We start from the raw sequence: 288358 nt of genomic DNA, 5'->3' as shown, positions 1-288358 counted from the left end.
TAATGGAAAATAGATTTGGTGGTTTCATATTTCATGTAAACAAGAACAAATACCGTACGACGAAATCAATTTACGGAATTTTTTTGTAAGCGCTTCTTCTTCTTGTAAGAGCAATTTTTGTTGCTTGGGCCAGTAGGCTTAGGCTGGGGTAGCCCATCCCCCAACTATTGAACAGATTAAAACTTGACTATCTCATGTTCGAATTTAAAAAATTTCAGTCTGAGCCCAATAATCGGTGTCTCAAAGAATTTAAAAATCAAATTCTCCGAAAATCATTCTAACATTTAACTGGATCAGATTTGAAAACAAAATTTAAATTGAGCGTATCTAACATGGAGATCACAATTTAAAGCTTATAGAGTGATAGTTCATGCCCAAAACTCAGACCTAGATCGACCTCCCAACTGAAGATGGCACAGTTGGAACTTGAGGTCAATTTTGCAATAATCCTTTGGCAGATTTTGATTTCCAACGAGTTAGGATTAATGCAGTTGTGAGAATCACTTCAAATATGACATTTTTCTTCAAAATCACAACAGAGAATGATGGAAGAACAATTCCTTCCTTGGCTGGTAGGGGTGCTCATGGTTCGGTTAACCAAACAGTAGGGTGATTTTTTGGACTGAACCAACTTGTTCAGATTTTACATTTAACTGGACCGAAACCGAACTAATGCAACCGGTTAACTGGTTGACTGATTAACCGCAATTCAGTTTTTCAGTTTTTTTATGCCCTCAAAATTAAAAAAAAAAAAGGAACTGGGAGACAGGGAGAGTGGGAGTCTAAGAGAGTGTCACCGAATCAGGAGGGATCGCCAGTGTCGGAGGCCATTGGTGATTCAGTCGGAGGGCAGAGCGCTGAAGGCCGTCAGTTTGTTGGGGAAGAATGAAGAAGAGAACTGGGAGAGTAGGAATTTGAGAGAGTGAGAATCCGAGAGAGAAAGAGCTCAGAAAGAGAGAGGGAAAGAAAGGGAAAAGGGAAAGCTGCGGTGGGTCTCAAGCTATTATGGAAGCAGGAGGAATCGCCAGTATCAGAGGCCGTTGGTGATTCAGTCAGAGGGCAGAGCGCTGAAGGCCGTCAGTTTGTTGGGGAAGAATGAAGAAGAGAACTGGGAGAGTAGGAATTTGAGAGAGTGAGAATCCGAGAGAGAAAGAGCTCAGAAAGAGAGAGGGAAAGAAAGGGAAAAGGGAAAGCTGCGGTGGGTCTCAAGCTATTATGGAAGCAGGAGGAATCGCCAGTATCAGAGGCCGTTGGTGATTCAGTCAGAGGGCAGAGCATTGAAGGTCGTCGCTCGTTGGTCCATTGGGGAAGAATGAAGAAGAGAACTGGGACTGGGAGAGTGGGAGTCTAAGAGAGTGAGAGTCCAAGAGAGAGAGCTCAGAGAGAGAGAGGGAAAGAAAGGGAAAAGGGAAAGGCGTAAGTGTCAGACAAGCTGTTCGTCAGTCTGGCTGCCAGTCTACCAAACTAGCAAACTGAAAAGTCTTAGTTCAATAGTCTAAACACTTTCAGACTGCCGAATTGAAAAGTCTCAGTAGATTTTCAAAAATAATATAATATAGTATATATTATTAATATAATATATATAATATTATATAAATATATATTACTGTATATATACCGGTCGATTTGATTAACCATTGATTTTTTTAAATGGTTAACCGAAACCGAACCGAACTGACCAATTTAGTTAACCAATTTTTCGGTTCAATTTTGGTCAGTTCGTTTTTTTTTTTTTTTTGCTAACCCATATTGGCTATTTGAACTAGGGTTTATAGGAAGCAAGAGAGAAGAGAAAAGAGTGCAAAAGAATGTCCATAATAGTGTAGGTCAGCCTCTCCCTCTTGTCTCTATATATCAAGTTTTTTAAAACCAAACCGAATAGGGAATCAGACAAAGAACTATTCTAGGGTCCGGTTCCCAAATTGAATGGTCTGGCCATGTGGTCCGAACAAAATACCTGCTCTGACAAAAAAAAAAAAGAAGTAAAAAACAAAAAAAAAATCCAAAAACTATTGTTCGGGTCAACAGTTTGACCACTCAAGTCAGCGCTTCACTAACCAAATCAATGGCTTTTGGCCAAAAAGAGGTTTTGGGGTAAGACAGAACTGATCAAGTGACTGGTTCCAGGTTTGTCTAATCCGACCATCCAACTGATCTGATTTTAAAAACCATGCTATATATAGACCTCTTTCCTAATGTAATTAAGACTAATCCAAATCAATTTTGGGTTAGGTCTCTAATTACACTAATAATATGGAAGTTCAAATCGATATCCATACCTATATTCAATCTAATTTATATGACAATTTAAGTTGTCATGTAACTAGTTAACTAGTCATGGGCTAAGGCCCATTTTCTTTAGTGATTCACTTACATAACTATTGAAATGCTTCTTAGGCCTAAAAAATATATGGGTTGCATATTAGTCCATATGGGTTCAACTTATGTTTGGAAACACAGACTAAGGAGGCATTTGGAAAATCATTTTAGGAAGATCTTTCAAAAGCTCAAGACCTCAAAAGATTGATGAGATTTCATAGGTAGATCTTCAAAGACCAATTTTTTTTTAAAGATCTTTTCAAAAGCTAGAAAGACTGAAAGATTGTTTGGCAAGCATACGTGTTGGTCCCTCTTACATACATGTTAGATATTATGTGTAGAACCCAATAACATATTCAAACTTGAAAATATTATTTGGAGATTTCGCTTACCTACACAAAATATTAAAATGGGCCCCCTCATGCATTTCCCTATACAAGACAACAATATAACCCCTATTTATACATTGATCTTTGTTGATTCCATTTACATAGTAGGTTCTGCAATCTATTAAGATCATTGTCAAGAAAAGCTTGTGCAAGTTATAAATCAAATCTATAAGTTGTATAAACACCGATTACAACAAAGACTTGTAAATCACAAAAAAAAATAAGGTTCAAGAAAACCAATGACAACTATGATACTGCTGGTAGGACTAAAGCATTTTGGGCAGTATTAGCATTGGATATAATACCCCTTCTAGTTTGGTGTGACAAGAACCCAAGAGATAAAGAAAACAAGAACCCAAACCATAAGAGCCTTGTATGATGTCTTTTTATGTTTTGAAAACTTCTCTTATTCTTCTCTTTGCAAATGTCTTATACAATTGCATGTCCCATACAAGCTTACTAACCATAGACTACCTATTCAAGAACAAGTATCTAATTCCTTCTGGCTTAGGAGTTAAAACGAAGAGAGCTTCCATGAAATTCAACTTGACCTCTTGAACAAGTTTGAAAGAGAGATTGCAGAAAGTTATGGCAAAATTCTTAAGGAACTTCACAAATTTTGTTAAGAACTTTCCCTCAACTTTCTGCTTCTTCCTTGGCAGTGCTACAGATCTTAGACCAACTTTATTCTTGTGGTTGCAATTCATGTTAATTAAAATAGATCTATTTCTGATTTAGTTCATTATGTTACAAATGGTCCTAATGCAACATATTGAATGGCCATCAGAGTCAACATTAATTAGAAAATGTAAAGGAAAAGGAAAATGGCTATATATACTCTACTGAGGCCATTATGAAATACAATTTTTATAGTTATGTTCTCATTCTTAAAAATGTAAGAGACTTTTACACATTGATCTTGTATCAGTTGTACAAACAATTTACAAGTTAAGAATTTTATCTCTTGATACCATCTTTTGTTTTTAATTCCAAAAACTAATCGGCTGTTAATTGAATATCCGTTGCATCCAAATTCAGATTCTTTTCTATGTAAATTGAACTTCACTGAAATTCAACTTATTATTATTTCAAAATTTAAATCCTATTAGAGCATTGAAGATCCCCTATTCTAGTCTAAAACTTGCAACCTGGAAAGATAGATGCTGCTATAGCTAATGGATGATAATCATTTATGAGTGTAAATATTTAACTGGTAAAGTTAATTCAAAATTGATGTATAACAGAAACCCCATGGAAACTTCTTCTTAATGTAGTTAATAGGCAAGTTAATGCATACTATATGACAACAAAGGCCAACAATTCAGACCTTGTAACAAGTTGATTAGAGCTTTTTTTTTCGCTTTACTATGTACCCGACCTCTCACTTTGGTCAACCTTAAGGGCTTTTCTTTATTCCAAGAATGCTAATTAGAGCTTCTAAAAATAAAACAAAATGAAACAAATTCACAATTAAGTTAAAACATCAGTTAGAATCCAATATGAAGCCTGATAAACATGGAGGTAGTATGTACCTAGCTACCAATATTTATGCCTTACACCCTCCCAGACTTCCTCTCCTAAGCAATCCTTGACAAGCAAGGGAATAAAGTGTGTGGAGTAACCAAACTTCAAAGTTCTAGGGAAATCAATTGATAGTAAACAACATGAGAGAAAGCATTACCACCACATAGGCCATTAAAGAATGAATAGATTCCTCTAGTCAACCTAAAGGCTTTCAAAAAATCTATTTATTATTTACAACCACAAATTACAAACCAAAAACTCATCCAAGCTTATATAAAAGTGTAGGGGAAAATAATTTCTCGTGACTAAATTAGGATAGTAAACTATTCATTATTTACAGACCATTAATTTTTCTCTACACTAATTACACCCATATCCAATACCTATGTATTGTCATTTGGGTCCACCTAACATCCAATCCTAAAGTCAATTAAATAGTTCATAGTTAGTCTATGATTATTATGGAAGAATCCTATAACTGTTGTAACAGGTGATTTTAATTCTTAATCATCTAATCAATAATTTCATTCCTAGTCAATGTTAAGATTGATGCAGTTGATCACCTTCATATCCACCTTTACAGGGTAAGCTGGTCAATCCAATCATTCAAGTATGTTGACTAGAAAAGAATGTTCTTGTATTAATCCTTACATTCAGACTTTGAAAACTTTCTCAAATTCATTAGGTTGATTTGTTACTTGATTTTACAAAGATAGCACAAATATATAGGAAATTGGAAGTTGGCTTGGTTTGAAGGCTAAAGGTTCTTGGGATTGAAGTTATTTATATATTCAAGTGCTCAGTTAGATAAGAGAAATTTTTCTACTTACGAGTCATTTTTTGGTTATGCTATATATATTGGTGCTATCTCTAGTTAGATACATCCATTCACTAATCACTACATACGATGAATGGTTCCTGGAATGCAATACTTACCCTAGATATTCTACTGATCATTGCATAATGGTTGATAATACATTTAAAATCCTAATGTTAACAAATGTGAAACCCTAACCATTAGGAACTATTTGGGCATGGAGAGATATGCATTTAAATCCCTAATGCATCAATGGAATCTAAAAAAAATTATATGAGAAGTGGTTGTTATACCTAAACATACTGAAGAATGGTAAGTATGGATGGAAAAGGAGAATATGGTGAAGAACCTGAATGGCGAACAGTGATGTGAAGAGAAGAAGAAGATGTTAAGGAAGAAAAGGAGAACATATCTGCTATGCATCTTAGTCAAGTTAGTGGGAGTTTCTTTCAGTAAAATGAGGAAAGTTTCCATCAACCCCTTTCTAAAATTTCGCTGGACTTATCAGGAAGTTGAAAACCTGAATAGACCATATGCTTCACTCATAGCTTTTTAGATTTGGACCATTTTGATCTTTTATGGTCTTTTTAGGTTATGTCTTTTAGTCTACAGGCTTTTATGAGCCAAACAAGAATTGACTATTTTTGGTCTACTTAGATTCTAAAAGCTCACTAGATATTCAAAAAGATTTGCCAAACAGGCAGCCTAAATTCAATTTACAAAGGCAATGAATCCTTGAGACAGTTGAATTAGGCCTACTATAGGCCCGACATTTAAGTCTAAGTGATCTTTGGTTTCAACCACTCTATGAAGCCTATGGATAATGGATTGATATAAGATAAAGCCCATCAGGTTTAGCCTTATGATGGTCTCTTGCCCTTAATCTCTCAGCTCTGAATAATCAAAACACTACTTATAGCAAGGGACCTCTTCTGTGATTGTAAATGAAGTGCTACACCCTCTTTTCAAATGTATCCAAGATTAAAACATTTTGAAAACATTTTTCACTAAATAAAATAAAGATAAATACATTTTGCAAAGAAATCTCATAACAATTGAAATCCATTATTGACAATTTTAGGTTTCCATCAAAATGAGTGTAAAACTTGATATTCATTTTGTTCGAACAAAGGGGCTAATCTTATTATAATGATCATTTACACAGGTAATATTTTAAAAAGATCCAACATGCCTAAGTTTTTGACCCTAAGAGAATCTCACTAACTGAATATAAAAAATTGCTTAGTCCAAGACTTAGTGTAGTATTGTTATCAAATTTAGGGTTAAGTGCAACTTTTCAGTTTTTGCACATTTATTTCCAAGGTCCAAGGCATAATTAAAAATTAGCCCACATTCAATGTTTCCTATAAATACACACTAACTATACTTAGCAAGACTAAGATAACTGCCCCATCATTTCGACACCACATCATTGTCAATCTTGTCAAGATAAACTCCCCAAGTTTATTTGATGGTTAAAAACATTCTAAACTAACATAAGTCTCTTAGTTGTTCAGCTTAAGGGATAATTCACAAAAATATACCAATATGAACATAAATAATAATGATTTGATTTTATTAATACATAAAAATCAATGTACATCATATGATTGGAGCTAAGAGCATACACTATCTAACACCAGTCTCATAACCCAACCTAGGTACAAGCTGGATTTGATCCTAAGTCTCCGCTAAAACCAATAGGAGACCTTACTAATCAACTAATTGACACCTTGCATTTTTACATTAAATTTCTAGGATGGGCTATACTAAGCTGGCCTGATATTTTAGATACAGGACCTAAACGGTATTGATCGGGTCATAGCTGAGCTGAACCTACAAGATATGTGGCTACCCAACTATCGCCCTGCCACACCATCCTAGCTCGGCCACGTCGGCCTAGCACATCCGAGCTATGCTAGTGTGGTGGCCCCCCATTTCCTTTCAGCCACATCAACTACACGTCACATGGATGAGCACAACTGCGGATGAAGAGGAACAGGGAAGACAATTCCGTCGGGGAATGGGACTCTATCCCGAATACCTCGGTGATAAACCTCATCCTGACAACCACAGAAGCCCAATTCGACTAGGACACGGATCTTTGGATATAAAAACGTACTCCTTGCTAGAGGTAAGGGATCCAACTTTTGATACCCACATAGCCACTTAGCCCAGACCAGCATCCTTATAGCTTGGCCCGGCCATCCCACCACCACTTACTGACTTGAGCGTCAGAGTTCTTACTCGGGGATAACTCCTTGGGCCTCTGACTTTTGTTTCCTTGATCACAGATCTTGAAGCGCGGCCTCATCCTTGTAGCTTGGCCCCGACCTACCAGCAAGGACTATCTAATCACCTTCCTCGGTTCGTGCACTACCTCAGATTAAGCAGCATCAGATTGGCGTTGTCTGTGGGAATGGCACAAAAAGCCTTTCCTGAAAATCACATTCCTCGCCACACAATCAAGGAGGTAACCAAGATGCCTAAAAACTAGCCTAAGCGATCAGCTGACTATTCCCCAACTCGGGAGAACCAACATTCCCCACACCAAGAAGTTCCGTAGCCTTCAGCCATGGTAGATCAAGTGCACTTTCGAGCCATGCAGGAAAAGGTTGACAGGATCTTCGAATTTATGCAGACACTAGGGTCTACTGCATCGCTCAACAAGGTTGCCCCTCATGCCCCGATGTGCATGAATGACGATCCTCGGATTGAGGACTCCAAAGCACGCTAGACAGATGTAAGGGGAGAATGATCTAAGAAGATGAGGCAGGACACGACCCAAAGGCCCACCGCCACGGCCCATTCCCATAGACGGGATTGCCATAGCCAGACACACCAGTCAGTATGCAACCTCGCCAAATAAAGGCTCGGCAAAAGGATGTTGCCCTTCGTGGTCTCCGTCGCCGAGTCAAGTTCAGTCAAGGATCACCCCACATGGCTCAAAAGGGAGGTCGTATGCAATGCAGCCCCGGGTAGCAGAGACGTTGAGATTAAGGATCTGTGACGACGTCTGGAAGAGTTGGAGTGTGCGTCCGCCCCTAAGAGCGCAATTCCCACCACGGATCAACCTGTGTAGACCATCGCGGATATCACCAAGAAACTGCCCTTCATCCAGGACATCATGGACGATGTACCCCCTACTAGATGGCGAGCCCCATAACTCGACAAGTACAATAGAAATTATGACCCTTTCGACCACATTGCCACACTCCAAGCCTAGATGATGCTACATGGTGCATCAGAGGGATTGATGTTCAAAGCCCTTGTAACTACACTGCAAGGCTTGACCTTGGCATGGTACTCCTCCCTACCACCGAGGTCTATAGCGTCTTGGGCACAATTGGCGACCCAGTTCTTGGCGTAGTTTATAGCAAGTCAAAAGCACTAGAAAACCTCGGCCAGCGTCATGCAAATCCGACAGAGGAAGGCAAAGTCCCTTAGGGACTACCTGGTGAGATTTAACAAAGAAGCGCTTCAAGTAAGGGACTTAAATCATTTAGTCACGGTGACGGCCATACAACACAGACTCCGCCCTTCTCCATTCAACTTCTCCATCTCCAAGAACCCTCCTCAAACATTGGCCGCGCTAATGAGCTACGCGCAGAAGTATATCAACGCTGAAGAGGCCCAGGCACAACTCAAAGACGAGGAAAAGAAGTCCAACTGAAAAAGGAGAGAGAATGATGGGCGGACGTTAGAGAGAGCAGACAGAGATCCCAAGAGGCAAGATCATTCGGCCGACCATAGGACTCGCACCCCTCTGCCAACCTATCGAAATTTTACGCCACTTAATGTTCCACGGTCTGAAGTCCTGATGCAAATCGGTGACCGTAACTATGTCAGGTGGCTCGAGAAGATGAAGACACAAAGCAACATGAGGAACCGAGACAAATATTGCGAGTTCCACAAGGACTACGACCACGGTACAGAGAACTGCTTTGACCTGTGCAGCCATATCGAAGATCTAATCAGGCGGGGTTATCTCAGCGACTTCGTAGACAGAGCGGAGAAGTCAGCCCAAGAGGAAAGAAGAGTAGACGAAGCTCGACAACCTCCACCCATGGCCCCCCAACCAGTGTTGTCCATGTGATATCGAGCGGAAGCACCTCTGGAGGCGAAAGCAGCTCAGGGTGGAAGAGATATGTTCGACTGTGAGAGATCGACGACCGAGGTCACGGGAGGAGGCGCGACACGTCTATTACCTTCACTGACGACGACCTCCGAGGAGTCTAGACATTGCACAACAACGCCTTGGTCATCACCTTCAAAGTGGCCAATTTTGAGCTACGGCGGATCCTAATTGACACAGGGAGCTCTGTCGACGTGATGTTAGAAGATGCGTTCGAAAAACTTGGCATCGCCAGAGATCAACTTGCACCAATTAGCACTCCTTTGATGGGATTTTACGGAGAGTCCCTCCAGACAACGGGGAGGATAACTCTTCCCCTCTTGATCAAGGATGGCGACATAACTCCGACGGCCATGGTAGATTTCATCGTGGTACGCTACCCCTCCTCTTACAACGTGATCCTCGGTAGGCCGACCCTCAACGCTCTGTAGGTATTAGTCTCAACATACCACCTCACCATGAAATTTCCAACCAAGTACGACGTAGGGGTGGTGCGCGGGGATCAAAAAACAATGCGATATTGCAATCAATTATCCTACCGAGGACCACGTCCAGTGACCGAGACATTGATGGCAAAAGCATATGACTTGCGCAATGAGGTAAAGGCACAGCACTGCCAACTTGTGGAGGACCTCATCCAAGTCCCCTTGGTTGAGGAAGACCCCAAAAAGATGGTCCAAGTTGGTTCCCTGCTAGGCGACCATCTCCGAGAGAAACTTGTTCGATTACTGAGGAGCAATGCCAACGTGTTCGCTTGGTCGGCGGAGGACATGCATGGAATCAATCCCGTGGATATCACACATCGGCTGAATGTCCACCCTCGTTACCAACTTGTGAAGTAGAAAAAGAGAAACTTCACCCCATAGAGGTGGTAAGTAATCGCCGAGGAAGTACAAAAGTTGCTCGATGTCGACTTCATTAGGGAAGTCAAATACCCTGATTGGATGGCCAATGTGGTGATGGTGAAGAAGGCCAACGGAAAGTGGAGGATCTGCATCAACTTCACCGACCTAAATAAGGTCTATCCTAAAGATAGTTTTCCCCTTCCCTGGATTGACCAACTTGTTGACACAACAAGGCACAAGCTCCTAAGCTTCATGGATACCTTCTCAAGCTACAACCAGATTCGGATGGACCCAGACGACCAAGAGCAAATGGCCTTCACTGGCCGAGGCCTGTACTATGATAAGGTAATGCCCTTTGGCCTAAAAAATGCCAGCACTACCTATCAGCGGCTGGTGAATGAGGTATTCAAGGAGCAACTCAATAGGAATGTGGAGGCGTATGTTGACGATATGCTCATAAAAAGCAAAAAGACCGAGCACCACCAAGTCGACCTTTGCGAAGTCTTCGACACACTTAAAAAGTACAAGATGAAGTTGAACCTGACCAAGTGTGCCTTCAGGGTTGGCTCTAGCAAGTTTTTGGGATTCATGGTGACAAAGAGAGGAATCAAAGCAAACTTGGAGAAGATAAAAGCCATCCTTGACATGCCATCTCCCGGGACTCACAAAGAAGTACAGTGGCTCATCGGGAGAATAGCCACCCTCGACAGGTTTATGTCCAAATTCGCAGACCGATGCCTCCCCTTTTTCAAAGCACTCAAACAGCCAAAGGACTTCTAGTGGATGGAGAAATTTGAGTAGTCTTTCCAAGAACTAAAGCAGTACCTGAGCTCGTCGCCCCTCCTGACTAAGCCGAGCCTAGGGGATGAGCTATTGCTCTACCTCTCGATTAGGGACGAGGTCGTCAGCTCGGTGCTAGTTAAAGAAGACCGAGTACAGAAGTCGATCTATTACACCAGTAAGGTCCTCAATGGCGTAGAAACCCGATACTCCAATCTCGAGTAGTTGGCTCTGGCTTTCATCACCACAGCCAAGAAACTCAGACCCTACTTCCAGGCCCACAGTGTCCGAGTAATCACTAGCTAGCCTCTCAAGCAAGTGCTATAGAGACCGGAAGTGTTAGGCCGCCTGGTCAAATGGAGCATGGAACTGAGTGAGTTCGAGGCCTCATGTGCTGGCCTAAGGATCGATCACCAGACTACCGCGGTACACCGACACAAAGTAATGGGCAGATCAAGGTGACCAACCACATCCTACTACATGGCCTGAAAACATGCCTGGATCAGGCCAAGGGAAGATGGGTTAATGAGCTGTTAAGCATTCTTTGGGCTTATAGGACAACCCCACGGACTGCCACTAGGCAGACCCCTTTGAGTCTGGCCTATGGGGCCGAAGCCATCATCCCCGTGGAGATAGGATCCCCGAATTTTCGGACCGAGATCTTTGATGAGGGACAGAATGATGAAGATCTAAACGCGGAGTTAGATCTGGTAGAAGAAGATCGAGACCGAGCACACGCAAAGATGGTGGCACAACAACAAAAGGATGGTACGACATTATAACTCTAGGGTGAGAAGACGCAAATTCAAGGCAGGCAACTTCGTACTGCATAAAGTCATCGTACCCACGCCAGGAGAAAGGAAGCTCGGACCAAACTAGGAAGGACCGTATAGGGTCACCAGGGTCCTCGGACTGAGCACTTATAGACTTGAAGACCTCGAAGGCCGACAAATTCCGAGGAATTGGAACTTGGGAAACCTCAAGATGTACTACCAGTAGACCCATAAGCAATGCAATTCTTCTTTTACGTTACTTCTTCGATACAAAGGCATGCCCATGGCCAACCTTGCACACTACAAACACATGCTATATCACACTACTAGCTGCGCTAACTCCACCAATCCTCGAAACGGCTGAACCTTCTACTCCCAGCTCGATAGTGCATTACCAAGCAATCTATCCGACTCAGTTGCCAACGGCCGAGCCTAAACGTGGAGGAAGAACACCCCTGCCCACCAAGGCCTGAGGGAGGTCGAGGAATTCTGCACTACCGCCGACTTAATGACTGAGCTAGCTGAGAAACGGCTAGCCCTAGAAGGGCCCCAAAGGCTTCTGAGACCAGAAATTGAGCATCCCATGGCTGAGAGCTTGGACACCGAAAGATCTCGGACAACGACACCAAGGCATAACCTGGCCAAGCCGCACCTCAGCTAGTACAGGACTGAGAACGCTAAGGCATAGCTCGGCCGGCTGCACCTCGGTCAACAACAACCTCGGTCATAGTTCGGGAACCGAAAGATCTCGGACAACGACACCGAAGTATAGCCCGATCAAGCTGCACCTCAACTAACGACAACCTCAGTCAGCACAAGACTGGGGACGCCAAGGCGTAGCCCGAACTGCTACTCCTTCACCGGCCATACCTCAATCAAAGAACAGCCCGACTCGGCCCGCACAGCAGCCCAGCTGACCTCACCAAGGCCAGCAATAGAAAAATGGTACAAGAGGCCGCGACGTACCTCGGCTCGACATGCATAATAGCCCAGCTAGGCATGTTGTGTGTGAAGAAAAAAAATGAGGCATATGCACAAATACAAAAACAATAGAAAGAGGCATAGGAAGAAATGTTGTCATTTAACGTGAAAACAACCCATCACAATTGTTTAAAAGCCCAACATATCGAGCCAACAAAAAAGAGAAAAGCAACACAACAAAACAAGAATAATGGACATTTAAGGCCGACAATTAGTCCTCGCTAGTAGAATAAATAGTGTCAACAGCGGTTTCAGCCTCATCCTCAACTCTTGATGGATCCTTGCAGAGAAGTTTGGTCAAAAGGGTCCCAGCCTTGCGACTCTTCGGCCAACTCCGGGTGACAATGAAGGATCCTTCGTCAGAAGAAGTTGAACCCAACCGTAAAGGAGGCCTTAGAGTACTCATCCATGTGCAGTTGCATCTCCTCAGACACCTTGTACTCGGTGATGGCTTCCTTGGTGGCCTCCTGCCTTAGCATGTCTCGTGCAGCCTTGAGCTCGGCGATCTCCCACTTCAACTCTCAGACAAGACCGGCCTACTCAGCTAGTTGCGCCTTCAGCTCAGCCACTTCCCCCTTCAGTGTGGCCGACCGCTCCCCAATAGCCTGGAGCTCGACCAGATGGGCCTTTTGCTGTAGGTACTCCGAATGTTCCCGCTCGTACGTTGATTGAACATCCCGGAGACAATCAACCAAAGCAACCACCGTGCAAGCATTCTACAGACAAAAATAATGTGATAAGTACATCGGAAAGGAAAGCAATGCACAAGGAACAAAAGGAAGAGGATTTCCTTGGGCGGCAGACCAAAGCAGAGCAAACTCCAAAGCTCCACTACCAACCCCAACCAACTCCCGAGTTATGGACATGGTCAGAACCCCTACAACAACTGCTTGAGAACCCTAGGGGTCTCCAGGTTGTCATCCATACGAATCGACCACCTCGACACATGCAGACCCGAACTGCAGCCTGTCTCGATCACCGGCGTACCCGCAAGATGACATATCCCTTGAGGGTCAACCACCACAATATCGTCTTCCTCAGCCTCTCGTTGTTGAATTCTTCTTCGCTAACGGGCCGCCCCATCTTCGGGTTGTAGCCGCTGAATACAAATCTTAATTACGTAAATTCATCCAAACTAGGTTGTCACTTGAATGTGACCTAACTGGAGCTTCAGAAGGGTTGGGCTTTGAAGCTTGAGAGTAATATTGCCTTGAAGCTTGAGCCCACCCTAGATCCACAATAATTTACAATCTAGAGTATATTATTTAGAATATATATAGTTCTGACTTCTACAATTTTCCAAGAACATGCACAAAAACATAAATATTAAGCATGGTATTTAGTTTACAATCCACCCAATTTTACCGAAGCCCAAACCCGGATTCAGATGTGTGGGGCTTAGGCCAAGCTGGGTTTGGGCTGATGAACTCAAGAATTGACCTTTGAATCTCTGATTAGGCTAGACCAAATCCGAAGTTCTAATTTTATGGATAGACCTAGCCACATAGGTTGACATTAAAAGTCCAATTTATCAAGGTTTTTAAAACCGAATTGGACAATGGACTGGGCAGGGGTCTGGTTTTTGGGTCGAATGCCCTATTGTTTAAATCGAATGAACGGTCCATTTTGACAAAAAAATTAAAAAATTGAAAACTGCCAAACCACTAAACGGTTCAACCACCCGAGTCAATAGTTTGCTGATCAAATCAACGGTTTTGAGGGAATTAATGGTTTTAGGGTAAAGTACTTTTATGAAAGCACTTTTACACGAAATTACTTTTATGAAAGCACTTTTATAGTACTTTTACAAAAGCACTTTGATGAAAGCACTTTTATGAAAGAACTTTTACGAAATCACTTTTACAAAAGTACTTTTATGAAAGTACTTTTATAAAAACACTTCTATGAAAGTACTTTTATAAAAGTACTTTTACAAAAATACTTTTACAAGTCTATGGAAGTACTTTTCAAAAGTACTTTTATAAAACACTTCTACAAAGGTACTTTTAGAAAAATACTTCTACGGATGTACTTTTATAAAAGTATATGAAAGTATTTTTTGAAAAGTGATTTTACACAAGTGTTTTATAAAAGTACTTTTAGAAAAGCACTTTTCCAAAGTATTTTCAATAAAGTGCTTTTGTAAAAGCGCTTTTATGAAAAGTTTTATCAAAGTACTTTTACAAAAATACTTTTTTAATGTAAAAATTGTTTTTATATGATTTTTTATATTTCGTTTAATTTGGATTGGATACAATCCAATCCATTTACATTTTAATGAATTGGATTGGATTTTATTTGTATTGGATTTAGACTGGATTGGATCCAATACATTTATAAGTGAATTCACGTTGGACCGGATCGGGTTGGATCAAACCCGTCCAATTGACACCTCTGCAAAACATAATGCAGAAAATACAGAAAGAAGCTCAGCATCTGCTACCCCCTTGAATAATTGCCCCTTCAACCACCAGCTGCCACTTAGTTGATTAAAGACATCATCTCTGTCTGTCTCTCTAGAAAACCCTAATCAACGCAAAATCAACAACAGTAATCCTGAGGCATTCAATACGAACTAGATCTCCCAAGACAACGATACAGTTTCTAGTGGTAGACATTGGACCCAAAAAATTCATATCCATTTGCATAATTGATGTTACAGACCCATGAATTTATTGGACCAATCATACTAGCCTGTTCTCTTCAAGGCCCAGCCCACAAAGTACCCCACCAATAATTGTAGTCAAGTATAACCGTTTCTGTTCCGATGTGGCCGCAGAATCATTACAAATCATTACCATTGTGAACCATCGGATCAATTGTAACGGCCACGGGCCAATATAATTGAAACCTATCAATAAACAAGGCATTCGACATTTTAATCAAATTCATCTTCTACTTTAGTGATCCTGAGCCTTCTTTGAGAGTTGTTCCATCATCATTACTCTTTTCCTCTCTCTAAAACTGTATTTAACAATTGACAAAAGCCATTTTCATTCCTCTAAGTCGATATGGGATAAGTTTACTTGGAGGCTCTACTTTTTCTACGAAGTCGGCTTACTTGGCTAAGTTTAACAGCTCCGAATTTAATAACAACCTAAACCAAAAAATTAGGTTGATTTGAAAAATCAGATGCCCACCAAAAATAAGAATTATATTATATCTCCTGGTCAAGAATAGTCTCAACTCAATATGGAAAGAAGGGGATTTATCATAAATATTTCTCGTAGTTTTTGTGGTGTTGAAGAGGACATTGATGATATTTTTAGGGTGTGTATTTTTCGCTCATCAGGTTTGACATTTATCTCCCATTCTCTTAATGGGCCGATCCACCAAAATATCAAGTTAATCTTGGAAAAAAATGCTTTTATGCTTTGGGCTCTGTGGAAATGCAGAAACCAAAAAACTTTCTCTAATATTTCAATTCCTTCCTCTTTGGTCATCTCTTAATCATTTAAATGACTTCTGGAGTAGTATTCATTCTAAGCAAGTTGATAAACCTACCAAATCATGGAGACAAGTCATTTGGAAGAACCCCAAGATGGGATCCATTAAAATTAATTTTAATGCCTCCTGTGCAGATGGAAGTTGTTCTATTGTAAGCATTGCCAGAGACTTCTCCTAAAGTGTACTTAACATTAAAGGTTATAAATTGGGCTGCACCACCATCAACGTTGCTGAGGCTTGGGCTGCTTGGGAAGCATATAATCTTGCTCTTAACTTCAAAGACACCCCATCATCATTGAAGGCGATTCAAAGCTGGTCACTTCTTGTCTTCAACAATCCACTTCCCCCTTGGCGTTTAAAGAGCACAATTTCCAGTTGTAAGGAACTTGTAGATGCTTTCAACCTGCGGATTTCTTACCACCATGTCTTTCAGGTGATGGACTCCCTCTCTCTTGACCCCTCTAATCTTCTCTCTAATTTGTCTCTCATTTGTTTTTCAGATTCGTGTGGACGTGCTACCCCGCTTGTGTAGCACATTTCGATTTCCATAAAATAATGATTTTAGTGAGCTGAGCGATGGTAGATTTCTCCATCTGCTAGAACAGCAACACAGGTTCTTATCTTCGGTGAGAGTTTCATTTTAATGATAATGATGACCTTATAAAACTTGACATAGCTTGGTTTTGCCAGAAAAAAAAAAGAAAAAAAAAAAAGAAAAAGTTTGTTTGGGAGCTAAAGAACCCGAAGGACAATTTATTCCCAAACTTCACAAGATAATCCTGATTCTTGACAGAGAATTTTGTTGGTTGGGTTTGAACAGCATCACCTATTCACCATTTTAAAGTTGTAATCCAATCTATTTTTGTGTGGATGGATAATGTAAGGAAGTCATTACCATTATCTTATTCTTCTGTGCCTGTAGTTGAAAATAAAAGGATGAAAACTAACTTATTTTTGGAAATTTATTTTTTGGTCTTCTATTAAGTCGCCATTCTCCATTCCCATTAAAGAGATTCCAACTTCCTGTTCATTTTGCGATTTGTGGCTCAAGACTCTCAATTGTGCTTTGAAGTAAGTATTGGCCATTTTTTTCTCAATTTTATAATTTTTTTATTATTTTTATAATATTGCGTTTCTTTGTCTTATGTATTTTTTAGTTATTTTTCTTTATTTTCTGTCTTTCTATAATTTTCTTATGTTATTCTGTAATTTCTGTTATTGTCTATAGGTTTTGCCTCACATATATATATATATATATATATTTGCTATTATTCTCTATTTTGTGTGCATTTTTATATTTTTTGTTATATTATGCTGCAATTTCTTTTGGTTTTAAAGGCCCCATTTCATTCATGGGAATAGGGGTCTGGAATCGAAATCGGAATGGGCTATTCTGATTCCAACTGTTTGGTTGGATGGAATCAGAATCCCATTCCTATTGCTTCTGGAATGGCATTCCCCCATTTGAGGGAATGGCCATTCCCTGCCCCTCCCTAAGGAAGGAAATCCCATTCCTGATGATTTCAATTCTCATTTCCATTCTTGTCTTAAACCAAACAGACTATGGGAATGGGCCATTCTAATTCCGATTCCGGTGGATTTTGATTCCGATTCTAACTGCAAACCAAACAGGCCCTAAATTTCTTTTTTTTTTTTGCTTTTTTGAATTTATTGCTTTTCTATATTTTTATATTTTCTATAATTTTTGTTATATTATTCTATAATTACTAGTTTTTTTTTCTCTTCTGCAGATCATGTTATATTTTGCCTCATTTAATGAATTAAAAAATTAATGTGTTGGGTGGGTTGGATTTGGTTAAGGTGAGTTTGAGTTCAACTCAACTCATTTAATTTTATCTAAACGAATCATTAATGGATTAATGGGTTAAATGGGTTGGATTGAAACTCAGCCCAAACTGGACCCACCCAAACCCGTCCAATTACCACCTGTGTACTTCCAAACCCAACCATCATGCAATCAATTCCACCCAGATCTACCCAAGCCCAAACCAGTCCATGTTTGGATTTAAACCAGGCTGGGCTTGGATTGACAAATTCAAGCTTTGGTGACCTTAAAACTAACTCAGCCTGCCCAAATTGCACCCCTGATCTAAAATAGAAGCCCAATGTGAAATATAAATTTCCATAGGTGTATCCTAACACCTTTTTATGCTGCATGTAATATTATCCATAACAGTTCAACTAATCATCCGTCTCCATGAGAAATATTACTCATGACTACTCATGGCGGAGCTGTACTCTCCCAAAATGTCCATTAATGGGGATATTACTGTCCATTCCTTTCACTTTTTAGTCTGGGAGGTTTAGAGGACTTGTGAAGGGAGTTGAAGGTGAGATCCAAAAGAAAAAATAAGGGCAACGTTGGCTACTGAACGATGAGATTTGAAACACCACAAAGAAATACAGAATATTAAGTAAATTATATTATATAAATTTGCAATATAAACAATACAAATATTGTTAGATAAAATCAGAAATGATATGAGGTGTGAGTGGGCTGCTATATCTTTTGGTTATAGGGTTTATATCATTTTCCAAGTAAATTATCTATTTCTTAAATACATATAAAATATAAGGTTTTGTACCCTACATATTGCATTTATACCCCTTCCAAATTCAGCCTAATATAACTAACTTACCTTACGTATAGGTCAAGATGGCCTGTCTTCCAGCGAAAAATAAGAAAATAAGATAAAGAGTAAAAGAGGTGGGGTTTAAAGAGAAATAGAAACTGAAGGGTTTGGCCTTGGGTCTATTATGGCCTTTTTTGTGAAAAAAAAAAGTAAACAAAATTACTTACTTTTTTAAAGTTAAGTGGAGGGACATTAGAGACTTTAGAAAATAACCCTTAACATTAATACTTTTTATTTTATTTTATTTTGGGGGCCACTAACCCAACTTTATACTTGGCTCCGCCCTGGTTTCACCGACCCAACAAGAAAAGGAAGAGTTGCACCTGCTTGCTCGTTGTTTATGCTTTGGTTAAACTCCCTGTTTTAGTTAATATTAAAACTTTCAATATATGAATGAATAAAGAACAATATTAAACCAGGGTGTAAGCTGTGTTTGGGTTTGAGCTAGGCTGGTCAATGTCTTTGTCAGTTTGTCCAGTTGTGAATATAAGCATTTGGGTATCTGTGAAGATAGAGAGCATCTATATATGGATCAACCGATTTATGGTGTTCGATATGAACCCGACCTATTTACTTCCAGACCACTTACAACCTATGGTCTTCTGTATCCACTTTTTTCGTCATCAGGCTTCTCATTAATGTACTTATTTTGGGTTTGGTTTGTCAAACATTCTTTTCGCTGTCTCCACTCTCAAATCCTTTATCACGATCAATATCTATTATGCTATTATAAATATGAAGGAATTTATAGAATTTTTTTTTTATATTTTTGAATTCGGTTCTTCTCTAATTGTCATGATATATATAATTTGAGCTATTACTTTTCACTTCATTAAGTTCTAAAACATTTTTTTGAGGTATTAACTCCCATTCTCTCATTAAATTTTATATTTAAAGTGATTTTCATTATCAATAAATTCTAATAATTAATTAGATTTATGTCCAATACTTTTAACAGTATAAGACCCATGTTTTCTAAAATCAAACCCAAAAGGTAAGCAATTCAACCATCAAATGGTGAACCCATAATGTCATAGTTAAGGGGTTGACCATGGGTCAATTTGGCTTGGTTCCAAGTGAGGGTGTCAATTGGACTGGATTTGGTCAAATCCGATCCAGTCCAGTGTGAGTCCATTATAAATAGACCAGATCCAATCCAATCCAATGAATGTTTTGGACCAATTTGGACTGGTCCAATTAAATGTCTGGACCGTCCAATCTGTTCAAATTCATTTTGATTTAGATTGGTTTCAACCCAAGCCTGGTCTATTGACACATATATTCTTATCTTATATCAATGGACTGGATATTGGTTTAATTCAATCCATTGACACCCTTAGTTCCAAGGTAGAACCTACCCTGTCAAGATTGATTCTAGCCTTAATGATTTCAAGGTTTACCCATTAAACCTATTTTTTCTTTACCCAAGAAGGAAAAAATAGAAGCTATTCTTAAAAAAGGAAATCCATAACATTAAGAATCAAATTAGATAGCTACATATCTTATTGAGTTTAATATAGTACTATATGTTATTCTTTTTTTTTTTTTTTGTAATAGTAAGAATTGTAAATGTTACATAATTACATCATCACAAATTGTATGATAAATAATGTTACTTTCAATATATATTATTGATTAGAAATCACAACCATAAAACGTTTAAACTTGACTTTCAATCATAATAGTAATAAAATATATAGTTTAAAATTTATATTACCTTTATTGATTGAATTGAATAATTTAATATGTAGGGGTTATCAAAATATATCGATATATAATTCAAAACTTATCTTTATAATTTAAATTTTGTAAATATTGCCTTTCACATTATTTATTAGACACATTCAAATATTAAATTGAAGAAGGTTATCAATTCACTTAAATGGCTTAGTGGTCAAATGAAACCATGGTCTTTGTAAACATTAGTGCTTGGTTCCAAGGCTGGTTCTTTGAATTAATTCTGGTAGGATAAGCCCCCAGACCTCGGATTTGGTCTAGATGGGGGTTGGTTTCAACAATTTGGAATTGGCCTCTACCCATTAACAAATTGGGTAGGGTTAGTTCAAGGCCTATTCCATTTGGTTCTAGATAGACTTGGTTAGTTAAGGGATAGGTCAACAGAATTATTTTGTAAACAACATTCCAGAGAGACTTGGTTAGCTAAGGGAGATCAAAATACTTACTTTTTTCTCCTTTTGACAATTGTGAATAGAAGGAAACTATGAAGATATACGGGTAAGTAGAATGATGATCAAGATGTCATAAAGGAGGAAGTTGTGAAGTACATTGAAGGAGTTTTTACTTCTTCGGACCAACCAGCGTAAGTGATATTGAATAGTTAGTGATCCCAGTCATTACAAAAAAGGAGAATGCTAGCTTCTACTGGCTGCCTATGGCTGAAGAGGTTTTGAATGTTGTTAGTCAAATGGGCCCTCTCAAATTCCCTAGCCCAGATGGCTTCTCTACCATATCCATATACCCATATATAAAAGGAGAGAATTTCAAGCTCTCTCTTTCATGGTTTTTAAAACCGATCCGAAGATCGAATTAATTAGGGGTTCGGTTACTGGGTCAAATGGTTCGGCCATTTAAATCGAACGATCGGCCCATTCTAACAAAAAATTTAAAAAATTTAAAAACATAAAAAACAGTCAAAACCATTTGAATGATTCGAACGATTAACCACCCAGGTCAAAGGTTTGCTGACCAAAATCAACAGTTTTTGAAAAAAAATCTAGTTTTGGGGAAAACCGGAACCGGTCACTGGACCAGTTCCCGGTTTTTCCGGTCTAGTTTGGTTTTGAAAACCATGCTCTCTTTTCACCTCTTATGTGCAATGATCGACTTTGGACTTGTAGATACTTACTGGTGCACTATTTTGAAGAAGTTCAATGACTTCACTTTCTCATAAAGTTTTGGTGATCTTATTACTGAATGTTCATAAAAATCAAATCCTATAGTTCCTAATCGGAGCCACGTGGACTTGTTGGTCATAGAAAATTTGGAGGATTTTTTCTTATTTCTTCTTCACGAGATTGAATTTCATTTAACATAGTTATTGTAAACTTCTTCCACTATAGAAAGCATTCATGGCCTCCGAAGGAGTACGTCAGTAGAGTGGCCTTGCATTTGGTGAGCACTTTGTTGATTCTGAAATCTATTGAATTTTTACCTGAGTTTTGATAAACTATTTGGCTTTCTCTTTTTAGTGTTGTACATTGGATTTGCCATGATGCAAGTTCCTATCAATGTGCACTTGTGTCTACAAAACCCAAACAAAGTTTTGGTAAATTTAAAGAAATAGTTTATAAATATTGTAAGAAGCTAAAGCACACCAAGGATAAGTGTTGGAAACTAAATCCCCACCTAAAGTTTGAAAAGTTTAAAACTAGAAAGAAGGTAAATGCTCATGTTTGTACAACTAGTCATGATTCTCAAACTCACATGTTTGAGGGAAATTCTTCTACTTAAGCATCTATTCATGACACTCCTGATGTGATGGAAAAATTGAGAAGCATCTTACTTTTTGAAAAGAGCAGGTTGTCTACATCTATTGGTTCATATACACCTTCTAGTGCCTTTGCAAAATCAGGTACTACACTTGCACGTTGTGCCTTATCCTCTAACTCTTAAATAATTGATATAAGAGCCAGTGATCATATGATTGGTATGCTTTTCTATTTTACCACTCATAAACTTCTTTTAAGAAAAGATAAGATTACCATTGTTGATGGATCTCAAGCTCAATATTGGGTTTGGGTGAAGTTAAACTTACCAATAACATTTCTTTGAAATATGTTTTCCATATCCTAGAACTACATAGAAATATCTTATTTGTTAGCTTACTTATAAAGTCTCATAATTGTTTTATAACCTTCTTTTCATCTTATTGTGTCTTTTAGGATCTGAGTATAGGGAAAATGATTGGTAGTAGAGATGAAGCCGATGAAGTTTATCCTCTTGATCAATCTCCAAAGTTAAGATTAATGTGTTAGTTTAAATTATGTAATGATGAGAAATTAAGTCAATTGAAGTTGTGGCATCACTGTCTTGGGCATGTCTTATGGTTCACTGATGTTTTTGTTACCTAGTTTATTTGAGTCATTGTTTAGTTCTAGTTTATAGTGTGAAGCCTCTCAACTATCAAAGTAATGTAGAACCACATATTTTGCAAGTAATAAGAGAAGTAATAATGCTATTCATTTAATACATACCAATATTTGGGAACCTTGTTCTATTTCATGTATGGGTGGTTATAAATATTTCATTCTCTTTGTTGATGATTACCCGTGGTATATCTGGTTCTATTTGATGAAGTTCCTTCAATTATAAAGGCTTTTTTAGTATGGTGGAGATAGATTGAAAAGAAGATTAAGATTATTGGATCTGACAATGCCAAGAAATACTTTAAGAAAGACTTGCAAAATTTTCTTGAAGAAAAAGGAGCAATTCAGCAGAGAGGAAAAACAGACATGTGGTTGAAGTTTCTAGGGGATTGTTATTCCAGATGCATTTTCCAACTCGATTTTGGGGGGATGCTATACAAACAGTTGTATATCTTATTAATAGACTTCCCTCATGGATCCTTCATCTATAGTCTCCTCATTAACTTATTTTTCCTAATGAGCCTAATGAGAATACCTTCCATTTTCCTCCTAAGGTCTCTAGGTGTGTCTACTTCATTTATGACATGAGACCTTTTAAGTTGAAATTTAATTCAAAGTCTATCAAGTGTCTTCTTGGAATATTCTTTAGTCCAAAAAACGTACCGTTATTTTGACCCTTGCTCTGGAAAAAGGTATATGTCCAAAAATGTCACATTCTTGAGTCTACTCCCTTCTCCTCTTCTCATCCTTCTCTTCATGGGGAGAATGTTAGTGAAGATTAGGTTCCTTTTTGTCTGTCAATTCCTGCTCTAGTTATAATTGATGTTATCAATCATTCTTATTTTCTTCCTCCTTGTGGTGCTAGTAGTACTCATCTTGTGCCTCCTCCTATTCCTTGGTCTTGGCTCTAGTGGTTCATCAAATGTAAAAAGATGATGATTCTAGAGATTGAATGTCCATTACAATCTCACTTCTTGGACTCAAGTAATTTGGATTTTGAACATCTTGTTTCTGATGGTTGTGTTGAACTTGTTACTAAGCCTCCTAGTGTGGTTTTTGACTTTAACCTTCATATTGTGGTTTGTAAAGAAAAATGGACATATGCTAAATATCCCATATCAAATTATGTTTTTTTATATATCTTATCTCCATCTTATTATGCATATATCTCTTCTAATATTTCTGTTTTCATCCCTTATAGAGTTACTAATTTAGTTTAGTTCCCTTATTGGAAAGATACTATGAACCAAGAAATGGAGGCACTTGAAAAAAATCAAACATGGAAAATTGTTTCTCTTCTAGAGGGCAAAGTTCCTATTAGATGTAAGTTTGTTTGCATAGTGAAGCATAAAGATGATGGCTTAATTTAAAGATATAAAGTTAGTCTTATGGCAAAATGGTACACTCAATCTTATGGCACTGATTATCGAAAAACCTTTTCTCCAATAGACAAGATGAATTCGATTCAAACTATCATGTCTCTTGTTGCCTGTTATTCTTGGCCTTTGTATCAAATGGATGTTAAGAATGGCTTCCTTAATGACGGCCTTTGGGAAGAAGTTTACATGGAACTTCCTCTTGGAGTAAACATCTCTGGAAATGAAGGAAAGTTTTTTCTGTTTGAAAAAAAAATCCCTTTATGGCCTTAAACAATCCCCTAGAGCTTGGTTTGATATATTCAAAAAAGTTGTCCAAAAAATTGGTTTCTCACAATCTTAAGTTGACCATACCTTGTTTATTAGGAGAGAAAATAGAATGATGACTATGTTGATAGTATATATTGATGATATTGTTATCACATGGGATGATATCTCTAGAATTTTGAACTAAAGTATTTTCTTGCTTTTAAATACGAAATTAAGGATCTTGGAAATCCCTAGTATTTCTTAGGGATTGAGGTCACAAGGTCAAAGAGGGGCATTTATTTCTTAAAGGAAATTTGTCCTTGATATGCTTTAGGAAATAGGAACTGTGTATCAAAGATGTGTCTGACTAAAGTAGATACATCATATGCTTTGAGTGTGATCAACCAATATATGCATAAGCCTAGATCATCTCAAATGCAAGTAGTGAATAGAATACTTGCCTATTAGAAGGGATGTCGAAGAAAAGGGAAATTATATTCTAATCATGGGCATCTAAAGGTAGAGGTTTATTCTAATGTTGGCTGGGCTGGTTCTATTGATGATAGGTAGTCAACTTCTAGCTGTTATACCTTGGTGGGTGCTAATGTTGTATCTTGGAGAAGTATGAAACAATTAGTCATGGCTCGATTTAGTGTAGAGGTAGAGTACAAAGCTATGGTTCAGGGAGTTTTTGAATTGTTATGGCTAAAGAACTTATTGAAAGAAATAGGAGTGTAGATTGATATTCCAATGATATTGTATTGCGATAATCAAACTGCCATAAACATAGTCCACAATCCTATTCAACATGATCATACAAAACATATAGAAGTTGGTCAACATTTCATTAGAGAAGGAGTTGCGAGTGGAGAGATTTATTTACCTTTTGTAGGTATGAAGATCAATTAGCTGATTAATTGTCTTGCTAAAGGTGTCTCCAAATCAAATTTTGACAACAATTTGAGCAAGCTGGGCATGACAAATATCTATGCTAAGCTTAAGGAGGAGTGTTGAGAGTGTAAGGGCATTTATGTTCTTTCATGTTTTTTGTGTTTGGGCACCTATTCAAGGACCCATTTGTAATTTTCTTCAACATGTTAAGTGAAAGGATTTCAGGGTGTGAACAGACTCTCAACAAAACTTCTTTTTCTTCTTCTTCTTTTTGAATACTTTAACTATTTTAATTATCTCATAAATACTAATTTTTATTAATTTCTTAATTTTTAATGGTTGTTATATAAAACTTGCAAAATTTTAATATTTTTTATTAATGTATATCCTTACTACCTACATTATGTGTAGATTTGAGCTAGACCTAACTTAGAAGAAAATATTTGCTTAAGCCCATAAATATATAGGTTTAGTTAGGTTGGGCTAAATTATAAACAATCGTCCCTAAGCAAGAATCTTATGACATTTATAATTGGGTCATTATTAGTTTTATTATTTTAATTAATTTTTATGGAATGCAAATGGTTTATTTTATTATTTATAATTTTTTTACTTTTTATTATTATTTTTAATTATACTATTAATATTAATTATCTTAAAATAGAATTAAATTGGAATTTAGCTTTTAATTTATTAACTACTAATATTTATTAATTTCTTCTTTTAATGGTTGCTAAATAAAATCTTGCTAAAATTTAATATTTTTACCAACTTTAGTGATTTTTTATTAATTATAGTTATTATGTTTCTAACTATATTATTATTATTATTATTATTGTATTAAAATATATTGTATTGTATATCACACATCACTGGTTTCTAGAAAAATCGAAACTATTTTATTTTAATGGGCAATCCGTTTTATATGAGTTTCCTATCTAATATGTGCACTATGCACAATAAAAGTCTCAACTCATAAAAAGTTTTCTAATAAAATAAAAAGAATAAACAAAACAAAATACAACATTAGAACATAGGTTCTATGTGCAATATATCGAACCCACTTTCTTATTTTTATTAGTTTTTATTAAGTTTGATTTTTAAGTAGAATTATAATGTTTTTAACTAACATTTTAAGGGAACCAAAGATAAATGTATTTTAATTTTTGCTAAATTTTGTTAATAATTATTATTTTTAGTTTTTTTAGGTTCAATTGTTTAACCTCAGCCTATTTTAAATTATTTTATTTATTATGTTGTATTACTATTCCCACTTTCAACAAAATGGCAAAGGGGATGTTGTGGTTGTTGTTCTCTGTCATCGAGTTCAGGAGATGTATTAAAGTTTTTTCAATTCATGTAAGAGCTTCATTGTGAAGGGTTGAGAGGGAAACCAAAGGAGACAAGTCCAAACTCCATACGAGAGGAATCCTCAAATGGGATAGATTTGTTGTTTTGGAATAAAAAAAAAAAAAAACCACCTTAGTTTTCAGGTTCATCGAGGGAGAGAGCACAAGCATGCCTTCGGAATCTTGGACTCGGTCACCAAACTTCTCTTTATTTAGTAGAATTCTACTGTAAATGATCATGGATAGGTTAGTTACTATGGAGAGTGAAGTAGATGGGACTAAGAGGCGTTATTTCTCACCTGTTGATTGTGAGTAAAGCTCTTCATCGACTATTTCTTGAGCCATGTGGGTCCCGGAACGGAATGGCTAATCTGGCCTTCCATAGGCTTTCCTGAATGATGACAGCCCCTGTTCATGTGCCGCTTAGTATTTCTGGTCGGCAATTGCATCTTTTTGAGCAGCGCCATTTCTTCCCATCGGTACGACACCTCTCGGGTTCAACATTAGTGCTGCCGGAGAAACCTAGATGGAAGGAACCCCATCCAAGAGAAATCGATGAAGAAAATAGCATGATCTCTCATTAATTTGTGCAAATCAGATGGCTAATTTATCAATACTTCGAGTTTTATTAAATCATTCTACTCAAATCATCCAGCAAGGAAAAATGATAGGGCATGGGCATGGAAGATCAATATATTACCATTGAATCAACTAAAATACAATTGCTTTATTTGGTTATTTCAGAGAAAAAATGAAAAGAAAATAAAGAACCCAGTTTTACATATCAAGTGCTTAGTATGATTTATTGATTCGACTTGCGATACATCTTGCATGGGAATCAATGTTCGCAACTTGGCATTTTACTTCGGAAAGAAGAGAAAGATTCAGTAAAAATGTATGTAAATTAAATAACAAAACGGTATAATGAATGTTTAGAAAAAATGACGCTTCAGTTTAACGTTTTGAAGGGAGGCTTGTGTTGATTTCTTTAAAAGTTTGAAGAGGTTTTTATTAAAGTAAAACTAAAAGAGAGATTTTTATAATTATCAAAAACTCCAAAAAGCTTTTGTATTTTACCCATAATTTTTTTAGGCAATAAAAAAAAAAAAGCAGCTTCATTGATTATATATTACATGCATCTGCCCTTTACATCCTACATAAGCTGAAGTGTGAGCCGCTCTGTTATTGGGCACTATTTATATGCTGGACATATATTACAAAAAAAAAAAGAGAGCAAGCTTATTAAGATGTCTACTATATATGGAGCTGCAGCAGCTGCTCTGTCTAGCAGTAAGTACTTAATTTGTTTTTCAAAAAGTTTAATAATGAAAGAAATCTGATTAGAAATGCTTGAATGTACCCGTTAGTAAATACTTAAGTCCTGTTTGGTTCAGGTCTGAAATTGAAATCGGAATGAAATTCTATTTCTATTAATTTTAATTTCCATTCTCATTCCTGTCTGAATCAATCCGAATGAAATCCTATTTTAATTTGACTTTATCATGATGCTTATGATGCTTATATGATGTCTAACATATTCGTCAGCTCGGGCCCCACCACTGCGCCTAACTCAATTTGGCGTAGCGGCAAAAAGTAGAGAGCGTTGTTTTCGCACCTTCTAGAAGCTTTGACTTTAAAGTTTGACCAAATCTTATTTTTGGGGTTTTTACTGTTTGATCCACCTTTCAAATTCTAGCTCCCAGTTCGGAATTTGCCAATTCACGGAGTTGATTTATCTCTTCCTGGTTCTCTTCTTATCTTCATAAAATTCATTGAATCAATGGAAAAGGCGTTAATGTGAATTTGGCAATGTCCACGGTCCACTGATCCGATACTCTATGTCACGCTTGCGCCACGACTCCGGATTGTAGAAGCTAATGATGCCGGCGATAAACCGCCGTGTCCGGCTGCTAGCTCATCTAGCAATGAATCTCTTTGTACCCATTGGCGATCGAGGTGCTTTCCTGCACTGTATCTAGATGACTTCCATTTCTATGGGTATCCTGCACTTCCAGTCCATGTACCATATTTTTTATTGGACCCATCATCCACATGACCTATCTTGAAACATTCGATTATTTCCTTAGGTACGTGTTGTTCTTTTATAATCCGTTTTTCCTTTTTTTTTTTGTTTTAATAATTAGGAGATTAGTGCAATATTTAAAGCATGACAACATACCAATCTCTGTGGTTAAAATTCTCAGTTGGACGGTTTTAGAATAAAGTAAAGAGCCTATAACGGAATCAGCTTGAGGATAATTCCGTGCTTTTCCCGACGTTGCCATAGACGACATGCACAGCATGGTGATGAGCCACAGACCCCGAGTAGAGAGCGTCCCACCGTTTCTCTGCCTCCCTCAGCTTTAAATACCCCCTTCTCCCCCTCCCCCTGCTTGGCTCAACTCTTTACTATATCTCAGTCCCAGCTTCAGGGTCCTGTGTTGTATCTTCTTCTCTCTAGATCTCCCCCATCGTTTTAATTAATAATTATCTTTGCCTTCTTTTTTCACCGATGGAAGAAAACAGAGATAATCATCAGGTTTTAATTTTTTCTTCTCCTGAAAACCAAGGAGTGAATGATCTCTCAGTGGTCATTATCCATCTTCCGCCGCTCGAAGAATCCAAAGAAGTGTTAGCTGAAAAAGAGATATATGGTCTAAGTTCATGATGCTTGCAGGCACGATCGCAATGATGCCTGCGGCCTTTATTGTCCCGTGGATATATCATTGTCTCGTAGATCCTATAGCCCGGGGTCTTGTTACTGCACTTATCATCCTTGCTCTCTTCTGTGGACTTATGATCCTTGCGATGTTTGCCCTGTCGGTATCTCTTTCCCGATCGCCCGATTGTGTTTCCGTGGTCAGGGCAATAGGTTGGGTTAGTTTCGGACTCGCTGGAATTGCTGTTTTAGAGGGGACCTTTACCGTCTTGTATCTCATTTGGGTAAAACCTCCAAACCAGTCATAGGTCTCATCACTATGACTTTCTTTGGCTTAATTGCTTCTAAATTTGTATTTCTTTCTTTCTTTGCTTTCTTCTTGTATTCGAGGTGATGGTGGGGGGGAGCAGAAAACCTTTGTTTCCGCTTTATGGTGGGGACCATAAGGGTCCGATGTACAGAATGTAAAGTGCAAAGCAATTGATTAATTATTTCTGCAAGTTTTGACCAGATTACAATCTGGGGCCGCTCCCTCCCGGACGTCGCCGGAAATGTCATGCAGTTCTGAGTTGTCAGTATTACATTACGCCTAGTGTTTCAAATGCCGCATCCCCCAACCCGCTGACCGGTTGACACATGGAAGACATCCGTCTGCTTTTACCAGTACCCCATCTGATTATGCTCCCCATCAGAGATGTGCCTCGTTCAATATTAGGGCCGCAAACGGATCGGATATATCTGATCCGATAAAAAATATGACCGATCCAAACCTGATAAAAAAATCGTCGGATTTTCAACAATATGATTTGAATTTGAATTTGAATACTTTATTGGATATTTGATTTGATTGGAATTGTAATTACAAAAATATACCATTATATAAATAATATCTAGAACACATATAAATTTAAGTATATTAATATATAATATTTCATAACAAATGGATTGGATCGAGTCAAGGCAGATCGGATTTGGGTATATCCAAATTTGATCCTTTAACTAAGCGGATCGATTTTTCTGATCTGCTCTATCTTATTAGGATGGGATATGGTACATTATAACTAAGGGAAGTATTTTCTGCCCCACCCAATATAATGAGAATGTAAGCCTAATTTATTGGACGTACCTGCACTTTGAGATGTGGTCCCAGGTGCAACCGACTTTAGACTTTCAGAGCTCCTCATGGCCCAAACAGACAAAAAATAGATTCCATCTTTACTTACCAGTTACCCCCTCCCGTTTCTTCTTGTTCATATCTATATAGAAATAGCAGATTTAATTATCTGGGTCTATACTCTATAGTAAAGAGGAAAAGTTAATTCTTCAATTCTCTTTATCAAAAACATGGAGTACATCTGATCCTCTAGCCATAGAGCAAAGCAAAATATAGCCAATGAAAGAGAAGCATTAATTACTTTCTAATCCCTACAGATATCACGGCGTTGCCAGGCTTGCCCATCGTCAACCTTCTTAGTCGTACTCAAGGGTGCTCTATCATGCGTGTGCCTGTTGCCATAGAGTTTGCAACCAAGACTGTCCCATATGCTAAGATTGTGGCATATGTATACTTGGGCTCACAAAATTCTTTTCTTGCGGTATCCTGATCTTTGCATATTTTTTTCTGCCTCATAAGCTGAGAAATATATTTCTCAATTACTATAATTGCATTTAGGGGGTGATCCGTGATCATATTAGGGTTAGAATTTTTATTTATGATAAGGACTATAACCTAAGTTAGGGTCTAATCAGACTTCCTGATTAATATACACACAGACACCTCTGTACACATACACAAATTAAATCGAAAGCAATTAGTATAAATTCTCATTCCTAAGGGGGAAGGAAATGGCCATCCCACCAAGATTAGAAATAAAACTCTAATTTCACCCAATCAAACCGTTGAAATTTATTCCACGAACCAAATGCACCTTTAATAAAATAGCTAACTTCTTCTATTAAAAAAAATCCCTAAAATTAAATGGTCAAATGGGGTACAAGTTGCCAACTGTTTCACGTAACAAGGAAGGAATAAATAATTTAGCCTTTGATTGATTTGATCTACTACCACAAAAAGAATCATTGATTTGGGCCACTTCCAGACTTCCAGGCTTCCGGACCACAGAGCAATAGCTATCAAACGACCGCCCCACACTCATTGGCTTGCGGCACTTGGGAGTATTACGTACTGACTGACATTGACGAATGTTCCTCAAAAGTTGCACAGTCGTCCACCGCCGCAACACATCAATCTCCCAACTCCCAACTGCCTTTCTTTCTTAAAACTTTACGCTTGTCCACGTGCTGCAATGTTTTAAATAGGGGCTTTTATTCATCCGGAGGCTGACCATTTTTCTTGTCTCTCGCGCGTCGTAGGTCTGTGGTTCGATCCTCCGTGTTGAAGTTGAACGGATTAGACTATGACGTCATATAACCTACAGTAAATAGAGGATAAAATACAAAACTTCCTTTGAAATTTCTGACAATTATAAAAACCTCCACTTTACAAAAAAAAATCCCAAAGTATTCATGTTTAATCGCCAGTAGACCATTTCATGGGCCGGGCTTGGCCGGGCTTTCATTTTGTTTTAATAGATTTTTCTAAGACATGAGCCCAAGCCCGGCCCGACCATTGGGTCTACAATTTAGGTCCGAGCCCGGCCCTCATAAAAAGCCCAAAGCCCCGGCTTGGGCCCGAGCCCGAGCCCGAAATTTAGCCCGTGCTATTACTACTGTTGAAGCAGCTGAATAGAGAGAGAGAAATTATAAAGAAAAAACTAAAAATTGTATATATTAAATTATAAATATATATATTTCAATAAATATTATATTATTTATATATTTTATATAATATATAATACATAAAATACACATTTATGTATTTTATAAAATATATAATGCTGAATCGGGTCGGGCCAAGCTTTTTTGACAAATCCGAAGCCCGGCCCGAAACACAGTCAGGCTTACTGTATTAGGCTCGAGGTCTGGCCCACGGGCCTAATTACATAACCAACCTCGACCGGAGTACGAGCCGGACCAGGCCGGGCCATCGGGATACCCAGCCCATGAACAGGTCTAATCGTCGGGGCATGCTACGTATGAAAAGAATTCAAGAAAAGGGAATGAAGTTCTTTTCTTGAGGATACACTTCTAAACCTAGAAAGAAGCAGAAGACCCAATATCAACCATAGACCATTAAACAAGGAAACAAGTAGAAAATTAAAGAAAACTGATGCAATATACATCACTACTAAATTGAGGGAATCGAACCTCATCCAATCCCTGCCTTCAAAAGAGGAATCGTTATAAGTAAACCAAAGCCTGAAGTAGGTGGCGAACCCCAGAAACAGAAGCAACTTAGCAACACCAAGCCAATAAAAATTGGGCCTTTCACATACACAGCCATTGGTTCTTTCTCTACTTGTCTATCTGTTTTCTCTCGTTTGTTCGCTCACTCGTAAACCCATAAGAATTGCAAGGGAGTCCTGGCCTAGTCGATACTCGATACTTGTGTTTAAAAGAGCACCTTTGTTACTTTCAGGAAGACGAACAATGGTAAAGACCATTTTTTTTTTCAACTTATCATCCAAAATGTAGTGTCGATCGGACTCTTCCACTCTAGCTCTTCAAAACCTCCTAGTGTAAAGTCTGAGAGCGGAGAGCAGATGATGCACATCAGGTAGGCGTGGCCCACATCAGGTAGGCCGACTGGCAGAGGGAGATAAAGAGAGCGAGGGAGAGAGAAAAAGAGATGATCGAAATAGTCACAGCGATTCATTGATACGATTCTGTTACCTTTAAATTGAACACCCTGGCCCTGGGCCATCTACATTTTCTTAATCGTTTTCGTCTGTTTTAAATGGTGCCACTGCAAGTGTTTAGTGTTAAGCTGCGTTTATTTTATTTATTTTGCTCTGAAAAAGGAACGATAACAAATTGTGGAAGTGTTTAGACCCGAATGAGGGCATTTTTTGGATTTTATGCTGTCTTTGGTTGAAATGCAAATGAATTTACACTGATGCAAAATTATGACAGTGCAAAATTGCAATACAAATGAAGTAAATCAAGACATGAGGAACAAAGTAAAACCCAAAATAAAAATAAACGGGAATTTGCAATATTTTCATTTACACTTCAATGCTTTTGTACTAGTGCAACTTTAAAATTGCACTGCAACCAAACACAATCTAAAGAAATTTTAAATGACATCGTACAGATTGGTCGGGGATAATATAGTAAGCTTATACGTTTCCAATCTGGTAAGTGAGAGAAGGGAGTTTTTTGTTAATTTTTTCAAAAAAGGGAGGCATTTATTAAAATGAAACTAAAGTGTAGGTTTTTATGATTCTCAGAAACTTCAGGGGAGGTTTTTATATTTTACCAATAAATAAAGGGGTCATTCACTAAAATACCCCTTATAATTTAATGATTTTATTAAAACCTATCTTGTAATCTGTGTTTTATTAAAACACCCTTTATAGTTTCTAATGGATTTACTTAATCAACATTCAATTGGATTGAACTGGAAAATCACAGTTTTGGCCCTAGCATATGTTTGGACCAATTTAATCTACAAAAAATATAAATGAAAATGTCACTCTTGCCCCTTAATAAAACATGGGCAACAATTTTTTCATTCAATTTTACTCTCTATTTAAAGAAGAAAGACATGATGGTGCAAATTAACTTGGGATGCACTATTCTCTCCTTCATTTTGCTAAAACCAAATATTGTAAGGTAGATCTAAAAATCAAACAATAGTTCATTTTAAAAGCCTGGTATGAAATACTAGGGGTACTTTCAGAAAAAAAAAATACCATCGGCCCATTCCCTTAAACATTTTCCACTCAATATAGGTAATCAAGTTACCTTTTTGTGATCAAGTTCCCTTAATTGCAAAAGCCATGAGCAGGAGAAAAACTTGATTTTTTTGGGACTAAATTATTGCCCACCTTCTTTTCTATTATCATCTGTACAATGCCTCGACTCCCTTTCTTAAAACTTAAAACTATTAGAAAATCACTATTTCAATAGTGTGCCTTAGGCTGAATTTGGAAACGATGCAAATGGAGTGTAAATCCCGATTCAGGGTAAATTTGCACTCTTATTCACTTTTGCCTATGTTTGGCAACATTACATTTATGCATTGTCAAATGACAGATCAATGCATATTTATATTGATAATAAGATGTAAAAGTACAATAATAAAAAAGAAGTAAATTTGCATTCAAGTGGCTTTTGATAAAAAAAAAAAAAAAAAAAAAAAACATATGCTTTATTGAAATTCATATTTGCATCCATTACAGCTGAAAGTCTGTTTGGTAAGAAGGTAAATTTGTCAATGCAAAACTAACCCAACTTTGCAACTTATGAACCGTTTTACACTCTACATATTTACATTCACACTTATTTGCATCATTTCCAAACGCAGCCTTAGAGAATACCATCTCCAGTTTCATTCACTAAATGCTAAGGTAAAACCACTGCTCTAGGTGTTTTTTTAAGGTGGAGTTCACTTTGTTTCTACAAAAATTCAAGATTTGCTACTAGGTTGGTACCTCTAGGACTTAATAAAATCTCTCTCTCTCTCTCTCTCTCTCTCTCTCGGAAAATGAAAAAGAAACAATTTTAGAAATTCTAGGTTTTTACTCTTTAGACGAAATGCCCATTACAACGTATTTGATTGAATTTGTAATAAAACATGTTTAGAAATTTTCTTTTTTTTTTTATTTTTTATTTTTTGTTCCACATTTTTTGCCTCTAACAAATCAAAATCTTAGATTTGATCTCTTATTGGCCACGTTAGATGTCTTTATGAGAGCCATGGTTCATCACAATTGTAAGAGCTTTTTCACATATTAAACATGTCCAAAACAACTCCAGATCTTCCTGCCCACGTCTACAAACAACACACTACCCTCGTGAATTGGGAACATCTCCCCCTGCATAATATTATATAGGAGGATGAAATATTCTTCATGTGTGGCTGTGACGTTATGTGGGTAGACGTGGGCAGAATTTGTATGGACAGCAGATCCAGACTCATCCAAAACCCTATTTCGTATCCAATTAGGAAAACTTCCATCTTTCTGGCCATCTTCACATGCAATTTACTTGCTGTTTATGGATTTTGGATCAAAACTAGAAACTAAAGACTTCACTTATGATCTTTTTTTGGACAAAAAACAGAGGGGGAATTACTCTATTTTGGACAATAAAATCAGGGGCAAAACTACTCTGTTTCAACGCCCAAATAGGTAAAATCACCTTCCTCATCTCCATTCTTCTTTCTCTGTTACTAACCCACAGTAGATCTTTCTTTTTTTTTTTTCTACTAAAAACAAGTGAAAAAAAACAATGTTTTGGCAGAAGAAAACTAGGCATGAACAGTCACCGTTGTTCTTGAATTCGGGTATTTTTCTTTATCTTTTTGAATTCAATAAATAGAACGAACACTATAGGTGCAATTATGAAGAAAAATATTAAGATAAAAACCAAATAAAGGGAAAAATGATGTAAAAAGACTTGTTTTCACCAATCGCGTGAAGAATATGATAGAAAACGGGTCGGCATCGATCCATTTTCAATAATTGCATAACGGGTCAGTGTCAATCCATTTTAGACATCAAATCTTTAGTTACCGTGTCAAACATGGCTTTGATGTTTAATAATAACAGTTTGTTTAATAACAATAATTTTAACTAGAATAATTTAATGTTATTAAATTATTAAAATATATTTTAAATTTACAACTAACAGTAACAATATTTTAAACTAAATTGTTATTAACAATACAACTATAATGTTTAAATAAATAAATTTGAATATTATATAATTCTATTTATTTATTTTCAATAAATCTCATTAGATAAATAGAAATTAATTATTTTTATTTAAATTTCCATATTGAAATTAAACTATATTAATTGAATTATTTTTAATTTTATCTTAGATAAAAAATAATTTCAATAGAAAAATATTTTAGTAACCATTAAATGTTGAAAACTACTGTTACAATAATTAGTAGAAATATTAGGGAAACAATGGTCGTTATTGTTACTATTTCCTATACTTTATCATTTAGTTAAATTTGTGCATTTTTTCTACTGAGAATTATTTTTAATAAATGTTGAAAAATACCACTACTTAAAAAGTGGTTGCCATTCACAAAATTTTCATTTTAATTTGAGGACTCTTGTTATTTAGAAAATTGTCAGTTAATTAACTATTGTTGGAAATTAATATATTTGTGGTACAATAATAGGAATTAGAAAAATGAACAAAAAATATAATAATTTGCATAAATTATTAGAAATGAACAGAAAATTTTCAACATAAATAATTATCCTTAATATTCAAAAAAATTATATTAATTACCAAAAATCAATATATATAGTAAAAAGTAACAATAAATTACCATAAATTAGTAGAGATTAACAGAAATAATTATCCTCAATATTCTAACGTGAATATTAATTAGATATTAATATAAATTAATCAATAAAATAATGAAAAACTAACAATATTACTAGAAAATATGGTAATTTCCATAAATTAGTAGAAATGAACATAAGTAATTTAACTTTAATGTTCAAAAAATAATATTAATCACCAAAAACAATATAAAATATCAATAAATTACCAATATGATAATTTCTATAAATTAATAAATGTAATAGAAAATTTACAATATTTAAGATAAATTGTCATAATTATTAAAGAAAATTTACCAATATTTCTGTCCAGTAAATATGATAAATTTCCAAAAATCATCATAAATAATTATCGGAAATCTTAAAAATTTTCAGTAGAAATTTACCAATAATTTATCAAGAATTGTCATAAATTAGTAGAGATTAATAGAAATTAATCAAGAAAATAATAAAAAAATATTAATATTAATAGAAAAATGTCATAATAACCAAAAAATATCCAAAAACTTATCAAAATGAATTAAAATTATTTCCAACAATCATGATAAATAACCAAAAATTACACTAGAAAAATATCATCAGAAATAATTATCAATAATCTTAAAATTTTCCAATAGAAATTTACCAATAATTTCCAATAAAAATCTACCAATAACATGGGGGTAAAATTAATATCAAGCACATCCCCAAAATGATTTCTGGCATTACAAGCAATCGAGCAAGCCCCATCGTTTAGATGCATCAAAATTAATTTTGATATCCCCCTTTTTTGGGGATTTCCACCTTATGAGCCTCCAGCTTTTATCATTCCTTGATTCAACACAATTATTTATGTCAACAAATATATTTAAAGTATGATCAACCATTATCGGAGGGGTGGTGGTGGGAGCCCGGGAGGCATATGTCGTTTAACTTTTTTTTCTTTCATTTTATAAAATCATCTAAATTAGAGATTCAATACAATTTTTTCATTGTATCTATATGTTACCTATCTTTAATATATTAAATTTCTGAGCTGGGCTGGGCTGAGATGAGATCTTAGATACTTGGCCCGGACTGCATAATGTATGGGTTCAATAGCAAGATAAAGGAGAAAAACTTGTCCCGGGCATGGAAATCTGCAGGCCGCCGGGTAATGCAGACCTGAGCAGAAAATGATCATCATCTCAATTAGAGCAATCATTTGGCTGTGATTAACCCGGTGTTAGAAGATCCAACCCGAGATTTAGCAATGATTGGGCATGGGTTGAATCCTTGAGTAGGCTGAGCCCAATACACACCCACACAAAAAATTAAACCAGACTGAATCTCCTAGGCTTGACGCTTTGTGTCAAGACATATACTAACACATAAAAATTCGTCAAAATTCTTGGGTGGTTTTGATTGGCCAAATTATCAAATATGAGAGCATAATTACAACTAGGGAAAATCTATGATGCGGAAAAGATATGGTATGGAAAAAGTTTTAATCAATCAAAATCCATCCATGAATTTTGATAAATAATACTTGATTGGCTATCACATTTATGATTTCAATTGATTGGTCAAAAAATTTTCAGATACATATCTTTTCCATATATAGTCAACCCAACCAACTATTGATATGCGGGGATATAAGAAAATTGTATATTGATTTATTCAAAGGGTTCCATACTTATATTTTAGAATTGTTTCAAGTAGGGATTTCATTGAATCAGGTTTGAGTTGATCTCTTCCGAATCAAAATCAATTTGAAGGGATTGGATTGGACCCGATCTATCTGTAACAAATTAATATTAGACTGGGTCAGGTTCAATCAATGTCCAGTCCACTGACAAAATATAAGAGCAAGGGTGGCATGTGCCAATGAATCAGCTTTGAATGTTTAAATTGAAACCAATTTCAACATGTTAGACTGCTAATAGGACATTGAATTGGACCAATCCAGCCCAAAACATTTATCGGATTGGATCAATATCAGGTCCATTAACAGCCCAAAATATTTATCAATATCGGGTTGGGTGGGACGTTGTACAAGGCTCAGGTGCTGTTCGGTAGTGATGAATCGACCTCCGAACACCGAAATTTTTATTTTTGGGCGCTTCGGGGTCGTTAGGCAGCACTTCCAAACTCATCCTCCGGAATCTGAAAGCTCCTCCAAATCATTCAGCTGGTCTTCTATCTCCAAACACGCTCAGTGGTAGCGGACGATAATCTATTTACCAAAATACCCATTTATTTTTTTCTTTCTACTCTTCTTCCCTCCTCCCTGTCTCCTTCGTTCCTCCCCCCGTTTCTTCTACAACAGGGATCGTCGGTTGCCCTCTGTAACAACCTAACACGAATCGCCAACTGTTCTCCCATCTTCTACTCCTTCTTCTCCTCCTCCGCTGTTCATCGGCGACACAGCATTGCCAATTATCCTCTATAAGAGTGTGCGTAATAGGGATCCTGACCATCCTATAGAGTATCTACGAACCAGCATCGCCGACTGTTTTTCTTCTTCTTCTTCTTCTTCAATGTGATGAACAATGGAGCGACGAACCAGGATCGCCGACGGTCTCTGCTCTTTGTAACAGGGGTGGAGAAAGTTTAAAAAAACAATAATCAAATAAAAGCAAGAGAATGCGGGAGAATAAGAATGAGAACGAGAATCAAGTAAAACAAATGGAGAGATGGAAAGGGAAGGAGGAGCAGAGAGTAGATGTGCCCCTTCAAAAACAAAAGCGATAGATTTTTTGAGAGTTCTCTCTTAACTTATGTGTGCCTCTATCAAATATTAATAAAAAATGATTGATCCCCAACCCTCTTTTCCCTCCACACCTTAAAACTCTTTTTTCCTTTTTTTTTTTTTTCTTTTGCAACCTTAAACTCCATTTTAACCTTTTTTATTTATATTTTTCTCTTTTTCTCTTCCTTTATTAATAATTTATTGCTTTTTTATTTTTTCATCATTTTCATTTATTGGTTAACCATTTCATAACATTTTGTATTTATTTTATGGTGTTAAATTATTTTATTAAAATGGTTGAATATTTTAATTATCCTTAATAGTATATTTAATATTTTGTTATTTATTATTATTCATAATATTAATCTTTTTTATTACTCTTTTAATGTGTATTTTAATTATTTTCATTTATTTTTTTATCTAAATAACAACTTTGAGGGGGAAATTTGTAAAATACACAGTTTTCAGACATTACAACATTCAAATTACCGAATAACTCCATTGCATTTAGATGTTTGCAAAAGTGAAAAAGCACTATTTTCACTGAATGCTTTCAAAGATTTTTCAGAACTGTTTTTACTTTTCAGATTTACCAAATGCCACCTCAAATCAACTTGAACTCAATTATCATTCGCCCCCAATGTCACTTTGCATAGTCCATTTTTCAAATCCATGCCAGCGCGTGTAGAAGTTTGGAATGGGCCTAGGCCTGGTTCATCTTGGGCCCTCACGAATTGGACCCTTAATTTGGACACGCGGTACTTGCTACGTCAATCAAAAACGCAACCAAAGGAAGTGCATCTGACTGGGAAAAACTTTAGCCGTTGGGGGGCCAACATCCTATGTTGTTGAGAGAATTTATGGGAATGCCACGTTATCATGAGAATGGGTAAATTAGTAATTATATCTTAATTTATTTTGATTAAAATCAAAAGTATGGGCATGAATAGATGAACTGCCCAGAACGTGCCCAGCCCAGAAACTGTCTCAACCAGCTTGTGCTGTTGGGCCCAACAGCAAAAGTTAACCCAAAAAGGACTTCGTTTGGCCAAATTATGATATAAAATTGCCTTAAAAAAGATAGAAAATTGCAAGAATCAATTTTATCATACTCTTAAAATTTATCATATGGAAATATCTACTTGAAGGACAGTAGATGGCGATAGTTGTAGGAGGCTGAAAGAGGGTTATGAAGAGGCAAAGTTCACGCAGGATTCAGTAATGGATTGGTGTGAACTGTGAAGGTCCTCGGAAGTCATTTAATTATAGAGATTTTCCTAAGAAAAGGAGTGAAGTTTTTCCACTTTGGAAAAGCAATTCCGAATTAGTTAGGATCTAGGATTGGAAAGTGGTTTAGGGTTTCTCCACGTGTTCATGTAGTTATGCTGATGTAAATGATCGCTCTTCTCTTGAAACCCACATGTGAGCACGAGTGTAGCTACTTCTCCTTCTAGAAGCTTGGCCATGTGTGCTATTGGAGATGTCACTTTGAGAAACGTCTAAATGGTGACATAGGTCATATAGTGTAAGTTATATATACAACCGATGAGTGGGTATGAGGCTAGATTATAAGTCTACAATGGGAGGAAGATGCAATATTTCTTATTAAGTCCCTCTACACTAAGGATTCATAAGGGCGAACTGGTGTTTCATTGTAGTGCCTCCAATGGGAGCTCAACATTGTTATGGTGGTGTCTTCTCTGTCTCTGTGCTGGTTACTTATGGAGATTTTTCTAGGGGTTTCTCTTTGCAAGAGGGTTGCTACCTCATTCCATGTACTTATACTAATGGGGATATCTTTTTTTGGATTTTAAGAGGGGGTAAAGTTGGTCAATGGGATAGATTCACAATTCCATTGACCAAGAAACCCCATGTTCTTTTTTTTAGATTTATTTGGGGACCAAGGAAATTTTGTTTTCTTGGGTAACCATCTCCCAAGGGTGGATAAATAACTTTTCCACATGAGGAAAAGTTCCCAACACTTGGATGGACAAAAATGTCCCTTTTAATAATGTATTTTTATGATTAAAATGTTCATTGTCTTATTTATTTGAAAAATAGAAAAACATTGATAAATACATTTATCCAGGTAAATAACTTATCAAAAAGTGAATGGAACCTAAGTAATAAAGAGAAGCTTGGCAGTCAAACTTTGCACTCTACTCATTATAGGAAACTTACTAATTTCATCTCAGATTGTGATTTGGTTGATATATGGACTTTAAGGGCCCATATTATATCTAAACAAATTGCCAACAGATGGATGATCTCATATGTGAGAGATTACTTAGTTACTTTATGATGTTAATTGTTTTAAACTATGTGAGTGCAACAATATCCGATAGTGTGTAGTGATCATTCCCCAATTGTGGCCCGTACTACTAAAGCTTGTCATAGGGGTGTATTTCCTGCTTGTTTGAATTATCTTGGACACAACATCTAGACTTCTCTCAAAAAGTCTAGGGAAGCATGGCTTTCTCTGTCTACTTCTTTCAAGCAAAGATGTTGGCAATGTTTGGCTTCTATGCATGATTGGTGACTCTGGCCTCTGCCAAGATGTTGCTCCTATTGAAATATATGATGTTGAGAATATCACGCTTTGTGCTATTCCTTCTTGTTACAATGTTAAATAATAGAATGTAGATTGCAAAATCTAAATCTTATTACATAAAATACTTCATCCAAATATTATCGGATTGAGCTGTAATGCTTCAAGTATCATTGATAGGTATATCTATTTGGCTAGATTCTTCTTTTTGCAATGTTTTATCTTTTTGGTATATCTTTTTTTTTTCATTTATCGAATAAATGTAAGGTTTAAATATAGAGAATTGAATGAGGTGAATGATGTTGTTTGATCCATGGTGTGTCGAGCCAAACATGCAACAGATAGTCCTGCCAACTAGATGAGGTCAAAGTAGAAGGACGAGATCGTGCACTATAGTATGCAAACACAGAGAAAATCAAAGGGCCAAGGAATTTATCCCTGAGTAGGCACTTCGATGCTGAAGTCAATAATGAAGAGAGAGAGAGAGAGAGAGAGAGAGAGAGAGAGAAAGAGAGAGAGAAATAGAGATCTGTTGGGTCGAACAGGTAGAGAACTAGTCCAAGCCGAGGAGAGTAATGTGTTCTAGATCTCAGAGAACTTACCTTGAGGGGAAGATGCCTTTATATAGACCAAACACCTGTGTTGTAGTCGAATGAGGTTCATGGGGTTGTCGAGATGAGGTCACCCACCGAGGTTCTCGGGAGGTCCTACTCTCCTTGACGAGTCACATCTTCTTGCCCATGTAGGACTTTTCTTCCTTGTGAGCCCTCTACATGACGTGGTTGTGGTGACATGTACCGACATGGCCCGAAGTCACTAGCAAAGAGGTAGATCATGTGGCAGCTCCAACCAGCTTAGGCATCACTCGAACAATAAAAAAGGTGGTACTGTAATAGTTCAATTTACAATTTAAACCTCATAATTAAATAGGAACTAAATTCAATTTTGAGTATTTTAGTTAAAAGAATGTTCAATAATATTATTCATATTTTTAATAGTAGTGTAAATATAGAATTGTAGACGTGTTCAATTTTTTCTAGAATTCCTTTTGTATTTCCATGTGTAAAAATAAATACAAAATGTGACACTTACTTCTTGTTTATTATGATAATTATATGATATTAATATATTATAGATGTGCCTGAATGTTCTTTTGCAAAATTTATATATTTTTTCATTTTGTATTTCTAAATTTATTAATTTTATTTATTTATTTATGATATTAAATGCTAACAATTTTTACCCAAAAGTTGAACTATTGATCTTTGCCAAACAGTAAAGCAATTCCATTTTTGCTCAATTCTAAGTTATGAATTTAATTTTCATTACCATAAAAATAATTCTTGTTTATTACACTTATTTTTAATTTAATTAACAAAAGTATCATAAATTTGTCTAATTTTTTCTACATTTTATAATGTTTATATTTATTTCTATTTAAAAATTTTATTACCTAACTATAACTATATAGGTTGATCAATTTGATTTTGATGGTTGAATTTATTAGCCACCACTTTGATAAAAATATGGTTTTATTATTGAGTTAGATTTAAAATATACAAGTTTATATTGTTAAAATTATTGGCATACATCTAATTAGTATCATCTATTAGTGAAAAATAACTTGATATAGGATTTCATAAGAGAAAATGAGAATTAATACTTTAAGTCAAGGTTTTTAAAACCGACCCAAAGAACGTACTGGTCAGGGGTCTAATTCCCTTCAAACGGTTGGACCATTCTAACGAAAAAAAATTAAAAAATTAAAAAGGTCAAAACCGTTCGAATGGTTAACTGCCTAGGTTAGTGGTTTGCTGACCAAAATCAACGGTTTTTGGGAAAATCTGGTTTTCTGGAAAAACGAAACTTGGCACCTGCCCGATTCTCTATTTTTTTGGTTCGACCATCTGGTTTGGTCCAGTTTTGAAAACCATGCTTTAAGTTATAAGACTTAATGAGAGGAGATTAAACAATGTGGAAAGTAATAATTGAAGTTACATTTTCAACACTTACAATTATATATGCACTAGATAGATAAATATGGGCATTTAAGTAGCCATTAAAGTTAGCATTAAACTACAATAAAATGACTTTTATACCCTTTCTCAAACAATGAATTAGGGAATAATTTTATTCCAAAAAACTTCCATTGTGCATTCTCACTTTTACGCAAAGTCAAAATAAGAAAAAAAAAAGAGAAAAAAAAAGTCAACATTTACATGGGCCATCACACCTCACACAGACTTATATATAATATCGAATTGCCTTGTACATGTCTTCGTGTTCGATCTTCTTTTTCTTATCATATAATTCTTGTGCCATTTCAGATTCAATTCATAGATGTTCGACATGTTAGTTGTTTAAACAAATCAAAGTTCAATTGAACTGCTTAATATCGTGATAAAAAATCTTTTTTATATATATACTAGGCCATGTTCGCTTTTTAGTAAGCTATTTACCAGGTAAATGCAATTACCTGGGTAAGTTCTTCTTGGGAAACACTTACCCGTGTAAGTGCATTTACCCATGTTCTTTTATTTCTTGTGTAAATAAAGCAATGACCATTTAGCCATAAAAATCTATAACTAAAATGGACATTTTTGTCCCATTCAAGTGTTGGAAACTTTCCCCCTAGGTGGGAAAGATATCTACCCACCTATGAGATGGTAGGTAAATGATACCTAAGAAAATAAACTTTCCTTGGTCCCCACATAATTCTGAAAAAAGAACATGGGATTCTTGGTCAATGAAAACCAAAATCCCATTGACCAACTTTCCCCCCTTACAAAATCCGAAAAAAGAATGCCCCCTTAAAGGGAAAGGGACGGTCTCCCCTTTCGCCAAATGGCAGCATTTCCCATTTGTCACCCAGTTTAGAATAATTTTGTAGTGGAATCTTGAATTAATCATCTTGAGTGTGTGGAGATTATTTTCTTCATTGATTGCAAGTTGGATTTACATGGGGTGATTTCCCCTATTTGATTTAATTCGTAATTAATTATTTTATTATTTTTTTAGACAATATGTCATATGTATCTTTTATGTAAGTCCTAGAAAAAAATATTAGGTTTTCTCTTTTATTTTACATTGGAGAAACAACTGGAGACTGCAAAGTTTGGAGGAGTACAAGTTCAATGAGTAGAGAGGAGATCCATGTAATTTTGCATTTTATTTGGATCAGATTCGAACCACCAAACTCCCAACCATATTTGTTTTCTTATGCATATGTTATGATGTTTGATTTCTCCTATTTTTGATAGATTCTGAACTGCTAATATTCAAATCATAAAACCTAAAGGTTGGTGCTTGCCTTGAACACGAAATCCTAGGCTGAATCAACCTAGGTTTGGTCCAAATTGTTTGCTGCTCTTGATTGGTTTTTGGCCCTGGTTAAGAATGATCACCCCTAGCTTGAATATAGATGGAAAATGGTCACATGTGTATCATGTGACCTTTTGAGTTTCTCAAAGGATCAACATTGCTGACGGGCCTGTTCAAAGTAGGGAATGAAAGACGGGTCCCGATTTCAAAAGTTGGGCTTTCAGGCCTGGTCCATAAGTTAAAACTAATTTGGTTTTCTAGACTTTGGAATTTTTTTTTATCACACAATAAAATGGTTCTAGATTAAATCTAAATCTGATCCGAAATTCAATATAGTAATCAAATGTAGATACGTATCTAAAGGTTTCATAATCGGATGTGAATGAAGATTCTGCTGGATCCAAACCAAATCCGTGTACATTCATTGAGTCTATTTAACAGTTATATGGGTATGCAAGCAGTAGACCCAACAAGTTCCTACAATCCAATAAATGTAGTAGTACAATGTAGAGTTGTAGATATTGCAGCAATTTAAACCTACCTAATCAGACATCTTGGCAGATAACAAGTAATCCTTAATTGTTCGAGGCCACCAATTTATGACCTCATTAATGCTTTGCAAGAATCTCTGCTTGCAGTGCATCCTAGGAAGTAGTAAGAAATGGTTTAAAAGCTCATAATTTAACGATATATATGAAACTGAACAGAACAAAAATGGTGAAACGAGATTTACGGAACTTGGCTCTTACCATGGTCAGATACTTTTCATCCAACCACCTCTTCACTTTCATATCTAAATCCTGAAACCTAAACTTTAAACCCCTAAACTCTAAAATTTAAGGGGTAAAATGTATTTGATCAGACGCATGTCCTCTAACCGGGTGGGAGCTAAATATTTCCTAGATTCACGCAGCCTACCACCGGGTTAAGAATGATCACCCATGATTGTATGGTTCAAAAGAGCAATGGCGCCTAATATTCTTTACAGTAATTGGCTGAAACCTGCGGAAGTTTAGTAATTGCAATCACCTCCCCTCAATTTTCTAATATAATTGCAACTAGACATCCTTTGGTAGACTCTTTTAAAAAAAGGCATGAAAATGTTCAAAATATGGATATAGTTAGTTAGTATAGAGGCTGGTTTCTACGAGAATACAAACTTTAAGCAGAGTTTGGAATCAGTTTAAAACATCATCAGTGTAAAAGTACACCGATAACATTTTACATTGAACCGTGAAAGAAATCGTTGCTTTTTGAAAAACACAATTAGTGGAGTGCAAGGTTCAAAGTATCGACACATATCGGCCCGTATCGATCGATACATATCATTCCGAGACCCTACAGATATGCCCCTCTAGTGGGTGTATCGGGGCTCTGACCAGTTCAGGGGATGGAGGAGACCTAAACTGGCACTCCTAAACCGGTTTCAAAAAAAATTAAAAAAAAACTAAAAAATATAGTATCGATTCGCCTGATACGCCCATACCGACCTATCAGACGTATCAATATTTTGAACCTTGGAGTGTAAATTTTTACATCAATAAAATCGATGTAGTATTTACATCAATAGTTGATGTAAAACTTTAAACTTGATAGGTTTTACATTGAATATCAACATAAAACTCCACTACATCCAAACATACGCAAAACTGAACAGGAGTAGAGTTTTATGTCGATCATGATTATACTCTCCATCCAAACGCATGCAAAACTTCAAGGGAGGTTTCAGCAATAGCGAGAAAATTCAGGCGAGGTTTCAGAAACATACCCTATTCTTTAACCATACAAAATTCTTCAAGGGAGGTGATTGCAATTATCAAACTTCAAGGGAGGTTTCAGCAACAGCAAAAAACTTCAGGCGAGGTTTCAGAAAAATTACCTTATTCTTTAACGGTTTAACCATACAAAATTCTCAACTCAATCTAATTCTACCAGTGAGTACAAAACCATCTGGTCCTTGTTCCATTCATTACACGTATCAACCTTACAGGATTTTGTTAGGATACAACGGGATTTCAGAAAGCAATGAAATTAGGCATGATGATTTAACCAATAGAACTCAAGAAGGAGAAGCTGAGTTGAAAATCCAGCGCAAACAGAAGTTCAAACGTGGAAATGAAAAGAAATAAAGGCTCAGCTTGGGAAGAGTGCAAAAATAAATATGTATTCGGTATTTCTAAACCTTATCGGCATTGTCATTCAGGATCACAGGGTTTCGGACGGTTTTGTAAATTTTAGACTTGCCCATTTCCTTAAACCTCCCAATTTCTACCTGCCCCAAAATATGTAACAAATTGAATTTTGATAATTCAAACCTTCCTTATACATAAAAATGCAAAATCCTCCCAAACCCTACCCCCCCCAACACATTCAAGGATAAGGTGGATTAGGTTTAGAGTCTGCATCTAATTTTCTATTATTTCTTGTTATGTATAAGTAATAAATAAATAAAATAGCATGAACAAACAGAAAGTTTTCCAATTATTTGATTAAGATATGTTAAAAATACAAACTATCAATTACCCTTCACATAATATTTAAAATATTATAAAATTCAACACCTAATACATAAAATTCAAGGAGGGTTGGGTTTAGCCTAATACGTACCCTACCCATACCTGTACGGGTTGTAAAATCCCAAAATCCACTCATCAAGCAATTAAAAAAAACAAAAAAAAAAACCCACCCCAATCGTGTGGGTATCAACCAGGTAGGGTAGAAATTGCTATCTCTAATTGTTATGCTTCTTAGATGATGTTTTGGGAAAATTAGAAATTGAGATCCATGCACCACCCAAACATATATCTAATACATTGGCACATATTTATATCTATTTATAGGTGGAAATATCTTAAAATCAGAAACTCGGATTAATATTATGTAAGAAGATATTAAATGCGTGTCCTTCCACTTGTACTAAATATGGTAATTTTATCCCACCAACTTTACAAGACAAATTTGTCACCTAGTCAAGTAATATATGATTAGGAAGATGATAACAAATGATGCCACAAGTGTAAACATTCTCCTGCTTGACTTCGTCTCAAAGACCTACAGTTCAGGTGAACTATATTTAGCAAGGAACAGATATTGTATAAAGAAACGTGATAGAAAATTAGAAATAGAACAAAGGGCAATCTGGTTTATTCACCATCTTGAACCGAGTCATAGTTCCAGAAAGAATTCCCCTTGATGCATCCATATCATTTCCCTGATGCATGTAATCCATGTCATAACAAAAAATTAAGACACTAACAAATAATTTTCAATTAAACAGAGATTAAAATGGCTTTATATGAGTGTCACCTACATACCATCCGGTCCAATACTCGGTTGTGACTTTCAACCTCCTCATGTATGTCTCCCGTCAGCTGTGAATCATCAACTCACAAATGGGAATCAAGGTTCAATTCAAAGAGATATTCTGAAGCACGGGAATCAACTCAAAAGACCAGGTGGACACAATATAATGCAAACATTCGTATTAAAATGCCATGGTATCATGATAGTGCAGTTCAGCATAACGATTAGAGGTTGACACCATTCACTCATTCTAATGGACCACATATACCAGACCATTTGTACCCTATAATACTACCTTTTTTTTCTTTACAATCATCATGTATTCGTGTAATACTACCTTAAAACTCTTAAGCAGGGAAAACCATAGTCCTCCAGTGTGCCTTTGCCACGTATTTTATATATATAAGAAACAAATTGATAGATCAGTAGTATAGTAAAGATAGAAACATCTTTTACATCATAAACAGTAGTGAAGTAAAAATGGATCAGAAACTTAGAACGGTTCGAAAAAGGTTTATAAATCAAAGTCTCTACAAAACACCTCAATCCTACTTTGTACTACACATGAATTTTTCATTTTGAAAAACATCAGTGTGTAGAAATAATAGAAGACACAAAAAATGATTATTTTGACCAAGAACCAAGGAGAAGTAGCAAAAACATGCATGCAGGAACTGCACATTGCAACACTCTAAACATTTATTTCCCTGGTGAAGACCTATCAAGCTATGACACTAATTACAAGTAGACAACTAAATTATAAAACAGAAACATATCCACCAAACTTACTCTCTTCAATAGACTGACTCTATCTTGCAATCCATCAAGAGCCCTATCATTGTCATGTTCATAAATTTCACGGGATGAGTAGGATGAGGTGGCCCTTATACCATCTTCAATACCATCAAAGAGAGCAGCTCTATTGCTACGAAATTCCCTGCATAGGGATGGCATTCCATAACAAGTCACAATGATGGCTAAAATCCAAAGAACACGGGTATTTCCTTTTAAATTGATATACAGGAAGGCATCCAGGGATATAACCAAGAAGTTCTGCAACATATGAAAATTTTAAAAAAGAAATAGATCATGTAGAAAAAGCATCAAGGATAAGCATATTTTTTATCAGTAACAGATCATTGTTATGCTATTAAAATGAGTATGAGAAAATAGTAAATATAGAAGACAAAGATACAATACAACTAGTTCATCCCAAATAAAAACAAATAAACCAAAAAGGAGATTTTTGCCCTTGCCCGGTTCATCCCAAATAAAAACAAATAAATCAAAATCCTCTCAAGTGTTGTGTTGGTGTACACACTTGTCCAACATGATGTGATTGCCCTTGCCCGGTTTAACATGTCCATGTAACATAGCTTTTAAATATGTAATATGGATGTATGAGGAGATTGTGCTGTTCCTAAAGACTTCTAGATAATAATAAAGAAGCTATTATAAGCCATCATTAAATGCAACTCAATTTTGACAACCTCAAAAGCTATGTTACATGGACATGTTAAACCAGGCAAGGGCAACCACATCATGTTGGACAAGTGTGTAAACCAACACAACACTTGATAATTTAGAATAGTCCATCTTTGTTTACTCATGGTTTTTAGCAGCCTTTATTTTCTTGGTATTACATAGTACACATTACAGGGGCCTCAGGAGTGGGGACAGAGCAGGGAGAACATGAGGCCCACTGGCCATACCACTGAGAGCCTCCAGTTCCACAGGTTTGCGGTGTTGACTTCAGAGAACAAAACTTAGAACTATTTAAACTCGAATCCAAATTGTCAAGCAATCATATCTCTCTTCACTGGCTATTAAGGATGACTTGTAAATGCATTCAATGGTTTAACAGTTGGTAATGACTAATGAACCATGATGTCTAGAAGGCCTGTTAAATGAGATCTAGAGACTTTCGCAGTTTAGATACCTTGTTATCCTAGGGAAATGAATGCCATAGTAGATGGCCTAGTTACTTTCAGATTTGGGAGGTCTTCTTGTATAGAAACAGCTCTGTTCCTTCAAAGCCTTTTGTTCTAGAGAGTGTTGCATATGCATATTTGTGCATCTTGGTATATCCTTTCACGTATACTCTGGTTTTTTGATAAAATGCATATACATTACTCTATCTCATAAAGAAAAAGAAGGTTGGCCAACACCCTAAGTAATACTCTAAATAGAGGAAGAAAAAGTAGAAAGCAAATCCTTGAACTGCATATTGCTATGCTGGGATAAACTTTCTTTCTGATCTCTATAAAAAAGATAGTGATCCTGGCTGTTGGTTCCTTTAGCCATTCCTCAGGTTGATGGTTTATACTTCCTTTCTGTATTTTTGTTTTATCTTATACATTTAACTAATCCACTTTGGTTTTGTTACTGATTATGTATCCAATTAGATCACTGGAACTCCATATTTTCACAAACATTGACTTGCAAAACCACCAAAAAATTAACAGATTAAAATAAAAAATAAATAAATTAGAAAATAAACTATGATAGGAACCAGAAAACAAACAACCAAACTCTAATATCTGCCCCAAAAAGAGAAATCTATAATGAACGTGATGTAAATATCTTGTGCAGATTGCAAGCACCAATAAAAATACTAACAAGAACCCAAAAAAAATAGAAAAAAGAAAAGAAGGAAAGACATCAGGACAAACCTTCTGGAATTCATAGATTTCATGATTTAGTAAATTCTCTGTTCTGTTCCACTTCCCAGAACAATATAACTCTCAACTTTCTGTAATCTCTCTGTTAACAAATCTCACATGATTAGTAACAGAGCCAAGACCAAAACAAGAGACAATATGAAGTGATTTCACAAAAACAGATTGTCATCACATGCAATAATATTTTTCAAAATAAATGTGTATCCCCACACCTACTAACTGTTTCTCAAATAACACAATAACATAAAAAGGACTTATATACAAAAATTGAAAAACTAAATAATACCTATCTACGGACTAGGAAGCTATATCTTATGAACAATAAATTGGAAGGAAAAACATACAAGAATATTAAACAACTGGTTCTACACTTAAACATAGACTCTACAACTGATTGATGGGTTTGACGGCAAAATATAGTAGAAAATACTTAACATAGACTCCACAACTGGTTCGACACTAAACAATTTTTTGAGATCCCTTGATGAGGAAAAATGAATAACGCATAGATCCATCCAAACACGGAATACAAAGCACACATCCAACAAAAACAAAACGGTAAATGCACAGATCTGAAGGAAATGGAGATGAGACATATGAAAAAGCAACATTACTCCTGCCGGCGTTTCAGCGGTTGATGTCGCCAGCGTTTGCCTGATCGCCGCAGTCTCCTCTTTTGTCTTCAGAGAACGGAGTTCTCTCCACCTGGGAGTTGGGAGGGGTTTCGCTGCAACGTTCCTTTCCCTTCCAATGGGCAAAATGGCCATATACTCTTTTTTGGTAAATTACAGTTTACCACCTTCTAGGCGTCCAACTTCTAAGCCTGTACTCTGGGGTAAATGGCAAATTGGCAATTATCCGTTAAGATGAATGACCGAAAAGTTAATTTATCATAATAACCACACGAAAAACTTCAAATTACAATAAAAAACTAAAAAAATTTCTATGAAAACATAAAATTATAACAAAAACAATATGCAATATCAACTAAACCAATAAGGGCTTAAAAAAATTAAAGCAATAAAAAATAGAAATGAAAACAATATAACAAAAAAAAATCATTAATGAAAAAACAGTTTAGAGATTTAAATAAGTTCAAACAGTCATACCAGACTCCTTATACCAATTACCATCGAAGGGATCTTTGTGAGGATAAGTTCAAGAGGGTCTTTGGTGCAAATAAAAGTCCAGCCGTTCAGGGATGATCTAATCTTCTAATTTACCCTCTTCATGAAACTAATACTACTATGGACCCAGAACATCCACCGTTACAATGGAATCTTTTCTCATTCGATGGACGTAGTGAAGCAGTATATTTGTACTCCCAGGAGGACGCCATCACGACCATTCTCTCTGTTTCTCTGATAAATGAATCGCTTCCCGGGCGGGCTTGTCATGTCGACATGTTAGTTAATCGTGAAGCCTTCCCCTGCACGTAAAATGTTTTGGAGACAACTGAGCTGGAGAGCTTATCTGATTTTAGCTCTATCCTGTGTAAGACCATCGAAAATCCATAGCCGACTGACATTTGAAAAACGAGGAAGCCACACTCCACTCAACAATCAAGTAACAGAATTGGGTTCCTGTTTCTGGGTATAGCCTTACCTATTCACGTGGGGAAGTCATGACTTGCCACAGACTACCTCACTCAGCCACACTCCGCTCAACAGATCACCCAGTTGTGCCATCTGCTATGCTTTCTGAACATCAATGGCTAGCTAAGACCACTGAGGTTCATCAACTACTAAACATGTCGACATGAAAGCTTAAGAGAAGACTAAGCTCCTGACTCATGTCCTAGACACCCACACCAAATCGATATCCTTCACATCTCTATATACAGGACACATGAACTGAACTACAGAAGAGAAGACCCATTAGGCATTAGCTCAACCTTGTCCTCCTCTTGCAAACCACTCATCCTCCACAATCAATTAATGGCGCCTCATTCCTCTTCCAAACTACCCATTACTACCTCTACTTCGAGGGTCCAAGAAACCAGTGATACAACTGCTGAGAAGGAATCATTGCGCAGATTTGTGAGCCTCGTGCCGATCCCGGCAGCACCGGCCATCCTCATTGCTAAGTTTCCTCCTGGAGATGCCGAAACCAAGAAACTCGTGAGTATACATTTGAGCTCTGTGTTCATCTCTATGATCGTGGCCTCTGTGCTGTTCGGCCTCTCAGAGATTCTTCCCGAAGGCCCTGTTTGGGTTTCCATTGCCAAGACGTTGAAGTGGTGTTCTTTTGCATTGTTTGTATTTTCTTTTGTATTTGGGAGCTATGCTGTGTCTGTGTGATCACTTCATGAATGTTTGTTCAAGCTCAGTCTAATTTTTTTTTGTAATTACTTTTTCCTTGTATCATACATAGCTTTAATTCAATCCTTGCTGTTTTTGTCTTGTTCTGAATCCTCTCAGTCTCACCGACCCACATTCAAAAATTGTTGAATGTGGCATGTGCTTTAATCGACTACGATGTTGGCGTGTTCACTTCATTAATGTTTGTTTAACAGATTAAACCAAAGTCTAAATGTGATTACTTAGTTGAGTAGGCTTGCTTTGACTGAGAGGCAGAGCCGTACAGGAATGGATGCTAGTAGGATCAAGGATGTAGCAAACGGTCGGCAAAACACAAACCCACTCGTGTTATGAGAATGGACTGCTTTGGTTAACTGTTGTTTTAGGCTGTATTTGAAATTTCTTACTTTATTTTTCAATTAAAAACTCAGTATTCACAGAAATATCTTTAACAGCAAAAAGGAGATTAGTCCTTAATACTTGAGTACCTTGAACTCTCAAAAATAAACGGGTTCATTCATTAGTATCCCATCAGTTAACATAATGTCTAAAATACCCTTCTTGTGTATTTTTGAGATCACTCAGGTAACTAGACATTTCTCCTCAATGGCATTCTCACATGGACAGTAAATAATATATTCAAATTTTCCGTGGACCACATTCTCAGGTGATGAATTTATTCCATAAAATGATATTAAAAATATATGAAAAAGGTATTTTTGATATTATATAATGTTTAATTAACGAAATAGTAACAGATGGACCCAAGTGTCATTTTTGAAAGTTTAGGATAATTTACCCTTATTTTTAATCAGATAAAAAGACTTGTGTTCTGGGTTATTTCATCTATTCTGGGTATTTGTGGTCATTTCGTCTAATCACCAGTGGCTTCAACCGTTAAATCTTTTTTTATAGTATATTCTTTCTAATTTCCGGTGATGGTGGGGTATTACAGGATGGAGGTATTTTAATAACTCAAACTCTTTTGTAATGGCTGCAGGAGGCAAACGTGATTTCTGTTCTTCATCTCTGGTAGTTGAACTTTTTCATGCTGGGCTTTATTGGTCTTCAGCTATTTGGATGGACAAAATTATGTCTCTTATTCCTACTTTTGTGAATGTGAAGTTCAAATATGTTAATAGATCTAGGACTCAGGTGATTTGCGAAATCTTGGGATGATGATTTCTGCTTTTGGGGCCATCCGCCTGGTTGTAGATAACCTCTCTTTTTGTTGTAGTGTTATCTTTCTTGTTTATCTATCAAAATAAAATGTAAAGACCGACAAGGAAAAAGGTGAGTCCACCGATGTGGATTTCAGGTGCGCCTTACTGCTTTGCCGTCGAAAACTTGTATTAACATCCAAGTTCCGCTGAAAAAAATTTTCTCAAACAAATCAGGCAGGGCCGAGGATAATCTAAGCCCAGCATGCTTTTTCTCTTGTAAACGGGCAAAATGCCACTAAAAACTAAGATCTAATGTGCTCTATAAAAATGGAATACAAAAGAAGGCTCAACCAAGGAGAGGGATTAACGGTCTACTTTCTTTTTGATGAGGGCAGATTTGGCCCTCCATGAAATTGCGACACGTGGTACCTCGTGACAACTAGGCAAACACCCAAGCAATAACTTATCAAGTTAGACACCCAGGCACCGGTCTGGCCGACCTGACGTGGCCTGGTGTGACCTGCATGCGGCCTACGGGCGGCCTGCACCCGGCCTGGCGCGGCCTACGCGACCTGGCCGGATCAGCCTGGCACATGATCCAGCCTGGCCGACCTAGCCGCCCATAAGACGCCCACCGATGAAACACAACGGCCTAACCCGCGAGCTCGATAGCTCACCAAGGAGCTCGGTAGCTCACCAAAGAGCTCGCCAAGGAGCTAGGCAGCTCTCCAAGGAGTTCGCCACCAAGGAGCCAGGCAGCTCGGTAGAGCTTGCCACAAGCAGCTCGGCATAGCCCAAGGAGCTCGGCATAGATCCCCCGGGCAGCTCGCCACTTGTAGGGTAGCTCGGTATAGAAGAGTAGTTTGGCGTATCGCAGGAAGATCTCCTGTCTGGCAACCTGGCCCAGACACTGACCCGCTGACTAACATAGGCGCCGACCTGAGAACCTAGCCCAGACACCGACCCGCCGACTGACACAGGCACCAACCTGACAACCTGGCCCAGGCACCGACCTGGCTGCCTGACACAAGCGCCAGCCTGACAACCTCGAGGAGTTCATCACCGTACCCTGGTTCTGACGGGATATGACGAGCCTTACCATTTGAAGGCTTTTCACCCACCTAACCCGCAAGGACACCACTATATAAGGACTCCAAACCCAAAGCCAAGAGCGGGGGGGGGGGGGAAAGGATGGTAACCCCTGCTCTCTAATTCTCTCATTTCTCTCCAAGTTCTCTGTAATCAGAATGCTAACTTAGGCATCAGAGAGTCCCCGCCAGGAAAATACCCCTGGGTCCTCTGATTCAATTCTCGCAGGTCCCTCAACTCCCGCTGCCTACAAAGGAGAGGAAATCACCTCATGCAGAGGGCAATTGGGTTGTACTGCGCTAGGGAGCTCCACCATCCTCTAAGTTGTAGGCCACCTAAGAGCAGGTCAAATGATGAGTCCACCAAGCAGTTCTCCCCCAGGCAGTTCACCACCAGGCAGTTCGCCACTAGGCAGTTCACCACCAGGCAATTCTCCCCCAGGGAGTTCACCACCAAGTAGCTTTCCATCAGGGAGCTCGCCACCAAGCAGTTCGCCACCAAGCAATTCGCCACTAGGGAGCTTGCCACCAGGCAGTTCTCCATTAGGGAGTTCGCCACCAAGTAGCTCTCCACCAGGGAGCTCTCCACCAGGGAGCTCGCCACCAGGGAGTTCGCCACCAAGTAGCTCATCACGAAGGCACGTCACCACCGGGTCAAATAACGAGGTACTTAGCCAAAAAAATTATACATCACAAAAAATTGGTACGTGACTAGAAACGGTTACATCAATTGGCGCCGTCTGTGGGAACACGCTACAAAAAGCTAAGTTCTCATCCTACAAAAACTAAGTACTCATCTTACCAAAGCTAAGTCCTCACCTTTTAGAAATTGAAGCTATCGCTTTATAGTTTACATTTTTTATGAACTCAATGACTATGCAGGGAGCTAACAAACTAAGTAGCTCTACCAACCTTACTTTCAATTCAGATAATGCCACATCAGTCCTCTCCGCAAGGTCCCCCCTACAAAGATGAGCTCTCCGTGGCTTCCACGGGAGTTGAAGGCCAACAGACTACATAGGTGCCCTTACCGGTCGAGCCTTCCAAGGCTCCCGTGTGAGTTGGCAACCTAAAGTTAGTAATGCTGCCCCCGAAGGTCAAACTCCTAGTAGCTTCTTGTAGGAGTGGATGACCGGCATTACGAAGCTGATGCAGCACAATCATAGCTCGGCACCTCACAGGCAAAGCCTACGGGCCACATTACTGCTTAAGACCCGATCGCCTCTCTGGCACGGGCAAAGTAAAAAAAGAGTAGACTACGAGTCACTCTCAAAGCCTACGGGCCACATTACTGCTTAAGACCCGGTTGCCTCTCCGGCACGGGCAAAAGTCAAAGAAGAGTAGACTACGAGTCACTCCCAAAGCCTACGGGCCACACTATTGCTAAATATCCAGTCACTTCCTCAGTAGGAGCAAAATCAACAAGTGTGAACTATAAGTTGCCCCAGAGCCTAAGGGTTACACTACTAAACTGGCGGAGACCCCCTTGCCTTACTCGCAGCTCACCACATACAGGCAGCTCCCAAAGCCTAAGGAATTGGATCAGCACTTACTAGCTCGTCGACTTACGGGCCAAAAGAAATCTATTCCCTTCGCTGAGTTACTCTCAGCTCGGGAGTGGGGGGCAAATGATGAGGGCAGATTTGGCCCTCCAGTGAAATTGCGACACATGGCACCTCGTGACAACTAGGCAAACACCCAAGCAACAACTTACCAAGTTGGACACCCGGGCACCGGTCTGGCCGACCTGGCGCGACCTGCACGCGACCTGGCGCAGCTTGCAAGCGACCTGGCGCGGCCTGCGCGCGACCTGACGCGACCTGGGGCGGCCTGCGCAACCTGGCCGGATCAGCCTGGCACGTGATCTGACCTGACCGACCTAGCCGCCCATAAGACACCCACCGATGAACCACAACTGCTTACCTCGCGAGCTCGGTAGCTCACCAAGGAGCTCGCCAAGGAGCTCAGTAGCTCACCAAAGAGCTCGCCAAGGAGCTAGGCAGCTCTCCAAGGAGCTCGCCACCAAGGAGCCAGGCAACTCGGCAAAGCTCGCCACAAGTAGCTCGGCATAGCCCAAGGAGCTCGGCATAGCTCCCTCGGGCAGCTCGCCACTTGTAGGGTAGCTCGGTACAAAAGAGTAGTTTGGCGTATCACAGGAAGATCTCCTGCCTGGCAACCTGGCCCAGAAACTGACCCGCCGACTGACACAGGCGCCGACCTGAAAACCTAGCCTAGACATCGACCCACTGACTGACACAAGCGCCGACCTAACAACCTGGCCCAGACACTGACCCGCCAACTGACACAGGCACCGACCTGACAACCTGGCCCAGGCGCCGACCTGGTCGCCTGACACAAGCGCCAGCCTGACAACCTCGAGGAGTTCACCACCGTACCCCGGTTCTGACGGGATATGACGAGTCTTACCGTTTGAAGGCTTTTCACCCACCTAACCCGCGAGGACACCACTATATAAGGACTTCGACCCCCAAAGCCAAGAGGGTGGAAAAAAGGATGGTAACCCCTGCTCTCTAGCTCTCTCATTTCTCTCCAAGCTCTCTGTAATCAGAATGCTAACTTAGGCATCGGAGAGTCCCCGCCGAGAAAATACCCTCGGGTCCTCTGATTCAGTTCTCATAGGTCCCTCAGCTCCCGCCGCCTACAAAGGAGAGGAAATCACCTCATGCAGAGGGCACTCGGGATGCGCTGCACCAGGGAGCTCCACCATCCTCTGAGTTGTAGGCCGCCTAGGAGCAGGTCAAATGACGAGTCCACTAGGTAGTTCTCCCCCAGGCAGTTTGCCACCAGGCAATTCGCCACCAGGAAGTTCGCCACCAGGCAATTCGCCACCAAGCAGTTCGCCACCAGGGAGTTCGCCACTAGGCAGTTCGCCACCAGGCAGTTTTTCCCTAGGTAGTTCGCCACCAGGGAGTTCGCCACCAGGAAGTTTGCCACCATGAAGTTCGCCACCAGGGAGTTCGCCACCAAGCAGTTCGTCACCAGGCAGTTCACCACCAGGCAATTCGCCACCAGGCAGTTCTCCCCCAGGGAGTTCACCACCAAGTAGCTCTCCACCAGGGAACTCGCCACCAAGCAGTTCGCCACCAGGGAGCTCGCCACCAGGCAGTTCTCCACCAGGTAGTTCTCCACCAGGGAGTTCGCCACCAAGTAGCTCATCACCAAGGCATGTCACCACCGGGTCAAATAACGAGGTACTTAGCCAAAAAAAAATTATACATCACAAAAAATTGGTACGTGACCAGAAACAGTTACATCACTTTTACATCAAGGTTCAAAATTTCATCACATATCAGCGCATAATGTATCTATCGGCCCCGTCCCCAATGCATGAAATATTAAAGTCTTTTAAATTTTAATATTTTCAGGGGTAGGCCTTGCAAAGACTAGCCTTTCTAAGATTTTGATAAAAAACTAAAAAAGTTAGGGTTGCTCAAACCCATGATATGCACCTTCCCACATGTCAAGGTGTATCGATATTTTAAACCTTATCATTACAAGAACAACCAACTTATCCTTCCTATCATGTAAAAAATAAAAAATAATAATATATATAAGGCCACATTTGTTTGAGGTGGAAAATCGAACCTGGGTAAACTTTACACCCTGGTTTGATTTTACACGTGTTCGGTAGAGGTGTTAATATTGCCTCATAAGTCGATGTAAAAGTCGCCAATATTTACATTGAAAATGAATGAAAAGGTTACATCGATAAAATTGGCGTAAACATTTCCTTCTTCTCCATCCAATGGTCTCCTCTCTATATGAAGAGTCGAAGAGAGTGTGAGAAGACCTCCTCCATCCAATGGTCACCTTCTGCTTCCTTTGTTTTGAGAGAGATCTTGTTTAATTTCTCTGAATGTTGCATTTCCCAGAAGGGTAGGAGCCGGTCTTCAAAGAAGAGCTTGTCGACCATTAACATCCTTTCACTGGTGAAGTTGCTAGAGAGAAACTCGAAATCTACATTGTGTGCACCAACACCTTTTCCCGTTCTGCATCAAGATTCTTTGGTGACTGAGAGCAAGGGTTTATGGAGATGAAATCATTGTCATTGATGAAGTCAACAGAGAAAGAGATCTACAGGCTCTATGTTGGCTCCATGAAGTTTCAGAGCAAAGTTTCAAAGTAGAGTTTCAAAGCAGAGTTTTAGAGTAGAGTTTCACTTTTACATCGAAACAACCAAACAGCATGAGAAATTTTCCAAAACACCTTGGTTCAATTTTCCATCAATCACTAAACCGGGATCAAATTTTCCATGGTGTAAATATGAATTTACACTAAAAACAAATGCAGCCTAACAGAATCAAAACAACACAAGTAGGGTAAACATGAGGTCTACTGAGCTTACCATAGAGAAACCTACACCTCCATATTTGTGGAGATGGTGACTGATCATCTCAGCTACTGGATCATAGGCATGAGGGATGGGAAGTTCATTCACCAAAATTAATAGAATCCCTATAATTTAAGCCAACCTACTTAAATTACAAAGAATTTTGGCTAAGCGATGCTTTTTTTGATCAAGGTCGAGTCCTATATCCATAGAAATTATCTAGTCTAGGGACTAGAGAATCAGGATTGATGATGCACAATCTAGCTACTCCATCGTGTCTTGTGATTGGGCATGAATAAGGATCCGATCTAGCAGTGTCGAGCTGCATGGCCGAATTGGCATCTGCATGTCCGAGCTGGAAAGGGCTGGAAAGAGAGAGGGGTGAGAATGCCTGGGTAGATTTTACACGGGAGAACACTCCAGTGCTTAAGTCAGTACTGGAATTCCGTGGGAAAGTATGAGAGGGCTTAAGTGTTTCAGTGCGCATACCTTTTGAGGTAGATTTGGAGTCCTTTCATAGTTATCTGGGGTTTTGGTGCCTGAGGCAATGTTTCTGTCTTTGACGGAGCTGTTTCCACATCATAAAGCGTGTTAGCATGTCAGTTGCTACATACGCACGGCAGTTGCAAGTCACCCACGGGTCTTGTGGCACATGGTTCGACGAGCTACGCCTATGGTCGTGGTAAAGGCACCTTTGAGAGCAAGGTGCATGAAACGGTTTTGGGCAAGCTCGCATTGTTTGTGGCTCAAGATCACCCCAGCTCGGCGGCCTACCTGATGTTGGATGACACATGCTGACTCATCAAGCTGGCCTACTGACTTGGCATTACATTGTCGACAACGTCCACGTGTCATTGTCTGTGTGGAGGGACCAAAATGCCCCTAATCAAGGATCATGTCCCTCCAAGTAGAAGGCAGCGTAGACTTAACCCGTCGGATGTTTTTTGAGCACTTGAGTACTTTTATCATTAGAACAAGTAATAACATTGCCAACACAAGGCAATCCAAAGGTATTTGTATATTTTTCTTTCTTTGATTAAGATAGGCCCCTTTTTACTAGGGAAATGAGCTTACCTTTGAGCTATAAAATATAGGAGAGGGCCGCTGGAAGTAGATCTGCAACTTGAGGGAACCCAACATGTGTTCTGTATAGAATTGACATAAATTTTTGGATTCTAGATTGATCTTGAGCCCCAAAATTTGTGTTTGATCTGAGCTCAGGCTAGGGTTTGTTTGAGGCCTCAGCCCTCAGATAGTCCAAATCTACCCAACCTTGTACAGTTGTACTAGCAGATAGCCCATGCCATGTTGAGCACAAGCATGTAAAACAAAAATTTCAATGTAACTGTTAGAGTAACCCTCTCTTTCAGAAATCTTTTTAACTAAGGCAATAAACAAAGCTAACAAAATAAAGTGCTTATGATAATTAAAGGACAATAAGGGCTTTGAAATAAATGAAACATACCCAAAATCCCCAAATCCCAGCTCCATTAGTGACAAATCATTTTCTGCAGATTTAAGACATTCTAACCCGTTTTCTCTAAAATAATAATAAATTCAGACCCGTTTACAAAGTTGGGTCTTCATTTTCTTCATAGTTTTTTGCTCCACCTAATGCTTCTGTTGGAAAAATGGGGTCACTGTAACTTTGGAGGAGAAGCTCTGAGGCGCGTCTGAAAATACTGTCTTTAGAACGTTATTTTCCCCAACTCAATTTCATTGAGTTTGCTGTTGGGTTACAGGCAAATCTGTTCTCAGGATACAACAGAGCCTTGGGTGAGAATCTGCAACCAACAAAGTTGAAGAATCTCTGAAGAAACATTCTATGAGACTGTAGCAGACTGGACTAAGAGAGAGAAAGAAAATGAATTTTGAAATTGTGTGTTTTTGGAGTCTGATTCATGCTCCCTAAATAGTTTATGAAGATGTATGAAGAAAATGTAGGTGCTGGTTCAGAGAAGGCACCTTGAACAGTCACAATGTTTGAATTGTGACTATAGTTTAAAAAGTAGTTAACAGTTAATGACTATTAACTTTGAATTGTGCCTCTTGATCACACCCGATCAAATCGTAACCATTGATCTCATCAACGGTGATCAACGGTCAGCATCGCACCAAAACCAAAGCCGCCCTTCGCGAGCCACATGAGTGAGCGCAAAGTGCGCCTCATTGCGCCGCACACATGCGCGCGCGTTGCGCAGTATCAAACCCCCATACTCTCCTCTACTATCTCTAAGAAGTGTAAATCAGCTCTTACTAAAATACTAAAAACAAAGCTTATAATTTTCCAATGTGGGACAAGTTCAAAACTGGGTTTTGTAAGATAAAAGATAATTTTTCAATCAAGTGTGTAGGTGCAACTTCTCATGTAATTGACCAATCAAACCCATTGAATTTAATCTCTTGTGATATTAAAATCCAACAGCTTCTATTTACTTGAAATCCACAATATGAAAAAAAAAGGCAATATACAAAAGAGAAGCAAAATAAACTCCAATGGAAATAAAAAAAAAATCACAATTCTAATCTAATGAAACCACGGACTTCATTGAAAATTAGCAGAAGGAAACACAAACAAAGAGATATGGTTCCAAAGTCATCCATCATTTGCTGTGGCATGTCACACATGTTGATACCATGATGAGCCACCTCCATGCTCCAGCATAAGCACCAATATTAAAGGGGCAAAAGAACTTCATACTCCATTGTTTGTATGGGAAAGATGGATATTGGTGACAAACTTTGAAAAAAGATAACTAGAGAATCTTAACCACCTTCCCAGCCATTTATAAAGTGTTATAATAAACCCATATTCTCTTAACAGCTTATTGTATGAACCCATTTAGTTCAAATAATCAACTGATTGGTCTTTGTTTTAGACTGCTTAAGTTCAAGCAAAGATCATATCTAGACTATGGTTCATTCAGTTATAGAATCTTGTTTGAGTTTCAGTTTTTCTAGTTTCAGAATTTTTAATTACAAGCATTTTACTCCATAATGTGCATTTTCCTTTTCTTTTCCTTGGAGTGTACATACCATATACGCTACATGAACCAGAAAACTGCTCGTAAGTTACTCTATTTACTGACTGTGATTTGTGCATTCTATTTGTTTCAATGTACATCATTAACTACGTAGCAAGAAATGGAAATTTAAAATAAAAATAAATCAGTAATTCACTATATCAGCAATTCGAAAGGCAAATTACCCAGGACAGAAGAAACAAAAAAAAGTATGAAAATTTGCAATGAAACTAACAACTAATATTCATAGAATAAGAAATAATGACAGCATCGATAAGCCAACTAAGTGATTCAAATAGAGACCTATTGGGAACATCTGGTTGATGTATTCAAGATCACTGGACTTGTCCATTACCATTAGAACTCAAAATCAAGTTTCAATTATTATACATACAAGAAAATTAATGTAGAGTTTTATCTGGACCCAATCAAATTTTTACATTTCTCAGTGATTCAGAATTAACAACTAAAACGTAGTTATTGCAACAGAAGAATTGCAGACCAAGAAAACAACAAAATACTTTAAAAACCATGCAGAAAAAAAATAATAGAATCAGAGATTTCCCGAGATACCAAGAAGGCAAGAACAGAGCAGATTCATTTTTGTTCTGAATGGTTGCTATTCCACCTGACACTCCCCCCATCCCCTCCCCCCATGAGGGGGCACACACCCCCGACCTATACTCCTAGCTAGCCAAAAACTTCTAATTTTACCCCTCTCTAGTTCCAACACCTTTTGTCTCTTGAATCATAACCACATATGACTTAGTTCTCCTTAACACACCTTTAACCACTCTCCTTTTCTAGCACTCCCTGGCCCCTTACAATAAACCCTGCGTTTGAATTGTAATTTTTAATAAGTAGGAGGTATTCATTAATTTAGAAACATGTATGAAATCTGCAGTCTTTGTTTTATGAATGGCTGCAGTCCTTTTGCTTTCCTTTCCCATATTTTTTTCTAAATTTCCTCAAGCAAGAATAGAATTTCGTTTTAGTTTTAAATATACAAAGTCTTGCTTATGCAATGACCTTAATGAACAACCAAACAAATAGCTTGGAAGTGTCAATGAAACACAAACACAATAGTGCTCACACCGAAAAAAAAGAAAAAGTAGACCCAAGTTGGAATAACCTCTGGTTCCACCAAAAATTATAACAAAAGTCTGCAAACATTAAGAGACATTGGTCCAGAAAGGTCTTCGAAGGGTGACTAACCACCTCTGTCCATATTTCATATCCTATGACAACCATGGAGCACTACCATTCAATTAAACAACTACAATATTTGGAAAGACAATTGCTGCCTAATTTATGAACATATAAAGCAAAACCCCCTTGCCTACTGGTCTACGGCACTAGGTACAGCAATGCCATTTACCTTCATATAGAACCCTCTTATCAGTCATTGCAGTTAAGAAATCAAAACAAATTGGCACTCTAGATAAAAGAGGAGCACTGGAAAAGCAAACCAGATCAACTATTACCAACACCCATTCAGCAAGGAAAATAAACTATTCCATTAAGAAAACCAAGATTTACATATAAATGATTGGACTGAAAAACAAATCAAGAAAGATTATGAAATATTTAAAAACAGCTAAATTACATATACAAAACAGTTCTAAGCATGATCAAATAAAATGTAAAGAACGTTTAAGTTTTTTTCAATAATTAACAATGAATTTTATTATGCATTAACAGAAAAGGCTATGTACAAATTTTCATACACCCATTGAAAGCATAACTCTCACTCCTTATATATTCACATTACAACTGATCCCTAAATAATTGATCCCTTTCTACCCTTTTTTTGGCTTAAGCATCAACCATGCTACTAGCCAACCATTTTTCCCATTGGATTTTGAGTTGCACTGACCGGGTTAGCCACATAATCTGTTTGAGTTCATTTCTGTAAGGAAGGTTTAAGTTGCCTTACTAGGAAATATACTGCCTTGCAGAGATTAATAATTAGGGTGATGGGCTTCCTCTTCATATACAGCAAAAGTAAACTAAATCCCATACAGCAAAAGTAAAGAACATATGGATAAACTAAAACTTGAAAATACAAGTTAGGCAACTCAAACACCTCCAACTGGGCCTGATAGGTCTTTTGACTTGACATAGGGTGTAACCACATTTATACCAAAATTTTGTTTCCCATATATCTCAAACTTCATTGATAATCCTAGCCAAGTTACCCAAGAATTAAAATGCCTTTGTTTCCCACCTATGAAGTCTTACAATCCTTTTATTTCCTGACAAAATACCAAAAAAGTGTTAGGTTGAAGGGTTTTATGTATTGATGGTTCGGCTGATAAGTGTTCTTATTAGCCTGTATTTGTGTTTAAGTTGTTATGTATTGGGCCTGTATTAATGGGCCTAAGTTTGTTTGGTGTTTTAAGTAGTCTGGGTGTCCCATCACTAATCAGGGGCATTCCAGACATTTCCTATAACATTGTACTGTAATTTAATATAAATGATAGTATTGTTGACTGGGTCATTTAGTTCGACATTCTCAGCACCTCTTGGTCTCCTCCTCTCTTCTACTACTTCGGCTACAACATTTCAGCTTTCATGGTATCAGAGCATTGAGCAATTTCCTGATTACACTCGATGCCATCTCTTCTCTCTTGCTGTCTTTCTTCCTTTTTTTTATCTTGGTTGCTGTGGTGAAACCCTAAGGTTGCAAGAGAACAACACAAGGTTCGAACCTAGGGTTTCCCTTGGTTGTAGGGCGCAAGGGAAGTAAGACCCAGAAGTTGATGTCCTACTAGACTGCTTCTAGTAGTTAGTAGCCATTCAGCTGCTAAGAGAGGTCTGTATAGGACAGACCTAATTTGAGGACTGATTTCAGCAGTCCTAGTATTGGCCGTAGGGGGGGAACTCTCTCTACAGTTGCAGTAATCGAAGCCCAAGAAAAGTCTGCATAGTGCAGTGGTGGAGAGCTCTCAGTTTCAGGTCGGCTACCAGCTCAGAACACCTTTTTTTTTTGTTGTTGTAACTGAACTACTTCAGAACTGTGACAGTCTCGGCAAGTCTGAAACAATGTTGCGAGCTATCAGAACCTTCTTCAATATTGCAACTAGTCTCTTTTCAGCACTATGATCACTTCGGCTAGTCTCAAACAGTGTTATCTACAAAGAGTCTGCAGTCAAGATGTCTTCAATATCCGGAGAGGTCTCTTCTAAGGATAACAGACCTGGTGGGAGGTCTTCAAACCTGGAAAACCCGAATCTGCACAGTTTGCAGATTACGAGTGTGCTACTGGATGAATACAATTTCAGGGAGTGGTCCGTTTCTACAATGCTCTTTATTACTTCTCGTGATCTCACAGGCTACTTAGATGGGAATAAGAAGGAACCTGAAGTTGGCAGTGCGGAGAATGCAATGTGGCGCAAGGAGAATGCTACAGTTATGTCATGATTGCTTGCCTCTATGACTCCACAAGTTTCCATGACTGTTCAACACTTTCCTACAATAGCCAAGATTTGGGAAAAGGTGTCTAAAACCTATGGACAGAAGAAAAATAATGCTAGAATCTATAGATTGAATCAAGACATTGCTGCCTTAAGGCAAGGGGATATGACAATTGCAACATATTTTGCAACTCTGGAAGGACTTTGGGAAGAACTTGACCATCACTTGATTTTTTATTGGGAAAATGCCAGGGACAAGGAGAGACATGATAAGCAGATTGAAGAGAGCAGAGCCTTTAAGTTCTTGGCTAGCCTGGACCCAGTGTATGAGGGCATAAGGTCACAAATTCTAGGAAGAGATGAACTGCCCGAGTTACACCATGTTTATTATCTGGTAAGGAATGAAGAAGTCTGGAGAAAGGAGATGCAAGTTGACTCTCAGATTCAACCAACTGAACAATTTGGAGAACATCTAGCCCTGATTTCTACTAAGGGAAACAGACATCCAGACAAGAAGCATCCTAAGTGCACTCATTGTGGGGGTGAGAGACATGTAAAAGAAAAGTGTTGGGCCCTGTATCTTCACCTGAAGCTAGCTGCATTGAGAAAAGACAAGAAGCAACAGAAGAGTCATGCGAAAAGTGAGAATCTTGTCACTAGTAACAATGGTGACAACTCACAGAGTATACCAACAGTGACTTCTTCTCCCATGGGATAGGTTGTTGATTCCTCTGGAGCAGGTGCATTGGGCTTTACTACTAGTGAGATAGAGGTCCTTAGCCAGGCTTTAGCCCGTAGCCCGGCTAAGGAGTAATTCTTTTGCTTCCTCCTCTCTTGCCAGATCAGATATAGTCTCTGCCTTTAGTGCAACTAGTTCTATTGACCCTACATCTTGGGTTATTGATTCCGATGCTATTGACCACATGACACATATGTCCTCCTTATTCTCTTCATATCAATTGTTGTCTGGTCAGGATAAGAAGAGAGTTGCTGATGGGTCTTTCTCCACCATCTCTGGAAAAGAGGTGGTTGACCTAAGCAAAGACCTTTATCTTAAATCAGTTCTACATGTTCTTAGTCTCACCTCAAATCTTTTGTCTATTTCAAAACTTACCAAAAATTTGAACTGTAGTATAACCTTTTTTCCAAGTCATTGTGTCTTTCAGGACAGATTGACGAGGAGAACCATTGGGAGCGGTCATGAGTATGGAGGCCTTTACTATTTTGATGCAGACATCGGTTCAGCCTTACAAGCATCTGCTGCTAGTAGTCCAGAGAGTGTGGAGTCCATAGCTAGGTTGCATCTGTGGCATGCTAGGCTAGGTCATTTACCTTTCTCTTCATTAGAAATGTTGCTTCCCGAATTGTTTAAGGGCATTTCAAGTCGGAGTTTAGTTTGTGAAGTATATCAAATGTCAAAACAATGTAGAACTGTTTATCCAATTTCCAGTAATGAAATTCAAGCTCCTTTTGATTTGGTTCATTCTGATGTTTGGGGTCCTTCACCTATTATTTTTATTGATGGCCTTCGTTACTTCATCAGTTTTATTGACCACTACTCTCGATGTACATGGATCTACCTGTTAAAAGGACAAGATGAAGTGCCACGGATAACTATGGCATTTTGCAAAATGATTGAAACACAATTTGATAAGAAGATTAAGCAATTCCGGTTAGATAATGCTGTTGAATATTTGGAAAAATCCTTGAACTTATTCATGGAAGATGATGGCATGTTACATCAATCATCCTATGCTCATACCCCTCAGCAGAATGGGGTTGCTGAGCGCAAGAATAGACATCTATTGGAGACAGCTCGAGCCTTACTATTCCAGCACAAGGTTCCCAAGCAATATTGGTCTCAAGTTGTACTTACTACATCATATCTGATAAACCGGATGCCATCTAAGGTGTTGGGTATGAAAACCCCTTTCTCTGTTCTGTGTCCTACTCTTCCAGACTTTCCTCTTCCTCCACGGGTCTTTGGCTGTATATGTTTCATACATGTGAAGGATCCAAAGAAGACCAAGGTAGATCCTAGGGCTACGAAAGGAATATTTTTGGGGTATTCTCCTACACAAAAGGGTTACAAGTGTTATGATCGTATCTCCAAGAGAAAGTATGTCACCAGAGATGTGGTCTTTTTTGAGTCTCAACCCTATTTTCATTCTTCTCACAATCCTCTTTAGGGGGAGACTAGTGGGATGGAAGAGGATTCTCATTCTCCCTCCTTTTTGTTCCCCTATCTGCCTCGGGCCTTCCATCCTCTTCTTCTACTCCTAGTTGTGGCATCCCGAGTCAATCTAGTGAGGCTCCCACTATGCCGGTTACCTCTCATAATATTGCAGATGTCCCTAAAGGCTTCAGTAGGCAACAGAAAGAGATACGAATCACCTACAACAAAAGGAAAAAGGGCCCTCAAACTCATGACAGCAACCAGTTGGACTCGGATCAATCTGTCTCTACAATCCAAGGTAATTCCAACACACACACTTCTGATTTGGATTTTCCTATTGCTCTCCGTAAGCCTATCCGTTCATGCACCACTCTGCACCCCATTGCTGATTTTGTTTCTTACTCACATTTATCTCCAGCCTATATCACTCCTTTGTTTCTACTCTTTCCTCTGTTCATGTTCCTTCTAGGTACTCAGAGACCGTGTCTGATCCAAGGTGGAAAGAAGCTATGAATGAAGAGATGAAAGCCCTAATGAAAGTAAGAACTTGAGAATTAGCGGATCTGCAAGAGGGGAATAGCACTATTGGGTGCAAGTGGGTGTTTACTATAAAGCATAGGGAGGATGGGTCCATTGAAAGGTACAAGGCCAGGCTTGTGGCAAAGGGGTTTACTCAAAAAGAAGGGATTGACTATAAAGAAACATTTGCCCCAGTAGCAAAGCTCAACACAGTTCGGGTTCTATTGTCATTAGCAGCAAATTTTTCATGGGAACTTCATCAGCTGGATGTGAAGAATGCCTTCCTAAATGGTGACCTTCATGAAAAGGTATTTATGGAACCTCCACTAGGCTATGACTTTGATAGAAAGGTGTGTAAACTGATGAAAGCATTATATGGTTTAAAATAGTCTCCTCGTGCATGGTTTGAGAGGCTTGGTGGGGCCATGAAGAAAGTGGGGTACACTCAGAGTGGTGCAGACCATACCTTGTTCATAAGGAAACAGGATAGCAAACTTACAGCACTCATTGTTTATGTGGACGATATGGTGATTACCGAGAATGACTTGGAAAAGATCAAAAGTATAAGTAGAACTTAGGAGCAAAATTTTCCAAACCAATGTAAAAGTTAAACAATATAAGAAAAGAAAGAAAGGGAAAAGAACCTTGTGTTTAAGCTTAATGTGCTCAGTGAAATCTTTGTATACCTTTTTTTTTAGGGGGGGGGGGGAGAGAAACTAGCTCCCCTTTAGGATACTATCCATTTAATATGGATAGCTACTTGATTATTGCAATGCAAGCACATGGAAAGTTTCATAGAATTATTAAACTATTGAAGGAGACTTTTGACCCACATTAGCTCCCCTTTAGCTTGAATCGTGGTTTTGCATTCTACTTCAGCATTGGACTTTGCCACCACACTTTGTTTCTTACTTTTCCAATAAATGAGATTTTCACCTGAAAATGTATAATAGCCTATGGTAGACCTCTTATTTGTAGGTGACCCAACCCAATTTGGATCTGTAAATTCTAAGATAACCAAATGTCCATGATCTCTATATATAACTCCCTTGCTTGGTGACCCCTTTAGATACTATACAATCCTAACTACTACCTCAAGATAAGGAACAAATGGAGAGCTCATAAATTGACTTACAACTCCAATAGCACAAGAGATAACTGGATGTATAACAATCAAATTGTTAAGCTTCCCAACCAATGTTGCAATTGGTTTACACTCCATTATCCCTATCTCCTCAAGTAGACCCAAGGTACATTTGTGCTGTGATTGTGAGATTTCATAACCTCTATCCCAAGAAAATACCAAAGTTTACCCGAATCCTTAGTACGAAATCTCTCTTCCAAAACCATCTTTAACTTGCTGGTACCTATAAGTCACTCCCTATTATCACAATATCATCCACATAAACCACAAGAATAATACTGTCTACATCTAAAATCTTATTAAACACCAAGTAGTCAAATTGCATTTGCATAAGCCAAACTCAACAGTTGCATCATTATAGTTACCAAACCAAGCTCAAGGTGACTATTTAAGTCCATATAATGTCTTCTTCAGCTTGTGCACCATGTGTGCAGATCCTAGTTGGCGTGGTTCTGCCACGTCCACGTCAACCCCTAGCACCAGAATCACCTCTACCTCCATGCAGTCCATGTTGACCACCGAGTCCACGACCACCACTACATCACCAATATATTCACCTCTACTTCCTCTATCTCCACTTCCAATGACAACAATAGCTACATAGCTTGTTATAGATGTATTCTATTATAGGAATGGCAATGGGGCAGGTTCAGGGTGGGGACTTACTCCCCGCCCTTGACCCCAATACCTATCGGGGATAAAAATGACCCTCTACCCTCGATTGCCAGCAAAGATGAATTCCCTATCAGGGACCCAAATCCCTAAAATTTTTAAATTAAAATTACTTCTAGAAAATAGATTTACTTAAAACAAGGGAAATTCTTTAAAATATAAAAATATTTTAAATATATTTTGATATATATAATATAAATAATATTATATATGTATATATAATATATATTATATATTTAATCGGTGGTCATGGAGGGGTGGAGAATTCACTCCCCATCCCTGTCCCCATCCCTAGTCGGGTATCACTATCAATCCCCATCCCCACCCCCATCCCCATGAAGGCAATCTCCATCCCCAACCCAATGGGGCCAGGGAAGTTAGGTACCCGACGAGGACGAGGAAAGGGAAATTTTCCATCCCTATTTTCTGATAGTTTGGCCCTTTGAACACAAGAAAACACTTCATCCAAGTCTGGTAAATCCAGCCAGCTCAATATTTGAGATCTAACCGATTCATATTCAGGTTTCATTCCAGATAAAAACTTGGTAACATAAAATTCCCTTCTCTGCTTTTCCATAACTGTAATGTCACTAATAAATCAAGGTAACATTGTTGCTGCCTAAATACATCCTTTTCACTTGATTCCATATCTGCTTGGAGGTATCAATAACTATCATGGACTGCTAATCTTGAATTTCATTGAGTTCTGCAACCACATTTTTATTTGTGCATCCTCCTGAATCCAATTTTAATAGTTTGCACTTTCAGGTTCCTGTTTCCTTTCAATAGTTCAGCCCTTTCAACTTCTTTTTGGCTATAAGGAAAGGTTTGACTGATTTAGCCTAAATGGCATAATTACTAGGGGTGAGCAAAAAAACCGAACAAAAAATTCGGTTAACCAATCAGTTCAGTATTTAAAAAAAACAAAGGTACCGATTCAGTTTCAGTTAACCAAAATAGAAAACTGGCGGTTAACCAAACTGACCGGTATACATATATTTATATATTTTATGTATATTTATATTATATATATATATATATATATATTATTTTCTATACATTATAAATTAATAAATATGCATTATATATAAATGTATACTGATAATATATAATATATTATTTATTATTTAAAATATAATATTTCTAGTATTTTATTATATATTTATATATTATTTCTATAAAAAATATTGTAAATAATAAAAACTAAAAAACCGACGAACCGAACCAGTCAACCGGTTAACCAATCGGCTTCAGTTTGGTTTCCATTACTGGTTTTCCAAAAACCTGCAACCCCAGTTCAGTTTCAAAAATTAGCCCATGGTTCAGTTAGAGTTAACTGAACCATGAGCACCCCTAATAATTACCACTTCCATTCAGCTTTATGGAAGTAATTTGGATAGAAATAAAGCCTAGCGAAACAACTATAGACTGCTTTGAATCCATTACTTCACTCTAATATACAAAAAATACTTAAGGCCTCGTTCATTTTTCGATACCCGGGTAATGTGCTTCCCTGGGCAACTGGTTCCCAGGAAAAGTTGTCCAGATAACTTTTAAATCAAGTGTTCTTATGTGCCATCACTTACCCAAGTGACGTGCAATGCAGATTACATTTGCAGGAGCGGATTACGTTTTCGGCAGGTGGGTAAGCAACTTACCCACCCTCCAGGGGAGTATCAGGTAACTGATACTTCTCCAGAAAAATCGTTTCTGTGGCAACCGTAATAGCGGTGCAAGAACATATGAGTGACTCAGTCAATTACCCAGTTGACCAACTTACCCCCGCAAGATACTGGTAAATGAACGAGGCCTAAAGGAAAGCTTCACACAACCCAGAATTTAAAGTAACTTAGAATAACTTAATATGAAATAAACCTTGAAAAATAAACCAACCAACCTCATCACCGGCCAAACCCTTCTACACTGTTATACTTCTTTCAACACTCTTCTATTCCTCTCTTTCCATATGCTCCAACAGATAGCAAATGAAATGCAGCTCCACACCAACTTAGCCTCTTTACTTTCTCTAAATCTTAGCCACATGGAAAAGAGTTCAGCCAGGGTTCTTTGCTGAAAAGCTTGTATACCTAAAAGAGCTTAATAGAACTTCCAACGAAAACCAGTAATCTTACAGGAGGTGAAAGACTGATTCCTTCTGCTCTTCACACATATAACAGAAACTGGACAAAAACTGAAACCCCTATTTTTTAGGTGATCTTCTATTAAACAACTGCCATAGCAACCAGCCACGAAAAGGCTTCCACTCTTGGAAGAACAGAATTTCTCCACGCACCTACACATTAATTTGCACCTGACAGCGACCTTATTAATGCAAAAATAAAAGGATTTCACAGCAAACCTCACATCCCTGCATTCCTTCCATCAAAGTTCATCCCTTAAAGAACTTGACAGACCTTCGATTTTTCAACCACATCCAGCAGCCTCATACACTCCACCTCCCAGTCCAGAAGAAGCATTCTGAATTTAGGGCTCCAAATCAACTGATCCCCTCTCATCTCATAGCATTGACAGATTGTTATTTCATGGTTAAACAACACACTACTAGGGTTTACCAACTGTACCAAGATTATTTCAATTTGTAATAGGGGAATTAGAGTCTTGAGGACTATTATGCTAGTATGAGAAACTGCAAATTATGACATGAACTATTATGCTAACTTCCTGATACCATTTTTTGAACATAAGTATTTATGGAATAGTACATTATGAAATTTCCTTGCATCCCTAATTTTCTCTAAATTTATTGCCAGTTTCTATGCATATAGGCTTATACATGAAATTTTCTGAAAATTGCAAACATATGCCAAATTGTAGTAAAGTCTGAAATGAATTGAATTGTGAATCATATAGTTATACGCTTTTAGGCATTTGTGAAAAACACTGAAAGTACATGTAGTAAACATTTAAAAATTTTAAAAATAATTTAACCCCATTCTCAATCCACATCCATTGTATTTTTACAAATTGGCAAAAAAAAAGAAATAGAAAATAGTGGAAAAGGTACAGAAGACAGAGCTCTTTGATCAACTTGAATAGAACAAGCTTCTCTAAGGTGATAACGAAGAGGTAGGGGTAGGGATGGAAGGGCAAGCATATTTCGAGGTAGGAGAAGGATAGAGAGCAGTAAACAGGTGAGGGTTGTTCAGTCGGGATGTAGGCAGATGCTTTTGTCTTCATCTCGTGGATGTCTTGAACATCTGAAATGTTTGGAGGACTTATTTTCTTTGGCATCAGTATTATGGTTTTCATGTGTTAAGAATAGGGTTGGATGTAGGTCTTTGGTTGGTTATTTCTCTTCTTTTTTCCACTTCCATTTTTCCAGTCCTCTTCACTTTGATCCTTTCTATTCCCCACTTTGATGTTTGATCTTTAAAAAACTTCTTTTATATGAAACTCATCTCAGTTTTAACCCTAACTATTTGAGGTTGGGCCAGTTGGCTATATGGATTCTGTCCCATCATTCTGCTCTATCAAGAGCCATATCACCATCATCATCATCTACGCCCTGTCTCAATTATATGGGACCACCCAGCTACACGAATCCTGTTTTCTGTTCAGTGCCATCTCCATTGTTAAACAATATTCCTTCAAAACATTTCTTACTACCTCTGCCCATGTCCTTTTTGGTCTGCCACTAGTTGTTCTGGCCCCTATGACTTATAATAGATCACTTCTTATGGGTGCTGTATGTAGTCTTCTCTGCATGTGACCAAACCATCTTACTCTACTTCTCTAACCTATTGGAGACTTGGACTTACTGATAGAAATGCAGTAGTAGAGTTTCTATGGTTTCTGATAGGAAAAGAAGTAAAAAGTTAAGCGATTGATAATAAGATTTTGGTGTGCAACTGCGCTGAATTCAAATGGGTTAGGAGTGCAAATGCACTAGCTGATTATCTTGCTAAACAAGGGGCTTTAAGGCAACAATTGTTTTGGGCTGCAATGTAAAGTGGGACAGAAATTTGTAATAGTATGGGAGATTTAATCCCATACACAAAGCTGTAGAACCTTATTTTAACGTAATTTCAAATAAAATTCTCTTTTGCTGATCAAAAAATAGATTTTGGTGTGCAACTGGAAAAGGGTCAAGAGGTCTACATGTTCACTTATAAGTAATAGCTTCTAAATTTTATGTTTGTTTAACTTTTAAGCCATTCATCATAAACATACACCTCTCTATATTATTTGAAATTCCACCACGTTTGCAATTTCCAGAACTTGGGTCCGTTTGGTTCATAGTGGGAATCGGAATTGGAATCGAAATCACTCAGAATCGGAACCGGAATGGTCTATTCCCATAGTCTGTTTGGTTCAGAGAGGAATCTGAATGGGAATTGGAAGCAACTGGAATGGGATTTCAGTCCCCAGGGAAGGGGAGGGAATGTCCATTCCCTCAAATGGGGGAATTCCATCCCACCAGGAATGGGAATGGGATCTAATTCTGCCCAACTAAACAGTTGGAATTGGAATGGCCCATTCCAATTCCAGACCCCTATTCCCGCAAACCAAACGAGCCCTATATTTATATCGTATATTTTCCATGTTTTCCTTTTCTTTCTGATGTTGGTCATGCTCTGTTTTTCATTAACTCTTAATAGGCCTCTGATCCAAGTAGCCGTGCTGTTTCTATTGCAAAAGAGTACCATATTGCAAGGTTACAGGCTGTAACTGCCAAAGAGAAAGGTGACAAGAAAATCCAGGAAGAGGCAGGCCATAAGATCCGCGAGCTTAAGCAGGAGATGCATGCTTTTAGGTTGGGCTTCTAGTTTTTCAGTTAATCATTTATGCTACACTTTAGTTCCACATCATATTTGATATTCTGTGCAAATCTACCAAGCAGGACTTTCAGAAGACATCTTAGCAGAGTATGGTGATGAGCATGCTTTCAATTATGCTTCTGATAGCATATTATCCAGTCCCATGGCTTGCAAAGGCACAGATACAGTAGCATTAAGTGAGTCAGTTTTGCATGAGAATGAACAAACAGTTGATGGGAATCTATGTGTCCCTGTTCAGAAGAAGGCCAACATGGAAGGTGAGGAGCCAGGAGATGTAGAACTTGATAATTTGTTCTCTGAAGATTCCTCTGGAACCTTACCTCCTGAAGTATTGAAACTGCAAAAGAAATAAAATATGGCAGGGCTGTCTAGTGCACAGGTTTCAGAAGAGTTTGCAGGAATATGGAAAAAGGTAATACTTTGTGCTGTCAGTTTTCAATTTTTGAACTTGTTATTATTGGTAAATTAGGGTGGCAATTGCATCTTACCATGCCTACAGCTAAGGTAGGCTACTTCATGAAGTCACCTTTTTCTTAGTTTCTGCTTGTAATATATTTTGTAGCATAATCCTTGTTCAGTATTCTGCTATTGATTCCTTATGTCAGTTTTTGTCTTCATGTTTCTTTCCTTCTTTTGTGTTTTGATTTCTCATGCTGCCTACTCGTGTATGCTAAAATGCCATCTAAAATGACAGGGTGAACCACAAAAGATTCCCAAGGCTGTGCTTCACCAAATCTGCCAAAGGTTAGGATGGGAAGCACCAAAGTTCAACAAAGTGCTTTCAAAAGGAAACAGGTTTTCTTATTCTGTCAATGTTCTGCGTACAGCTAGTGGTAGGGGTAAGAGTAGAAAAGCTGGAGGACTTCTTACCCTTCAGCTCCCTGATCAAGAAAAAGCCTTTGAATCTGCTGAGGTAGAAACTTGAGCCATTGCACTCTAATTTTCCTGATTTAAATTCAATATTGTTATTAATCAAAGCAGACTAACATCTGAAACTTGAGCCATTGCACTCTATTTTGATTGAACCCCAAACATCTGAATGAACCAAAGAAAAATGACTCAACATATGACTCTCAACTCTCGGACTGAAGGACACACGACGATGTTTTCCAAACTGACATGACTCACATTGCAAAACTAACAAATGACTCAATGACGGAACCAATATCTTGAGAGCCTTGAGAGATGGATGTCCCAGTCGGCAATGCCATTGTAGAGGAGTAAGTGTAGTCTGAAGAGCAATTGAAGATCCACCACCATCAAGATAATACAATCCACCAGATTCATGCCCCCCACCAATATCTTCTTCCCCGTCTTGAGATCCTGAAAGACACAAGTGGAAGGAAAGAAGGTAACACAACATTTAAGAGCTTTGGTTATTTTACTAACAGACATAAGAGTGAATGCAAACTTAGGTACATATAAAACAGATGATAACAGTTTGTGATGTGGAAGTTTCAGAAAGAGAAGATAACACACCTAGAGTCCACACCTAGAGTCCAGGTCATACGATCTAAGTCATACGATCTAAGGCTCATTGGCAAGAGTAACTGTTTGTGATGTGGAGGTTTCAGAAAGAGAAGAGAACACACCTAGAGTCCAGGTCATACGATCTAAGGCTCCAGAGTCAATAATCTAGGGAGAGGTTTTAGATGACATACAAGCAATACCTGAGTGGACAAGCGTGGCAGTGGTATGCTGTGAAGTAGTTTGAAGGAACCGTTCATACTCATCACGTGATACACTCACCATCTCCCTACCAGAAGTAGATGTAGATGTGGGAGTTCAGTCTTCCTGTTTACTGTCACTGATGTCAACCTCACCTGCTACAGCATGATTAGCCCATTTAGAGGGAGGGTCATGTAGGTCATAAGAGAAATTCACTGTGTCCTTCCCTACCACAATGAGTACACTTCCTTGCAGAGTTATTCTTCCCTCTGCCACAGCCTCCTCCTGAGTCACGACCACCCCGACCAATCATGGAACTGCCATGGCCTCCTCGGGAGGCATGTCCTCCCCCTCTTGTACTGTGTCCACCTCCTCTAACTGTCACAAGTGCTGATCTATCAGACTGTGTGGGATTCTCTGTCTGTCCCAAAGAAATTCTGCGAAGTCGTGAGAATACTTCCTCAAGTGTAGAAATGGTGGAGCTCCCTAATATTTGGGCTCTAACTGGTTCATACTCCGATTTCAGCCCCACCAAGAATCTTGTAACATCTAGTTGTTCCCTTTGCTGTTGCTGAACTTTAATATCTGGAGTCAGGGGATGATAGACATTGAGTTCATTCCTTATATTCTTCATGTAGGCATAGTACTCTTCTAGTGTTTTGTTTCTTTGCTGCAAATCAAAGTACTCCTGATAAAGTTGATATACTCTTGTTGTATTATATTGTCTAGAATACAAATTCTTAGCATGTTCCCATATATCCTTAGCCATATCAAGAAACATGAAGTTGGCACTAATTTTGGGTTTCATACTGTTCCATACCCAAGTCATTATTTGAGCATCTTCTTGTTCCCAATCATCAAACCCTGGGGAGTCAGCCGATGGTTTCTCATCTTTTATGTGCTTCACTTTCCTCTTTGCCTTGAAGAAAACTTCCACTGATTTAGCCCATGGAACATTGTTCCCCCCATTCAGTTTAATTGAGGTCAGTTGTACACCTAGGTAGTCAGGGGAAACCACCACACTAGGTTTCTGATCATTAAACCCATCTCCTATTGCTGCCATTGTACTCCTTCACAGTTGCCTCTAACCTGAACTCTCAGCAACAAGATGACTGCTGTAATTCAAAATTTGATGTTCCAGCACCTATAGAAACCCCTAAACACAACAGTGAGTACACACGCCTTGTTCTTATTCACACTATTGCTGATTTCACAACACCATGAACCACATAAGCATCAATTTAACACTCACTAATCACATGTAAGCCCTCTTACAACCACTCAATAAGGATTATGCAACACAAGCACCACAACATAGTCAAACATGTTACACTCAGTTCAGACTAGTTTAACATTTTTAAGAGGGCACTACACAACCACAAAAACTCAGCTATGTCACAGCATTACACCTTACACCACTCGGCCACTTACAGTAGCCCTAACACCACTCAACAACTTACAGCAGCCCCTACACCATTCGGCTATTGTACACACAGCTCGTTCTAGGGCAACAATGAACCTAGTTCTCTAGGTTCTGATCAGTACTAACAGCTTCTTGAAGGGTTTCTACCCAGAAATACCAACAACACAAGAAGAAGAGATAATTGACCTTCCTTTGAGAATCTCAACCAACCATTCACTACTGAAGTCACTTTTCTTGATGAAGAAGATTATGCGCAGCAGAGAGAGACAAGTTGTGATGTTTCAGGCCTAGGGCGAACCAGTTCTCTCCATTGACTAATCAGAAACGAAGGAAGAAGAGTCACGAACACTGTTGAGGTGCTTTACCAACTGAAGTAGGTCAGGAACATGGCTCTGATACCATGTTTCGAATGCTGCTACAATAACCCGAACCAGGAAGAGAAGGAAGAAGAAGAGGAAGAAGAAGAGAAGAAGAAGAGAAGAAGAAGAAAGAAAATAAGGGTCTGTCAAAATCAAATGGAACACCCATACAGTCGACCCCCTTAATCTTTATTAGATTCTAATAACCTTTACAAAGACTAAACTACCCATACTTAAGTGTCGGGCAGAGTGTCTCTAATAAAACTGCCACATAAGCAAACTACTTAACAAACATAAGATGACTAAACTACCCCTATTCGGCTCACTTTAACATGAACAAAATAAGTGACAGATTTGAACCATCAAATGTTCTCCTAAGATTAGTCAGCTTTTTTTAATCAGTAACTAAAACAGATAACTTAATTAAAAAACAATTAGGTACAAAGATGGAGAAAGGAAGAGATAAATTCTCTTAGCTCTTCCTAACGAAGAATTGGCATCTCTTTTCAACCGGACCATCAAGTGGGGAGGTGTTGGGAGAAGTTTGCTTATAGCTTATCTCTCAATTTGAGCAGTTGGCCTAGATTTTATGTTTAATTGGATGGTGTGTGTAGAGAACATTAGTGTGGTCCCCACTGTTCATTAGTCTATGTTTATCTTTATATTTATTCAGTTCAGCAGTTAACAGTTATTTCAGTTTGTTATATTAGTCCTTTTATTTATTTATTTGCCATGTAAGCAGTAAGGGTAATTCAGCCCTTTTATCTTTATTTAAACATTAATATAAATTGTAGAGTGGGGCAACAATCTAAGTCCAGGCACTCTATTTCAGAATTCTCCTCTTCGTGTCCTTCTTCTCCTCTTCTCTTCTCTTCTCTTCGTCTCCCTCTCCCTTTTCTCAATCTTTTATTTTGATTATTTCGTATTGAACCTAGGACTGATTGCAGTCCTATTCGACTACTTGGTATTAGAGCCAACCTAGGGGTTCTTATGCTAGTTTAATAAGGTTGACTACATGAGAACTTCCTAGGATTGGAAGTTTCAGCAGAGATATGTTCATTGGCTGGTTCTTGGAGGTTGCTGGCAGTGTGCAATTTATGCCCGAGGGTTTGTAGAACCTTGGAGAGTGTTCAGCGATCAGGAAAAATCAGAAGAAGGCAGAAATCTCAGTTTTTAGGTTTTTGACCTTAGATTGAAGGTGGCAGCAGAATTTTTCTGGGTAAGCTAGTATCTTTTCTTGAGGTCGAACCTAAAAAGGTGTTCTTTTTATCAGTCTGGCAGGTGCGGCTGGAAGACTTTGAATTTTCTCCTCATGTTTTAGGGTTTCTTTCTGATCTACGATCAGTTTTAGGGTTTCTAGGACTGAAATCCTAAAGATTTTGTTTGTTGCCACCTCTAGGGCAATATTTAGACCAGTTTCAGCTTTCATGAGCAGGTTGTGCTGCATTTTGGAGAATTAACAAATCTGTTTTCTCCGTTATGGGTAGTGACCAAACCTTCTAGGTCTTCTGTTTTGACCTAAAAGTTCTTTTTGGGTCCTAAAATTTCTGTTTTTGACCTATAAACTAAGAAGAGCTGACAGCAACGGAGTTTAAGAACCAAAGGGAAAGTTTTTTGGGGGCTGGTGGTTCTGGTAACATGCCTGAGAACAGTTTTCAGATTACCACCGTCAAGTTTGACGGATCAAATTACTTGGAGTGGACCCAATCAGCCATGATGGCTATTGGGGGTAGAGGGAAACCGAACTATTTGTTGGGGGATGTGAATGAACTAACCAAGGAGGACCAAACATATGCCAAATGGGTTCAGGAGAACTATTTAGTTATGACATGGTTGTGCAACTCCATGCAGCCACACATCAGCCGAAACTACTTGTGGCCAAAAATAGCTAAGGAAATTTGGGATACCATGAAAAAGACCTACTCCCAACTCCTTAATGTTGGTAGGGCTTATGATCTGAAATGTGAAGTAAATAATCTTAAGCAAGGAGAGAAACCGGTCTCGGTTTACTTCTCAACTCTAAAATCCTTATGGCATGAAATTGACCATCTAGAAACAATTGAGTGGGAATGTCAAAAGGATGCACAGACTTATAGAAAGCAAGTTCAAACTAATAGGGTGTTTGAGTTCCTAGCTGGTCTGAATTCTAACTATGACATTGTGAGACAGCAACTTCAAGCGGGAGACAATGTGACCTTATCACAAGCCTACTCCTTGGTGCATAGTGAAGAGAGTAGGAGAAATGTTATGTTGCAACATCAACCTTTTGAATCATCCTTGACAGCAAATAAACCTAAGTTTGAGGATGATAAGGAGAGAGATTCCTTTCCAAACACTCACCCCGAAAGAAGTGGACACCTCCCTCAAGTCCCACCCAAATCTGACCACTCCATACTTTCCCACCACCACTCTTCTCCAAAGCAAATTCCTTTCCTTATCTAACCCAAATCATCAAATCCATTTACCAAGAAAAGCCTTATTGAAGGTCCCCCAAACCCCCACCATTCTTTAGCCTACACACTTTCTCCCAATTTACTAGATGGAACTTCTTGGGCCCCAAAACCTTCCCAAAGAAAATCTCTTTGAATTTTTTCCACTCTCCTTGCCACTTCTATTGGAATCTTTACAAGGAGATGTAGTAGGTTGTTAGCTTGAAGCTTGATAAAGCACTCCTAATATAGAGAAACTGAGAGTATGAAAGGCAGACTCCTAGATAGTGATACCTCTGTCAACTAGACTTTAGCAATCCTTCTTCAACTGGAGCATATATATCAGAAAGCTCTAGCTTGTTGCAAATATAATCTATTCTAGTTTGGATCATGCTCTTAGTGAAAACATTTACTAGTTGGTCTTCCGACTTGACATAGGGTGTTTCTACATTGCCACTTGTTCTCACAAAATGGTAGTCAACTTCTATATGCTCCGTCCTCTCCTGAAAAACAGGTTTAGAGGCAATATATGTTGCAGCCTGATTTTCAAACACTAGATTTACGGGTTTATCTATAGGAATCCCAATCTCCTGAAGTAGATGTTTCAGCCAAATCAACTCACGAGTGGTGTGTGCCACTGCACTATACTCAGTTTCAGCACTATTTGGAAACCAAACTTTGCTTTTTACTTTTCCAAGTGATAAGACTTCCACACAAAATGCAATAAGATGTAATAGATTTCCTATCCATAAAGGCCCTTGCCCAATCTACATTTGAGTATCCTTCCAATAATAACTCTCACCCTTTCTTGTATAACAACAACCTATTGCTTGGGGCACACTTTAGATACCTTAACACTCCCAACACCTTCCCAATGAATAGTTATGGGATTCTACATAAATTGACTCAACACCCCTATAGTGAAGGATATGTCAAGCCTAGTAATGGTGAGACAAATCAATTTTCCTACCACCCTTTTGTATCTTCCAAAATCACTCAATGGATCCCCTTGACTGTAAAACATCTTCATATCAGGATCCATCAGAATTTCCTTGGTTTGGCTCCTAACAACCCAATATTATCCAACAAATCCAAGACATACTTACTAGGGGTGATCATGAATCGGGTTGGGCCCAAGCCAGGTTTGGCACCAATGATATGGTCTTTAGCCTAGGCCCAGGCCCAAATTGCAAGCCCAGTAGCTTACAGACTTTCCGAGCCTAATGACTTTGGGCCCATGACATCTGATAATAAAAATTTAATTAATTTTTAAATTAAACATGTAATATATGAAAAAACATATTGCACAAACCCAAGCTAGATTGGGCTTGGCTAGGCTTTGGACCTATGGCACAAAAAATATGGCATGGGCCTCATTTAATTCTTAGGCTTAGTTTGACTTGGCTGACTTATCCTTTTATAGATGAAGGCAAGGCCTTCATTCCCATTCTTGAGCAATGTGGGACTTGGAACAACACTCATTAGTGAGTGTTATCATTGAGTGTTATCCTAAGTCCCACATTGCTTAGGCAATGAGAATGAAAGCCTTGCCTAAGAGGGCAATTCTCATACTTGAGTTGACTTAAGTGTTGGCACAAATGTGGACTCATGTGTTGACATGTGTCAACTAATGAATATTTATTTATATGTTAAAACTTAAAACTTATATGTTTTGTATAAAATAATAGACATTTAGTATAAAAATAAAATATACTTGAGTATATATAACATATAAAATATGATATATATGTTATTATATAAAAATATGTATGTTATACATTATATATTATATTATATTGCAGGCCAGGCCGATAGGCCTAAAGTGTTGGACCCAAGCCCAACCTAGAATTTTCCAAGATTTATGTGGGTCCAGGCCAGGCCGGGTTTGCACACTAAAACCTGGGCCTGGGCTTGGAAGTTTGTGGGCTGGGTCGGGCTGGGCCGAGCCAAGAATGAATGAATGATCACCCCTTATGCTTACATTGTGACAAGGAGATAGCCCACTCTGATTGATCCACTTCAATACCTACCAAATATTTCAATCATGCTAGGTCTTTGGTCTAGAAATGTTGATGCAAAAACTACTTTAGTTCACTAATTCCCTATACATCACTACCAATGAGGACAATATCATCTACACAAACAGCCAAAATGATCTTCCTAGAAGAAGTATCTCTGCTAAACACTAAATGATCAACACCACACTATCTCAAACCAAATTCCTACACCACCATACTAAACTGACTAAACCAAGCACACACTGATTGTTTCATCCCATAGATAGCCTTCCTCAATCTATACACTTAGCCTACCTCTCCCTAAGCAACATACCTAGGAGATTGCTCCATATACACCTCATGAAGATCAAAATGGAGGCATGGAGAAAGATATTCTTGATACCTAGCTGAAATAGTTGCTAATTAAAGGGTGCAGCTAACAAAATAATCACTTCTAGTGAACCCATTTAGCAACTAGATAGAAAATCTCTAAACAGTCACGACAATTAGTTTGTGTCTATCCCTTGGCCATAAGTCTTGCTTTAAACCACTCGGTATTATCATCTTAGTGATGCTTAACTGTACACCCAACAACAACTAATTGCCTTCTTTCCAGGGTAAGGGAGATCCAATACGCTTGATTGAAACCAAAATTGAACATGGCATGAAATAGACAAAATGTTGGAAAAACTTCTAACTTGTGCCCAAGGAAATAAATCCAAGTGTGCATACCACGGTCATCAATGAATAGTACAAAATACTTGTATCCCAAGCATAAAATAACAAATGAAGTCCATACATCACTACGTATAATTTCAAAAGGAGAGGTAGTTTATTCAATTGTGTGAAAAAAGGTAAAAATACAACTTTTACTCAAGAAAAAGTAACACAAGATGTATCAAAAGTATATAAAAAAGAAATTTTATATCTAATAAAGCCAAAGTCAAACAAAAACTTAAGTTTTTCAGAGTTGGGATGACCCAAACATTTATGCCATAAATCCCAAACATGATTTCTTTGGCCCAAAACAGGACTAGATGAAGAAAATCTAAAGTTGATGACTATTATTTGAGACTTCTCAAACTCCAATGCAAACAAGCGGCTCAGCCTACACCCTTTCCCTTTCACCTTCCTAGTGTACTGGTTATGAATCAAACTACCAAGCATCAGAAGAAAAGTAAGAATATGACCATCGAGTTGAGCAACAAAAATAAGGTTAATAATAAGATGAGGAACAAAGAAGGTCTTGGTAAGGGGAAAGGAAGTAGAGGGTAAAAGCTTAAGGCACAAACCATTACTTCCAATGATGTTCAATTTCTCATTATTGGCAATAATGATGTATCTATGGTAGGTCTCAAAAAATTTACTCAAAAGCTCAAAGTAGGCACCAATCATATGATTAGTAGCCTCAATCCAAACATAAGAAGCAGAAAAGTAGTAACCAAAGAATTCACCAGATAAGCCAATAACAAAAAAGGCAGAGAAGAGGTAGCAAAGGATACTAGTTGTCAAATTTTTTCCTCATCCATAGAAGTAGAAGATTCACCTTTGGTAGCAGAAGCATCAGTAGTATGTTCCTCAGTCACCTGATATGCATGTGGTGGCTTCTTCTTCTGAGCACCCTTGGGTAGACAAACAGGGCAATCTGGAATAATATGATTATGTTGTTTAAAATGAGTGCATTCCTCTTCTTACAATGAGAAGCAATGTGTCCAAACCCTTTACACTCATAACACTAGGTTTTAGAGAAATCCTTAACAACAGATTTCTTACCCACTTGTGCAATAAAGATTGTATCAGCCCCAGAATCTACCAACAGTTATAACACTAGGTTTTCTTACCCTTTACACTCATAACACTAGGTTTTCATCAATGTTTGCAGCAGTCATAAGTCTGGTCTCTTCCCTTAGCAGCCCATTACTAAATCCAAATCTGAAAGTGTGCCCCTACTCAAAATGGTAAACCTTAGTATTTCATATTCAAGTTGAAACCTCGTAAGGAACTAGTTCACCTTTCTCTTCTAAAAGCTTTTCTAAGGGTACTTAACATACTTAGAGAGTCAAAATGATCAATGTAAACTACTTCATATTCAGCCCACAAGTCAAGGAAGATAGCATAATACTCCTACTCCTTGAGAGTAAACAAAGATTTCAAATTTTATTTGATATTGCCTTGACATGTTGGACTGGTAATAAACCTTCTTTAGGTAAGCATACATCCCATAGGTTGTCCTCATTCTTCTCATAGGTATAGCAACATCAGGCAGAATTGAACTCCAAATCCAAGAGACTAATTTTCCATTATCAAGCTTCCATTGTTGAAAGGCTTTTGGTTCAGTTTCATCTGGTTTGGTAATAGTCCCATTCAAGTAACCCTCTAATCCTTTTCCTTCAACAAAGAAGTCAAAATGGAACTTCCACATGCTGTAATTAGTTCCATCAAACTTTGCAGGTATAACATCAATTTTTTCAGCCATCTTCAAGAAAAAACACACACAGACCACAGTCCAGAGGGAGAAAACAGCACCAAAATCAATACTAAAACTGAGAAAAATAAGCAATCTACCAATCAAAACTAATCAAGATTCAGTATAGACACTATGAAGAATTTCAAGAAAAAAATCCTTAACAGCAAGTTTCTAGTGATGGCAGTCCAAAAAGGCAAGTTTCAAGACTGCCAATCCAAAGGAGGGATCAAAGACCCTTCAAAAAAAGACCCAAACTTGAGCCAATCAAGAAATATGATAGAGAACCCTAGGGCAACACCAGATCTAAAATCCTAGGCTGATTGGGTCAGCTGATTGAGATGAAACAATAAAATACCAAGCTGCTGGGCATCTTTCCAGGAAAAACAGCAGTTTCTTGGACTGATCAAAACAGCCTTCAGAGAGCCCTCAATCTAGCAATCGAAGAAGGAATAAAAAACTCTTGAAACACCCTTCTAAACCAAAGATTCAAACTGCTTTCACTGCTGATAAAGATATGAACAATTACAAGAAAACCGTTACATGGCTAATGAAAGAGAAAAGAAAGAAATAAAAAGAATATCTAGGACACAACTAGACCTGTTCATGGGTCGGGTGGCCCGACGGGCCGGCCCGGCCCGGCCCGACCACCGGACGGGTTTGAACAGGCTTTTTGGCCCGCGGGATCGCGGGCTTAACCTCGGGCCAAAAAGCCCAGCCCGCATAAAATTCGAGCCGAGCTCGGGCTTTGCCAAAATAGCCCGGCCCGACCTAAAGTTAAACCTAAGTAAACCCGACCCGACCTATAGTTAAACCTAAGTAAAAACCCTATGTGATGTCCATTTGAATAAATTTTTTGATTTGAAAAGGTTGTTGATTCACTTGTAGGCCCATTGTTCATTTAAATAGGGGAAAAAACACCTGAATTAAAATAGATAATGTTTATTTGAATAGGGAAAATTTTGATTTTCTTTTATTAGGTCGGGCTTCGGGCTCGGGCTCGGGCTCGGGCTTCGGGCTTTTTATCAGGGTCGGGCTCGGGCCCAAGTTCTAGGCCCATTGGTTGGGCCGGGCTCGGGCTTGGGCCTATTATTTTTCTGTTAATGAACACTAAAAGCCCGGCCCGGCCCATGAACAGGTCTAGACACAACAGGGACTATGTTAGTACAGTACCTCAAGACCTCTCTCTCTCTCTCTCTCACACACACACACTCACACACACAAACATTTCTATTATTCCATTTCTAATTCAAACGAGACATATGTCCAAATGAAAAATAGAAGTGCAAATATGAATAAGAAACCTTACAAACACAACCAACATAACCAAACCCACATGAGCCTAACCCAAGTTGTGTTGGGTTCAGTTCAGGCTGCGCTTGGGTTGACAAAATTAGGTTTTGAACTCAGGTTTAGTCCAGGCCGGAGCCCAAGGTCTGTGTTTTAGGGTTTGACCTATCTTGGCCCTAAACCCAGTCCAACCTTCCCAAGTTGCTATAGGGCCATGGGGGATCAAACTAATAGACAGATTTTTCTTTTTTTCTTTTTTTGAGAGAGAGGGAGAGAGAAAGAGAGAAACATAGACAGATATTCTCACTAGAAGAAATGCATTCTGCTCTATAAGGTACAAAGAATTGAACTTGTTAGTGACTACAAGTTGTTCTGTAAAATTCTATAAAAGAGTTCCATTTAACATCACAGTTATTTCTTTCCTGTGATTCAAATTTATTTTCATTTTGCATCACCAATAATCCTTACAAGAACATTTCCCATTTTTGAAATGGTGGAAGCAGTTTGGATCACTCAAATAAATTTCACAACCATATCTCAGAGAGATAAGTTTGGCAGTCCTATGGCAATCTCTGCACATTCTTAGATTCTTCACAATCCGAATGCTTCGAGATGTATCAGGAGAGCCAATAAGTGCAAAAGCAATTGCAAGTTTCTCACTGTGGACCCCAACAAGCTGCTCCTTCTCTTCCTCCTCAACGCATAGCTGTATATCACAAGAATCAGGAGGAACTACTCTTTCTTCTGCAATGCTGCATAACAGAGAATATAAAGCATCTGACTTCAGCATAGATTGATCACCTGGGTTAAAAGTCTGCACTATGTTCTTTATTTCCATCCAACTGAACCCAAGAGAACTACTTGTCGCCTTTCTCCTTTTAGGTTTCCTCAATTTTGAAGCATCTTCATGCCTTCCACTTAATGTATATATCTGTGACATTAACCTGCAGGCTATGAAATCCCCAGGGTCCAATTTCATCAAATGTTCTGCAGCACGGACTGCCAAACCTATATTGCCATGGACCCTACAAGCTGTAAGCAAAGCACCCCAGATTAAGTGATCAGGTTCTATTGTCATTTCTTCAATGAACTTAAATGCTTCACCAAGCCTACCCGAACGACCAAGTAGATCTACCATAGCTGAAAAATGTTCTAAGCTTGGAGTAATTTGATTATCTTCAACCATGCTATAGAAGGTTTGTTTTCCTTCATCCACCATCCCTGCAAGACCATATGCCCTGATAATACTTGAATAAGTGCCCCTGTTCGGTTTGAACCCCAGTCGTCTCATTTGACCCAAGAGATTGAGTGCAATATCAGGAAAACCATGTAGAACATAACCTGCAATCATCGAGTTCCAAGAGATGATATCTTTAGATGGCAAATGATTAAATATGGCTCTTGCACAGGCAATGTTCCCAGACTTGGCATAAGCATCTATAAGAGAATTAGCTACTGAGAGCTCAGAATTCAAACTTCCACGCAACACAAAACCATGTACCTCCTTCACTTTTCTTGATGCTACTAAATTTGCACAAGCCGGTAAGATGCTCAACAAAGTAACTGAATTTGGTCGCACTGAAAAAGAGTGCATTTGACGAAATATCCCTAGAGCCTTGTTTTTGTGCCCATTTTGAAGTGAGCCTGCAATAAGTGAGTTCCATGATGCTGTATTCCTTTTGATTGTTCCATCTGTTTCCATCCTATGAAAGAGATCCATAGCCTGATCTTCATCTCCATTTTGTATATAACCTGAGATCATAACATTCCATGTCACAACATTCGGTTGGATACCTGCATCCTTCATCTTCACAAAGAGATCATGGGCCTTGCCACAGTATCCAGACTGTGCATATCCTCCAATCATTGAGTTCCATGTGAAAATATCTTTTTCTGAGATATTATCAAAGACAAGCCGAGCAGCATCAAGTTTCCCACACTTAGAGTACATGTCAATCAGTGAATTTCCTACTAGTACATCTCCCATACATCCTATCTTAATTCCAATCGAGTGGAGTTCTTTCCCCTTCAATAAAACTTTCAAAGAAGCACAAGCTGAAAGTGCACTTGCAACAGTAACTCCATTTGGTTCAACCCCTGCTAATAGCATTTCTCTGAACAGTTCCAAGGCGACATGTTTCCTGTTGTTCTGTGCAAAACCTGAAATCATGGAAGTCCAAGTAAAGACATCAGGAGTGATCCCCAAACTCTCCATTTTCTTCATCAGTTCCATAGTGAGGTCGCACTTCCCAGATTGATTATAACTAGCAATCAGTATATTCCAAGTTATTAAACCTGGCTCAATTCCCTCAACTTGCATCTGATCAAACAACCGAAGGGCTTCTTTAGTATCATCATTCTGGCAATATCCAGATATAATAGTATTCCAAGTCACCCTGTCTTTCTGGTCCATTTTCTCAAAAAATCGTCTTGCAGAACTCAATCTCCCACACTTTGCATACATGGCCAATATAGAATTGCTAACATGAACACACAGATCCATACCACTTCGGATTACAAAAGAATGTATAAACTTCCCTGTCTCAACATCTCCTAAGTTTGCACAAGCCTGTAAGATCTTTGGCACCAGAAATTCGTCTGGAATAATTCCATCGTCCATCATCCAAAAGAAAAGGTCTATGATTTCCCTCCATCTCTGTTCTCTAGTGTACCCACCTATCATGGTCGACCAAGTAAACAGATTTCTCTCACGCATTCCACCAAATACGCGACGGGCATCTTCCAGACTCCCACATTTAGCATACATGCTCACAAGTTTGGTCTCAACAAAAGGGTTTGGATCCCTAACCAAACCAATTCGGGCATGCAGCTCACGACCATGCACAATTGAATCCATATCAATACAAGACTGTAACAAAGAAATATAAGTCTTGGGTCCCACCTTGGAGCCACCTTTGGCAATAGAATCGAGAGCAGATACAGCTTCTTTGAGCTGCCCATTTCTGCACAAATGATTTAAGTGGAATTCTGTGATCCTTGGAGCTGTCTCCGAGGCCACCTTTTTAAGTACCTTGGAGGAAGGAATACTGGGTTTGATGGGTTTCAAGGAAACTTCATTTGAGATTTCTTGTTTGAAGAGGTCTGCAACTGGGGGTTTCGAATTGCAGAGAAGAACCGATTTCTCCATTGGCGAGATTTTTTTTTCCTCTTCTATCGTTTTATCCTTTCATTGGAAAGATAATTAATTTATTGTTGATTTGCTGATATTTCCATTGAAGGAATGGAGAAAATTTATGAATTCTAACAATTCAAGACAACTAACTTGATAATCAAAATAAAATAAAGAAAGAAATCTTGAGCAGAGAAAATCATAAAAAATGAAGAAGTATGCTTAAATGAAAGCTTAAACCCACTACCCACCTCCAACCAACGGTGGATGAAGTTAGAGAATTTGAAACGAGAGTTCGAACACAAATGAGAAGTTAATATTGCATATCTAGTTCTAGATAACGCGCTCTGGAAACTCACGACAGGAACAATTTGGTACCATTTATTGGTCCGTTTGGATAAAGTTATGTGCTTTTCTAAAACAACTTTTTTCTTTGGTGCAAAGAGTTTGAGTGATATTTTATTATTTTACTATTAGCATTCGACAATTTTTTTGTCGGTTCTTTCAAATTTGGGTCAAAAAAATTCGATCAGAATTGGCCGACGACAAATGAAAGAAGGTTAGGCAACCACGGTTAAACTAAAGTGACAATTTGATTTTCGAAGTTTAAATGCGATATTTTAGCATTCAAACTTTAAAAATGTGATAACTCAGTATTTAAAAAAATTTAATATTGACAATAAAATTTAATATCAATCGTTAAGCAGTTAATCAATGTTAACTGATATAGAAATAGTTGAAAATGTCATCTAATTCTCTTTATCAATCATCCAAACATTGATAATAAAACTAACAGTCCCAAATTCTAGATTTTTCTAAATAATCACCAGTTTTTTTGAATAGAAGATGCTAGTATTTGGAACTGTTCAGTCTTTTATCAACGTTTGGATGGTTGATAAAGATAATTAGATGGCATTTGAAGGGTATTTTTTACTTTTCAAATGTCACATAACCGTTGATTAATGGACTGGTTAACAATAGATAATAGATTGTCATATTTTGAAAGTTTGTGTATTGGATTGTCATATTTGAATATCAAAATACTGGATTGTTGCATTTTAAAGTTCGGAGACCAAATTGTCACTCAAGCCAAAGTACAGGGTATTGACCGGGAATTTTCAATATATTGGGATATGCTTTAGGTTGTGTTTGTTTGTGATGTATATGCAAATACAATTATAAGAAATATATTGGGATACACTTTAGGTTGTGTTTGTTTGCGGTGATTATGCAAATCAACATAGAATTCTATTGTCAATTCGCATTTATTTTCAATGTAAATACGGACCGGTGAAAAACTCCATTCCCAACCTGTATTTTTCATGCATTTATTTTCATCCCCATCGGTTGAGTTTTACATCGATAATTGATATAAATACTACATCAATTTTATAATACATTATTTACATTTATTATCACACTTTAAAAGAAGTTCCAACAGTTCACTAGCTTTAAACCCATCGGCATTGAACTCCGTTGATGAAGTTTACTTCAAAAACAAGCACAGCCTTAGGTACATACAGATACAGACGAAAAAACAAAATAATCATGGATACACTAGTAAACCCAAATAAATTTAAAAAATATATATTACTAACAATATATATAAGTTATATAATTATAATTTTTTTATTATTTTGGTGATATGCCTGAATCTCCCAAAAGGTTTGTTTGAATAGTGTACCATCTCACTAATAACCCCCCCCCCCAAATCGGTGGTTGTAAGAATTGAATTCACATCTCTACAACACAAGTTGTGTAGAGATGCATTGCTAAAGTTTGAAAACTCTTTTGATATATGTCAAATATTCTATGTAAATAGACAATATAATGCATTAGCCAACCAACTACCCACTAAGGTGCGTAAAGGGGAACCAACTTGATGTATGAGCAACTCCATAAATGGGTTGCATGTATCATCTTTCAGGTTGTGTTTGGTTTGAGGGAAAAAGTAGGGAAACCCTTGTATAGGTTTCCCTATGTTTCCCTTCCTTTTCCTACATTTTCCTTCAAACCAAATATAGCCTTAGGCTCCGTTTGATTTGTGAAAAGATTTGGGTGGGATGGGATGGGAAAGTGTATAAATTTAACTTTCCAATGTTTGGTTTTGCATAGGAAAATGGAAAGAAAATTATCCAAAACAATACAGAAGTCCCAGAGGTTCAATCTGCAAAGGAAAGATGAAGACAAAACAGAGATCTCCGAGGTCCAATCCGCCCTCATCGCCAGTGAATGCCTACCATCATCATTAACGGTGTTACTACCAGCGGCAGATCTGTTATCGGCAGCAGCAGATCTAGTAACAGCAGTGGCAGATTTGTTTCGTCTTCCACCTTCTGCCACTACTGGTTTCAACCAACCTCAAAATTTTCATTTTTATTGTATGATACATGGATACATTTTGTTATTGCTTCTTATAAAAGGATCTCAAAGATTTAAAAAAAAATGTACAAATATCTTCCTTTTCTCCATTCAACATTTTTTTGTAAAGATTGCAATGTCCAATGATATGATTAAAGGGAGTTTACAATTTAGAACCCATGATTTTAATATAAATCCAATTCAATTTAAATAACAATTTTTTATGATATAAATATATCTAATTGAGGTTTAAGTGGAAGACAAGGTTTCAATAAAATGACTCCTTTGAGAATATGAACTTTAAGAGTTGTGATATGGTAATTTTTGAGTTACGAAATCATATCTAAGGGAATTATTCAAGACTATTAGGACTTTAGATAAAACCAGTATTGTCATCATGTAAAATTCACTTATTGTACACTATGTTCCAAACAAGCATGTGGAAGCATAAAAAAGGAAAAAAGGAAAAAGTTCTTACTTATGGGTACAAGTTGATTCATTCTTGTCAAATATTATTATACTTGGCAGATAGTGGCTTGCTTCTTGGAGGTCCATGGTTATCACCAAGAAAGATATAAAAGCCACCTTGGGTGCACCGATCATTTGGGCAACTGACCCAATCAGCGTCAGAGAAAGCATGCAGCTGAGTGGATGTAGAGGGGATGATACAAAAGCCATGATTGATTGTAAAATTAAGGTACCTTAGGATCCTTTTTACTGTTGTCCAATGGACTATAGTGGGCTTGTGCATAAATTGACAGGCCTTATTGACTAAGAATGATATATCAGGCCTTGTAAATGTGAGGTATTGAAGTGCACCCACAATAGCACGATAAGTAGAGATATTAGGTAAAGGATCTTCATCAAATGGAGAGAGTTTTGTGCTAGAGGCCATAGGAGTTGATGATGGTTTTCAACGACCTAAGTTAGCAAATCATAAATATACTTGCGTTGGGAAAGAAAAAGCCCAGATTTAGGTCTAATTGCCTCAACTCCTAGGAAATAACTGACTGGACCTAAGTCCTTAACAGCAAATTCAGCGGCCGAAGAAGATATGAGAGAGTTGATGGTGGAAGGATCTGAGCCCGTTATGATTATGCCATCAACATATATTAACATGAAGAGCTGAAGCTTGGATGTATTGAAAATAAGTAGGAGTTAGCCTTTGACATAGTGAAGCCCAATTTCAATAAAAATTTAGAGAGACATTGATACCAGGTCCATGGAGCCTGTTTAAGTTCATATAAGAACTTTCTTAAGTGGCATACGTAATCTAGATAATTAGGGTCTTTGAACGCAATGGGCTGCTCCATAAAAACATCTTCATTGAGAAAACCATGTAAAAAGGGATTTTGGACATCCAATTGATGGAGATCCTAATGATTAGATATAGCCAAGCTGAGTATAATCCGCACAGTAATGGGTTTTACTATTGGACTGAATGTCTCCCCATAATCAAGTCCTGGTTGTTGCTGGAATCCTTTTTCAACTAAGTGGGCTTTGAAATGATCTATAGATCCAGTAGCCCTTCATTTGATTGGTAAACCTATTTGGACCCAACAACATTCATCGAAGGTAATCATGGCATAAGATTCCAAATCCCATTACATAGGAGGGCATTAAATTCCTCCTCCATTACACCTCGCCATGAGACATGTTTGGCTGCTTTTGTGTAACATGTGGGCTCAATGATAGATTCAAGAGGATGAATAGATGCCAAGTAGACCTTTGGTTTGCGTATGCCACTTTTTATGCGAGTGGTCATGGGATGAGTATTTAAAGGATTCACGCCTATAGCTGTGTTGCTTCCATCGTTTTCATCAACGAGGGCAGGCTGCACCATGATATTAGTGGGCCTGTCAACTGGTTCAATGGGGGAGCAATCATGTTGCATTTGTTCACTAATAGTGGGCCCAATAGGTGCTGAGGGAGAACCAGAGATCTCAGGAGGTACAGTGAAAAGCCGATGAGAAGTTCTGTTTGTAATAATAGAAGGCCCATCAAGTAAAGTGTAGTTAGAGTTTACATGGGTAGTTGGGCTTGGGCCCTGAGAGAATGGAAATGAATTCTCATAAAAAATAACATGCCTGGATATGTATAGGTGACCAGAGGTAGGGGTGTAAACTGATCGAATTCGAATCGGATCAAACAATATCCAAATTCGATTCGATATCCCTGGTTCATATGATGTGCATCTTCAAAATTTTAATAGGTTTGATATATTTTAAGTTAAGTTATTTATTTTCATAAATTATTTATTGATATTTTAATCTACATTTGATGATAATATATTTATTGTTTGCAAAAATGAAAATATTGTTTACCATACATTTGAGAATTAAATTTTAGTTGATATTTTGTTAATGTTAAAAATTAAAAATAATAAAATAGAAAAAATTGACATAATAATTCAAATATAATAGTTGCATATGTTTTATGCCTTGGACTTTAATAGAAAAATAAAATAATAATGGATTTTTACATGTATTAATTTGTAAAAATCCATATAATATGTGTCTTGGAGTTTTTATTGATTTATCAATAAAATTGTATATTATCTATGCATCCCGCTGTATTAATTATAATATATTTTCTCATATATACCATTAGAATATACAATTCTAATGTATTTATACATTATTTATAGTTATTTTGACATTAAACTTATTGTTAATAATATATTTATGGAATTTGTATACATTTCCCTACTGTATCCAAGCATTTTCATATTTTTCATGCATACCGATACATTTTCTAAGCGTATCCATATCCGTATCCAAATTATTTGATACAATACCTGATACCCATACTTCATTCCTTACTTCTAACAACTTTTGATAAAAGTTGTATATTTCTATAGTTGATATGGGAGGCAAGGAACAAAACTATTTTCGAAAATGCCTCACTAACACCATTTAACATCATTAACAAAGCAGCTTCGTATTATCATAATCCTAGAAGTTAGCTAGGTCAAACTGTTGTAAGTAATACTACCTTAGGCATCAGCCAATCTCTGATCATTCTTCATTGCAAATTGGTGGTTATTATGACCATATCACAGTTGTTGCAGCAGGAAGAGAATTCATCATCCAACTCACACTAGTGGTGAATCCTACCTCAAGGAAGCCCATTTTGGGCCATCAGGGACTATTATATGGAAATGAGAGTTTTAATAGTTTATAGTAACTTGTTGCAATTAGTGAATCTTCTCACTAGCATGCATAGGCTAGAAATATGAAACGAGCATCTACGCTATATAACCACATCAACAAACTTCTACAATTATTCAATTCCATCTTTTTGTTCATGTAAAACGCCAACCAAGTTGTTCATATGCTAGATTATTAGGACATTTTTACTGTAAAGGCCAAGGCGCCATAAATTATGACTCTTTCAAATGGATGAAGATGCCCTCTTAGCTTTTAAATATCATAAAGGCTCTAAGAAAACAAAAAAAAAAAAAAGAGATTTTGTTTTTTGCTAGATGGTTAAAAATAACATTATTGCTTTTCAAATTTTAGATTTTAGTTTTATCAAATACCATCTTAATCTCATTGCATCTAATCTAATTCTAATTAGGGTTCCTTGCAACAGCTGCCACTGAACACATACCATTGGTCAAACGGGATGCATCAAAATCAATCTTGATTTCCCTATCCTCAGGTGGGATCGAATCCACGCTCCTCCACTTCTTAATTTTTATTCCTGGATTGGAGTTATCATAGATTTCACGGTATTCTGAAAAAGCTTTTGTTGCTCTGTTAATAATTAACTAGGGGGGATCGGAAGTATTAGAGAAACTTTTGTTATTTCTATTCTTCCAAATGCACTGTAACAAATATAGGCACATCTCTCTTTCATATTCAAATTGTTTTTATCGTCCTCCTCGTGCGTTCTATACAATAACCACCCCTTCTGGTTGTAAACAAACTCAAAGGGACTTAAAATGTTATTATTCACTACTGACCAGATTTGCTTTGTAGGCACTTGTAAAAATAGGATCAATGTCTTTCTCTTCTCCACATAATCAACACCCCTCTGTTAAGACCTTCGGTTCTCAGGAAGACCATCGATGCAAGTTTATGATTCAAGTACAAGAATAAACGCACTTTTATTTTTGGTTAACATTTAATGTTCCAAACCAAACAACTCCCGTTATAGTCCCCTTCGTTACCATTTTCTGTTTTGCACTTGATTTTATAAGCTGACTTTATTGAAAAAATCCCCTTCGGGTTCGGTTTCGGGTTCATTCTCCATGTCATCCAGTCTTCTTTATCCTCAGTCAGGATGAAGATAAGTTTGATCTTGTTCTAGATATTTTGAGAGGCTCTCTCTCTAGTTTTGCTTTCCCTCCAGATCTTCCTTTCTTGACCAATGAACTCTTCCTCCACACTCATAGTTTCATTCTTGCTAGATATGGAATTAGACTCGGTAAGGGGTTTATCTTCCACCCATCAATCTTTCCAAAAGATAATGGACTTGTCATTCCATAGCATCCAGGCAAGACCCTTTTAGGAGATCTCGATGCTAAAAACCAGGGGAAGAGCTAGGATATTTTCACTAGAGGCTAAAACCTAAAGTGGATTAGGAGGGATAAATATAAATGGACCTATACAGGGGCAACCATTGGGCTGGGGAGTGAGAGAGGGGAAAAATTTATATTGAACACTCGTGGCGGATTTCTGAACCATAGGATGGGTCATGACTCCCCCTCTGGCTCCGCCCCTGCTAAGAACCCCACTCTAAGCCCAAACCCAAACCCAAACCCAAGCCCAAGCCCAAGCCCAAGCCCAAGCCCAAGTCCAAGAGATCTTTCTTGCATTTAACATTTAAGAAGCTCCCCCTTTTAGGTATTTTCCTTTAACTATTTAACTCGCAAATTATTCTCTTTTTTTTTTTTTTATAATTTTCCATCCCAATTTAACCAAATTGGCCTCATTGTCCCACCCCAAACTGCAGGTTTTTTTTTTTTTTTTTTCCAACTAAGCAGATTTTTGTCTCTCAAAGCGCAGGGATATAAATTAGATTTGTATTTAAGCCAATGCACTGCATGGATTTTCTTGCTGGTTTTGGGGAGCAAGAAAATTAGTATGTCCATTGTCCAAATATCAAAGTAAAAGGCTTGTAACAAGGAAAAACGAAAATGGCTCCCAAGAAGAAGCAGCAGCAGAAGCAGAAAGGAGCTTCTTCATCTTCTTCGAAGAACAAATCCCAATCATCGACGGGTCCGAAACTCCAAATATCGGCGGAGACTGAGCAACGTCTACGCCGTCTCTTGCTCAACTCTGGCAGGCCAAGCTCCTCTCCCTCTGTGACTCCAGCAAATGACACCATCTCCAAAGCCCAAAAGGCGAAAAAGCTCCGATCCATTTATGAGAAGCTCTCTTGCGAAGGCTTCACTGCCGATCAAATCGAACAAGCTCTTTCAGCTCTCAACGTGAGAACCCAACTTCTCAAATTCTCATTTTTGATTGATGTCCACTTGTTTTGATTATCTTATGTATTCAATGAGTTTCTATTCTGCATATTAGCTAATTTCCGTTTCAACCATATTGAATTGGATAGGAAGGGGCTACATTTGAAGCTGCTCTTGACTGGCTATGCCTGAACCTACCGGGAAATGAACTTCCTTTGAAGTTCTCAAGTGGGACTTCCATGTATACAAGTGAAGGTACGAGTGGTAAACTAATAATTTGGTATTGGTTAAGTCTTGTCTCTACTAAGCTTTGTAATTATTCGATTTCTTTTGTTCTGTAAAGCACAATCAGTAAAACACCATGATCTTTATTTCACGGAAGTCACAACTTGCTTTATTTGTGCTGTATCAGGAGGTTCTGTTAGCATTATTTCTGCTGCTAGGGAAGATTGGATTCCTTCACAGAATCTATCTACTAAGAATGAGGATAAAATGCCAGAAGTTTCTGTTAGAATCAAAGGAAAATGGGAAGATGACACTTTTGATTCACGGCAATCATCCCAAGCAGATTGGATTCGAAAATATGTGGAACAACAGGAAGAGGAGGAGGTACTTGAATGAAATGTTTTCATGGATTACTTTCTCTCTCTCTCTCTCTCTCTCTCTCTCTCTATATATATATATATATATATATATATATATATATATACATACATATCTGTTATTTTGGCACTCCCAGTGGCTTCAATTCGAACATTATGAGCATACCTTACAACACCTTGGGATTTAAATTTTAGGATTTGTATAAATTTTGGAGTCTGATTCTGGTTTTGAGATTAAATGAAATATTAAGACAATAAATCTCCATGAATTGATGAAAGTACAAGCAACCCTTAGGCTGTGTTTGGCTTGAAGGAAAAAGTAGGGAAAGGTAGGGAAACCTTTATTTGTAGAGAGGCATGAAGTGCTACCTCTCACAAAAAGCAATACAATTGCATATTACAATTGAACCCAGTGCAATTGATTTCTGTTCACCCCTTGCTTAGCTAAAGCATCTACCATTGCATTTGCCAACCTCTTGACCCATTGATATAAACATTAGTTTCTGGATAGGAAAAAAATTGATGTGAAACATTAGTTTCTGGATAGGAAAAAAATTGAAGTGAAACATGCCTTTAAGGAATTAACACAAGCTTTTACATTATGTGCAGGATGAATGGGAGACTGTTGCAGATAATGTTGGTAACGGGAGTCCTAATAAGGAGGTAGTTTTTACTTCTTTCTAAACATGAATTGCATATTGAAGTCTTAGCTACCTGTCTTGAAATATTGTACAAAATTGTGGTTTGGCACTCATGTATATTGTAAATTATTGGGGCAAAGAATAATGAAGATCAGGATATCCTTTTATGATTGTCTCTAACTTCCTGATACCATTTTTTGAACATAAGTATTTATGGCATAGTACATTATGAAATTTCCTTGCATCCCTAATTTTCTCTAAATTTATTGCCAGTTTCTATGCATATTGGCTTATACATGCAATTTTCTGAAAATTGCAAACATATGCCAAATTGTAGTAAAATCTGAAATGAATTGAATTGTGAATCATATAGTAAATTGCAGGATCATATATGCTTTTAGGAATTTGTGAAAAACACTGAAAGTACATGTAGTAAACATTTTAAACAAATTAAAAATAATTTAACCCCATTCTCAATCCACATCCATTGTATTTTTACTAATTGGCAAAAAAAAAAAAAAGAAACAGAAAATAGTGGAAAAGGTACAGAAGACAGAGCTCTTTGATCAACTTAAATAGAACAAGCTTCTCTAAGGTGATAACGAAGAGGTAGGGCTAGGGATGGAAGGGCAAGCATATTTCAAGGTAGGAGAAGGAGAGAAAGAGCAGTAATACTAATTGGCATCAGTATTATGGTTTTCATGTGTTAAGAATAGGGTTGGATGTAGGTCTTTGGTTGGTTATTTCTCTTCTTTTTTCCACTTCCATTTTTCCAGTCCTCTTCACTTTAAGCCTTTCTATTCCTCACTTTGATGTTTTGATCTTTAAAAAACTTCTTTTATATGAAACTCAACTCAGTTTTAACCCTAACTATTTGAGATTGGGCCAGTTGGCTATATGGATTCTGTCCCATCATTCTGCTCTATCAAGAGCCATATAACCATCATCATCATCTAGGCCCTGTCTCAATTATATGGGACCACCCAGCTACACGAATCCTGTTTCGGCATTCTGTTCTGTTCAGTGCCATCTCCATTGTTAAATAATATTCCTTCAAAACATTTCTTACTACCTCTGCCAATGTCCTTTTTGGTCTGCTACTAGTTGTTCTGGCCCCTATGACTTATAATAGATCACTTCTTCTTATGGGTGCTGTATATAGTCTTCTCTGCATGTGACCAAACCATCTTATTCTATTTCTCTAACCTATTGGAGACATGGACTTACTGATAGAAATACAGTAGTAGAGTTTCTATGGTTTCTGATAGGAAAAGAAGTAAAAAGTTAAGAGATTGATAATAAGATTTTGGTGTGCAACTGCTCTGAATTGAAATGGGTTAGAAGGAGTGCAAATGGACTAGCTGATTATCTTGCTAAACAAGGGGCTTTAAGGCAACAATTGTTTTGGGCTGCAATGTAAAGTGGGACAGAAATTTGTAATAGTATGGGAGATTTAATTCCATAAAAAAACTGTAGAACCTTATTTTAACGTAATTTCAAATAAAATTCTCTTTTGCTGATAAAAAAAAAAGATTTTGGTGTGCAACTGAAAAGGGGTCAAGAGGTCTACATGTTCACTTATAAGTAATAGCTTCTAAATTTTATGTTTGTTTAATTTTTAAGCCATTCATCATAAACATACAGCTCTCTATATTATTTAAAATTCCACCAAGGTTGCAATTTCCAGAACTTGGGTTCATTTGGTTCATAGTGGGAATCGGAATTGGAATCGAAATCACTCAGAATTGGAACCGGAATGGTCTATTCCCATAGTCTGTTTGGTTCAGACAGGAATCTGAATGGGAATTGGAATCAACTGGAATGGGATTTCAGTTCCCAGGGAAGGGGAGGGAATGTCCATTCCCTCAAATGGGGGAATGCTATCCCACCCGGAATGGGAATGGGATCTAATTCTGCCCAACTAAACAGTTGGAATTGGAATGGCCCATTCCAATTCCAGACCCCTATTCCCGCAAACCAAACGAGCTCTATATTTATATCGTATATTTTCCATGTTTTCCTTTTCTTTCTGATGTTGGTCATGCTCTATTTTTTCATTAACTCTTAATAGGCCTCTGATCCAAGTAGCCGTGCTGTTTCTATTGCAAAAGAGTACCATATTGCAAGGTTACAGGCTGTAACTGCCAAAGAGAAAGGTGACAAGAAAATCCAGGAAGAGGCAGGCCATAAGATCCGCGAGCTTAAGCAAGAGATGCATGCTTTAGGTTGGGCTTCTAGTTTTTCAGTTAATCATTTATGCTACACTTTAGTTCCATATCATATTTGATATTCTGTGCAAATCTACCAAGCAGGACTTTCAGAAGATATCTTAGCAGAATATGGTGATGAGCATGCTTCTGATAGCATATTATCCAGTCCCATGGCTTGCAGAGGCACTGATACAGTAGCATTAAGTGAGTCAGTTTTGCATGAGAATGAACAAACAGTTGATGGGAATCTATGTGTCCCTGTTCAGAAGAAGGCCAACATGGAAGGTGAGGAGCCAGGAGATGTAGAACTTGATAATTTCTTCTCTGAAGATTCCTCTGGAACCTTACCTCCTGAAGTATTAAAACTGCAAAAGAAAGAAAATATGGCAGGGCTGTCTAGTGCACAGGTTTCAGAAAAGTTTGCAGGAATATGGAAAAAGGTAATACTTTGTGCTGTCAGTTTTCAATTTTTGAACTTGTTATTGTTGGTAAATTATGGTGGCAATTGCACCTTACCATGCCTACAGCTAAGGTAGGCTACTTCATGAAGTCACCTTTTTCTTAGTTTCTGCTTGTAATATATTGTGTAGCATAACCCTTGTTCATTATTCTGCTATTGATTCCTTATGTCAGATTTTGTCTTCATGTTTCTTTCCTTCTTTTGTGTTTTGATTTCTCATGCTGGCTACTCGTTTATGCTAAAATGCTATTTAAAATGACAGGGTGAACCACAAAAGATTCCCAAGGCTGTGCTTCACCAAATCTGCCAAAGGTTAGGATGGGAAGCACCAAAGTTCAATAAAGTGCTTTCAAAAGGAAACAGGTTTTCTTATTCTGTCAATGTTCTGCGTACAGCTAGTGGTAGGGGTAAGAGTAGAAAAGCTGGAGGACTTCTTACCCTTCAGCTCCCTGATCAAGAAAAAGCCTTTGAATCTGCCGAGGTAGAAACTTGAGCCATTGCACTCTAATTTTCAAGATTTAAATTGAATATTGTTATTAATCAAAGCAGACTCACATATGGGGTAGAGAAGAGAGACCCTTGTATTGGTGTTTTGGAACTTAATATTGATCTCTGCTTACTATATAGTGCTCACTCATTCTTGTGCTTTAAGCTGCACACAATGAAAAATTTCAAACTGATAAAAAATATTTCGGTGTATAACTAGAAAGTAAACCCATGCAATGCAAATTTGGGTTTTCAAATTGGAGAGGAGAGTAGGAGGGCTGCTATGTTGCAACCTCTTGTAACTGATCACTCAGCATTTTTGGGTTCTAAACCTAAGCAGAGTACAAGTAAGCATATTGCCAACAAAAGGGCTGAACCAGGTTGTGAATATCGTAAAAGACCAAACATACAAAGGATAGATGTTGGAAATTGAATCCACACTTGAAGCCTAAAAAGTTTGTCTGTGAAAAAGAAAAATGCCCATTTGGCTACTATTGGTGGTGATGTTTAGTCCTCTGGAATTCTTCCCTCTCCTCCTTACTTATCTGATGATGGATAAACTTAGGAGTCTCTTGATGCATTTGGAAAAGAGTGGGACATCCACTTTTATTGGGTCTAGTAATCCCTCCACTACCTTTGCTAAAACTGGTATTTTAACCTCTTGTAACTGATCACTCAGCATTTTTGGGTTCTAAACCTAAGCAGAGTACAAGTAAGCATATTGCCAACGAAAGGGCTGAACTAGGTTGTGAATATTGTAAAAGACCCAAACATACAAAGGATAGATGTTGGAAATTAAATCCACACTTGAAGCCTAAAAAGTTTGTCTGGGAAAAAGAGTAATGCCCATTTGGCTACTGTTGGTGGTGATGTTCAGCCCTCTGGAATTCCTCCCTCTCCTCCTAACTTATCTGATGTAATGGATAAACTTAGGAGTCTCTTGATGCATTTGGAAAAGAGTGGGACATCCACTTTTATTGGGTCTAGTAATCCCTCCACTACATTTGCTAAAACCATGGTTTCAAATGTCGCCAAATGTCGGTAATGTCACCCGAATGTCGATGTCGAGGCTCACCGACATGAAAATGGATGGTAATATAAAAATTACATTATGTCGGTTGACATTTCCTATATTTCGGAAATGTCGACCAAATTGGTCCAAATAACCAAAAAAAATACAGTTTTTCCTATTATGCCGACAATATGTCGACTAATGTACATTAAAAACATAATAGTATATTAATATAGATTATTCCATTACTAATTTCTATTTAATATTTCAAATAAAATATTAAAAAAAAAGAATTAACAAAATATAAAAACAAAAGAATAAATTAATCACTTTATAATATAAAACATAAAATATTTACTAGTTAGTGTTTTTTACAATATTTACTAAAATCAGAAAATGTTTATTAAATTTTATAATAAATCATATTCTACATTTAATATAAAAAATCAGAATAAATTTAATAAATTTTATACTTGTTGTCAGTTGTTTATGTATTCAGGTTTAGTACCATAAGGGTACTGTTGTAATTTCTCCTTTGTTTACATTGTTCGACTGTACTAGTATAAATAATAATAGATCATTCTTTCGCCCCCTAAGTCCAGAAGGGGCTTTCAGTCCTCTTGGCTCTCCTCTCCTCTCTCCCTCTCTTCTCTCCTCTCTTCTCTTCAATTGCTCTTGCTCAACATGGTATCAGAGCAAGTCGTCCAGGCCTGAAGGGTGGTGTCAAGCAAACTTGTTGTTCAAGGTCGAGCAGATAGTTTTTTCATCTCCCAGGGCTGTATCCATCGAACTGCTAATCAGTTGTATTCAGTTCGACCCAGAGGTTATAGAAACTTTTCATCTTCCAGCCCAGAAGTGGTATTCATTGTCTATTCGACTGTAGAGAGGCTATCATCTGAGGTTCATAGAGGGAGTTCTGGTTTACAGAGAGGCTATCATCTGAAGTTAAAAGAGGTACTGTTCATTTACTGTTCGGCTACCTTACGGATTGACTGTTCAGCCGATTGATGGACTATTGAGGGACTGTATTTCTTTAACAAAGCAGTTGTATTCAACATTTTTTTTGTATTTCTTTACCCCTTCGATGGACTGTTGATGTCCTAAAGCAGATATTGTATTGATCTCAATCATTGACTGTTCGGCTACCAGACCTGCCGATTAGAGGTGTGGTGAACTTCACCTATTTTTTGATGGACTGTTGATGTCCTAAAGCAGATATTGTATTGATCTTAGTCATTGACTGTTCGGCTACCAGACCTGCCAATTAGGGGTGTGGTGAACTTCACCTGTTTTTTCTATTCTGTTGGAGGGTCATATGACCTCTGTACAACTGTGGGTCATACAAACCTGATTATGTACTACAACTGCAGTGTTCTTTTCTTGGATTCCTACAAGACTGTAGGTTATACAGACCTGTTCCAGTACTGCAACAGCAGTGTTCAGTCTTTACTCCCAGTGAAACCGTAGGTCAGAAGGACCTTTTCTATAATAGCCTTGTACGGAAGTACTCCTTTGGTTGATTTTTTTTTTAAACCAGAAATCATGAGTAGTGAAGATTCAGCCTCATCTGGAGTTTCCTCAGTGCTGAATGGAATGGGTGGGGGTGACCTATCCTTTCCTATGGCTGTTGTCCCTCTTGATGGTTTAAATTACCTAGAGTGGTCAAGAGGGATCAAGTTATACATCACTGCAAGGGGGAAGATAGGCTATATTAATGGGAGGATAAAAGAACCATCCTCCGGGAGTGCTGAATATGATAGATGGAATCAGGAGAACAGTATTGTTATGTCCTGGCTCTTGGTTTCCATGCAACCTCAAATCAGGAAGAATTTCATGTGGGCTAAAACTGCGAATGAAATCTGGGAACAAGCAAAGTCTACATATTCAGAATTGAGACACTATGCCAAAATTTATCAATTGCAGGCAGCATCTTCTACTTGTAGACAGGGGGAGAGGTGTTTATTGGTCTATTACTCTGACTTAACATCTGCCTGAAAGGAGTTGGATCACTAACAGAGTGTGGATTGGAAGTGTGATGAGGATGCTAAGAAGTACAAACAGATTGTCTCCCAGCAAAGGGTGTTTGCATTCTTACATGGTCTGAGACCTATGTATGAATCTATCAGAGTTCAGATTCTCAGCTCTAAGGATCTCCCTTCTGCTCAGGAAATCTATGCTCTTGTACAATCTGAAGAAAGCAGGAGAAATTTGATGAACAACCCTGGTGGGGATGCTGTTGTGTTAGTTGCAAAAGGGAGTGTATCTACTGGTGGGGGATCTTCTTCTCGGAAAGGAGATCTCTAGAAAAAAACAGAAGATAAGGAAAAATTGTGGTGCACTCATTGCCAGAAACCCCGACACACCAAAGATACCTGTTGGGATCTTCATGGGAAACCAAAATGGGCTCAAGATCTGACTAAGAAGCAAGGTTCAGAGGTGAATAAGAAGTACGAGCAGCAAAATACAAAGAAACATCACATGGCCAACATGGCTACTCAGGAGCATCAACCCCCCATTTCTACTCTAACTCAGGCACATCTCACTGGACCTGACCCGAGGGAGGACATTATGAATTCCTTCCGTGACCATTTAGAGCTCTATGGTAGAGCAATTCGTCAGATGGATACTCCTCCCTCAACCTCATTTGCATCTACGTCAGGTAACCCTGCCATTGCTTTCCATGTTGCTTCTCACACCCATGACTCTCCATGGATCATTGATTCTGGAGCATCAAAACATATGACTGGTACGTCCTCTTACTTTCAAACCTATCACCCTCTTTCTGGAAGAGACAAGGTGAGACTAGCTGATGGATCATACTCTTCCATAGCTGGTCAAGGAACTCTCTCTCTTCCTCTTGGCCTTACCCTCTCTGATGTTCTTCATGTTCCAAACTTTCCCATTAATTTGTTCTCTGTTAGTAGTGTTACTAATTCCTTGAATTGCTCAGTGACTTTTTTCCCTTCTCATTGTGTGATTCAAGATCTGGCCTCGGGGAGGACGATTGGTAGGGGTCGTATGGCTGATGGACTTTACATGCTGGAGAATAAGGCTGGTCTTCATGTTACAGAGTCTATGAGTCAGTCCTGTAAGAAAAAAGTCTATTTATGGCATTGTCGTCTTGGTCATTTGTCTTTTGAGTCTTTGAAAGTTGTATTCCCAGAACTGTTTAAGTCAATGTTTGTCTCTGACTTTTCCTGTCAAACGTGTTAGTTGAGTAAACATTGTAGAACTCATTTTCTTCAAAGACATAGTAAATCTGAATCTCCATTTCACATTGTTCATTCTGATGTGTGGGGCCCTGTTACTTTACCATCTGAGAGTGGCTACAAGTATTTCATTACCCTCATTGATGATTATTCTAGATTTACGTGGGTATATTCGTTGCGAACCAGGGAAGAAGTACCAAAAATCATTCAAGATTTCCAGCGGATGGTTTTCACTCAATTTCAAACTGAAATCCAAATTTTCCAATCAGATAATGCAAAAGAATTTTTTCATATTGACCTCACGGAATTTTTTGCTTCGCATGGTTCCTTTCACCGTAGCTCTTGTGCCCGCACACCACAACAAAATGGTGTGGCCGAACGAAAGAACCGACATCTCCTTGAAGTGGCTCGAGGTTTACTACTTCATATGAATGTTCCCAAACGTTTTTGGCTTGAAGCTGTTCTTTGTTCCACTTACCTTATAAACCGTATGCCCACTCGTCGGTTAGAGTACAAAGCCCCACATCAACTTCTCTTTCCTAAGGCTCCCATTTTTTCTATTCCTCCTCGTGTCTTTGGTTGTCGGTGTTTTGTCCAAAATCTGTCTCCCACCCGTGGGAAATTGGACTCTCGTGCTATACCTTGCATATTTCTTGGTTACTCCTTCACTCAAAAGGGCTACCGTGTTTTTGATCCTGTTTCTCGTTAATTCTATGTCTTCATGGATGTTTCTTTCTTTGAAGATGAGCATTTCTATCCTGTTTCTCCTCAGGGGGAGTGTAGACATGAGGAGAAACTAGTTCAGCTTCCCTCTCTCCCTGACCCTCCACCTTTTCGTGTTTTTTCTCGTCGTCGCAAAGGCCAGCCAAATCCAAGAGCTGTAGAGAATTCGGAAGCTGTACCTCCAGTGCCACTAGACTCCTCGAGGGAGGATCATACTCACTCAGGTATTTTAGCTCCCAATGATGTCCTTGAATCTATTGAAAATGATTCCTCTACGGCTAATGATCTTGGCCGTCCTATTGCTCACAGGAAGGGTGTTAGATTGTGCACCACAAAACATCCCATTTCCAACTTTGTCTCCTATGAGAACATTTCACCTTCGTTCCGTGCCTTCCTTACCTCTATTGACAGTGTCCCTATCCCTAAGAATGTGGCAGAAGCTCTTTCAGTTCCTGAATGGACAAATGCCATGAGGGAAGAAGTTAATGCCCTTCACAAAAATGGCACATGGGAACTTGTTGATCTTCCGAAGGGAAAGGTTCCAGTTGGATGTAAATGGGTGTTCACAGTCAAGCATAAGGCTGATGGAACAGTGGAAAGGTATAAAGCTCGCTTAGTGGCAAAGGGATTTACTCAAGTGTATGGAGTTGATTATGCAGAAACTTTTGCCCCCGTTGCCAAGATGAATTCCATTAGAGTCCTTTTCTCTCTTGTAGCCAATCTGGATTGGGATTTACACTAGCTGGACGTCAAGAATGCATTCTTGAATGGTGACCTTGAAGAGGAAGTGTACATGATTCAACCTCCTGGGTTTCTAGCCCAAGGCAATGAAAAGAAAGTGTGCAAGTTGAAGAAGTCCTTATACGGGCTGAAACAATCACCAAGAGCTTGGTTCAGTAGATTCCATGTGGCAGTTCAACAAAAAGGATACATGCAATGTCAATCAGATCACACACTGTTCATGAAAAAAGGAGAAGCTAAAATTGCTGCTCTAATTGTTTATGTGGATGACATAATTGTTACTGGTGATTGGGAGGATGAAATTCAGAAATTGAAAATTTTCCTTGCAACTCAGTTTGAAGTGAAGGATCTAGGACCTGCCAGATACTTCATTGGAATTGAAGTTGCCCGATCAAAGAAGGGTATCTTCATTTCTCAAAGGAAATACGTCCTAGATTTACTTCAGGACATTGGAAAGATGGGGGTGAAGCCAGTTGACTCTCCCATCGACCCCAACCATAAATTAGGTGACAACTGTGGTGAATCACTCAAGGATGTGAAACAGTTTCAGAGGCTTGTAGGGAGATTGTTATACCTTTCTATGACTCGCCCAGACATTGCATATGCTGTTGGTGTCCTCAGTCAATTCATGCATGCTCCTAGGTCTTCTCATCTTGAAGCAGCAGAGAGAATCCTCTGATATTTGAAGAAGTATCCGGGTACTGGTTTGTTGTTTCAAAAGCACGAAAATTTGAAAGTTGAAGTTTATACAGATGCAGATTGGACTGGATCTCAAAGTGACAGAAAGTCTACTAGTGGCTACTGCACCTTTATAGGAGGGAACCTTGTTACATGGAGGAGTAAAAAGCAAAATGTGGTAGCTAGATCCAGTGCTGAAGCTGAATATCGTGCTATGGCCCACGGGGTTGTTGAAGGCATGTGGATAAAGAATTTGTTGGGGGAGTGGGGTTTCCCAGTGACCAAACCTATAACTCTATTTTGTGATAACAAAGCAGCTATAAGCATTGCTGCCAATCCGGTGCTACATGATAGAACAAAACACATCGAAGTTGACAAGCATTTTATCAGAGAGAAAGTTATCACAGGCGAAGTGTGTACCCCCTATGTCACTTCTGAGAGTTAGCTTGCAGACATCTTTACAAAGGGTTTAAACCTTTCCAGACATCATGATCTTTGTGACAAGTTGGGCATGATTGATATCTATGCTCCAACTTGAGGGGGAGTGTTGTCAGTTGTTTATGTATTCAGGTTTAGTACCATAAGGGTATTGTTGTAATTTCTCCTTTGTTTACATTGTTCGGTTGTACTAGTATAAATAATAATAGATCATTCTTTCGCACCCTAAGTCCAGAAGGGGCTTTCAGTCCTCTCGGCTCTCCTCTCCTCTCTCCCTCTCTTCTCTCCTCTCTTCTCTTCACTTGCTCTTGCTCTTGCTCAACAATACCAAATCATAATTTATTATATATTTAGTATTAAAAATCATAATATATTCTTTAAGGTTTATAAGAAATCAGAATTGATCATAATCTTGGTACTTCAAAAAGGAGAATCAGTTTATTAAATTTATAATAAAACATAATGTATTATAACTTTAATATTAAAAAAGTCAGAATAAATGTATTTCTATTTACTAGTGTGAAATAAATATATTAGAATTTATAATAAATCAGAATTAAAAATAAGAAAAGAAAATATCAGATAACCTTGTAAAAACATCAAAATGCGTAATAAATCAGTAACTTGTCATTTACTAATTTGTTATTGATCTTAGTTTCTTAGTTTTATATAATGGTTGGGAATAAGATAATAGTCTAGATATATGTATTAATGCTTCTTTTATTATTTTACAAAATATCTTTGCATATTTCCACAATGTCTCTAATATTTACAATATTTCCCCTTGACATTTTCAACATTTCTGACATATGTGCTATATTTTGGTAAGCGACTTTTCCATCGACGTCGGCATTTTAAACCTTGGCTAAAACAGGTATTGCACTTGCTTGTTAGATCTTCAAACTTCCTTAATTCTGATTTTGTGATTAAGGGTTTAGGGGAGTTGAAATATTTATTAGGAATTGAAGTTGCTTGGTCTAAAGATGGCATCTTTATTTCCCAGTGGAAGTATGCGTTAGATCTTCTCATTGAGACTAATAAACTCGGTGCCAAACCTACCTCCACACCTATTGATGCAAACCATAAGCTTTCAGCCAATGATGTTGAGCTCTTAGTAGACAAGGGACCATTCTAGAGACTTTTTTGGGGGTTACTATACCTTTGTAAGACACGGCTATATATTTCATATGCTGTTTGTGTGATTAGTCAGTTTATGCATGCCCCTAGGGCTGCTGCAGGAAGGGTTTTGTGTTACTTTAGGGGAACTCTAGGAAAGCGGAACAGTATAAGGCTTGAGCTGAATAGGTTAGCAACATTGAGAGATCAAGAAATTGAAGAATGTCTACTTCTGTTAGAAATCTGCAACAAATTGATATTTCTACTTCTGATAGAGGCGGACTGGTGGAAAGAATGCAAAAATGAAATTTTTACTGTGAAATCCTTTTACATGGCACTGATAAGGGAGCAGATGGTTGCTGATCAGGTGGAAGGAGTGTGGGGGAATCCTATCCCCCCTAGAGTGGAAGATTTTGCATGGTTAGTGTCATTGGACAGCATCTTAACTTCAGATCACCTGAAGAATAGAGGTTTCTGCATAGCAAGTTTCTGTTATCTTTGTTGTTTGGATGAGGAAGCAGTTTTCCACATGTTCTGCATGTGCAGGATGGCTCATATCATATGGAGTTTTTTCTACTTTCTATTTGGAATGAACTTATTTCAGCTTTCGACTACATCAGAGTTATTCTCCTCTTGGCCAAGAATTAATGGGAGCAAGAAAACAAAGATCATGTGGAGCTGCATCCCTTTTGCAGTCTGCTGGGTCTTATGGAATGAGAGAAATATAATATTATTTGAGAACAAACAGAAGAACATTGGAGGTCTTTTAGTTTTTGTTAGAGTCATCTGTATAGGGGTAGTATAGGCATTTTACATTAAGTTATATGTTAAATGTAATTACAAGTAGATCTTAAGTTTGCTGATTTGTCTCTCACTTAAGTGAGGGCATAAGAGTAATTCTGATTTGTTTAGAAAGGTATAAATAAAGCCTGGCCGACTGGAGAGTTGATTTTTTTCTCTCTAGTTCGACCAGAACAGTTTTCTCTTCTTCTCTCCTCTCTTCTCTTCTCCCTACTGTTTCTACAGGTTCTTCTTATTATTTGGAATTATAAGAATTAAGAACACTATTACCTGAATTCTATCATGGTATCAGAGCAACGATAACTAGTTCAGATCAACCTTTTTTTTTCTCCCTCTATTCTGCGCATACTCTCCTAGGCTTTTGCAGATTTCTCAGTGGTAGATTGGAGTTTCACAGAGGGGCTAAAAAGGACTGATCGTTTTCTTGTTCTGGAGGTTTTCGTGCCTCCAATGGGTAGAGTTGTTTTTGGTTTGTGTGGTTGGTAGAAAACCCTCTACTTGGCAGTTTGAAGAGGGCTGGTTTCAGGTGTGAGGTTGAGTGACAGTGCAAGTTTGGTTGGTGGGAGTTCAGATAGGTATATTACATGAGTGTAGTAGTGAGGAACAAATTGTGATGTGTTGTAGAACCAAATTCCCTGTTCGTGAGGTGTATTGTGATGGTTTATATTGCTGAAAGTGGTGAACAACGGCAAGTGTTGTTGCTGAAACCTATGATAGTAGGTACCCTAGTAATAATCAGGTGTTGCTATGTAGTGTGGTGACTAATTAGTGAAGTGGTGGCAAGCTAGTGATAGAATTTCTTTCCTTTTTCCTTTTGCTGTCATGGGAGACAGCAGTGGATGCAAGTCTAGTGTGATGGTTCTGTCTGATTATCTGAATGTGCAAATGACATCTATCAAATTGAATGGTGAGAATTATGTGCCTTGGGCTAAATTTGTTGAAGTTTTTCTGAAACCTAAGAAGAAAGTGAAGCATGTGAGGGAAGATAACCCCTCAACTGATTCTCAAAGATATGATGAGTGGGAGCAAGAGGATGTGCAAATTATGACATGGCTATGGAATAGTATGGAACCCAAAATCACTGTGAACATCATGTTTTTAGATACAGCCAAGGAGGTCTGGAATCATGCAATGAAGCTTTATTCTGGACAAGACAACACTACTAGGGTTTACCAACTGTACCAAGATTATTTCAATTTGTAATAGGGGAATTAGAGTCTTGAGGACTGTTATGCTAGTATGAGAAATCTGCGAAATGAGTTGAACGTGTACCATCCTCTTACACTTGATGTCAAAATTCAGCAACAATAGAGAGAGAAGTTGGATGTGACCAGATTTTTAGTAGGGTTGAAGTCTGAATGTGAACCGGTAAGAGCATAGATACTAGGTTGGTCTGCTTTTCCCTCTGTTGAGGAAGTGTTTGCTTGTCTCCGGAGGATCTCAGTTGGACCCACGGAGAACTCCACTATATCAGATAGGTCTGCATTTGTAGTAGCGAGAGGGGGAGGCCGTGGGGTTAGAGGAGGAGCTCGAGAATGTCAGCTTGGTTGTGGTAGTTGTGGTGGACCCATGTACGGTCGTGTTGGAGGTTGAGACTCAGGGGGGCCCGTGGTAGAGGACATAGTAATGCTGAGAGGAGGTGTACACATTGTGGTTTGGAGGGACATACTATCAATTTCTATTATGATCTACATGGCCCACCTTTGACTTGGGCAAATCATGTAGCTGTAACTAGTGGTGGTTCAAGACAAGAATCTCAACAAACTGATCAGATACCTTCTACATCTACAAATGCCTCCAGAAAGGAGATGATGAGTGTTCCACGGGATGAGTATGAGCGGTTCATTCAGGGTACATCTTAGCAGAACACGACTACCCTTGCACATTCAGATATGGCTAGTCTGGCATCCAAACTTTCCCATTGGATTATAGATTCTGGAACTTCCAATCAAATGACTAGGACTCCAGGTGTGTTTTCATCCCTTCCTCCGTCCTCCACATCACAATCTATTACTCTTACCAATGGTCCTACATCTTCCATATGTGGTGTTGGTAATGTTGACATAGACTCATTATCCCTATCCTCAGTTTTATATGTTCCCAAGTTTCCCTTTAAACTAATATTTGTTAGTAGATTGACTAAGTCTCTTAATTGTTTTATCACTTTTTACCCTTCTTGTGTGTTTCAGGATCTCAAGACGGGGATGAAGATTGGTGGAGGGCATGAAGTTGGTGGACTATTATCTTGACGGAGGTGGTTCAATAACAACCCTTTAGACATCTCTTTCTCCTCTTTAGTGGCACTATAGACTTGGTCATCTGGCTCTTAAAGCTCTTCAGTTACTTGTTCCGTCGTATGTTGAGTCCTTTTTCTTTAGTCCATTTGGACATTTGGGGTCCAAACAGAGTAGTGTATTATAATGGTTACAAGTACGTTGTAATTTTTGTTGATGATTATTCGAGGATGACATGACTTTACCTTATGAAAAAAATGAGTGAATTGTTTTCTATCTTCCAAAAATGTTATGCTTAGATTTGCAATCAATTTGGTGTACACATTAAAATTCTTTGTTCTGATAATGGCCATGAGTATTTTTACACACCATTTCAAGAATATTTGGAACAACATGGCATTATCCATCAAACCTCGTGTATCTACACCCCTCAACAAAGTGAGGTAGCTGAGCGAAAGAACCGCCACCTTTTGAAAACTGCTCGGTCTCTCTTACATCATATGAATGTTCCCAAACACTTTTGGAATGATGCTGTGCTTACATCTTTCTTCCTTATTAACTGCATGCCCTTGTCTATCTTTGAAGGTCATTCTCCATTCTCCGTTTTGTTTCCTACTTTGTCTCCTTTTTTGGGTGTGTGTTTTGTTCATAATCTTGGGCCTGGAATGGACAAGTTATATGCTCGATCCACTAAGTGTATGTTCCTTGGCTATTCCAAGACTCAAAAAGGGTAAGTGTTATAACCCTAGTTCCCAACGTTATTTTGTGTGTCTTGATGTTATGTTCTTTGAGTCTTTTCCTTTTTTCTCCAGGTTGGATGTTTCTTCTCTTCTAGTTCCTGTTGAGGACCCCATTCCTCTTGTTCTAGTTGTGACCAAGTCTTTGCCTCTAGTGCAACTTCTTGTTGAACGACCACCCATCTGACAAGTGTATACGCATCATTAGGTACCAGCTCCTCCCCCAGCTTTGTCATCGTCGACAGATCCGATAGTTGTTCCCACGCCAGCCCCACCCTTGTTTTTGACCTTGATCTTCCTATTGCTTTGCGGAAAGGTAAACACAATTGCACTATTCACCCCATTTCCAATTATGTTTATGTATCTCACCTTTCGGCTTTCCATCGCCAGTTTGTTTCTATGTTATCCTCTGTCTCTATTCCCAAGGGTGGCATTAAGCAATGGAGGAAGAACTCTCAGCCTTGACTCGTACTCATATGTGGGACCTCACCACTCTTCTGCCTGGTAAGCATGTTGTAGGTTGTAAGTGGGTCTACAGTGTTAAATATTTGCATGATGAGAGTGTTGAGCAGTTGAAAGCTCGGTTAGTTGCTAAAGGTTATTCACAGTTGTATGGTATCGATTACACAAACACCTTCTCCCCTTGCTGCTATGTATGATTGGCCCTTGTTTCAGCTTGACATCAAGAACGCCTTTTTACATGGTTATCTCTTTGAGGAAGTGTACATGGAGCAACCACCGGGGTTTGTTGCTCAGGGGGAGGGTGATAAGGTATGTAGACGTAAAAAGGTTATTTATGGGCTTAAACAATCCCCCTGTGCATGGTTTGGCAGATTTAGTGAAGTGGTGAAGAAATTTGGCATGAAACAATGTTAGGTTGACCATTCCGTATTCATTTATGAGTCCAGTGCTGGGAAGATCTTATTGGTGGTATATGTAGATGATATTGTTATCACTGGTAGTGATAGACCAGGGATTGATAGGTTGAAGACTTACTTGCATGATCACTTCTAGACAAAGGATCTTGGCAAATTAAGATACTTCTTAGGGATAAAAGTAGCGAGGTCCTAGAATGGTATTAATTTGTGCCAAAGGAAATATGTTCTTGATCTACTAGAGGAGACTGGGTTGTTAGGTGCCAGACTAGCTGAAACACCCATGGAACCGAATGCCAAGTTGATTAGTGATGTAGGTGAGGAGTTTGAAGATCTTGGAAGGTATAGAAGGCTGGTAAGTAAGCTAAATTACCTAACCACCACTCGGCTTGATATCTCATTTGCAGTTAGTGTAGTGAGTCAGTTTATGCAGAACCCTCGAATTCCACATTGGGGGGTAGTTCTAATTATTGTGCGGCACTTGAAGGCAGCTCTAGCTCGTGGTTTGTTATATATATGTGTGGAGGAAGTCTTGAGATAGAGGGATACACGGATGCTGATTGGGCTAGTTCCATATTTGACAGAAGGTCCACTATAAGGTGGTATTGCACTTTTCTTGGTGGCAACTTAGTGACATGAAAGAGTAAGAAGTAGATAGTGGTAGCAAGAAGCAGTGTAGAGGCTGAATATAGGGCCATGGCACACACAACATGTGAACTAGTGTGGTTGAAGCATCTCCTAGAGGAAATGGGGTACTCGATTGACACTCCTATGAAGCTATTTTGTGATAATCAAGCTATAGTTCATATCTCCTCTAATCCAGTGTTTCATGAAATAACAAAGCATATAGAAGTTGATTGTCACTTTTACGTGAGAAGGTGCTTAATGGAATGATAAGTATAACATATGTGAACATAGGAAATCATTGGGCAAATCTATTTACCAAAGGGTTGAGTTGGGGAAGAGTGGACTTCATATGTAACTAGCTAGGACTACATGACATATACTCACCAGCTTGAGGGGGAGTGTTAGAGTTGGCTGTAGAGGGTTTGTATAGGCATTTTACATTAAGTTATATGTTAAGTGTAATTACTAGTAGATCTTAAGTTAGCTGATGTGTCTCTCACTTAAGTGAGGGCATAAGAGTAGTTCTGATTTGTTTAGAAAGGTATAAATAAAGCCTGGCCGACTAGAGAGTTGATTTTTTTTTCTCTCTAGTTCGACCAGAACAGTTTTCTCTTCTTCTCTTCTCCCTACTGTTTCTACAGTGTCTTCTTCTTATTATTTGGAATTATAAGAACACTATACCTGAATTCTATCAGCTTTGATTGTAAATTTGGTGTCTGACTGGATTCTGGTGCATCCAGATTTCCTTCAGACTAGAAGAACAGAGTTGGGGGAGAATTTTTGGAATTTTCTTGAGTTATAGACTTGTAATCTTGATTAGTTCTTTGTCTCTTGATTTATCTATTGTAGTGTAATTGGCATCTATGCTAGGATGTGGCTGGGTGTTATCTTAACATACCCCAGGTTGTATGAATCTTTTTATTTTAATGAAATCTTTTATTCTGGTTCTTCGAAAAAAAGGGTTAGCAACATCCAAGGGAGGGTTCCATTTGCAACCAAAAAGGGAACAAAAAACTCCCAAACAAGAGACACAAAAAGGCAGGAAATTAGTAAGTGGGCTTAATCTCATCATTAGCATTGCATAGATGGAAGATGGGGGGGGGGATACAGCAGTTAGGTCTCCCTTTTTGAAGCATGTCAGTAGTATTTATCTTACTGAGTGCTACCTCCCAACAAAAAGCTAGAATTTTAGGGGGGATAGGCTTACAGCCTTACACCACACTTCCTTGATCAGAGAGGGGACAAAAGAGAAGAGAACCAAAACATGGAAGGAGGTAGAAGAAAATAGCCCTGAGGAGGGAGCCCAAATCCTACTATCTGGACAAGATGTATCAAGAATGACTGTTTTAAAAGCTGCTAACAGATCTAACAGAGAAGTGACTTCCTCCCGTCCCTAACTCCTCTCCTTAGCCCCAAGTCCCAGGCAATCTCCTATTTTCTGACTTTCCTGTTCACCAACTAGTTATGGAGCCATACTCTTCATTGATTAAAAAGTGGCTGGAAGGCACCTAAAGTACTTTAGGGTTTATGGGAACCACTAACTATTGCAATAATATGTACAATTTCACTTAAAGTATCTATAGCTATTTTTGTCACTTGAAACGTCACATACACATTCCAACGTTGGCCATATTCCTTCTAAACTAATAATCAGCTCAGAGAGTTGCTTTAAGTAGCTAACTTCTCATTTATGATTGATTCTTAATGTACCTAGAGTATAACGGGAAAAAGAAAACTTCTAGGTGGACCTGCATACAACTTGGTCAAATAACTAAAACACCTTTGCTACCAAAATACAAAAAGTACATTAAAAATTCAGAAATTCTCATATTGAACAATTGCCTTATCTCTATCAGCATGATACTGGGTACAGCTAATAATGTCGCAGCCATTTTGCCTGTATGTTGATGTTGAACATGGTGAACATCTATACATTTTTTTCTCTGTTGTCCTGTTTCCAGGACAGATCACAAAAAGACAATCCAGTTTACATTTTTAATTATCATTACTCAGTTGGACCCAAATAGCTCTTAATGAATATTGTTCATTACTGCAGGATGCACAGAATAGGGTGGCGGCATTTGCTCTTTACCGCCTGTTTCCTGACTTTCCTGTTCACCGACTGATTACGGAGCCATACTCTTCATTCATTAAGAAGTTACTGGAAGGTGAACTTCTTTGTACATTTAACATTTTAGCATGAGAGAGCAAGCATTATCACTAGCAAATTTTTTCCTTTCTTTTTATGTTCCCGTATTTTTAACAGTAGTTTAGTGCTAACAGTCTGGTTTAATTAACGGTTAAGGTTACATTTCCAAGTTTACAGGGGAATCCTTGGCCAAGATAGAGGACACTGAGGATGTTCGAAGGGCTGATTTTGTGGATTCATTATTGAATTCTGGCAATTCAGAATCAAATACTTCTGTGGATTTCATGAACGATGCTCTTGATGAGAATCTTGTGATACCAGATATTCAGGAAAGCTTGTATTCTGCTGCTTCTGCAAAGCCTGAAAGTATGTCTCTGGACCTTTTATGTCTTTATCATATGTAAAAGTGGAGTCATTTGGCTTTAATTGACTAATAGTTGTAGAAAAAATGATGGATTTATAGGTTGTAATCTTTTTTGTAGTTTTTTTGTTTTGTTTTATTTTTGTTTTCGGGGAAAGGTTGTGTGGTCCATCCGAGGATATGATGTTGAGGTTGTAAGTCTAGGGTGTTTCTGAGATGATGATCCAAATGTATTTTGGGGGAGGAAGTTGACAGGATTGGGTTTTATTTTCTGTTCTGTAGGTTTTAGGGTCTGTAGGGTTGAGAAAGAGATTGGATACTTGGGTCTTTTCTTTCCTTTTTTTTTTTTTCCGGGTGATGCCTTATCACCTCCTTTGTAATCTTTGCCTTTTTCTTCCTTAATAATTTTCTTTATTATATACTTTTAAAAAAGAAAAGAATATCTGAAGAGATGATATGTTTAGAATGACCTAACGTTTTACTTTGTTTTTCGAAAAAAAGACAAAAAATGTTGAGGTGGTGGTTTAACTGAACAATATTTTTAGATGCAATCATGAGCACGAGGTTGTATGAGGGCATTACTTAAATAAATGATATAATGGGCAAGCTTATTAAGGCTACTCTAGCAAATTTACCCATCTATTTCCTTTCAGTGTTCAAAATATCAGTAAAGGTTGCTAATAAACTAGAAAAAATGATGAGAGACTTCCTTTGGGAGTCGGGAGAGGAGAAGAGGGACCATAGGGTAAGCTAGAAGGTGGTGACTAGGAGTAAAAGCAATGGTGGGTTAGGGCTTGGGAATATTAAGGAAAGGAATTTGGCACTTTTAGGGAAATGGTTGTGGAGATTCCCACTAGAGAAGGATAAACTATGGGGCAAAATAGTGGTAAGCATACATGGACTGGAGTTGAACGGATGAGATGCTGGAATTCTGGCTAGGACCACAAGTTCCTCGCCTTGGAATGCCATTCATGACTTATTACCAGTTTTCTCCTCTCTTATCAAGTATGATTTGAACTCAGGCAACTCTATAAAATTCTGGGAACAAACGTGGGTGGGGAATGCACCTCTTAAGGACCAGTTTCCTTATTTGTATGCTCTTTCTGATTTTAAAAATGAGTCAGTTTCCTCTTTTTTGACCCCACCCTCTTCCATTTTTGGGTTTGGTTGGAATTTGGGTCTGAGAAGGGCTGTGAAGGACTCAGACCTAGACAGTATCTCATTTCTCCTCTCTATTCTTGATAATGTTTTCTTGGACCCTTTTAAGGATGACTCCAAAATCTGGACCCCAACTCTCACTGGTTCTTTCTCCTATGCCTCTTTCTTTAAAGTACTAAGCCAACCCACCAACCCTGTAACCCCCCCTTTCCATGTTAATGAGGTTTGGTGCAGGCTGATCCCTCTTGACGTTGGTAGTTTTTGTTGGGAAGCCATTTTGGAAAGAATCAATACTGGTGATCTGCTCCAAAAGAGGAAACCCAATACTTGTTTGTCTCCTCATTGGTGTGTTCTTTGTAAAATTGATGGGGAGACCGGTTTTCATCTTCTCATGTCTTGCCTTTTTGTAGAGTCTATTTGGGAGTGGGCTTGCTCTCTTTTTGGGTGTACCTGGATTCCTCCTTCGAGTTTGCAAGGCCTTTTCGGTCCTTTTTTCAGGTGGTGTATGAAAAGGGGAAGGACTATGTGGAGAGGACTGAGGGTAACAGTATGTTGGTCTTTGTGGGAAGAAATAAATTCCAGAATCTTCTCTAATGTAGAGAGAGGTGCTGAAGAGTTGAGGGCCCTGATCCATATAAGGGTTATTCAGTGGATCAAGTCCCTAGAGCTCTTCACAGAATATACAGTGGATGATATGCTGAGGAAGTGGGGTGAGATTGCTATATGTACCCAGACTAAAGCTGGGGTGAGTGTGTCTTGGACTCCCCCACCTATGGGCTTTATAAAACTAAACTTTGATGGAAGTAGCATAGTGAACCCCGGACAATCAGGGATTGGGGGTGTCTTCAGGGATGAGAATGGGGTCGTTTCTTTTATGTTCTCTGGCCCAATTGGAGTGGGTTACTCTCTCAAAGCTGAGATCTACACAGTTATGGAGGGTGTCCAGAAAGTCAGGGAGATGAATATCAGAAAACTTATAATTGAAGGAGACTCGGAGGTGGTGGTTGGGTGGTTGAACAAAGAAGAGAGTGGTTTATGGAGTTATAGTAACTTGAAGAGGAAATTCAGATGGATGGTTCGAGAAATGGAAGTTAAAATCAGTTGGGTAAAAAGATCAGCTAATTCTTTTGCTGATGGGCTAGCTAAACAAGGGGTGGACAGGGATGTCATGTTTTGGGCACAGATGTAATTTAATTTTTCTCTTCTTATGTTCTCTCTTTCTCTCTTGTTTCTTCTGTTGGGGCTCATAATGTAGTTGGAAGATAAGAAAGTTTGTCTTCCTCTTTGTAATTATTGTGATAATTAATGAATTGTGTTATTGATAAAAAAATGGGCAAGCTGATTAATTTTAAATTAGGGTAGAATGTTTTCAATATGAAGAAAATGTAAATATTCCTACATCAATAAAAAAGTAATGTTCCAAAGCTGTACAAAATTTTGTTCTTTTATTGTAATTGCTGAAACATTATGAAACGTTTTGGATTATTTAATTCCATACATTTTGTTCAGTAATTCCATTTTAGAATGTCAAACGTTTGATATTGAAAAACTCTACTTATAAGAAAAAAAACAGTGATTAGAAAACTGGATGGGACTAGATTGTCAAATCGGTTGATCGCAACCTGGGCCTATATTCGGTTCGGTTTTACCCTAGAAACTGGAATAAGTATAAAACTGCCAAAATCCGGCTGATTGTCTGGTTTAACCGAAAAACTGGTGAACCGGTGTTATCGGTCCCGGTGTCCTAAAACCGCTTGGGTCTCAAATGTATGGAATTTTCAAAATGCAAATGGTAAGATTTGAACCCACGACCTTTTTTCCCATGTATATTGTCTTGTTACCATTAATCAACTTCATTGTTTGTGTTCATTTATGAATATTTAATGTGCATATTGCTTTAATAGTTAATACATATGTATTATAAAGAAAATTACTGGGTTTGAACCCTAGTCAATTACTTTAAGAATTAAATAACTTGCCACGTATCCATCACATTTAAGACAACATTATTTTATAATATATTTATATATAGTATTTATATGATCCATGGTATATATATGTATACTCCAGCTTGAGTTTGTTAGATATCAGGTGGGAAAAGGAAATAAAATCAATTTTTGGACTGATCTGTGGTGGGGTGAGGATACCCTTGCTAACACTTATCCTAGAATTTTTAATCTTTCCCTATCTCATGAAGCCACGGTAGCCTTGAGCCTTCTCTCCTCACCCTCGGGAACTAATTGGAACCTATACCTCAAAAGGCCCTTAAGAGTGGTACAGATCGCTGAAATAGCAAGTTTGCTACGCTCTCTTTCTGAGGTCTACATCTCTCCTGCTACCCCTGACCAAAGGATTTGGAAACTTAATCCATCCGGCAAGTTCTCCACTAACTTCTATTTCAAGGCTCTAGTGTTGGAAGATCAGGGGTTCTCCTTTTCCGGTCAAGAAGGTTTGGTGCTTACATATCCCCCCTAGAGTCTCTTTTTTTTTTTGTTTGGGAGGCTTGCACAAGGAGAATAAACACTTATGATTTGATTCAGAAAAAGCTGAAAGGCAGATTATGTATCTGCCCCTGTGTCTGTCCTCTTTGCCTCAGTAATGGAGACACAACTGAACACATTCTCCTCCACTGTCCTGTCACGAGGAAGGTGTGGTGTTATTTCCTATACTTAATTGGATATACTTGGGTGTTCCCGGAGAAGGTGGAGGACCTCCAGTGGCAATGGCAAGGCAGAGGATTAGGAAAAAGAGGAAAATTGTACTGGAATACGGTGACTCATGCAGCGTTGTGAGGCATTAGGGGGAAGGTAGAAATAACAGAATAATTGAAAACAAAGCTAGAAATGCCAAAGACATAATTTCCTACATTATTTTCTTATGTAATTTTTCGGTGGTTAATTCTGGAGTGTTCAAAAGGCTCTTCCTTAAATGAAACATTTTAGAAGTGTTGTTAAAAGAGTTACTTCTTTTGTTTCTTTCTTATTCATGTGTCAGAGGGTTTATTTTTATTTTTATTTTCTGTTGTATAACTTTAATTGGGTATTTTAGGAAGTTCTATTTAATTCATAAACAAGGGGAGTTTATGTAAACTCTCTTAAACTTAGAGATTTGTTATAAATGCTAGCCTGGTCAATTGGGAGATCATTCTATTCTCTTTGAAGGGCAGGTCTTTTCAACCTTCGGTCTCTCTCTCTCTCTCTCTGCTACTGTAGTCTTGTCGTAGTGTTTAAGGTTTATTAGTGAATCCTCTTCACCTGCATTGTAATCCTTTCTTTTTTAATAATTTTTTGTATTATCAAAAACAAAAAGAAAGCCCTTAGGGTTAGTGGGATGATGGGTTCTAAGGAATTTTTAGTGGTGGTGCTTTGAATTTTTGTTGCCCGTTTTTGATTTGATTTTTCTCCCCATGTGGGGGGTTGGATTGTGTAGGGTTTGGGATACCTTTCAGTTGAAAAACAGCCCACTTGATGTATGGAACTGTTTGAGATTAGATGCAAACCAGAAAATGAACAAACAAGAGAGGAAGAGAAGAGAGAGCTGGCGGCAATGAGTGTTAGAGAGTAAGAGGTTCGAACATTACTCCTCTCTAACACTCTAAACATCTTATTAATAAGTTAATCTTTGACAAATTACAGAGAGGCCCTTGAGTGAGCAGGAAAATACAAAAAAACAGAATATTACAGAGTATGGGCCCAGAATAAGGCCCAGGCCCACAACAGAGAGAGAAACATAACATAACATGAAATGACAGTCTATGGGCCATTCGGCCCATCTTCTCTACACTCCCCCTCAAGCTGAGCATAGATGTTAATCATGCCCAGCTTGCCAGTGTCATGTTGAAGCCTTGCCTTGGAAATGCCCTTGGTGAGAAAATCTGCCAGTTGTCCTTCAGAAGTAATGAATGGAAGACACACTTCACCGGAGGAGACTCTTTCACGAATAAAGTGTCTATCAACCTCAATATGTTTGGTTCTATCATGTTGTACCGGGTTGTGAGCAATGTTGATGGCAGCCTGATTATCACAGTACAACATCATGGGTTTGTCATGATCTACCCCAAGTTCTTCCATTAAGGACCTTAGCCACAACAATTCCGAGACTCCATGTGCCATGGCTCTATATTCTGCTTCTGCGGAGGATCGAGCCACAACTGTTTGTTTCTTACTCCTCCAAGAGACAACATTACCAGCCACCAGACTGCAATACCCTGAAGTAGATCTTCTATCATCAATATTTCCAGCCCAATCAGCATCAATATAGGCTTCAAGTTTCAGATGACCATGTTTGGCAAATAGAATTCCTTTTCCTGGAGAGCCTTTCAGATAGCACAAAATCCGTTCTGCTGCTGCCATATGGGTATCTCTAGGAGCATGCATGAACTGGCTAATGCAACTGACAGCATACGCAATATCTGGCCTAGTCATGCACAGGTACAAAAGCTTCCCAAGAAGTCTCTGAAAGACCCCTTTGTCTTCCAACAAAGTTCCATCCGAAGCTGAAAGTTTGTGACTCATATCAATAGGAGTTGTAGCTGGTCTTGCACCCAATTTTCCAGTTTCAGACAACAAATCAAGGACATATTTCCTCAGGGAAATAAGAATCCCATCCCTGGATCTGACAACTTCTATGCCAAGGAAATATCTCAACTCCCCCAGATCCTTAATCTCAAATTCTGTATGGAGGAAAGACTTAAGGCCCAGAATGCCTGAGGCATCATCACCAGTCACTATAATGTCATCAACATACACAATGAGATACACTGCTAGAGACCCACTTTTCTTCACAAAAAGAGTATGATCTGACTGTGTCTGAACATAGCCGAATTTAACAAGTGCAGCTCTAAATCTCTCAAACCAGGCTCTAGGAGATTGTTTGAGGCCATAAAGAGATTTCTTCAGTTTACATACCTTTCCTTGCATATCTTTCCCATACATTCCTGGAGGAAGACACATGTAGACCTCCTCATGTAAGTCACCATTCAGAAATGCATTCTTTACATCTAACTGATAGAGAGGCCAATCAAAGTGAGCTGCCAGAGATAAAAGAACCCTCACAGATGTCATCTTAGCAACAGGGGCAAAAGTCTCCAGATAGTCAATCCCATATGTCTGTGTGTAGCCCTTTGCAACAAGTCTGGCCTTGTACCTCTCAATAGTCCCATCTGCCCTGTATTTAATGGTAAAAACCCACTTGCATCCAACTGGATCCTTCCCTTCAGGCAAATCCACCACCTCCCAAGTACCATTTTCATGTAGAGCATCCATTTCAGCCTGCATGGCATCTCTCCATTCTGGAATCCCAAGAGCTTCTGATACAGACCTAGGAATGGGGTTAGAAGCAACTGAAGAGAGGTAGGCACAATATGAAGGGGAAAGTAGGTCATAAGAAAGGTGTTTGGAAATGCAGTGTGCAGTGCACTTCCGCTTTCCTTTCCTAACTGCAATGGGGACATCAAGATCTGGGAAGGGGGATTCCAAGGGAGCTGAAGCAATACCTGTTATCTCATCTGTGATTGGGAGGGTATGAGCCTCATCTGTTGTAAGGGAAACCACTTGCTCATTCCTGGATCTCTGCCTTTGATACACTTTGGGATTATGGGTAGGACGAGGAGGTAAAGAAATAGGAGCACTAGGACAAGAGGAATGAAGTGACTGATCCTCCTTTGATTCATTTTGTGAGGATACAGATTTGTCAAGAGACTGAACTGGGACAGGAAGGGGAAGAGCAAAAACTTGTGACAGACTCTCCCCCTGTTGACAATGTCCTTCCTGAGAGGAACCATAAAAAGGAGAAAGTTCATCAAAGGTAACATCCATAGAGACATGTCTGGTGCCAGCCTTTGGATCAAAACAACAATAACCCTTTTGTGTGGGGGAGTAACCAAGGAAAATGCATTTGTGGGCTTTTGGTTCAAACTTGTGTCTCTGCACACTTGGAATGTGAACATAACAGGTACAACCAAACACACGAAGAAGAATTGGGAAGAGATCCTTATCTGGATGAAGAATACTGAAGGGGGATTTAAACCCTAAAACCCTGGATGGCATACGGTTTATGAGATAGGTAGCAGTAAGTACAGCATCACCCCAAAATCTTGTGGGAACATGTGAGGCAAATAAAAGGCTCCTTGCAACTTCAACAATATGTCTATTTTTCCTCTCAGCAACTCCATTTTGTTCAGGGGTTCTAACACAGGAGCTTTGGTGAATAACCCCCATGTCAGTGAGATACAAAGATAAGCTCTTCTCAAAATACTCTTTTGCATTGTCAGATCTGAAAACCTTAATTCTGGTACCAAATTGAGTTAAAACAAGCTCATGAAATTGCCTCACAAGTCTCGGGACTTCGTCTTGGGATTTCATTAAGTATATCCAAGTGAATCTAGAAAAGTCATCAATAAACAGGATAAAGTATTTGTAGCCCCCCATAGAGGATAAGTGGTAAGGCCCCCACACATCAGAGTGTACAATATGAAAAAGAAAAGAGGATCTTTTATTGCTCACAGGGTAATTTTTTCTACAATGCTTTGACAACTGACATGACTCACAATTGAGACTGGACACACTGACTCCCTTAAACAGTTTGGGAAGCAAATGACTTAAAGCAGAAAAAGGTAAATGACCCAACCGACAATGACTCAACATAATTTGACTGACAGACTCTGAAGAAGTAGAACCAAAAGCAACATTCTTGGGATGATCAAAGCATTGGCCAGGGGTGTCGAGCAAGTATATTCCATTCGCTTCATGGCCACTCCCAATCACCTTCCGAGACTTCAGGTCCTGAAACACACAGTGAGAAGGGAAAAATGTTACACAACAATTCAATGACTTGGTCAAGCTACTTACAGATAACAAATTGGTATTTAACTTAGGTACATGAAGAGTGGAAGATAAGAGTAAAGAGTCTGTAGGCTTGACAGTTCCCTTGGCAGAAATAGGGGCAAGAGAACCATCAGCTAAGGTGATTTTGTCACGACCAGGAAGCAAATCATATGACACAAACAAAGTGGAAAGGTTGGTCATGTGATCAGAAGCACCTGAGTCAATGATCCAAGGGGTCTTGGGATTACTTGAGGTAGATGCATGGATAGCAGAAGCCCTTATACCTGAGTGAGCAAATGCAGTGGTGGTTGGACTTCCAGAAGGGTTGGATGATGAAGTTACACCTTCAAGCTGGCTGATCATCCTTCCAAACTTCTCATATTCAGCTTTCATGGCTGCCAATTGTGCACTTGCAGACTCAAACTCTGTATCTGTACTTGTGGCTGTATGTGCACTTCCTGTCTTTCTACTGTCATTCTTCTTCTGGAATCGGATAGGGACAAGACTGGGATGCAATTTCCAGCACTTGTCCTTAGTGTGTTTCGGCTTCTTGCAATATTCACACACCACCTCCTTCTTTCCTGTGCCACTAGGAGCTCCTGTAACCCCTTTGGGTTTGATTCCCATGTTTGCAAAATGATCATTGATACTGACCCCTTGAACCTGCACTTGCCTCCTACTTTCTTCACTGCTGACCAAAGTATATGCTTGAGACAATGAAACATCTTCCTTGGACAAGATGTTTTGCTTTGTAATGTCATATTCAGAATTCAGCCCTGTCAAGAACTCAAAGACCCTATTCCTTTCCACCAATTTCCTATATGTTGCAGCATCCTTAGGAGTATCCCATGTCACGGCCTCTATCAAATCAATCTCTTGCCATATAGATTTTAGGGTTGAGAAGTATGCTGCAAGTGACTTCTCCCCCTGTCTTAGATTATTCACATCACTTCTCAGTTTGTAAGCTCTGGCAACATTCAACTTCTGGGAGTAAGTTTCTACAACACTATCCTAGATTTCTTTAGCCGAGTTCATCCACAGATAATGCTGACTAATCTGTGGCTGCATTGAGTTCACAAGCCACCCAATCACTGTGTAGTTTTCTTGTACCCATCTCTCATAAGATGGATCATCCTCTGGAGGAGCTTTTTTGCTCCCAGAAATAAAACCCCATTTTCCTTTGCTACAAATGTGGATTTTCACTGATTGTGACCAAGCCAAGTAGTTGGTCCCATCAAGCTTAACTGTAGTTACAGCCAGCATAGAATCAGTTGGGGTTCCCAAAATCTGTCCATATTCAGCAGCATTCTTGTTTTCAAGGCTTGGGAAATCCATCATGTAAAGGCTCCAATTAGGATTTTAATAGGTTTCTCAAGGTACTGGGGTCTTGATGAGTTTAGTTTGAGCTGAATAGGCAACAACAACTAGCTCACAGAATCAGTTCAGACTTGATAACTGTGACAGTCCAATTCGGTGGTAGTTTTTTCTTTACTGTTTCACCCTTTAAAGGACACCCAACAAACCTCCAATCACAAGGTATTTCAGGTTCTCAACAGCCGTTGTCCCAAAGAGAAGAAAATAGGGCCACAGTCCTTAAGAGACCTTTTGTCGAACACTCAGTGTGCAGTAGTTAACAGCCTACTGTTAACTAGAAGAAATCACTTCAAGGTGTTCAGTATAGGTCCAAGAAGAGGCTGGGATGAAGATGAGACTAGTGCCACTTAGTTTTAGATCAATTTCAGCAGCTCGGCAGTCCAATAATCAGCCGAATAGCACTTCCAAAACAACCCAGAAAAACAGTCCAGCAACAGTGGGCCGAATGTATGTGGGCTTTGAATGCTTTAATAGTCCTCCCAAACAACAAAAAATGACTCAGCAAAGGACTGAGAAAAGACTTATAGCAAGAGAGTCTCTGGTTTGAACTATAAACCAGGCCGAACACTTGTTCTCTGAGATAACTTCGAAAGTCCTTTTCTCTGATTTCAAATTAGGCCAAACAACTTGCTCTCTGATTCTTCCTGGTCACCGAACCCTTCTCCAAGTGTATAGAAACTTGGGCACCCTCCAATGACCTCCAAGAACCAGGCGGATGACTGTAAACTTTCAGCCCTAGAACCTCCTCATGTAGTTGGCTGAACTAGAACCACATGAGGGATATGCCAAGCAATGGCCCGCTTTGATACCAAGTTGAAAAACAACCCACTTGATGTATGGAACTGTTTGAGATTAGATGCAAACCAGAAAATGAACAAACAAGAGAGGAAGAGAAGAGAGAGCTGGCGGCAATGAGTGTTAGAGAGTAAGAGGTTCGAACATTACTCCTCTCTAACACTCTAAACATCTTATTAATAAGTTAATCTTTGACAAATTACAGAGAGGCCCTTGAGTGAGCAGGAAAATACAAAAAAACAGAATATTACAGAGTATGGGCCCAGAATAAGGCCCAGGCCCACAACAGAGAGAGAAACATAACATAACATGAAATGACAGTCTATGGGCCATTCGGCCCATCTTCTCTACACTTTCTTTTGGTGGGAGCCTGTTCTCTCTCTCTCTCTATTTTGCTTTACTCAACATTTTCTCTTTATTACCTTTTGTGTTTCTTATGCAACCTGCTACTAATATAGAGAGATACTCTTAAGGATCTTTTATCAGCATTTCAACCTTTGTCCCTTTTGTCCTTTTGTCCATCTAACCATTAGAGTCCTCTATTTGCATAAGAGCTCTAATGTTTTTTTTTCCTGGATTTTATTTTCTTATATTTTATTTTTAATGTGCTTATTGCTTTCTTGTTTGTGGATTTTCCTGCTGTCATGTTATTATCTATTTTCCTGAATTTCTAATGTTTCTTACAGGAAAAAATAATCGTAAGGAAGTAGAAAGTGCCTATTTGAGGCAGGAACTAGAGAACAAAGGAAAAGTGCAGAAGTACAGGGTTGGTATATGCTTTTCAAAATTTTTTCTTGTAACTTCTTTCTTTGGACGAACATTGAAATGTGGTTTTGTTTTTATTGGTTAAACAAATTAGGTTTACCATAAGCTGAACTGCCTTCTCAATGTCAATCTTGCAAATTAGCCCCTCTCTACCACTTTTTAACCTTGCACCTACACACCGGCTTGTAATCATCACCCCATATAGAATTTGACTTGGACCCACTATCTCATGTAATACTGATCTCAACCTTCTTGAAAGCATTTTTGCGATAATTTTGTATGGGCTGGAAATCAAACTTACTAGTATGAAATCATTAACTTTACAAGCTCCACCCACTTTAAGAGAGATGAAAGTTGCATTTGCACTTTTCTCCAACATTTTTTTCTTGCCAAAACTCTCTGACCATTGCCATCACATCAGACTTAATCATGTTCCAACGAACCCATTTGGCTCAGGTACCTTATCACCCTTAATTACTTCATTGACCCCCAATTTCATCCTTGTCAAACTCTCTCTCTAACCTATCTCTCATTAAATCTTCAATTTTGTCAAATTCCAAATCATGCAGAAAACACTTCCTACTTGGTTCCATCATGCACAACTGGATTAGCCAATATATTAACAGCAGCCTTATTATTATAGTACAGTGACATCGGGCCATCAATAGTGGACCTCATCTCTCCAAGAAGATTCTTAATCCACAAAATCTCTGCTACACCATAGGCCATAGTTTGACACTCTACTTTTGCACAATCTCCCACAAGAGTGCAATAGCCAATGGTGAACCTCCTATTATCCACAGATTTTGCTCAATTTGCATCAGTATACACTTCAAATTTGATGTGACCATTCTTGTTAAACAAAATGCCTCTGCTAGGGTGCTTTTTTAAGTATGTAAGTACCCTTCTGTAATAACAAGATGGGTTGCTTTGGGAGAGTGCATATGCTGACTAAGAACTCCAACAGCATAAGCAATGCCTGGCCTCATCATGGAAAAATACAATAATATCTGGTACTGTTTTACATCTGGAATAGTCTTTTTTTATCAATAACAGAATGAATTTCATTAAAATAAAAGAAGCATTACAAAGATGAGAGGGGAGATTAACTCTCTTAGCTCCCCCCCAAAAAGGAAGAAAAAAAATAGAAAATAGCCCAGAAATATTGCTTTTTCCCACCCCTTGCTTAGCCTAAGCATCTGCCAGACATTTAGCATCTCTTTTAATCCAATGCTGCTGAATTTCCACTCCTTGAGTAAGAAACCCGAACTTCCTTTTTTCATTAATGTAGTCCCACCATCCCATCTCCTCTTCCTTTTGAAGCCAGCCAATAACAAGCTTTGAATCTCCTTCAGTTATTAGCTTAGAAATATTTAACTCCTTAGCTTTCTTAATTCCTTCCATCACAGCAAGGGTTTCAGCTCTCAAAGAGTCACCATCTCCAATAGGGCTGGACAAAAGAGCTCTAATTATGCCATCCTTATCTCTGAAAGCACCTCCAATTGCTGATGGTCCAGGATTACCTTCACTACTACCATCAAAATTCAGCTTGATAAAACCATTGGTTGGAGGGGTCCAGGACGGTCTTATAACAGCTTTCAAGGGAGCAGAGACAGCCGCTTCTCTCTGCTTTTTCATCAGATCAGCAGTAGATACTCCTTGAAAGATTTTCAAAGTTTTCATCCAATGGATCAGCCTGGTTGTAATCACTTCATCAGGGTATCCCTAGCTCTTTCCTTATCAAGAAAAAATCATTGATTTCTTTCTTCCCATTTGTCCAGCACACTACAGCTCTCATTCTCCTCCATAAAATTCTGCCCCTTCTCATTTGCCAACATTAGTCTTACAGAGAAGACACTAGTGAGGAGATAAGCACCAGTTAGGTCTTTTCTTCGGAGCAAATCACATGTATTAACCCTACCAAGAAACACTTCTCAACTAAAGTCACCAATCCTAGGCAGTATAGGCATCCTGACTGTCACTAGTCGGGGTTAGGGGTACAAAGAAGTACAGGTGAAGGTACCTGATGGGGAGAGAGTCCAGATTTGGCAGTTACTACTTGAGGGGTCCAAATACACTCTCTCAAGACTTTGGATCAAGGTAAGGGCACTGTTACCTCACTATCCCTTAGACCTCTCCTTATGCCCAAATCCCAAACATATCTACAAGGAGTTACAAATGAGGGAAATTGCTCTTTAGTCTCTCTTTCACTTTCTCCAGTTCCGTGGTTCTGTTTAATGGGGGTGTTAGCAAGTTTGACCCACAATATACACCTCTATTGATGCTGGTCAGAAAATTCTCACCATCGGGAAGTTGTTCACAACACATTGTTCTCCACCAAAAACGCCATGAGTACACAAATAGAAAAGCTCAAATTGTAACTATATCATGAGAAATTATTTGTGTATGAAATATATACTATACTATAATACAACATAGACATATGTTTTGAATATAAAACATGTGTAAAATATATACTATACATTATATAATATAAAATATTATATATAATATATTAGATGTGTCATATTATAATATAAAACAACACAAATACATATAATATTGTGGGTCAGGCTGGGTTTAAAGACTTGGGCCTAGGCTTGGCCTACAAATTTCTGGGCCTAGACACAAAACCTAAAATTTGTGGGCTGGCCCAGGCCAGGCTTGGAGGCAAGTGGATGGTTGAAGGGCTTTATGGATGGAATAGCATTCTCCATAAAAAAAAGGATGGAAAAGTTCAATGGGAGTAGCTGATAATAAATTTGAAGCAGAAATAAGGAGGAATGTGAAGGGTTGGTTTGTGGCGATTGTGGAAACGTTTGGTGATAACAGAAGACAGCTGCTGTGTGTAACCGGAAGGAAGAAAGAGAACAGGGTGGTTCCTGTTTGCAGTTTTGTTACAGGAGTTCCTGTTCATACTGGAAGAAAGACAAAATCCAAAACTCTGCAATGTTCTAGTGGTCTCCGATGAGCATAGCTTCAGGAAACAGCTAAAGGAGGAAAAATAAAAAATGGAATCCCAAAAGCTATCTTTTGTAACACAATCAGAAATCAGAGAATGTTATTGGAAATGCAGAAAGGAGCTTGGGAGAAAAATGTGATTTTATCACCAGACAAAAGAGTTACTGATTGGTGAAGGATTTTGGAGGCGATTGTGGAGAAATTTAGATTAAAGGACCATGTGAGTATCAAGGCCTTCGATGATTCGAAGGCCGTGTTATTTGGGTTTGACGAAGATGTTGAGATTCCCACTACTGAAATGGTGGACTCTTCAGATGGCTTGGTAAATGCGGAGGTCTGGCATATATCCTATAATCAGATACCCACCTCTGTAGAAAATCTTGAGATTAAGCTCGTGGGTCTCCCCTTTAATCTTTGGAAAGCGGAAACCATTGAAAGATTGATACAGATTCTGGGCAGAGAGTTGATTACTTATAATTTTCAAGATCTGCACGCTGTGAGACTCAGAATTGCAGGATTGAAGCCTGAAGACGTTCCTAGATGCATCAGTCTGCTGGTAGATGGTCACTGGTCGAAGGTCTGGGTTTTGCTGGAAGCAGAAACGTCTTTATGGACAAAATGTTCTAAGGTAGAAGACGATAACTAGCTAGACGATTCTCATAAGTGTCCAGTTTAAGAGGTAATTCACAGAAAACATACCAACATCAACATGAAACAATAATGTACTTTATTCATTTACAAATAAATGTTCATGTACATCAGTCCAATTGGAGCTTAGATCATATACTGTCTAACATGATGCACATGAGAGAGATTGTGAGAATAAGGGGAAAGGGGAAGTAGGTGATGGAGAGGGCGTGGGGAGTCTGGAGGGGAGCTGCAATGAGGATGGTTTTAAATCCGAGGAGGTAATGGTAGGAAGATTGGATGTTGATCTGGGTCGTAGGAGCAAGCTTGATGAATAGGAAAAGAACCAGATTACTGAGGTGATCAACAAGAAACCTCGTAGTTCGATAAATCATAATGCAGTGCATTTGACGAGATATTCTCCAGGCTAAAACTTGGTCTAGCAGGGGCAGGACCCACGAAAAACTACAAATGGGTTTATAAGAGGAAAAATTAAGAGGCAGTAGGTCATTTGGCACTGATAACAGGGAGACAACGATGCAATGCCAGCCTGTGTCCTCTCATTTAGGAAAGGGGCAACAAAAGGACAAAGTGTGTGTTGATGACTCTGATTTTGGTAAGAGTGAGACAATGCAAAACAACGGTGGTGTTGACAACAAGACAAGGCATGGGACTCTTCATAACCTGGTGAGTAGAGAGGTCACAGTTGGAAAGAGCCTGGGTTTATTTTTTTGGGGTGGTGAGGAGTTTACTAGAAGGGTCTTTGAGGTGTTTGAAAGAAGGAAAAGGGGAGAGAAGACGAACAAAAAACCTAATCGGGATGGCAACAAGCGTTGGGACGAAGATGTTTCAAGCCAGGAGGATGAGATTGTGGTGAAAGATTGAGGCTTTGGTCGTGGAGCAAGGAGGGTTTAAGGTTCTGTTTAGGGGTGGGTTTGGATGCTTTTGCTCTTATGGGGATCTCTCGATTTGTTTTCTTGGCTTGTGCTTGAGATTGTTTTGAGAAAAGCTTTAGGTTTTTGCCATTTGGCTTTATGGGCTTTAGCATGGGACCTTTGAGATCATTGTTGGGCTCTTTGGGTTTGTTTCCTCTTCGGGTGATGTCTTATCACCTTCCTATTGTATTCTATTTTCTTTTCTAATGAATTTTTATCTTATTCTTCAGAAAAAAAAGTCACCCCAATAATTTCTAGGACCTATCAATTCCATTACAAGGGGTGAAAGGTGGACCTTAGAGAACATAGAACAAGAGATTGGTATCCAGAATTGGTCTTGAGGTGAAAGTTAGACTTTAGATGAGACCAAGCAATAATTATATTTTGTATGAATTATCGCTTCTTTGGTTTTCCACCCCTCTGAGCAAACACACACACATACACACACAAAGAAACTAAGACATTACTTTAATTCCATGAAATGCAGATCTTCCAGTAATTTTATAATGATGGTGTGTTCTCTTGGCAGTTGTCTTGTCTTGATCTTGCATTTAACTTGTGTTTTAAGACGTGACTTTTCTTTTGAGTCTTGTTTTGCTTTGACATATTGATGTTTTGCTTTTCAGGAAATGTTAGGGTTTAGAGCTTCTCTTCCTATTGCTGAATTGAAGGGTAACATATTGCAATTGCTGGAGGAAAATGATGTTCTTGTTGTTTGTGGGGAAACTGGTTGTGGAAAGACAACTCAGGTCAATAATTGTTTCTCATGCTATTGTTACGATTTGAGCCTTTCAATTACTCATGGTGTTTGTATTCCCTTAAAGTTTTGAAACTGCTAATTACAAGATTGATTCTTCCTAGTTATAGGTGATGCCGGTTCTTTTAATCCCTCTATTTAGAGCAATTGTATTCTGAAGTAATGATTCTGTAGGTTCCACAATTTATATTGGATGACATGATTGAAGCAGGACTTGGTGGATATTGTAACATTATTTGCACTCAACCGAGGAGAATAGCGGTATGAGATACAAATTAATCTTTGAAAGTTGAATATTCTTGTCTTAGTTCAAGCTTCACTTTCTGTATCACCTAGTTTGTTATTGGTATGTTTTGTGACATTAAAAATCCATGGCATGTTATTTAGTTTTTTTTATAAAAAATCTTTATCTTTAGATGTTCAACAATTTAGCAAGAAAATGACGTTTGACATTTACTGTGACTGATCTTTAGAGGGAAACAGTATTTTGTTCACTGTAAATCTCAAATTCGTATCAAATCTTCTTTTCAGTTTTCACCATCGAATTGGTCATCATTGTGCTTGGCAATGATGCAACTAGTTATGTTATAACAGAGGCACACCATGTAAATTGCTGGTTGAAAACTCTATTGATAGTGCTCATCTATCTTAAGCCTTGTTGTTCCAGTAAACATATCGAGATTATAGAGCATTATGTTTTGTTGATTGTTGATAAGAAATCACCAAAGACAAAAAATAAAAACCTTTCCTAGCCGTTGCCCGCTAACCCACAATCATTATCCCAATTTACAGCATCTCTTTTTGGAAATAAATAACATTGAAATTTGAAAATTACAATATCTTCCCTTATGAGATTGATAATAATGACACTTAACTCTACCAAACTACACCCCATTATGCACTTTATACTTAATGATTACAAATAAGGAAGAAAGTTGCCTTCTGAAACTTCCTGAGTGCAAACTTGAAACCCACTTGAGTTTGCACACTTGAGTGCGTATCATGACTTGTTGGGGTATAGTAATAACATTATCTTGGTTAATCATGTGGTGTTTTTTTATTAAATTTAATTTGTTATTAGTACATGAGTTCTTGATATACAATGGGAGCTTTTCCTTCTGCATCTGAGCTAAAGGTTGATTTCCTGCTGAGTTTTTGTGTAGGCGATATCTGTTGCGGAAAGAGTAGCTGATGAGCGATGTGAACCATCACCAGGTTCAAATGGTAGCTTGGTTGGTTTTCAAGTTCGCCTTGACACTGCTAGGTGACTGTTTCTTTGTTTTGTTTTTGAACTGATCTTAAATAATATAACTGATTATAGCTATTTAAATGTGTCATTTCTTGCCCAAGCATGGCATGCCCAGTATTCAACTTCCTTTAAACTACCAGACTTTTAAACCTCCCCACCAAACATCCCTTGAGAAACTCCTTCCTTGCCTCCATCCCTCTCTCTTCCGTTTCAAGGAACCACTTATCCCCCTCCTTTTGGACTAATGTTTCTCCAAACCCTGGCCATGCTCCTGCAGTGACCGCATTGCTGAACTGAAGTTCTATCACACCCCTGATTCAGTCCCTGGCTTGTTATACTAAGATTTTTTTGATAAATAATTAAAACCTTTTATTAATTTAGAAATATTAGCATTGCTGAACTGAAGTTCTCTCCACTAAAGAAGAAAACGAAAATAATAAGTTACAGTTGTGCCCAATACGAAAGTTCCCTAGCTGCCCCTTGCTTGGCTAGACAGTCCACCGTAGCATTAGCTAATTTCCCCACCCATTGTATTCTTAGACTTGTTATACCAAGATTCTGCCCCCCAATGATTACCACCCCTGTGTGCTCCCCTAACTCCTCTACCCATCGAGAGATTTGGTCCTGTTCTCAACATCAGCTCCCCTCTTCTCAACATCAACTTCCGTTGTCCCATCCGTTCCCCTCAACTGCTATTCTGGTCTGCTCTCATTGGCATCGCTCAGTCCATGTGCCTCTTATGTGAATATTAACTTTTTCCTCATTTTCTATCCAAATATTGACTTTTTTCTCCCCTCTTATTAATCTTTTAATTGGCTCATGGTATTGCACAAGAGATTGTAAGTGGATGCTTTTTTCTTATTGGCCGTGTGTTTATTGTCTACATTCTACAATGTGGTAAATATTATGATACATCAAGATGCATGCTATTATTTACTTTGTGCTTTAATAATTAAACATTTGTATGTCTAAAAATTTCATATTTTTCCTGTGATACTCTGTTATTAGGAATGAAAGAACCAAGCTTCTTTTTTGCACAACAGGCATTCTGCTTAGGAAACTGGCGGTAAGCTTGCCATATATTGAACGGTTTTCATATAGTTATAATATATTACTTTCATATGCTTCTTTAATTCTCCATTACAAGTAGTCACACTTTTCAGTTATTATTTCCCCTTCAATGTAGTAACCTTTTACTGTTTTTGTGCTGGTGATTTTACTTTGAATAACTAATTTTTTTGGTAGATCTTTTAATAACTAATTTGAATATGGTTTATTATTGGATACTAGAATTGGTTTTGGTTCTGTTTAATTTATGTGCTCTCTGTTTGTTATTATATCATTGGATTGAGAAGTATAAACAAACTGCATGCATTCATTCTCCATTGCATTGTCATGTATCTTTTTTAAAAAAAACTTGTAAGCATATTCTAAGAGAAAGTTGGTTGGAAAGGTTTCATTTATGCTGTCTGTAGATATTCAGTTAGAAGGTTGATGTTGCTTGGGTCCTGGTATGGAGCACAACCTTAAGGATGTATCTCATTGTTTGAAAGTGGTTGTTGAATGGGAGGTCTATTTAGCATGATCAGTCATTGAGGGGAGGAGCTGGATATGATGGGTGAAACATGTAGCCGAGGCGTCGTTCATTTTCTGGGAAGTGGGGGTGGGTCCCATGGAAAAGAAATAATTCCGTGTTCGTATTTCATTATTAGTGGGTCCCATGGAAAAGAACGATTCCCTAGTGGCTCATTTACCTAGGCAAGTAATATCCTCCTAAGATTTAGGTAAATCACTTACCCTTCTGTCAGAAGATTGTTTATACGTGATGGGACAATATTGTCCCTTCAATAATGTCACTTTTTTGGATAAAACTGTCATTGCACAACTTTACCTGGGGAATAAAAGAACACTGGTAAGTGCACTTATCCAGGTAAGTGTTTCCCAGGAATCACTTGCCTGGATAAGTGCATTTGCCCAAGTAAATGACTTATCGAGATCCGAACGAGGCCCAATATGTTGGGTGGGTTTTGTTGGCCTGTTATCACTGGAGGAGCTTCTAAACAATGATACCTAGATACCTGTACTTGCCTTTGTACTGATGTCAGATGCGATACTTGTTGGATATAATACTGGATACTGCATGGATACTTCTGCACATACTCTATATTATTAACTCTTCTGAATATGTAAAATAGTATGCTTCAACGAATTTTACTATAAAAATTTTGCACATACTAGAATTAACTAAAGTTGGCAAGATATATGTCTTCAGAGATGACTTTTATCTTCAAAAGCTATATATATATATATATATATATATATATAAATGCATGATCATGGTTTAAAATGTCCCTAAATTTCCCAATATTTCCACAACATATTTCAATTTCCATGCTTAGCGACTAGTGGCATGAAATTTTACTGGAATCGACATGTACCGGCACTATGCAAAGTATAAGAGATAAAGAACAGTGATCATGTACACCAAAAATGCGTTTTAGTGGAAGTGATCACGTAGGAAGTATCTCTGCAATATGGAAGTTGCAGTGGAGGTGAGAAAGGCAAGGAAATTGGAGGATAGAATGAACATCTTCCGAGCAAGCTTGATAGGTCGAATAGTCGGGAGAGATGTCGAAATAACGGAGTTTGAGAGTTGGGCGATGGTAGAATAGGGAAGAGATAAGGTCATGGGAGTGAGGAAGTTGCAGGAAGAGCTCTTGCTACTAATGTTTCATAGCAGAAAGTTCGCAGAACAGGTGCTGGAGGAAGAGAAAGAAAAAGAGAGAGCATTCGATTTTAGGCTAGATTGGTGGTCGCCGGCGGTCGGAGAACTGGTTGAAGACAGACGGAAATGTGCGGTGTGGATAGATGTTGTGGGAATCCCTATTCATGTGTGGTGTAACAGCACATTTGAGGAGATCGCTGCTGCCTGTGGTAGACTCGTAAGGCTGGACGATAGGATTAGAACTTGGGACAAAATGGATATGGTGAGAGTTTTGGTAGAAGTAGAAAATGTAGCAGCAGATGTCCCAAAGAGGATTGCCTTAATCTTTGCAGGGGAATGGTATGATCTAAGACTGATAGTGGAAGGAATGGACGGCACTTACCATAAGGTAGAAATGAAGAAGAAAGGGCAGAGGAAGGAGGAAGAAGAAAGGTCGGTTGGAACAGGGTATACAACAGAAAAAGAAGGCACTCTGGCAGTCCCCAGAGTCCAGAAGAAGCAGCTCCAAAAGCTGGGTGCAGAAACTGAGAGAGAGAGAGAGAGAGCTCAGACCAGAACCAGAAGAACCAAGAAGCAACAGAAGCCACGGAAGTAGTACAGAATGGAGAGGTGAACATTAACAAACTAGTGGAGAGGGAGGTAGAGATAGGAAAATCCCATGGTTTAGTTTCTTGGGGAAGGGAAGGCTTTGCGAAAATAGCTTTTGAAAAGTTTGGGAAAAAGAAAAGAGAAGAGAAGAGAAGGGAAGAAATTCTAGAAAAAAACAAGGGGTGGGACAATGAAGGGGAAGAAAAGGAGTGTCTGGATGACACTGAGGGTCTGGATGACACTGGGTGACTTTTGGGGGTCGGGGAAAGTGAGGGGGAGGGGGAGAAGATGAGGATACTTAGCTGGAAGTTGAGGGGTTTGAGGGAAGGGAGGAGGAGAGAGTTAGTGAGGAATTTGAATCTGATTTGATTGAGAATTTCTGGGGCACATTGGAGCTGAATCCATATAGATTTGATTTTTTTTCAGTTTGATCAGATCTGTATGTGGTTTGTCAACTTGACAACCATTTGTTGAGATGTACGGCTTTTTTATTTTAATAAAATTTTCACTGTTATCCTTAAAAAAAAAAGATTATAACGTAAGTTGGTGATAATATTGTAGATATGTGTAGTAGAAATATTATTGCCCGCCTAATTTAAATGATTACCATTTTGAGCCAGCTCAATATTCATTTCAAACTTGAAGTTAAATATTAGTTTGTTTGTGTAATAGATTATTTGGTTGATCTATTAACCATTTAAATTTTCTATGAATTTAAATTTTGATTTAACTCATTCTATAATGTAGTTTTGAATCATAAGGTTTTCAAGACAATTTTAGAATGTATTTTTTTTTTGTCTATAACCCTAGTTTCTTAGCATTGTTTAATAATTTGGAACAAGATGATAATTTAAAAGGTGTGCCTATGCTTCTCTTATCATTTCAAAACAATATTATTCTATATTTTTTAATATTTTACAGTGCTTCCACCATGTATATAATTCTTACAATATTTCCGCACGATATTTATGACATTTCCAACATGTTTCCTATATTTGGTTGACCGGCATTTCCACTGACACCAACACGTTAAACCTTGTGCACTATATAAGCATATTATATTGGATACCAGCATAAATGTCTAGAATTTTAGGAAATGGAGACTCGTATCCCTAGTCCTTACTTCATCTTAGCTTTCAAAAGATTACTATGGCTCAGGTTATACTTTGGGTTGAGTATCCTCTCATCTTAGCAGTTCATTAGCAGATGCTTTTAAGATATAGCGTAGGATTTCAATCTGCTTCTGATATTGATGTCAGGGATGAATCATAGTATAGTAGCAGAAGATGTCAATGCTTCAATTTTTTTCTCATTTATGTGGGATGCAAAATGCTAATACCAAGGTAGGTGGGTTAGTATGGGTTTAAACTTAGTTATGCATTTATTGTAATGTAACTATTGTTTTCATTTTTCCTTTTGCTTTGGGATGATATATGTAGTAGTGGTTCTGTTTTTTTCTGCTTATGTATTATCTTTTTGATCCCATTTCTGAGTTTTGTTAAAGTTCCTCATTTTCAATTAGAAATATTTTTTTTAGAAGTTGATTTTTCATTATATCTAAGATTTAATGAGTTATTCCTCTTAGCCCCTTCTTCCTCCCCCACCCCCCCAAAAAAAAAAGAAAGGTAATGTAGTTTATTTTATGTGTACATTATATTTGTCTCTTTCTTGAGAGGTTTCAATTTTGCAGGGTGACAAAAACTTGACTGGTGTCACACATGTTATAGTTGATGAAGTACATGAACGATCTCTCTTGGTGAGTTAGGTGATATTATGTTCTCTGTCACTTAATAATGCTTTGGAGGAAGTAATCTATTCTGTTCTTTATATGTATATTTCTTCTACATTATAAGGGGCCTCTGCTTAGTGCAGTGGAAAAATCTCAGGCTAATAAGTGTGAGAAAATGAGTTCATGTATGAGAGAGACAACTTTCTGAAAAAAATAGGAATATTTAGGTCTGTTTCTAGTACACCCCTCCCAAGACTGTGGATATCTATTGTGATTATAAACATTTTGTAGAAATTAACTTTTTTGATCCATTTAAATTTTCATATGAATTTCTAAAGAATTTTATATCTAAAATCAGTACATGTCAATCTAATCCTAGAATGACAAAGTTCATACCTCCTCCACACCAAATAAATAAAAGATAAAAAATAGAAGAATGTCAAAAGTGGAAAACTTCATCTGAGACTTTTTGGCTATCTGTAAATTGGATTTAACTAGATTCATGTATAAAATGTCCTTGTGCTTACTGGGTGGGTAATTATATAACTCATATCGAAATCAGACCAAATAGGTAACTTTTAGTTGGAAGAATCTTAGCAGAAATTAATATAAGTGTGCAAGGAAGAATAACTATAGTGAAGAGGAAGACATGCTTATCCCCTCACTGTTGTGTTCTTTGTAAAGTTGATGGGGAGACTGGTTTTCACCTATTGGTTCCATGCCAGTTTGCAAGAACTATTTGGGAATGGGCATTTTCCCTTTTTGGGCGCAGCTGGACCCCTCCTCTGAACTTGCAGAGCCTATTTTCTTCTTCCTTTTTCAGGTGGCAGCTGAAAAGGGGTAGGACTATGTGGAGATGCCTAAGGGCTGCTGTATGCTGGTCATTGTGGGAAGAAAGGAATTCAAGGATTTTCTCTGAAAAAGAGAGAAGGGCTGAAAACCTGATAGATTTGATTCATATAAGGGTGGTACAGTGGCTGAAATCTTTAGAGTCGTTCACAGACTTTGAAATGGATGATCTGTTGAGAAAGTGGGGAGAGGTTGCTAAGTGTACCCAGGTCAAAACAGGCCTGAGTTTGTCTTGGATTCGTCCTCCTTCTGGTTTTATAAAACTGAAATTTGATGGTAGTAGTAGAGGGGGATGTGATTCGAAACTAATAAAATCAGTAGAATATTTCAGAATAAAGTAAAAGAAATCAGAGAAGAAGACGGAGACAGCAAGGAGGAAGATTGGAGAAGAAAGGAGAAAGAAAGGAGAAAGAAAGGAGAAAGAAAGGAGGAGTTCGAATTTCTCCTCTTTCCCCTGCTCTTATCTTTTATAAAACATACTTAAGTTACATAAATTACAAGGAGGCCCTTAAGTAGGCATCCACATCAGCACTAAACTTAGAAAAACATAAAAAGAACTAAAGGCCCAATAAGAAAACATAACATGAAAGAACTAATAATATAGACACTAATGGGCTAAGGCCCATTCGGCCAAGTCTCTCTACACTCCCCCTCAAGCTGAGCGTAGATATCCATCATGCCCAGCTTGCTTATATAATGAACCGGCTTTCCTTTAGGAACACCTTTTGTCAAAACATCACTCAACTGTTCTTCAGAAGCAACAAATGGTAGATAGACTTCTCTTGAGGCAACTCTCTCTCGTATAAAATGCCTTCAACCTCAATGTGTTTAGTTCTGTCATGTCGAACATAGACCTCCTATCATCAATACATCCGGCCCAATCAGCATCAGTGTATGTTTCCAGCTTCATGTGTCCATGCTTAGCAAACAAGATACCTTTCCCTAGAGTCCCTTTTAGATAGCACAAAACTCTCTCAGCAGCTGCCAAATGTGTATCTCTGGGAGATTGCATAAACTGGCTAATTACACTAACTGCATAGGAGATATCTAGCCGAGTCATGCAAAATTAAAGTAACTTCCCAACCAGTCTCTGGAACACCCCCTTATCAGGCAATAGTTCACCTTCAGTCGCTGACAACTTATGATTAGATAAATAAGAGTAGAAGTAGGTTGAGCCCCCAGTTTCCCAGTCTCTGCAAGGAGATTAAGAACATACCTCCATTGAGAAATGAAGATACCATCTTTAGATTTGGAAACTTCAATTCCCAAGAAATATCTGAGTTTTCCCAAGTCTTTAATTTCAAACTCAATGTTAAGAAAACTCTTGAGATGAACAACTTCCTGAGTATCATTTCCTGTAACCACAATATCATCAACATAGATAATCAGGAGGGTCACTAAGGAATCTCTCCTCTTAACAAACAAAGTATGATCCGATTGAGTCAGTGTGTATTCAAAAGCAACAAGAGCAGCCCGAAATCTGTCAAACCAGGCTCTAGGAGATTGCTTAAGGCCATAAAGAGACTTCTTCAGTTTACAGACCTTTCCTTGCATCTCCTTCCCATACACCCCTGGAGGTAAAGACATATAGACTTCTTCATTTAGATCCCCATTCAAAAAGGCATTCTTTACGTCAAACTGATGAAGAGGCCAGTAAAAAGCAGTAGCTAAAGATAGCAAAACCCGAACTGAAGTCATCTTGGCTACTAGGGAAAAAGTTTCTAAGTAGTCAATACCATACATCCGAGTATATCCTTTAGCAACCAAATGGGCCTTATATCTATCAACAGTACCATCAGAATGATACTTAATAGTGAACACCCACTTACAGCCAACCAGTTCTTTCCCTCAGGCTAATCCACAACTTTCCAAGTATTATTCTTATTTAAAGCATCTAGTTCAGTCATCATAGCATCTCTCCATTCTAGTTTGGATAAGGCATCTGGGATAGAGTGGGGTGTTACATGTGTGGAAATAGAGGCAAGGAGGGAATAATAGGAAGAGGAAAGGAGGTTGTAGGACAGGTGTTTGGAAATACAATGAGTTGTGCATTTCCGTTTGCCTTTGCGAAGGGCAATAGGGAGATTAAGTTCAGGGAAGGTGTTGAGTTGGGCCTAGTTGTTTTTATTCTTGTTTTAAGTTATTTAGTTACGAAGTTGTTGGGCTTTAGGCCCATTAGTTTATGTTTTTAAGTTGTGAATGTTCAGTTACATTAGTAGCCGCCCTACTAAGGGAATCCTTGTAATATCTCATCTTTTAAGTTAAGTATAAATATAATGAGGGGTTGGCGGCTAGGGTTAATCTAAGAATCTTGGTTGACTTTCTACTCCTTTCTCCTTCTCTTTTCTTCTCTACTGCTGAAATCTTTATCTTCCTCCTCTTTCCCTTCACAAGAAATTCGACTAAATCTGCAATCAGTGATTTCTACTTGGTATTAAAGTAGGCCGAAGGTTCCTTGAGTTGTTTTCTCATGCAACCCTAGATCGGCTGATTGCATGGTGATTTAAGAGGCTGATTGAAGATCTCAGGTAAGCCCAGTTTTTGGATTTTTTGGTGGATCTGTGTGTTCTATAGCTGGTCTACAGTTTCTCCTCAAAATCAGGAAAAATTGGAGAAAGGGGAAGAGTCCTGTTTCTGTTGGACTCTTCAATTTTGACCTAGGAAGTGGTGCCCTAATTTTTTAGGGTTCCTTGGCGTTTTCTGTAAGGGGCGGTTCAAGTCTTGCCTGATTTGGAGGCTTCTAGAAAAAGCGGTTGCCTCTTCTCTCTCTTCTTCCATCCCACAAAAAAGGAATCTTTTGTGGGAAGACAATCTAGGACACCAGAAAGGTGTTGTTGGTTCCAGAAGTGTTTCGCTTGATCTTCTTGCATATTTCAGTTATTTTCTTTACATTTTTTGAGAAGCACGGAGGGTCACGAAGTTGAAAATAAGCTCGGGAGTGAAATGAGACCAGTGAGAGGAGGTGTTGGAGACCTTTTCGGGATTGGGACCATTACATTCTTTATCTTGCTGCCTCATACTCTTGGCCCTTGTTTCAACTTGATGTGAAGAACGCTTTCCTAAATGGGGATCTGCGAGAGGAAGTGCGTATGGATCTTCCTACTGGCTTTTATAGTGATACTGAAAAGGGAAAGGTATGCAGGCTTAAGAAGTCACTTTATGGCTTGAATCAATCTCCCAGAGCATGGTTTGATAGATTCAGAAAGGCCTTGATTGCTTTTGGCTACACTCAGACTCAATCCGATCATACCTTGTTTGTGAAGCGAAGGGGATCTTTGGTGCCAGTCTTAATTGTTTATGTGGATGATATTGTTGTCACGGGGAATGACCTAAGTGAGATTGATTGTCTGAAAAGGAATCTACATAAAGAATTTGCAATTAAGGATCTTGGAGAATTGAGATACTTCTTAGGCATTGAAGTTGCAAGATCAAAACATGGAATTTTTATCTCTCAAAGGAAGTATGTCTTGGATCTTCTTTAAGAGACAGGGAAGCTTGGAACGAAGGCAATCAATATCACTATTGATCAGAACCATAGAATCAATGCATCAGAAGGTGAACCAGTAAAGGACATCGGGAGATATCAGAGACTTATGGGTCGGCTGCTATACTTGTGTTTGACAAGACCAGACATTTCCTATGCAGTAAGTGTGGTAAGTCAATACATGCATGATCCACGATTCCAGCATTGAGAGGTAGTTCTTGCTTATCTGAAGGGACACCCAGGCAAAGGAATATTGTTTATTGATCATGGACAATTGAAACTAGAGGCTTATACCGATGCAGATTGGACAGGATGCCTTGATGACAGGAGATCAACTTCAGGAGTGTGCACCCTTGTTGGGGGTAACCTTGTCTCGTGAAAGAGTAAAAAACAAACAATGGTGGCAAGATCAAGTGCTGAAGCTGAATACAGGGCCATGGCACATGGAGTTTCAGAACTTCTCTGGATCCGTTCCCTATTAGAAGAAATTGGCATACAGGCAGAATAACCTATGACGTTATACTGTGATAACCAAGCAGCAATTAACATTGCCCATAACCCAGTCCGGCATGACCGAACTAAGCACATTGAAGTGGATAGACATTTTATCAGAGAAAGAGTGACTTCTAGAGAAGTTTGTCTTCTATACATTACTTCTGATCTGCAGCTCGTTGATGTTCTCACAAAAGGTGTTGCAAAGAACAAGCTAGAGCATGATCTATGCAAGTTGGGAATGTGCGACATTTACTCTCAACTTGAGGGGAAGTGTTGAGTTGGGCCTAGTTGTTTTTATTCTTATTTTAAGTTATTTAGTTAGGAAGTTGTTGGGATTTAGGCCCATTAGTTTATGTTTTTAAGTTGTGACTGTTCAACCCTACTAAGGGCATCCTTGTAATATCTCATATTTTAAGTTAAGTATAAATATAATGAGGGGTTGGTGGCTAGGGTTAATCTAAGAGTCCTGGTTGACTTCCTACTCTTTTCTCCTTCTCTTTTCTTCTCAGCTGCTGAAGTCTTTATCTTCCTCCTCTTTCCCTTACCAAGAAATTCGACTAAATCTGCAATCAGTGATTTCTACTGAAGGTATCCGAAGTGGTAGAAGAGGGCTGACCTATTATCTCAGTAGTGATGGGAGGAGCAAGAGGCACATTTGAAGGTGTGGAAACAACTTGCATGTCTTTGAGTCTTTGTCTCTGGTACCACCTCTGGATAATAGGATGGGAAAGAAAAGAAGGGTGATGAGTAGGAGGAGGAGGGGGAGCAGGGATAGATGACTCAACTGGAGTAGACTCTATGGAAGATTCAATGGGAATTGGAAGAGGAATATATGGTGACAATGCAAACAACTTGTCTGAATGCTCCCCCTCAAGAGAAGTACCAAAGAAAGGGACTGACTCTGCAAATGTGACATCTCTAGAAACAAAGAGAGTGTCACAAACTGGATCAAAACAGCAGTACCCCTTCTGTGTGGAGGCATATCCCAAAAAGACACACTTGTGTGCTTTAGGCTCAAACTTATGTCTTTGATGATTGTGTACATGGACATAGCAAGTGCACCCAAAGACCCAGAGAGGAAGAGAAAACAAATCTTCATTTGGAAAAAGCAAGCTAAAGGAGGTTTTAAACCCCAGAACCTGAGAAGGCATTCGGTTTATCAAGTATGTAGCTGTAAGAACAGCATCACCCCAAAATTTAACATGAACATGGGTAGCAAAAAGAAGGCTCATCGCAACCTTAACCACATGTCTGTTTTTCCTTTCCGTGACTCCATTTTGTTGAGGAGTGTAGGAATAGGAACTCTGATGAATAACTCCAAATGTACCAAAGTAGGAGGAGAGACTCTTCTCAAAATATTCATTTGCATCATCAGATCGGAATATTTTGATCCGAGTGTTAAATTGGATAAGAATAAGTTCATGAAACTTTTGTACAATATTTGGTACTTCATCCCGGGATTTCAGAAGGTAAATCTGTGTAACGAGAGAAATCATCAATGAAAAGAATGAAATATTTGTAGCCCCCCATAGCAGGTAAAAGATATGGCCCCCACACATCAGAGTGCACAATATGGAAAGGAGAAACAAATCTTTTATTACTCACTAAAAAAGATTGTCTACAATGTTTAGCAAGCTCACGTGACTCACAATGAATACTCGATAGGGATATTCTCTTAAACATTTTTGGAAACAAATGACTCAAAGCTGAAAAAGACAAATGACGAAATCTGAAATGACATATCATGACTCTATTAACCGACTCTGATAAAACAGACTCCAAAGGAACTCTACTAGGTAATCTAGGACTTTGATCAGAGACATCCAGCAAATATATCTCATTTGCTTCATGGCCACTCCCAATCATCCTCGGAGACTTCAGGTCCTAAAAAACACAATAAGTAGGAAAGAAAGTTATTCTGTAGTTCAATGATTTGGTTAAACTACTAACAGATAAAAGGTTAGTTCAAGTGAATCAGAGGCTTTAATATTCCCTTGCCAGATATGGGAGCAAGAGATCCATCGGCAAGAGAAATCTTCTCTCTACCCGAGAGGAGATGGAATGAGCAAAAGAGGTTGGGTAGGCTAGTCATATGGTCTGATGCACTAGAATCTATAATCCAAGGAATTCTATGATTACCTGAGATTGTAGCATGATTTGCAGCACGAATACCTGAATGAGCAAAAGTAGATGTAGAGGGGGTGCCTAAGGAGGAAGATGCAAGAGTATACTCCAAGTGATTTACAATTTCCCATCTCTCAAATTCTGCCTTCACTGCTGCCAGCTGTTCCACAACAGATTTTTCTTCACATTCAGACACTGTGGCAACATTTGCATTCTTGGGTTTTCCAGACTGACCACCCTTCTTAGAGCTGTTGTTGTTTCGGAACCTTCAGGAAGAAGATCTGGATGAAGCTTCCAACAAGAATCCTTAGTATGTTTCAGCTTCTTGTAGTATTGTAGTATTCACATATCACTTCCTTTTTCTCATTCAACCCCTTTGGTTTTATTCTAGCATGTGCAAAATGTTCTGGAGGAGGTGGGGTCTGTAGCTGTACCTGTCGCCTGCACTCTTCACTTCTCACCATAGAGTATGCCTGTGTAAGTGACACATCATCCTTGGATAAGATATTCTGCCTTGTAATATCAAATTCAGGATTGAGTCCTGTAAGGAATTCAAACACCCTGTTTCTTTCCACAAATTTCCTGAAAATTTCGGCATCTTTGGTGCTTTCCCATGCAAATGATTCCATAACATCCAACTCCTGCCATAGTGACTTCAACATCGAATAATAGACAGCCACACTCTTCTTCCCCTGTCTTAAATTCTTCACATCACTCTTTAGTTTGTAGGCCCTTGCAACATTTAATTTTTGAGAACATGTCTCTGTCACACTATCCCAAATCTCCTTGGCTGAGTCATCCACAGATAGTGTTGACTTATATGGGGCTGCATAGAATTTACCAACCACCCAATAACTGTGTAGTTATCCTGCATCCATTTCTCATATGTAGGGTCAGAGTCATCTGACATCGCCTTACTACCCATTAGAAACCCTAGTTTACCTCTACTACAGACATGGAGCTTAATGGATTGTGCCCACACAAGGTAATTTGTTCCATCAAGTTTAATTGTAGTCACTCCTGTGAAATAGGAATCTACGGAACCAACCCCCGACACAAGGATCTGCTTCACCTCACTTTCAGATTGCTCCATCAATCAAACAAAAATAAAAAAAACAATGTTTTTAACCTTTATAGACCTAACTATGGTTAGTCAAGCACTCAAAAGCCCCAAAACTAGGGTTCACTGTACTTGGCCTCCAGGGAGAAAGAGAGAAGAGGTGCTACTCAAACCAGAGCTATCCAAACGACTTCCAACTGCAGCCACCCACTTTTGGAGATAAAAAGGAACCCTCCAAGCCTTGAGCGCCACACCCAAACAGCCTCTTCAACCCGTAACTAGAAATTCTCTAGTCAGCTAGGGTTTTGGAAAAAAAAATTGTAGTCCCACTTTCTTGGCAATCTTCGACCAGATTCTGACTCCCGAAACCCTCTACCAGCTAGGCAAACAAGATCTCTGAATAATCAGCAATTTCTCTCTCCATACACCTTTCGATTAGAAAAAAAATGTATGGGAAAAAAAGAAAAAAAGGAAAGGGAAGAGAGACCTACTCTGATACCAAGATGTGATTCAAAACTAATAAAATCAGTAGAATATTTCAGAATAAAATAAAAGAAATCAGAGAAGAAGAAGGAGACAGCAAGAAGGAGGAGGAAGATTGGAGAAGAAAGGAGAAAGAAATGAGGAGTTTGAATGTCTCCTCTTTGCCCTACTCTTATCTTTTATAAAACATACTTAAGTTACATAAATTACAAGGAGGCCCTTAAGTAGGTGTCCACATCAACACTAAACTTAGAAATACATAAAAAGAACTGAAGGCCCATAAAGAAAAGGCCCAATAAGAAAACATAATATGAAAGAACTAATAAGAAAGACACTAATGGGCTAGGGCCCATTTGGCCCAGTCTCTCTACTGAGGGAACCCTGGGCACTCAGGTTTTGGGGGTGTGTTTAGGGATGAGAATGGGATTGTTTCAGCCTTGTTCTCAGGCCCAATTGGGACAGGTGATTCTCTCAAAGCTGAGATTTCTGCACTTGTGGAAGGTGTCCAAAGAGCAAAGGAAATGAACATTAGAAGACTTGAAATTAAAGGGGATTTGGTGGTGGTAGTAGGACGGCTGAAAGAAGACAAGACTGGGTTATGGGTTTACAACAATGAAAGGAAAAAGTTTTGGTGGTTGGTTAAGGACATGGAAATTAAGCTCAGCTGGGTAAAGTGATCTGCTAACTCGTTTATTGATGGGTTAGCTAAGCAAGGGGTGGTTAGGAATCTATGTTCTGGGCTCAGTTGTAACTTCTGTTTTTTGTTTCTTTTTCTTTTTTTTTTTTTTTTAATGGGGGCTCTAGCCTTGGTATGGGGAGTTAAGAAAGTTTACCTCCCTTTCTTTGTACCATTTTTTTCTGGTTGATTAATGAAATTGTTGTTACTGATAAAAAAAGAGTAAGAAAATAGTAGGGTAAAAGTTTAGACAAAGTATGGGTTTCAGGTTCACCCCTACTCTCTTTGATACTTGTCTCCGAAGTACGGATCAATTCTGGCTTTGTTTGTGGTCCTATAGCTGTTGGAACCTCTGTCAAGGCTAAACTGAATGTAGTTATACAAGGTTTGGGATAATGAGATTGGCAAGAACATTAAATTACAGTAGGTTATTCGAGAGTGGTAGTAAGCTGACTTAGAGGACAAGGACAAGAGTATTAGTAGCATTTGCAAACTCTTAAAGGAAATAAAAAACTTAACATGGGGAAAGTATTTTGACTTCACATGGTTCCAAAGGCCAGATAATGGTTTGGTTGATATTTTAGCTAAACAAGGACTACAAAGGGATCATATTTTTTTGGGGAATTGTAAATGCTGAAAATTTGTATGATTTGAATTTGGGTGTAGGGGTAGTAAGCTGACTTAGAGGACAAGGACAAGAGTATTAGCAGCATTTGCAAACTCTTAAAGGAAATAAAAAACTTAACATGGGGAAAGTATTTTGACTTGCATGGTTCCAAATGTCAGATAATGGTTTGGTTGATATTTTAGCTAAACAAGGACTACAAAGGGAACATCTTTTTTGGGGAATTGTAAACGCTGAAAATTTGTATGATTTGAATTTGGGTGTAGGGGTGGGATCTGCCTGATATTGTATGTGGTGTGCTGGGAACATTGTATATACTGATTCATTTTTAGATCTAATAAAATTTAAAGTTATCCATAAAATAATGGAATGTGACAACTACAATTTTGTGTATGAATTAAAGAATTACAGTTCTGTACCCAATAACTATATAGAGAGAATTAAATTACCCTTTAGATTAATATTTCAGCTTGTTACACTCCCCATCAAGTGGAGTGATAATTGTCATGCTAGAGTACAGAAAGTTTGCACATTGAGGTGCCCAGATTAGAAAATAGCAACCCCTTACTAGGTGCCCTTTTTTTTGGGGGGGGGGGCTGAGTTGCAGTGGCTTCTGGCTCATTGAGGTGGGCCCTTCATGGACAGCCTTTAAACTGTGTTTGGTGAAATTCTGGAGAGCCTAAATAGGCTGCCAGACAGTAATTCTTTCGGCTGTCCTCTTCAGCCTCTTTCAATAGCTTATCTGGAGTGCCTCAAAGCAGCTGAACCAGCTTAGCTGAAGGTTCAGCTCAGCCCTCCCAAATGGGCCCTAGGTAAATCTGCAACTTGGGCAGATTCGGATTGAGCATTTCCAAAATATAAATGGACCTCCAAAGGGCCCAGGCCTGATGCTGTGTAAATTCTTCAAGTTGGGTATCCAACTTGTACCCTTATTACTATGAGCAGACTTAAAGTTTCAAAGCACCTTGTTAACTGCTTCTTGATGTGGTTTTTGAGGAGCATCTATTATTGGCTGATTACCCCAACTGCATAGGCATTGTCAAGCCTTTTCGTGGAAAAGTACATCAATCATCCAACTAATATTTGAAACTTACCTTTATCTGCCATGAGATAAAGGTGCCAACTGGTTGGTAAGATTTCCTGCCGGTCGTAGTGGAGACTTGGGATCAAATCCTGCCTACACCTGGGTTGGGGGATGGGCTACCCCCGTTGTGTAGCCTTTCAAAAAGATATAAAAAAAAACCTTTATCTGACATGAGATCACATTCCTTATACAATTTATGATTAGGATCAATTGGTGCGTTGACTTGGTCCTTATTGATTTGTGTTTTACTTTTATGTGTCCTATGCCCTTCTAAATCCAAGTTGGACCTTCGGGTAATTTTTAGGATATTCTAGTACCAAAAAGGACTGGATGCCGTCCCGGGTTCTAGAAGTTCTTTTGTGTATTCAAATATTCTCAACCCAGTTTGATAGTATCCCTTAAATAGTTTCTTATAAGAATCTTGAGGGTTCCAAGAGGAGATAGCCAATTGTTTTGTTGCTCACTTCATATCTATTATAAGGAGGCCTTTAGGAAATAGAGTGGAGCTGGAAGGTGTTACTTGGTCGAGACTTTCTGATGAAAACAAAGGCTGGCACTGGCTGGAAAGGAACTTTGAGGAGGTGGAAATTAGGCAAGCAATTTTCTCAATGGATAGATCTAAGGCACCAAGATCGGATGGTTTTACTATGGATTTCTTTCAAGATTATTGGAATATAATTAAAGAAGACCTGTTTGAGGTTTAAGAGAGTTCGTGGACAGTTTGATTATAACTCGTGGAGTCAATTCTACTTTTCTAGTCCTGGTTCCAAAGAAGGAAGAGGCTAAACATCCAAAAGACTTTAGACCTATCAATTTGGTGACTAGCACTTATAAGATTTTGGCCAAGGTCTAGGATAAAAAAGGTGCTCCTTTCCTTCATTAGTCAAGTTCAAGTTGCCATTGTTCAGGAGAGACAAATAATTGATCAAATTTTAATAGCAAATGAATGTGATGGAGATGAGAAGATCGAGTAATGAAGACTTCGTATGTAAATTGGATCTTGGAAAGGCCTATGATTTAGAGGATTGGAGCTTCTTGTTAGAGGTTCTTAGGAAGTGTGGTTTGGGGGGTAGATGATGTAAATGGACTAGTGGCTTCCTTACTTCCTACCATTATTCTATTCTAGTCAATTGGGTAGTCAAATATTTTTTCCTAGCCTGTAGGGGCTTAAGACAAGGTGATTCACTACCCCATTTCTTATTCACATTGGTTGCTGATGCTTTTAGTAGACTCTTATTAGAAGCCGACGACATTATAATTTTTTGTGATGATTGTGACTTGATGAAGGTGAGAAACTTGAAGAATCTAATAATTCTCTGTCAGAGTGCCTTTAATTAGAAGCTGCAAGAATTTTTGGAGATGAAAGTGAATAAATTAATTTAAGGAGGAAATTCCAAGAATAAGCAAGATAAAGAGTTAGAAGTGTTAGACAGTTTTGTATGCCCTTAGCTTCAATCAAGATGATGTACTTTATGAGTTTATTGTAAATGAATAAAAGTGCATATTTGATTCATGTTCCCTTGGTATGTTTCTGTGTAATACCCTTAAACTGGATACTTAATGAGACTCGTGTTAGTTTAGAATGTTCACAGCCAGTGGGTTGGTCTAGGGAGACCTATCCTGACAAGGCTGACACTGTGGTGCCACCAAGTCGGTTGGGGTGGCTTGTCTCAGCTGCCAGGGTGAGACCCTAGGCACATACAGTGTAGGATTAATTGTATCTATGAACTGAGCCATATTTCCAGTATTGCCCTGGACCTTGGAGATTGATGGGCAAAACTGGAAAGTTACACCCGACCCCTAGACTCGATTATGATATTGCACTAGGTGTCGGATTGGGCTGTCTTTGATGTACCAATTAGTGAGATCCTTAGCGGGGGTCAAAACCTAGGTATGTTGGGACTGCTTGAGAATTCATCTGAGTGGGTGATCATAGCGACAGGATCAGCCCCTTTGTCGGACAAAAGTAATGATCGGGGATGCACTCTCACTAATGGAAACCAAGACTGCCGGCAGCCGATTTCAATCGTTGAGATTTGTTTTGCAAAATATATTTTATATTAGATATAAAAGTATATATATTATGGTTTCTAAAAGGTTTGCAAAATGTTTTAATTCCCGGGATCCATATGAGTAGAGAGTGCAACACTGTTCCTTGCAGCCGAGGGAGAGGTCCTCTCTTGTCGGGCAGTGTATGATCATTATGGGCTGAGAGGTTAAGTGTAAGACCATTGAGGATAATACCTGATGGGCTAATCTTGCATCTGCCCACAGTCCCTGGGTGTTACAAGGTGGCTTGGCCCAGGGACCACTTAGGGTAAGTGTTGGGCCCATAGAGACCATGATATGGTTTTCAGGGGGTGCACTGTCCATAACAGTGTATTCGGCCAGGCCTTGTAACAAAGGCTGGGCTGAACCCATGTGGCTAATGTGTAGATCAATGTTTGGGTCCCACGCCATACAAGGAAGCCCAATTGGACAATAGTTTGGAAGGCCAAGTGAATACATAACTTAAATGGGCCTTAAGCCCATTTCGAACTGGGCTAATTTGATTAGTCACTTAAAGGGGCGAATTCTGAGATGGATCAGCTGATAGGATTGGGCTCATACCCTATCCACTTAGAGAGTCCAAGATCTAAATAAGATTTAGATTTGGAAGCCTCCTAATTAGATTAGGAGATGGCTGATCTGATCTGCAGATAAGATAAGGGTATCCCACTTAAAGGGACTTCTTATCCAAATATGATTTGGATTAGCAACTCCTAATGGGATTAGGAGCTGATCCCTTTAAGATTATAAAAGGAGAAGGGGGCGGCAACCTTTAGACATGCAACCAACACACTATTGTCTTCAGAGTTGAAATCACAAGAAGAGAGAATTTGCACCCTGCGAATACTCTCTTGCCGCCTCCTTCCTGCAGCCGCCGCATCTAGCAGTTCGATCTCCAGTTCTTGGGAGAAATCAAGATTTGATCTTGATACCAATTTTTTGGAGAAAAGATTGGTTGGAGTTGTATGCACAAGCCATCTAGTTGATTCTTGCGAAGGGTCAAGTTCTTTTGGAAGAACACTGTTGATTCTGCTCCACCCTGCACTGCGCCATCTTCAGTGGGAGCAGATTTTGGATCCTTCCTTGGGCGTGAATACCTCCATTGGGAGATACTGCTTCTCCGTATCAGGTATTATCCCTCCCTACTCCTTTTGGTTCAGATCTGGTTCAATTAATGGTTCAAGAATGATCCTTGAAAATATGATTTTCTAAATGGGGAATTCAATTTCCAGTTGAAGAGAGGGAAAAATTTTTGAAATTCGCCCCCTTATTCCGCAATCTTTGGGCGTCCATGTGATGGATATCCTATCCCTTCAAGAAGAAGAAGGATGGGAGAGGACACTGGTTTTGGAAGCAAGCGGGGAGGGTTTGGATTTTTGGAATCGTATTGAATGTGTTGAAAAAGAAACTACATGTGGATACAAGAGTTTTGATTGTTCCTTTTGACAATAAATGAGCTCTTTTGAAAGTTGAAGAGGAAATAGTGGATTTTGACAGGTTAGATACAAAGGTGGGTGTGATCCTAGTGCGGAAATGGTCTGTCTCCTACAACAGAAAGGTGCTTCATAACGGAGCTTTTTCTATGAGATTGTTTGGATTGCCTTTCAATCTTTGGAACAAGTCAGCGTTGGAGAAGGTTGTGATAATGATAGGAGGGATCTTCATTTCTTGCAATTTTTCGAATCTTAGCTCGGTAGTGGTGGAAGTTGCTGGAGTGAAGCCAAAAGAGGTGCTTTGATCCATTGATCTCTTCTCAAATGGAATCAGGTCGAAGGTTTGGATTGCATCGGAACACAAAACGTCGTTGTAAGGGGATGGTCAAGGGGTTGAAGATGAAGCTGATGGGGAAGGGGGGAGGCCACGTGGCAGCCACAGTTTGGAAGAGCGTCTAGTGGTAGAAATTTTAGGTGTGGACGAAGTTCCGGCGGAGAAAAAGAAGAATTAATCTTAGTTCTTGGAAAGGATAAAAATATTAAATGATTTTGGAAAGAGGGAAGTTGAGAATGAGAAACAAAAGGGCGTGGATCCTTTAAGTTTGGATATTTTGGGTGACCTGATTAGCCTAGATGGCCCAGGAAAATTTAGCGGGTTGGGTATTAGGGGCGAGTGCTCCAAACCAGGTAGGATTCTGAAGACCTTTAGCAACTCATCAGATAATCCCGATGAGTCTTCTCTTAGAAATGAAATTCGAGATGCTAAGTTTCTCTATCCCGGTGAGTGCTCCAAACGATGCTGAGTTTTTTCTATTTTATCTATCATCATCTAATCATGTTTCATCATAAATATTTAATGCAACAACATGAATTTAACAAAATGCTAACATATTCTATATTAGTTCAAATTACCTGAGAGAATTAAACAAATAATGCTTTAAAATGACTTTGTGGTTGATTAGGTAGTTGTTAATCAACTAGTTGATGGCTAGTTGTCCTAGGGAACTGCATCATTACCATCGACCAACTATGATGTGGTTGATTTGTCCCTTACTAGGCAGTCGACTGGTCAATGACTAGTTGAATCTTTGATTAACTGCTGTTTAGTGTCATATCCATTGCCAAATTATGAGCACTTAAATCATTTCTTGCTACTTCAATTGGTGCCCTAAGATCAGTAAACTAATTCCATCATCCAAACGATGTACCAAGATCTCATTTAGTCTAGACCACCCAACTTATGTATTAAATTGTTAGGGACTCAGAAGGGCAGAAGCTATGCGTGTATTCTAGAAGAAAAAGGAGGCCATGTCAGCCTAGTGAGTAAGTTTCAAAGACAATTGGGGTTATCTGAACAAGTTGCTGTAATTCTGTTGTAAGCTGAACTAGTATAAAATGACATTGTATCTGGACAAGAGAAGTTTGAATAAAGTCTTACCTTCATTCCCTCCTTGTCTCTTCTACTTCTAACCCTGGAGGTCATCCTCCCTCAAAGAGTACCGAAGTTGGGGAGCTACCTAACGTAGATCAACCCAAAGATCTAGTTCATCAAAGTTGTATTCTAGGATCAATGAACTAATATCAACCACCCAAGTGAGCACCCGAGTTCAACTAATTTGGGCTGTCCAAACCATCTACATGGTCAACCAAAAAAATCTAGGCTGTCAAAGTGGTATTCTAAGTCAAGAACCTTGGGTGTCCAAGCAATTTACCAAGATTTCAATTAAACTTGCCATTCAAGTAAAGCATCAAAATTTATAAAAAGTCTAAGCTGAATAAAGTGATGAACAAAATAAGTGACAGATTTGAACCATCAAATGTTCTCCTAAGATTAGTCAGCTTTTTTTATCAGTAACTAAAACAGATTAATTAATTAAAAAACAATTAGGTACAAAGATGGAGAAAGGGAGAGATAAATTCTCTTAGCTCTTTCTAACGAAGAATTGGCATCTCTTTTCAACCGGACCATCAAGTGGCCTTCTAAGATTAGTCTGCTTTTTTGATCAGTAACTAAAACAGATTCATCAATTAAAAAACAATTAGGTACAAAGATGGAGAAAGGGAGAGATAAAGTCTCTTAGCTCTTTCTAACTAAGAATTGGCATCTCTTTTCAACCAATGTAGAGTCACCTCCATTGCATGTAACTGCCACATGATTTTCCTTTTCTTGTAAATGTAACCCCACCACCCAGCCTCATTTTCCTTTTGTAGCCAACTTATAACTAGCTTTGAATCCCCTTCAATTGACAGCTTTCGGATGTTCAGCTCCTTATCTTTTTGATTTCCTACTACTACAGCCGATATTTCAGCCCTCAATGAGTCAGTCAGCCTAATTAGGCCTGAGTAGAGAGCAATAACTCTTCCTTCTGCATTTCTGAATACACCTCCAATGCCTGAAGGACCTGGATTTCCTTCATTGCTGCCATCAGAAATCAGCTTTATAAACCCACCCGAGGGTGGAGACCTAGATGGCCTAATGTGGTTTTCTGTGATTAACGGCAGCAATGAAGGAAATCCAGGTCCTTCAGGCATTGGAGGTGTATTCAGAAATACAGAAGGAAGAGTTATTGCTCTCTACTCAGGCCTAATTATGCTGACTGACTCATTGTGATTAATGGGTTAATCTCAACCATCCAAGTGATACCAAGATTTCAACCAATCTAGGCCTTCCAAATAATGTCCCAAATCAACTCCAAAAGAAAGGCCATCAAGGTGGTATCCTAAAGATATTGCCCATCCAAGTGCCAACAATCTGGTTTGTGAAAGTGGGTATCCATAAATGAATCAATGGATCTAAGCCATCTGAGTGATGTGCCAGATTTTTCACATGGTAGAATTTAGATGTCTGCCATTAATAAAAATCAGACATCACCATGTCTTGAATTTTGCTTACAAAAAACGGTATGTGGGCAACCACTGTTAACACCTTCTGGAGGTTAAATATTATGAAAGTACAATGACGAAGTGACAGAAAATGTTACAGGCAGCTAAGTGTCACACTCCTTGAAGTGTAGAGGAGGTCCCTGAAATTTACATTAGTCCTTCTGACACCATCTTATTCTGCTGATGCCAGTGGGATTAGATTAAGAGTGGCTTGGCCAGAACTTGAGAAGAGCAACCAGTGCTCTGACACCAACTTAGAAGAATCTGGGCAGAAATTAATACATGTGAGCAAGAAAGAATAAGTAGAGAGAAGAGGACACAACATAGGAAGAGAGAAATTGAGAGTCTGGAGAAAGAATGGATTGTACAAACTTACCCTTTGCACTAATATTTCAACTTACTAAACTTTCAACTTTCATATTTGGTAAATATCTCCTTTGTCGCCTGCATCAGAAATACAATTCTAAGATTCTAACTGATGAAAGTTACATTTCTGAAATCAATCGCTACATCAGTTTGAAGCTAAGCATCACTTGATTGCTTTCTACTGCTTTTAAGTTTGTTTTATTTCCATTTGTTTTAGTTTAGAGAACATAATGGTATTGGTAGATTTTATAATGAAGCAATAGTAGTTTAGTATTTTTTTTTACTATCTTTTGTATCAATGTTGCATTTTGTCAATCAAATTAAAGTCTTTATTTGTGGAAGTTGATTGGTTCTTTTTTTTCTTATTTTGTACCAGAGTGATTTTCTACTCATTGTTTTGAAGAACCTAATTGAGAAGCAATCAACCCATCAAGGACCAAAACTTAAGGTTATTTTAATGTATGGTCACATTTACAAGATATGTTCACTTTTATTCATTAAGTAGATGAGGCATCTTCTGCACTTTTGTTGATTTTTCTTGAATAGACTCATATTGATGTTTGGAATTTTACTTACGTTTTGATTATTCAGGTCTGCAACTGTTGACTCAAGCTTGTTCTCAAGATACTTTGGAAACTGTCCTGTAGTTACTGCACAAGGGCGAACACATCCTGTGTCAACTCTCTTCCTCGAGGATATTTATGAAAATCTCAACTATGCTCTTGCTTCAGATTCTCCTGCTTCTTTAAAGTGTTTTACATCCACAAAGGGGAAGGTTCGTTTAATTGGCTCCTAATTTCTAACTTTGAATGTAGATCTCCTGGATTTTCTTATTCTTTTCTTTTTGTTTATTTGGAGACAGCATGCTTCCCAGGTGGGAGAGTAGTAAGTTCCCACGTTTGAGTATGTTGAAAAGCAGAAAGTTCCTCCTGTATTGCCCGCCGCCATCCAGGTGAACTAAGAGCTTCTTGAACATTGTTATGTATGGAAATAGAAGACAAAAGTGAAACAAACTGGCGATGTGAGGTAGAAAGACGATATAATGAAACAAAATTGGAAATGGGATGGAGTGTAGAACTACGTTTACCTTTCCATAAGGCAATGGGTAGGTCAAGATCTGAAGGTTCAGCAATAGGAGCCATGAGAGGATCCGCAGATGAGGTAGAAGCAGGAGGAGGGGCCGGTGTCGTTCGACGTGTATACACTTGTCGGATCGGTGGTTGTTCAGTGGTGACCTGCGCTGGATGAGGAGATGAGTCTACTCCAACAACAGCCTCTGGAACTGAATCACTGACAGGAAGAGGAAGAGGAGGTAAGGGTGCTTCATGACTGGAGAAGAAGGGGACAAACTCAATTAAGGTGACATCAGGGCAGACATAGCACTTTCGGGCAATGGGATTATAACACTTGTACCCTTTTTGAGTCCGAGAGTAGCTAAGGAAGACATTTAATTGAGCGTGCATCTAGCTTGTCTATTCTTGGACTCAGATTATGAACAAAGCACATACAACCAAAGACATGAGGAGTTAATGGAAACGAAGATAAAGTGGGAAACAAGATGGAAAAGGGGGACCGACCATGGAGAATAAAAGAGGGCATCCGACTAATGAGAAAACATGCAGTGAGTACAGCATCACTCCAAAACCGTTTAGTAACATTCATGTGGTGAAGCATAGACCGAGTAATTTCAAGAAGATAACGATTCTTCCGTTCAGCCACTCCATTTTGTTGAGGGGTGAAAGCACACGAGGTCTGATGAATAATGCCATGCTGTTCTAAATACTGTTGAAATGCAGTAAGAAAGTATTCGCGACCATTATCTGAACGGAGAACTTTGATTGGAACACCGAATTGTGTGCGTATTTCAGCATGGAATTTTTGAAAAATGGAAAATAATTCACTTCTTTCTTTCATTAAGTAAATCCATGTCATTCTTGAACAATCATCAATAAAGGAGACAAAATACTAGTACCCATTATAAGACTCTATTTTGATTGGACCCCAAACATCTGAATGAACCAAAGAAAAAGGACTCAACATACGATTCTCAACTCTTGGACTGAAGGACACACGACGGTGTTTACCAAACTGACATGACTCACATTGTAAAACTAACAACTGACTCAATGATGAAACCAACATCTTGAGAATCTTGAGAGATGGATGTCCCAGTCGGCAATGCCATTGTAGAGAAGTAAGGGAAGTCTGAAGTGCAATTGAAGATTCACCGCCGTCAAGGTAATACAATCCACCAGCTTGATGCCCCCCACCAATCTTCTTCCCCGTCTTGAGATCCTGAAAAACACAAGTGGAAGGAAAGAAGGTAATGGAACAGTTAAGAGCTTTGGTTATTTTACTAACAGACATAAGATTGAATGGAAACTTAGGTACATATAAAACAGATGATAAGGGGACAAAAGCCAAATCAACATTACCAACACCACAGATGGGAGATGAGAACCCATTGGCATGTGTAACAGTTTGTGATGTGGAGGTTTCAGAAAGAGAAGAGAACACACCTGGAGTCCCGGTCATATGATCTGAAGCTCTAGAGTCAATAATCCAAGAAGGAGTTTTGGATGACATGCAAGCAGTACCTGATTGGGCATGTGGCAGTGGTATGCTGTGAATTAATTTGAAGGAACTGTTCATACTCATCATGCGGAACACTCACCATCACCCTCCCAGAAGTAGATGTAGATGTGGGAGGTGTTCGGTCTGCCAGTTTACTGTCACTAATAGCAACCTCGCCTGCTACAGCATGATTAGCCCATTTAGAGGGAGGGCCATGCAGGTCATAACAGAAATTCACTGTGTGTCCATCCCTACCACAGTGAGTACACTTCCTTGTAGAGTTATTTTTTCCTCTGCCACGGCCTCCCCCTAAGTCACGGCCACCCCGACCAATCATGGAATTGCCACGGCCCCCTCTGGAATGACCTCCCCCTCTTGTACTATGTCCACCACCTCTAGATGCCACAAGTGCTGATCTATCATACTATGTGGGGTTCTCTGTCTGGCCCAAAGAAATTCTACGAAGTCTTGAGAATACTTCCTCAAGTGTAGGAAGAGTAGAGCCCCCCAATATTTGAGCTCTAACTGGTTCATATTCCGACTTCAGCCCCACTAAAAATCTTGTAACATCTAGTTGCTCCCTTTGCTGTTGCTGAACTTGAATATCTGGAGTAAGGGGATGATAAACATTGAGTTCATTCCTTATATTCTTCATGCAGGCATAGTACTCTTCTAGTGTTTTGGTTCCTTGTTGTAAATCGAAGTACTCCTGATATAGCTAATATATTCTTGTTCTGTTATCTTGTCCAGAATATATCTTCTTAGCATGCTCCCATATATCCTTAGCTGTATCAAGGAACATGAAGTTGGGACTGATTTTAGGTTCTATACTATTCCACAGCCAAGTCATGATTTGAGCATCTTCTTGTTTCCAATCATCAAACCCTGGAGAGTCAACCGGTGGCTTCTCATCTCTTACATGCTTTACTTTCTTCTTTGCCTTGAGAAAAACTTCCACTAATTTAGCCCATGGAACATAGTTCTCCCCATTTAGCTTAATTGAGGTCATTTGTACCCCTAGGTAGTCGGAGGAAATTACTACACTTGGTTTCTGATCATTGTAGCCATCTCCTATTGCTGCCATTGTACTCTTTCACAGTTGTCTCTAACTTTACTTCTCAGCTACAAGCTGATCGATGTTGTTCACAGTTTGATATTTCAGCACCTATTGCAGCCTCTAAACACCACTGCTGACTTCACACACTTGTTCTTATTCACACTACTGCTGACTTCACACACTTACGTCCCACATAAGCATCAGTTTACCATTCACCAATCACAAGTAAAGGCCCTCTTACAACCACTCAAGCACCACAACATAGCCAAATCTGCTGCACCCAGTTCAGACTTGTTTAACACACTTAAGAGGGCATTACACAACCACAAGGAGTTCGGCAAGGTCACTGCATTCTACCTTACACCACTCGGCCACTTACAGCAGCCCTAACACCATTCAACAACTTATAGCAGCCCTACACCATTCGGCTACTGCACACACAACCCTTCCTAGGGCAACAATGAACCTAGTTCTCTAGGTTCTACTCAATACTAACAGCTTCTTGTAGGGTTTCTACCCAGAAATATAAGTAACACTAGAAGAAGAGAGAACCAACCTTCCTTTGAGAATATCAATCAACCATTCACTGCTGAAGTCACTTTCCTTGTTGAAGAAGGTTATGCGCAGCAGAGAGACAAGCTGTAATGTTCCTGACCTAGGGCAAACCGGTTCTCTCCATCGACTGACCAGAAACGAAGGTGAAGAGTCACGAACAATGCTGAGGTGCTTTACCAACTGACGTAGGTCAGGAGCATAGCTTTGATACCATGTTTCGACTGCTGCTACAGTAGTCCGAACAGGAAGAGGAGAAGAAGAAGAAGAAGAAGAAGAAGAAGAAGATAAGAAGAAGGGTCAGTCGAAAATCTGATGGTTAACCCATCCAGTCGACCCCCTTAATCTATATTCGATTCTAATAATGTTTACAAGGACAGAAATGCCCTTAAGTGTGGGGCAGAGTAACTCTAATAACACTGCCACATAAGCAAGTTACTTAATAAACAGAAAAAGACTAAACTACCCCTATTCGACACATCTTAACAATCATAAACTGACAAATCTACCTCTATTAACCCCATAAACATAAGCATTAACCATGTAACAATAAACTCAACATTCCTTGAACTTCCCCTGAAGCTGGGGAGTATATACCATAAAATCGCATTTGTTAGAAATAATGTCAACTTGAGATCTTTTTAAGGATTTTATAAATAAGTGAGCTGATCTCTTAATTTGACATGTGGTGTAATGATGTCTTTATCAAGCAGCCTCTCTTGAACAAGATGCCAATTCACTTCAATATGTTTAGTTCTCTCATGGAAAACTAGGTCTGAAGCAATAGTAATGACAGCATGATTATCAGTGTAGACTCATAAGAAGCATTTAACTAGAATCGCCAACTCCTGTAGAAATGTCATCCATCACAAAAATTCACTAGTATGGGCCATATCTTGATCTGTCTCACCACTTGGTTGTGCCACTACACATTGTTTCTTACTTTTCTAAGTTGCCGAGTTTCCCCTCTAGAAAAAGTATAATACACTGTAGTGGACTGCTTGTCTGAAGTTGAGACAGTCCAATGAACATATCATGCATTCACTTTGCTTTGATCTCTGATTTTCTATACAACATTCTATGACCAATGGTCCTTTTATATACTTCAATATATGATTGATTGCTTCTCTATGTGGTGTTCTTGGGGAGTCCATAGAGTTGATCACACTCGCTGCTTAGGAGATTTAAGCTCTAGTAATGGTAAGGGTCTGTTTGGTTTGCGCAGGATAGGAATTGGATTCAGAACCTAAATCCCCTGGAATTAGAATCAAAATTGCCTATTCTTGATGCCTTATTGGTATAGAGGGAATTGGAGTTAGATTCCATTTGTTGCTATTTGGTTCATCTAAAGCTGAATTTGGAATCAACCAAAAATTCAGTTTTTTATTAGTTTATTGATATTTTTTTATTATTGTTATTATTGCTTTAATAGTATTGTATTAATATTCTATTAGTACTTTATTGATAAAAAATTCTATTAGTACTTTATTATTATTTTATTAACATGTAGTTATTAACATCTTAGTATTTTATTATTAATTTATTAATATTTTTATTTATATATTAAAATTTTGTTATTAGTTTACTAATATTTTATTACAAGTTTATTGATAATTTATTATTTAATTATTGACGTTTGACTATTATTTTATGAATAATTTATTAATATTGTATTATTATTATTATTATTATTTTATTATTACTTTAATTATATTTCATTAATATTTTATTTGTGTACTATTATTTAATAACTAATATTTTTGTATTCTATTATTAATTTATTACTATTTATTAGTTTTTTATAATTACAGTATTATTATTTTATTAATATTGTTATCTTAATGTTACTTTGATAATATTTTATTAATATTAGTGTTTGGAAGTTTTTTTATAAGGAGTATTTTACTTTTTAAGAAACTTTTGAATGGGAATCAGAATCCCATTCTAACTAAACAAATAGATGGAATTGGAATTGGCCTTTCTAAGTCCAATTCCAAGCACCTATTTTGGGGAATCAAACAGCCCTTAAGATAATTCAATTTCCCAACCTGCCTGTATCTCCCTAGGTAATCAAGTTTCTTTGATCTACTGTCACCTTCACACTTGGGTCTGTTGGAGTAGAGAATGGTTTGGATTAGAAAGTACCTCAGCTTTCCTAAGTCCATATGAAATCTTTTCTGAAAATTGGACTTTAAGTTTTCTAATGCCTTTCTTGTTATCACCTGTAATGAGTTGTCCACCTACACTTTTAAAATGATTTTGTCCCAACACAAACTTTCTGCAGAACATTGAATGATCTAACCAACCTTTCTTCAACAAAAAAGTCATCACAACATCACTAAATTTTCCAAACCAGGCCTGAGGGGATTGCTTAAGGCCATAAAGTGTCTTTATCAGATAGTAGACCTTCCCAGACTCCCCCTAAGAAACAAACCAAGGTTGTTGCTTCCATGTATGGCTCTTGTAAGTCACTGTGTAAAAAAGATTTTTTGACATCTAATTCAAGGTGTGGCTAATAGTAAGTGGCTTCCAGAGAAATAATGATATGCTCTAAGGCTAACTTTGCAATTTGAGAAGACAAAGAGCATACAAAAAAGATGAAAGGATAAGTTGGAAATAGGTTTAATAGATCCTATATGAGAGACAGGAAAAGATTGTCCATTGGAAAGTGTCAGTGTGTAGCTAGTCTACGTGGGGAACTAGGACTCAAGTAGATCTGAGTACTTGTCATGTGATCTGATGCTCCAGAATTGACAATCCAAAGAGCAGATGTTATGGAAATGAGACATGCTGAGACAATACCTGATTGGGCCAAAGAAGAAGTGGATGAAGAAGCTTGGGAGGTAGACATCATTCTTGTGTTTTCTTCCCTTGAGATAGTAATTGTCTGATCAATTGTTTGAGGTTGGTTCTGATGTGTCTGGGTGTTAATAGGTATAGAGGTGGTTGTACTGTCCTTATATGTGGCATGGTTGGGAAACCCCCTGACTTCTGATTCAGAATACAACAAAACTCCATGATGTGTCCTTTACCACAATGAGAACATGCCTGGAGAGTGTTTAAGCCACGAGAATGGTAAATGGTGTGCCCCTCTTTCTTCTCTGATAACCTAACTGTTTCTACTGGTTTTAATATGAAGAACCCTGCAGACTAAGGTAAGAGGAGAAGAGAAAAGAAGAGGGAAAGAGAAGAAAAGAGTAGGAGAAAGAACAGATTGTGAGATTCAATTGACTGATCCCATCAGTCTTAATTTTTAGTTATATTGGTGGTGGCTGCCTTTGCTTATGATCAACCATTACTAGGGCTGCGACTCGTGCAGGCTCAATCCAAGCCTTACCCAACCTGAATTTTTGTATGGGTTGGGCCTGTGTTGTCAGGCTGCAGGTTGTGCCTGGGCCAGAAAACTCAGGCCTGAGTTGCCTGTTCTAAACTTTGGTTGGGATTTGGTTGAGGGCTCAGGGAGCCTAAGCTCAACCTGAGACCACCTAAACAAATAAATACATACATGAATTTTGTTTATATAAAATTATCTTTTTTTTTCCAAATTATATGTACATGTATATACATATATAAAATATGTATATGCATATCTATAAAATGACATTTGTACATATTTTCAATCAATCCTGCCCCTAAATTAGGGCATTAAGCCTAATAAAATATGGCCACGCAAAAATATATTCATAAACTCTTTCAAACCAATGAAATAGCCCAATCCTGACTAAGCCCGGCTTTACCCAACCTGAGCCCAAGACTGGCCCAAGTTATGTTGAGTTGAGCTTGGGTTGGGCCTTGGTCTATAAGCTTGGGCTTAACCTTGGGGTGGGCCAGGCTTGAGTTGCACCTTCAACCCAGCCCAATCTGTTTGTGTTGCATCACCTGGCCCAACCCATTTGAGTTGCACCCCTAACCATTGCTTAAAAGTGATTTGTCGTAAACCGGTAAGTCTACATCTATGATACACCATAAACTTAAAACAAAATATTATGCATGAAACATGAAACTATAAACTCAAAACTCCTTAACATCTTGCTGAGAATATTAGGGCCCTAAAGGAGAGCATGCTCCTTGTCAATGTGATCTGTACTCATCAACTGAATATCCACTCCTAACATCAAAGGATCATTATGTGTTAAGGAGTGCATCCAACTTGCAACATGTAAATCTCAATATATAAATCTTAATTGCCAGGAGTTCATCCAATGTATTTTATTGGCTCACTAGTCAATTGCCCACCTTCTTAGCTTGGGCTTGAAATCCATTTTTCATCTCATGTGAAGGGAAGACAAAAGACTGGTACCATGGGGGAGGTGTTGGGAGAAGTTTGCTTATAGCTTATCTCTCAATTTGAGCAGTTGGCCTAGATTTTATGTTTAATTGGATGGTGTGTGTAGAGAACATTAGTGTGGTCCCCACTGTTCGTTAGTTTATGTTTTTCTTTATATTTATTCAGTTCAGCAGTTAACAGTTATTTCAGTTTGTTTTATTAGTCCTTTTATTTTATTTATTTGCCATGCAAGCAGTAAGGGTAATTCATCCCTTTTATCTTTATTTAAACATTAATATAAATTGTAGAGTGGGGCAACAATCTAAGTCAAGGCACTCTATTTCAGAATTCTCCTCTTCGTGTCCTTCTCCTCTTCTCTTCTCTTGGTCTCCCTCTCCCTTTCTAAATCTTTTATTTTGATTATTTCATATTGAACCTAGGACTGATTGCAGTCCTATTCGACTACTTGGTATTAGAGCCAACCTAGGGATTCTTATGCTAGTTTAATAAGGTTGACTACATGAGAACTTCCTAGGGTTGGAGGTTTCAGCAGAGATATGTTCATCGGCTGGTTCTTGGAGGTTGCTGGCAGTGTGCAATTTATGCCTGAGGGTTTGTAGAACCTTGGAGAGTGTTCAGCGATCAGGAAAAATCAGAAGAAGGCAGAAATCTCAGCTTTTATGTTTTTGACCTTGGATTGGAGGTGGCAGAAGAATTTTTTTTGGGTAAGCTAGTATCTTTTCTTGAGGTCGAACCTAAAAAGGTGTTCTTTTTATCAGTCTGGGAGGTGCGGCTGGAAGACTTTGAATTTTCTTCTCATGTTTTAGGGTTTCCTTCTTATCTACGATCAGTTTTAGGGTTTCTAGGACTGAAATCCTAAAGATTTTGTTTGTTGCCACCTCTAGGGCAATATTTAGACCAGTTTCAGCTTTCAAGAGTGGGTTGTGCTGCTTTTTGGAGAATTAACAAATCTGTTTTCTCCTTTCTGGGTAGTGGCTGAACCTTCTAGGTCTGCTGTTTTGACCTAAAAGTTCTTTTTGGGTCCTAAAATTTCTGTTTTTGACCTATAAACTGAGAAGGGCTGACAGCCACGGAGTTTAAGAACCAAAGGGAAAGTTTTTTGGGGGCTGGTGGTCCTGGTAACATGCCTGAGAACAGTTTTCAGATTACCACTGTCAAGTTTGACGGATCAAATTACTTGGAGTGGACCCAATCAGCCATGATGGCTATTGTGGGTAGAGGGAAACCGAACTATTTGTTGGGGGATGTGAATGAACCAATCAAGGAGGACCCAACCTATGCCAAATGGGTTCAGGAGAACTATTTGGTTATGACATGGTTGTGCAACTCCATGCAGCCACACATCAGCCAAAACTACTTGTGGCCAAAAATAGCCAAGGAAATTTGGGATATCATGAAAAAGACCTACTCCCAACTCCTTAATGTTGGTAGGGCTTATGATCTGAAATGTGAAGTAAATAATCTTAAGCAAGGAGAGAAACCGGTCTCAGTTTACTTCTCAACTCTAAAGTCCTTATGGCATGAAATTGACCATCTAGAAACAATTGAGTGGGAAAGTCAGAAGGATGCACAGACTTACAGAAAGCAAGTTAAAATTAATAGGGTGTTTGAGTTCCTAGCTGGTTTGAATTTTGAGTATGACATTGTGAGACAACAACTTCTAATGGGAGACAATGTGACCTTATCACAAGCCTACTCCTTGGTTCATAGTGAAGAGAGTAGGAGAAATGTTATGTTGCAACATCAACCTTTTGAATCAGCCTTGGCAGCAATTAAACCTAAGTTTGAGGGTGATAAGGAGAGAGATACTAAGAAGGCAGACAAGAGGGACCTAGTACGTGAACATTGCAAGAAACCTAAACATACTAAGGACATCTGTTGGGAGTTACATCCACACCTAGTACTAGCAAAATTTAGAAATAAAAAGGGAATGCCAATGTGGCGGTTACCACTAACAGTACAACCTCATCGGGCACAAGAGCCACATCCCTAGACACCTTAGCTGTTGTCCGGGCTGCTTTAACTCAGTTGGAGAGTGAAGTTGTTAATTCAGCACCTTTGTCTCAACCATCAGTCACAACATCTACTCCAACTTCAGCTTTTGCTCATTCAGGTATACCGGCCTCAACTTATCAGGCTTTTGCCCCAGGTAACATTGAACTTTGTTGGGTGATAGATTCAGGTGCATCTGATCATATGACCGACTTGTCCTCACGATTCACTACCTACCACTTATCCTCTGGCAGAGACAAAGTGTCTATTGCTGATGCTCTCTTGTTCCTATCTCTAGCAAGGGAGACATCAAGTTGTCTTGTGTCATTTCTTTGTCTTCTGTTTTGCATGTTCCTAAACTCAATACTAATTTGCTTTTAGTTAGTAGCATTACTAAAACCCAAAATTGTTTAGTAACTTTCTTTCCTGACCTATGTGTTTTTTAGGACTTGGAGACAAAGAAGGTGATTGTGATTGGCTGTGAGACGAATGGAATCTACCTGCTTGGAGGGAGCTCACATGGGGAAGATAGTGAAGTTAGTAGGTCTTTTGTTTCTCCGTCTGTTGGTCAGGTTATGCTTTGGCATAATTAGTTGGGTTATGTTAGAGTTAGCCAAATAAGGGAGATTAGTCAACTCACCTTGGTTAAGTTATGAGCTTATGTGGCAGTCTTATTAGAGGTTCTCTGTCCCATACTTAAGTAGGGGCAGTTTAGTCCTTGTACATTTAATTAGAGCCTAATCACTATTAAGAGGTCAACTGATAGGGTTTAGCTATCAAGTTTGATAGTTCTTTCATCTTCTTCTTCTTCTTCTCCTTCTCTTTCTTCTTCTCCTCACTGGTTCGGACTACTGTGGCAACAGTAGAAACAAGTTATTTATCTTTTAAGTCTTTGAAAAATTTGTTTCCTAGTTGGGTTATTTATCTGTCCAGATGTCCAATTTGAAATGTGAAAGTTGTGAGCTTACAAAGCATTGTAGAACTACCTATTCATTGAGAAAAAAAGTAGTATTCCTTTTGAAATTGTGCATACAAATGTTTGGGGACCTTATCATATCACTGCTAGGGGGGGGGTATAGATACTTCTTGTTGTTTGTTGATGACTATACCTTGTTTTCTTGGGTTTACCTTATGCATTCTTGAGATGAGGTTCTTGTATTAAGCCGAATCTTCCATCATATGATTTTAACCTAGTTTGGGGTCAAAATTAAAATTTCAGATCCGATAATGCAAAAGAGTATTTTGCAAAACCATTAGCCTCATATTTCCTTGACCATGGAATCATTCATTAGAGTACCTGTCCTTATACTCTTCAGTAGAATGGGGTTGCTGAGAGGAAAAATAGATACATATTGGAGGTGGCTAAAAGTATCATGTTTAACTCCAATGTGCCTATACGTTTCTGGGGGGATGCTATTCATACAACCATACATCTCATCAACCGAATTCCCTCTCGGGTTCTTGGCATGAAACCTCCATTCACTCTTTTATACCTTGATAAAGAGTTGTTCATCATTCCCCTTAAAACCTTTGGTTGTACTTGCTTTGTTCAGGCCCTTGGTCCTCATCGTTCCAAATTTGATCCTAAAGCCTCAAAATGCATTTTCCTTGGTTATGCACAAACTCAAAAGGAACATTGCTGCTTTGAATCTACTTCTGGGAGGAGGTTTGTCTCTATGGATGTCACTTTCTTTGAGGATGTACCTTATTATCCTAGGGTTTCTTCTTAAGGGGAGTATAGTGAGGTGGGGGTTCATTCATCAGAAACTCCATTACCTGTTCCAGTTATTGAAGAGGGGTGTAGTGGAGAGAGCTATCAGAGGTGCCAAGGTTTGAGAGTTTATCACAGACAATGGAGGCAGGTTGATTTCGGTCAACATCAGCAGTCCATCCAACCTCAATTCCTTCTGCGGATCTAGATCCAGGTACCACTATTCCTTCATCTTTTAGTACAAATGAGTTACCTTCCATTGTTGAGCCTTTACCCCCTCCTATTGAACCTTCATCCCCTTTTGATGACCTTGATCTTCCCATTGCAGTCTGTAAAGGCAAACGCCATTGTACCTCATCTACAACCCACTATATTTCCTAGTTCCTATCCTATGATCACTTGTCCCCATCCTACAAGTCCTTCTTAACCTCCATTGCAGCTATTCCCATTCCTAGAATAGTGCAAGAAGCCTTGTCAGTTCTTGAGTGGAAGGATGCAATGAAAGTAGAAATGAATGCCCTCTTGAAAAACAACACTTGGGAGCTAGTTGATCAACCTAAAGGGAAGAAACCAATTGGATGTAGATGGTGTTTGCTGTGAAGCATAATGTTGATGGTTCCATCGAAAGGTATAAGGCCAGATTAGTTGCAAAGTGATTTACTTAGACATATGGCATAGACTGCTTAGAGACCTTTGCACTAGTAGCAAAGATGATCACTATCAGAGTTTTATTATCTCTTGCAGCCAATTACTCCTAGCCTTTGTTTCAGATGGATGTTAAAAATGCCTTCCTCAATGGAGACTTGCAAGAAGAAGTTTACATGCAGTTGTCTCTTGGGTTTTATAGTGCAGAAATAGGAAAGAAGGTTTACCAGCTGAATAAAGCCTTGTATGGACTGAAACATTCCCTAAGAGCTTGGTTTGATAGATTCAGACAAGCCATTTAAAAGTTTGGCTATGTGCAAGCCCAGTTAGATCACACTCTGTTTGTTAAGAAAGTGGATTCTTCCTTAACCCTGCTTGCTGTATATGTGGAGGATATTGTCGTGACAGGGAGTGAAAACAATGAGATTGAGTCTCTTAAGCAACTCCTTCATCAATGGTTTGAGGTAAAAGACTTGGGAAAGCTATGGTACTTCTTGGGTATTGAAGTAACTCGGTCCATGCATGGGATTTTTGTTTCTCAAAGAAAGTATGTTCTTGATTTGTTGGAAGAAACATGAAAGTTGGGTGTTAAGCCTACTGACACACCTATTGAACAGAATCATAGGATCAGTGCAGAAGGTGGATAGCCCCTTGAAGATAAAGCTATGTTCCAATGATTAGTTGGAAAACTTCTCTATCTTTGTCTCACTTGACCAGACATCAGTTACGCAGTCAGTGTATTCGCTCTCTTAGAACTACTCACTTGCAGTTGAGAGGATATTGGCATATTTGAAGAGGTGTCCAGGCAGGGGTATTCTATTCAAGGATAATGGTCACATGAAAATAGAAGTTTACATAGATGCTGATTGGGCTAGGTGTGTTGATGATATATTCACTCTCTTAGAATTACTCACTTGTAGTTGAGAGAATATTGGCATACTTGAAGAGGTGTCCAGGCAGGGGTATTCTATTCAAGGATAATGGTCACATGAAAATAGAAGTTTACATAGATGCTGATTGGGCTGGGTGTGTTGATGATAGGAGGTCTATCTTTGGATATTATGCCTTTGTAGGAGGTAATCTTGTTTCTTGAAGGAGTAAGAAACAAAGTGTTGTTGCTTACTCTAGTGTTGAAGCTGAATACAAGTCCATGGCAAATGGTATGGCTGAAATCTCATGGCTGAAATCACTATTTGAGGAGTTGGGTATTACTTATGAGAAACTCCTAATGCTGTAGGTCTACATCTGGATATTGTGCCTTTGTAGGAGGTAATCTTGTTTCTTGGAGTAAGAAACAAAGTGTTGTTGCTCTCTCCAGTGCTGAAGTTGAATACAGGTCCATGGCAAATGGTGTGGCTGATATCCTATGGTTGAAATGACTATTTGAGGAGATGGGTATTACTTATGAGAAACCCCTAATGCTATACTATGATAATCAGGCTGCTATTAGTATAGCCCATAATTCGGTACAACATGACAGAACCAAGCATATTGAAATGGACCGACACTTTATTAGAGAAAGGGTTGCTTCTCAAGAAGTGTTTCGTCCATTTATCACCTCCAACATGCAACTTGCAGATCTCCTCAGTCCTCACCAAGGCAGTTTCAAAGACAAAGTTAGAAGCAGACCTATGCAAGTTGGGAATGACAAGCATCTATTCCCAACTTGAGGGGGAGTGTAGAGAACATTAGTGTGGTCTCCACTGTTCGTTAGTCTAAGTTTATCTTTATATTTATTCAGTTCAGCAGTTAACAGTTATTTCGGTTTGTTTTATTAGTCCTTTTATTTTATTTATTTGCCATGTAAGCAGTAAGGGTAATTCAGCCCTTTTATCTTTATTTAAACATTAATATAAATTGTAGAGTGGGCCGACAATCTAAGTCAAGACATTCTATTTCAGAATTGTCCTCTTCGTGTCCTTCTCCTCTTCTCCTCTTTGTCTCCCTCTCCCTTTTCTCAATCTTTTATTTTGATTATTTCAGTAGAAGTTCAGGACTGTTATCAGTCTTGAACTCTAATGAATTTCAGGATCGAAGATAAGAAGAAAGGTAAGAGGAAAGAAGAGGAAGAGGGAGGAGAAGCAGTAGAACACAAGGGTTGAAAGGAGGAGCAGAAGCTTAATTTCCTGCCGCAGCCACTTTAATTAATATTTATAGGTTATGCTCATTACATGGAAAGGACAGATCTGCCCTTAGTCTTTACATAACAAATAGAGCAAAAAATAAGACTGAAATAAATAACAACTGAAACAACTAAATGACCAATAGCTAACCCTAGGCAGACTACATCTTCTACCCTACGAACACAGTGGGACCGTAGCTGTGGAGCCCACATCAGTGTTCTCTACACTCCCCCTCAAGTTGGGAATAAATGTTTATCATTCCCAACTTGGATAGATCTGCCTCTAGCTTCTTCCGTGGTACAGCTTTGGTGAGGATATTTGCCAGTTGCATATTGGAGGTGATGTATGGGAGACACACTTCTTGTGATGAGACCCTCTCTCGTACAAAGTGTCGATCAACTTCAATATGTTTAGTCCTGTCATGCTGCACTGGGTTGTGTGCTATATTAATAGCCACTTGATTATCACAATACAGCATCAGGGGCTTCTCATACTCAATACCCAACTCCTCAACTAGTGATCTCAGCCAAAGAATTTCAGCCACTCCATTAGCCATTGACCTGTACTCAGCTTCAGCATTGGATCGGGAGACAACACTCTGTTTCTTACTCCTCCAAGAAACTAGGTTACCTCCCACAAGAGCACAATATCCAGAGGTAGACCTTCTGTCATCAACACTCCCAGCCCAATCGGCATCCGTATGGACTTCCACCTTCATGTGGTCATTGTTCTTGAACAGTATACCTCTACCCGGGCATCTCTTCAATTATGCTAATATTCTTTTTGCTGCTAGAAGGTGCATGGTTCTAGGAGAATGCATGTACTGACTGATAACACTAACGGCATAACTCATGTTTGGTCGGGTAAGGCATAGATATAGGAGCTTTCCCACTAACCGCTGGAACATAACTTTGTTTTCAAGCAGCTCCCCACTCTCTGCACTAATCCTGTGGTTCTGTTCAATGGGTGTATCTGCAGGTTTGACACCTAGCTTTCCAGTTTCAGCCAAGAGATCTAAAACATATTTCCTCTGATAGACAAAGATCCCCTGTTTAGATTTAGCATCCTCAATACCCAAAAAATACCGTAGTGTACCCAGATCTTTCACCTCAAACTCTTGATGAAGGAGCTGTTTGAGGGACTTAATCTCATGGTTGTCATTTCCTGTCACCACAATATCATCAACATAAACTGCAAGTAGTGTTAGTGAGGACTCCACCCTCTTGATGAACAGTGTATGATCTGACTGGGCCTGTACATAACCGAACTTCCCAAGGGCTAGTCTGAATTTGTCGAACCAAGCTCTAGGTGACTGCTTCAAACCATACAATGCCTTATTGAGCCGGCAGACCTTCTTACCTGCCTCTGTATCATAGAATCCAGGAGGCAACTGCATGTAAACCTCTTCCTGCAAGTCCCCATTCAGGAAGGCATTCTTAACATCCATTTGGTACAAAGGCCAAGTGTAGCTTGCTGCAAGAGATAATAGAACCCGAATGGTGGTCATCTTGGCTACCGGGGCAAATGTCTCCAAGTAATGTAGACCATAAGTCTGAGTGAACCCTTTTGCAACTAGCCGAGCTTTGTACCTCTCAATGGAACCATCCGCATTGTGCTTCACAGTAAATACCCACCTGCATCCAACTGGTTTCTTTCCTTTGGGCAAGTCAACTAGCTCCCAGGTATTATTTTTCTACAGGGCATCCATTTCAACTTGCATTGCACCTCTCCACTCCGGGACTGATAGGGCTTCTTGCACTGTTCTCGGAATAGGGACATCAGCAACGGAGGTGTGATAGGACCTGTAGGAGGGAGATAGGCGATCATAGGACAAAAACTGGGAGATGCAGTGGGCTGTAGATGTAGTGCAATGCCGTTTTCCTTTACGGAGGGCAATGGGAAGGTCAAGGCCATCTACAGAGGGTGAGGTAGCAACAATGGAAGGAGTCTCTGTGGGCCCTGGGACTGTAATATCTGGACTTGGAGCCGCTGAAGAGATTGTAGCTGGCTGGGACTATTGATGACCGGGATCAACCTGCCTGCATCGCCTGTGATAGACTCTCAACTTCCGATCACTTTGACCACCCTCGCTACTACAACCCTCATCACCAACTAGAATAGGTAAGGGAACAACCCCAAAGGTATTAACCCTGTCCTCACTGCACTCCCCTTGAAGAAAAGGACCCAAATCTCCACGTTCACTACTCTCCCCCTGAGGAGAGACCCGAGAATAGTAGGGTGCCTCCTCAAAGAAAGTGACATCCATGGATACAAACTTCTTCCCTGAGACAGGATCATAACAACAATAACCCTTTTGAGTTTGTGCATAACCAAGAAAGATGCATCTGGAGGCCTTGGGTTCAAACTTGGAGTGATGGGGACTGAGAAGCTGAACAAAACAGGTACAACCAAATGTCTTGAGGGGAATAGTGAACAACTCCTCACTGGGGTATAGAAGGGAAAAAGGAGGTTTCATATCCACCGTAAAGATAGCATCACCCCAAAAGCGAATAGGGACATTGGAGGTAAACATAATACTTCTAGCCACCTCCAAGATGTGCCTATTCTTCCTCTCTGCAACCCCATTCTGCTGAGGTGTATGAGGGCAAGTGCTCTGGTGGATAACCCCATGATTAAGGAGGTATGATGCCAATGGCTTAGCAAAGTATTCCTTTGCATTATCAGATCTAAGCACTTTTATCCTGGCATCAAACTGGGTTAGGATCATTTGGTGGAAGTTTTAGGTCAGGGCAGGCGCCTCATCTCGTGATCGCATAAGATAAACCCAAGAAAACCAGGTGTGGTCATCAACAAATAACAAGAAATACCTGTACCCACCCATAGAAGGAATGTGATATGGCCCCCAAACATCAGTATGCACAATATCAAAAGAACTATTACTCCTTTTATTACTCAATGAATAAGAGTTTCTACAATGTTTAGCAAACTCACAACTTTCACACTTCAACTGAGATGACTCAACAGACTCAAACAAAGTAGGAAACAAACTCTTCAAGGACCGAAAAGATAAATGACCCAATCGGTTATGCCAAAGCATAACCGGACTCACAGCCTGAGAAACAAGTAACTTCTTATCCACTGACTCTTCCCGACGAGAACTCTCCCCGAGCAGATAGATCCCATTTGTCTCACAGCCAGTTCCAATCACCTTCTTCATCTCCAGGTCATGAAAAACACATCAGTTAGGAAAGAAAGATACTGAGCAGTTCAATTGTTTGGTAATACTACTAATGGAAAGGAGGTTAGTATCCAGTTTAGGAACATGCAAGACAGAGGACAAGGATATAGTATCCGACAGTTTGATGTCACCCTTGCCAGAAATAGGGACAAGAGAGCCATCAGCTATAGATACTTTATCCCTACCAGAAGATAAGTGATAAGTAGTAAACAAAGAGGGCAAGCTAGTCATATGGTCGGATGCACCTGAATCTATTACCCAACACGGTTCAGTAGTACTTGGAGCGGAGGCATGGTAGGCTGAGGCTCGAGTACCTGAGTGTGCAAAGGCCGATGTGGCCGGAGCTGATGATGACTGCGGTAACTGAGTTGAACTGCCAACTTCCTTCTCCAATTGTATTAGAGCAGCCCGAACTATAGCTAAGGTCTCTAATGGTGTGCCTCTCGTGCCAGATGAGGATGCTGAATCAGTAGTCATAGCCACATGAGCATTACCCTTTTATTTCTCAACTTTGTCGGGACCAAATATGGATGCAGCTTCCAACATGTTTCTTTTGTGTGTTTAGGTTTCTTGCAATGCTCATGAAGGGATGAGAGATCCATCCCATAGACGCCCAAAGATTGCGGAATAAGGGGCGAATTTCAAAAATTTTTCTCTCCCTTCAACTGGGAATCACATTCCCTATTTAGAAAATCATATTTTCAAGGATCAATCTTGAACCTTAAACTGAACCAGATCTGAACCAAAAGGAATAGGAGAGAATTATACCTGATACGGAGAAGTAATATCTCCCAACGAAGGTGTTCACGCCCAAGGAAGGATCCAAAGACTGCTCCCATTGAAGATGGCGCAGTGCAGGATGGAGCAGAATCAGCAGTGTTCTTCCCCAAGAACTCTGTCCTTTGCATGAATTAGTAGAATGGTACGTGAGCACAGCTTCCTCTTCAATCATTTCTCAAAGAACTGATGTCAAGATCCAATCTTGACTTCTCCCACAACTGGAGATCGAACTGGCAAACAGGGCGACAAGAACAGGGAGGCGGCAAGAGAGTATTCGCAGGGTGCAGAATTCTCTCTTCTTGATTTCAGCACTAAAGAGGATCTGATGTTTCTCTTCTCAAGGCTGCCGCCCCCTCCTTCTTTTTGTTAACTTAAAAGATCAGCTCCTAATCCCATTAGGAGGTGCTTATCCAAATCATATTTGGATCAGCGTTCTCTTCTAATGATAAGGATAAACCCTTATCTTATCTGCAGATTAGATTAGCTTTCTCCTAATCCCATTAGGAGGTTTCTAGATCTGAATCACATTCAGATCTGGACTCTCTGAGTGGATAGGATTAAGACCCTATCCTATCTGCTAATCCATCTCAGAATTCGCCCCTTTAATTAACTAAATAAATAGCCCAGTTCGAAATGGGCTTTAGGCCCATTAAGCTTATGTGCTCACTCAACATTCCTAACTGCTGCCCAGTTGGGCTTCCTTGTATGGCGTGGGACCCAAGCATTGATCTACACATCAGCCACATGGGTTCGGCCCAGCCTTTGTTACAAGGCCTGGTCGAATACACTGTTAAAGACAGTGCACCCCCTGAAACCCATCGAATGGGTTCTATGGGCCCAACACTTACCCTAAGTGGTCCATGGGCCAAGCCACCTTGTAACACCTAGGGACTGTGGGCAGATGCAAGATTAGCCCATCAGGTATTATCCTCAATGGTCTTACACTTAACCTCTCAGTCCTTAATGATCATACACTGCTCGACAAGAGAGGACCTCTCCCTCGGCTGCAAGAAACAGTGTTGCACTCTCCACTTATATGGGTCACGGGAATTAAAACCCTTTTGCAAACATTTTAGAAACCATAATATATACACTTTTATATCTCATATAAAATATACTTTGCAAAACAAATCTCAACGGTTGAAATCGGCTGCCGGCAGTCTTGGTTTCCAACGGTGAGAGTGCATCCCCGATCATTACCTTTGTCCGACAAAGGGGCTGATCCTGTCACTATGATCACCCACTCAGATGAATTCTTGGATTGTCCCAACATACCCAGGTTTTGACCCCCGCTAAGGATCTCACTGATTGGTACATCAAAGACAGCCCGATCCGACACTTAGTGCAGTATCATAATCGAGTCTAGGGGTCGGGTGTAACTTTCTAGTTTTGCCCATCAATCTCCAAGGTCTAGGGCAATACTGGAAATCTGGTCCAGTTCAAAGATTCAATTAATCCCACACTGTATGTGCCTAGGGTCTCACCCCGGTAGCCGAGACAATCCACCCCAACCGACTTGGTGGCACCACAGTGTCAGCCTTGTCAGAATAGGTCTCCCCAGACCGACCCACTGGCTATGAACATTCTAAACTAAAACGAGTCTCAATAAGTGTCCAGTTTAAGGGTATTACACAGAAACATACCAAGGGAACATGAATCAAATATGCACTTTTATTCATTTACAATAAACTCATAAAGTACATCAATTTGATTGAAGCTAAGGGCATACCAAACTGTCTAACAGCTCCATGCCTGAAAGGAACATTTCCTTTCTTGGAGTTTTCCATGCTGTATCTCTTGACTATTTTGTCAATGTAGGCAGATTGGGATAATCCTATTATCCGCTTCGATCTATCTCTATAGAGTCGAAGACCCAGTATATAGGAGGCTTCTCCAAGATCTTTCATGGAGAATTGCTGTGATAGCCATACTTTCACCGTAGTTAAAATACCTACATCATTCCCAATGAGTAGAATGTCATCTACATACAGAACCAAGAAGGTAACCTTATCTCCACTGTACTTCTGTAAACACAGGGTTCATCCGGATTCTGCTCGAAGTCAAACGATTTGACGGCAGAGTCAAAACGGATGTTCCAACTTCTAGAAGCTTGCTTAAGTCCATAAATGGATCTATTAAGTTTACATACCATGTTTTCCTGACCTGCAGCAATGAAGCCTTGCGGCTGCTGCATATAGATATTTTCAGTAAGATCTCCATTCAGGAATGCAATTTTGACATCCATTTGCCAAATCTCATAAACATGGTATGCTGCTACAGCTAGCAGGATCCTAATGGATTTAAGCATGGCCACAGGCGAAAAGGTTTCCTCATAATCGTAATCCATTTGGGCCCTCTTTCTGAGTGTACCCTTTCGCCACCAGACGAGCCTTGAAGGTCTCAACCTTACCATCGGGGCCCTTCTTCCTCTTGTAAATCCATTTGCAACCGATTGCTTTTACCCCGGAGGGCGGATCTACTAGAGTCCAGACTCCATTGGTTTCCATTGAGTCCATCTCTGCTCTCATGACCTCCACCCACTTCTGGGAATCTGTGTCCAACATAGCTTCCGTGTAAGTCACGGGATCCTCCTCACTAGTCAAGGTTTCCACCAGGTAACTATCCTAGTCATAACCATAACGGACTGGTGGCCTGGATACCCGAGTGGATCTTCTAGGTTGGTCACTACCTGGAACTTGTGGGACATCTCCCACTGCTCCTGAGCTCTCCTCATCAAGAACAACTTCCTGACGATGGGTGTCCAGGATATAGTCGGTTTCCAAGAATTGCGCGTTATGACTGCAGAACACTTTCTGCTCACTTGGGTCATAGAATAGGTAACCTACAGAGCCTCTTGGGTAGCCTACAAATAGGCAACGGCTGGTCTTGGATTCCAACTTATCTGCACTCGTTCTTTTAACGTGTGCTGGACAACCCCAAATCTTCAAGTGTCTGACACTTGGTTTCTTTCCGGTCCAAAGTTCATATGGAGTATTCGGAACCGATTTGGTTGGAACCCGATTCAGCACATAAATCGCAGTCTCTAATGCGTAACCCCAAAAGGATGTGGGCAACTCTGAGTGTATGAGAAGCGACCGGACCATATCCAATAAGGTCCTATTCCTCCTCTCCGAAACACCGTTAAGTTGTGGTGTAGCAGGAGGAGCTAATTGTGATACTATCCCATTGTCCTTTAAGTAGTCCCTGAATTCGTCAGAGAGATACTCGCCACCTCGATCTGATCGAAGGGCCTTAATTTCTCTCCCTAACTGTTTCTCGACCTCTTGTCTAAACTCTTTGAACTTTTCAAAGAATTCAGACTTGTGTCTCATTAGGTACACGCAACCGTATCGTGAAAAATCATCTGTGAAGGTGATGAAATACACGTGTTGATTTCGTGTCCTAACACTCAGGGGACCACATACATCAGTATGTATTTGGTCAAGTGTGCCCGTACATCTTTCAGACTTACCGTTAAATGGTCGTTTTGTCATCTTGCCTTGTAGGCAAGGCTCACAAGTGGGAAGATCTTCTACAGTTAGAAAATCCAAAGGACCATCCTTTACCAACCTTGTGATTCGGTCAACACCGATGTGGCCAAGTCGATAATGCCACAGACACGTGGGATTAACTGTATCACGAGCTCTCTTCTTAGGGATTTCAGCCAACGTAGTTTCGGTTATGTTAGTTTCTAGAGAAGGATGTAGAACATAGAGACCGTTCTCCAGTTCCCCGTATGCGATAAATATGTTGTTTCTTTTAATAGTAATCGTATTACTAAAGAAGACAGAATAACCATCTGCACACAGTTTTGAGACAGAAATCAAATTTCTCCTTAAATTTTGTACATAAAGACAGTCTTTCAATACAATTGTTCCTTCTCTAAAAATTAACTCCACGAGTTGTAGTAGTCCCTAAGTAGAGTGTGACTTCTCCTTCACTCAGCCTTCTGCTTACCTTGAACCTCTGCAGTGAGTTACAAGCATGAGTTGAAGCCCCGGAGTCAATACACCAGGATGCAGAAGCTACCAACAAATTGGTTTCTATAACACAAGTTTCGAAGTTACCTTTCTTGGATTCCAGGTAGGCAGGAGTCAATACACCAGGATGCAGAAGCCCCGGAGTCAATACACAGTTCCTTTTCCAGTGGCCGGTTTTCTTGCAGAAGTGACAGGCATCCGATGCTTTGTCTTTCTTCTGCTTCTTGCTCTTAGTGGCTTTCTTCTGAGGCTTCTTTGCCTTCCTCTTTCTCTTGCCTGTCTTTCCAGCTTCAACAAGCATGGCTACAGGTTCATCCTTTCTAATCAGTTCTTCAGCTCTTTGCAACATATTGCTGAGCTCTTGTAAGCTGACATTCAGCTTGTTCATGTTATAGTTCATGATGAACGGATTAAAGGAAGGAGGCAAAGAGTTAAGGATAGTATCTATCTGGGTTGCAAGGTCCAGCCCGGATCCAAGAGCCTCCAGTTCGTTGATGTATCCCATCATCCGAAGACAATGGTCGTGAACTTGTTGACCCTTGGACATTTGTGCGGTCATGAACTGTTTCAAGACCTTTTGTCGAGTAGAACGATTCTGCTCTTCATACATTGTCCTGAGACTGTCCAATATGTCTTTGGCAAGTTCGATCTGATCGAACTGCCTCTGTATCGGGTTGTCCAGAGAGGCAATGATGTAACACCGGGCAAGGGAGTTTTTCTCTCCTTCGGGCCTCAGAAGCCCTATCACCCGGACGCTCTGGGGCAGGATTTTTTGCCACTTTGTCCAGCTTTTCAGAAGCTAGGACCAGCATAAGGTTCCTGTACCAGTCAGCATAGTTTGGGCCCTTCAACTTGTTGTCGTCAAGCAGTTTTGCAAAAGATCCGTTTGCCATTTTCTGATAAAAGAGCAAACATCAATCCACAACCTAATTTAATTCATGTTCATTTCATAGATATGGATTTTAATCTACGATCCATTTCCATTTATTCGTCTCTGAGATTTCCCTCCTTTCTCAGTGACGGAGACTACGGGTTGTCTCTGGAAATGTGGGAAATCACATAGGGTGCATGGAGCCAATTGTTTCAGCTGCATAACCCCACCACCTCTCTGTGAAGGATCATATCCACTCATCATATGAGTTTTCCCTTTGGCCTCTGTCAGACAAGGTTCAGAGCCGTTTTCAGGTAAACCTTTCTGTCCAGTGAGTGCTTACCCATCATATTCGTGAACGCCAAGGTACCGTGAGAGAGTTCCCATTTTCTGGTGAAGCCCCTCCCACATCGGTCTATGACGCCCCTATCATCTTATGAAACACTCAGACAAGCCCAACAGCAAATGGATAGCCCATTTTCTGGTGCGTTTCCTCATTACTGAAGGACCCATCCTCATGCTAATGATGGAAGGCCTTTAGAGAGTTCATCATATGAATCTCCCTATCACATGCACTCATATTAGCTGGAGGGAACAAAATTACGCCCTAGTTTGATTTAGGTCAAACCAAAGTGGCTCCCACTGACTTTCATAAAGCCAAATTTCAATGAGCCTTGAATCGGCTAGGGTTCCGCACGCAACCTCTTGATGAGGTGTGGGGCCCACCATTGAGGGAAGTCATCCAATGACCAAAAGGGACACCATGGCAATGATGTGCATTCAGCCATGGTGTGCGCAAGAGCCACTGTCGAATGAGCATGGGCCAAGTACTTATGGCCCATGTACGCAGCACATCACACATTCATACATCTCATGCAGGGATAAATTGATCCAATCAATTAATTATCTGTAAGGCCCGTTGGAAGCCCGTTAAAATTCCATAATATTAACCATTAATATTATCTAGGTATATGGGCTGAATTAGGGTTACCCAGTTCGGCCCATATAGCTTTATCCTTTAAAATGGGCTTTTGCAGTTTTAACTATTTAAAAACTGGGCCTTTACAGGCTGGGCCGAATTAACCATTTAATTAAATATCAATCCTTAGGCCCAGTAGTGGGAAATTAGGGCTGACTTGTAGCCTTGATTAAACCCTAGAATTGGTCCAAACAGTTTTGAACCAATCTCGGTTCGAACGGGTCTAGGGTTTGATTTTTAATTAAATCCTTAATTCAAGAAAATAATTTTAAATTAAATATTGATAAAAGGAAAAACAAGAATCAGTCAATCTGGGCTGTTCGCACAATCCTTCCTGCAAAACAGAGGTTAGATCACAGAATGCAGTTTCACAAACTGCAAATTGCAGATAGCATTTCTCTTGTCTACGAAATCTCCTTCTCTGCGAAATCTCCTTTTCTACGCCGCCATCTTCGATCCAAAATAAAATTAAATAGAAATCCTATTTCTATTAACAATTACATCAGATCGAATACCTATACATTGAGTCTAGAAAATAATAAAAAAAAATTATTTACACCCAAAAATAATTCAAGAACAGCAAAATCGCAGGTTCCCTGCGCAAACCAAGAATTCGATCTCCTCTTGTACGAACAGCCCATAAATCAAGAAAATTATAAAGAACATTTCTAAATAATAATCAGATTTATTTAAAATTAATTTCAGATTATTTGCCCATCTGTTTTGGGAACAAATTTCCCAAAAACCATATTTGCGCAAATTGGGTAGAATGCCTTCTCTCTAATTGCGTAGGTTCAGATCTGAAACAGAATGGTTCAAGATTTGAACCATGGCTCCGATACCACTGAAGGGATGAGAGATCCATCCCATGGACGCCCAAAGATTGCGGAATAAGGGGCGAATTTCAAAAATTTTTTCTCTCCCTTCAACTGGGAATCACATTCCCTATTTAGAAAATCATATTTTCAAGGATCAATCTTGAACCTTAAACTGAACCTGATCTGAACCAAAAGGAATATGAGAGAATTATACCTGATACGGAGAAGTAATATCTCCCAACAAAGGTGTTCACGCCCAAGGAAGGATCCAAAGACTGCTCCCATTGAAGATGGCGCAGTGCAGGATGGAGCAGAATCAGCAGTGTTCTTCGCCAAGAACTCTGTCCTTCGCAAGAATCAGTAGAATGGTACATGAGCACAGCTTCCTCTTCAATCCTTTCTCAAAGAACTGATGTCAAGATCCAATCTTGACTTCTCCCACAACTGGAGATCGAACTGGCAAACAGGGCGACAAGAACAGGGAAGCGGCAAGAGAGTATTCGCAGGGTGCAGAATTCTCTCTTCTTGATTTCAGCACTAAAGAGGATCTGATGTTTCTCTTCTCAAGGCTGCCGCCCCCTCCTTCTTTTTGTTAACTTAAAAGATCAGCTCCTAATCCCATTAAGAGGTGCTTATCCAAATCATATTTGGATCAGCGTTCTCTTCTAGTGATAAGGATAAACCCTTATCTTATCTGCAGATTAGATTAGCTTTCTCCTAATCCCATTAGGAGGTTTCTAGATCTGAATCACATTCAGATCTGGACTCTCTGAGTGGATAGGATTAAGACCCTATCCTATCTGCTAATCCATCTCAGAATTCGCCCCTTTAATTAACTAAACAAATAGCCCAGTTCGAAATGGGCTTTAGGCCCATTAAGCTTATGTGCTCACTCAACCTTCCTAACTGCTGCCCAGTTGGGCTTCCTTGTATGGCGTGGGACCCAAGCATTGATCTACACATCAGCCACATGGGTTCGGCCCAGCCTTTGTTACAAGGCCTGGTCGAATACACTGTTAAAGACAGTGCACCCCCTGAAACCCATCGAATGGGCTCTATGGGCCCAACACTTACCCTAAGTGGTCCATGGGCCAAGCCACCTTGTAACACCTAGGGACTGTGGGCAGATGCAAGATTAGCCCATCAGGTATTATCCTCAATGGTCTTACACTTAACCTCTCAGTCCTTAATGATCATACACTGCTCGACAAGAGAGGACCTCTCCCTCGGCTGCAAGGAACAGTGTTGCACTCTCCACTTATATGGATCACGAGAATTAAAACCCTTTTGCAAACATTTTAGAAACCATAATATATACACTTTTATATCTCATATAAAATATACTTTGCAAAACAAATCTCAACGATTGAAATCGGCTGCCGGCAGTCTTGGTTTCCAACAGTGAGAGTGCATCCCCGATCATTACCTTTGTCCGACAAAGGGGCTGATCCTGTCACTATGATCACCCACTCAGATGAATTCTTGGATTGTCCCAACATACCCAGGTTTTGACCCCCGCTAAGGATCTCACTGATTGGTACATCAAAGACAGCCCGATCCGACACCTAGTGCAGTATCATAATCGAGTCTAGGGGTCGGGTGTAACTTTCTAGTTTTGCCCATCAATCTCCAAGGTCTAGGGCAATACTGGAAATCTGGTCCAGTTCAAAGATTCAATTAATCCCACACTGTATGTGCCTAGGGTCTCACCCCGGTAGCCGAGACAATCCACCCCAACCGACTTGGTGGCACCACAGTGTCAGCCTTGTCAGAATAGGTCTCCCCAGACCGACCCACTGGCTATGAACATTCTAAACTAAAACGAGTCTCAATAAGTGTCCAGTTTAAGGGTATTACACAGAAACATACCAAGGGAACATGAATCAAATATGCACTTTTATTCATTTACAATAAACTCATAAAGTACATCAATTTGATTGAAGCTAAGGGCATACCTAACTGTCTAACAGCTCACACACTACATCCCTTTTATCTTCCTTCTTTCTGTCCCTCTCTGAATCACCCTCTGTTTTGGGTTTGTCAACTACCAAGGCAGCTGTAAGCGGCTGAGGTTGCATCATGACTTTCCTCCTGGTCTCTTCACTGTGCACTAAGGAGTATGCCTGAGAGAGGGTCACACTATCTCTGGTCAAAATCTGCTACCTCACAATATCATATTCTGAATTCAGTCCTACCCGGAATTCAAACACTCTGTTTGTCTCGATGTGCTTTCTATGTATCTGAGCATCTTTGGGACTCTCCCACTCAAGAGTCTCTAAGTGATCAATCTCATGCCACAGGGACTTCAAGGTAGAGAAGTAGACCGACACCGGTTTCTCTCATTGTTTAAGGGAATTCACCTCACATTTCAACTCATATGCTCTGGCAACATTAAGGGGTTGGGAGTAAGTCTCTTTCATCACATTCCATATCTCCTTGGCTGTCTTTGCCCATAAGTAATTTCGGCTGATATGGGGCTGCATAGAATTACAGAGCCATGTCATAACCAAGTAGTTTTCTTGGTCCCACTTGGTATACATAGGGTCTCCCTTGGAAGGTTTTGCCAAATCTCCCAAGAGATACCCTACTTTGCCCCTTCCCCAATAGCCATCATGGCTGATTGCGCCCATTTCGAATAGTTTGATCCATCAAACTTTACGGTTGTAATCTGAAAACCTGTCTCAGAACCACCACCATAACTGCTGTTCCCAAAACTACCTTCTGCCTGATTCTTAAACTCCATTTCGGTCAATAACTAGAAGTCTCAAAATTATGGTTACTACAGTCAAAACCAGCACTAGGACTCCCAACCACAGTCACAAAATCAGTATAGAACCAATCTGTACTCACGGTAGATGTGCATGAAACATGTATAAGACTGATCTGAAATCAATAACCACACACAACAGCAACAGTCCGAACTGTTTTCACCCCTTTAGAAGTGTTCGAAACCCCAAAAGAAAACTGAAAAGCAGTTTGAAGAGCAATCTGATATGCTGAAGCCAATTTGAGGTTTTAATCAGTCCTAAGAGCCGTACACTCCAGACAGTACCGTACGGATAAGGTTTGTATTAGGGTTAATATGAAATTCTAAAACTGATCAATGTTGAGGAGAACTATTAGGGTTTGCCGTAGGGATAAGATCACAAGGTTCGGCCTAATACTAGGGTTTGCCGCAGAGATAAGACAAAACCCTAGAGAATAGAGAGATAAAACCCTAGAGTGGTTCGGCCACCCTTGCTGGATAGGTCCAACCTATCTTCTCTGATGTTACTTCTCTCAAAAAATAAAAGACTTACAATAGGATGCAGTTCGCTGCCTACCAAGGTTACCCGAACCCTAGCCTTCTCTGATTCTTCCTGATCACCAACTCGCTGCAACTGTGGCACTTCTTCAAACAGCTGCTAATCCTCTGGAGATCTCCAAGAACCAGTCAACGAACTCTGCTTTCTCAGCTTCCAGTCTTAGATGGTTCTCATGTGGTCGGCTGGACTAGACTCACATGAGAAGCCCTAGCTCTGGTACCAAGTAGAAGTTCAGGACTGTTATCAGTCTTGAACTCTAATGGATTTCAGGATCGAAGATAAGAAGAAAGGTAAGAGGAAAGAAGCGGAAGAGGGAGGAGAAGCAGTAGAACACAAGGGTTGAAAGGAGGAGCAGAAGCTTAATTTCCTGCCGCCGCCACTTTAATTAATATTTATAGGTTATGCTCATTACATGGAAAAGACAGATCTGCCCTTAGTCTTTACATAACAAATAGAGCAAAAAATAAGACTGAAATAAATAACTGAAACAACTAAATGACCAATAGCTAACCCTAGGCAGACTAGAACATCTTCTAATCTACGAACACAGTGAGACCGTAGCTGTGGGGCCCACATCAGTGTTCTCCACAATTTCATATTGAACGTAGGACTGATTGCAGTCCTATTCGACTACTGTGTTCTTTTTGCTGTGTTTGTTTGCAGTGCAAATCTATTTGCACTGATGCAAAACTACGGCAGTGCAAATGTTTTTGGTGTAAATTTTGATCTTTTTTTGTATCAAATTTTACCTTACTTTGATTGGTTACAGTACAAATGAAGTAAAATAAGACCTAAAGCAGAATAAAGTAAAATCCAAAACATAGTTAAACCATATTTTGCATTTTTTTTTTCATTTGCACTCCTATACATTTGTACTAGTACAAATAATGGAGCTGTAATAATATCAAATCTATCCTTCTTGAGGTGAGTGTCAACTGAATGGAAGTGATTACCATTTTCTTGTCTTGGTGCTTTTGGTTCTTTAGTCATGGGAGTGTTGGTGGTTCAGGCTAATATTGTATGTCTTAGTCGCTTAGGTCTCTTGGGGGTGGCATGGTTTGTCTTTTTGCTTTTCTCCTTTGCCCCTCCCCATTCGGAATCTCTGATCTCTATAAACTTTTACATCTTCCCTTTTTTAATTATTAAGTATATATTATTAAATATAGTCATTCAATTAATTATCTGCTCAACTTCATGAAGAACAGTAATCCAATTAAATAGTCATACAATTATCTGCTTAACTTCATGACTAACCAGTGCATATTTTTTATGCCTTCTGTAGTTTGTGTAATTTTTGGTTTAACTGTGGTGTAACTTTTTTTCTGAAATTATGAACTCCTTGATAGTTTCGGAGCAGTACTGTTGGCAACCACCGGGGGAAGAAGAACCTTGTGTTATCTTCTTGGGGCGATGATTCTCTGCTCTCTGAAAACTATGTTAACCCATATTATGTTCCAAGTTCTTATCAATCATACAGTGAAAGGACTCAGAAGAATCTGGTAACATTTTTTTCCCTTTTGTTTGATTAATCCAGTAATTCACTTCCAAATGCAACCTAGTTGTATGTTATTAGTTTTGCTTTCATGTTATATTTGATTGTGTCTATCAACAATGTGCTTGTGCAGAAATGCTTGAATGAAGATGTAATTGATTATGACCTCCTAGAAGACTTGGTTTGCCATATTGATGAAACATATCCTGCTGGTTCTATACTTGTCTTCTTGCCTGTAAGCCCTTTGCATAAGTGGTTGATTTATTTTAATTTAATTTCTATTTCTTTTATTTATTGCACACTTGGCATATGTTTTCTTTTCTTTATATTTCTTTCAGGGTGTTGCAGAAATTTACACACTACTCGATAAACTAGTTGTTTCATATCAATTTGGTGGAATCTGTTCTGAATGGCTTCTTCCTCTACATTCCTCTTTATCATCAACTGACCAGAGAAAGGTGTTTCGACAACCACCTGAAAATATTCGTAAGGTAGCTTTCATTTCTGATTGGACTGGTATCAGTTTTTTCTTATTGGTATTGATAATTCTCAGATATTACCATCTATTTTTAAGATCTTTGATTTCTTTTATAGTTTTCTAAGGTTTTGTTTGATATCATTGCTGTTTCTGCCTGAAATGTTTTGGGTTAATCAATATGGACTTGTGAGAGATATTTTTTTGTTCATGAAACTTGTACAAATGGCTGTTTCTACCTGAAACATCAAATTTGGCATTTCAACTATGAATATCATTGTTCAGTCCCGGACATGCATTTTTCTAGTTGAAGTGACACATTTGTGATGTGACAGCACCGTTTTTTTTTTTTTTGATAAATGATGAAATTTTATTAAGACTGAAAAAGTATTACATCAAAAGTTACAAGGCAATCATCCCAATAGAGGCACAAGGTGCTGCCCCCAAAAAGAAACAGAATTACAACTGAGCCAGAAAGAGTTCAGGCTTATGCACCCCCAGTTTTACAATGTAATCAGCCATCTGATTTGCTGATCACCTTTCCTATTGGACACTTAGTATTGATTGACCCAGGACGTTTCAGGTAGTTTTATTTTTCATCAAAATTCTTTGTTTTTCTCCTCTACGTTGTGGATAGGAGGGGGAAGGTTTCTGTTTAACAATGTTAATTCAGAAGGATTCCCTAAAGTTCTGTTCAAACTGTTCACTTTTATCTCTGTCCCCATAGTGTTTTTCAATTTCCAGATTTTGTTGTATTTCAAGTGATGTTTGTTGTATTTAAACATGTTAACAATCAATGAAGGTGACTTCTTTACTGCTGGATAAAGTGCACAAGAGGGCATTTTAATAGAAAAATGCACTTTCAATGATGAATTTTGTGGGCCTTTCCAATCCATGTCTCTCTATTTCAGGTTATTGTGGCCACAGATATTGCAGAGACCAGTATAACAATTGATGATGTAGTTTATGTTGTTGACTGTGGTAAGCACAAGGAGAGTCGTTATAATCCACAAAAGGTATGCATTCTTTTTTGGATTATCATGAGGTGTAAAATGTTGCTTATATAGATTTGATTCCTATATGTTACCTTAAAAAAAGATTTGTTTTGCACTCGTGTTTTGATGTTATCTAAGAAGTTGGTTCTTGGTTGTAAACAGGAGGGTAGACACTTATATTTTAAGTTATCTTACTCATGATTTTGAAAATTAAACCAGATCAGATTGTTGGATCGGTTGACCTGGGAACTGGTTCATGGCTCCGGGTCCGATTTTAGATGCCCAAACCTACCTGACTGGATTCCGGACCAGATGGTCAGACCATTTGACCTGGGAACCTTTGGCCAAAATGGTTCCATTTCGGTTCAGTTTTTAAAACCATGATCTTACTTGTGTTGTTAAGTATGAGCTGAACATAATGAAGATCTGCTTTATTATGGACAAGTGAAGAAATACAAAAATGACAAGTGTCTCCGTAGTTAGACCATGTGAAGGACCTGATACAAAGTTACAGAGATAGTTTAACCCATGGTTCAGACTTTCAATATTGATAGACATTTTACCATGTAGATATGGGGAAATTTTGAGAATATTTTTCTAATTTCACTTGGATATTTGGAAAATCTAAAGAAGTCAGGAGTTTTTTTTAGAAACAGGGAATTAATTAATAAACCTTCAAGGAATTGTTAGAAGAAGTATAGTTGCACATTTATGACTTTAAAAACCATAGCAAACCACTGTATAAATCAAATAAGAGAAGATTAGTCTTAAATAGGTATATTTCTCTCTATTTCCCACATTTTTAGAGGAAATTTAATGTTCTTAATAAAGTGAATTTCTATTTTTTCGATTAATATACATGTTGAATGGTATATAAAACTAGGGAGCTAGCCAAAAGTTAGTTTTTTATATTATAAAATTTTTATCGCCTAGGCGACTAGGTGTTAGATACTATATGCCCTTAGCTCCAATCAGATTGATGTATCTTTTGACATTTATTGTAAATGAATAAAGTACATAATTGATTCATGTCATTGTGGTATGCTTCTGTGTAATACCCTTAAATTGGACACTTATGAGACTCGTGTTAGTTTAGAATCTTCACAGCTGTTGGATAGATCTGGGGAAATTTATCCTACCAAGGCTGACATTGATGTACCACCAAGTTGGTTGGGGTGGCTTGTCTCAGCTGCCAGGGTGAGACCTAAGGTACATGTAGTGTGGGTTTTCTTGAAACCTTGAACCGGACCAGAATTCCGATATTGCACTGGACCTTGGAGATAGATGGGCAAAACTGGAATGTTACACCTGACCCCTAGACTCGATTATGATACTACACTAGGTGTCGGATTGGGCTGTCTTTGATATGCCAATCAGTGAAATCCTTAGAGGGGGTCAAAACCCAGGTATGTTGGGACAGTTCGAGAATTCATCTGAGTGGGTGATCATAGTGACAGGATCAGCCCGTTTGTCGGACAAAGTGAATGATCGGGGATGCACTCTCTCTGATGGAAACCAAAATTGCTGGCAGTTGATTTCAACCATTGAAATTTGTTTTGCAAAATATATATATATATATATATATATATTATGGTTTCAAAATGTTTGCAAAAGGTTTTAATTCTCGGGATCCATGTGAGTAGAGAGTGCAGCACTGTACCTTGCAGCCGAGGGAGAGGTTCTCTCTTGTCGGGTAGTATTTGATCATTATGGGCTGAGAGGTTAAGTGTAAGACCATTGAGGGTAATACCTGATGGGCTAATCTTGCATCTGCCACAGTCCTTGGGTTTTTATAAGGTGGCTTGACCCAAGAACCATTTAGTGTAAATATTGGGCCCATTAAAAGCCTATGGTGATGGATTCAGGGGTTCACTGTTTCCTACAGTGAATTCGGCCAGGCATTCTATGGGCTGAACCCATGTGGCTGATGTGTAAATCAATGTTTGGGTCCCACGCCATACAAGGATAGCCAACTGGGCAACAGTTAGGAGGTTAAGTGAGCACATAGACTTAATGGGCCTAAAGCCCAATTTGAATTGGCTTAATAAGATTAATTAATTAGGGGCGGTTCTGGGATTTAGATCAACAGATAGGATAAAGGATTATCCCTATCCACTCAGAGATTCCAGATCCAAATAAAGATTTGGATCAAGAAACTTCTAATTTGATTAGGAAGGCTGATCTTTATTTGTAGAGAAGATAAGGGATTATCCTTATCTCTTAAAGAGAGTCCAGATCCAAATACAAGATTTGGATTAGGAAACTCCTAATGGGATTAGGGGATGCTCTCTTTAAAGGCTATAAATAGAGGAGCAGGGAGTACCTCCAACACACAGTACTCAGTTTGCAGACTACAAAGAGAGAAGAATCTGCGGTTTGACTGCTTCTGTCTTCTGCTCTTTCCTACTCCTGCTGCCCCTGTCAGTTCGATCTCCACCTGTAGGAGTGATCAAGAAGGGTTCTTGATATTACCTTTTGGTAGAAAAGGTAATCTGAAGTCGTGCTCACCAGCCCTCCATCACATTCTTGCTGAAGAATTTGGTTTTGCTAAAGAGCCATCTTGCTGATTCTGCTCCACCTCACACTGTGTCATCTTTAGTGGGAGCAGTCTTTGGTTTTCTCCTTGGGCGTGAACACCTTTGTTGGGAGTTACTGTTACTCCGTATCAGGTATATCCCTCTCCTACCTTTTGGTTTTAGATCTGGTCCGATTTCGCCTAACCTTCCTGCAGGGTTCAGCCATCCATATGATGGATCTCTTATCCCTTCACTAGGTGCCCTATTGTCACCCAGAATCACATAGACACCTTAAAAACTATGTTATGAATGGTGTGTTCTCTATAAAGTCTTTTTTATAAAGCCTTGGCAAGGAATCAAGTGGAGAAGTTGGATGCGAGGGGTCTTTGGGGGAACCTTGTTCTCCCTAGGTTGGAGAGGGTTTTCCATGGCTATTTGCATTGAACAGTATTCTTACCAGGATCACATCAAAAGTATAGGAATTCAAATGGCAGGGAGATGCTACTTATGTTTGGCCAAGGAAAAGAATTTGATGCACTTATGTTTTGAACATTGCTTTTTTGAAGTAACATATGGAGATATTTTTTATCTTTTTTTAGGGTTGTAAATGAGCTGAGCTACTCAAGCTTGGCTCACTAAATACTTGAACTTGACATGAAGATAATCGAGTTTGAATCAATCTCAACTCAAGTTGAGTTCGAACTTCACAATACTCAACTCAAGCATCGAGCGAGCCATATTGAGCTTAAAATAAAAATTAAATTTTAATATTTTTATTTATAATATAAATAAATAAATTTATAATTGAGATTCATTATATATTTTTGTTATAGTATTTATAATATTAATTTATTTATAATTGGCTTATGCCAAGTTAATATCAAGTAGTTCATGAGTATTGATTCAACTTGAGTTTGAGTAGGAAACTTGAAACTCGATTGAGTTCAAGTCGAGTTTTGAACTTCAAGTTTTTAAGTCAAGCTTGAGCTTGAGTAGTCCAATACTTGACTTGACTCAGCTCGATTATAGCCCTAGACTTTTTTGTTTTGATATGTGGGAACCAATATCTCCAAAAGAAATTTTTTCTCAACAGCCTACTTTGAGAGGGAATAGGAAGACTAAAATCATATGAAGTTGTGTTCCTTTTGCTATTTGTTGGGAAATTTGGAAGGAGAGAAATAGAAAGTTTTTGAAGACTAGGCAAATCATAGGGATCAAATTGTATTTTCCAGTGGGAAAAGATTATTGGGTGGATTTTAATACTGCTTGAATTTGAAGGGGTATCAAATGATTCTCTTGGGAATGGATTCTGGTCATTTTTGGAGTTTGTATCATTGAGCTGTTTTTTTTTTTTTTCTTTTCTTGTATTTTGTTGTTTCTGATGTAATGTTTGGTGATCTCTCACCTCCTGCTAGATGTGCTTTTTTATATACCAATAATTTTCTTTTTATTTATTACCAAAAAGATATGAATTTGTAAATATGATAGAAGTTGTAGATTCTTTGTACCATGCCATGACAACCTCTTAAAGTTTGCCTAATTCCTTTTAGAAATTGTCGAGCATGGTTGAAGATTGGATATCTCAGGCCAATGCAAAACAACGTCGAGGAAGAGCTGGGCGTGTAAAACCTGGTATATGCTTTTGCTTGTATACATGCCACAGAATTGAAAATCTCATGCGCCCATTTCAGGTATTTTCTCTACTACAATTGCATTATGGTGTTTGTTTTAGGTTTAGTTTTTCAATCTTTTTTCAGTCCTCTTCTTATTTTTTAGGATTTACTTGGACTTATCTCTCATTGGATCTACTTGCCCTTGTAAAGGTACCTGAGATGCTGCGCATGCCATTAATTGAGTTGTGTTTACAAATTAAGTCACTTTATTTAGGATTCATAAAACCATTTTTATTGAAGGTAAGAAATGCTATCTTGAACATATTTCTTTAACCTTTAGTTTTGTGATTGTCCTTAATGAATATTCATCTAGATTTTGGTTTATCAAGTTATTTTTCTGTTTTCAGGCCATAGATCCTCCACGGGAAGAGGCGATAACTTCAGCCATTACCATGTTATATGAGGTACTTGTTGAAGTTAGTGTTTTGGTCCTAGATAGCTTTTAGTTGGGGACATGTTGCTTTTCCCAAATAGTTGCTTCCTGCCAAACTAGCTTCGTAATCTCAATTATTTTGTTTTGGGTGCATGATCCCTTGCATAGTTTGACTGTCTAGGACTAATCTTCAAACTAGTAAAAGAGGACAGATGCTATTGTGTGGCTCTTGCATTAGCTCGCCATTGTCTTGTTGATGTTTGCACATTTATGGGTGTTCTTATATCCAAAAAACATTGGGTGCTAATTGGGAAGCATGCTATCTTTGATATCTGGGCACACCACTAGTGAAAAGACAAAATATTCCTTTATTTGTAATTATAAACTTTAATAGATTAGGTTGCTTTTCTTTTTGGTAAGAAGATTAGGTTAGTTCTTTAAAAACATATAGTATTTGGCAAATAAAAAGTGGTGTGCCTGGTTTATGAAAAATAGGATGTGCCTGAATCTTGGTCCAAAATTTTATTGTGAAGATGAAAAGCAATACCAAGAACCTCATACAGAGGAGGACCAAAGTCAAGGGAAAATCCCAACAACATTGTTTCCCTTGAACTGATTCAAAACATATTGTCTGGACGCTCTAGCAGGCAAGTTGGCTATAAAGTAAGTAGTGTCAATTTCAGAATCTAATAGAGGGGATCTCAAGGATCTCATCTCTTTGTATCTCATCTCAACAACATCTATTTTATTTCCTTTGTTGCTGTTTAGTTGCCATTTTTATTTCTTATTGTTGGTGGGCTTTAATTCTTTTGTTAGTGGGCCTATGGGCCAGGTTACTAAGTTGCTTATTATCATTATTTGTTCTGCTGCCTATATGAGGGTGCTGCTGTAATTTCTCTTTTAGTTATACGAGTTAATAAAAGAAATTGTGGGAGAGACTAGAACCCATGATCGGTCTTCTTTCTTCTCTCTCTCTTCTTCTCTCTTTTCTTTTCTATTCTTGAACATGCTGCAGGTATACTTGATCTTTAATTGCTGCTATAATTAAGAAAGTCTACTCTTTGATATACTGTTTTAATCTCCATGGGCCTGAAGAGGAACAGATAACCAGTCAACCAATACATGCTTAGAACCACTATCACTAACTTAGCACCTTAAAATCAAGTCAGAAGGGAGAGGGAGAGAAACTCTGGTTTCACTAAATCTTTCTTTGAACCTACTAGAAATTTCGCAAACAGTAAATTAGTAGTAGAGGGAGCACTTACATGAGATTTGATGAATGGATCAAAGAAATGAAAATTAATCACTCAATAACAAATTGACTATGTTATTCATAAAAAAAAAAAAAACAAATTGACGATGGAAAAAAGTAGAGAAATTTGACTTTTATTCTGAAAATCAGGATCATAACAACAGAACCAGAGAACCAGTCTGGCTGTCTTCTCATAAGAACTGTTCAACTAACCTTCCTAAACTACCTCTTGACATCTGAAGCTCTATTTGTGATCTAAATTTATCAACTAAATACCCACTAATACCCTTGGATGATTCTTTGAAGAAAAGAAGACAAAAGTAGATACTTTCTGTCTCAACTGAGACACAAGCAGAATTTGTTGTTGGAGGTAGAAGATGGTGATGTGTCCCAGGGCAGGGGTGATGGAATTCCATAAGATTTTTTGGAATGGAATCTTGATAGAGGAGAGGTTGGGAAATGGAGGTCGAAATGTTCCTTTTCAGAATGTGATTAAAAGATGCTTGATGTTGTAAGTGTGAAGGTAAGGGAAAGGTAGCTTCATCCTAGGTTTAAAGTGCTGCTTTCAATGCAAATGTTGACCACTAAAAATAGGACAGGTTCCAGAAATATCAGAAATTTCTGTAGATTTATGTACAACTTTTATAACAGTATGAATACTAATCTATGAAAATATTTATTAATAACTTTTGATATTAGAAATGGACATTTTCTTTTGAATAATTATATCAAAGAAAACGATGCTTCTGAACTGATTATACCACATCAGGATGGCCTTTTCCTCCACAAAGAATAAATTTCGGAATTTCAAACTGGAAATGGACCCAGTTTTTCCTTAATGGTGATGGGTCACCAGCTCAACTGTCAAGTTGAATGGGCCAGACAGTTAAAATCTAAATAAAAGGAGGCCAGATATTGCAGCACCTTCATTGCAGTTGTCTTGTTGATGCTGCTGTTGTATATTACCATTGCCAGCCACCCATGCCTTCCAGTCACAAGTCTCTCTCCCCCCCCCCCCTCTCATTCACAAGGGTTCTGTGTGCCTTCTCTGGCCCTCTATCTCTTGGTTTCTCTATCAGTTAAATATTTTTTAAGGTATTGTGTTTTTTAACATATTACAAATTAAATGTTTCAGTTGATTGGTCTAAAATTGTGACCTGTGAACAGTTCACATGTTCAGTTGTCCAGGTTGATGATTTTTTGGTCACGTTAACAAGTAGTTGAACTTACTGGGTTTGGGGTAAAATGAGCATGCCTTTTGGTGATTCGTTCACTACTCCAATCATCAGGATTAACAATGGGCTTTAAACATTGAATATATTATATTTATAAATATTATTTTATTATTTTCCTTAGATATAAAAATCACAATTACTACACACATGCTTGTTATGTTATTATATTATTTATCCTTTTATAAGTTATTTAGTTATTGTTAGCTTTGGCCATAGTTTGTTATGTATAGTTAAAAATGTTTCCTAAAGTAAAATAAGAAGGAAAAAATCATATATAATTATAGATTTAAAAAAGAAAAAAAAGGTTTAAAGAGAAAAACACATGAAAACATTTTATTTTAATGATATTTATTTATCTAAATTTAAAGTGCCAGATTGGTATAATTAAGATAGAAAAACATGTTCAAAAGAATATAAATGATTTAAAAGCTTTCTGGAAATATCTTGTGAAAATGTTAGGAAATTTTTAGACATTTTAAACGATGGTTTTATCATAAAATGTGTTCTCATTCTAGGCTTGAGAAACATGGCAGACAGCAAAAGAGAGGGAGAGGGGTATAGCAGGCAGGTATTTTGTAGTATATAAGGAGGCATTAAATTGTAGTAGGCATCTGAAAGTTATTGGTAGGGTTGCAACTTGTGAAGGATTGGGTTGGGAATTTTTTAAGATTTGAATGGGCCCCAATCGGTACTTCTAGCTATTGGGTATGGGTAGTCGCCTGATACCCTCAAATAGGAGTTAATTCTCCACAACCTGAGAAGAGATCTTGATAGAGAGGGAACATCAGTCTTTTCTTGTCAAGAAGTAGCGGAAACCAGTTGGAAGTGGATGTTAGATGTGATGGTGGGTATTTGCTGAAGGTGGATGTTGATGTTCGGGTTGGAATAGTAAAGGTCAAGGAGAAGGATGCTTGTGCCTTTGTGGTGTAGTTGAGTTCTGTTCTGATGACTGGAAACTCGGGCAATCTTGGAGAAAGGTTAGTTTGTGGGTGGTAAAAAAGCTTCAAGATGAGAGTTGTAGGGTTTTGGGGTGAGAGGGAGGGATTTCTATCTTCTGAACATGAAATGCATCATGGAGGACGTCATGATATTGGTGTTGATCATTGCCTGTACTTGAAGAGGAGGTGGGTGGCAATGATTTGATGGGGGTTCAAAGAAAAAGCATTAAAGCTTAAGTTGTGGCCTCAGTGGCCCAGGATTCCAAAAGAAAAACCAGTAAAAGATGCTTAGTAATTCCCTCATTGGGAAAACAATTTTGGATTAATTAAATACTTTGTAGGCAGGAAAATGAAACCACTCATCTTGTTGCTAAATTTTATTTATATTTTTAATTAATGAAATAGATGACTACTCTCAAATAGGGGAGTCAACTAATATTGATATTCTCCTGAAACATCCATTTCCCATAGCCAATGAATTACTTAAATCTGCGCTCTCTCAAAGACCTGTTGGAGTGTTCAATATTGTAGAAATTTATGCCATTTTTTTTTAGCAGATTTCTAAGAGTACATCTCAGAGTGATGAAATTCTTGGTTATAAATTGGAATATTTCTGCTCCATTTTTCTATAGAAAATTATGTTTGTTTTCCATAATTACTGTTGTTCACAAATCTCGGCCATCTTGGTTAATGATCTGCACACATAATTTGTCATTTTGCATTCATAATATTTCCTCCCAAATGAATGTGTAATTAGCAATAACTGGGTTTGTAGTCTCTTGAACCTTCATGTCTGCTTTTCTATGATGGATGACCAGGGCATTCTTTATATCTAGAAGAAGAATCTATATTTATTTTGCAGAAGCATTGATCACTGCATGTAGCTTTTATGATTAGGATTTGTTTGCTTCCTACAGCCATTCATAAATTTCTTTGGACGTTAGGATGCCTTCTTCTTTGAGTTATATATTTGAACTTACGTAATATGCTATTTGGAATGTCATTTAGGTTGGTGCTTTAGAAGGAAATGAGGAGTTAACACCTCTTGGGTATCATTTGGCAAAGCTTCCTGTTGATGTACTGATCGGAAAGGTTCATATGTGACATCTCTTCCACTCATCATTTTCCTCAAAATGAACTGTAATTTGGGAATTGTTGAGATATTTATTTCATGTTTTTATGGTTTATCGTTTACTATTTTTTCTGTTCTTTTAGAACTTAGAAGGGGTGCATGGCCTGTACTTTTGGCCGTTCCTCAACTCTTCTCTTCTCTTCTGTTTCCTTCCTTGCTTTATTTTTCATATTGCCAATCAAATAAAACTATGTTTGATAAAATAAATTTACAATTCTGAGTTTCAACAACTTCTCAAGTGGAAGCAAATGCAAATAATGGTTTATTTTTTTACCATGGTTCAAGCTTGATCTTTATACTGCACTTTCTACTTTCCTATTCGTTTCGAAACATTTTTACCCTACTCATGCTGACCACTTTGTATTTGGATGGTATCAGTTTATACTTGCATATTTCTCTACTGAACAATTTGTTGTTTAGTCACTTGTAACACAACCGATTTTTGTATGTTCTGTATTGTGATTTTGATATATAGATGTAAGTACAAGAAATTTTAATTATTTTTCATCTTGGTATCACTATCCTGGTTTAGCTGTTTGATGATTTCCTTTTCCTTTTTTCCCTTTACGTAGTAAAGTTCTTTTGATCTTGTCACTGAACACACATTCTTTTGTCGAAGCCTAAGATATTATTTGTTAGAAACTCCCAATTTAGTGGTTCAATTTCAAGTAAGACCTCACATTCTTTTTATTCCTGCAGATGATGTTATATGGTGCCATATTTGGTTGCTTATCACCAATCCTTTCAATTTCAGCATTTTTAAGCTATAAGTCACCTTTTGTGTATCCAAAAGATGAGGTTAGATTCTTAAATACCTTAAGATTTGAATATTCCTTATTTTAAATTGTAAAACTTACGCCAAATCTCCTAATTCTAGAGACAAAATATAGAAAGAGCAAAGGTTTCACTATTGACAGATAGGCTAGATGGTACAAGTGGTTCAGATGAGGGTGAGAGGCAGTCTGATCACCTGCTAATGGTTGTTGCATACAAAAGATGGGCGAAGGTTCTGCTTGAGGTTAGAAAGCTAAAATCTATTATGTGAGATAATATATAATATTTCCTTTATTATAATATATTAGAGTTCCAAGAAGTTAAAATACAGTACAATTTATATTAGAGATAATTGATTTCTTGAGAGAAATATTGCTTTTATGTATATACTGAACATAATATTTTTGTGTAAACTATTACTAGTACAAAATATGTATGATATGGTTTTGTTCTATGAATTAATGGGTGCTAATGGAATAAAACCTATTATTGCAGAAAGGAGCAAGAGCTGCACAAAACTTTTGCAATTCATATTTCTTGAGCAGTTCAGTTATGTACATGATAAGGTTTAAATTCGCCCCTGAACTCCTATGCATATAAACTAACAAGTTAACTTCTGTTTGTCTTATTTTTTGAAGATATTTCCATACTATGAACTGTGAGACCATCTTATAACCAACTGAGTTTAATATGCTAAACTTCAAAAAAAGCATCTAGTTTACCTATGGTGGATTCAACTTCCACTTCCAATTTACTATTCCCTCTTTTTATATTGAGTCATCTATTGATTTAACCATGACTTTCCTTCTATTCTCTTTTAGAGGTTGACAAACTTTTTTCTAATTGTACTGCACTTAAAGAATATCACATGGGGTTATGCAGTATTTGGTTGGACGGAAGTACTTTAGATGCCTTATTCAATACGAATTTAGAAAATGATGCAAGAAAAGTTGAGGCTCAGTACTTCAACTGCATGACGAGTAGGCTGTAAACCAGCTGAAGTTTATCCAAAACATGTATTCAACAAATTTGAGCTAATTAAGCTTATTAATAGGACAATGGCAATAAAAAAAATGTCAGATTACTGAAGATCAGCTTGATTACTTGAGAGCAACAATTTGTCACAAATCAAATATGAATAGGTTTACTCTGCCGAAAATGGTTACATGCTGTAAATAGGGTTGCATTTTATTGTTATTTTATTATTGTATTGTATTGTTGAGTCACATTGTATTACAGTAGGATGTATATAGGCTATCTTGTGACTTGCCCACATAACAAGGGGAATTTAAGTAATTCTACATAGATTTTGCCCTATTCAATTAAACATGCTCTTTAGGGGTGGGGGTATTCATTCAATACACTCTGCATGAAATCCTAGAAGGGTAACATGGTCTCAGAGCCATGGTTCATGCTAGTATGTAAGTGATTTGAAGGACCGAGATAAGCGGTTCATTCTGCTCTAGGTTTCTTACTGTTACTGTTCATGCAATACTATTCATACCAAGTTGAGTGGAGCTGTTTAGATCCTTGTGAGAAGTCTGCTTGTTGATGATGATTTAGTAGGGGGTATTTTAAGAAAACTATTGTATATAATTTTTAGGGCACCTTTTTGGTTTCTATTGTGATTTCTTTTTTTAAGAGAACATGAATCCTGTTTTCCATTCTGTTTTGTTTAATGCCAATATCAATTGTTAAATTATGAGCGCAATCATTTCTTACTACTTGGATCCATGTCCTTTTTGGTCTATGCACGTGACTAAACCATCTCAGTCTACCTTCTCTCATTTCTTTGATATGGATTTCAGTTTTAATATTTGGATCAACAGGTGGATTTGGAATTGAGTTCCAAGGAAGGGATGTGAAGTAACTGGTAAATGCATGGAGGTTTTTTGTTGGTATGGGTCATTGTTGTTTGTGCTGGGATAAGATCAACTTTATACTCACATTTGTGAGACTCTAAAATTGTTGTTGTTTGGATCCATACTCTTATATACTCTGTTTTTGTAATTTCTTGCCCACCCAAGGGCCTCTCTGTAATAATTCAAAGATTAACCTAATAAAATGTTTTAGAGTGTTAGAGGGAGGTTTAGTTTGAACCTCTCACTCTCTAACTCTCATTGCCGCCAGCTCTCTCTCTCTCTCTCATCTTCTTAATCTTCTCTTGTTTATTTTCTGGTTTCGCATTTAATCTCAAGTAGTTCTATACTTCAAGAGGGCTGTTTTCAACTTGGTATCAGAGCAGGCCAGAGCTTGGCGTGACCCTCATGTGGTTCTAGTCCAGCCGACTGCATGAGGATGTTCTAGGGCTGGAAGTTTAAAGTCATTCGGCTGGTTCTTGGAGGTCATTGGAGGGTGCCCAAGTCTCTACCCACTTGGAGAATTGTTCGGTGACCAGGAAGAATCAGAGAGAAAGGTGTTCGGCCTGATTTGAAGCTCAAATCAGAGATTCACATACTATAAGTTACCGCAGTTATTGTTGGGTTATTTTCTTTGCTTGGGAGGGCTGTTAAAGTACTCGAAGCCCCTCTCCATTCTGCTCTACTATTCGACTGTTGTTGGACTGATTCAACTAAGAGATTTCTAGGTTATTTTGGGGAGCAGTTCGGCTGTTGTTGGACTACCAAGTTGCTGAAACTAGTTTGGACTCGGTGGTATTAGTCTTTAATTCAGCCCAGCCTTTTCTTGGACCTATACAAAATACTATTGAAGTGGTTTCTACTAGTTATCAGTAGGGTGTTAACTACTATACACAGAGTGATTGTTAAAAGGCCTCTTAAGGACTGTGGACTGTTATTTCTTCTCTTTGGGACAACGGTTGTTGGGGACCTGGAATACTTTGTGTTTGGAGGTCTGCTGATTGCCCCTTGAAGGCTGAAATAGTATTTCTTCTTCTAGAAAGAGCTGTGACCGAGCTTGGCTGTCACGGTTGTCAAGACTGAACTGATTTTGTGAGTTGTGTGGTATTGCCGATTCAGCTCAAACCAAGTTCATAAAGAATCCCTACACTTTGAGAAACTTATTAAAACGCTAATTGGAACTTTTTCATGATGGACTTCTCAGACCTTGAAAGCAAGAGTGCTGTTGAATATGGACAGACTTTGGGAACCCCAGTCGATTCTATGTTGGCTGTAACTACAGTTAAACTTGATTGGACCAACTACTTGGCATGGTCACAATTAGTGGAAATCCATATTTGTAGCAGAGGAAAATGGGGGTTTGTTTCTAGGAGCAAGAAAGCTCCCCCAGAGGACGATCCATTTTGTGAGAGATGGATGCAAGAGAACTACACAGTGATTGGGTGGCTTGTGAATTCAATGCAGCCACGGATTAGTCAACACTATCTTTGGATGAACTCAGTTAAGAAAATTTGGGATAGTGTTGCAGAAACCTACTCCCAGAATTCGAATGTTGCCAGAGCCTATAAACTGAGGAGTGATGTGAAGAATCTAAGACAGGGGGAGAAATCCCTTGCGGCATACTTCTCAACCCTGAAATCTTTATGGCAAGAGATTGATCTGATAGAGGTTGTAACATGGGATACCCCCAATGATGCTGAAACATACAGGAAATTAGTTGAAAGGAACAGGGTCTTTGAGTTCCTAACTGGGCTGAATCCTGAATATGATATCACAAAGCAGAACATTTTGTCCAAGGAAAGTGTTTCATTGTCGCAAGCATATGCTTTGGTCAACAGTGAAGAGAGTAGAAGACAAGTACAGGTTCAAGGAGTTGGCATCAATGATCATTTTGCAAATATGGGGGAAACCCAAAAGGGTTATAGGCGCTCCCGGTGGCACAGGAAATGAGGTGGTCTGTGAATATTGCAAGAAGCCAAAACACACCAAGGACAAGTGTTGGAAATTGCATCCCAGTCTTGTCCCTGTTCGGTTCCAGAAGAAAAATGATAGTAGAAAGACAGGGAGTGCAAATGCAGCCATGGGTACAGATACAGAAGTTGAGTCTGCCTGTGCACAGTTGGCAGCCATGAAAGCTGAGTATGAGAAGTTTGGAAAGATGATCAGCCATCTTGAAGGTGCAACTTCATCATCCAACCCTTATGGAAATTCAGCCACCATCGCATTTGCTCACTCAGGTATAAGAGCTTTTGCTAACCATGCATCCACCTCAGGTAATCCTAAGACCCCTTGGATCATAGACTCAGGTGCTTCTGATCACATGACCAACCTTTCCACTCTGAGTCCAAGAAAAGGCTGGGATGATTTAGAGACTAACACCACTGAGTCCAAACCAGTTTCAGCAACTTGACAATCCAACAACAGCCGAACTGCTCCCCAAAATAACCCAGAAATCTCTGAGTTGAATCAGTCCAGCAACAACCGAACAGTAGGGAAGAATGGAGTGGGGTTTCGAGTGCTTTAACAGCCCTCCCAAGCAAAGAAAATAACCCAACAATAACTGCGGTAACTTACAGTATGTGAATCTCTGATTTGAGCTTCAAATCAGGCTGAATACCTTTCTCTCTGATTCTTCCTGGTCACCGAACTATTCTCCAAGTGGGTAGAGACTTGGGCATCCTCCAATGATCTCCAAGAACCAGGCGAATGACTTTAAACTTCCAACCCTAGAACATCCTCATGCAGTCGGCTGGACTAGAACCAGATGAGGGTCATGCCAAGCTCTGGCCTGCTCTGATACCAAGTTGAAAACAACCCTCTTTAAGTATAGAACTGCTTGAGATTAGATGCAAAACCAGAAAACAAACAAGAGAAGATTAAGAAGATGAGAGAGAGAGAGAGTTGGTGGCAATGAGAGTTAGAGAGCGAGAGGTTCGAACTAAACCTCCCTCTAACACTCTAAAACATTTTATTAAGTTAATCTTTGAATTATTACAGAGAGGCCCTTGGGTGGGCAAGAAATTACAAAAACAGAGTATATAAGAGTATGGGCCCAGAATAAGGCCCATTACGGAGGAAAACATAAACATAACATAAACTGACAGCCTATGGGCCATTTGGCCCATCTCCTCTACAGGAGTCAGTGTGTCCAGTCTCAATTGTGAGTCATGTCAGTTGTCAAAGCATTGTAGAAACTATTACCCTGTGAGCAATAAAAGATCTTCTTTTCCTTTTCATATTATGCACTTTGATATGTGGGGGCCTTACCACTTATCTTCTATGGGGGGGCTACAGATATTTCATCTTGTTTATTGATGACTTTTCTAGATTCACTTGGATATGCCTAATGAAATCCCGTGATGAAGTCCCAAGACTTGTGAGGCAATTTCATGAGCTTGTTTTAACTCAATTTGATACCAGAATTAAGGTTTTCAGATCTGACAATGCAAAAAAGTATTTTGAGAAGAGTTTATCCTTATATCTCTCTGACATGGGGGTTATTCACCAAAGCTCTTGTGTTAGAACCCCTGAACAAAATGGAGTTGCTGAAAGGAAAAATAAACATATTGTTGAAGTTGCAAGGAGCCTTTTGTTTGCTTTACATGTTCCCACAAGATTTTGGGGTGATGTTGTTCTTACTGCTACCTATCTCATAAAACGTATGCCATCCAGGGTTTTAGAGTTTAAATCCTTCTTCAGTCTTCTTCATCCAGACAATGATCTCTTCCCGATTCCTCTTCGTGTGTTTGGTTGTACCCGTTATGTTCACATTCCAAGTGCCCAGAGACATAAGTTTGAACCAAAAGCCTACAAGGATCTCTTCCTTGGTTACTCCCCCACACAAAAGGGTTATTGTTGTTTTGATCCAAAGACTGGCACTCGACATGTCTCTATGGATGTTACCTCTGATGAGCTTTCTCCTTTTTATAGTTCCTCTCAGGAAGGACATTGTCAATAGGGGGAGAGTCTGTCACAAGTATTTGCTCTTCCTCTTCCTGTCCCAGTTGAGTTACTTGACAAGCCTGTATCCTCACCAAATGAATCAAAGGAGGATCAGCCACTTCATTCCTCTTGCCTAGTGCCCCTATTTCTTTACGTCCTCATCCTATCCATAATCCCAAAGTGTATCAAAGGCAAAGATCCAAGAATGAGCAAGTTGTTTCCCTTACAACAGATGAGACTCATACATTCCCAATCATAGATGAGATAACAGGTATTGCTTCAGCCTCTTTGGAACCATCTTTCCCAGATCTTGATGTCCTCATTGCTATTAGGAAAGGAAGGCGGAAGTGCACTGCACACTGCATTTCCAAACACCTTTCTTATGATCAACTTTCTCCTTCATACTTTGCCTACCTCTCTTCAGTTGCTTCTAACCCCATTCCTAGGTCTGTGTCAAAAGCTCTTGGGATTCCAGAATGGAGGAATGCCATGAAGTCTGAAATGGATGCTCTACACAAAAATGATACTTGGGAGGTGGTGGATTTGCCTGAAGGGAAGGATCCAGTTGGGTGCAAGTGGGTCTTTACCAATAAATATAGGGCTAATGGGACTATTAAGAGGTACAAGGCCAGACTTGTTGCAAAAGGCTACACACAGACATATGGGATTGACACCTAGAGACCTTTGCCCCTGTTGCCAAGATGACATTTGTGAGGGTTCTCTTATCTCTGGTAGCTCACTTTGATTGGCCCCTTTATCAGTTGGATGTAAAGAATGCATTTCTGAGTGGTGACTTACATGAGGAGATATTCATGTGTCTCCCTCCAGGAATGTATGGGAAAGATATGCAAGGAAAGGTATGCAAATTGAAGAAATCACTTTATGGCCTCAAATAGTCTCCTAGAGCCTGGTTTGAGAAATTTAGAGCTGCACTTGTTAAATTCGGTTATGTTCAGACATAGTCAGATCATACTCTCTTTGTGAAGAAAAGTGGATCTCTAGCAGTGTATGTCATTGTGTATGTTGAAGACATTATAGTGACTGGTGATGATGCCTTAGGCATTCGGGCCCTTAAGTCTTTCCTCCGTACAGAATTTGAGATTAAGGATCTGGGGGAGTTGAGATACTTGGCATAGAAGTTGCTAGATCCAAGGATGGGATTCTTATTTCCCAGAGGAAATATGTCATTGATTTGTTGTCTGAAACTGGAAAAATGGGTGCTAGACCAGCTGCAACTCCCATTGATATGAGTCACAAACTTTCAGCTTTGAATGGAACATTGTTGGAAGACAAAGGGGTCTTTTAGAGACTTCTTGGGAAGCTCCTGTACCTGTGCATGACTCGGCCAGATATTGCGTATGCTGTCAGTTGTATTAGCTAGTTCATGCATGCTCCTAGAGATACTCATATGGCAGCAGCAAAACGAATTTTGTGCTATCTGAAAGGCTCTCCAGGAAAAGGAATTCTATTTACCAAGCATGGTCATCTGAAACTTGAAGCCTATACTAATGCTGATTGGGCTGGAAATATTGATGATAGAAGATCTACTTCATGGTATTGCAGCCTGGTGGCTGGTAATGTTGTCTCTTGGAGGAGTAAGAAACAATCAGTTGTGGCCCGATCCTCTGCCGAAGCAGAGTATAGAGCCATGACACATGGAGTCTCTGAATTGTTGTGGCTATGGTCCTTAATGGAAGAACTTGGGATTGATCATGACAAACCCATGATGTTGTACTGTGATAATCAGGCTACCATCAACATTGCTCACAACCCAGTACAACATGATAGAACCAAACATATTGAGGTTGATAGACACTTTATTCGAGAAAGAGTCTCTTCCGGTGAAGTGTGTCTTCCATTCATTACTTCGGAAGGACAATTGGCAGATTTTCTCACCAAGGGTATGTCCAAGGCAAGGCTTCAACATGACACTAGCAAGCTGGGCATGATTAACATCTATGCTCAGCTTGAGGGGGAGTGTAGAGGAGATGGGCCGAATGGCCCATAGGCTGTCATTCTATGTTATGTTTATGTTTTCCTCTATAATGGGCCTTATTCTGGGCCCATACTCTTATATACTCTGTTTTTGTAATTTCTTGCCCACCCAAGGGCCTCTCTTTAATAATTCAAAGATTAACTTAATAAAATGTTTTAGAGTGTTAAAGGTGTTAGACAGTTTTGTATGCCCTTAGCTTCAATCAAAATGATGTACTTTATGAATTTATTGTAAATGAATAAAAGTGCATATTTGATTCATGTTCCCTTGGTATGTTTCTGTGTAATACCCTTAAACTGGACACTTAATGAGACTCGTGTTAGTTTAGAATGTTTATAGCCAGTGGGTCGGTCTGGGGAGACCTATCCTGACAAGGCTGACACTGTGGTGCCACCAAGTCGGTTGGGGTGGCTTGTCTCAGCTGCCAGGGTGAGACCCTAGGCACATACAGTGTGGGATTAATTGAATCTTTGAACTGGACCAGATTTCCAGTATTGCCCTGGACCTTGGAGATTGATGGGCAAAACTGGAAAGTTACACCCGACCCCTAGACTCGATTATGATGCTGCACTAGGTATCGGATTGGGCTGTCTTTAATGTACCAATCAATGAGATCCTTAGCGGGGGTCAAAACCTGGGTATGTTGGGACAGTCTGAGAATTCACTTGAGTGGGTGATCATAGTGACAGGATCAACCCCTTTGTCGGACAAAGGTAATGATCGGGGATGCACTCTCACTGATGGAAACCAAGACTATCAGCAGCCGATTTCAATCGTTGAGATTTGTTTTGCAAAATATATTTTATATTAGATATAAAAGTATATATATTATGGTTTTGAAATGTTTGCAAAAGGTTTTAATTCCCGGGATCCATATTTGAGAGAGTGCAACACTGTTCCTTGCAGCTGAGGGAGAGGTCCTCTCTTGTCGAGCAGTGTATGATCATTATGGGCTGAGAGGTTAAGTGTAAGGCCATTGAGGATAATGCCTGATGGGCTAATCTTGCATCTGCCCACAGTCCCTGGGTGTTACAAGGTGGCTTGGCCCAGGGACCACTTAGGGTAAGTGTTGGGCCCATAGAGCCCATCTGATGGGTTTCAGGGGGTGCACTGTCTATAACAGTGTATTCGGCCAGGCCTTGTTACAAAGGCTGGGCTGAACCCATGTGGCTGATGTGTAGATCAATGTTTGGGTCCCACGCCATACAAGGAAGCCCAATTGGGCAGCAGTTTGGAAGGCTTAATGAATACATAACCCTAAATGGGCCTTAAGCCCATTTCGAACTGGGCTAATTTGATTAGTCTTTAAGGGGCGAATTCTGAGATAAGATCAGCTGATAGGATTGGGCCCACACCCTATCCACTCAGAGAGTCCAAGATCTAAATGAGATTTAGATTTGGAAACTTCCTAATTAGATTAGGAACTGGCTGATCTAATCTGCAGATAAGATAAGGATTATCCCTTATCTTAAAGGGACTTCTAATCCAGATATGATTTGGGTTATCAGCTCCTAATGGGATTAGGAGTTGATCCCTTTAAGTCTATAAAAGGAGGAGGGGCCGGTAGCCTTTAGACACAACATCCAACAGACTCAAGCCTTGTCTTGAGAGCTGAGATCACAGAGGAGAGAATTCTGCACCTTGCAAATTCTCTCTAGCCGCCTCCTTCCTGCAGCCGCCGCCTATAGCAGTTCGATCTCCATTCCTTGGGACAAATCAAGATTGGATCTTGATTCCAATCTTTTGGAGAAAAGATTGGTAGGAGTTGTATTCACAAGCCGTCCAGGTGATTCTTGGGAAGAATCAAGTTCTTAGGAAGGACACTGTTGATTCTGCTCCACCTTGCACTGCGCCATCTTCAGTGGGAGCAGATTTTGGTTTCTACCTTGGGCGTGAACACCTCCATTGAGAGATATTATTTCTTTGTATCAAGTATTATCTCTCTCCTCCTTTTTGGTTCAGATCTGGTTCAGTTTATGGTTCAAGAATGATCCTTGAAAATATGATTTTCTAAATAGGGAAGTCGATTCCCAGTTGAAGGGAAAGAAAAATTTTTGAAATTTGCCCCCTTTATTCCACAATCTTGGGCGTCCATATGATGGATTTCCTATCCCTTCAAAAGGGAGGTTTAGTTCGAACCTCTCACTCTCTAACTCTGGTTTTGCATCTAATCTCAAGAAGTTCTATACTTCAAGAGGGTTGTTTTCAACTTGTTGAGAGGCAGCTAATATGCTTTTCAATACAAGTGATAAGACTCCAGAAGAAACAAAAATCCTAGTGTAGATGATCTCTTGTATGTGTTCTCTTTCTTGAGAGTGGTGAAGACACTACTCATCTTCTTGTGACTTTCCAATGTGCAGCTCAGGTATGGAATAATTTTTCTTCTCTTGGGAGGTAGATGGACTCCTCTTTGTCCATTTTGGAGCTTTTCTCTGCCATAATATTTACTTGTCAATACATGTGATAAGGCTCCAGAAGAAACAGAAATCCTGGCATAGGCTGTAGCCGACCTCATGTATGTGTTCTCTTGGGAGGTAGATGGACTCCTCTTTGTCCATTTTGGAGCTTTTCTCTGCCATAATATTTACTTGTCAATACATGTGATAAGGCTCCAGAAGAAACAGAAATCCTGGCATAGGCTGTAGCCGACCTCATGTATGTGTTCTCTGCCTCAAGGGTTGTGAAGACACTACTCATCTTCTTGTGACTTTCCAATGTGCTGCTCAGATATGGAACCATTTTCTCTTCTCTTGGGGTGTAGATGGACTCCCGTTCATCAATTTTGGAGCTTTTCTCTGCCATTACTTATACATGTTCTACAGAGGCAAAAGATATTATAGCACTGTACATAGGAAGCAATATTATAAGGATTGTGGGGGAGACAAATGCCTGAATTTTTGAGGATAAGGGGTTGGAGGTGGGTGCCTTGATAGGCCTTATAATATAAAGATAAGAATTGGGCATTGGGATATTATATCATGTTCTACAGAGGCAAAAGATATTATATCACTTTGTCTGACTTGTTGAGAGTATGATAGATTGTAGCAGACTATCCTTTTTTTAGAGAAGAAATAACAAGATGCTATATTCAAACAGGATGATTAAAATTTGATTTCAATGGGTGCAACCTGGGTGACCCACGGGACTGAGCAACTAGAGGGGTAGTAAGAGGTAGCACGAGCAATATCTGCCTCAATTTCCCAGGTCCAATTGGGCAGGGGATCACCCTAAAAGTTGAAATCCTAGCACTTGTTCAAGGTCTAAAGTTAATCTCTATGCAAGGGTCTGAAAGAATGGTAGGATCCATCGTATGGATGCCAAAAAGGTTGTGGAATGGATGGGCGAATTTTGAAAATTTCTTACCTTTCTTCCAGCTAGGAATCACATTCCCTTATTTTAGAATCAAATATTCAAGGATCTACTCGAACCAAACCAGACCAGATCTAAACCAAAGATCAGGGGAAGGGTTATACCTGATATGGAGAATCAAAATCTCCCAACGTTGGTGTTCACGCCCAAAGAAAGATCCAAGATCTGTTCCCGTTGAAGATGACACAGCGATGGTGGGGCAGAATCAACAGTGTACTTCTCACGTACCGAACTCTTCACAAGAACTTGTTGGAGGCTTAGAGCACCGAACCAAATCAGCCTTTCAGCAAAGACTGATATCAAGAACAAATTTCTTGATTTTCCCTTCAATGGAGTTCGAACTATGCAGCAAGGTGGTGGGGGCTGGAGGAGATCCCTAAGGCTGAGAGTGATGTGAATGCAGTTTTCTCCTTTCTTAGTGATTAAGAAACCTCCTAATCCTATTAGGAGTTATCCCAATCCAAATCTGTATTTGGATAGGGGATAATCTTAATCATATCTGCAGATTAGATCAGCCCATTCTTGATCTCATCAGGAGGTTAATCTTAATCCTATCTGCAGATTTGCCCCCTTAAGTGGGTGATCATATCAGCCTAGTTCGAAATGGGCTTTTAGGCCCAATAAATAAATAGTGCTCAATAAGTTTCCAAATTGTTGCCCAGTTGGGCTTCTTTGTATAGCGTGGGACCCAAGCATTGATCTCCACATCAGCCACATGGGTTCGGCCCAGCCTTTGTTACAAGACCTAGTCGAATTCACTAGAAAGCCTAGTGAACCCCCTGAGCCCATCACATGGACCCTATGGGCCCAACACTTACACTAAGTGGTCCCTGGGCTAAGCCATCTTATAAAAACCCAGGGACTGTGGGCAGATGCAAGATTAGCCCATTAGGTATTATCCTAAATGGCCTTACATAACCTCTCAGCCCATAATGATCAAGCACTGCTCGATAAGAGAGGACCTCTCCCTCGGCTGCAAGGAACAGTGTTGCACTCTCTACTCACATGGATCCCGGGAATTAAAACCATTTGCAAACATTTTGAAACCGTATATAAGTATATATCATATATATAAATTTTGCAAAACAGAATTCCAACAATTGAAATCAACTGCCGGTAGTTCGGTTTCCATCAGAGAGAGTGCATCCCCGATCATTACCTTTGTCCGACAAAGGGGCTGATCCTGTCACTATGATCACCCACTCAGATGAATTCTCGGACTGTCCCAACATACCCAGGTTTTGACCCCCGCTAAGGATCTCACTGATTGGCATATCAAAGACAGCCCAATCCGACACCTAGTGCAGTACCATAATCGGGTCTAGGGATCAAGTGTAACTTTCCAGTTTTGCCCATCAATCTCTAAGGTCCAGGGCAATACTAGAAATCTGGTCCGGTTCAAGGGTTCAAGTAATCCTACACTGCGTGTGCCTTGGGTCTCACCCTGGCGGTTGAGACAGGCCACCCCAATAGTTGGCAGCACACAAATGTCGGCCTTGGCAGGATAAGTCTCCCCAGACTTATCCAACGGCTGTGAACATTTAAAACTAACACAAGTCTCATTAAGTGTCCAATTTTGGGGTCTTACACAGAAGCATACCACACAACATGAATCAAACACGTACTTTATTTATTTACATTAAATATCAAAAGTACATCAAAACTGATTGGAGCTAACGGCATACAAAACTGTCTAACAGGGTTTAAGGATATAAATGTGGTGGGAGACTGTCGGACAGTTTTTGCTTGGATACAATCTGCTAAGGACATTCCTTGGGTTTGTAGGCCATTAGTGGGACAAGCTCAACATTGGGCAATCAATTGAACAGCTTGTTCAAGTGGTTGCATGGTCTACTTATGTTTTGGCTGGTACTTTAACTAAAGAAGGAGCAACTACAGAAAGTCTTCAATGGTGCAAACCTGGGCTGGGATATGATCTGTAAAGTTTTCTTTTTCTGCTTCGGAATGATGGTAGCTGACAAGGATTGCCTTGGACTCTCTTCTCTCTACCTATTTATTTGGCCAGTAGGTAGCTAAATAGCTTTGTTGAATGATTACAACTTTCTGTTATTAATTGATATACATGTCCCAAATATAATTCTGTATCAGCTCACTGGTTTTCAGATTATGAAAAGTAGAAACGACATCGCCAAGAATTTCTCTCTCAAAAAGTGACAGTTGAATATGGAGAAGAGTGTTGCACAATCAAGAAACATGTCCAAAATATGAGTTGGCAAAAAATGCGTATGATGGGATAATTGAGTGGAAAAACTAGAAAGGATAGGTTCAAAAAAGAAGTTATTTGAAGGAACCTAGGAGTAGCTCCAATAGGTGAAAAAATGAGAGAATTGACTAAGATGGTTTAGTCACATGCTATGAAGACCATCTACAACACCCATAAGAAGAAGCAATCTTTTGCAAGTTGAAGGGGTAGAAGGGCTAGGGGCATGCCAAAAAGGACTGGAGCACCTTTACATAATGCATAATCCTAAAGCATCTCAATATACAATGCAAGGATTTTACATAGACTGACATATACCACACTAACTAAAAATGAATTATCTGGCCATGATTATTAAGTAATTTATTTTTCCAACAAGTCTCCAATACCTCCCTAGATCATCAAATAATTCATCTTGAACATCACAAAGTCTTAGGATCCATTGGATATTGTTGATTTTACACCAAACAACCTTGTCTCTTCAAGTAAATCAAGAACAAGCTTCCTCTGACACAAGTTGATGCCATTTCTTGATTTATCCACTTCAATGCTCAATAAATGTCCCTTAGCTTACAATGAATATTCTGATCAAAATGTTGTATTTTATTTACTTTACTGGTTAATACATTTTACTTGTTAAATTTTTTTGTTATCTTTGTTGTCTTTGCTGATTTTTAGGGACATGCGCATACAGTTTGGAAACTTGTTGGCAGACATTGGACTTGTTGATCTCCCAAAAATTTCTCAGGTTTCCTATCTCAATGAAGATCATTTAGATATGTTTATAAGTTTTGCTATTGATTGAAGGTGGAAATACATATATATATATATATATATATATTTTTTTTTTATGTGTTTTTGTTAGATTGTTTGTAACACTTGCAATTATGACACACTTTGCCATGTGTTTTGAGTAATAATATTGGGATATAAATTACTTATTGGAGGTATTCTTATCATGACTGTTTTTTATAAGTAAGAATTACAATAATGAACAGAAACCTAGAATTCAAAGAAATTAAAGTAAGAAGGAAGAATTAATAAGGAGGTGGTGACATGTTTGAACTTCGAAGGTGGGAGGAGGAAGATTGGATGGTGAGCGGGTGTTTGGAGGTGGTTACATCGTAACAGACTTTAGAGAGGCAAGGGAAATGATAGAAAGACAAAAATCAAATGGAAAAAAGAAAACAGCTCTGGAGAACAGTGGGTAAAGGGCCATGGAACAGTAAGCCAATGGAACACACTTTATTAACAAGGTTAAAGGGAATACTTGGTCCCTGGAAGGCAGTGTTGCAAGGGAAGTGAATGGAAAAGTGGAACTTAAATCCTGCCCTGGTGGGAATGGTGGTTGTGTCATGGTTGGTTATCTAGTAGTAGGCAAGGGAGAAGTGGCAGCTGGAAATCAGTAAGTGTATGCCGCTTGCCAGGGTGGAGCTTCCTCTTCATCTTTGCTTCCAAATAATAGGCTCATTAAGTGTGGATTCATGGTGCTAGGAACATTGATGGTACCCTATTGTTAAGTTGACTGTTTTTATGTATTTTTGGTTCGGCTGATAAGTGTACATGTTAGTTTGTATTGGGTTTTAAGCTGTTAGGTACTGGGCCTTTGTTATTGGGCCTAAGTCTGTTTAGTGTTTTAAGCAGTCTGGGTGTCCCATCACTAATCAAGGGCATTCCAGACATTTCATGTAACACTGTATTGTAATCTACTATAAATAATAGTACTGTCGACTGGGTTACACAATTCGACATTCTCAGCACTTGTTTGCCTTCACTTCTCTTCTACTACTTCAGCTACAATCTTTCAACAAACATGGTATCAGAGCATTGAGCGATCTTCTGGTTACAGCCGACGCCAACTCTTTTCTCTTGCTTGCTTTCTCTCCTTTTTCTTTCTTGGTTGCTGCAGAAAAACCCTAGGGTTGCCGTAGAACAGAACAGGGTTCGAACCTAGGGTTTCTCTTGGTTGTAGGGCACAAGGGAGGTAAGACCCAGAAGTTGATGCCCTACTAGACTGCTTCTAGTAGTTAGTAGCCATTCGGCTGCTAAGAGAGGTCTGTATAGGACAGACCTAGGTTGAGGACTGATTTCAACAGCCCTAGTATTGATCGTAGGGGTGAGCACTCTCTACAGTTGCAGAAGTCGAAGCCCAAGTGAAGTCTGCATAGTGCAGTGGTGGAGAGCTCTCAGTTTCAGGTCGGTTACTTGCTCACAGAATTCTTCTTGGTGCTGTAATTAGTCCACTTCAGGACTGTGACCACTTCGGCTAGTCTGAAACAGTGTTATCTACACAAAGTCTGCATCCAAAATGTCTTTAATATCCGGAGAGGTCTCTTCTAGGGATAACAGATCTGGTGGGAGGTCTTCAAATCTGGAGAACCCGAATCTGTACAGCTAGCAGATTACAAGTGTGTTGCTGGATGAATACAACTTCAGGGAGTGGTCCGTTTCTGCAATGCTTTTTATTACTTCCCGTGAACTCACAGGGTATTTAGATGGGAAGAAGGAACCCGAAGTTGGCAGTGTGGAGTATGCAGTGTGGCGCAAGGAGAATGCCACAGTTATGACCTGGCTGCTTGCTTCTATGACTCCTCGAGTTGCCAGGACTGTTCAACACTTTCCCACAGCAGCCAAGACATTGTTGCTTTAAGGCAAGGAGATATGATAGTTGCAACATATTTTGCAACTCTGGAAGGACTGTGGGAAGAGCTTGATCACCACTTGATTCTGGATTGGGAGAATGCCAGGGACAAGGAGAGACATGATAAGTAGATTGAAGAGAGCAGAGCCTTTAAGTTCTTGGTTGGCCTAGACCCAGTGTATGAGGGCATAAGGTCACAAATTCTTGGAAGAGATGAAATGCCCGAGTTACATCATGTTTATTATCTGGTAAGGAATGAAGAGGTCAGGAGAAAGGAGATGCAAGTTGACACTCAGAAGCAACCAGTGGAACAATCTATAGAATATTCAGCCCTGATTTCTACAAATCAAAAGGGCAACAAATATCCAGACAAAAGGCATCTTAAGTGCGCTCATTGTGGAGGTTAATGACATGTAAAAGGAAAGTGTTGGGTCCTGTATCCTCACCTGAAGCCAGCTACATTGAGAAAAGATAAGAAGGGACAGAAGGGTCAAGCGGCAAGTGGGAACCTTGTCACTAGTAACAATAGTGATAGCTCACAGAGTATACCAACAATGGCTTCTTCTTCCATGGGGCAGGTTGCTACTTCCTCCGGAGCCGATATCTTGGGCTTCACTGCTGATTAGATAGAGGTCCTTAGCTGGGCTTTAACCCGTCTAAGGAGTAACTCTTTTGCTTCCTCTTCTCTTGCCAGATCAGGTATAGTCTCTGCCTTTAGTGCAACTTGTCCTATTGACTCTACGTCTTGGGTTATTGATTCTGGTTTAACTGACCACATGACACATATGTCCTCTGTTAGGTTGAAGGTTTTCATGTATTGATGGTTCGGCTTATAAGAGTTCTTATTAGCCTCTATTTGAGTTTAAGTTGTTATGTACTGGGCCTGTGTTAATAGGCCTAAGTTTGTTTAGTGTTTTAAGTTGTCTGGGTGTCCCATCACTAATCAGGGGCATTCCAGTCATTTCCTGTAACATTGTACTGTACTCTAATATAAATAATAGTACTGTCGACTGAGTCATTCAGTTTGACATTCTCAGCATCTCTTGGTCTTCTCCTCTCTTCTACTGCTTCGGCTACAGCATTCCAGCTTTCATGGTATCAGAGCATTAAGCACCTTCTTGGTTACAGCCGACGCCATCTCTTCTCTCTTGCTGTCTTTCTTTTCTTTTTTTTATCTGGGTTGCTGCCGTGAAACCCTAGGGTTGTAGGAGAACAACACAAGGTTCGAACCTAGGGTTTCCCTTGGTTGTAGAGCGCAAGGGAAGTAAGACCCAGAAGCTGATGTCCTACTAGACTGTTTCTAGTAGTTAGTAGCTATTCAGCTACTAAGAGAGGTCTCTATAGGACGGACCTAGTTGAGGACTGATTTCAGCAGTCCTAGTATTGGCTGTAAGGGGGAGAGCCCTCAGTTTCAGGTCAGTTACCAGCCCAAAACACCTCATTTGCTGCTGTAACTGAACTGCTTCAGAACTGTGACAGTCTCGGCAAGTCTGAAACAGTGTTGCGAGCTGTCAGAACCTTCTTCAGTTCTGCAATTAGTCTCTTTTTCAGCACTGTGATCACTTTGGCTAGTCTTAAACAGTGTCATCTACACAAAGGCTGCAGTCAAGATGTCTTCAATATCTGGAGAGGTTTCTTCTAGGGATAACAGACCTGCTGCAAGGTCTTCAAATCTGGAAAACCCTAATCTGCACAGCTTGCAGATTACAAGTGTGCTGCTGGATGAATACAACTTCAGGTAGTGGTCCGTTTCTGCAATACTTTTTATTACTTCCCGTGATCTCACAGGCTACTTAGATGGGAACAAGAAGGAACCTGAGGTTGGCAGTGCAGAGTATGCTGTGTGGCACAAGGAGAATGCCACAGTTATGTCTTGGTTGCTTGCCTCTATGACTCCTCGGGTTGCCAGGACTGTTCATCACTTTCCTATAGCAGCCAAGATTTGGGAAAAGGTGTCTAGGACCTATGGACAGAAGAAAAACAATGCTAGAATCTACAAATTGAATCAAGACATTGCTGCCTTAAGGCAAGGGGATATGACAGTTGCAACATACTTTGCAACTCTGGAAGGTCTTTGGGAAGAACTTGACCATCACTTGATATTGGATTGGGAAAATGCCAAGGACAAGGAGAGACATGATAAGCAGATTGAAGAGAGCAGAGTCTTTAAGTTCTTGGCTGGCCTGGACCCAGTGTATGTAGGTATAAGGTCACAAATTCTAGGGAGAGATGAATTGCTCGAGTTACACCATGTTTATTATCTGGTGAGGAATGAAGAAGTTAGGAGAAAGGAGATGCAAGTTGACTCTCAGACTCAACCAACTGAACAATTTGGAGAACATTCAGCCCTGGTCTCTACTAAGGGAAACAGACATTCAGACAAGAAGCACCTTAAGTGCACTCATTGTGGTGGTGAGAGACATGTAAAAAAAAAGTGTTGGGTCCTGTATCCTCACCTGAAGCCAGCTGCATTCAGAAAGGACAAGAAGCAACAGAAGGATCACGCGGCAAGTGGGAATCTTGTCACCAGCAACAATGGTGACAACTCACAGAATATACCAACAATCTCTTCTTCTCTTATGGGGCAGGTTGCTGATTCCTTTGGAGCTGGTGCTTTGGGCTTCACTGCTAGTGAGGTAGAGGTCCTTTGGAGCTGGTGCTTTGGGCTTCACTGCTAAGGAATAATTCTTTTGCTTCCACCTCTCTTGCCAGATCAGGTACAGTCTCTGCCTTTAATGCAACTAGCTCTATTAACTCTACTTCTTGGGTTATTGATTTCGGTGCAACTAACCACATGACACATATGTCCTCCTTATTCTCTTCATATCATTTGTTTTTCGGTCAAGATAAGATGAGAGTTGTTGACGGGTCTTTCTCCACCATCTCTAGAAAGGGGGTGGTTGACCTAAGCAAGGATCTCTCTCTTAAATCAGTTCTACATGTTCCCAATCTTACCTCAAATCTTTTGTCTATTTCAAAACTTACCAAAAATTTGAACTGCAGTATAACCTTTTTTCCTACTCATTATGTCTTCCAGGACAGATTGACGAGGAGAACCATTGGGAGCGGTCATGAGTATGGAGGCCTTTACTATTTTGATGCAGACATCGGTTCAGCCTTACAAGCATCTACTGCTAGTAGTCCGGAGAATGTGGAGATACTAGCTAGGTTGCATCTGTGGCATGCTAGGCTAGGTCATTTGTCTTTCTCTTCATTAGAAATGGTGTTTCCCAAATTGTTTAAGGGCATTTCAAGTCAGAGTTTAGTCTGTGAAGTATGTCAAATGTCAAAACAATGTAGAACTGTTTATCCAATTTCCAGTAATGAAATTCAAGCTCCTTTTGATTTGGTTCATTCTGATGTTTCGGGCCCTTCACCCATTGTTTCCATTGATGGCTTCCATTACTTTATCAGTTTTATTGACCACTATTCTCGATGCACATGGATCTACCTGTTAAAAGGACAGGATGAAGTACCACGGATAACTATGGCATTTTGCAAGATGATTGAAACACAGTTTGATAAGAAGATTAAGCAATTCCAGTCAGATAATGCTGCTGAATATTTTGAAAAATCTTTGAACTTGTTCATGGAAGATACTGGCATGCTACATCAATCATCTTATGCTAATACCCCTCAACAGAATGGGGTTGCTGAGCGCAAGAATAGACATCTATTGGAGACAGCTCGAGCCTTACTATTCCAGCACAAGGTTCCCAAGCACTACTGGTCTCAAGCAGTACTTACTACATCATATTTGATAAATCGAAAGCCATCTAAGGTGTTGGGTATGAAAACCCCTTTCTCTGTTCTGTGTCCTACCCTTCCAGACTTTCCTCTTCCTCCTAGGATCTTTGGTTTTGTATGTTTTATACATGTAAAGGATCCAAAGAAGACCAAGCTAGATCCTAGGGCTACGAAAGGAATCTTTTTGGAGTACTCTCCTACACAAAAGGGTTACAAGTGTTATGATTCTGTCACCAAGAGAAAGTATGTCACCAGAGATGTGGTCTTTTTTGAGTCTCAGCCCTACTTTCAGTCTTCCCAGAATCCTCTTCAAGGGGAGACTAGTGGGATGGAAGAGGATTCTTATTCTCCCTTCTTTTTTGTTCCTCTATCTACTCCGGGCCTTCCATCCTCTCCTTCTACTCCTAGTTGTGGCATCCCTGGTGAACCTAGTGAGGCTCCCACTGTGCCTGCTACCTCTCCTGATACTGCAGATATTCCTGAGGGCTCTAGTAGGCAATAGAAAGATATAAGAATCACCTACAACAGAAGAAAAAAGGGCCCTCAAACTCATGACAGCAACCAGTTGGACTCGGATCAATCTGTCTCTGCAATCCAAGGTAAACCCAAAACACATACTTCTGATTTGGATCTTCCTATTGCTCTTCATAAGCCTATCCGTTCTTGTACTACTCGGCACCCCATTGCTGATTTTGTTTCTTACTCACGTTTATCTCCATCCTATCACTCCTTTGTGTTTGCTCTTTCTTCTGCACATGTTCCTTCTAGGTACTCAGAGGTTGTGTCTGACCCAAGGTGGAAAGAAGCTATGAATGAAGAGATGAAAGCTTTGATGAAAGCAAGGACTTGGGAATTAGTGGATCTGCTAGAAGGGAAGAGCATTGTCGGGTGCAAGTGGGTGTTCACTGTAAAGCATAGGGAGGACGGGTCCATTGAAAGGTACAAGGCCCGGCTTGTGGTAAAGGGGTTTACTCAAAAAGAAGGGATTGACTACAAAGAAACATTTGCTCCAGTAGCGAAGCTCAACACAATTCGGGTTTTATTGTCATTAGCAGCAAATTTTTCATGGGGACTCCATTAGCTGGATGTGAAGAATGCCTTCCTAAATGGTGATCTTCATGAAGAGGTATTTATGGACCCTCCCCTAGGCTACGACTTTGAAAGAAAGGTGTGTAAACTGAGGAAAGCATTATATGGCCTAAAGCAGTCTCCTCGTGCATGGTTTGAGAGGCTTTGTGGGGCCATGAAGAAAATGGGGTACACTCAAAGTGGTGCAAACCATACCTTGTTTTTAAGGAGACAGGATAGCAAACTTACAACACTCATTGTTTATGTGGATGATATGGTGATTACTGGGAATGACCTGGAAGAAATCAAAAGACTAAAGGATTTTTTAGCCTCTGAATTTGAAATCAAAGACTTGGGCCATTTGAGATACTTTCTTGGGATTGAAGTTGCTAGATCAAGAGAGGGGATCTATATATGCCATCGGAAGTATGTACTTGACCTCCTAGAAGAGACAGGCATGATAGGGGAGGACTACTGTGATAAAGAGAGATACCAAAAATTGGTAGGGAAGCTGATATATCTATCTCTCACTAGACCAGATATTGCTTATGTTGTGCATATTGTCAGTCAGTTCATGCACTCTCTAAAGATCCCTCATATGAGAGCAGTTGAAAGGATTCTCAGGTACTTGAAGACTTGCCCAGGAAGGGGAATTTTGTTCAGAAAACACAATAAAATTGAAATTGAAGCTTATACTGATGCAGATTGGGCCGGTTCTACTGGGGACAGAAAATCAACTTCAGGATATTGTACATTTGTTGGAGGGAACCTGGTTACATGGCGGAGTAAGAAGCAGAATGTGGTTGCTAGATCAAGTGCAGAGGCTGAATATCGAGCTATGACTCATGGTGTTGCTGAACTTCTGTGGCTTAGGACCCTTCTTGGTGAGCTTGGCATAAAAGCTAAGGGTCCTCTCAGGCTGTACTGTGACAACAAGGCTGCCATCAACATTGCAAATAACCTAGTGCAACATGACAGGACAAAACATATTGAGATTGATCGACATTTTGTTAGAGAGAGAATAGTCTTGGGAGAACTCTGCATTCCTTATACTCCATCCGAGATGCAGATTGCAGATGTGCTGACTAAAGGGTTGGCTGCAACAAAATTTTTGGACTTTCTTGGCAAGCTAAACATGACTGACATCCATGCTTAGCTTGAGGGGGAGTGTTAAGTTGACTGTTTTTATGTATTGTTGGTTTGGCTGATAAGTGTACATGTTAGTTTGTATTGGGTTTTAAGCTGTTAGGTACTGGGCCTTTGTTATTGGGCCTAAGTCTGTTTAGTGTTTTAAGCAGTCTGGGTGTCCCATCACTAATCAGGGGCATTCCAGACCTTTCATGTAACACTGTATTGTAATCTACTATAAATAATAGTACTGTCGACTGGGTTACTCGGTTCGACATTCTCAGCACTTGTTTGCCTTCACCTCTCTTCTACTAGTTCAGCTACAATCTTTCAGCAAACACCTATTACATTTGGTACCATGGAAGATAAGCCACAATAAGGCTTTCTAGAACATGGATTATTGTGTACAGTTTGACTATTTGTTTAGAATTTATGGATTCCCACTGCATCTTTGGTTCTAGGAGGTGGCAACATAGATAGAGGAATTGTGCAGTGGCTTCTTGGAGCTTGATAATTTGTTGTAGGCAAAGGAGACAGTGGAATGGATTAGGGTTAAAGCTAAGTAGAAGGGCTATTTTCTGGCAACAGTGAACCTGATTATTAGCAATGAGGTGATGGTAATCAAGGTGTGATTGGAGTTTTTTCTGGAGGTGAGAGAGAAACCAAAAGAATGTGCAAAGGTGGTGGAGATTGAACCAAACTAAATTCAAGAGGTGCTGATGGGGAGAAGTAACGAGGCTGCAGTCAGAAAAAAGCTGAAAGGGATGGATGTGTAGATTCAAGAAGGGGATCAACCGTTATCCATGGTTGGAGAATAGGGAGGCGCAATGGGAGAAAAGAGGAGTACTGACATGACATTTGATAAAGGGCAAGGCCGAGAGGAGCTTCCTCACAACCATCAATCTGTTGAGACACCTAACATCATTATCAGAAAGGAGGGGGAGGAGCCGACTGCTGGTGATTTTTAAATTTCAAATCAAAACCTGATTGAGGTTTTGTCATGATTTTTCTTGAAAAGTTAAAGTCACTGTGTGACAAATGCACTTGGTGAAAGCATGTGGATGGATGATTGGAATTGAAGAGGGTGGTGCTGATTGAAGGGATGCATCAAGACATAGGAAGGTGGAGAAGGGGACTGATTGTATTACCCAATCAATTCTAGATGTAGAGCAAAACAAAGATTTTTTAAGGCCATGGATCATGAGATTGACACAGAACTGGCGTAAGCCACCTTAAGAGGAGGGGGATGAAGAGGAAGAAGAGGGAGGATCTCATTTTTCTTTATTTTTAATATTTTTTTTGTATTAACAAGAATGAAGTTGCAAAGCACTAGTTGAAAGAGGAAGAAGAGGGAGGATCTCATCTTTCTTTATTTATGATAATTTTTTTTTTGTATTAAGAAGAATGAAGTTGCATAGCACTAGTTGAAAGGCAGGGTCTTGTCGAGACCAGAGTCAGCATATGTCACCCCCGACCCACTTTCTTTCCCTTTATCTTTCCTTCCCTTCCCTTCCCTTCCCTTTCCTTTTATTTTTCTATCTTTTTCTCTTTTTTCTACTGTTTCTTTTTCTTTCCCTTCCCTTTCTTTTTGTTTCTTTTTTTTTCTTTCTTTTTATTTGTCTTTTTATATGAGGTGTATGTGAGGCGCATGAAGCGTACGCCTCCAGCACGCTTCATGAAAAAAGTGTATGAGGCGTACACCTCTTGCACCTGAGGCATACGCCTCAAAGGTGTTAATGCCTATGGTATACACCTTAGGGTGTTTTGGGGGCTCTTCGCCTGGAGGCACCCCTCTAGGTGTATGCCTCCAACGCCTTTCAAAATACCGAAGCATTCCAACCAAAATGAAACAGTTTTGATGGAAAGAAATCATTGTTTAGAGGAACTTAAGGAAGGCAACAAGGAACTTCCATTAATTGTGGCTAATGACCTATTCAAAATGTTAGCCAAATACATCATTGGGGGTGGTTACCCTTAAGCAGTGATGCCATCAGATGTCTAGGGGATATTGATTTCAAAGAAATGCTTTCCAATTTGAAGATGGGAAGGGGGAAAAGAACTATCTTTTGGAGGAGATCTCCCATTGGGTCCTATTCAAATTGCTTAGTTTTGGGACAACTTCAGATTGTCTGCTGGTTTTATAAATGGATATGCTAACAATTATATCTTGGAAAATACTAGGTCTGAATTCGGGGCATAGGAGTATGGTTGTAGGGTCTTCATCAAACAATGGAAGCTTAGTGTGCAATGTCTTCAAGAAATGAATATGCAAAATCTAGATACATGGGTGGTTAAGGAGCACCTAAGGAAGTCATAACTGTGAATGGGAATCAACACCAACAATCTTATCATGCGAGGTAAGATGGCAGGGGTCTTCTTGTTGTTTGTTCTTTTCCAATGTGTAGAGGATGGATGGGAATGGCTGCTGACTGTGGTGTATTTTCGAAATGAAAATGGAGTATAGAGTGCGTTTTTGAGAGAATTGGATGAGGTTAGGGAAAGATGGGATGGGCCACGAATGGTGGGAGGAGATTTCAGCACCATTAGATATGTGTATGAGATTTGAATAAGAAAGAGGGAAATAGGAGACATAGAGGTATGAGGGGATTTGCAGGATTTATGAGGACATGGGAGATGGTTGGTTTACAGTTGCTGAGAACCAAATATATGTGGACAAATCCAAGATGAGGCCACCTTGGTAAAGTTGGTCAGGCTTGTGATTTCTTTTGAGTGGGAGGAGAGATACCCTTGTCTGTACTAAGAAGCCCCGTAACAATCACTATTAGACCATTCTGCCATTTGCTTGGAGTGTAATGGCATTTCTCCTAAGCCCTCTCCTTCATTTTGAGCATGCATGGTTAGAGAAGATGGTTTTACAGAGTCGATCAGGCAGTAGTCGGGATGAGATGAATTTTGTGAGTTCAGTCATCCACATTTCATGGAAAATTAAAAGGTTTGAAAGAAAATTTGAAGAAGTGAAGAAATAGAGTGGAGGTCAAGATGCAGAAATGTTTGGATGCTTTCAAGGAGATAGAAAGAGCAAAAGGATAGATATTTGAGGAGGAAAAAAAGAAGAGTATGGTGCACAGTTGTGCAATCTAAAGTTGCTTTCTTTGTCTGGTCAGCCACTTTGACAGAATCGTGACTAGAGAATATCTGGTCCAAAGAGGGATTGAATCATCATCATCTGAGCCTTAACCCAGCTATATGGGGTGAGCTAATGATCATAAGAGTTTGGCAAATGTTTTAGTGCCAGCTGCCAACCTGATGCAACCTTCCTCCTTTATCTGGGCTTGGGATCAGTAATGTAAGACATGCTCACACTGGCAGAGTTTCCAAGGAGAGATCAGATGCCTAATACAAATTGTGCTAAGTTTGGAGACAGTCAGCCAAAACATTACAGGACTGTCCAGTGAGGAGTTGCTTCCCTGCCTCTATTGCAGATTTTATAAGAAGGTGGTACTTGAGAGGGCTGAGTAAGCAAGGAAAAGTAGTAGACCATCATCTGTTGGTAGTTTCAAGCATTACTATAAATATGCTTAGTTGATTATCATCCCAAAAAATTTACATCTCAGTGTACTTTCAATTCGTGCAATGCCTCCTACTTGATTTCTTTGGAGTTTTAACAAGTCATAATTTTCTGCAATAATTTACATCTCAGTGTTAAATTTGTCATTTTTTCTAATATTTCTAGATCAATATTTGGTCATTACTTTATTTTCTTTGGAGTTTTAACAAGTCATAATTTTCTTGAATCAGACTGATGGAAAAGTTAAAGACAAACTTGACAATTGGTTTTCTGATATGTCTCAACCATTCAACAAGTATTCACATCATTCTTCAGTTGTGAAGGTAAGAGCACTACGAATTTGTCTCCATTGAGTTTAGAATTTTCATTAAGCTTCAGTTAAGAAAATCATTTACTCTCTAAATGATCTTAACATCAATTGTATGTTTTCATTTTCCGAATGAAGCCAATTTTAACTAAAGGTAATAATAGTTTCTTTTTCTGAAAATCAATTTTCAAATGTGTGGATACTATTAGTTCTATGAAGGTTTTAATTGCTACAAATAATATTTCAACTTGATGTGTAGACAGGAATAAGGAAATCCAAAACATTTTGTCAATTTTCTTTCTAGATATGAGAACCAATGTCTTGATCTAATGCAATGTTGTCTATGTCAATTCATTTATGATAATCAAACTTATTTAATTGTTTGAAAAAGACGAAATTTTGTAAAATGTACCTTGGCTTATAGAAACAGGAATCCTAAAAAAAATGATTTGTTAGTTTTCTTGAAAAAAGGTGACTCATGAAGGAAGACAAATGGGGAAAGCTTTGACAACCAATCAAAGCGAAGGGACCAAGTTTGAAGATGTTTCAGAGGAAGACTTAGAAAATAATTTCTGGGTTCTCTTAGAGTTAGATCATGGAATCTGATCGAATTGTACTTTTTGTTTTCTTTTTCTTTATTTCTTTTCTTGCTGATCTCTCATCGCCCCATGGATGTACCTTTTTTCCTTATTTATAAAGTTTTCTTTGTTGAGATATTGGGCTGGACAACTCTTTAGCTGTTTCTTTTTTTACTTTTTACTCTAGCAGCCACCTTACTAGGGTTATTCTTGTAATCTTCTTCCTAGTTATGTTTAGATCTAATAAAACAAAGAAAGTGGACTAGGAATTAGCCATGATCTCTTCTTCCTAATGTATTACACATTGTATCTCTAAGCACCTTTCTTATGGCTTATTATCCCCCTCTCATTATTCCTTTTTAGCCTTTGTTTGTTCTTAGCACATACCAAAAAAATGTGTTAGAAGCATTATCTAAACTAGAATGAAGGGATGCAATGAGTGCTGAAATGGAAGCACTTTGTAAGAACATGTGGGAGATTGTTGATTTGCTTGAAGGCATGACCACATGAGCTGCTAGGTTGTAAGTGGGTATACACTATTAAATACCATGAGGATGGATCGATTGAGAGGTATAAAGCAAGGCTGATTGCTAAGGGTTATATTCAAGAGCAAAGTTTTAAGACACAGAGGGTTGATGTAAGGCGTTCCACTACCTAGAGGAAGGAAGATCTCATTTTTTTTCTATTTTTAATAAAAATATTTTATATTAAGAAGAATGAAGATGCATAGCACTAGTTATATCAATCTTTTATTTTTAATAAAAGTCTTTTCTTCCCTTCCCTTTCCTTCCGTCTTTTTATATGAGGTGTGCATGAGGCATACACCTCTAGCACGATTCATAAAAAAAGCATATCAGGCATACACCTCTTGCACTTAAGGTGTATGTCTCAGAGGTGTCAACACCTTTGGAATATACCTCAAAGCATTTTGGGAATGCCTTGCCTGGAGGTGTACACCCTCCATGTCTTCTAAAATTGTTCAAGAGTATGGGATTGATTAACTTGAGATTTTTGTTCCCATTGCCAAAATGATTTCTATTTTGGTTCTTGTCTTTGTTGGCTTCTTTGTCTTGTCCTTTATACTAGTTTGATGTGAAAAATGCCTTTTTGAAGGGAGACCTTCATTAAGTGTATTTTTCTCTTACTCTAGGCATGTATGGTAAGGAGTTAGCAGGAAAGGATTGTCGACTGAGGAAACCTCTCTATGGGCTTAAACAATCTCAACGAGCTTGGTTTGAGAGATTTTTAAGGCTTCGCTTAGTTTATAGGATAGGAGGGAAAATATGGAATATTCTTCCCTTCCCATGTTTGGTTTGTGGGATGTCATGAGAGGTTATGGATCCCAATTCTTGGAATGTAGAATCCCACCATTTTTGTAGGAAACAAGTGGTAATGCAGGGGGAAACTTGTTTAACAAAAGAAAACACATATCTTGCAATAATTTTGAGTGTTAATATTAGATTGTGACCTATTAATAAATTACTGATTATTTAAAAAAATATTACTAAAAAAATTTAATCAAAACTAATTAATAAACAAATTATTAATAAAATACTAATCAATTAAAAATAATTTAATATATAAGAATTCGATAATAAAATTATCAATTAAGTGATAAAATATTAATAATAAAATATAAACTAATAAAACTTAAAATATTATAATTAATATTTAATATAAAACTTAAAGAGGTGCGGCAGACAAACAAGTCTATTCCAGACAAAAGTCAGATGGAAATGGAAACACTTAAAGAGGTGTGGCAGATAACATCCCCGCCAAGTCTATTGTTACTTAACTAGTTAACAATATTAATTAATTAATAAAATATTACTTCTTCCAAACTCTCTCTTCTTCTTCCTTGCTATTCCAGACTTGTTTTCTCTTAATTTTTTTATTAAACACATTGATTTTTAGAAAGCCAAGTTATAAACCTGGTTGGTTGACAAGTGAATTAGTCTGATCATCCAATTCAAATGTTGCTTAAAAACATTGATATAAACTACAAGTAGGAAGCTTTGAAGCTGGATCTTCAAGTTGAAGGGCAACAAATCCACCACTACATGATGCTTTGATTATTTGCCTTTTGTTGTTATTATTGCTATATTTGAGCAATAATATGGATATTATTAATAAATCAACTTATAAGAAGTATATCGTGATGTTGTAGAAGAACATATCATTCTCATCTAGTCGTGATGTTGTTCTTAATAATGTTTGTGTACATGACCATATTCATTAATGCCTGCAAGACGTGCTGAATGATCACATGCAGTAATGTCATTCTTGATTTCTCTATTGTCTACAGACTTGTATAATTAGCTTATCCTGCTAAGATTTTTCATGGTGAAATAGAGGGAAACTATTGCTTCTTGAGTGCTTGGGATTTGAGTTCTTTTGTGGCATATTAGAATTTACAGTTAGTCTAAATATTAACTTTCAAATATCCTTGCAGTCAGTATTATGTGCAGGTCTATATCCTAATGTAGCTGCCACTGAAGAAGGTATTGTTGGCTTCACTTTGGGCAGCACCCAGAAACCATCTGCTAGTACTGGAATAAAGGGTTGTCCTTTCTGGTACGATGGAAGAAGAGAAGTTCAGATTCACCCTTCTTCTATCAACAGTAACATAAAAGCTTTTCAGTATCCATTTCTTGTCTTCCTTGAAAAGGTTTGCCCAAACGTAGACTCTGGAACATAATTAATTTCCTCATCTAATATACAGTTTGTTTATTTACAGCTTAAATAAGCACAATCTATTAGAAACAATGTGTTCAATTATTCAATGAGAAATAGTGAGAGTAGATGATGAGGAAGAGATGAGAGAAAGATTAGAGAGCCAAAATCTGGGCTCGTGGTGCCTAGAGATTTATTTATAATAGGGCAACAACTAATATAAAATAAAATTACAATAGTGCCCCTATGTCACAATCTACTAGAAAAATGCAATGCTCCCAGTTGTATATGTGAATTATGCCCGACTTGTCACATAGTTCGTTGTGCCTCAAATAGTGAAGGCCCTTTGTAACAATATCAGCAAATTACTCCTTTGAAGTTTGAACTAACATACAGAGTACACACTTCACCCTTTTCATGTTTCTCCCTTATAAAGTGTTTGTTGATTTCAATGTGTTTTGTTCTATCATGGAGGAAAGGACTAGCTGCAATATTTATGGTTGCCTTCTTCTCACAATAGAGGAACATAGGGTTGTCAACATTAAACCCTAGTTTCCCCAAGCTCTTCACCAAAGCACGTCGGCAACTCCATGTGCCATAGCCTTATACTTAGCTTCCACATGTCATTAAGTTTCCTCCAAGAAAGGTACAATATCCACTAGTGGTTTTTCTGTCATCCATAGATCTTGCCCAGTTTGCATTAGTGTAAACCTCTACTTTCAGATGATTATGCTTCCTAAACAACAAACCAATACTTGGATACTTCTTCAGGTACTTGAGAATCCTCTTTGTAGCTTTTATATGAGAAACCTTAGGAGAATGCATATACTAACTAAAACTCTCACAACATAGGTGATGTTAGGGTGTCATAAATAGGTACGGTAGCCTTCATACTAGACTCTGTACCTCCCTTACTTCCTTTAATGATTCCCATCACAATCTCCTAGTCAATTATTAACATACTAGTTGGCTTTGCTCCTAGTTTACTTGTATCTTGCTAGAGATCCAAGATGCATTTTCATATAGAAATGAAGATACCCTTTTGTGTATAGGCAACTTCAATCCCATGAAGATATCATTGGGACCTTAAATCTTTCACTTCAAATTGAGTAGCCAAAAAACTCCTTTAATTTTTGTATCTCAGAACTCTAATTACCTATGATGATAAGACTAGCATATCTAAACCCCACCTATTGAACCATAATATGAAATCTATTAAACCGAGCTTTAGGAGATTGTTTTAAGCCATACATAGCCTTCTTCAACCTACACACTTGTCTTCACTGCCTTTGGCATGAAAAACCTAGTGGTTGAACCATATACAATTCCTCTTCTAAGTCACCATTTAGGAGGGCATTTTTTATGTCAAGCTGATGTAACTCCCAATCCAAATTAGCAGCTAGTGATAGAAGAACTCAAATGAAATTCATCATTGCTATAGGAGCAAAGGTCTCAGCATAATCAATACCATAAGCCTAAGTATAATCTTTCACCACCAATTATGCTCACTACATACAAAATATTTGGCCGAGTCATACATAGATACAACAACTTCCCAAGTATCTCTGGAACACTCTCCTATCAACCAACAATTCACCATCAGTGACTGAGAGCTTGCAATTTAAGTATATAGGTGTAGAAGCAGGCTTACCAAGTTTGCCAGTCTCAACAATAAGATCAAGACATACTTGCGTTGAGAAGTGAATATACCTTCCTTAGACTAAGAAACTTCTTGAGGCCAAGAAAGGTCACCAATCTTATACAGAAGAAAAACAGTCTTTTGAGAATAAAGGACTGTTTAGAACAGATGCAGAAATCAAAATAAAATAACAGAAATCATTCTTCTAAGGAAGAGAAGATGAAGAAGAAGATGGCGGCAATAGGGGTTCAGAGTAAGAGAGTTTCGAACCTTAATCTCCACTCTTACACCCCTAACACTATTTTATGAAGTTAAACTTTGATAGTTTACAAAGAGGCCCTTAGTTGGGCAAAAAATTAAAAGAACATAACATAGAAAGAATAGGTCCAGAATAAGGCCCATTACAGCAAAGAACATAAAAGATAAAAAGGATAAACAGCCTATGGGCCATTTGGCCCATCTTCTCTACAAATACCTAGGCCTAGGAGACTAGAAAGAAGGCTATGGCAGTTCCTCACTAGAAAGAAGCTATGGATGCTGAAATTCAAGCCCTCACAAAAAATGATACATGGGATCTTGTTCCTACACCCTCAGATGCTTCAATCATTGGGAGTACATGGGTATATTCCATCAAATTGAAATCAAATGATAGTCTTGATAGATACAAAGCTCGCTTAGTTGCTCAAGGATATAAACAAGAATATGGGATTGACTATAGTTGTAAATCATACCAACAATAATCTGAATTAAAAGAAAAGAAACAAGAGAAAATAAGGAGATTGAAGAGAGAGAAGTAATGGAGGAAGAAGATGGAAGAAAGGAAGAAGAGAGAGTAGTTCTAAACCTCTCTTCAGCCCCCAATGATCTCTTTTATTCTTTTGTTGTAAAAAATAAGGACAATTACATGAGTGCCCTTAGTAGGGCGTCCATCACTAAAGACAACAATAAAAAACAATAAAAAAGAGAAAACAGACCCATAACAAAGGCCTACTACCTACTAACACAAGTCATAAACATAAGTTATGGAAAAACACGTCATCTTTGCTCCAATTTCAAAGGTGGCTATAGTTTGATTGGTGTTGGCTATTTCAGCAATTTAGTAGTGGGACATCCATCAAATGGATGTTAAGAATGCTTTCCTTCATGATCATCTCAAAGAAACAGTGTTTATGAAGCCTCCTTCGGGATATTGTGGTGATCTAACTATGTTCTATTACCTCAAGAAATCTCTTTATGGGTTGAAACAAGCACCTCGGGCATGGTTTGAACAATTTCATTCTGTCATTACAGATGTTGGGTTTCTACAAATTCCTTCTGACTATTCTCTCTTCATTCTGAAGTGGACCCAACAAATCATCTTTCTTCTTTATGTTGATGATACTTATTATCAATGATGATCATGACGGTATTTCTCACCTCAAGAATCTCTTGAGTCACTCTTTCAAGATAAAAAATCTTGGTCATTTGACTTGCTTCCTTTGATTGGAAATGGCCCGTTCTTCTCAAGGGTACCTGTAAATCAAAAAAAGTATTTTATGGACTTGGTTAACCTTGCTTGCCTCACTGATGATAATCAAGTGGATACTCCTCTTGAGGTGAACTTCAAACTTTCTAAGGATGGTGGCGAATGTCTTCCGAATGCTACATTATATCGACAACTTGTTGATAGTCCCATCTACCTCACCATGACAAGGTTGGATATCTCTTATGTTGTTCAAATTGTCAGTCAATTTATTTATTCCTCTAGACAACCACATATAACCACAGTTCTTCGGATCATTCGGTACATTAGGGGTACTATCTCTCATGGACTTCTTTTCTCATCATCTCTACATCTATCTGCCTATACTAAAGAAAATTGGGCTAGATGTCCTAACACTAGAAGATCTACTATTGGCTGGTGTGTTTTTATAAATGATTCCCTTATCTCTTGGAAATGCAAGAAACAACAAACAATTTCCAAATCCTCTATTGATGTAGAGTATCGAGCCCTATAGTCAGTCTGTAGTGAAATTGTGTGGCTTAGAGCTCTTCTTGGTGATCTCCATATGTAGCCCCCAACTCCCATTCCCATCCATGAAGATACTGTCAGTGCCATCAAGATTGCCTCTAATCTTGTTTTTCATGAATGTACTAAACAAATAGGTGTCAATTTTTACTTCATTAGAGATCAATACCTTGTTGGAATTATCACTCTTCCTCATGTTTCATATGGTCTTCAACTTGTTGACATCTTTACGAAGGCTATGACGCGTCCTCGCACCTAAAATATTGATGTTTTTTTCTCGGTATCAGTTTGAGTGGGTTGTCGAGATACTATGGGTTGACTTTGTTGGGAGTATTATATTACCATGTACCTTATGTACAATATCTTTTATTTCTCTTTTGTACAACTCTTTCTTATTTGTTTTAGTGGAGGGCAATTTTGTCCTTTCCCTTCCCTTGTACCCAAATAATATATAATACATCTTTTGGGTGTGTGCACATTAGACACACCCTTTCAACTTCTCTATGCAGTTCGACTATCTCTATCACCATTATCATGGTACTTAACAATAAATACCCATTTACAACCAATTAGTTCCTACCCTTCAGGTAAACCCACAATTTCCTAGGTAATGTTCTTACGTAAAGCATCTATCTCAGTCATCATAGCATCCTTCCGTTCTAGTTTAGATAAGTCTTCTGAGACAGATTTAGGGATGGCTTGTGTAGAATAGAGATTAAGAAGGAATAATAGGTCATAGAAAAGAGATTATAGGATAGGTGTTTGGAGATGCAATGGGCTATACACTTCCGTTTCCCTTTTCTGAGGGCAATAGGAAGGTCTAGGTCTGGGAATGTGTTGGTGGGAGCAGAAGAGGGCCAGCCTGTCATCTCATTAGTGATGGGAGGTGCAAGAGGCTTAGTTGAAGATGTGGAAATAACTTTCTCATGCCTGAGTCATTGTTTTTCATACCACCTCTGAACAATGGGATCAAAGATAAAAGTAGGAAGATGAGCAGGAGGAGTAGGAATATGTGAAGAAAGCTCAATAGGAGGAGATGCAATAGGAGTAGTAACTCAATTGGAATTGGAAGAGGAATAGTTGGGGATAACAACAATATTCCTTCTATGTGGAGGCATATCGTAGAAAAACACACTTATGAGCCCTAGGTTCAAACTTATGCCTTTGGTGGCTATGAACATGAACATAGCAAGTACACCCAAAAACCCGAAGAGGAAGAGAGAAAAGGTCCTCATCAGGGAAGAGAAGGCTAAAGGGGGTCTTAAAACCCAAAACTCGGTAAGGCATATGGTTTATTAGATATGTAACAGTAAGAAAATCCCATATAAAATTTCACAAGAACATGAGATGCAAAATGCAGGCTTCTGACAACCTCAACCACATGACGATTCTTCCTTTCCTCCACTCTGTTTGTTGTGGACTGTGGAAAAAAGAACTCTGATGAATAACCCCAAATGTATCAAGGTAGGATGAAAGATTCCTCTCAAAATATTACTTAGCATTGTCAGAGTGGAATACTTTGATACGAACGTTAAGTTGGGTAAGGATAAATTTGTGATAGCGTTGCACAATGGTTAATGCTTCATCCTAGGACTACATGGGGTAAGTTCAAGTGAAGTGTGAAAAATCATCAACAAATAGAATGGAGTATATGTAGTGTCCCATAGCAAGTAAATGATATGGAACCCACACATCAGTGTACACAATATGAAAGGTGAAATTGATCTTTTATTACTCAATGAATAAGAATGCCTACAATGCTTAGCAAGTTCACATTGATTCACAATGAAGACTAGACAAAGGTATCCCTTTAAACAATTTTGAAAACAAATGAGTCGAAGAAAAAAAAAAATAGATAGATGACTAAAATGTAAATGATATAACATGACCCGATTAATAGAATGATGAAATAAACTCCAAAGGCACTCCATGAGGTGGTACAAGACTCTTGTTACGTGTATCCAACAAGTATATTCCATTAACCTCGTGGCCACTGCCAATTGTTAAATGGGTTTTTAAGCATTGCATTGCTTTGCATCTAAATTTATTTGTTTACATCTCTGAGTTACTTTGGACACTTAAATGGTAGCAGCATTCTTTTAATTTGTTCTGGTAGATCCTTGGTATAATTTCTATGATCAGAAGTATGATTTACAAGATATGTAATTACTTATCCTTTCTGTATGCTACACCAAGGGTTTTTATTTGGAAACATGAGAATAAGTGTTCTCTATATGGGAGAACTACATTTAAAATAGTTCTGATTTAAATGCATAAAATGCAAATTTTCCAAATGAGTAATGATCTATAATATTCTCAGGTCGAAACTAACAAAGTCTTTCTTCGAGATACAAGCATCATATCTCCATACGCTATTTTGCTCTTTGGTGGTTCTATTAACATCCAGCATCAGGTATACCCTTATTTCTCCACCATGCACTAGTGTCTATATCTTCTACAGTTGCCAATTACTTGTTTCAAAATAAGTTGCCTTGGAAAATTTTAATCAAGTTGTACGTCACATCAATTTTTTCTATCTGTACACAGACATAGAAGACTACAATTTGAGTTTTAAAATAACTTGGAATTTCATTAATAATACTTGTGTATAACAATGAACGAAAACAACAAAAGTAGAAGAGATTAGGTAGAAGAGAGAAAGAAAGATAAATTAGGTAAAGCATGAGCCTCCTTTCCATTACTCATACATAGTGTTTATTAAAAGAGAAATGACCAGAATGCTCATGATCATGCACCTGTTAATTACACAACTTCTCAACTCTGTACCTCAAGCTGAGTAAAGATATTAATGGTGTTGGATAGTGTATGCCCTCGAAATCCAATAATTGCTGTAAATCTCTTTTGTTATGAAAAAAAAAGATTTCTTTGTATAATGACGTGTCATGTGTGATTATTTCTATGAATGGCCTGATTTACATCTCAGAGTTATGATCAGTCACTGGTTTCAGCCACTTAGAGACATGACATAATCAGCATGTGGACTAAAATATTCTCAACCATTGGCTAGACCTAAGGTGGTTTAGCTTGAGAAGGTTGACATGCATACACTACCCTGTGAGAAGGGACTTTGCTCTATCTGATAAATCTATAACACTACTGACAAAATTAATACTATTTTGGTTGTTAATAAACAAAAATAACAAATATATCAATATTTACCAAAAAAGAATATTTTGAAAATATCCTTCCTATCCTTTGGGTTGGCATTTGTATATGACTTGCTTGCATTCATTATATCTAGTCCACCTTGGTTGATGGCTCCCTTTTACTCCTGAGACTTGACCATCCAACTCATTTACCTGATCCAACTGTCTAATCTATATACATCATTTTCATGTATTACAATCATGTTTACCTTGTCCACATACTATTTTCATGTCTTTGTAACCCATATGATAAAACCTTGTTAAAATCTTAGAATTTCTTTGTTTCTGATGCACCTATAGATGAATAATGTCTCCTGATGGTTTGTTTTGTAGACTGGAATGGTTGTTATTGATGGTTGGTTGAAACTGAAAGCACCAGCCCAAACTGCTGTGCTTTTCAAGGAACTCCGGTTAACACTTCATGCTGTTCTAAAGGAGCTGATTAAAAAGCCAGAGGTGCCTTTACCTTTTTGTTCTATTTGCTTCAGTTGTCCCCTAAAAAATCATTATGAAATAATTGCTCAAACCATCTGTACAGAAGTTTGGAAATTAGTCAATTTATCACATAGAAATTGATAAATCGAAATCATCAATTTCCATCAGATTATCTTGATTGTTTTATTTATTCCATGTCTAACTATGATCTAAGAGAATATTATTAGAGCAATAAGAAATATAAACCCTTCTACATGGAAGAGACAAGTGAAGAAGGTAAAGATATAGAAACAAAGCTGATTTGCTATATGGAGTTACAGCTAGAAGTAAAGATACTTAGCAGACCACTGCTCCACCCAAAGACTTGGACTCCTCATACAAGTTCAACCCTCTCTTTCCCCAACCATTGCAAGTGGATGGAAAGGTTATTCAAAAATCTTGGTATTCATCTGAACAAGTTGTCCATCCTAGATATCAATGACCTAGCATATTTGGTGTCTCAACTGCCAAGGGCCATAAGGATGTTGGCATATTGCTAGAAATCCAGTCAGTTAAAAACGGTCACCATCTACTATCAAAACAGATCTCCTGATGAGAATTCCAGTTTCAGTCCATGTAAAACTAACAATATGTTGGGTTGGTCAATAGCTCAGTGGCCAATTAAGCATCCTGGTCTCCCTCTTCAAGGTAACCCTAAGGTCTTAACTTTTTGGAATATGGTAGTGGACAAATTCCCTGAGAGTCTTGCTACATGTAAGAAAAACTATATTTCCTTAGGAGGGAGGATTAGTTTAATTAAATCTGCACTAACCAACTTACCCATTTACTACCTTTCAGCCTTTAGAATCCCAATTGAAGTAGCAAAGAGGATAGAAAAAACTCATGAGAGATTTTCTATGGAGCCAGGAGACCAAGAAGAACTTGATAAATTGGGAAACTGTCTCCTGAAAGAAATTAGGAAGTTTAGGTTTGGCAAGGATTATGCTCAACAACTTTTCTCCTCTAGGAAAATTGTCTATGGCCTTTATCTATTGATTTGGATAAAGTTTGGCACTTAGTCATCAAAAGTATTCATGGTGTCAACTCCAGTGGTTGAGATGTAGGGTCATATGCAAGAGCAATTTTGTCTTCTCTTGGAAATCTATTGTTGCTTTGGCTGCATTTGGTAAGAGTGCAAATGCACATATGTATTGTTCATGAAAATGAAAGCTTGATTTGGTTTTGCATTGTTAAATTTTATATTCTTATGAAACAAATTTAGTTGTGATGGGTACAAACACAAATTTCTAGACTGGAATCTACTTTTTTTACATTGATCAACTTCGAGTGCAAAAGTTTGCTTCCATTTTTGGAAGCGAAATTTGCTCCCATCTTGAATGCAAAAAATGTCAGAGAAAACAATTTCACTTTCATTTAGAGGAAAAAATAACAGCAAAAATAAAGAAAAGACAATAGATTGAGTGTAAGAAGAGAATAAGAGAGGTTAGAGAAATAGGAAGAAGATATGAGAATGAAGAGGTTTTGGAGAAGAGAACATTTTAATCTCTCTCTCTCTCCATCCCCTCAATTGTGTATTTCACTTTGGTGTTATTATGAGTGCTGTTAGAAGTGTTAGAATTAGTTGACAGGGGCATTATTGTCTTTTTCTTGTTATTTTTTTCTCTCTTATGTCTGTTGTAACTTATCTAAGCATATTTTTGTCATTTCAGCTTTAGTAAAATGTTAATACAACCTGGGTCGACAGTAAGGAGAAGTGTGGGAGATTTTCTCCTTGCTAGTCTTCCCTCTTTTCTTCTCTTTCTTCTTTCTATCCTTTTCTTCACCTTTTCTTTTCTTTATTGAAGTTGGAACAAGTACAATGATTGGAAATGGGACAGCTACATAAGAAATAAGCAAAATAATAAACTAGGCCCACAAGGCCCACTAACAAGAACTAATAAGAAATAAATAGGAAATAAAGTGTGGTGCAAGTCTATGGCAGCCCATGGTCAAGCTGAGCATAGATGTCAATCATGCCCAACATGTTTACATACTGCTGTAGTCGGTGTTTCAGGACTTCCTTGGTGAGAATATCAACCAATTGCTCTTTACAGGCAGCAAATGGCAACCCTTTTTTTATCGTGTTGAATAGGGTTTTGAGCTATGCTAATATAACATCATTGGTTTATAATGAATAATGCCCAACTTACTCAGGAGAGACCTAAGCCACAACAATTTAGATACACCATGTTCCATGGCTCTATACTCTACCTTAGCTGAGGACCTTGCCACCACAAATTGTTTCTTACACCTCCAGGCTTCATGTTGTAAACGCAAAGGCTTTTGGGGTAAAAACAGAAGACTTCCCAAGATCCAGTGTTTTAAAAGCGCTAGGCACAAAGGGGAAAAAAAAAGTGCAAGGAACAATTTGTGCCAGAGGCACAAGGCGCAAGACAAGGCATGCGCCTTTTTGAAGCAAGATGGCAAAAATACAAAAAATGTCAGAAAATTCAAAACAAAATACCAAAAAATTTAAAAACAAATATTAAACATAATATTATTAAAAATATAAAATTAAAATACATAAACAGAACATGTAAAGCGTATTCAAATAAAAATTTAAAAATAAATTCAAACATATAAAACATTTTCAAGCATGTAAAACCCACAATCTCTTATTTTCCCGAGTTGCGTTATTTCAAATAGCTAATTGAATTTAAACATCTTGCCATCCTGATTCTTCAATCTGCCTTTGCACCAAACAAGTCCATGTTAGGGTCCTAAATTCTTAATCCTCACATTTAAGTAGATATTTTATTAGATTGAATGAATGAACAACATTAGAAAAAAGCGCAAAAATATAGAATGGCAATAATGCCCATACACAAACATTCTGAAGTCTCAACAACTTAACAATTGATATGGCATTAAACAAAATGGACTGGTGAAACAGGATTCATGTAGCTGACCCCATATAGTTGGGATAAGGCTTGGATGATGATGATGGTTCATAGATCGTATTCACAGTTCTGTTCTTTTTGAGGTTTACACCTTCAAAATTCCTCAAGAGATATAACTCATATTTGTATTTGACCTTCTAAAATAAATGCTTGGCTACAAAGAAATGCCTCTCACCCTTGACAAAATCAAATGAGCCCATAGAGAAGCTTTGCACAGATTGCTCAATGTCCTTAATAATGCTATAAACAACTCATGAAACTTCAGGTGATTTATTGTCCTGTGTTAGAATGCTCGAGTCAGGGGTATTTTGGTCATTCTAGTTTATCTTCTTGAAAGAGAAAGGTCTATTGTATCTGAGTTTAAGTTATGTGTCCCATCTTCTATGAGGGACAAAATAGTCTTTCTTGCAACTCTAAGTTTTTTGAATAAATTCAAGTGGGTCGGCTAGGAGAGGTGTGATTTTACATTCTCTCTTCTAGTCTGGCCAAAGACTCTTCTTCTCTCCTTGTTCTTCTTCGTTCTCTTTTCTTTCTTCTTTCTTCTTCTCTACTTTGACCTAGAATCTACTAGGGTTTACTCACATGGTATCAGAGCGATAAGGTCTCGCATTCTCTCTTCTTGCTGTTGTCCTCTTCCTGGGTTCGCTGCCAGCTTCACAGTAGTTTTCATCCTTCAACTGACCTGATTCGAGATCCGATAAAGGGCTGAAAAAGGAGTTGTCGTTTTGAGGGCCTGGAGGTGAGAATGCCTCTGGCCGGTGCTGTGGTAGTCATTGAAGTGGTACACTAGACCCTCTATTCAGTGTACGAAGAGGGTTGAACGTAGACAGGTATGAATACTGCTGTCGTGTGCTCAAATAATGGACTGTGAATGCTATTTTGTGCTTCAAAAGTTAGTTGTTGTGGAGCTTAGTGAGACCGATACGCATATCAGTCATGTTTTTTTTTTCTTGCTCATATGTGTGCTGAAAGAAGGGTTGTAGACTGCTGAAGTCCACGACAGCAGTGGCGTGGTGGTGGTTGTGTCGTGGTGGCTGACATATCTATGATTCTAAATGCTTAAAAGTGAACTCCTAAACCTTGCGTGTAATCAGTTCTGCAGTATGAAGAACAAGTGTTCGATGAAATGACTGAGTGATTTCAGCCTTGGCGTGTTGATAGTAAATGGTCCTGCAGTGTGCAGTCAAGGTGTTTGATGTGTTGACTGAATGATTTCAGCCTTAGTGTGTAGTGTGTAATGTGCAGTTGAAGAAGTTGGAGTTGGTGGTATCATAAGTGAGATAAGTCTTGTGAAGTGTGTGAGGTTGTGGTGTATATTTGAAGGTGAAATAATTAAGATGGCTTCATTTGCAGATGGGAATGACAACAAAACAGGCATCATGCCTTCTCCAGATTATCTAAGTGTTCAAATGACATCCATCAAGTTGAATGGTGAGAATTATGTACCATGGGCAAAATCCGTGGAGGTGTTCTTGAAGGCCAAGAGGAAAGTGAAACATGTGAGAGAGGAGAAACCTCCCTCTGATTCCCCTGGGTTCAGTGATTGGGAACAAGAAGATGCATAGATAATGACATGGCTTTGGAACAACATGGAACCAAAGATTAGTGTGAACTTCATGTTCCTAGATACAGCCAAAGAAATCTGGGGTCATGCTAAGAAGCTATACTCTGGACAACACAACACAACACAACTAGGGTATATCAGTTGTACCAAGAGTACTTCAATTTGAAGCAAGGGAGTCAAAGCTTAGAAGAGTACTATGCAAGTTTGTGGAACATCCGCAATGAGCTCAATGTGTATCACCCTCTAACATCAGATGTCCAAATCCAACAACAGCAACGTGAACAACTTGATGTGACTAGGTTTCTTGTGGGCTTGAAGGCTGAGTATGAGCCTATCAAAGCACAGATATTGGGGGGATCCGCTCTCCCCTCGCTTGAAGAAGTTTTTGCCCGCCTTAAGAGGACATCCATTGAGCCGGTAGAACATTCTTCCTTCTCTGATAGATCTGGTTTGGTAGTGACTAAAGGGAGTGGTCGTGGAAGTAGAAGTGGTGGTGGCAGCAGTGGACCTCCAAGTAACCATGGTGGACACATGTTTAACCGGGCTAGTGGCCGGACTGGAGGTCGAGAGTCAGGGGGAGGCCGTGGAAAAGGAAGGAGTAATGCTCAGAGAAAGTGTACACATTGTGGCTTAGAGGGGCACACAATTAATTTCTGTTATGATTTGCGTGGTCCACCCAACACTTGGGCTCACCATGCTACGTCTAAGAGTAGTAGCACAATTACTGAAAGCCAGCAAATTGACCCAACCCCCTCCACATCTGCTTGTGCTTCTAGGCAGGAAATGGTGAGTGTACCACGTGCAGTATATGAGCAGTTCCTTCAAACATCTCAGCAGAACACCACTACACTTACCCATTCAGGTATGGCTTGCTTAGCTTCCAAAGCCTCACCCTGGATCATTGACTCTGGAGCCTCGGACCATATGTCTGGGACTCTTGATGTATTTTCTTCCCTTTCTTGCTCCTCCACATCTCAAACAGTTATACTTGCTAATAGTTCTACATCTCCTATCTGTGGTGTTGGTGATGTTGATCTCTCCTTGTCTTTAGCATCTGTTTTATATGTCCCTAAGTTCCCTTTTAACATTATGTCTATTAGCAGATTAACCAAGTCCCTTAATTGTTCTGTAACCTTCTGTCCTTCTTCTTGTGTGTTTCAGGATCTCAAGACGGGGAGGAAGATTGGTGGAGGGCATGAAGCAGGTGGTTTGTATTACCTTGATGGTGGTGGCCCCCCAGTGGCTTTTCAGTCGTCTCTTACTCCTCTCCAATGGCACTGTAGATTTGGTCATCCCTCTCTCAAGGCTTTGAAGCTGCTGGTTCCTTCCTTGAGTCATCTTTCATCATTAGATTGTGAATCATGTCAGTTGGGAAAACATCATCGAATCTCACTTAGTCCAAGAATTGATAGTCGTGTCTGAAGTCCTTTTGCTTTAGTTCATTCTGATGTATGGGGTCCAGTTAAAGTGGTGTCATACAACGGGTATAAGTATTTTGTAATCTTTGTTGATGAATTTTCAAGGATGACATGGATCTATCTTATGAAAGATCGTAGTGAATTGTTCCCTATTTTTCAAAAATTTCATGCTGAAATATGCACTCAATTTGGTGTTCATATGAAAATACTTCGCTCCGATAATGCCAAAAAATACAACTCCTCACCATTTCAGCAATACCTAGAACATCATGGGATAATTCATCAAACTTCTTGTGCCTACACCCCGCAACAAAACGGTGTAGCTGAACGGAAAAATAGACATCTTCTTGAAACTGCTCGGTCCTTGATGATCAATGTGAATTTCCCAAAGCATTTTTGGAGTGATGCTGTTCTTACATCCTATTTTCTGATAAATCGGATGCCCATGTCAATCCTTGGAAGTCAATCCCCTTTCTCCGTGTTGTTTCCCACTTTGTCTCCATTTCCTCTCACCCCAAGAGTCTTTAGCTATGTTTGTTTTGTTCATCACTTGGAGCCTGGAGTAGACAAGCTAGATGCTCGAGCTACGAAGTGTATCTTTCTTGGCTACTCGAGGACTCAGAAAAGGGTATAAGTGTTATAAGCCAAAATCTCATAAATCGTTTGTGTGCTCTGATGTCACCTTTGAATCAATTCCATTTTTCTCAGATGTTGGGGTCTCTTCTTCTCCCTCTATGGTTCCCCTTCCTGTACCGGTTGTGGACACTCTTCCCGTAGCTCCCATTCCTACTGCAGATGCACATCATATGCCTGTTACTACTGAGAGGCCGCCAATTACTCAAGTGTTTACCCGCAGAAGTGCTTCGGCCCCTCCTCCACTTCAGCACCTGTCGACAAATCCTGCTACTGCTCCTTCTCCCTCAGATCTTGATCTCCCTATTGCTCCGCGGAAAGGTAAACGTACTTGTACTTCTCATCCCAATTCAGACTATGTTTCCACTGCTCACCTTTCTGCTTCTCATTGCAAGTTTATATCATTACTCTCATCTGTTCCCATTCCCAAGACTGTATAGGAAGCCCTTACCTCCCCATGGTGGCGGCAAGCCGTGGAAGAAGAACTCTCTGCTCTACAGCATAATCACAGGTGGGAACTCACCACTCTTCCTCCTGGTAAGCACACTGTTGGGTGTAAATGGGTCTATATAGTGAAGTATCTTCCTGATGGCAGTGTGGAACGATTGAAGGCAAGGTTAGTGGCCAAGGGCTATTCTCAGTTATATGGTGTGGACTATATGGAGACATTCTCTCCTGTGGCTAAAATTGGTTCAGTTCTGGTGTTGATTTCATTAGCTGCTATGTATGATTGGCCTCTCGTACAACTTGACATCAAAAATGTCTTCCTACATAGTGATCTTGTTGAGGAGGTGTATATGGAGCAACCACCAGGGTTTGTTGCTCAGGGGGAGGCTGGTAAGGTGTGTAGGCTCAAAAAGGCAATCTATGGATTGAAACAATCTTCACGTGCATGGTTTGGCAGGTTCAATGAAGTGGTGAAGGCCTTTGGGATGAAATAGTGTCAGGTTGATCATTCTATGTTCAGCTATAACTCAAAGGATGGGAAAATCTTGCTAGTCGTGTATGTGGATGATATTGTCATAACTGGAAGTGACAGCAATGAAATTGACAGGCTGAAGAAATTCTTACAAGACCACTTCAATACGAAAGATTTGGGGAAGCTGGAGTATTTCCTAGGAATAGAGGTTGCAAGGTCAAAACAGGGGATCAACCTATGTCAGAGAAAATATGTTCTTGATCTACTTGAAGAAACAGGGTTGTTAGGTGCTAAACCAGCAAAGACTCCTATGGAACTCAATGCCAAGTTGAGTGTGGATGCAGGTGAAGAGTTTGATGATCCTGGAAGATACAGAAGGTTGGTGGGAAAGTTGAACTACCTGACCATTACCCGACCAGATATATCATTTGCTGTGAGTGTGGTGAGTCAGTTTATGCAACATCCCCGGGTTCTTCACTGGGAAGCTGTTTTGAGAATTGTTAGGTACCTAAAGGGTGCTCCAGGTCGTGGTTTGTTGTACCAAAATGGAGGAACTCTTGAGATAGTAGGTACACAGATGCTGACTGGGCTGGCTCTATATCAGACAGGAGATCAACCACAAGTATTGTACCTTCCTGGGTGGCAATCTTGTAACTTGGAAGAGAAAGAAGCAAATAGCGGTGGCAAGAAGTAGTGCAGAAGCAGAGTACAGGGCTATGGCCCATACCACATTTGAACTAGTATGGCTGAAGAACTTACTACAGGAGATGGGATTCTCAATTGACAAACCCATGAAACTATATTGTGATAACCAAGCTGCTGTTCACATCTCATCCAATCCCGTCTTCCATGAAAGAACTAAACATATTGAGGTGGATTGTCACTTTGTGAGAGAGAAAGTGATAAGTGGGGTAATAACTACATCTCATGTGAGATCAGGAAATCAGTGGGCAGATCTCTTCACAAAGGGATTGTCTTGAGGAAGAATAGATTACATTTGTAACAAGCTGGGACTATATGATATATACTCTCCAGCTTGAGGGGGAGTGTTAGAATGCTCGAGTCAGGGGTATTTTGGTCATTCTAGTTTATCTTCTTGAAAGAGAATGGTCTATTGTATCTGAATTTAAGTTATGTGTCCCATCTTCTATGAGGGACAAAATAGTCTTTCTTGTAACTCTAAGTTTTTTGAATAAATTCAAGTGGGCCGGCTAGGAGAGTTGTGATTTTACATTCTCTCTTCTAGTCTGGTCAAAGACTCTTCTTCTCTCCTTCTTCTTCTTCTTTCTCTTTTCTTTCTTCTTTCTTCTTCTCTACTTTGACCTAGAATCTACTAGGGTTTACTCACACTCTGCATCATAAAGATTGACAAAACCCTATTGTATTTAGGAAGCACAATGCATTAAATGAATTCCTATCAAATCCATTCTAAATTTGGATAGCCAAACGAGTCAGCATCAAGTCATCAACCATGTTGAAGAATAAGAGCCATGTACCCACTTGAGAAGAAACCTTAAATATTAAAAGACATCATAGTCTATGCACCATTGCCAATCTATTCACCCTCCCAGAAGTGCACCTTGATGTCATTTTCTATGTTAATGCCTAAATTAGGAACAGCCCCTCTAGCAATTTTATAACAGTCTAACACTTGAAGTAAATCAACCATACCCACAATCATTTGAGGCTTTTCACTGTGCATGGTTAATTGAAAATTATTTGAACTTCTAAATTTTCAACTTTGAATCATAGCTTTGCTTATCTTGAAAAATACTTCCTCATAAAACTACATGTTTAGTATAAAAAAGTCAACAAAAGTTTACCAAAAACAGCCCATTCATATATAAACTGGTACTTGAATGGATCCATAGTTTTGAAGGCACCAAGGCGAGGCTAGGTGGCAGGGGAGCACCTTGTCACCTAGTTGCCTAGGTGCCTGCCTAGGGGATGGATTTTTTTTTAAGTAAAAAACACGTATCCTAGGGTAGTTCCCTAGGTTCCATAACCATATTTCCTTAATAAATTATCTATAATTTTCATAAGAAAAGTATAACCTTCATGTTAAAATATAGAAATCCAACATGTTCATAAGAAAAAGAAGAAAGAAAAGAAAATTCAAAAAATATGGGGGCTGAACCCCTATTTTGTTATATGAAATGAAGAAGAAAGAGAAAATACAGCATTTACTAATGTTTGTGTTGATTACACCCAAACCTAACAAATAAGAAAATAATAAAAAGAAATTAGTATATAAACACGCAATAAATATTTTAGTTTAATCATGTTTATTACTTTATTTTATAATTATAATCTTAAGAATATAAAAGTATTTAAACACAATGTACAGAACTGCTTGGCGATTAGGCGAGGCAAGCCTTGAAGGGCACCTTGTCGCCTCGGCATCACCTTGATAACTATGAATGGATCTGGCATAAGCATTCTTATGGTATAAGTTTCTTCCATTCAGTTTGCCTTCAAATGATAATATCCAAATGTTAATGAGTTTTGGTTTATCTTTTTTATTTTATTTTGGCTATATTTAATACTGATGATTCTTTATATCTTTCCTTTGCAGACAAAAGTTGTTAATAATGAAGTTATTGAATCAATAATTCATTTGCTGTTAGAAGAGAACAAACCCCCAACATAAATTTCTCTAAATGACAAGGTATGTATTCATTTCAATGATTTTAAGCAACTCCAAATTTTCCCATGATCACATAATATAAGAATGAGCCTGTGAAGCTTATGAAATCTGTAAAGTATTCTTTGACATCATCTTTGATGCCCTGGTAGTCTGGCCCCTGGCTCAAACTTTTGTTTCATAATTATGGAAATTATATGGTGATATGGATTGTATAATCTGGCCTGCTACCTAATTTTATGGATCAGTATGGTGGTTTCTTAATGAAATATATTCTGATAATCATAAAAAAAAAAAAACGACTACGGAAATTAGTATGATTTCCAGCTCATATTATTTTCTCCTATTTTGGTTTTTATTGTATATGTTTTTCTTATCTATGGAAAAGTATATCTAATGGATATTTAAAGACCATCTTTTTGGAGTTATTAGGCAGGCATAACTCTCAATATCAACATATTCTTTTGTCCTCATGTTGAATATTCAACCATTTTTCCCCTGTGCTTTCTCAACTTTCAAGTGTCCATGTGTCAAATGTCCAACCATTTCTTTCTCTACCCATAATGAAGAGCTTGGCTGAGTTCACCATTCCCTCTAGTTATGTTCATCACACTTCACGTCTGTAATCTGTATGCTGAGAAGAATTGGACTTTCAATGCTTGTTCATAAGGGTGTCAATGGACCAGTTTTGGATTGGACCCCGTCCAGTCCAAAATCAATTTGGTCAGATTGGACGGACCAACAAGACATATTGGATTGGACCTGGTCCGTTCGTAACAAATTTATATTGGATTGGGTTGGATTAAACCAGTATCTGGTCCATTGATATAAAATAAGAATATGTGTCAATGGACCAAGTTTGGGTTGAAACCAATCTAAATCAAAATGAATTTGGTCCAGACATTGAATTGGACCAGTCCAAATTGGTCCAAAACATTCATTGGATTGGATTGGAACTGGTCCATTTATAATGGACTCACATTGGACCGGATCGGATTGGACCAAATCCAGTCCAATTGACACCCCTACTTGTTCTAATGTCTCCTGGCCTATGGTCTCTAGATGTAACTTCACTAGCATGTGATGAGATCTTTGGGACTTAATACCTGCTGGTCGATCACACAACGCCTGTAAGTTGCTTCCAGAATTTGAACAGCCTAATCTTCTTACCATTACTGTTTAGGCTAGCTCCCAATCTGTCCTTTCAGCTAAACTAATACCAGATCTTCTAGTAATCAAATGACTACTTCTGGTAGTCTGAAACCTGGCAGGACATATTAGGGGCCTTCCATGTCTTCTCCTTTTTTCTTATACCTAGGAAAACCCTAGAACTGATTCACATGTCTACTATCTGATCTGGGAGCTCAGATTGATCAGAAAAAGGGAAAATCCCAATCAGTTTAGGAGAGACAAGAAGAGAAAGATGAAGCAGTGAATGAACTGACTGACAACATGCACAGCATAAGCAATATCTGATCGGGTGAGAGATAGATATATCAGCTTCCCTACCAATTTTTGGTATCTCTCTTTATCACAGTAGTCCTCCCCTACTGATTCTTGTAGATCATGGATCTGTTCTATTGGGGTATCTGCTGGTCTACACCCTATCATGCCCATCTCTTCTAGGAGATCAAGTACATACTTCCGCTGAAATATATAGATCCCCTCTCTTGATCTAGCAACTTCAATCCCAAGAAAGTATCTCAAATGGCCCAAGTCTTTGATCTCAAATTCAGAGGCTAAAAAATCATTTAGTCTTTTGATCTCTTCCAAGTCATTCCCAGTTATCACCATATCATCCTATCATCCACAAACAATGAGTGTTGTAAGTTTACTATCCTGTCTCCTTATGAACAAGGTATGGTCTGCACCACTCTGAGTGTACCCCACTTTCTTCATGGCCCCACAAAGCCTCTCAAACCATGCACAAGGAGACTGCTTTAGGCCATATAATGCTTTCCTCAGTTTACACACCTTTCTATCAAAGTTGTAGCCTGAGGGAGGGTCCATAAATGCCTCTTCATGAAGATCGCCATTTACGAAGGCATTCTTCACATTTAGCTGATGGAGTTCCCATGAAAAATTTGCTGCTAATGACTGTAAAACCCGATTTGTGTTGAGCTTCGCTACTGGAGCAAAGGTTTCTTTGTAGTCAATCCCTTCTTTTTGAGTAAACCCCTTTGCCACAAGTCGGGCCTTGTACCTTTCAATGGACCCGTCCTCCTTATGCTTTACAGTGAACACCCACTTGCACCCGATAGTGCTCTTCCCTTATGGCAGATCCACTAATTGCCAAGTCGTTGCTTTCATTAAAACTTTCATCTCTTCATTCATAGCTTCTTTCCACCTTGGGTTAGACACAGCCTTTGAGTACCTAGAAGGAACATGTACAGAAGAAAGAGCAGACACAAAGGAGTGATAGGATGGAGATAAATGTGAGTAAGAAACAAAATCAGCAATGGGGTGCCGAGTAGTACAAGAATGGATAGGCTTACGAAGAGCAATAGGAAGATCCAAATCAGAAGTATGTGTGTTGGGATTACCTTGGATTGCGGAGACAGATTGATCCGAGTCCAACTGGTTGTTGTCATGAGTTTGAAGGCCCTTTTTCCTTCTATTTTAGGACCCCTCCTTACTCCACAAAACAATGCTCCACTCAGTTCACACCCACACACCTGGGTTTAACAGCCAGGTTGAGCACAAACAGTACCAAATTCCGAACAAAACAGAGGTAATATTCGGCAGATTTTAGACCTGTATAGTTCTAACAGTCCCAACCTACCAGAATTCCAAAATGTCTAACAGCCACTAATCAGCAAGAGAAATCCTTCTTACTTATAGTCAAATCAAACTATTGAGAAGACAGGTCATCCTTGACCTACAGTTGTCTTAACACATGAACAGGATCACACGATCCAAAAAAAAAAAACAGGGGTTACACAGATTTGACAGCATTCAGCCGCCCAGACTCATAGGGTTTCCACTCAACACATGACCAAGGAGGCTAAAGAAGAGAAAAACAGGGTGAACTGTACCACTTGTAGCTATTTTTTCAGTCTCGAATCAGACTATTCGATATGTTATCTCAGTAAGGTTGTTCAATCTACTCTCTTTAATCAGTATTCCCGCTCTGATACCATCTTGACAGTATGGCCAGCCAGAAATAAGAGGAAGGGAAGAGAAGAGAAGAGGAGAAGAAGAGAAGAGAAGAGAAGAGAGGAGAGAAGAAAGAAGGGTTTTGCAATGTAACAGTACTGGTGGTGCCAGCCTTTATTTTAATATATATAGGGGGGTAGAAATAACAAGGGAAAAAACCCTTGTGCCCCTGAGTACAATAACAGACATAACAAAAAGAAAAAACGAAATAAAAAACACTTTAATTAGCCAAACAGGCCCTGACATCAGCAAATAAATTATTTTAACATTATTTTAACATAGGTGATTCTTATATCTTTCTGTTGCCTACTAGAGCCCTCAGGAACATTTGCAGTATCAGGAGAGGTAGCAGGCACATTTGGAGCCTCACTAGGTTCACCAGGGATGCCACAACTAGGAGGAGTAGAAGGAGATGATGGAAGGCCCAAGGCAGATAGAGGAACAAAATAGAAGGGAGAATAAGAATCCTCTTCCATCCCACTAGTCTCCCCCTAAAGAGGATTCTGGGAAGACTGAAAGTAGGGTTGAGACTCAAAAAAAACCACATTTCTGGTGACATACTTTCTCTTGGTGACAAGATCATAACACTTGTAACCCTTTTATGTAGGAGAGTACCCCAAAAAGATTCCTTTCGTAGTTTTAGGATCCAGTTTGGTCTTCTTTGGATCCTTTGCATCTATAAAACATACACAACCAAAGACCCTAGGAGGAAGAGGAAAGTCTAGAAGGGTAGGACACAGAACAGAGAAAGGGGTTTTTATACCCAACACCTTAGATGGCATCCGATTTATCAGATATGATGCGGTAAGTACCAGTAGTGCTGGAATGGTAAGGCTCGAGCTGTCTCCAATAGATGTCTATTCTTGCGCTCAGCAACCCTATTCTATTGAGGGGTATTAGCACAAGATAATTGATGTAGCATGCCAGCATCTTCCATGAACAAGTTCAAGGATTTTTCAAAATATTCAGCAGCATTATCTGACTGGAATTGCTTAATCTTCTTGTCAAGTTGTGTTTCAATCATTTTGCAAAATGCCATGGTTATCCGTGGCACTTCATCTCGTCCTTTTAACAGGTAGATCCATGTGCATCGAGAGTAGTGGTCAATAAAACTGATAAGGTAACAAAAGCCATCAATAGAAACAATAGGTGAAGGGCCCCAAACATCAGAATGAACCAAATCAAAAGGAGCTTGAATTTCATTATTGGAAACTGGATAAACAGTTTTACACTGTTTTGATAGCTGACATACTTCGCAGACAAAACTCTGACTTGAAATGCCCTTAAACAATTCGGGAAACAACACTTGCAATGAAGAAAAAGGTAAATGACCTAGCTTAGCATGCCATATATGCAACCTAGCTATGGACTCCACACTCTGCGGATCACTAGCAGCAGATGCTTGTAAAGCTGAACCGATGTCTGCATCAAAATAGTAGAGGCCTCCATACTCATGACCGCTTCTAATTGATCTCCTCATCAATCTGTCCTGAAAGACACAATGAGTAGGAAAAAAGGTTATGCTACAGTTCAAATTTTTGGTAAGTTTTGAAACAGACAAAAGGTTTGAGGTAAGACTAAGAACATGCAAAACTGATTTAAGAGAGAGGTCCTTGCTTAGGTCAACCACCCCTTTGCCAGAGATGGTGGAGAAAGACCCGTCAGCAACTCTCATCTTATCCTGACCAAACAACAAGTGATAAGAAGAGAATAAGGAGGACATGTGTGTCATGTGGCCAGTTGCACCGGAATCAATAACCCAAGACGTAGAGTCAATAGGACTAGTTGCACTAAAGGCAAAGAATATACCTGATCTGGCAAGAGAGGAGGAAGCAAAAGAGTTACTCCTTAGACGGGTTAAAGCCCGGCTAAGGACCTCTACCTCATCAGTAGTGGAGCCCAAGGTACCGGCTCCAGAGGAATTAGCAACCTGCCCCATGGAAGAAGAAGCCATTGTTGGTATACTCTGTGAGCTATCACCATTGTTACTGGTGACAAGGTTCCCACTTGCCACTTGACCCTTCTGTCCCTTCTTGTCTTTTCTCAATGCAGCTGGCTTCAGGTGAGGATACAGGACCCAACACTTTTCTTTTACATGTCTTTCACCTCCACAATGAGTGCACTTAAGATGCCTTTTGTCTGGATATTTGTTCCCCTTTTGATTTGTAGAAATCAGGGCTGAATGTTCTATAGATTGTTCAACTGGTTGTTTTTGAGTGTCAACTTGCATCTCCTTTCTCCTGACCTCTTCATTCCTTACCAGATAATAAACATGATGTAACTTGGGCATTTCATCTCTTCCAAGAATTTGTAACCTTATGCCCTCATACACTGGGTCCAGGCCAGCCAAGAACTTAAAGGCTCTGCTCTCTTCAATCTGCTTATCATGTCTCTCCTTGTCCCTGGCATTCTCCCAATCCAGAATCAAGTGGTGATCAAGCTCTTCCCGCAGTCCTTCCAGAGTTGCAAAATATGTTGCAACTATCATATCCCCTTGCCTTAAAGCAGCAATGTCTTGGTTCAACCTGTAAGTTCTAGCATTGTTTTTCTTTTGTCAATAGGTTTTTGACACTTTTTCCCAAATCTTAGCTGCTGTGGGAAAGTGTTGAACAGTCCTGGCAACTCGAGGAGTCGTAGAAGCAAGTAGCCCGGACATAACTGTGGCATTCTCCTTGCGCCACACTGCATACTCCACATTGCCAACTCCGGGTTCCTTCTTCTTTTCATCTAAATAGCCTGTGAGTTCACAGGAAGTAATAAAAAGCATTGCAGAAACGGACCACTCCCTGAAGTTGTATTCATCCAACAACACACTTGTAATCTGCAAGCTGTGCAGATTCGGGTTCTCCAGATTTGAAGACCTCCCACCAGGTCTGTTATCCCTAGAAGAGACCTCTCCGGATATTGAAGACATCTCGGATGCAGACTTTTTGTAGATAACACTATTTTAGACCAGCCGAAGTGGTCACAGTCCTGAAGTGGACTAGTTACAGCACCAAGAAGAAATCTGTGAGCAAGTAACCAACCTGACACTGAGAGCTCTCCATCACTGCACTATGCAGACTTCACTTGGGCTTCGACTTCTGCAACTGTAGAGAGTGCTCACCCCTACGACCAATACTAGGACTGCTGAAAACAGTCCTCAACCTAGGTCTGTCCTATACAGACCTCTCTTAGCAGCCGAATGGCTACTAACTACTAGAAGCAGTCTAGTAGGAAATCAACTTCTGGGTCTTACCTCCCTTGTGCCCTACAACCAAGAAACCCTAGGTTCGAACTCTGTTCTGTTCTACAGCAACCCTAGGGTTTTTTCTGCAGCAACCAAGAAGAAAAAAAAGAGAGAAAGCAAGCAAGAGAGAAGAGTTGGCGTCGGCTGTGTTAGTGGTGTTAGTGATGGGGTATTTTGGTCTTTGCACTTGTTGAGAATGTTGATGTGTACTGTTATGTTAGTTCGAGTGCCTCTTACTTAAATAAGGGCACTTAAGTCTTTTCCAACAAGTTAATAATATAATAACAGGTCTGGCCGAATCTAGGGATGACTTTTTCTCTAATTCGAACCAGACCTTCTCTCTTATCTCTCTTCTTTTTTCCTCTCCTACTTCTACTTCTTGCTGTTCACTTTACTTTACAGTCAACGAACAAGACAGAATTCTAGGGCAGGTCGAACTTCGACATGGTATCAGAGCCACATTGAACAAATCAGACTTGCTAGAATTCTGTCTTCTGCGCATTCGAACTAGGGTTTCTCTTGGGTTTGTTAGCTGTGAGTTGGAGACTGGGAAAAGGGCTGAAAAGGAGTGATCGCCCTCTTCCCTTGGAGGTCCCTATGCCTCCGATTGTGTCATTGGTGATTGGTTGTTGTGGTTTCTAAGCCCTAATTAGGGCTGGTACGTGTGGTGCAGTGGTGTCTCAGTCCTTCGTGTGGTTGGCCTTCAGGCGATGAGGTAAAGTTTTTTTTTTTATGCATATTTTTTGCTATGGAATACATGAGAGGTGTAGTACAGTTCGTATGATGGGTTTTCAGATTGCAGTATGCTAGGGTTTATGCTAGGGTTTATTCTGGTTTGTGTGTGATTCGAAGGGCAATAGTGTCTACTTAATGGTGAAACTTCCGGTAGCTGTGGATTAGGGTTCGTGTTGTTACAAGTGTGGTTTTCAGCATTTAATATTGCTGAAATTAGTGTGCAGACTTCGGTGAGTAGGGTTTGTGGTGTTGCAGTTTTCAGCATTTAATGTTGCTGAAATCAGGGTGCAGATTTCGGTGAGTAGGGTTTGTGGTGTTGCAGTTCTCAGCATTTATTACTATTGAAATCAGTGTGCAGATTTCGGTGAAGTGTTTGTGTGTAGTGTGTAGTGTGTAGTGCTCAGAATTCAGTGATAAGGGAGTTCGGCAATGGCAGATAATAGTGATAGTAAACCTAGTGTCATGATATCTACTGACTACCTGAATGTCCAAATGACCTCCATTAAACTAAATGGTGAGAACTATGTCCCTTGGGCCAAGTCTGTAGAGGTTTTTCTGAAGGCGAAGAAGAAAGTGAAGCACATAAGAGAGGAGAAACCCCCCGCTAATTCTCAGGAGTATGAAGACTGGGAACAAGAAGATGCACAAAACATCACATGGTTGTGGAACAGTATGGAACCCAGAATCAGTGTGAGCTTCATGTTTCTTGACACAGCCAAAGAGGTGTGGGATCATGCTAAGAAACTGTATTCAGGTCAGGATAATACCACTAGGGTATATCAACTGTATCAGGAATACTTCAATCTGCAACAGGGAAATCAGAGCCTTGAGGAGTACTATGCCAGTGTGAGAAATATCCGTAATGAGTTAAACGTCTATCATCCTCTCACTTCTGATGTCAAAGTTCAACATCAACAACGAAAGCAGCTTGATGTGACACGGTTTCTGGTGGGGCTGAAGTCTGAGTATGAACCAGTACGAGCCCAGATACTAGGGGGATCTGCTCTTCCATCTTTAGAGGAGGTGTTTGCTCGTCTTCGGAGGACTTCCATTGGATCTATGGATTCTAATGTCTCAGATAAATCAGCATTTGCAGTATCGAGAGGTCGAGGTGGCAGAAGTGGGGCTCGAGGAGCCCAGCCTGGCAGGAGTGGTAGTGGTGGACCTATACATATCCATGGTGGTGGTCGTACTGGAGGCAAAGATTCAGGGGGAGCTCGTGGTAGAGGACGTGGCTCGGGTCCACGGAAGTGTACTCATTGTGGTTTGGATGGACATACTATTAACTACTGCTATGACTTACATGGTCCTCCCTCGACATGGGCCAACCATGCCATGACTAGTGACACCAGTTTCAGCTCTAGACAGGAGAACCGGTCAGATGGTCCAGGCAAGGAGATGGTGAGTGTTCCTCGGGATGAGTATGAAAGGTTTGTTCAATCCAAGTCGTAGCAGAACACAGCTACCTTTGCACACTCAAGTATGGCTTGTTTGGCATCCACACCCAACCCCCAGATTATTGACTCTGGAGCCTCCGATCACATGACGGGAACTCCAGGTGTGTTTTCATCTCTCACCCATTGCTCAACATCACAATCTGTTACCCTTGCTAATGGCTCCACATCATCTATCTGTGGTGTTGGTAATGTTGACCTAGACCCCGTATCCCTATCCTTCGTTTTATTTGTACCTAAGCTTCCATTTAATCTTATGTCTGTTAGTAAGCTGACCAAGTCCCTTAAGTGCTCCATCACATTTTACCCCTCTATGTGTGCTTTTCAGGATCTCAAGACGGGGATGAAGATTGGTGGAGGGCATGAAGCCGATGGACTATATTATTTTGATGGTGGTGGAAGAACGTCAACGGCCCTTCAGTCATCCATTTCTCCTCTCCAGTGGTATTGTAGATTTGGTCATCCTTCGTTGAAAGTGTTGCAGTCCTTAGTCCCTTCATTGAGTCAACTTTTTGTTTTAGATTGTGAGTCATGTCAATTTGGGAAACACCATCGTGTTCCCTTTCGTTCTAGGGTCGATAACCGTGTGTCGAGTCTTTTTTCTTTAATTTATTCAGATGTTTGGGGTCCTTATAAAGTGATGTCATATAATGGATACAGATATTTTGTTATTTTTGTTGATGATTGTTCAAGAATGACGTGACTCTATTAAATGAAAGAAAGAAATGAATTATTTGCCATCTTCTAGAAATTTTACGCTGAGATCCGCAATCAATTTGGTATTCACATCAAAATTTTCCGTTCTGATAATGGTCGTGAATACTTGTCTTCGTCTACAAAATGGGGTTGTTGAGAGAAATAACCGACATCTTGTAGAAACGGCACGCTCCCTCATGCACCACATGAATGTTCCCAAAACTTTTTGGAGCGATGCAATGCTCACCTCTTGTTTCTTAATTAATCGGATGCCCACGTCTATTCTTGATGGTCGTTCTCCTTTTAGTGTCTTATTCTCCAACATGTCTCTGTTTCCGCTTCCTCGGGAATTTGGATGTGTCCGCTTCGTTCATAATCTGGGTCCCGGGACTGACAAGTTAGATGCACGTTTCCTGAAGTGTATCTTCCTTGGCTATTCCCAAACTCAGAAAGGGTACAAGTGTTATCATCCCAGTTCTTGTCGTTCCTTGGTATGTGCTGATATTACATTCTTCGAATCTACTCCGTTCTTCGTGGGGTCCGGTGATGCTGCTTCCTCCACATCACCACCTCCTCTTCCTCTTCCTGTGGCTGATCCACCTCCTCTGGTCCCAGTCATGCCTACGTCCTTGCCTCCGGTGCCACCGTCTGTTGACCGTCCACCCATCTGTCACGTGTATACACATCACCTATGTGTATCGGCTGCAGTTCCTCCGGCTTCATCACCATCGACACATCCAGCTCCAGCTCCGACACCAGCTTCCAACCTAGATCTTCCTATTTCCTTCTAGAAAGGTAAACTTATTTGCACCCTTCACCCTATTTCCAATTTTGTTTCACTTACTCACCTCTCCGCCTCCCATCGCCAGTTCATCTCTTTGTTATCCTCCGTGATTGTTCCTAAGGATGTCCAAGAAGCCCTTACCTCTCCAGAGTGGTGCCATGCTATGGAAGAAGAGCTCTCTGCTCTGCATTATAATCACACTTGGGACCTCACCGCTCTTCCTCCTGTGAAGCAGGCTGTCGGTTGTAAGTGGGTGTATAGTGTTAAGTACTTGCCAGATGGTTGTGTTGAGCGCCTGAAGGCGCGGCTGGTTGCCAAAGGGTACTCCCAAACCTATGGCATTGACTACACAGAGACATTCTCCCCGATTGCTAAGATAGGGTCAGTTCGTTCGTCATCTCCCTTGCAGCTATGTATGATTGGCCTCTACATCAGCTAGATATCAAAAATGCCTTTTTGCATGGTGATTTGCTCGAGGAGGTCTACATGGAGCAACCACCAGGGTTTGTTGCTCAGGGGGAGGATGGTAAGGTATGCAGACTTAAGAAGGCTATATATGGACTTAAACTGTCACCTCGAGCATGGTTTGGTAGGTTCAATGAGGTGGTCAAGAAGTTTGGTATGAAACAGTGCCAAGTTTATCATTTTGTCTTCAGTCTTGACTCTTTGGGAGGCAAAATAATATTGGTGGTGTATGTGGATGATATCGTTGTGACTGGGAATGATAAAATGGGCATTGACAGATTGAAGGCATTCCTACAGGAACACTTTCGGACAAAGGACCTTGGCAAGTTGAAATACTTTTTGGCATAGAGGTAGCAAGATCTAAGCATGGCATTAATTTGTGTCAGAGGAAATATGTGCTAGATTTACTGGAAGAAACAGGTTGTTGGGTACTAAACCGACTGAGAAACCTATGGAAACAAATACGAGGCTGAGCAGTGATATAAGTGAAGTATTTGAAGACCCTGGCAGATACCGACGACTTTTAGGCAAACTAAACTATCTAACCATTACTCGGCCAGATATTTCATTTGCAGTTAGTGTGGTGAGTCAGTTCATGCAGAAACCTTTGGTCCCACATTGGAATGCAGTGCTAAGGATTTTGAGGTATTTGAAAGGAGCTCCTGGTCGTGGTTTGTTGTACAGGAGTGGTGGAAAACTAATAGTAGAAGGGTACACTGATGCTGATTAGGCAGGTTCTATGTCTGATAGATGATCTACCACAGGCTATTGCACATTTCTGGGGGGTAACCTAGTAACATGAAAAAGTAAGAAGCAAACAGTTCCCGTACTAACATATGCAGAAGAAGAATATAGGGCCATGGCACATACTGCTTGTGAATTAGTGTGGCTAAGGAACCTTCTACAGGAGATAGGATATGACATCAGTACTCTAATGAAGCTCTATTGTGACAATCAGGCAGCAGTTCATATCTCTTCCAATCCAGTGTTTCATGAAAGAACCAAGCACATCAAAGTTGACTGTCATTTTGTGAGAGAGAAGGTGCTGAATGGAGTGATAGAAACTACATATGTTAGTACGGGAAACCAGTGGGAAAACTTGTTTACAAAAGGTTTGAGTCGGGGGAGAGTGGACTACATATGTAACAAGATGGGATTATATGATATATACTCACCAGCTTGAGGGGGAGTGTTAGTGGTGTTAGTGATGGGGTATTTTGGTCTTTGCACTTGTTGAGAATGTTGATGTGTACTGTTATGTTAATTCGAGTGCCTCTTACTTAAATAAGGGCACTTAAGTCTTTTCCAATAAGTTAATAATATAATAACAGGTCTGGCCGAATCTAGGGATGACTTTTTCTCTAATTCGAACCAAACCATCTCTCTTCTCTCTCTTCTTTCCTCTCCTACTTCTACTTCTTGCTGTTCACTTTACTTTATAGTCAACGAACAAGACAGAATTCTAGGGCAAGTCGAACTTCAACAGGCTGTAACCAGAAGATCGCTCAAAGCCCTGATACCATGTTTGCTGAAAGATTGTAGCAGAAGTAGTAGAAGAGAGGTGAAGGAAAACAAGTGCTGAGAATGTCGAACTGAGTAACCCAGTCGACAGTACTATTATTTATAGTAGATTACAATACAGTGTTACATGAAATGTCTGGAATGCCCCTGATTAGTGATGGGACACCCAGACTGCTTAAAACACTAAACAGACTTAGGCCCAATAACAAAGGCCCAGTACCTAACAACTTAAAACCCAATACAAACTAACATGTACACTTATCAGCCGAACCAACAATACATAAAAACAGTCAACTTAACATCAGTATTGCTTAAAATCCTGTTCTCCACAAGTGGACCAAACACATTGAGATTGACAAGCACTTCATTTGTGAAAAAGTGGAAAGGGGTGAAATTTGTATACCTTTTGTTGATTAAAGGAAAAAGTGGTTGATGTACCAAGTTGGGTATGCACGATATCTACAACCAACTTTAGGGGGGAGCGTTGTAAGGGGTGTTTTTATGAGTGTTTCAGGTGTAGGGGTTTCTTGTTATTTTTCTTTCTTCCAAGGACCACTCTGTAATTATATTTCTTATTAATATATTAGGGTAGTGGGATCTGCCACTAACCTACTCATTTTTTCTCCCACATTTATGTTCGTTCTCATCTTCTTCTCCTCCTCTCTCGCTTCTTTCTCTTCTCTCCTAGAATATGCTGTGACTGATTACAGAACATATTCTAAGAAAAGACACCATGCAAAGATCTACTAGTTGTAAGTTGAATCCTCTACTTGTAAGCAGGGTGGCCGTAGCTTGTTGCTTACTATTCAGCCCTCATTTGGTTTGAAAGGAGTTAGATCTCTACCAGACATTGAGTGGAAAAATGATGATGATGCAAAAGCATATAAGAAATTAGTTTCACATTTGTGTGTTTTGCATTCTTGTGGTGTACGACATTCTAGACATAAATAAGAAACCTGTTGAGATCTTATTTGAGAAGTCAAAGTGGACAATTAAGAATTAGGAGTCAAACAAGGTGCAAGGACAAAAGAAGTACAATGCAACCAATGTAGTAGCCAGTGATTCTCTGCCTATTACTACTACTAGGAACACCCAGGAGCATCATTCTAACTCAGACCCTAAAGAAGATCTCGTCAACCTATTCTGTGATCACCTTGAAACTTATGGTAGGACCTTTCATCAGATGGATGGTGTAGCCAATACTCCACTTCATTTGCATTTACATCAGGTAATGGTTCATTTACTTTCCATGTGTCTACCCTAGCCTCTGGCTCCCTGGATTATTGACATGGGGGCTTTCAACCACATGACCGGTAAGTTCAATTTGTTTTATTCTTATAACCTCCTATCCGGGAGGGATAAGGTGAGATTTTCATATAGATCTTTCTCTTCCATTACTGGTCAAGGAGCAATTTCCTTTCCCCATGGCCCTTTATCTCACCAAAGCTTCCTCTTAACTTGCTATCTATAAGTAGTATTGCTCAGTCTTTGAATTGTAGTGTAACCTTCTTCCCTTCTTGTGATTTTCAGGGCCTAACCTTCGGGAAGATGATTGGTAGAGCTGTGGTAGATGGACAAACCCTCTATGTGGAGAGAAGAGACAAACCTTCTTGCAATTCTACAGTGGAAAAGGTGCATACCACTCTTTTCAAGCTTTGATAGTTTATTGTCATCAACAAGCCTCCATCTCTTAATGGCTAGATCTACTATTACCTCCAGCAGATCAACAAGGAAAAAAATCAACTCCTTTAGCACAGGCACTCACAGAACAAAGTAGGCAGGCACAAACTGGTTTTATAGTGGCGAGTAACAAGTTTGAACAAAAAGTTGTATCATCAGTTGATCACTTCAACCAATCCCTTGTCTGTCAAACTCAAGATAAAGAACAAAATAAAGATCCGTATTGGGAATTTTACCTATAGAGTTTGTAAGGAGGAAAAACAATTGGCCTCTAATGGCCTTATAATTAGTAATGGCATATTTTTTTCTGTTGTATGATAATTTATGTATTGACCTTGATGCTTTTACCACCATAAGTTCAAGGTTAAAAGTTTGGGATATGCCAGAGAATTGGATAGACAATTCAATCCACTTATTTAGGTGTGCAACTTTAATGGACTTGGGTTTGGGGTTTTGTTAAATTTGAATGCACCCATCCCAAAATCCTGAGCCTGATAAAGTGTAAATCCTTCAAATCGAGTACTGAACTTGCACCCCTAAGTCTTATTGGGATGTGCATTGGATACATTAGATAAATTCAAGTAAATCTGAATATACATTAATAAAATTAATGACTAGTTTATGTGAAGTGTGAACTTTTGGGAGAGACTAATATGGATTAAATTAAGAAAATGTATTAATTTCACAGATCAATTTTTTTTTGGTTAAAATAATCTTCAGAATAGGTTAAATTCTGTTTGGCAAGTCTTCTTAGGAAGATCTTTTGGCACCCCAAATGGAAAAAAGACATGCCAAGCTTTTGGGGTCTTGTCTTTAAAGACAGACTGATTGGTAAGCAGCTCGGTCTACCGGGCTTTTAAAATGGCATTTAAAGGTTGTTTGTCATGCAAAAAGATCAGCAAGTTTCATTTGAAGTTTCCTAAAATTTGGCGTTTTCAGTCTTTTTGGGTCTTTCCACGCATGCATCTTATGGGTCTTTTAGCTTTTGGTTACTAAATAGTAAAAGACCAATTTTTTGTCTTCCAAGCTTGTCAAAGCCTAGAAAACTGCATGAAAAGATTTGCCAAATGCCACCTTAATAAAAATGGCTTAGAAAGTTTTCTTTTAACTTCAACTATACTCCCTGTGCGGCCACCACTAAAACCAAATTAAATGTCTTCCCCTCTATAAAAGCTATATAAGATGGCCACCAGCTTATATCTATATTAGGTTTTCTAATGGACCCTTAAAAGAATGAACGAAATGCTTAGTCCTAAGAGGATTCCAAGTGACTAAGCGCCTAGTAGCCGGAGGGAAATCAGAAGAACGATTAGCAATCACAATTGCCTCATTATCACAAGCCCAATTAGCCAATCCATCAGCCACCCTGTTCCCTTTACGAAATTATGGACAAATTAAACGTGTAAACCATCAATTTCAAGGGTACCTTTCAACAAATCAATCATGACCTTCGAGTCAGAGCAAACACAAAAGGAGGCAAAAGCCAACAAAGACGGACTGACAGAGTTCCTGCTCTCTCTCAGACAACTACCTCCACTGGAATCCCCGGATTGCCCCTTCTCGCACCATCAACATTAAGCATAAAGCTGTTAGGCCTAGGGCGAATCTAATAGACAAGAGAGAGAGATGATCTCGTGGTTAATGACCCTTTTGATCCCTTGTTTTTATTTTTTTTCAAAACTGGTTCAGGGGGGCCAGTTTAAGGCTCCTTCACTCCCTGAACCGATCAGAACCCCAATACACCCCCTGTAGGGGCTTATCAAGGAGCTCCCGAAACGATACAAATCGACTGATACAGGCCGATATGTATCGATACTTTAAGCCTTGGTTAATGATAGCTAAATTGGCTTAGAAAGGTAAAACTTTAAACACACCATTTTGACAAATTGCAGTATTATTGTTTACTAGAAGAATCATTTTCTTCATTTGTTGCATAGAATTCTAGTTTTAGCAATTTATTTTATGTACATACAATTATATATAATGTGAGTCGAACTATGATACCAAAATGGTATGATACTTAAAGAATTGATAACCAATCTACTAGTGTTATAGAAGTGGTAAATGACCTGGTTTTTGTCAAAATTCACTTCGGGGTGTCTCAGTGTTCCAAATCAGATTACTTTATGTATTGTAACTAGTATTCCAAACAAGATTAATTCTCCCAAGTTACGTCTTCTGATCTTTTGTGAATTTTCTTCTAGGTTTAATCCATCTGAAATTTGTGATTTTTCGAGGTTTCACTGGGAGTGCAAAATTTGAATGGGTCCAGACTGAAGGTCCAAGCCCAAGGTAGTCTAAAATGCTATCTCGGAGTCGGAGCCAACCCGAGTTGGATCCCTAGGTTCCAGTTGCAATTTGCCTTCATCAGTGAACTCAGGGAGAGAGGCACTAATGAAGTTCTTGGGCGGAGACACTTCTTTAGCAATGAAATATGAAAGACTAGACTCAACTTGGAGATCGGTGGCAGTTCAAGGTGCTAAACAACACTCCTCGTCTTCTCTAGGATGCAAAATGGTCCAAAGTATCAGGAGAACTTTTTCCAGGTTCTACGAGCTACAAATTGCCTACAAGTCTGTAGCTTGAGATAAACTAGATCACTCGCTTTTCCATGATTCTTCATCCTAGGCCAAAAGTAATGATTAACCACACACCAATATCTCCTCAACCCCCAAAGTGTTCTTCTAAGGAAGAAACGTGGAAAAGTTGTTTCAACTGTGAGAGATGGAAGTGGCCACTATCAGTCTATCACCGGTCAGCCCTTGAAGACGAGATTCAAGTCAGCCACTGAGTACCCCAGCACAATTGATGGGTTGAATAACCCTTGGTTTCATATTCGGATCAGGCCTGGCTCCTGTTGTGACCTTGGTTCTTAGCTTCTCTAACAAGGAATAAACGGGCCTTGACACTGAAAGATGGCCCAGTTCATGAACTTGAAAGGGTGTCTGCAACTTGATTGGATACCCATTGGGTTTGGATACCAGGTACTATACTCAGTAGACAGATGGGTTTATAATCAGGTATTGCGAGCGGATACCCATTGGGTTTGGATACCAGGTACTCTTAGGTCAAAACCCAAACCCGCTCCAAACCTATAGGTCTTGATAAACGGATTCTATTAGGGTCTAGATGGGTTGAATACTCTAAAATCCCTACAAAATTGCCGTCCCTAAAAGGTGTGGTTGCAAATACACAAAGTATAGTCTAGGTCTTAGTATGAAACTATGGGAGGAGCCTTAATGGGTAATAAGGACCTTGTTGGGCTATCTGAGCAAAACACATTTATGAGAGGAACCAACAACCAAGTAAAAAAGGCCATTTCAGATTAGAGACCTGAGCCGATCAAGGAGACCATTACTCTCTCGCCACGGCCCCTTTTCTATATAAGGGCACAAAACTCAAAGTACAATACAAACACTCAATCTACTGAATTCACATCGGCGCCCCACAGCACATCCCAATCATGTATTGGGAACATCTCCCAATAACAAATACGGGAGATATTATCCCTGCACACTTGCACACTGAGATGTGCATGTGGGGCATGCCGAGTGGGATTTTTCTGTGGTCTAAGTTCACCTTTCTTGCCCTTTTTACCTTAAACTTTATTTGGTTTTGATAAAAAAAAAATAAAAGAAAAAACAGAAAATTGAAGCAAAGTTGTTAAGGAATTTTACAAATTTTGTTAAAAATATTTCCTTAACTTCAGTCATGAGTTATGACCATCTTATACAGCCTAAAAACTTTGCTCCAAATGCAACTACTGGTAAAAAAGCTACTGCTCTCTAGCTTGCACATCCACTTTTCTTTCATCATGCATGATCACAAAACAAATTCAATTTTGCTTAATTTCACGTTTTAGAAATCTTATTAGCAATAAAGGGATCACAGCTATCCTGGTATTGCATTTGCATTAGTGTTTGATTATATTGGAATTTGAAACCCCTTCAAAATGAAAGGGACATAAAGCTATTTTTCTTGGTTTCTACATGCTTAGGCACCCTAAGAAACTGACAAGAAATTACTTGCTTTAAACATGTGATAATTTTCCAAATCAGTGCAGAACAGAGTGTATGGTTTAGTCATGAAAGAGAATTTTACTTTCTTTTAGTGTGGGGTCTGTGAATATATACCACTACTTTCTTTGACCCTAACAATAATTTAATACATGAAAAATGGGAGTACACAGTGAATGCCGAAAGCATTGGATCTGGTAAGATATGATGTCCAAAGCATGAAAACACAATAACAAACAAAAATGCTCATTGAAGAAGAAAAAGATGTTAGGCCTGGTTCTAGAAGAATTTATTTGAAAAGTGCAATTCTCTACAATATTTAATACACTTCTACCATTAAAGTGTTGATTGAACCAGACCTAGAGCCTATTAGTATTACCAAACAAAGGAACCAGACCTAACCTAAAACCAGAAAGCTTAGGCTCAGTTTGGAATGAGTACAAATAAAAATATATACAATGCAAATACAAGTTTTGCAGTATACATACATATTTGTATTTATACTCTTCCCAAACTGAACCTTATAGGTCATAGTCTTTATCAAATTCACTAAGTCCCACCTGATCCAGTTTGCTAATACTGTTTTGAACCTTTCGAGTCTTAGGGGCTATGGATATCAATAAACCCTACTGCAAAGTAGGGGTGGATTCGAGTCGAGCTGAGCCGAATACTTGGCTATTCGAGCTCGATTCACTGAAACTGTGTTAGGCTTAAGCTCGATTCAAGCTAGAGACTTGAGTTCGAGCTCGATTGCAAGCCAAGTTTTTCCAAAAAATAAAAATTATACATAAAAAAAATTATTTTACATACAAAAAATTAAGAATTATAAATTTTTTTATTATTACACATAAAAATAAAATATATACATATAAAAAATGTTTTTATTTTACATACAAAAAATAAGAATTATAAAAATCATTTACTATTATACATAAAAAAATAAAAATTATTTATTATATATTTATACATTTATATGTGCATATATATATATATATATATGTGTGTGTGTGTGTGTGTGTGTGTATGTGTATAATAAAAAATAATTTATTTATTATACTAGGCTCACGAGCCGAGCTTCACTAGACTCGAGCTCAGCTTGAAGCTCAGTTTAAACTAAGCCGAGCTCAAATAGCTCATGAAAAGCTTGGCTCGTGGCCACCCCTACTAGAAAGGTGTGTATTTAGTGTTTCGATCACATGTCTACCCTTATGAAACTGATCGAAACCCTAAAGCCCTTTTATTTTGAGCATAAAAAGTCTACAAATACTATATAATACACCCAATATGAGACATCGTATCAAAAAATTAAACCTTGGGGCTAATTGATATCAGCTATAATGGCCGAAGTGAATGAGTTATTGCTTTATCATTTAATACCTAATAAGTTTTTAAACAGGTTGTGACTTCCTCAATGTTAAAGCTGAAGTTTAATTAATATCATCATCATTATCTACGTCTTATCCCACTATATATATGAAGTCCACTACATGAATCCTGTCTCACCATTCCATTCTGCTTAACGTCATATTACGAGGATTAATATAAATCATTTCAGTCAGATTGATTTATAAGCTTGTTCAACGATTCCCATCTATATGGGGTCAGCTATATATTCAAATATTTAATTATTTGATTATTTTATCCACAAAAAATCAAATCCCTTCACTTGTATTACCAAACGCTCTCTTCCACAACTCTTATCAAGCTCCACGCAGCACAGTTTGACAGAAAAGTTTTGAAGAGAACAAGTGGACAGACTACACCACAACTCAGCAATGTTTTCCCCTTTCCAAATACACATGTTATGTCTTTATTATCTTTACTTCTTTAGCTTTCCATGACAAAAACAACACATGAAAGTAACATCTGTTTCTTAATTAAAAAACAGACAACATCCAGCACTTACTACATAACCCATTTCATCATTTTGGTTCTTTTCATGAATCTCTATATATGTCATCTCAAACGTCATCCTACAAGGAAAGGGACATGGGCTGGGCCAATCTTGTGGCCCACTATAGCATGGGCTGTTGTCCAAACAGTCTCACTATTATTTATTCAATACTTTATTGTGTTGGGGAATGCCATCCGTTCCACAAGATCATCATTTTGGGTCGGTCCTTAATCAGCATTTGCGTTGCGTCCAAAACGTGTTTCGAGTTTGGAATCTGTTGCTCACCAGTCTCGAGACATGGGTTGGGGAGCCCAGGTTCTCCCAAAATGATGGTCATCAGGACCAACTTAGCCCCACCTTAATTGTTGCCAACAACAAGCTTTGGTTGTTTTCTTGTCAAATATATTGTCTTTATCTGAAGCTTTTTCTCTCACCCTTTTTGGTTTCTCCAACTTTTAATACATCTAGATCTAAGAACTCCGTCAGGTTTTTGTTTGTTCAAAACCAAACAGTTTCCACAAGATTATTCCTTGATACCCTTCTGTTGATCTTTGGGCTTTACACCTGTAACTATTTGCTTGATCTAGAGGCAAAGGGCTTAAAACCTTTTTCATGAGAGGACATAAAATAGGGGAAACAAATGAACAAGGGGTAATTTTTATATTAAAAACTTAGTTGATAGGTTGATTGATCTGGGTTAATTTTGTAATTATGTGCATGTGAACCACATACAAAAAAGAAAAAGTAAAAAAGAAAAAAAGAAACTAACAGAAGGTATATCTTATAAAGAAAAAGTGTTTGGCAAAGGGACCTTTAGAAGTATTGAAAAATCAGGATAAGTTTGAAGAACATCAAAAAGTAAGGGGGATTTTCAAATAAAACCCAGAGGTTATTGGTTAATGTAATGATAAAATATTGTGTTGACGTGAGAATGTGGATTTGGACCTAAAACCAACCACTTTATATAAAAAGAATGCCAAAATTAGGTTAATATCTGCCTTTTCTGCTTATCTTTTGATATTACATAACATACAGCCAGTCTCATGGATAGGGACAGCAGAGTGAACTTCACATTGGTACTGCATACAGTGCACCTTACAGACATCCCAATCATGTAGTGGGAATATCTCCCAATGACAAGTACGAGAGATGTTCTCAATATACGCTGAATTGTGCATGTAAAAAGCCTATAAGACACGCCCTGTGGGGAGCTGATGTAATCTCAGCAGAATGCACATGAGACCCATACACTGGGTTGTTGATCCCATGCCTCCTCTTTTCAAAGAAATGCTAAAAGTTATTATTCATATCAAATTCACATTCCCAAGACCACATATTGTTGGGACCAAAATTAGTTGGTCCTAGTATGCTCATCCCATCGATACCCAATTTTAGTTATGGGGCCATTTGATTATAGTTGAAATTATTGGACTGAAAGATTTATTGTTTTGTCTTTTAATGAACAAAATAATTAATTAATAAATTTCAAAGGTATAATAATCTATCCAATTCCATCTTCAACCATTAAGGAGTCTACTACTTTCTCAACACTTATTCACCAAAAGACAAAGAAATAAGTTTTTCAGTTAAGCTATTTCAATTGTCACCATGTTGTCCCCAAGAGGCCATTTGATGGCTTAACTAAAAAATTTATTACTTTGTCCTTTAGGCTCAGTTTGGAAAAATAATACAATACAAATACATACAAAATAGTACAAAATGCAAGGTTTTGCACTGTATATATTTATATTTTTATTCCTTCTAAACTGATCCTTGGTGAATATGATCTCTGTTATTTGTTGTGCAACTTTAAATGACAATACAAATGAGAAGAATGCAAATTCTGATCAACCTTTGCTTTAGCTTTCATTTTACCTTGTTTTAATTTTTATTTCACTCCATCTGCACACTGCATTACAAATTGAACCAAAAATATATCATAATTTATTGAACTCCCATTCTAATGCACAAGGGAAATAAAATTGCCCAACAAACAAGCCAATCTTATAAAGATATGAACTCCTTAAAGAAAATATTTTATTACTCTATTAATGGGTAAATTGCTATACTTTCTTTCCCCATGTTTAATATTAGGACCTGCTCATGCCTCATGGTTAACTCATCAACTTTCTCAATCCTTATAGTTTGGTTTTTCTTTTTTTTTTTTTTTAAGACTACAAAAGGGAGTTAAGTCCTTAAAATAAGTAATACCAAATGCAGGCTTAGCAACCCTCGTAGTTTGGGATTGAGTTATTTATTAATTCCACCCTTCGGGTGGGTATGCCGTCAGTTTTAGTGAAATAAAGCAATGTTTTAAAAATCGATATAGAACCAGAACTTCTTTGATCATCGGTTTTCAAGTCAACAATTCAACCATTCGATCAAATAGATCAGTTTGTAACACTTTTAAAAAAAATTAAAATTAAAATTTGGCCCAAAAACTGTTGTTCGGGTAAAACGTGTCTATGGTTCAACTATCCAGATCAATGGGTCACTGATCAATTTGGTTTTTGGAAAAATAATCATTTATGGCTGAAACATAAAAGGTACCCTAACCGGTTTTTGGGCCAAGCAGTCTGACGATTTAGGTTAACAACGGTTTAAAGTCATTGAATTAAAAGTCCATTTTACCCTTTCATTATATGGGTAAAAATACGCTCATGTATACATTTTTTAGGGACAAAGTTTATGTTGAGTGGAAATAAAAAGTTGAAAATAAATTTTAAAGAAATGGGATAATAAAACTGTATTTAATGTTTATAAACGAGGGTACTTTTATCAATTTTAATGAGCAAAAAAATTAATATGCTATTGTTAATAAGGGCATTTTGATAAAAATGACTTTCTCTATCATAGTTCTGTCTGTTCATTAACAAACCCCCAATACTTTGGTTGAAGTTATTAGATAGGACTGCAACTTGGGCAGGCCCAATCTAAACCAAACCAAACCAGACCTAACTCGACCTAATTGGGCTTGAGATTTTAAGCAACAGGCTGGACTGGGCAAAAAAAAAAAACCGAGGCTTGACCTAAATTTAGGCTGGGATAGCTAGGGCTACCTGAGGGTATATAGACCAAGCTATCCCAAATTTGACTATCTAACATATTCTTAAAGCAAAAAGGGAAAAAGGGAAAATGCGGCCCACAATGGGCCGAGGATTTGGTATTCGGTCGGTATTCACTCAATCTTGACTAAGCTGGCCTAACCCAACATGAGCTAAAGTCCAGCCCGAATTATGTTAGGTTAAGCTCGATTCAGGCATGAGCTCATGAACTTGAGCTTGGCCTCAGATTGGGCTAGGTCTGAGCCCAAAGTTTGCACATTTAGGATTAGGCCTAGATTGACCATCATCCCCACCAAATATGCCTGAGTTACCCCTAATAATAGGTGGTGTATTTGACCAAAAACCCTAATTGAGGTATAAGTAAATTTCCTCTTAATCAGTCCATGTACTAAAGACAAAACAATATGATTAGCTCGAACAGGTCTAAAGACATTTAACTCTATAAAATGCAATATTGTAAGACTCGAACAGGTCTATAAACTGGGATGCTCAATGGATCATGGTCTATTAACAATATGACTAGCTCATTCAATTTTTGAAAGGGAAAATGGATGATCATGGAAAGACATGGTATGTGAAGAGTTTTGATCAATTAAAATTCATTCATAAATTTTGATAAATAACACCTGATTGACTATAATGTTTAAGATTTCAATTGACTGGTCAGAAGTTTTTCAGATATCATATCTTTTCCATATCATACTTAAACCCTTTTTGAAATAATAAAAATTTTGAGTTATATCTTACCTCTTTTATATCCCTTGTCATTTACATCAAAATAACCAAATTGGGAAAAAACAGAATTCTCAGTGTAAAAATAATGGGTAACAGCTGAAATAAATATTTCAGTCTAAATATTTAAATTTCCATCCAAAGATAGCTCAATTATTAGTACAGGAATTAGGAAACTAGTGAGACCCACCATCTCAGTATAGACATCATATAAGCCCATTGTTTAGACACTCAACATGCACACATGGGCCACAATCAAACTGATCTATCATCTTAGCTCAACTGTTCACTAAGTGGTATTCTATAATAAGGATATTTTTCCTGGTTCCGAATCATGCCACACCCATTAGCCATTCTTTTAGGGGCATAGCATGCTTTCAAACAATCTATGGATGATTTTAAAACACTAAATATCACAGTTTTTAAATCATATCAAGATCTCGTAGATGAATCCACACTACAATAAATTAGTTGATTCACATAGGTGATGTAATAAATGATAAAACATTTTGTATTTAAAATTTTGCTAACAATACACCCACACCACAATGCAGACTTATGGAGTGCAGTGTCATCCAAATCATCTGAGGCTCAAAGTATTGATACATTCGATACTTAGAACAAGCATATCCGGTGTTTTGAGTGAGCCATAAGGATGCAAATGGATCAGATTGGATTCGAATCAGGGTATATCTAAATCCAATTTGACACTGTTAATTGCATATCTGATTGGATCTGATAGACATGGATCTGAATTTGAATCCAATCTGGAAGTTGGATATTTAGATCAGATCAGATCCAGTTTTTTTCTTTAAAAATTAATAAATTATTAAAATAAAAATAAAATATACTAATTTAAATAAAGAAAAACAAAAAATACAAGTACTTTTTAATTATTTTTATCATACATATACATCTTTTTTATAAAAAAAAATAAATAACAACAAATATATGAAAATACTATAAATAATATATTTAAATAACATGTATATATGTATTATATATTTATATAAATAAATATATAACATATATATATCGGATCAAATCTTCTCAAATCGGGTAGGGGGTGATCCGAATCCTACCCGATCTAAAAATCTGAAATGGGATGATTAAAATTCAACCAAATAAGATCAGATCCAATCATGATCTGATCCATTTGCACCCTTAAATACAACACACTCGATACAAGGCATATCATATTGATACTTCTAAACCTTGCATATAATTTCAATTTTCAATCATACTACAATAGGGCTTAATAGATCCAGACACATCATACAATAGAGAGACCACACCACCAAACAACACTGTCTTGGTTGTTTCAAGGGAAGCTTCATATTCATCTATCATCAGTCACAGCTTATATTTTAGAGACCAAGTATAAGCCTACTTATATTGACTACATTGTGTTTAGTATACGAGACTCCATCCATCATCATCAACACCAAAGTCCGGTGCCTAAAGTAAGATTCGCTTAAAGAATCCTGTTCATCCTCATAAAAGAAGGAAAGATTCCTTGCCGGTTACCTAACACAGCCCTTTATCGTGGGATTGGGGTCAATAATGCAAGAATTGCTTTTACATTAACCACAACTTTCCATTTTTATTTCTTCCTTTCTTTTTTCTGGTACAACCACTGGCCTAATCTTACCTTGTTGTCTCCCGGATTAATTGGGCCGGCAAAATATTGGGCCGCAGAATTAATGGCTCAGATTGATTTCTTGGCTATAGTTGGCCATGAGAATGTTGCTTTTTAGTCCATTACTCTTTTCCCACATTTGTCATTCATGAAGGAAAAAGGAGATTCTGCTCCTGCTCCGGACCATTAACCATTTAAACCCGACTTTCTTTTCTTTTAACCTAACCAGGTACTCAAATAAAATGAAGAATTGACCACAAGGTTAATGGAGTCTTTAAAAATAAGTGTTTATTCAAATAAATATTTAATTTTAGCTAGGGTTATTAGGGTTGTAAATAAGTTGGATCAGATCTGATCTGATTTTGATGTCAATCCATTAAGAGGTGGATTCCGATATCCATTGTAATCTTAACAAATTGGATCGGATCGGAAAAGCTGGTCTACTAACTTAACAGGTCGAACTCGGATATTGGTCAACTCGATCTGCTGTGACCCGATCTAACCCATTAATTCTAAAATATTATATATTATTTACATATTGTATATGTATATTTTATATATTATTTAAAATTATATATATATTATTTATATTACATAATATAAATATAATTGTAATCAAAGTGGATATCCGATAATACATTCCAATTCGAATTTGAATCATGCTTTTGAAAATCCGATGAGTCCTTATCGGATTTGGATCAGTCGGATTTTCTTAGCGGATCGGATCGGATATACCCTTACCAAATCCGATCTGATCCATTTGCAGCCCTAGGGATTATATCAATAAGCACTTATTTGTGTTTAAGCTTAAATAAGTGCTTATTCATGAGAATGAACACTTATTCCAGAAGCCGTCTTATTTTTAAATTATTATTCAATAAGTGCTTATTTCCTTTCTAATTTGTCTTCACCTACAATATCATTTTAAAATATCTATACTACCCTTGTTTGAAATAGGTATTTTTTTCATCAAATGCTAATTAACACTTATTTTTAAACAATTACTTTTCAAATAAGCACTCCCAAACTCTTAGTTTTGTTGGGGCCTGAATATGTTCCAATGTTCCTCCACACTTGACCCGAGCCATTTGTGTTATTTTTATAGAGTTGTAAACGGATTGGATTTAATTTGATTTGACTTTGAATACGATTTGTTTATATCAGCTTTGGGTATTCATTTAGTTATAATTGGATCTGAAGACGCCATCTATATATTAATCAAATCAATCCAGATAAAAACCTATTTGGTTATAAGTTTTTCAAATATTATGTATTTTTAAGTATTACAGTAAACACATGTAAACAAATCGAAAATCTGTCTTTTACATATCTGTCGGACATTAGATCAAATTCGGATATCTTGGATTCTTATTGTATTGGATTCTAGATATATACCCCTATCTAAATTTCATCTAATCTGTTTACAGCCCCACTTTTTTTTAGCCAACTTGTATCAAAACCCCGGCATCTTATTGTTCCTACGAGGGTCCCACACATTATGACTTTATGCCTGTTCGATTGGAATCTACTTAAAACCTACATTAGACTTAGGGGTACAAAGTTGCACCAATCTACCTGTAGATGGACTTTGAAACTCTAATACCCAACTCAACATATAATCTGACTATCCTAGAATTTGATGTGAATTAACCATATATGATCTGATTAAAATTCAAGTTCAATGAAAATTTATTATTATTATTATTATTATTATCTATATATTTATATATATAATAAAACAAGATGTGCCATATCATTATGGTTTTCTTTTCTCCTCAATCATTTATTTATTTTGTGGTTTTTTTTTTGAATTTTTGTTTTTAAAATTGAACAGCATATTCAAGGAGTCAATCAATTTAAGTGTTTAAGACTTTTATCTCTCCTCATTAATTCACCATTAATTCTCTATTCTCGTTCTCGTTAGTTCCTTAGATTATCTCTCTTCGTTAATTAATCATTTCATTAACTCTCTCTCCTCCAATAACTCACTTTATTAATTCTCTCTTCTCTCAATTACTCCATTAAATTTCTTAAAATCCTTTCTCTTTTTTATTTTTATTTTTTCCTTTTTTATTTTATTCACTCCCCTCTCCTCATTAATGAAATAAACTAGAAGCAATTTACTTAGGGGTGATCATTTCAGTTTGGCCTGGGATCGAATGCACATTAGGCCCACAAATTTCAAGCCCGTTATGAGCTCAACCCAACTTGTATATCTTGGATTTGGATGTTAATCGAATGCAAGTTCTAACATCCAAATCCAAGATATGCAGATTTTCAAGCCCGTTATGAGCCCAACCCAACTATAAACTTTATATAATTATACATAATATATATATATATATATATGCATAATTTTTATTGGACTCGAATTTTAGTCAGAATGAATGGGGTAAATTTGTATCTAATCCTATTATTACTCATATGCAAGTTCCAACATCCAAATCCAAGATATATGGATTTCAGAGTCAAATTGAGTATTGGACTTTGGGACTCCATCGATAGCCCTAGTGGGTAGGGCCCAAGCTAAGCAACCCTTAAGCTCAACATCGAAGTTATATTATATATATATATATATATAATTTTTTTATATATTTTTTTATAATAGACTAAAATTAAATAAATTTTTTAATTTGTAAAAAGTCATAGTTTTATAATTAACACAATCACATGTCCTTATCCTAAGTCCAAACAAATATTATTATGCTTAGGGTGTGGGATAGACAGTGATGCCCTTAGTTTCAATCGAAATGATGTACATAAACATTTATCGGTAAATGAATGAAGCATATTATTATTTTATGTTCAAATAGGTGTATTTCTATAAATTATTCCTTAAACTACACAGTTATGAGACTTATGTTAGTTTATAATGTTTTTAACCATTAAATAGATTTGGGGAGTTTATCTTGGAAATATTGGCATTGGTATGCTATCAAATTAGTGGAGTAGTATGTCTTAGCTGCTAGGATTGGACATTAAGCACAGCTAATGGATGTTTGTAAGAAACATCAAACACATACCAATTTCTAGTTATGCCTTAGACCTTGGAAATAGATAGGAAAAACTAGAAAGTTGCACTTAATCCCAGATTTGATTATGATACTACACTATGTTTTAGATTGAGCTGCTTTTGATATACCAACTAGTGAGATCCATCAAGGATCAAGCCATTAAGAGATGGATTCGAATATCCATCGTAATCCTAACAAATTGGATCGGACCGGAAAAGTCGGTCTGCTAACTTAACAGGTCAAACTCGGATATTGGTCAACTCGATTTGCTGTGACCCAATCTAACCCATTAATTCTAAAATATTATATATTATTTACATATTGTATATGTATATTTTATATATTATTTATATAATCATATATTATATATTTTAATATATTATTTATATTACATAATTTAAATATAATTGTAATGAAAGTGGATATTCGATAATACATTCCAATTTGAATTTGAATCATGCTTTGAAAATTCAATGAATCCTTATCGGATTTGGATCAGTCGGATTTTCTTAACGGATCGGATCGGATATACCCTTACCGAATCCAATCTGATCCATTTGCAGCCCTAGGGATTATATCAATAAGCACTTATTTGTGTTCAGAAGATAAGCTTAAATAAGTGCTTATTCATTAGAATGAATACTTATTCCAGAAGCCTAAATTTTGGTCTTATTTTTAAGTTATTATTCTTATTTCCTTTCTGATCTGTCTTCATCCACAATGTCATTTTAAAATATCTATACTACCCTTGTTTAAGCAATTACTTATTTTTTTCATCAAATGCTAATGAATACTTATTTTTAAGCAATTACTTTTCAAATAACCACTCCCAAACTCATAGTTTTGTTGGGGCCTGAATATGTTCCAATGTTCCTCCACACTTGACCCGAGCCATTTGTCTTATTTTTATAGGGTTGTAAACGGATTGGATTTAATTTGATTTGACTTTGAATACGATTTGTTTATATCACCTTTGGGTATTCATTTAGTGATAATTGGATCTGAAGACGCCATCTATATATTAATCAAATCAATTCAATATATTAATTGGTACGATCTGTTAAGATCTAATCCAATCCAAGTTATAGTTTATATTTAATTTTACAAAATTGTGCCAACTTTCATAAATTTATTGAGGTAATTCGGATTCAAGTCGGATATCCAGATAAAAACCTATTTGGTAATAAGTTTTTCAAGTATTATGTATTTTTGAGTATTATTGTAAACACATGTAAACAAATCGAATTCAAATCTATCTTTTACATATCTGTCGGACATTAGATCAAATTCGGATATTTTGGATTCTTATTGTATTGGATTCTTGATATATACCCCTATCTAAATTTCATCTGATCTGTTTACAGCCCCACTTTTTTTAGCCAATTGTATCAAAACCCCGGCATCTTATTGTTCCTACGAGGGTCCCACATATGACTTTATGCCTGTTCGATTGGAATCTGCTTAAAACCTACATTAGACTAGGGGTACAAAGTTGCACCAATCTACCTGTAGATGGACTTTGAAACTCTAATACCCAATTCATCCTAGAATTTGATGTGAATTAACCATATATGATCTGATTAAAATTCAAGTTCAATGAAAATTTATTATTATTATCTATATATTTATATATATAATAAAACAAGAAGTGCCATATCATTATGGTTTTCTTTTCTCCCCAATCATTTATTTATTTTGTGGTTTTTTTTTGAATTTTTATTTTTAAAATTCAACAGCATATTCAAGTAGTCAATCAATTTAAGTGTTTAAGATTTTTATCTCTCCTCATTAACACACCATTAATCTCTATTCTCGCTCTCGTTAATTCCTTAGACTATCTCTCCTCGTTAATTAATCATTTCATTAACTCTCTCTCCTCTAATAACTCACTTTACTAATTCTCTCTTCTCTCAATTACTCCATTAAATTTCTTAAAATTCATTTACTCTTTTTTATTTTTATTTTTTCCTTTTTTATTTTATTCACTCCCCTCTCCTCATTAATGAAATAAACTAGAAGCAATTTACTTAGGGGTGATCATTTCAGTTTGGCCTGGGATCGAATGCACATTAGGCCCACAAATTTCAAGCCCGTTATGAGCCCAACCCAACTTGTATATCTTGGATTTGGATGTTAATCGAATGCAATTTCTAACATCCAAATCCAATATATACAGATTTTTTAGTCAAATTGAGTATTAGCCCAACCCAACCTGTATACCAGACTTTGGGAGTCCATTGATAGACCTACAAACTTTTGGGCTCAAGCAATTATTTTCTTCTAAATTATACCTAACTCAAATCTACACCAAGCCAACACATACTGCAGGGTAGTAGGGCTATAAATGGATCAGGTTCAGATCAGATCCAGCTACATCCACATCCAATTATTATGTCAAATTTTGGATTGGATACGCATTTAATCCACAACCATCTTATTGTGTTTAAAATGATTGAAAAAGCTTAAAAAAACTAGTTATTTTTAAAGTACAATAATTGATAAAATAATAAAATTATCAACTATAAACTTTATATAATTATACATAATATATATATATATATATGCATAATTTTTATTGGACTCGAATTTTAGTCAGAATGAATGGGGTAAATTTGTATCTAATCCTATTATTATTCATATGCAAGTTCCAACATCCAAATCCAAGATATATGGATTTTAGAGTCAAATTGAGTATTGGACTTTGGGACTCCATCGATAGCCCTAGTGGGTAGGGCCCAAGCTAAGCAACCCTTAAGCTCAACATCGAAGTTATATATATATATATATATATATATATATATATATATATATATATATATAATTTTTTATATATTTTTTTATAATAGACTAAAATTAAATAAAATTTTTAATTTGTAAAAAATCATAGTTTTATAATTAACACAAGCACATGTCCTTATCCTAAGTCCAAACAAATATTATTATGCTTAGGGTGTGGGCTAGACATTGATGCCCTTAGTTTCAATCGAAATGATGTACATAAACATTTATCGGTAAATGAATGAAGTATATTATTATTTTATGTTCAAATAGGTGTATTTCTATAAATTATTCCTTAAACTACACAGTTATGAGACTTATGTTAGTTTATAATGTTTTTAACCATTAAATAGATTTGGGGAGTTTATCTTTGAAAAGTTGGCATTGGTATGTTATCAAATTAGTGGAGTAGTATGTCTTACCTGCTAGGGTTGGACGTTAAACACAGCTAATGGATGTTTGGAAGAAACATTAAATACATACCAATTTCTAGTTATGCCTTAGACCTTGGAAATAGATAGGAAAAACTAGAAAGTTGCACTTAATCCCAGATTTGATTATGATACTACACTAGGTTTTAGATTGAGTTGTTTTTGATATACCAACTAGTGAGATCCATCAAGGATCAAGTATCAAATATCTAGATATGTTGGGGCAGTTTAAGAAATTACCTAAGTGGGTGAGCATATAGTGATAAGATCAACCCTTTTGTGAAACAAAGTGAATATCAATGTATACACTCTCTAATGGAAACTTAAACTACCGATAGTGGATTTCAACTGTATTTAAAATCTGATTTGCAAAATGTAATTATATGTAATATTGCTATTTTATTAAAATGGTTTGCAAAAGGTTTTAATCCTAGCATCCATCTGGGCAAAGAGTGTGTGACATTACACTTCATAATCAGGAAAGAAGTCATTCCCTATGGACAATGTTTTGATGATTATGAGCTGAGTGGTCAAGTGTAAGAGACCATTACAAGGTTGATTACTTGATGGGCTTTATCTTATATAAATCCATTATTATTGGGCTTTCATAGAATGGTTGAATACAATAATCATTTATGTGTAAATGTTGGGCCCAAAATAAAACCAAGCTGATTGGGTTAGGGTTTTACAACCCCTAAGTAGTGAATTCGGCCTAAACTCTTCCAGATGTGGGGTTGAACCCTTATGGACTTGTGTCAAATCTTTATGGGTCCCATGTCATATAATATTCAGGCACAAAGTGGCCATGCAACACCTTGGGATGTGAACCATTAAAGAAAATGAGTCTAAGGTCCATTGCTTATATGATTAGTTAAGAAATTACATCACAACTTAAGCTATCATGTGGTTTAGGTAAAAAATGGTATGGATCTAGGTATGGAGCACCCACTCTCTTAATAAGATATTGCTTATCAATTAAGAATTAGGAGAGTGCACTATATAAGGGACTAAGAGGGAAGGAATGATACATTCAGTTCTCTCCATTCTCTTGCTCTCCTCTTCTTCCTTGCCACAAAGCCTACAACTAACAAATTACTTAACATAATTTTTTGATTACCATAAACCAAATATATCTATATAACTTGCCCCCCCCCCCCCCCAAAAGAAAATTCTTAGCTTTGCCACTACTCTTAGGTGTGCAATTCGGAGGGTTAAATCAAGTTGAGGATCAACCAAAGTCCAACCTAAAAGTCCTAAACTTCAAGCTTGGGCTTAGATTATTTTAATTATGACTACAACCTAATCTTATTAAGTAAATACCAGTAATTTATTATTTTCTTAAAAAATATTAATATAATTAATCGAAATTATTAAATTAATTTTGTAACAAATTACTAAAATAAAACATCTATTATTTTAAACAACATTTATAATTAAGTGAATTTAATATTTATATTTATATACATATATTATACATGTATAGGCCATTTTTTTAATTTGTCATTTAAGCACAAAATAAGGTAGATGGAAATTAAATCCGAATCTAGTCTAAGTCAAATTGATAATTAGATTAAATGCAGACATAACTAGATCTGATCCGATTACAAGCCTATCCACTTCCATGTCAATTTTCCCTCATCCCCTCACCAAGGTTCTATTTGTTTAGAATGTAGATCTCAACTAGATGCAAATTTTACACCTAGTTCAATTTTTCATTTATTTGTTTGTAATTATGTTGCACTATTACCTAATACAAAATTTATACTTTTTTGTTCATTTGCACTCACTGGCAATGCAAATTTTGCATTTAAGACCAGGGGTGTAAACGGGTCGAATGTAAATAGGATTAGGCAATATCCAATTTCAAATCTGATTAAAAAATTCGACATCCGATGGATGTTGAAAATTAATATTTAAATTCGAATCCGATCAAATATCCGAATATTCGATTTGATTTGAATTTGACTAATTAATTGTTTTAGGTAATTAATAAATATATAAAATAAATATTTTATTTATATAAAGTATATAAATATATAAATTATTTATATAATTTAATTATTATATATATAAATTATATAAAACAATTAAAAATTTTATATGTTATCTATAAGAAATATATAATCGGTCAAATTCAGATATTTATCGAATCGAATTAGGTCATATTCGAATTTGAATCCGATTAGCTATTCGCTATGAATAAGATATTCGAATTTGACCAGTTAAAATTTTGAATTATCCGAATTCAATTCGATTATGTTAAATCTCGAATTCAAAATCATATTTTCGAATACTGTCGACACTCCTATTTAAGACTCAATTTGGAAGGAATACAAATACAAATATGTAGAATGCAAAACCTTGTATTTTGTGCTTTACGTATTTGTATTTATATATTCTTTCCATGGAAAGAGTATACATTAGAATACAAGGTTTTGCTCTCTACACACTTGTTTTTGTACTCCTTCCAAAGTTTGGGAAGAGTATAAATACAAAAAATGCAAAACCTTATACATTATATTTTTAAACTTTGTTTTGCATGGTAAATATTTGTATTGTACTTTTCCCAAACGGTCTCCTACCTTCATTCACTCTCATATAAATGGGGACCATGTCAATTTGCTTCTTATCTTGTTCCTCTCGGATAAACAACCTTACTCCCACATCGAGTCTTTCATATATAAAGTGGGGACCATTTCAATTTCACTTATTTGCAAAAAAAAAAAAGAAATAGAAAACATAAAGTCAAACATGAAGCAAAATTAAATTAGAATTTACACTCAATCCATTTACACTCTCATTCATTCATTTACACCAGTGCAAAAATTCACAGACCCTCAATTGCATCCTTCAAATACGAACCCTTCAGATAAACACCACACATTGATAATCGCATAGATGATGTAAGGATCCACATACACCTTTGTTTGGATGTTCCTCCTAAACTAAACACTATACACTTTTTTTTTTTTTTTTTCTGGCTGCAAGTAAACACTAGACACTTAAACCAGTTATTTTTATCTTATGGGTTGATCGTTAATTTAGAATGGTGCGTACTGCGCACAGTGCCTTGTGAACGGGTGACCTATACGTAGAAGCGGAGGTGGCGCCGTGGCGGTGGCGTAGCTTCCTGGAAATCCAGCCTTACAACCTCACCATCTCGATCCTAGTTAAATAAAAGAGCGGAAAATAACTGGTCAAATACACAAAGGAGAGAGGAGAGAGATTTGTTAATGGATGGCCACGTACAGGGACGATGCAGAGAGATTGTTATCGCATAGGCCCCCATCTTTCCTATAGTCGATTGGTGGGCCACCTTCTGAGTTGAACAAAGGGAATTTTTTTTTTTTTTTTGCTTCATGAGTTGAACAAAGGGAAATAAATCTAGACAAATTTAGACTTTTTATCACAGTTTGATGCAAGCACCTGGTTGGAAGATTAAGAACATCTAAGTCAATGTGATTGAAGTGACCCACCAGACGACTAGGTCTATTGAGGATTATGGAGCTTAGATCCAGGTTATAACAGGTTGGTCTACCTTGTATATATTGATTGACTGGAGTCGAGCTCAGCTTTCTTTTTCAACTCCTCTCTCGCTACGTGTAACAGCCTACTCAGGGCCGACAGAGAGCATCTCGGCGATCTTGAATCTGGTGAGTCTCTCCTTCGTCTTCTTCACTTAAATCCATGGTTGCATGATTCGTAAAAGACCCTTTTTGTGAATCCATGATTAAGATTTAAAGAGTTTTCCGAGGATGAATCACACCCGATGCAGAAGGAAAATTTTGAGGTTCTGTTCTGAACTGGTTTTCTTCTTTTAATTCTACTTGTGTTGTGAATGAGTGGTGGTTTGATGTTATTGTTTTTCATTCTTCAGTTAATGGGTTCTTGTTGTAAGGATTGATTGTTATGAAGTTTCTCGCTTGTTTCTTTAGATTGATGAAAAGTTAGATTTTTAGGGCGATGTCTGAGTGAGATTGGACTCTGTGATGGCTAATTGGCTATTTTATCAATGAAACTGGGTTTGGAGAATGACTTTTCAGAAAAGAAATTTGTTGTGATACTTTAGATCTTTTTTGTGGCTAGTGTGTAATTGTGGATCCTCTTTTTAATTATTGAGGAGAACTATTGGGAGATACTGCACAGAGGCTTCTTTTCCTTCTCTTTTTTGGGTGGTGGGGTTTGTCTTTGCGTGCTTGGTGGTGGGTGGAGTATGAAGAAGGGGTTTGTTGTAATAGAATTCTTGATTGATTCCGAGTGAACGATTGAATTCAGTGAATCTCTTTTTGCTTTTTAATGAGGAAAAAAAAGTCAATTGGTTTTTCTTTTTGGGTGAATGATTTTATAGTGGGTGGTATTGTTTTCTGCCGAGAGTATGAAGATGTAATGATTTCGCTGTTGAGAAATGAGACTTCTGATTAAGGGTTTCCTTTTTCTTTGTTTTTATAGGTAAGGCACCGGATTTGAGAGACATTCGCAATAGAAAATCACATCTTGGCCTTTGATGATGTTTTCTAGTTTGAATTCTGTGATGGAAGTGTTCCTGTTTTCTGATTCTATTTGAGATCTGATTGTCTTTGGGTGCTGGTAGCCTAGGAAGCGAACTGAAAATGGATCTTAAAGGTAGGCGTTGTTCAGAAGCCTGGCCAAAATCTCGTTTGGGGAACGATTCATTGAAAACTCTAACCCTAGATCTCGAACCTTTCAACCAGTTCAATTCACTGCAACAGAACCAGAAATGGAATGGTCCTGATAACTTCGATTATGGGTATAGGATTGCAACATCTTACTCTGAAGTCAACCCACTTCCTGCACCTTTGTCATCGAACCCTGATAATCAGATCAAAACTCCATCTCAGGTGGATAAGCAAACAATTGAAGCACTTATCAGTGCTTCTAAACTACAAGATTGGGATCCTCGAACAATGCTAAGCAATCTTTCTTTCCTTGAGCAGAAGATCCACCAACTCCAGGATTTGGTGCATTTGATTGTGGGCAGGGAAGGCAGAGCTGTTGGTCGACCAGATGAAATTGTAGCACAGCAGCAGCAACTTGTGACTGCTGATCTAACTTCCATCATAGTTCAGTTGATCTCAACTGCAGGTAGTCTTCTGCCATCAGTGAATAATACCCTGGCAGCAAATCCTTTTGTTGGGCAGCTAGGGAGTTCCTCTGGGGTCGGATTTCCTCTTATCTTGGATGCAAATGATGCCATGCAGCAAGACAATGGTGGAAGCAAGGTTTCTGATCATTCTGATCAGATTGAACCACCAAGTAATTGCAGACATGAACAAAATAATGGTGGTCAATCTAACTCATTGGTATCAACTATTGAGGAGCATGATCCAAAGGATGAAGAAGATGCTGGAGAAGGAGAGAACCTCCCTCCTGGTTCCTATGAAGTCTTGCAACTAGAAAAGGAAGAAATTTTGGCACCCCATACCCACTTTTGTATGATCTGTGGGAAGGGTTTCAAGAGGGATGCAAACCTTAGGATGCACATGAGAGGTCATGGGGATGAATACAAGACCCCAGCTGCACTTGCTAAGCCCCAGAAGGAATCAAATTCAGAGCCTATGCTCATTAAGAGGTATTCATGCCCATTTGCTGGTTGCAAGAGGAATAAAGATCACAAGAAGTTCCAGCCACTGAAGACTATCCTGTGTGTGAAAAATCATTATAAGCGAACCCACTGCGACAAGAGCTACACTTGCAGCAGATGCAACAGCAAGAAGTTCTCTGTCATTGCAGATCTCAAGACACATGAGAAGCACTGTGGCCGGGATAAGTGGCTATGCTCTTGTGGCACAACCTTCTCAAGGAAAGACAAGCTATTTGGACATATCGCACTCTTCCAAGGTCATACCCCAGCCCTTCCCCCTGAGGAGAACAAAGTGTCAAGTGGGGCATCAGATTTAGGAGGAAGCAGTGAAGTAACAGAAACAACTCAGGTAGAGCCTACTGGATTCAACTTCAGCTCAGGTACCTCAAATGTAGGTAGTATTCAAGATGATGTGGATATGAAAGGCAATGCCGATGATCCAACTGGTTATTTCTCTCCACTCAACTTTGATACATGTAACTTTGGTGGGTTTCACGAGTTCCCTCGACCTCCTTTTGAGGTTTCCGATAGTTCTTTTGCATTTCTTCTCTCTGGGTCTTGTAATTACATTTCAAAAACTGGAGGTGCATCAGGTTCTGATGCCCTTGAATGATATGGGTGGTATTTGGATTTTCTTTTGCAGCAGCTTCTTAGTCTTTCGCGTTGGATCTTATTTGTAAGATGATGATGTACCTGTAATACTTGGAGTTAAAATGATGCCTTAATGGCTTAATGGCCCATGTCTTGTACAAAGTTTTGGTTCTATGATGTCTTGAAAAGCTTCAAGCCAAGAGAAGAACCTTATAAGTGATTTGTTGATTCATTCACCATTTATAAACAAATGAAGATTCCTGAGTTTGAACTTTGAACATGTCAGGAATCACCAATATTTCTCAAGTGCTTGATTGAACCATGGTTTTTAAAACCGAACCAGTCAGGGTTCCGGTTACCGGTTCAATTGGTCCGACCGTTTGACCCGAATGGTCGACCTGTTCTGACAAAAAAATAAAAAAATTAAAAAAAAAAATTAAAAAATGGAAAATGGTCAAAACCATCCAAACAGTTCAAACGGTTAACCGGCCGGTTCAGCAGTTTTCTGACCAAAATCAATGGTTTTGGGGAAAAAAGCGGGTTTGGGGGGAAATGGAACCGGTCAGGTGACTGGTTCCCGGTTTTTGTGGTCTGACTGTCCAGTCTGGTCCGATTTTGAAAACCATGGATTGAACAGAAGAAAAAAGAAAACCAAAGAGTGTGTTGGGCGTGTGGTTTCATCTTCAAATCTTACTCCAATCACCAAATACACTTAAAAAATTCCGTCAGTCCAATAGCTAGCTAATAGATCAATTTCAATCCCTCTTAACGGTGGCTGGCATTGTCGGCCTCATTGGATGGACAGGCATGGATGGAGAGAAGAGGGGCTTCAAATCTAATCCACTCAGGGTCAACCATTATGATGTAACTAGTTCAACCCGCTGATACTGACTGCTTAGCTACCTGACAAGGTGCATGTTTTTCCAGTTGTCAAGATTCCCAAAACGATACTCTCACGTTGGAAGTCCACTTTGATCTTTCATCTATTCCAAATATTAATTGCAGACAATGTTTTAAAAGCTGGCTCAGAGAACGAAAATCTAATAAGAAGCCCAGACTGATGTATGTATGATCTGGCTATGTGCACTGAAAATTGAAGAGTAGTTGCAACACAATCCACACACGCGCGCACAAACATGCAAACACACAGAAAAGAAACACCTGCACAAACAGTCCAACTACCTTCTACATCAGATTGCTTTCCTTCACCACCACCACAAGCTTTTGTGGGCAAGATATTGGATTGATTAGAGACTGGCAGAATGGTCGTTGTATTGATCCAAAGCATACTCCTTTGGCTAACTTACTGTCCAGTCTGGTTCTTGATACATAGGGTTTTGGTTAATTTGTAACCATAATGAATTTTCTTTTTCTTTTTTGGTCATCTAACTATAATGGATAGCAGTAGCACATCCATCAATTGGCCAACTAGAAGCTATAAGAGTCGGTATAAGTTTTCCTGACTGACTCTGAAGGTCTTAGTTGACAGTTAAAAATCCATGGTAGATCCATTTGTATGCAAACTTCATTGAATGAAATGTTGTATGATTCAGACCAGAGCAGGCATTCACTAGGCCCAAACTGAGTTGAGTAAGTTCTATTCCATGCTTCCAACAATAGGATTTTGGACGTAGTATTTCTCTTCTTTTAATTTGTCAACCTTTAATATTATCCCTTTGTAGAAATTCTTTCCATTTGCTTTTGTTTTTTATTCATGGCGGTTGAACCAGATAGTTGGAATTGTTAAAACCATCACTCTCAAGACTCAAGCTTTTGAGTCACTTGTGATCTTACTGCAATGGATTTTGTCATAAAACTCAAGGTAATGAATGGTGAAGGTGCTGCCAAGTTTAGAGGCTTGGATTCTTAGTCTGTGACTTGATGACAATGTGCATCAATAAGATGAGGATTGACCAAGTCAGACTAAGCCAACTAACTCATTAGAACACGCCAGTTAGCCTGAAAGGCAAACTGACCCAATTGATGTGAACTAACCAAGAAAGAAAAAGGCAAATTTAACAACTACAGCTTAGAGGGAGAAACTAGACGTATGATTTATTGCTTCAAAGATGTTGAAAGCTGAGAGCTACCTCTTATTAATTCTTGATCCTATACCGTTAGTATCAGCAAAGAATGAGTCCTATGTTTCTTCACGAAACCTTCCCTTCTTTCAATGGCTTGTTTCAACCCAGTTGTCTACATGACAAAAGAGGCATTTTAGAAACTTTTTTTTTTTATATTTAAAAGATGGTAAATTTAGGCATAATGAGCTAAACTAAAAAATTAAGGGAATTTTAAACGTTATTGTTGCTAGGAAAATTTTTTATACAAATAATACACATTGGTCCATGTTCTAGTCCATAGAAAAGGGAACCAAACTGATGGCTAATTCAAAGGGTCCCCAATTAGATAACTAAATGATACATACGGCTGCATACCTTTGGCAGCCATTATGAACCATGCCACAAAGTCTCACTAGCAAATCAGCTCTGCACCAGATAGAACTTTGAATATAGTAATACCACATGATGCAAATAAAAGTTGAGTTAAATCCAGAATTTCCCCAGGAAGGGGGGGGGGGTCTCTTCAAGGGAAACAGAAATTACATGCAGATGAGTTGCAAAAAGTCAATCTTCACTTTACAACTCTACTGGGTGCAGCTTGTTTTGATATTATGTTCTGCCATCACACTTTAACTGTTAATTAGCATGATTGAGATAAATATTCTTGGATTTACTACTTTGGTGTTATGGGTGTTTTCTTGGACTTACTGTTTGTACTTATCTCTCAATATGATTGAAATGTTTTGGTAATACATGCAGCACCTGTTAGAAAAAGTGGTCTATTACAAGTTGAAGGAGCTAGAGGCAGACCGAAAAAGACTTGGGTTGTAAAAAGAAATGATTAAAGTGCCCATAATTTAATGATGGATATGGCTCTAAACCAAACAGAATGGCGAAACAGGGTTCATGTGGCCAACCCCATATGATTGTTGGGACAAGGCTTATATGATGATGATGATGACAATGACAATGGCAATGGCAACGATGACTCATCTCTCAAACCACTTTAGCTCATTCGAAAATCAAAATATGCAACACCCCACTGGGAGCAGATTTATATGCCTCTCCAGTCCTGAAAATATTGTAGATTTAATATTTGCTCCGAATCCTGAAAATATTGTAGATGCCTCCAACTCGGTGTATTTGCAATTCAGTTTAGTATAATTTGAAGAAAATTTGGACCTATATCTCCTTGTGAATCTGAACTAGAAAATGATTTTCAAATGGAATGTACCAAACACTTAAGTCTGATATGATCAAAAAACAGCCAATATCTGTAGTCACTGAAAACAAATTCAATGTACAGGCAACAGTTTTTAGTTGACTGAATCAATCTGCCCATAATGAGAGTTATGGAACAGAATGAGCTTCAAGCCTCTTGCACTTTCTGCAGGCTTAGATGTTTTCTTCATGGGGAGGCGATAATACTTCTCTTTCAGAACTACATCATCTGAGCAAGACCAAGTAGGTCCTCTTGGAGTGCTGTCCACCCATAAGAACCTCTCAGAGTATGGGTTGACAAGACTTTCACGGAACTCCTCTGCAGTCTCACAGATCAATCCCTGAAAAATAAAATGACACCAACACCATTTTATATCCTTACCACTACAAATGAATGAAATTCATTTTGAATATCAAGTAAAATTTTGAAAACAGAAAGGGAAAATAAAGCACGTAAGAAACCCTCTGAGGAGTGGTAGTAGTATAATTTACCTCCGCCATGGCCTTGATCTTCAATGTAACATCATTAGTAAGAAGAACGAGCTGTCCATCATTCTTGATTCTTTTGAAAAGGAGAGTGCAGTCAAGGATATGGTCTTCTGCAGTTGGGGAAACAATCTCCATTAAACTTCCAAAGGAAGAAAATGGGACTGAACCCCCATTACTCCCTTCACTTAGTTGTGACCCCGGAGAAGCAGGAGGGGTTGGTGCAATTGGCATGCCCTCCACTGAGTTCTGAACATGAATCCACCACTTGGTTTTCACC

At 38.5% G+C, this 288358-nt stretch overlaps 5 protein-coding genes and 2 long non-coding RNA genes across 15 annotated transcripts in view; 4 read left to right on the top strand and 3 right to left on the bottom strand.

The window, feature by feature from the left end:
- Positions 1-15894: 15894 nt before the first annotated feature.
- On the top strand, positions 15895-16994 carry LOC148852449 (uncharacterized). Its single transcript, XR_016098700.1, has 2 exons — positions 15895-16443; positions 16511-16994. It is a non-coding gene; the product is annotated as an uncharacterized LOC148852449 (long non-coding RNA).
- Positions 16995-48154: 31160 nt separating this feature from the next.
- LOC148852448 (bet1-like SNARE 1-1) lies at positions 48155-52147 on the bottom strand. Of its 2 annotated transcripts, none has more exons than XM_088944848.1 (6): positions 51902-52147; positions 51279-51369; positions 49396-49543; positions 48618-48674; positions 48455-48514; positions 48155-48354 (listed from the first exon to the last, which is right to left on the bottom strand). In XM_088944848.1, exons 2-6 carry the CDS (start codon positions 51299-51301, stop codon positions 48265-48267), a joined length of 378 nt encoding a protein of 125 aa, XP_088800974.1. In that variant the 5' UTR covers positions 51302-51369; positions 51902-52147; the 3' UTR covers positions 48155-48264. The 2 variants fall into 2 exon arrangements, with proteins under 2 accessions (XP_088800974.1, XP_088800975.1); XM_088944849.1 differs by having other exon boundaries at positions 51897-52036.
- A 24116-nt stretch (positions 52148-76263) lies between these two features.
- On the top strand, positions 76264-76852 carry LOC148852447 (uncharacterized). The gene is made up of 3 exons (XR_016099760.1): positions 76264-76350; positions 76633-76682; positions 76766-76852. It is a non-coding gene; the product is annotated as an uncharacterized LOC148852447 (long non-coding RNA).
- Positions 76853-87858: 11006 nt separating this feature from the next.
- On the bottom strand, positions 87859-91101 carry LOC148852446 (Pentatricopeptide repeat (PPR-like) superfamily protein). 2 transcript variants are annotated; one of them, XM_088947305.1, is made up of 2 exons: positions 88682-91049; positions 87859-88600 (listed from the first exon to the last, which is right to left on the bottom strand). In XM_088947305.1, exons 1-2 carry the CDS (start codon positions 90714-90716, stop codon positions 88020-88022), a joined length of 2616 nt encoding a protein of 871 aa, XP_088803431.1. In that variant the 5' UTR covers positions 90717-91049; the 3' UTR covers positions 87859-88019. The 2 variants fall into 2 exon arrangements, with proteins under 2 accessions (XP_088803431.1, XP_088803430.1); XM_088947304.1 differs by having other exon boundaries at positions 87859-91101.
- Positions 91102-98101: 7000 nt separating this feature from the next.
- Positions 98102-260974, top strand: LOC148852445 (RNA helicase family protein). Of its 5 annotated transcripts, none has more exons than XR_016099758.1 (37): positions 98102-98496; positions 98625-98730; positions 98888-99084; positions 99687-99740; positions 101790-101943; positions 102031-102368; positions 102651-102869; positions 110505-110549; positions 118122-118233; positions 118392-118580; positions 129413-129492; positions 134641-134763; positions 134946-135032; positions 135935-136035; positions 137029-137086; positions 141024-141089; positions 159050-159132; positions 159265-159448; positions 188894-189046; positions 189173-189274; positions 189378-189530; positions 190426-190530; positions 194576-194716; positions 194849-194938; positions 195046-195102; positions 199505-199588; positions 200328-200426; positions 200506-200646; positions 200898-200968; positions 214468-214537; positions 226133-226225; positions 229240-229455; positions 235428-235520; positions 236608-236730; positions 246530-246628; positions 246758-246850; positions 260397-260926. XR_016099758.1 is itself a non-coding variant. In XM_088947301.1 (36 exons), the coding sequence occupies exons 1-35, from the start codon at positions 98203-98205 to the stop codon at positions 246830-246832; spliced, it is 4356 nt and encodes a 1451-aa protein (XP_088803427.1). In that variant the 5' UTR covers positions 98103-98202; the 3' UTR covers positions 246833-246850; positions 260397-260974. The 5 variants fall into 5 exon arrangements, 2 of the variants coding, with proteins under 2 accessions (XP_088803427.1, XP_088803429.1); XR_016099757.1 differs by lacking the exon at positions 246530-246628 and having other exon boundaries at positions 98103-98496; positions 260397-260498; positions 260589-260926; XR_016099759.1 differs by lacking the exons at positions 110505-110549; positions 246530-246628 and having other exon boundaries at positions 98103-98496; positions 260397-260498; positions 260589-260926.
- A 20023-nt stretch (positions 260975-280997) lies between these two features.
- On the top strand, positions 280998-284455 carry STOP1 (C2H2 and C2HC zinc fingers superfamily protein). Of its 2 annotated transcripts, none has more exons than XM_088946710.1 (2): positions 280998-281768; positions 282565-284455. In XM_088946710.1, exon 2 carries the CDS (start codon positions 282726-282728, stop codon positions 284328-284330), a length of 1605 nt encoding a protein of 534 aa, XP_088802836.1. In that variant the 5' UTR covers positions 280998-281768; positions 282565-282725; the 3' UTR covers positions 284331-284455. The 2 variants fall into 2 exon arrangements, with proteins under 2 accessions (XP_088802836.1, XP_088802837.1); XM_088946711.1 differs by having other exon boundaries at positions 281726-281905.
- A 3108-nt stretch (positions 284456-287563) lies between these two features.
- LOC148852443 (forkhead-associated (FHA) domain-containing protein) overlaps positions 287564-288358 on the bottom strand; it is a 3334-nt gene continuing 2539 nt past the window's right edge. For both annotated transcript variants that reach the window (XM_088946709.1, XM_088946708.1), the window contains exons 5-6: positions 288085-288358; positions 287564-287933 (exon numbers count right to left, since the gene is read on the bottom strand). The exon at positions 288085-288358 is cut by the window's right edge and continues 94 nt beyond it. In XM_088946709.1, the coding sequence (XP_088802835.1) occupies positions 287688-287933; positions 288085-288358 (520 nt within the window). In that variant the 3' untranslated portion in view covers positions 287564-287687. The remainder of the gene's footprint in view (positions 287934-288084) is intronic.

This window comes from Nelumbo lutea, chromosome 5 (assembly GCF_056320005.1).
Source record: "Nelumbo lutea isolate HS-2025 chromosome 5, American lotus-T2T, whole genome shotgun sequence".
In the NCBI taxonomy this organism is placed as follows: domain Eukaryota; kingdom Viridiplantae; phylum Streptophyta; class Magnoliopsida; order Proteales; family Nelumbonaceae; genus Nelumbo; species Nelumbo lutea.
Note: the sequence above shows the minus strand (reverse complement) of the source record. Positions and strands in the feature narration are given on the sequence as shown.

Coding starts and splice junctions, on each gene's coding strand:
- LOC148852446 (XM_088947304.1), bottom strand. CDS start 90,716: ATGGAGAAATCGGTTCTTCTCTGCAATTCGAAACCCCCAGTTGCAGAC.
- LOC148852445 (XM_088947301.1), top strand. CDS start 98,203: ATGGCTCCCAAGAAGAAGCAGCAGCAGAAGCAGAAAGGAGCTTCTTCA. Junction 118,234..118,391: donor CATTAAGAAGTTACTGGAAG/GTGAACTTCTTT, acceptor CCAAGTTTACAG/GGGAATCCTTGGCCAAGATA. Junction 200,427..200,505: donor TTGTGTATCCAAAAGATGAG/GTTAGATTCTTA, acceptor TCCTAATTCTAG/AGACAAAATATAGAAAGAGC.
- LOC148852448 (XM_088944848.1), bottom strand. CDS start 51,301: ATGAAATCTATGAATTCCAGAAG. Junction 48,675..49,395: donor GAGTCAGTCTATTGAAGAGA/GTAAGTTTGGTG, acceptor GATGATTCACAG/CTGACGGGAGACATACATGA. Junction 48,515..48,617: donor ACCGAGTATTGGACCGGATG/GTATGTAGGTGA, acceptor TACATGCATCAG/GGAAATGATATGGATGCATC.
- STOP1 (XM_088946710.1), top strand. CDS start 282,726: ATGGATCTTAAAGGTAGGCGTTGTTCAGAAGCCTGGCCAAAATCTCGT.